The 230,564-nt window shown below is 47.0% G+C and overlaps 5 protein-coding genes and 1 long non-coding RNA gene across 14 annotated transcripts; 3 read left to right on the forward strand and 3 right to left on the reverse strand.

Moving 5' to 3' along the window:
• The first annotated feature begins 8,299 nt into the window (after positions 1–8,299).
• On the forward strand, positions 8,300–24,214 carry TLCD3A (TLC domain containing 3A). 5 transcript variants are annotated; one of them, XM_064583162.1, is made up of 5 exons: positions 8,300–8,545; positions 8,966–9,049; positions 12,923–13,127; positions 14,300–14,395; positions 16,633–17,163. In XM_064583162.1, the coding sequence occupies exons 1-5, from the start codon at positions 8,424–8,426 to the stop codon at positions 16,864–16,866; spliced, it is 741 nt and encodes a 246-aa protein (XP_064439232.1). In that variant the 5' UTR covers positions 8,300–8,423; the 3' UTR covers positions 16,867–17,163. The 5 variants fall into 5 exon arrangements, with proteins under 5 accessions (XP_064439232.1, XP_064439235.1, XP_064439234.1 ...); XM_064583165.1 differs by lacking the exon at positions 16,633–17,163 and adding an exon at positions 14,103–14,155 and having other exon boundaries at positions 8,301–8,545; XM_064583164.1 differs by lacking the exon at positions 16,633–17,163 and adding an exon at positions 23,299–24,214 and having other exon boundaries at positions 8,304–8,545.
• On the reverse strand, positions 17,616–24,336 carry GEMIN4 (gem nuclear organelle associated protein 4). Its single transcript, XM_045889576.3, has 2 exons — positions 24,209–24,336; positions 17,616–20,962 (listed from the first exon to the last, which is right to left on the reverse strand). The coding sequence occupies exons 1-2, from the start codon at positions 24,216–24,218 to the stop codon at positions 17,799–17,801; spliced, it is 3,174 nt and encodes a 1,057-aa protein (XP_045745532.1). The 5' UTR covers positions 24,219–24,336; the 3' UTR covers positions 17,616–17,798.
• Positions 24,337–29,769: 5,433 nt separating this feature from the next.
• GLOD4 (glyoxalase domain containing 4) lies at positions 29,770–49,340 on the reverse strand. Of its 3 annotated transcripts, XM_045889572.3 has the most exons (10): positions 49,201–49,340; positions 47,156–47,205; positions 46,638–46,677; positions 45,814–45,934; positions 41,338–41,482; positions 37,042–37,178; positions 36,175–36,261; positions 35,806–35,919; positions 35,544–35,630; positions 29,770–30,415 (listed from the first exon to the last, which is right to left on the reverse strand). In XM_045889572.3, exons 2-10 carry the CDS (start codon positions 47,193–47,195, stop codon positions 30,350–30,352), a joined length of 837 nt encoding a protein of 278 aa, XP_045745528.1. In that variant the 5' UTR covers positions 47,196–47,205; positions 49,201–49,340; the 3' UTR covers positions 29,770–30,349. The 3 variants fall into 3 exon arrangements, with proteins under 3 accessions (XP_045745528.1, XP_045745526.1, XP_045745529.1); XM_045889570.3 differs by lacking the exon at positions 46,638–46,677 and having other exon boundaries at positions 49,201–49,334; XM_045889573.3 differs by lacking the exons at positions 47,156–47,205; positions 49,201–49,340 and having other exon boundaries at positions 46,572–46,649.
• MRM3 (mitochondrial rRNA methyltransferase 3) lies at positions 49,326–56,049 on the forward strand. Of its 3 annotated transcripts, none has more exons than XM_045889568.3 (4): positions 49,326–49,707; positions 49,960–50,204; positions 52,142–52,309; positions 54,732–56,049. In XM_045889568.3, the coding sequence occupies exons 1-4, from the start codon at positions 49,394–49,396 to the stop codon at positions 55,268–55,270; spliced, it is 1,266 nt and encodes a 421-aa protein (XP_045745524.1). In that variant the 5' UTR covers positions 49,326–49,393; the 3' UTR covers positions 55,271–56,049. The 3 variants fall into 3 exon arrangements, with proteins under 3 accessions (XP_045745524.1, XP_064439236.1, XP_045745525.1); XM_064583166.1 differs by having other exon boundaries at positions 49,373–49,707; positions 49,963–50,204; XM_045889569.3 differs by lacking the exon at positions 49,326–49,707 and having other exon boundaries at positions 50,007–50,146.
• Positions 56,050–59,083: 3,034 nt separating this feature from the next.
• Positions 59,084–214,725, reverse strand: NXN (nucleoredoxin). The gene is made up of 8 exons (XM_045889567.3): positions 214,252–214,725; positions 89,568–89,685; positions 87,798–87,931; positions 87,220–87,320; positions 85,970–86,076; positions 66,676–66,855; positions 64,847–64,971; positions 59,084–61,838 (listed from the first exon to the last, which is right to left on the reverse strand). Exons 1-8 carry the CDS (start codon positions 214,609–214,611, stop codon positions 61,656–61,658), a joined length of 1,308 nt encoding a protein of 435 aa, XP_045745523.1. The 5' UTR covers positions 214,612–214,725; the 3' UTR covers positions 59,084–61,655.
• LOC135363008 (uncharacterized) lies at positions 63,391–84,862 on the forward strand. Its single transcript, XR_010408676.1, has 4 exons — positions 63,391–63,576; positions 78,119–78,171; positions 80,192–80,311; positions 84,737–84,862. It is a non-coding gene; the product is annotated as an uncharacterized LOC135363008 (long non-coding RNA).
• Positions 214,726–230,564: the final 15,839 nt, after the last annotated feature.

Genomic DNA, 230,564 nt, shown 5'->3' on the forward strand with positions numbered 1-230,564 from the left:
TCAGTAAAGGTTTGTAGCTTTCTCTATATAGGTCTTGCATATTTCTTGTTAGGTCTAAAACTAACAGATTTTATTTATTTATTTATTTTAATATTTTATTTATTTATTTGACAGAGAGAGAGAGAAATCACAAGCAGGGGGAGCAGCAGAGGGAGAAGGAGAAGCAGGCTCTCCGCTGAGCAGGAGCCCAATGCAGGGCTCAATCCCAGGATCCTGGGACCATGACCCAAGCCAAAGGCAGACGCTTAACCGACTGAGCCATTCAGGTGCCTCACTAATAGATTTTATAAATTAAAAAAAATATATTATACCTGAAACTAATATAACACTGTATATTAGCTGTACTGGAATTAAAAGTTAAAAAATACTGTGAATGGTCCTCCTTTTCTATTACATTTTCTAATTGATATTTGCTGGCTTATAGAAAAGCCATTCAATTTTGTGTATTGATCTTGTATCCAGCCACTTTACCTCAGTTCTTCTATTCTATATTTCAGTTGATTTTCTTAGTTTTTCTTGATAAATTACTATATTCTCTTTCTTTTCAATGTTAAAATCTTTTTTGAAGGTTTATGTATGCGCTGTTATATTGGCCAGGGCCCCAATAGTAGAGTGTTCAACAGTAGCAGATTGAATGAACATGGTACTTAAAATTGAAATAGAAGAAAACATAACAATGAGGGGCGCCTGGGTGGCTCAGTTGGTTAAGCAGCTGCCATTGGCTCAGGTCATGATCCCAGGGTCCTGGGATCGAGCCCTACATTGGGCTCGCTTCTTGGCGGGAAGCCTGCTTCTCCCTCTCCCACTCCCCCTGCTTGTGTTCCCTCTCTCGCTGTGTCTCTCTCTGTCAAATAAATAAATAAAATCTTAAAAAAAAAAAAAAAAAAGATGAACCAGTCAAGCCGCAGATGCTGCATAAGGAAACAATGGACTTATAACACATAAAAGAAGCAAAGTGGCAGAATCTTGACTAGCAAGTGCTTCCTGTCCTTCACATTGCAGTAGTATTTAAAACTTGCCAAATCCTTCTCAGACCTCTGCTGCGCAGCTCCATCATGTTACCTGACAACATGCAAATTTGCTCTGCCTCCAGGGCAAATGTATTTCAGTCTGGCTCACAACTCAACAGTTTATTCAGCCTTTCGACTCACAGTTCATAGTTTGTGAGGTCGGGGGGCACCTGGGTGGCTCAGTCGTTAAGCATCTGCCTTCGGCTCAGGTCATGATCCCAGGGTCCTGGGATCGAGCCCTGCATCGGGTTCCCTGCTTCGTGGGAAGCTTGCTTCTCCCTCTCCCACTCCCCCTGCTTGTGTTCCCTCTCTCGCTATATCTCGCTGTCAAATAAATAAAATCTTAAAAAAAAAAAATAGGTGGCGCCTGGGTGGCTCAGTCATTAAGCAACTGCCTTCAGCTCAGGTCATGGTCCCAGGGTCCTGGGATCGAGCCCCACATCGGGCTCCTTGCTCGGCGGGAAGCCTGCTTCTCCCTCTCCCACTCCCCCTGCTTGTGTTTCCTCTCTCACTGTATCTCTCACTGTCAAATAATAAAAATCTTAAAAAAAAAAAAAACAGGGCGCCTGGGTGGCTCAGTTGGTTAAGCGACTGCCTTCAGCTCAGGTCATGATCCTGGAGTCCCCGGATCGAGTCCCGCATCGGGCTCCCTGCTCAGCAGGGAGTCTGCTTCTCCCTCTGACCCTCCCCACTCTCATGCTCTCTCTATCTCATTCTCTCTCTCAAAAAAATAAATAAAATCTTTAAAAAAAAATAGTTTGCGAGGTCGGTCACAGACAGGTGGTGACACTCAGTAGCTACATGAGCATGCGCTCGTGTGCTTGAGGCCGAGGTTCTTGTTGCTGTGTATAAGGAAGATCCCTTCCCAAATAAGAACTTTAAGTCCTTGTAACTAATTAGCTTTCTCTGCATTGTTTTTAGTTTTCAGCCACAATCTTGTCGAGAAGTAATTAACTCTCGGGGTGGAAATTGCCTGTGCATGGTAAAAGACACTACCAACTTAGCTTCACAAAGAATGGTTTTCCTTCATTGCTTAAACAGGCACCAAGGGCCTACGTAATTACAGTTTACTAAATAGGTTAATAGAGCTCAGCCTATAAAAAGCAAAAACTAGATACTTAAGTAGCAGCTTGAGTTTCTCTAGATATTATGATGCCCACTTTAAAGACAGAAACTGAATGCTAATAAGGACGGGACTCTTACTGTCTTTAAAGTTACCAGAACGGGCGCCTGGGTGGCTCAGTCCTTATGCGTCTGCCTTCGGCTCAGGTCATGATCCCAGGGTCCTGGGAGTGAGCCCCGCATCGGGCTCCCTGCTCAGCAGGAAGCCTGCTTCTCCCTCTCCCTCTCCCCCTGCTTGTGTTCCCTCTCTTACTGTCTCTCTCTGTCAAATAAATAACTAAAATCTTAAAAAATAAAAAAATAAATAAAAATAAAGTTACCAGAACAGATGAGGACCTTGTGTGTGTTTTTGTGCCAAAGTGTGCATCTATGGACAAACCCACTCTCCCCCAGTTAAGAATTCCTTTCAAGGGATACCTCGGTGGCTCAGTCAGTCAAGCGTCTGCCTTCCGCTCAGGTCATGACCCCAGGGTCCTGGGATCGAGCCCCACATCGGGCTCCTTGCTCAGCAGGGAGCCTGCTTCTCCCTCTGCTGCTCCCTGCTTGTGCTCTCTCTCGCTATGTCAAATAAATAAATACAATCTTTAAAAAAAAAAAAAGAATTCCTTTCAAAACAAGTCATAACCCACTTTGAAAGATAATCTATAATAATCAAAAATCAAATTACTTCTGATGTATTAAAAAATAGGTTTGCAAATATTTTAATAACATTGAAAATACTTATAAGTGAAATATTATTCAAAATTAATTTAAAGCATGACCTCAATCAAAAATATAATAAATGCATTTAAAGAGGACTGGGAAGAATTTTACCAAAATGTTAATACCTGAGAGTAATAGCTCTCAGTGATGGCATTATTTGTGATTATTTTCCATAGTGGGTATGTTTTACTTTCTAACATATTTTTTTCTAACATATTTTTTTTTAAGATTTTATTTATTTATTTGAGAGAGAGAATGAGATAGAGACAGAGAGAGCATGAGAGGGGGGAGCGTCAGAGGGAGAAGCAGACTCCCTGCTGAGCAGGGAGCCCGACGCGGGACTCGATTCCGGGACTCCAGGATCATGACCTGAGCCGAAGGCAGTGGCTTAACCAGCTGAGCCACTCAGGCGCCCTCTAACATATTTTTTAAAAGAATTTATTTAGAGAGTGCACGAGAGCAGGGGGAGGGATACAGGGAGAGGGAGAGAGAGAATCTCAAGCAGACTCTGTGCTGAGTGTGGAGCCTGATGCTGGGGCTCGATCTCATGACCCTGAGATCATGACTTGAGCCGGAATCAAGAGTCGGTTGTTTAACCGACTGAGCCAGCCAGGCGCCCCTAACATATTTTTTCATCAAAAAACTAACAGTACCATCAGAGTTTAGTTGTGTAAGCAAAACAAACCTTTTATGAAATTATTTATGAGACATGAAGACACTAAAAATTATTAATCTGATGATTTAGGAAGGCAGCTGAATTTGTTCACAGCAATTTGCTGGTTCTAACTCATTTCAGTGGTTCAGTGCCCTTGAATATTTTTTTAAACTTGAGTTTAGAACTCCCACTACTTTTAGTTAGGTGTGACTCTCTGCAAACAAGCCCATTTTTGCACTTACAGCAAAAGAAATATGTGAAAGTGTCTTAAAAATATAAAGCAAAACACAAAGGCAAGTACTATATAATCAGTTCTTTGTGTAAATTATGGTCTTTATTGACAGGGATATTATCACTGTGTACAGAGCAAAGACTTCCCCGTGGTGCACAGCTGTGGTCACTGTTTGTAGAAACCATGTGCTTGGGGTGTGACTCTGCCTCTTAGACTGAGAGTTTGCTTTTGCAAATAGTCCAGGATAAAACGGAGGAAGCTGCAGCCTGGAAGCTGGCTAAGGCCAGGCCTAGATCATCGTCAATCCAGTCGCTGTTTACTGAGAAGTTTCACAGCAAGTAACTGTGCTGCAGGATACCAAGATAGAGAAGAGTCCCTTCCCCCTGCCCGGCACATAGTTTACACGTATTTCTGAAAGTCTCTCATCTAATTCTCAGAACCACCCTGTGAGGTAGGTAGAGGAAGCTGTATTTTACAGAGAGGTTAAGTCGTTTTCCCCATGTCACACGGAGCCATCGCTGGAACTCAGGCCCTCTAACGCTAAACCCTGCGCTCTGTGTCATGGCTGCCTTCTGCACTGACAGGCCCTGCCTGCCCATCAGAGGCCTGCAGTCTAAAGGGGAAATAAATACACAAGTATCAGTGCAAGGCCGTATCGACCAGGTATTCTTGTGGAGTGCAAACAGAGTAGAGGAGAAAGAGGAGGAAGGCAATTGATTAACTTCCTTCTGGCCTGAGAACAAGGCGCCTCCTTACTTGTGCCATAGATCTTCAAATGCAATATGGCTTTTGTTGGTGCCAGCCTAAAGGGAATGCTATTCCATAAAAGGCTGTCAACTTTCTTTCTCTTTGTACATCTCCTTTTACATTTCCCTGTGTCCCATAGCTCCTTCCTCTTGTTCACTTGTTGTGAATTCCAGTCTCTGGATCCGTATCTCTGTTTCTTTTCCTGAGTCAAAGGAGATGTATCTTGGCCTTTTTATTCCCCTTAACTGTACCGATCTCAGTCTTCTGATAGATCTTCTTCCTATGCTGTATCTTTCTCTCCATGTCTCCTGTCATTTTATTTCTTCCCTTGTTTTTCTTGCTCTGTCTCTGCTTCCAAAGCCCATAATACAGAAATGAAGTGCAGTTCTAAGCAAAATAACTCATTTCAGAATAGAGTTTCATTTTCTCTGTTATGATTTTTTTAAAGTAGATGGGTGGATAGAGACCTCCAAGGTCTCTCAGTTCTGGAGCTTGAAATGAAGATATTTCATGTGTGAACCTCAGTTGTTTTTCCTTGATGCATTTTTCTGGATAGGAAGAAAATGTCCTTGATCAAGGGTAGCAGCCTGCACATGGCACATCTTCATGACATTCACCTGAGTGTTCTCAGAGTCTCTTACTAGTAAATACGGTATTTTCAGTTTAAGGCTAGCAAAACCAGGGAGCAGAATGGGGAGAGTTCTGCTATCCTATCCCTTAATGGTATCCAGATTGGGGTTTAAAGGAATGGGAGAGATAGGGTAGAAACCAGAGAAATCCCACCATGGCCCTCCCTAACTGGGAGCCTTAATCAATTCCCATTCAAGGGAATTTTGTAAATGAGTTCTCATTTTGTAAACAAGTCTTCTCTTGACATCTGGTAACCCAAACCTCACTCTCAAAAACCATCTAAGAGGCATAACTAAAAACTCCTTAAATCCCAACTCTACAAGATGAAATCACCCTGAACACAAATCAGGAGCCCTGGGTTCTAACTTGAGCCTTGCCACGTCATAGAGTAGCCTGTCAGTTTACCATTCTGCACCTCAGTTTCTTCATCTATAAAAGGAAGTAATATGATCACCTACCTCACCAGGTCATTTTGAGAACCAAGTGAGATTAATATATGTGAAAGTGATTTGAAAAATTGTAAAGGCATATACAAATATGAAATAATATACAGCAGCATCAGAGCCCATAAGCTACACTCCCCACATTTAAATTTGTGAGGAAACAATTAGGAACGTGGTTATTAATCAGAAACTATATTGTGAAAAACAACTACTCTTCTCTTGTTTATCAAGTTTGAAGGCAGCGTAGTCGTTAGGCACACTGACGAAGGCAGAGGGTAATGAGTTCAAATCCCAACTCTGCCACCAGCCGTGTGAACTTGGGCCAGTTTTTTTTTTCTTTGCTCTGGGTCATATTTTGCACACACACACACATACACACACATACACAGGATGATAGGTTCTTTGTGAGGATCCAATGAGATAAGCTTTAAAGTGTTTGATACAGTGCCTGGCAGGTAGTAAACATTCAATAAATATTAACTTTAAAAAGTATCAAATGTTTCTTAAGCACTGGCAATGTGCCAGGCCTACCTTGGGAAACAAAATGAAAAGACACCGTCCTGTTTCAAAGAGCTAACAGTTTGGTGGGGAAACATACATACAAATAAAACCCAACATGCTCACTACTCAAATGCAAAAGTGATCTAGAAGGAGATTTATAAATGTGCCTAGAAGAAACAGATAGATAGAAACCTTCCTGGAGAAGGAAACACAACTCAAAACCTTTGAAGGGTGAGTAGAAGTTTGTGTTAAAAAGGCTTTATCATTTGCCTAAGGGGTTGAAAAGCCAAGGCTCATGTTTATGCTTGTTGGCTTTCTGGTGATTCAAGCTTAACATTCTGGTGACGTTGACAGCCTGGTGTTGGAAACTGACTTTACTTGCTATTTTCTATATGTGAAACATCTGTTGTTTTGTTTTTGTTTCATAGACTCTGTAAGAGCTGTACAGACAACTTCTTGCATAGGGCCTAGATTGGTTCCCACCATTTAAAAGTGTTAGCATCCTTGGTGCATGCTGCTGATCCCTTTAAGGAGAGAAGGCAGGGAAGACTGGTAACCACTTGTCCCTCTCTGGAAAAGAGGTGGAGGTGACTGGGATAAACCGGTAGGGAATAGAAAGTGGAATGCATAAGCATTTGTTCTGGAGACAGTGAAGAGTTTACGCATAGCTGTCCTTTGTCCACATGCAAATGTGAAAATACAGAAAGCTTTGTATATGCCAGATACCTTGCTACCAAATTGAAGTGTCTTTTTCAGTTCACCAAGTATGTTAGCAGTGAATTTGGGAGTTAAGAGATGTTACTCTCATTGGAAGAAATTTCAGACTTTCCTTTGGGTGTTCTGTTTCCTTGATGTTGGTTAAATTCCTCAACTTAATAATATGTAAGACGTTAAAAGCTGTTACATCAGTAACATCATGTAACTGCCATGTTAGAGAAATTTAGTTGGCATCTAACTGAGATCGTCTGTTATCTTATAAAAGTCATAGAATCATAAGAATTTAGAACTGGAAGAACCTTAAAGAGCTTGGAGTTCAGCATCTACATTTCACAAATTTCGAGGAAACAGTGGCCAAGAGAGGCTGAACCGCACTGTTTCAGAGAGTCAGTCCTGTTATGGGGCCTTCCTCAGCATGTTGCATGGTGATGATGGGAAGAGACCCACAGAGCCTTTCGATCGCAATAGGCATAAATGAATTGTCCTCCCCGCCACGTTAGCTGGGGCAGAGAGAGACCAAAGCAAAGGAAAACGTTGGGAAGTCCCAAGAGGGAGAGAAGCCAGTAATGTTGAAGCTACTGTATTGGCCCACGTGACTGGTGCGGAGTGAAAACGAATCGTTTCCAACCCATTCGAATTTAGGGCACCTGGATGGAGAACTTTAAAAAAAGAAAACGTTGTCAACAGTCCCCGAGCCTGCCTAGTATCCTGCCCCGGCGGCGGGAGGCAGTACCGCGGGTGCCGCAGGAAGTCTGCAGACCTGGTGTTCCACCTCGCTAGGCAGACTGAGAGAGGGACTGCGGGATTCTGTAGCAGGATTTAATGCTTTTAGGGGCGACCCCCGCCCCCTCTGGCGGAATTGCAGCAGTTGGCAGGACGTGGAAAAGCCATCTTTGGCCTACAGAGGGATCGTTTCCTTAAGACTCCTATTTGGACGCAAGAGTGCTTGGTAGATCAGCCAGGCGGGCAGATGGCCACAAGCCCACCCGTCGTCTCCTTCCTCCTGCCGAAGAGAGATGCCCGGGCCCGGCCCGGAGGGCTCGCCCAGCCTCGTGGTGGGGGGTCCCGACCGAAGGCCTCTTTCTACGGGGCTTTCTCGGGGCCTCCTCCACCGCGCCCCCTTCGCCTGGGGCTGCGGGGCCGAGGACGGCAGTGGGCAGGTGCGGGGCCTTTCGTCGGTCGGGCCGGCCCCGCAGGGAGGGGGACGCGTCCGCGGTGACGGAACAGAAGCCCCGAGAGCCTCGGCCCTTCCCACCAATGCCTCGGCCCCGCGGCCGCTCCACGCCGCTCGTGCGGGGCGCAGCGCCGGCGCCCTCGGGACCTCCCGGGCCGCAGCTCGCCGCCGCCGCCCACTCGCCGGCCGGCCGGGGGAACCCGGGGAAGCCTCGGGGCCTAGGGGAGGCGGCGGCGGCGGCGAGACCCCGCCCCGCCCGGCCGGCCCGCGCCTATCGCGGCCGCCGGCCTGGTCACGCGGAGAGTGGCGCTGCGGGCTCGGGGCCAGCGCCCGGCGGCTGCCGGAGTCGCGGCGGGGCCGGGGCCGGGGCGGGGGCGGAGGGCGGAGGGTAGAAATAGGGGCGGGCGGGCCGCGCCAGCCGGGAGCCGCGCGGAGCCGACCGGAGCCACGCCGAGGGCGCCGAGCGCGGCGGCCGACCCCGCGAGCACCCATGCTGCTGACGCTGGCCTTGGGCTCGCTCTTCTTCCCGGGGCTCTTCGCTCTCTGCACCTGGGGGCTGCGGCGCGCGCGGCCCGCATGGAGCGACTCCGACTGCGTGATGATCAGCACCAGGTACGCGCGAGGCCGGGCGCCGTCCGCCCCACCCGGCCGCGCGCCGGCTGCCCCGCGACCCGACCCGCCGGCGCCCGGCCCTGCGCCGCGCCGAGGGCGGAAAAGGGGGGCGACAGGAAGCGAGGGGGCTGCCTCCCTGGCGCCTTGCCCTCCGGGGCGCCGGCCGGAGCTCTCCGCGGAGCCGCCGTCCTCCCGGGGAGGGAGAGGGAGGAGGATGGAGGGCGCCCGCGCGGGGCACGACCGGGCGGGAAGCTGCTGGTCCGTCTGCCCGCTGCCTTGGGGTCGGGAGCGCGGCGGCGGCGTACCCTCCCTCCCCGCACTGGCAGCCCAGGCGAGAGGCAGGTTGAAGGCTCTGGGCTTCACGCCGTCCACTGGACTGGATTTTTCTTTCTTTTTTTTTCCTTTTCTGCCGCACGTTAGGCTGGTTTCTTCAGTGCAGGCTGTGTTGGCCACCGGGTCAGGGATCGTCATCATCCGCTCCTGCAGCGACGTGATCACCGACAGGTAACATCCAATGCCAGGTGAAAGCAGCACCTACGACGGCGCTGAGCTTTGTTGAAGTTTCCACGTTTGAGCGGCTCCCAGGCGCTCGTTCTTTTATCAGCACATGCGGCTAGGTAGCTGACTGGTGGGAGAACTCGGGCACCATAATCAGTCCCTCCTCCTCGCCTTATCTCTTTCAGCCTCTCCCACTTAGGAGTAAGTAAACTGAAGAAATACTAGAGAAAGACAGGGTCTAAGTCTAATTTAAGGTGGCCCATCGATTCAAGTTCTTTATGAGATACCTAAGTGTGAGAATTACTTGGAAGTGGGAGTCTGGCTTTTGGGTCTTTTAAATGATTTCACTCAAGTCCTGCCCTGGAGCATTCTTTGGCCAACGTACGTCCAGTGTGGTTAGCAGAGACCCTCTGTGGAAAGGAACAAATCCACCAATCCTTTCTTTACAAGTGCTGCTCCCTTGTTTCCTCTGGATTTGCTAAAGGCAATGAAAAGGTTTCTAGTGCTTTCAGGAAACTGACCTGTACCCAAATTAGAGCTCAGTCCAGAGGCAGGTCAAGAAATGTGCATCTAGTGAAACAAATCATAAAGACCAGGGCGGTCTACTTGGTATAGTGTTTAGACCTGGGCAATTGTGGACCCCCCCCTTTTTTCTAAAAAGCCATTATTTTCACCCGTCTTCCTGGAACCACTCTTACCTTCTTCTCGTTAAAGAGTGATAGTCAAATGTGCAGGGAAAGTCTCACAGCCTTTCCTAGTCACTTTCGCATGTTGACTCTGCAAAGTGTCCTGCTTTTTACGAGTTGAGACTGGAATGGGATGGGAGCAGGAGTGGGGTATCCATTTCCCTGTGGCCTGCAAATTCAGTGTCTGGATCTTACTTGGGATTAGTCCTGCCATTGTGACTTTTGTGCTTTTCTTCCTACGCCTCTTTTTAGACAAAACCAGCTATCAGCAATGAATTATAGATGCTGAGACAAGATAGGTCAACTGACCTTGACTGCACACACCAAAGGCTAACAGCATTTGCTTGGCTGGGTTCAATTTTTTATTTTCATTGAGCATTTTCTGATCATGCAACAAGTTCCCTCACTGCCCCGTTTGCCACATCAAACTTGAAACCAGCCTCCTTTGCAAAGATTAAAGTGACAAATGTGACTTTGCAGCATTTTTTTGAGCTGATATGAGGGCAAGCAGCAGGCAGCCACTATACATTTCAGAAGATATTTGTGTTTTCCCCTCAGAAGCTCTGTGTTTTTAGGGGCTGGATCATGGTAGCACACCTGAGTTTGGTTTTCAGGTTCCTCCTTTTGTGTATCTTTATGCCTTAGATTCTCTGGGCACAGAATGGAGACAGACACCTTTCTGTGCCCTCCGCCTTCGCGTGTATGCATAAGGATGTTCTAAAGGCACCTAGGTCACCTTTTAAAAAAAAAAAAAGGCCTTTTGGGGCTCATATGCTATACATTCAAAGATTTTTCTATCATATGCCTTTTTTTTTAAGATTTTATTTATTTGAGAGAGAAGTGTGACTGCACTCAAGTGGGGGAGGGGCAGAGGGAGAAGCAGGCTCTCCACTGAGCAGGGAGCCTGACATGGGACTCGATCCCAGGATCCTGAGATCATGACCTGAGCTGAAGGCAGATGCTTAACCGACTGAGCCACCCAGGTGCCCCTATTATATGCCTTTTCATCTTATGCCTTCATACAGAATATATATCTATAGGTCCCCCTGAATTATATGCATAATGTGGTGGTGGACCAAAGATTTCAGGAGATTCTTAAAGGAGTCCAGATCCCTAAACGGGCTAAGAGTCATAGCCCTAGGCAATTTTACCAGTTTAAGCACTTATATTTGGATAGTGCTTTTTAATTTAAAAGGACTCTAACACTTCTAGTTTTTTAATCCACACAAGAACTTTGTCAGGAAAGGAAAACAAGAATTATCCTGATACTACAAAGAAAGTTAAGTCCCAGGCTGGTGGTAGTTAAGATTACAATCCAAACCTCTTGGGGCGCCTGGGTGGCTCAGTCGTTAAGCGTGTGCCTTCGGCTCAGGTCATGATTCCAGGGTCCTGGGATCGAGCCCCGCATCGGGCTCCCTGCTCGGCCAGGAGCCTGCTTCTCCCTCTCCCACTCCCCCTGCTTGTGTTCCCCTCTCTCGCTGTGTCTCTGTCAAATAAATAAAATCTTTAAAAAAAAAAAAAGATTATAATCCAAACCTCTTGTTAATAAGTCTTCAGAGAATTCTACACAATTTCAGATCTCATTGAATTGGTACGGTGTGCAAAATATTAAAATCCTAGGCCCCACTCAAGGGGAGGGGCTGGTTATATTTCAGCTAAGCTTTTAGTTGTTCTTCATAGCTTTTTTACTTGGAATTGCTTCAAGAAAGCAATTGGAGACCATAGATGGGCAGTAGAATAAATATCACACCTTTTTACCTAAATGGAACCTGGCTAATGATTTCAAATACACATCTAGTGTATTTGCCATTACTTACTTGTTTGCCTGTTTCATTGCTTCTTAATGATCCAGTCATGCCGTGGTAAGTGTGGATCCGTTCAGAACAGAAATTTGAATGGCACCCTCGCTAGAGTATGTTGCCAGTGTTGCAGTTCAGTGGACTGGCTTCTTAGGAAATCACCTGGGACAAAGTTAAAAATACATATTTGAGCTCCCGAGGCCTAGCATGTCGAGTCTCTGGAGAGTAGAGTCCTTACCAAGCACTGCAGGTGATGCTGGGGTTCAGGTGGTTTGGGAATGCCAAGCCATGAAACTAAACGGTTTCTTCTATCTGACACATGGGTGCTCAGTAAAAATGTGCTGATTGAGTGAAGCCAATCCTTCTCAGCAGAGTAGATGATTTCTATTTTGATTTTTCCCACATTTTCTGTAGGATGATTATTTCTCAGTTGGGAACAAAACTGTAGAAATTAGAGACTTTCCTTCTAATCTGCTCTGGGACTGTGATAAGCAGTCATTTAGACTCAGCAAATACGGATCTAACCCCTTTGGGCAAGTAAATGGGAAAACTGTCTTTTGTCCCAGCTTCTTTTCTGGTATCTGATTGCTGTAAGGTAGTCCTTGAACTCTGGGCTCCTTTCCAGATGTGCTTTTCTTTTTCTTTTTCTTTTTTTTTAAAGATTTTATTTATTTATTTGAGAGAGAGAATGAGATAGAGAGCATGAGAGGGGGGAGGGTCAGAGAGAGAGGCAGACTCCCTGCTGAGCAGGGAGCCTGACGTGGGACTCGATCCCGGGACTCCAGGATCATGACCTGAGCCGAAGGCAGTCGCTTAACCAACTGAGCCACCCAGGCGCCCCCAGATGTATTTTTCTTAATGAGCGGAATTGGGATTAGCCATAGAATTGTAAAGAGCTTCCCAGAGACTCCCTAAGTGGGGTTGCAAGCAGATACACAAGGAAACTCCCAACTATTGAGCAACTAAGTGGAGTTAACCTGGAAATATTGGATTGGGCATTTGGGATACCTTCAAACAAGTTTCTTGGTGGGGCTAATGAATCATTTATAGAGATATCTATATCAAAGTTAGCTTATATCACAAAATGCCAGAAAAATCCATTAGAAAGGAGTAGCTAAATCAGGGAAATGGTGAAGCTAGTTACTGAAACACATGGTGCTGAGTGAGTCCCCTGCTTTCTGCCCCTGACACTTACTAACTGGCCTCGCAGTTGAGAGAAAACTCTTCACTCACCTTATTTATCACTGTCAGCATCTTCCTCGTAAAGAGTTTGGAGTAAAAATAGCTGATTAGGTACAGAGCTGAAGGGGATGTGTTTGAGAAGCGGCTGACGTTGGGCCTTCGCAGGTGACATCCATCATCCTCTCAGGGACTGTTCATACGCTTTCTTTTAGGCACTGGCTTGCCCGAGAGTATGTCTGGTTCTTGATTCCGTACATGATCTACGACTCCTACGCCATGTACCTCTGTGAGTGGTACCGAACCAGAGACCAGAACCACAGACACTCGCTCACCACTTTTCGGAACTTCCTGAGTAAAAACCGCCTCATGATCGCGCACCACGCGGTCATTCTGTTTGCCCTTGTGCCAGTTGCCCAGGTATGGCCTTCCAGAACAGCCATCAGCAGACTTGGTCCCTCGTTTCCTCCTGTTAAACTGGGTATCTTGACCATTACTTACGAGCCTGGACTGTCCCTCTTTCTTTCGCCTTCCTCCGGTGCCAGTTGCCTGCGGAGTAAAACCTCCCCGGCAGATCCCGCAGGACAGAAGTGCCATCTGCAGTGTTGCTGGTCCTCCTTACCAGCGTCACCCTTTCTGCAGGCCCCCAGCCCTCTGTGATTCCCTAGGCTCCGTCAGAGGCTCTGCCTTCCGTTTATACGCTATCAAAACAGTATCCAGTACAATACGAAACAACCTAAAAATTGTTTTTTAAAAAACGAGAGCAGCTCAGTCACCTGGTGATTTGCTCTAGCAATGCCACAGAGTGCCGAATGTGCTCTACCAATAGCACGACAGCTCGCTCTCCAAGCAGACGGCCTTCTCATTTCTCCTCGGGTCCTTTTCCCCAGAAGCCCCCCTCCCCCGCCCCCAACGAGGAAGAGAGCCGGGAATGCAGAAAGGCAGTTAGTAATTCCTGAGTGACAGGTGCTGGCCTGCAAAGCTCATCGCTTTCTACTAATAATTAGGCGTTATTAGAAATGACAATTAGATATTATTCGCCCTGTAGCAGAGATGAAGAAACTGGGGGCTCTAAGAGTTTACTTCTTGTACTCGGTGGAAGTCAGTGACAGAGCTGTTATTCTGTGCTGTCCTGTTTTTTTGACAAGATAAAAGGAGTGGTGGGGAGTACATTACATTCTTAAAGAAGTTTCTCCTGATTGCTTTGGGACCCTGACATCTAGCACGGGGCCTGGCACAAATTTTGTTGAATTAAACTGGCCAAGTGCCCTTGGCATGACTAAGGTAGATACCCAAAAGTAGGCTACACGGTTCCTTCCGGCTGACATTGAAATTCAGAAAAAGCTTGGGGCGTGATGCGATCAGCTGATCTCTGAAGTTGTCTCTGGATCCTAGGGGATTTGACCCTCCAAGTGCTATTGCTATGGAAGCAGCAGAGTATTAACCAGGTCTGTACTCACTCACTTAGCATTTCCCTTTCCCTTCACGGTCTCTCATGACTACCCTTTCCAATAGCCCTCGTTAGAATTTTCCTCCCGGTGGTTCCTTAACCTCTAGTTCTTATTTCCCATTTCTTCCCTTTTCCTCTGCAGAGGCTCAGGGGAGACCTGGGGGACTTCTTTGTTGGCTGCATCTTCATGGCAGAACTGAGCACTCCGTTTGTGTCCCTGGGCCGAGTTCTGATTCAGGTATAGATGCCATGGCTGTAGTGACGGGAGGAGGCGGGCCCCGCTCTCCCCTGGCGGACTGGGGGGCTTGTGGAAACCCCTTAGTGCTAGGAATGGTGGGACAGGAGATCCTTCAACAGATGCAAAGGTCAGTTGGTCTTCTGAGCCTGCGGGGGGGCGGGGGCGGGTGAAATTGTACTTTTGATTCAAATTCGATAGTTTTTTAGGTAGTTTTTCCTGGCTGCAGATTTTTTTTGTTTCGGTGTTTTTTGTTTTGTCGTTGTTAAATCCACTGTTCCTGTGTGCCTGTCGGCTGGGGGCTTAGGCCAAACTCAGTATCACTGTTGGAAAAACTACGGGCCCGCGTGCACATATAAAGGGAGCGGCACTCAGCCAGCTTTGCCCCACGTGTCAGGAGACCCGACGCTTGGCTGTGCTGCTGCGGCCCGGCGGGTGGTTCCCGGAAGGCGCGGCCTCGCTGACGGCCGCCTCCTCCCCTTTCTCCTGCAGCTGAAGCAGCAGCATACCCTCCTGTTCAAAGCTAACGGAATCCTCACGCTGACCACCTTCCTTTCCTGTCGGATCCTTCTTTTCCCTTTCATGTACTGGTCGTACGGCCAGCAGCAGGGACTAAGCCTACTCCAAGTGCCGTCCAGCATCCCTTTCTACTGCAATGTGGCCAATGCCTTCCTCATCGCCCCCCAGATCTACTGGTTCTCTCTGCTGTGCAAGAAGGCAACCCGGCTCTTTGACCCCCCCCCAGGCAAAAAGGACAGCTAGGTGCTCCCGGGAGCCAGGCAGAGAGGGTGCCTCCTCCACTCAGTATTCCCACGGACCAAATTGGGCCCTGGGTGGCTTCAGCCCTTTGGGTATTGATAAGCAGATGGGTTTGAGTTTTTCTAAAGAAGCTTCGTCTGACCTCCCTCTTCTAACCTGCCCCTTTTGCAAAAGCACTTTTTTTCTAAGTGACAGCGACTGGATCCCGTCCGACCTCCACCGGCAGCAAGGTGGTTTTAACGCAAGCCCCAGGATCCTTCCTTGAGTCTTACCTCAAGGATTCTGGGGTAAATCCAGTTATGAACATGTTCCTCCCAGCTTGCTTGCTTGGTGTACCTCAAAGAAGCATGGGGTGTGGAGACAGGTGGACTAGGGTGAAGTGTCTGGGCACCCGCCTGGCCCGAATATGGGCGGCTACCCGCCTTTCCAACCACTCAGGGCAGTATCTCCACTTACTGGGCCAGCAGCAGCAAGTGATGAACTTGGTTCTTGAAATACGTTCTTGTGATGTTGGCCTGGCAAATCATCGTGGGTAGGTAGTTTTTTACTGTTTACTAGATAACCCATCGGTCCTATGCCTCATCCTGTCATCCGCGTGCCAACACTGAATTCCCATGACTCCTGACTTCCGTTCAGAAGTCTCCCTGGCAGGGGGGCGAGAGGCAGGGAGGGGATCCTGAAGCACTTGAGTAGTTAGGGAGGCCCACAGGTCAGCGCATTGCAGGCTGACTTGGGAAGACCAGCGTCCAACTTGTGAGCTTGTCGTAAACTCACAAATACTATTCCTTTCTTAGCGTGGCCCCTCAAACCCAGCTTTCCCCACGTCCACACGCACAGGATGCTGCTGTTAAAACTGCAGGGGTAAAGCGACATGGTGCCTATTGAGCTCTTTCCCGGGGAACCCCACTCTTTGACACTGTCCTTTTCATAGGACGTGGAAACGGGCTTCTGTATTTCAGACCGTGAGAGGTCTCATCCGGGCTGCCTCCCGGTAAGCCAGGGCTTGTTCCAAAGCCCGTTCCCACGGGAGCGGACTGCCGCTTTGCCGCAGGAGGCTGGAGAACAAGAGTGCACGACAGCCCTGGCCAAAATCCGTCCCGTGGACTGACTCAGCTACCGTTTGCAAATAGGATCCTCTGGTGCCAACACTAATTCTTCCCTACCCACTAGGATGGGTTTTAGAAACTGCTACCATGAAGTTTTTTTTCAAATGGTAGTAAAAATCTAGAAGTTTTAAAGTGCCTTTTAATTCTTTGTTGTCCATGAACTTGTAAAGTACTCAATATGTAACAGTGTCTCAAATTCTATTTCAGTCTTTAATGGGTGCCATTTAAAAAATGTCAAATGCTGTAATTTTTTTTTTACCGTTTTTGTTTACTGTCAGTATATCTTTATAAATCACCCCCGTGGTGATTAAAGTGCACTAATACTTCCCGGCTTCTTCTCATTTGTGAAATACATCAATACCAACTTCTTTTCAGACCCATCCTGTGACCTCCCCGCTGTGCGCTGTCGTTTCTGGTCTGTGCTTGCATCCACCACGCAACTGGCAGAAGCAGGGTGTGGAGCGGTGTGGTCACGCTTGCAGCGTTCAGGAGGGCCTGGCTCAGACCTTACTCTCACATGTTTCTGGGGGTTCCGGAGTACATCGTTGGGTCCTAGAGTTCAAGCCCAGTGGTCAGGCATCTTCTGGTGCGTCTTCCCTTCCTACATGAATCCCAAGTAGGACCTGGGAGGGGACCAGAATAACACCTCATTTAGAGTGCGGGTAAGCGTATGAAGGTGATGGGGCATATCCTTTTTCCCTCCTTGCCTCTCAAATTAAACACCTCCCCAACCAGTTCTCCTAGTTCTGTGATACACACTGGACATGGGAAGGTCACATTTTTAAGCTTCTGTGTTCACCACTGCTCCCACTCACCCCTGAAAACCAGGACAGCCCACCCCAGGCAGAAGATAATTGTACCCATCCTTTAAACCCACCTCTGGTGTTCACCAGACTGTCTCACACAGCCCCTCCTGGATCCACTAAATGGAGTTCAGACTGTATGGCTGAAGTCCTCCATTCAGAACACACCCATTTTCTTGGGGTTATTAGTCTACTCCCCGACATTTAATTTTCTTGGTCCAGTGTTCTCCTTTTACAGTGGGGCAGGCCTCTTGGGTTCACAAATACATGGCCAACTGGTGGCAGAAGAGAGTTTTTCCCCCTGGCTGCCCCTTCCAAGACACCACGAAATGACTCTTGAAGAGGGCTGCCGTGCAGAAGAACAGAATACCTGTAATTTTTCCACTTGGGTGGTTTCACCTTTGGACTTCTTTGCCAAATTCTAAGGTGGATAAATCCAGTTATGAACATGTTCCTCACAGCTTGCTTTGTTCTTTAAGACTCTAGTTGAGCCCAATCGCAGAGCATATCTAAGCCTAGACTATTGACAAGAAAGACTCAGAGAGACGATGAAACTCAAATGAGAATTTTATAATTTGTATGTTACAAACACCTAAGAAACTATTTTCTTTACAGTTATTGCCATATATATTTTTTAGCTTGTGAACAATTTCACATAACCGAAAAGCTCATGTTTCTCAGCTCAAGCCCTGTAGACCCCACCAAGTCAGGGCCCTGCCGTTCTCTGAAGTACAAACATCAGAAGTTGCTGATCTTCTGCAGCAGGGTTTGGCGCCGTTCCTCAGGGCTAATGTTCTCAGCGATGGACTTCAGGAAGCGCTGCTCATTTACCTTCTGGAGCAAGGAGCTACCAGAAGGGTTGGCCTTGCTCAGGGTTTCGTAGCAGGTGAGGATTTCCAAGGCCAAAACGTAGAGCGGTTCACACACCTCTTGGTGGAGCATGGCCATGATGTGCAGAACATGACAGAATACCTGGGTATAAAAAAACAGGGTCTCCTGGGTCAGGTCCTGTTCTTGAGCCCAAGGGCCAACTGACCGTATCAACCTAACGGAGTCCAGGAGATCAGTCAGACTGTTACAGAGAAGTCTGACTACATGGCTCCAGCCTTCCATAGGAAGCCAATTACGACAACTCTGGCTGCAGAGAAACTGGAAAGCTCTCAGGAAGAGTACGGAGAGCTGGAGCTCCTGGGCAAAGGGCTTCAGGTTGAGCAGAGGAACAAACTGGATATATTCCAGGCTATAGGGGACGTGCAGGAGTTGTTTCTCCAACAGTCTCCTGGTCAACTGGTAAAGGTACTGCCACTCTTGGGGGCTGCACCAAGGCATGACTTGTACCAGGGCCACCAGAAAGCCCTTGCTGAACAATCTGACCTCCTCAGGGTTGCCCCCATCTACCACCAAGAGGGCCAGCATCTGCTCAGAGATGCTGCTGGACATGTAGCAGCACTCCATCCAGGCAAGAAGCCCTGTGCCCGGACCATACCCAGGGTGGGCTTGGGAGGTCCACTCGTCCTCAGAAAGCTTACAGATCTCAAAAAGCGTGGCTGGCACCTCACACTTGAAGTGGCCCTCAAAGACGTTCTTCATTCTCAGGCGCACCGTCCAGTCGAGCTGCTCCAGCTTCCGGTGGAGCCAAGACAGGGACTTGATCCAGGTGTCTGGGGAGAAGGTCTCCGCATTCGCCAGTATAATGTCACAGAGGATCTGCAGGATATGGATCACCAGATCCTTGCCATCCAAAGGGAGGCACCGTTTCTCCTTGGGGAGCTGCCAGTATTTGCTGAAGCAATCCAGCAGCTGGCACAGGCTGAAGATGAGGGGGAACGGAGAGCAGGCCTGGAGCCAGTAGTCCTCTAAACACGCATTTGCTTCAAGGGTCTGGATGAAGATCTTCAAACTGAGGTCCACCTCTTTGACGTCTAGCATCAAGAAAGGCAGGACGAACTCCTTTAGCACCTCATCTGGCTCAAGAAGAGCAGCAACCGGGATACCCTGGGGCTTCACGGGATTCATCAGGCAGCCCAGGAGCTCCAAAAATTGCTTCTCTTCCTTGGGTGTAGAGAACTTCGTCCAGACGGTTTCTTTGAGGCATGCCACCACAAAAGTAGTGGACGGATCGGGACCCTGCTCTTCCACGAACCTAAGGGCGGGGAAGGCAGTGAGAATCTGAGCCAGGAACTTGTGGGTGCCAAGATTGACCACAGCCATGCTGCACATTTTCTTCACGGTGATCTCTGGGTGCAATATTACCAGGCGGGCCACAGAAGCTACAGCTTTAGCTAAGCCCTGTTCAGAGGCACTCTGTGCGAGCTGGTTAAAAGTTGTATTGAGGTCCTCCTGAAACCCGTCCAAGTAAGCCAACAGCTTCTCAGAGAGACCCTTCCGCCCCCAGGAGAGCAGGGTGCCCGAGAGGACTTTATTTTTATCTGGCAGCGAGAGGTCTGCATAGCATTCTAGAATCAAGCTGATCACTTGTCTGATCTGAGATTCGGGGATGGCTCTGTCTGTCATGGTAACTTCCACCACTGTTTCCAGCAGCTTTAACACCAAGTCTGGCTCTCGGAAGAGGGCCCGGTTATTAACCAGGCAGGCTAGCCACTCGTCTGAGAAGGCCCACTTCTTCTCAGAAGCAAAAATGTAGCACATTTCCATGTGCCGGTCCATCTTCTGCTCAATAATGGCCATGGCAATCGAGGCGGTGATGTCCTTCTCAAAGCCCTTGTTCTTCAGCACCCTGGTGGTCTTCCTCAGGAAGTCCCCAACACACTCTGCCAGCTCTGAGACCACCTGCCTCTCCTCCTTGGACAAGCTGGTAGAATCCAGGTAGAGCTTCAAGTTCTGGCTGAAGGACGTCAGGCTGTCACACAGCCGGTAGCTGTCGTAATTTGTCCCCTGGCTGCTGCTGAGCATGGCCTGCAGCTCCTCCCCCCACTCCCGCAGCAGGCTGCACAGGAACTCAAACCCGATGAAGATCGTCTCGCTTGGAAGCTTGGCCAGGGAGGTCAGGCTGATGTCCCGTTCGGCCTCCTTTACCTTCTCTGCCAGTGCCCGTTGGTGATACGGGTTCTGCGTGTCCGAATTCCACACAGAGATCACCGTGGCCAGTTTGTCCAGATACACGGTTGCAGATACTTCCTGGGGGTCGTCCTCCATCAGGGCAAACACCGTCAGCATGTCTGCCAAATTGGCTAATGCACAGCACTTCATCCCTGGGCACAGGATCCTATTCTGGATTTGCTTCAGCCCCGTGAGCAGCATGGCCAACAGGGGCATAGTGGGACACACATCTGGGTCTGGCTTAAACCTCTTTGGAGGGTGGGAGAACTCATCTGAGGAGGACAAATACTTGTGGGCCATTGTTCTAAACTGGGAGAGCAGGGGGTCCTGCTGATTGCCTTTGTGCTTCATCATTTCCCACCAGACACTGAGGAAAAAGGCCACATCCGTTGAAGACGTGTCGACAGACATGTGCTCCAAAAAGCGCGCTAGTTCTGCCCGGCAGATAGTGGCGGGCAGGGCCATCAGGAGCTGGATGAAGAGTCCAGAAGCTTCCAGCGACTTGAGCAGCTCAAAAAGGACCGTGTGATTGATGGTGGGGATCATGTTGCCTACTGAGAAGAACACATCTTCCTGCCACCGAGTGTCAGCGTCTGAAGGGGTGGCGGGGCAGGGCTGAAGAACCTTGGCCCAGATGATGATCAGAGCTTTCTTCTTCCAGGCAAAGGGCTGGGAGCACGCTGTGGCGGAGGAGATCTCCCTCAGGGCCTCCACAATGGGCTGCCCAACGCGTTCCCAGTCAGACTTCTTCAATTCCGTCAGCGCTTTGGGGTGGAAGAGCTGTTCGGCGAGCAAAAAGCCCCCATGCAGAATAGTCATTTCCTCACAGATATTCACGGGTCCTGCACAGAGAGAAGCCGCACAAGACAGAGTGTGGTGAAAGATCTTTAAAATAATTAGTAGAGGGCGCCTGGGTGGCTCAGTCGTTAAGCGTCTGCCTCCGGCTCAGGTCATGATCCCAGGGTCCTGGGATCGAGCCCCGCATCGGGCTCCCTGCTCGGCGGGAAGCCTGCTTCTCCCTCTCCTACTCCCCCTGCTTGTGTTCCCTCTCTCCTCGTCTCTGTCAAATAAATAAAATCTTTAAAAAAAAAAAAAATTAGTAGAGGTCAGACGGAGAGACATCAGTTGGTAGGCTGGCAGTCGTCACTGGGGTTAGAGATGATAAGGGTTCTAACGGGGAAGGAGGGTTGGTTCTAAGAGCCGCTGCAGAGCTGGAATCAAAAGGACTTAGCTAAGGAATAAAGGAGGACTCCCAGACTCTCTAGCCTGGATTGGGAAGACAACGGGCATCACTGGAAGAACAGAGAATCAGAACAGCTCTGGAGGGAACACTGTTCAGTTTTGGTTATTTGGAGTTTGAGGTAGAACATTAAGGTAGAGACGTCCTCCTGCAATGGAAATGTGGCTCAGGGAGGTGTCTGCTCAGAGGGGATCAATGGAATGAAAAAGTGAATGAGATCCTGTAGGAAAAGCACGTGTAAAGGAAAGGGCTAGGCCCTCCAGCAAAGGATGGGCTGGCAGAGGATGTGGGGAGGAAGGGCTGAGAGAGTGAGCAAGGCAGTACCAAACAACAGGGGCGACCAAGTACGTACTGTGAACATGACAGTTGAGTTTTTTGTTTTTTTTTTTTAAGATTTTATTTATTTATTTGAGACAGAGAGAATGAGAGACAGAGAGTATGAGAGGGAGGAGGGTCAGAGGGAGAAGCAGACTCCCTGCCGAGCAGGGAGCCCGATGCGGGACTCGATCCCGGGACTCTAGGATCATGACCTGAGCCGAAGGCCGTCGCTTAACCAACTGAGCCACCCAGGCGCCCTGACAGTTGAGCTTCTAAGTAATGATACAGCCTAAGAGGGGCAGGGGCCAGGGCTGTGGGCACAGAAGCAGACAAGCCCTACCTTCCCTCTTTTCTCTTATAGCCTTGTCTTGCAAACAAATTTCAAGTGTTCTGCCTTTCAGGGAAACAGTTTACCCCACAGCTCTTTCTGTCGAACAGAAGAAGCTACCAAAGGCTCTGCTTCTCTGGTAAAAACCAAGAGGTAGATACAAAAAAATATTTTAGTAGATTAGGAATGAAAAGTCCTTTCTGCAGGGAGCCATGAATCAACAGACTTATCAAGGAAGGCATTTGGGGATGTTTAATTAGACATTGCTTTAAATCCTAGCTCAACCATCTAGAACAAGCTAAAGCTTCTCTAAGCTTCCCTTCTGTGTATGTGGGAAAAATACAGACTTTGTGTTAGACTGGGAGGATCAAATGATATATACTAGTCAAGCCCTCAACATTGAGCTGGTTGTTCAGCTCCCAGTTCCATCTCCCAGAGCTGCTGAGCGTTATGTAAGATACAGCTACTGTAAGCCTCTGGCTACAAAGAGCCTGATGAGTGCTCAATAAGTGTTGATTCCCCGCAGATCTTTCCAGTTGGCAGGACTGGAACCTTGTCACTATTCTTTGCCTTCCCTAGCTCAGTAACAGGAAAGGACATAGGTCTTCCTCAGGTAAGCTGCTTCTGGCCCAGAAACAAAATCAGAGTACAAACGCTACTCACTGTTCAGTATTCCCAACTTCTCCCCCCTTTCCCAGGGCCTGGAGATGCTACCCCTTCCTCATTCCCTCATGCCCCCAAAGAACCCATCTTTCCCAATTTCACAGGCCAGGAGCCAGCAAGAGAATCTTGATTCAGGAGACAAAAACGATCCTGCCCCTCGACTTTAAGGGAGCAGCAAAAGGCCAAAGGATCAACACTCCTATGCAACCAACTGGTGAAGGCAGTCCACCTTGGCTCCCAGTGGCCGAGGCAGACTCCCAGGAGGGTTAGGGTGCTGAGAGGTCTCACTGGGGATTTGCCCCCCCTTTTTTGGCTCAGGCTGCTCTCCTAGGCTCCCCAAATATGTCCCCTTATGACTCTGTAAATTTCAATTTATTGCACAGTCAGCTGAGATGTTTGTCCCCCAGTACCAATATTCCAGAGACATTATGTTCATTGTGCTACCTGAAGGAGTAAGTCCCAGACTGGTTAATAGCTGGGCAAATCCCAAGTGTTTTTATCACTACTGGTTAACTGGTGTTTGTAAGTGCCCACTCTGTACGTTTATTAAGTGCTTACTCCGTGCCAGGCACCGTGCAAGATCTCTCTTAATCTTCAAATCAACCTTTTGCGAACCATTCTTGTTTTAGAGACGGGAACACTGAGATTCAGAAACAATTTGCTCAGATGTCCCAACTACAGTGTGGTGGGGCTGCGACAGAAATCACCACAGCTGCAGGGCTCCAAGCTTCGAGCTCTACTGTTCCACCACTGAAGACCTGGCTGGCGACAGGACGACACCGTTTCTCCACAGCCTGTTCCTGGCACATCTTGGGGTGCCTCACCCCAGCTCTCTCACAACAGCCTCCTGGTCTCATCTCTTTAAGAGCATGTCCAGCAGGATGGGAGGCTGGACAAGGAGCCACCGATTTATACTAGCGCCCCCCTCCCCTCTCCCAGACCCCGCCTGTGAGGACTCTGAATCGAAGTGCACTGAGGTTCGAAACTGCCACCTCGGCTGCCGCGGCGCTCCCCATCGCTGCTGCTCGGATGAACTAGCTGTGCGCAAGGCACCGCACCAGACACGCTATACACGTGCTCTCTACCACAACGCCCCAAAACTCTGTGTGGTGGATACGTTATCATCCCCGTTTTATCGAGGAGGACCTCATGGGCTTAAGACGCTTGCTCAAGAACGCGGCAGCCGTCCAACAAATGAAACCGTCGGGGTATCCGGGATTCCCCGGGGCCGTCTTCCGAGCCCGGCATTTTCCAAAAAGCACGTGCAGGAACCCTGTCCACTTTCAGGAAATTTAACCTCACATCCGCTTGGCCCTTCACGTGGAAAGGCGCCCCGAGGGTACAAGATGCAGGCTTAGGAGCGGCGGGGCCAGGGCTGGAGCCAGGCCTCCCGACCCCCGGCCCCGCGGACACGCCCGCCCTCCCAAACCTTCCCCGACCCCGACGTCTCCCTTAGCCCGGGCCCACTCAGCACTGCCCTGGTCGCGGGTTTCGGGACGCACACCACGAGGGCCGAGAACGGGTAGTCGGGACACCCACCTAGGTCCATGGCGGCGACGCTGGCGGCCGCGCGGGCCGCCCCTCCCCCGCGACGCCCCGAGTGCGGCGCAGGCGCCACGGCACAATGGGTGGTTGGGGGGGCGGGACAATGGCCGCGCCTCGGCCCCGCCCACCACCTCAGCTCGGACTCCGCGCCGCCGGCCGCGGTCGTCCCGCCGCTCCGCGCGCACGCGCAGTCTTCACCAACAGCTCCGCGTAGCCCCAGCAGCCCGGCCCACAGCGCCCCCAACCAGCCCGAGGCCTCCAACCAGCCAACAGGCAAGTATCCGCACTTCCCTTCCGCCGAGCGTGCTCCGCCCCGCCCCTTCCCTGCGCTCGCGCCGCTCAGCCACGCCTCTGTCCAGCCCCTGCCCAGCCCAGCTTTCTGAGTGCCAGTGGACCCTACCCACTCGCTCCGTCCCAGGCTCCGCGTTCGCTCCCGTCCAGCCACCCCCGGGATCCCCCGCTTACAGTCACCCGCACTGAACGCCTTCCCCAGGCTGCCCACTCACCAACACAGATGTGCCATTCTGAGAGGCTTCTTCCCCTGAAGAGGGTCGGCCCCACAGACGCGCAATCCGCCCCCCCCCCCCCCCAGCGCACTTCCTTCTCCCTGCAGCACGGCATCCTTAATTCTCTGGCATCATAGGCGCCTTTGAAGTGTTACTGGTTGCCCTCCCCAGAAAATGCACTTTGCTAGCCAGAGCATCGGTGGGGGAGATCCAATCCAATGGGCCCCAGTTCTGAGAACACACACACACACGAATATCCTATGTTCTTCTCACACATTACCCTGTCTCCTTTGCTCCCTTTCCCTTCTTCCCTGACCTAATCACTAGCCTCCAGTGTTTCTAACTCTCCATCCTCCAGCTTGCAGCACCAGCTATCACCTAGAGAGGACACAGGGGCCAGGCCTCAGCTCCCCCAATGTGCCAAGTGGAGTTTGAGATGGCCTGCGCTGCTGTCAAGCAGCTGAAGGGACCTGTGAGTGATCAGGAGAAACTGTTGGTGTACAGCTTCTACAAACAGGCCACTCAGGGCGATTGCAACATCCCCGCCCCACCTGCTACAGATGTGAAAGCCAAGGCCAAGTGGGAGGCATGGAACGAGAACAAAGGGATGTCCAAGATGGATGCCATGAGGATCTATGTTGCCAAAGTGGAAGAACTGAAGAAAAACGATACTGGTTAAGGAGGACAGTGTCAAACGGAATGAAGTAGCAGGGCTTCTCCGGTAGGGAAAAGGGCTTCTTAAAAGACTGATGGTTGAAACATCCTGAAACCATAACCACTGTAGCTGAGAGACATCAATAAATCACTTAAACTGCATGAGAGTGACTATTGTTGGAAAGGTGATTAAACTCAAAGTGACTGTCGGAGTACTGGGGAGGTGTCCAAAATACATAAAAAGCAGCTCTCCTCAAGGGAAAGTTCCATTACACCTGGCTTTATGATTTTGAGTAAGAGTTCCCAGCCTTCCTATTCCCAGAGTATATGTAGTTGCTTGGCAGGAGCAGAGGGGTCAGGGGAAGAATCATGCTATGGAAATGCCTCAAGATTTGAGGTGAATAGACCATTCTCCAGAGGCTCGGCCTCTCGGGAAAGGGGAGAGAAGAAGAGGAGGCTAAGGCCCCTTATCTCTTCAGGGGTTGTCCTTTCACTACTAACCCAACATTACTGACAGGAAACGGGCTTTGTCTTTCAAAAAGCTCAAGTCAAGTCCTACTACCAAAAGCCCCTACTAGAACACAGGACTGACGAAGTTAATATTTTGGGGGAAGTCCACTTTTAGTGAAGTCATGGATGCCTGACACCACAGCAGAGAAACACTGGAGAAGATGGTTTCAACCCAGCCTCTGAAAGCCTCACTAAAGGCCACGCAACCAAAGTTTTCTTGGGCTTTAGTTCACAGCTAACCCTGGTTTCTGCTTGGGGATGTCTGTGGGACAATGTGTACGTACATGTAAATGAGTTTGTTTTATAAGCACAACACACCCTTTGACCCATGCAAGGCCCAAAGTGCCTGTGCTCAGCTTCCACTCCTTAGTGCCGATTATCATGGAGGCATCAATGCACAGTAAGTACCCTGGGATATGGAGTGCTAAATGCTATTATTTATTTATTTATTTTTATTTTTTAATTTTTATTTAATTTTATTCTTTAAAAGATTATTTATTTATTTATTTGAGAGAGAGAGCACATGAGAGGGGGGAGGGTCAGAGGGAGAAGCAGACTCCCTGCCGAGCAGGGAGCCCGATGCGGGACTCGATCCCGGGACTCCAGGATCGTGACCTGAGCCGAAGGCAGCCGCCCAACCAACTGAGCCACCCAGGCGCCCTATTTATTTATTTTTAAAGATGTTATTTATTTATTTGACAGAGAGAGACACAGTGAGAGAGGGAACACAAGCAGGGGGAGTGGGAGAGGGAGAAGCAGGCTCCCCGCAGAGCAGGGAGCCCGACGCGGGGCTCCATCCCAGGACCCTGGGATCATGACCTGAGCTGAAGGCAGTCGCTTAACCAACTGAGCCACCCAGGCGCCCGCTAAATGCTCTTATTAAAGACATTTCAGAGAAAAAGCTCTACTATAGCATGGGTCTTCCCAGTGTTTTTCCTCAAAAACTATTTTCATAGATCATGACATCGGGTCAGCTCCAGTTCATGAAGGGCCATTAAACAATAGAAGCAACAACCATAAAGACTTCAGAAGACAAAGGAAACCAAATCTCACCAGGTATCTTCAGGATCTTCTGTTCATGTCTTTGCAGGAAGTTGCTATAGACTAAGTACAGGACTTGAGAATATCCCCAGGATGCCACAGTGACTAAAGAACTATTACAAGTTGGACAAGAGCCACATTGTAGGGGCACCTAGGTGGCTCGGTCAGTTGGGCATCTGCTTTCGGCCCAGGTTGTGGTCCCAGGTGCTGGGATCGAGCCCCACATCAGGCTCCCTGCTCCGAGGAGGGCCTGCTTCTCCCTCTCCCTCTGCCTGCCCCTCCCCCTGCTTGTGCTGTCAGATAAATAAAATCTTAAACAAACAAACAAACAAACAAAAAACAGCCACACTGTACTATAGTTGTGTTGTCCTCTCTTCTTTGGAGGATATTACAAGCACATTTTGATGCTTTTAGAGCCCTGGTTCACATTAAATGTGAATTACTAGTAAAAATAATAATGGAACATCTTGCTCCAAAATACAGGGTGTCAACTTCGGCACTGTAGGTATAGTCATTTCTGTAAATCATTATAAAACCTGATAAAGTAAAAATGCACCATAGTTAGGACTGCAGAAAGCAACTAGAGGATACATTATTAAAAAAAATATATAGTGTACACAGTATGTTGAATTTTGTGGGGAAAAGGGAGAATAATAAGTAGGAGGCAAAGGGAATGGGATTGGTAGACTTTTCAAAGTGTACCTTTTTAATATTGTTTTGATTTTTGTATCACTGACTCTGATACCTTATAGAAATCTGAGGCAAGAGTATTTCTCGGGGGCGCCTGGGTGGCTCAGTAGGTTAAGCAACCGACTCTTGGTTTTGGCTCAGGTCATGATCTCAGGGTCGTGAGATCGAGCCCCACGTTGGGCTCCATGATCAGCGTGGAGTCCGTTTAAGTTTCTCTCTCCCTCTGCCTCTACTCTGCCCTGCTCACATGCACTCTCTTTTTAAAATAAATAAAATCTAAAAAGACAAAAAACAAAAAAACCAAGAGCATTTTTTGGTTGATCATTAAGGCCAGAGTAAATTTCCTATGGACTTCCCAAGGGAAAGGTAAGAAGTCTTAGACCAAACTGAAACTTCCCATTAACTCTCACCATAAATTTCAGTGGACAAATTGGAGCCCTCCTAAAAACTCTGCTAAACACAATGGCAACTGCATGTGACAGGCGAGATGGGCAGAAAGTCACACAAAGGAGCCGTGAATGTCCACAGCTTTGCTAATTCTACCAAGATGTCAAGCAAATATGGATTTCATACTAACTCCCCGGGCTAAGCTAGGGAAGCTCTTGCAACATAGTCATTCTAAATCTCTCTGGATTTAAACCCAAGGGAAGTCTGAATTTAAACTTGATATGCTATAACTCCTCAACCCCTCAAGGCAAAAAACCAAAATGACTGCTCTGAAAACACAACTCTGGAGAAGCCAAAAGACTTTCCAACTTCATCTGTTTTAAAACACCAGCTTGGGCAAAACCATCTTATAACCTTGTTTTCTAATGGATCATACCATCCTCAGAGGTGGGAAAGTAATCGATTATACCTGTGTTTTAAAATCATTAGCTACACCAGGGGCGCCTGAGTGGCTCAGTTGGTTAAGCGTCCGACTCCTGATTTCAGCTCAGGTCATGATCTCAGGGTTCTGAGATCGAGCCCCATGTCGCTGAGCGTGGAGCCTGCTTAAGATTCTCTCTCCCCCTCTGCCCCACCCCTCCCCTTAAAAAAAATAAATAAAATCACTAGCTACACCGTGCAGAGGTAAACTTTTGGATTCCTTGATAAAAGGCCAAAACTGTACACTAAATGGTTGTGGGGTGAATACCCTTTGGTTGAAGATGGAGGGAGATAAACAGCATTAACTTATGTCATGCATAGCTATAATTTAAGAAAGAGAAGTTTTGGTATGTTAATATCTAAGTAGATAAAAAGAAATCTAGTATGTGTTTGGTCATTCAGTACTTACATAAACCATTTATTTTACTATGACAAACTTAGAAGGCCTAAGCCTAATACATTGGGAAAAGCATAATTTCTTTGCACAAGAACAGTGTTACCGGAAATAAACATCAAGAATTACTTAATAATAGGAAATCTGAAAATTAACAAATCATAGTCTAAAGAAACACAGAGAAGTTATTCAAAATCCATACAATAATTTCCCTGTATATAGGAAAAAAGTGAACCAATGGTCTAGAGAAGGAACAACTATAACTTGGTTTGCTTTGAAACTCATGATTGCTTCCCTAAGACAGAGAATTTAAGTTGAATGAAAAGTACTGTGGAGCTGGAAAAGGATTTTTTTCTCTTGGTGAAGGTAAGATTACCCTAATTTCATATATATTAATCTGGAACTGGTAACCTCTGAGTCAATCCTTTTCTTTTCTTTTTTTTTTTTTTAAAGATTTTATTTATTTGACAGAGAGAGACACAGCGAGAGAGGGAACACAAGCAGGGGGAGTGGGAGAGGGAGAAGCAGGCTTCCCGCCGAGCAGGGAGCCCGATGTGGGGCTCGATCCCAGGACCCTGGGACCATGACCTGAGCCGAGGGCAGACGCTTAACAACTGAGCCACCCAGGCGCCCTGAGTCAATCCTTTTCAATCTCCTCAGTTTCTTCTCTAAAATTTGAACCTGGCCACTGCCATTTTAAATAGAATCTTAGAGGCTGGTGTAACAACTTGATTTCAGAAGTATACTTTCAAAAACCATTTATAATAAATATGGCCAAATTTTGTTTCCAATGATTAAAATTTGTTCTGTGGAACCAAACAGAAAACTACAAGAAATCATTAAAAAAAACTTTTTTCAGGCTGAAGAAATAATCTAATCCATAGAAATTGAAATTCTCGTGAAGATTTTAATATAAAGAAAATAGTACGAACACAGCACATTAGATCCTTCCATGTGTTTATTCTGCTCAAAATTTCAAAGCAAGGAATGTGTGGGCTGTTAGTCAAATCTTTTGATTCAAGGAACAAAATTTCCTTAACATTTTTCAATGTCAAGGCCTGCCAGAGGAAGGCATTAGAACAGCATACTATCACGGTGCTGGAAGTAGTCCTGCTATAAGCTTATCAAAATTCCCTGCATCTTCAACCAAAGGTAATGTCCCACATAGTTGCCCAAGCTAAAAACTAATTTATGACTAATCTAATAGAGTTACACATAGAATGTGCCATTCCAGTGACAGTGCAGATTACAGCAAGCGTTCTCCTCTAATTGGACTGATAATAATAGAATTTTATTTCTAAAATCTATCTTAGAGCTTTCAAAGATTAAAACACACAGATCTTTAGCACCCCAGCGTCCTTGCCTGTACAGGAAACAACCAAGTTGTGAGAGCATTTATCATGCATGGACACATCAGTTCCTTGCAGGTGCTAGACAGGAATCACAAATGCTTGTTCCACATCATGTCTTCTGTTACCCCGAAGCCTTGGATTTATTTTGTTTAGCAAACCACTCATCACTTTTATCTGCCATCATTGCCTACAGAAAGAGAATTAGAATATATATTTAAGACTATAAAACAAAACATACAGTCCACTTTGTACCTCATTGCACTGTCCGCAGTCATTAACAATTAAAAAGTGTTCATTCAGGGGGCACCTGGGTGGCTCAGTTGGTTTAGCGTCTGACTCTTGGTTTCGGCTCAGGTCACGATCTGCCGGTTATGGGATTGAGCCCCACATCAGGCTCTGCACTCAGCACAGAGTCTGCTTTAGTTCTTTCTCCCTCTCCCTCCAGCTCACGTTCTCGCACTCTCTCTCTCAGATAAATAAAATCTTTAAAAAAGTATTCATTTGGCATAGAGTATTATGTTTAATTTGACAGGATGCTGATAAGTATTGAGCAACTGTTTGCAGATTTTTTTAAAGATTTTACTTATGTATTTATTTATTTTTTTCAAGAGAGAGCGCACGAGTCGGGGGGAGGGGCAGAAGGAGAAGCAGACTCCCTGTGGCAGACTCCCTGCGGCAGACTCCCTGCTGAGCAGGGAGCTCGATGGGGGACTCCTTCCCAGGACCCTGGGATCATGACCTGAGCCAAAGGCAGACACTTAGCCAACTGAGCCACCCAGGTGTCCCCAAACGACTCTGTTAAGAAAATAAACTGGCAAGCCATAGACTCGGAAAAGTACTTGCATTTGTAGATATTTAAAAAATGACTCACATCCAGAACTCCAACCAATCAACAAGATAAATAACCAATTTTTTAAAAATGGATTTAAATGGGCCTTAAAAAATAAACAAATATTTAAGTAAGGGACATTCCAGGAGAATAAAATCATTTGAGCAAACTCACGGAGTGTGAAAATACATTCATAGAGAATATAGACTAGAATGGCTAAAATGTAAAACACATAGAGGTGTGCTTTCCAACTAGTTTGTCATGAATCTCAATGGATCATATAAATTATTCTGTACTGATACAGTCCAATTATATTAAAGCTACTTAAAAAATACACAGAAAAAACCAACTATATAAAATCATTTTTAATTAATCAGGGAAATTTTAATAAAACTGGATTTTAAGTGACATTAAAGATATACTGGTGATTTTTTTAAGTGTGCTAATATCAATACGATACATAAGAAAATTCCTTGATTTTTACTTCTTTTAAATAATTTAAAAATGGGGGCGCCTGGGTGGCTCAGTCGTTAAGCGTCTGCCTTCAGCTCAGGTCATGGTCCCAGGGTCCTGGGATCGAGCCTCGCATCGGGCTCCCTGCTCGGCGGGAAGCCTGCTTCTCCCTCTCCCACTCCCCCTGCTTGTGTTCCCTCTCTAGCTGTCTCTCCCTGTCAAATAAATAAATAAAATCTTTTAAAAATAATAATAATAATAATTTAAAAATGTATAAAATACTGGAGTGCCTGGGTGGCTCAGTCAGTTAAGCATCTGCCTTCGTCTGCCATCCCTCCTGCCAGCATCAGCATAAATCCAGTCATTTCAAAAACTGTTTAATCTTCTCAGAGTCCTGGGATGGAGCCCCATATCAGGCTCCCTGCTTGGTGGGGAGTCTGCTTCTCCCTCTCCCTCTGCCCCTCCCTGAGCTTGTGTGTGCATGCAAGCATGCACTCTGTCTCTCTCAAATAAGTAAAATCTTTAAAAAAAAAAACTAAAATGTATAAAATACTTAAGTATTTAAGGTTGAAATAACAGTGTCTAAGATTTGCCTTAGAATTCCGTAGCAAAAAAGGGGCCCCTGGGTGGCTCAGTTGGTTAAGCGTCGCTTTCAACTGAGGTCATGATCCCAAAGTCTTGGGTTTGAGCCCCACATGGCTCAGCAGGGAGTCTGCTTCTCCCTCTCCCTCTGCCTCTCCCCCCTGCTCATGCTCTTGCTCTCTCTCTCAAATGAATAAATTAAAAAACTTAAAAAAAAAAAAATTCCCCAGCCCCCCAAAAAAAAAAAAAGGCGGGTGGGAAGGAATGATGAAAAATTATGGAGGCGTTGATTAGTGACAGTCACATAGAGATTTGTTGTACTCACCTGTGTATTTTTGGAATATTTAATCACCAAATATTAAAAATAAAATCTATTATGGAAAGAAATGGACAAAAGACTTGAACATACAATTCACAAAGGAAGGTATGCAAATAGCCAATAAGCATATGCAAAGGTGCTAAACATAAGTAGTTATCAGGGAAATGCAAATTAAAACCACAATGAGGGGCGCCTGGGTGGCTCAGTTGGTTAAGCGACTGCCTTCAGCTCAGGTCATGATCCTGGAGTCCCTGGATTGAGTCCCGCATCGGGCTCCCTGCTCGGCGGGGAGTCTGCTTCTCCCTCTGACCCTCCCCCCTCTCATGTGCTCTCTCTCTCATTCTCCCTCTGTCAAATAAATAAATGGAATCTTAAAAAAAAAAAAAAAAAAAAAAACACAATGAGAAACCATTTCACACGTTCTAGGATAGCTAAAACAAAAACCCGGCAAAACACAAATGCTGACGAAGATATGGAACAGCCAGAACTCTCAGACACATACATGGCCCACAGGAGAGTAAAGTGGTTCAATCACTTTGGACAACTGTTTGGCAGTCTTTCATAAAGTAAAAGCAATTCTACTCCTAGTTACTACCTAAAAGAAATGAAACATGTCTGTAAGATTTACACAACAATGTTCATAGCAGTCTTCCTTACTGTGGATAAAAATCTGGAAACAACTCAAATATCTATCATTGGAAGAATGGATAAGCAAACTGTTGTACTTATAAGATTGAATACCACTCAGCAATAAAAAAGAAAAAAAAGAATAAACTCCGATATGTACAATTACATGGAAGAATCTCAAAAACATTATGTTAGGTGACAGAAGCCAGGCACAAAAGAATACCTACAGAATGATCTCATTTATATGAAGTCCAAGGGCAAACAAAAATAATGTGACAAATCAGTACAATACTTACTTGCCTCTGGGAGGCAGGGGTGGAAATTAGCTGGAAATGGGCATGGGAGAACTTTCTACAATGATGAAAATGCTCTATATTTTGAACAGTGGTTGTATGAGAATATTTAACTGTCAAAACTCATCAAATGGAACACTAAATTTCCGTTCATTTATATATATATATATATATATATTTTTTTTTAAGATTTTATTTATTTATTTCACAGAGAGAGACACAGGCGAGAGAGGGAACACAAACAGGGGGAGTGGGAAAGGGAGAAGCAGGGGGAGTGGGAGAGGGAGAAGCAGGGGGAGTGGGAGAGGGAGAAGCAGGGGGAGTGGGAGAGGGAGAAGCAGGCTTCCCGTAGAGCAGGGAGCCCGATGCGGGGCTCGATCCCAGGACCCCGGGATCATGACCTGAGCCGAAGGCAGCTGCTTAACTGACGGAGCCACCCAGGTGCCCTGTTCATTTATATTTCATGTATACTTTACCTCAGTAACAACAAAAAATACTTGTTTGGAGCTTAGGGAGGAGTAGGAACTAGAAATTAGGAAGTCAGAGAATGGACTATGGTTGCAGCTCTGAGGAGAAGTAACCAGAGTAGTAGGTAACCTCTACTCAGAGAAGAGGGTAAATCGTTTTGGAAGGAGACAGAAAGAGGTTCTTGTGTCTGATGAGAAGCTGTCAGAGAGATATGAAGATGGCAGGATCCCTAAGACCAAAGGAGAAGAGAGCTTGAAAGAGGAGGAAGTTGGTGATATGAAAAAGTAAGGAGGAAAAAATCTAACAAATGTGCCAACTGGGAGGTTGTCTGAGATTCTGTTTTCCTTTATGATAAAATTTATTAATGTTCTATTTTCTGTTTCCTGCTTTAATTAAATTGAATGTCTGTTGTTATGTCAGCAGTTTGCCGCACTCTATAAACCATACAACCATCCTGTGAGGTGGATAATCTTATTTTCTCAATTTTTCTGGTAAGAAAACTAAAGCTTAAGGGCTCCTGGCTGGCTTAGTTGGTAGAGTATGTGACTCTTGATCTTGGGGTCATGAGTTCAAGCCCCATGTTGGGCACAGAGATTACTTAAAACAAAACAAAACAAAACACAAAACTGAAGTTCAGAGAATTTAAGGAAATTACTTACAGTCAGTCACACAGATAGTAAGTGAAGAACCAGGACAGACGGATTCATTCCTTTAATCATCAACAGAGCATTCACTAAGTTCCTACTACACACCAGGTATGTGCTAGAAGCTGGAGTACAATGGCGGCTTTGGATGCTGATGACAGAGTTTGATGAGGACAGAAAAGGAGTTGCTGGACTTGGCAAGAGAAGTCACTGATGATATCAACAGGAGCACTTCCCTGAGCGACAGGAGCCAGTGCAGAACAGACTCAAGTGTGAATGGGAGGTAAGAAGTAGAAAGAGAGTGTAGGCAGATTTTTTAAAAAGAACTATGGAGAAGGAATATGGGGCAAAAGATTTTAAAAAGATGGGAGACATGAAACCTTGTCTGCATGCTGACGAGAACGATTCATTAGAAAGGGAGGGAATGCCACTGTAGACTGGAAATGAAAGGACCAGAAGAGCTAAAGAAGCCAGGGGGTGTATCCAGGCCTTTGCCCTCGCGGCGCAGAATCACGATACACAGAGCAGGAGTGGTTCCCCAGGCCATGTGAGCAAGTGCGAGGGCACGAATGCTACCCCCAGTTAAGAGTCACCTGGGCGCAGGGCCGCCTAGCTGGCTCAGTCGGCAGAGTGTGTAACTCCTGATCTCAGGGTTGTGCGTTCGAGCCCCACGTTGACTGTAGAGATTACTTATAAATAAAATCTTTTTTTTTTTTTAAAGATTTTATTTGACACAGAGAGAGAGCACAAGCAGGGCGAAAGGGAGAAGCAGGCTCCCCACTGAGCAGGGAGCCCCACGCGGGGCTCGATCCCAGGACCCTGGGATTATGACCTGAGCCGAAGGCAGACACTTAACTGACTGAGCCACTCAGGTGCCCCACTTATAAATAAAATCTTTAAAAATAAATAAATAAATAAAATCTTGACTAGGGGGAAAAAAAAGTCATATGGGTGGCAATGAAGACGCATGTTCCTGGCTCAAAAGTCACCATACCAGCAAAGGGACACAGCACTGGATCCTCTTGCTTTAGCCCTTCCCCACACACTTAACATCATCCGCTGTGGGCCTATGGGGATACAAAGTCAGAAACGAGACTCACGTCATCCAACAATCTGTTTCCCTCTGGATCCATCTTAGAAAGTTCTCGAAATGCTTCATCCCCGACAAAGCAAATTTCATGTCCATCCTACACCAATAAAGAGAAAAGAAGTTTGGCAAAAAGACACCTTGAAGAAACCCCTCGTGCAGCCCAAAGCAAATTTCATGTCCATCCTACACCAATAAAGAGAAAAGAAGTTTGGCAAAAAGACACCTGGAAGAAACCCCTCGTGCAGCCCATCCCTTTCCTGAGTAATACTTACAGGGTCAGCCAGAATGACCACTTGTACTGTTGCTTTCCCTGGGGTGTCCAGACTCACCAGGGGAGTCAGAATCTTCTGGTTCTCACTTTTCATCAAGTCTTCTAAGTCCGGTAACTTGAGGAAAACAAAGAGGCAAAGTGAGCAAGGGGTCACATACCACTCCCACACTGTGGCCCACATGAGCCCTAGAGGAGTATCACCTAGGCACCACTTGTTTGATTTTATTATCTCAGCCGTTCTTGAGACAACTGTTGAACTTGATACCAAGCCACAATTGGAACGAACCTAAAGAAGGGAGGGCTGAGGTTCTTAGCTGGTTCAACTAGCTAGTCCCAGAGCTTACACAAAAGACCCAAGAACAAACATTACCTCTTTCTGGGGGCAAGAAAAGGCAATTCTTCCAAAAGCTGCTGCATGATCAACTGTACCCTTGATACCCTGTAGCTCCAGCTTACACTGAAAAGAAATAAGAAAGTGGGTCTATTTTTTGGGAAGAGGTTATGTGGTTAAAAAAAAATCAAACAGTACTAAAGGAATAAAGTAAAAACTATTTCTCCCTTCTATTCTCTCCCAGAGGCTTCCTGTGTGTCCTGCTAGACACATGGCATGCACAGATCTTTTTTTTTTTTAATATAAACAGTAGCATAATCTACACATTATTCTGTCCCTTGTTTTTATCCAATGTTACTCCATTGGCACATAACGATCCACCCCATTCTTTCTGATAGCTGCACAGTAATCCATTCTATGGATAAACCATACATTATTGAACTATTCCTCTAATGCACAGGACATTGGGGTTATTTCTTATCTTTTGCTATCACAATGCTGCAACAGATAACCTTGTACACTTTTCCTTGCGCACACGAACAGTGAGTATATCTGTGAAATAAATTCCTAGGAGTAGACCTGCTGGGTCAGAGTGCAAGGACTAAATCATGTTCAAATGCTAGGTTATTAAAAAAAAAAAAAGATGAAAATAGATTATCATTATAGTACTAGCTCTTATCTCCATCTCTTCTGACTCAGCAATTCCACTTCTGAAAGGATATATCCCCAAATATAAACAAAAGTAATACTGGGTGATGAAGTTATCAGCAATTATTATTTTCTTCTTTCTGTTTATCTGTGTAAATATTGAATCACAGTGAAAAAACTCTGAGAATAACCTTCATGTTAACCTCATTTATAAGCCTAATTCAAAGTAACAGATTACTTCTCTCCAAGATCACTCACCTGGTTATCAGCATAGCCCAGCAAAGCCCTTTGCTTCTCTTCATCTTTTTCATAAATTTTCATTCCCAGTAGATTAGACCAGTAGTTCAAGGACTTCTGAAGATCAGACACTGCTAGAGTTACTTTTAATACAGGATCTGGAGAGTAATAAAACAGTAGGAATGGACAGATCAGTGCAATGGAATAGAACAGAAAGACTAAATCAGGCTTGAATATGTATAAGAACTTTTTTTTTTTTTTTTAAGATTTTATTTATTTGACAGCGAGAGAGAGAGACAGCACAAGCAGGGGGGAGCGGCAGGCAGAGTCAGAGGGAGAAGCAGGCTCCCCACAGAGCAGGGAGCCTGACGTGGGGCTCGATCCCAGGACCCTGGGATCGTGACCTGAGCCGAAGGCGGACGCTTAACTGACTGAGCCACCCAGGTGCCCCAAGAACTTAGTTTATGTTAAGAAAGGGATTTTAGGTCAGTATGAAAGGGCACATTATTCAATAAATGGCACAAAGATAACTGGCTTGTCATTTGGTGGGAAAAAGTTACACCTTTAAACTAAATGGCAAAATACATTCAATTCGATGGGTTAAAGGATTAAGTTTAAAGAATGAAACCATGAAAATACTAGAAACAGGTCATCATTGCTGCAATTTTGGGGTGGAAAAAGATTTTTTTAAAAACCTGACACCAGAGATAGAAAAACCATGAAGGAAAAAATTTACTAGGTTAATTACATGAAATGGAAAATTCCTAGAAACAACACCAAAAAAGAAAGAAAGAAAGAAAAAGAAAAAAAATTACAATCAAAGAGTAAATGACAAAGTAGGAAACATTTTTGCAACATAGATGACAAAAAGTCCTTAATATTTAAATCACCTTTAAACATTAGTAGGAAAAAGATGAACATCCTAGAAAAATTAGGTAAAAAGCACAAAGTGGTATTCCACAAAGAATGAACTGGAATGGTCAACGAACATTCAACAAAAAACACATTCAACCTCACAAATAATCAAAGAAATTAGAATTAAAACAAAACATTTTGTTATTTCATTGGCAAATAATTTTAAAAGTCACTGTGTTAACTGTTGATAGGGCAGGGGAAAAAAAATCACGATCATATAATACTAACAGAGTGCAAATTAGTATATTTCTGGGCAACAATCTGACAGATGTACCCAAAGCCTAAAAAAATGTAAACTGCTTTTCAAAGAGCAATCCTATTATCACCAACTAAAGAAGTAACTGTAGATGTATGAAGGGCTTTCATAGAGGAACAGTGTTGCTCATAACAATGAAACACTAGGGACAACATAAATATCCAACAACAGACAACTGTTTAATCTTCCCACCATGTAATACAATGGAATTGTTACAATGGAACATATGATATATAGATAGTTTTTTTGTGTGTTTTTTTTTTTTTTTTTTTGATAAATGATTGGAAAGATACACTCTAAAATGTTAACAGTGATTATCTGGCTAGATGGGTACTGTTTTCTTCTTTCTTCTTCTATGCTTATCTGTCTAGGAAAAGAAAATCTGTTTTTTTGCAAAAAGGATAAAACATTATACTAAAACATTTAACATTATTGGAAATTTTTATACTGTAAGGTGACCTTCTGAAGAGCTGCTCTACTGTGATAAGTTCAGTACATTTTTCTTTGGTTTTCACAGCCTCAGCCCCATTTGCTAGAACTGCAATACCATGACGAAGGCAGTGTTTCTCACAGGTGCCTCTGCCTGGCAGACTGTTCGTTTTCCCCGTTCATTGAGACATCAACAAATTCCAGCCAACTGGGTCCCTGAAGGATGCAGGACAGGAATGGTAACAAATGAGTGAGACTACCCAGGACCCAGTGATTCAAAGGAAGACTGGACACCAGCTAGACTGATAGATTTGACTCTATTACCAATCGGAAATTAATGCCCCAAAGGTATTATCATTCCAAAGGACAAAAACATCTTAGGATTGTAGGGCTCTCCATTTTTTATGTATATATATATTTTTTAATAAAGATTTTTCTTTATTTATTTGACAGAGATAGACACAGTGAGAGCAGGAACACAAGCAGGGGGAGTAGGAGAGGGATCAGCAGGCTTCCCGCTGAGCAGGGAGCCCAATGCGGGGCTCAATCCCAAGACCCTGGGATCATGACCTGAGCCGAAGGCAGATGCTTAATGACTGAGCCACCCAGGCGCCCCTTTATGTATCTTTTTTAAAAGAGACTCTTTTTATTTTTATTTTATTTTTTTAAATATTTTATTTATTTGACAGAGAGAGACACAGCGAGAGAAGGAACACAAGCAGGGGGAGTGGGAGGGGGAGAAGCCGGCCTCCCGCTAAGCAGGGAGCCCGATGCGGGGCTCGATCCCAGGGCCCTGGGATCGTGACCGGAGCCGAAGGCAGACGCTTAACAACTTAGCCACCCAGGCGCCCCAAAAGAGACTCTTTTTAAAGATTTTATTTTCGAGAGAGAGAGAGAGAGAGAGCCTACACAAGCAGGAGGAGGGGCAGAGGGACAAGCAGACTCCCTGCTGAGCAGGGAGCCCAATGTAAGGCTCAATCCCAGGACCCTGAGATCATGACCTGAGCTGACACTGAGTCAGACACTTAACCAATTCAGCCACCCAGGCGCCCCTCCATTTTCTGTGTATTGAAACATCATTACAACTAGGAAAAAAAAAATGCATAGCAGAATTAGTGGCAGGAGTTAAGCTTTAAAGTTTTAAATTCTTGCTTTATATGCAAGAATCACCCATCAATAAAAATAATCATAAAAATCCCTTAAGTCACCAGTGAAGTACAGAAATACCATCTGGCAGTAAGTCCTACAGCACCAGTCTAACCTCCCACACTGGAACACATCATTCTTTCCTTTGCTGAGCTCCAGATGAAAAGCAAGTAGCATTATACACACAATCAGACTCAGTACAAGGGGCATTTGGGCACTGAGGCAGACCAGGGGAAGAAAGAGAATCCATGTCTCCCATCTCAGGTCCACTTAAGGACGTGTGCTCACAGACTGAAATGGCAGGCAGAACGGCCTTTGCTATTCGCTAGTGTTTTTTTCTGTTATTGTTTTTCTTTCAGCAGAGCAGATAGCACAACATGCAGGGATTACACATATGATGAGGATGCTTCTGCAGTAAACGAAACAGGTCGTGCAAGGTCTCTTTCTGCATGGCAGTCAGTGTGTTGGGCTCCTCACTTCTATTCCACCCTCACTCACCTAGCAACAGCACTATAGTTTGTGAAACTGACCTCAGCTGGAGAGATAAAATCAACTAGTCTAAGGATAATCCTATTTCCCTTAGCAGTGATTCATTCAGGAGTGTGAAATCAAGTCTGACCAGGAAGTCTGCAGGAAGCTTCCAGAAGAGTTTTGCTCTGCTCTTAATAAAAATCAACAGAAGTCAGTCTCTTCTTCCCCTGCCAGATGAGAATGTGGAAGCAGGTAGCCCCAATGCTACTGGCAGCCACCCAACAACCACAAGGGAACTGGTCTAGAAACAGACCCCTATGGACAAGAGGATGGGGACAGAGAGAAAAGCTGGATTCTTGATGCCATTGCTGAGCTGCTGAATCAACTAACCCATAGACTACCTACTCTGTGAGCTAAAACATTTTCTTATTGTTCATGCTAGTTTGAGATTGGTTTTCTGTTATAGCTGAAAGTATCCTAAATAGATATATTACCAGCAGAATAGAACCAGAACCAGTAAGATCCCCTAGAATTATGCACTACAGTTCTAATATGAAAATATGATTTCTCGGGATGCCTGGGTGGCTCAGTCATTTAAGTGTCAGATTTTTTATTTCAGCTTAGGTCATGATCTCAGGGTTGTAAGATCGAGCCTCACATTAGGCTCCACAATGTGTGTGGAGCCTGCTTAAGATTCTCTGTCCAGGGAAACCTGGGTGGCTCAGTCGGTTAAGGACCTCAGGGTCCTGGGGTTGAGTCCCACATTGGGCTCCTTGCTCCAAGGGAAGCCTGCTTCTCCCTCTCCCACTCCCCCTGCTTGTGCTCTCTCTCTCTCTGACAAACAAATAAAATCTTAAAAAAAAAAAAAAAAAAAAGATTCTCTCTCCCTCTGTCCTTCCTCTCACTGCGTGTTTCTCTCTCTCTCTAAAAAAAAAAAAAGAAAAGAAAAGAAAATATGATTTCTCAAAGAATAAGAAACACTGGCTTGGGAAAGATATCATGTCAATATAGACTCTACAGGAGAAAGAAATCCAGTTCCTCTCTCCTTTCATCAAAGATGCTGTTAGACAGAGGGCTTTTGTTAGTCCCGGTATAATTACCTGACTGAGGTGGACTGCGATTCTCCAAATAGAACTTATATCCTCCTGGGGCCTCGGTTTCAAAAACACCTTCTGTAACTTCACTGAGTGGCCACTCCAGCTTCCTGGCATTGCTGACAGCCTGGCTAGAAGCGAGTGTGATACCCTAGGACAAACAACAATATCACCAAGTGTATAACCACAGATCTTTTCTAGAGCAAGATAATGAGGCAAAATCCCATTGCCTTTACATCATGCTACCCAAGATTTAATTGGCATTCAAAATTTTTTAGTGATTTTTTTAAAAGATTTTATTTATTTGAGAGAGATCGAGCAGAGGGAGAGAGAGAGAAAGCAAGGAAGCACAAGCAGGGGAAGCAGCAGAGGGAGAGGAAGAAGCAGGCTCCCTGACCTGGGGCTCAATCCCAGGACCCTAGGATCATGACCTGAGGTGAAGGCTGATGCTTAACCGACTGAGACACCCAAGTGCCCCTCTTCTAGTGATTTTAAAGTAGGTTTTGGACATACCTCTCCTACAAAGATCCCAAATGTGAATTATAGGACAGAAGTTCAAAGGCTAGAGAAGTTTGACCATTTTATTTTTTAAAAGATTTTATTTATTTCACAGAGAGAGAGAGTGAGCAAGAGCGCGGGCACAAGCAGGGGTAGTGGCAGAGGGAGAGGGAGAAGCAGGCTCCCCGCTGAGCAGGGAGCCCGGATGTGGGGCTGGATCCCAGGACCCTGAGATTGTGACCCGAGCCGAAGGCAGAAGCTTAACCAACTGAGCCACCCAGGTACCCTGAGAAGTTTGATCATTTTTATACCAAAGATAATCTCTTTTAATTTTAAAGATCTAATCAGAGACATCTTGATCTTACCTTGGCTTGCCAGCTACCTACTTAAGATGTTTTATTTTTATTTTTGCTTTTTAAACAAAAAAACTTGGGCTTCTTGGTGGCTCAGTCAGTTAAGCCTCTGCCTTCGGCTCAGGTCATGATTTCAGGGTCCTGGGATCAAGTCCCACGTCAGGCTCCCTGCTCCTCAGGGAGTCTGCTTCTCCCTCTGCCCCTGCCCCACTCATTCTCTCAATCTCTTTCTAATAAATAAAATCTTTAAAAATAAATAAAAAAATTTAAACCAACTATCAAGGTATTACTTAAATTTAATCAAAATACCTAAAAATGTAAACTATGTCTTCTGATAAGACGAGCTGTAGTTCTAACTGGGATTATCATAACAGCCTCTCTTTCCCTGAGTCTTGTCAATCCATCACCCACTCTGTAGCCAAAGTAAATTTTTCTGAAACATATTCTACCCTCAAGACAGCAACCCTATGTAGTTTCTCCCCTGCTTAAAACCCTTGATAGCTCATCGTTTCACTCAGGGATGGCTTCTAATGGCCTGAAAGGCCCAACACAACCTAATCCCATGTCGTTTCTGACCCCATCTCCTCCCACTTTCCCCTTGTTCCATCTATTTCAGCCAGACTGGCTGCATTTTCTGGAAAATGCCAGGTGCTGTCTGAGGGCTTTTGCACAGGCTGTTCTAACTGGTTTGCTCTTCCCTGCGATATCCACATGGCTAACTCTCTTCTCTCCTGTGAGACTTTCCACTATTGTCCCCTCCTCCCTGATACCTACCCTCAACACCCTCCTTAAAATTAAAACCAGTCATCTCTCCCATACTCCCCATCCCCCTTCCTCTGCTCTGTTCTTTTCCAATAACAACGATCACCTTTAAAACAACATATTATATGATTTATTTATTCTATTTATTATATGTTGTCTGTCAGGCCCTGATTCCCTCCCCCGGCAGGCAAAGATTTTTGTCCATTTTGTTCACTGGTTATCCAAAATTCCTGGAGCTGTGCCTGCCACATAGCAGGCACTCAATAAATATTTGTTGTATGAATAAAAACCACAATAAATACTTTAATACATAGTTCTTTTCACATATTCGTTAACATACATGTAAACTAAATTCCTAGGTGTGAAACTGCAAGGTCTAAGGCCAAATGCATTATTTTGATACTGCCAAACTGAAATTGTAGTAATTTACACTCTTATAAAAGTAATGTATGAGAGTGGCAGTTGTCTAACACCCTTTGTAACAGTGTGTTATGACACTTCTTGATTTTTGTCAGTCTGATAGGTGACAAATGGCAGCTTGGCAGTTGAACATCTTTTTCAATGTTTGAGAGACATTTCTGATTTATTTTCTATGACTGTCTGTTCACAGTTTTTGCCCCTTAAAAAAAAAAATTAAGTTGTTGATCCTCTTTTTTTTTAAGATTATTTGAGAGAGAGACAGAGAGAAAGAGAGACAGAGAGAGACAGAGAGGGAGGAAGGGCAGAAGGAGAGGGAGAGAATCTCAAGCAGACTCCCAGCTGAGTGTGGAGCTGAATGTAGGGCTCGATCTCACGACCCCGAGATCACGACCTGAGCCTAAATCAGGTGTTGGACAGTAACCGACTGGGCCACCCAAGAGCCCCTCGATCCTCTTCTTTTTAATGTATGGGAACTCTTTATATAAACTGGAGATCTATATAACCGTCTTTCTTTTTGTTCCATGAACTGAGGAGCCCAGAAGGTTCCTTTCATTAGGGATATTTTACTACCAGAGTCTCTCAGGAAGACCCACAGTGGAGCAGCCCCGGGGTTCTCCACCTACATGACCTCTGACCCTGCAGCACCATCAATCAACATCTGACTTGAGCCGGTGAAATGCTGATGGTGCCAAGATGGTTTTGCTCTTTTTTCTCTCCCTGATTTAAATTTGGAGAGTAAGGAAAAGATAAGGAGAAACACAAAGAAATTTTCATTTACACTCAATCACCAAATCCTATTAACTCTACCTCCTAAACATCTCTCAAGTCCACCCATTTCTCTCCATCTCCCACTCCTACCACATGAGTTAAGGAGCTTCCAGTCACTTGCTGTACTACCCTTTGAGCTAGTTTCCTCGCTTCCAGTTTTGCTTCCTTCCAACCCAATCTCCATGCTCCAGCCAGGTGGATTCTTGCATACCACATATATTGTGTTATTCCCCTACTTTAAAAATGGCTTCACTGTGTTTTTAGAATAAAGTGTAAACACCCTTGTATGATGTGGCCCCAGCTTATTTCTCCAGCCTCCTCTCTGCCCACTTCCTCTTCACACACTTAGCTCCAGGCAGACTGTGCCAGTCCCAGCTCCCTGACAGCCATGCTCCCTCTCACCTCCAGGCCTGTGCACATGTTGAGGACACTCATCTCACCGTCCCACCTCCACCTCACTCACCTGGCTCAGGTGTCACTTCTGGGAGGCTTTCTCTGAACTCTCACCTCTCGGGGAATTCCTCCTAGGTGTTCCCACATCCGCCTATTCTTATTCCAATCTTAGCACTAATCACACTGTATTCTTCCGTCTCTTTACTTGTTTCCCCCACCAGACAGGAAGCTCCTTAGGCCAGGGAACATGCTTCACTCTACTGTATCCCCAGGACCTAACCCGTACATGGAAGATAGGAAGTCACAATAAATATCTGTCAAATGAATAAATTAGGGCTACCTGGGTGGCTCAGTCAGTTAAGCATTTGACTCTTGATTTCAGCTCAGGTCATGATTGTGAGACCGAGCCCCTCATCAGGCTCTGAGCTGGACGTGGAGCCTGCTTCAGATTCTCTCTCTCCCTCTCTAATAAAAATAAATAAATGAATGAATGAATGAATGAATAAATTAGTGAGAGACATGAAGAATGAGAAAGAGAAAAACAGACACTAATACGTTAAATCTGAACCATCCTTTTCATTTACAAAATACTTTTATAGATATTTGATTCTTATAAAAATTCCACTTAAATGTCATTATTATTTTAACGTGCATTAAGAGTAATAGCAGGATTAAATGACCAAAATAACATCTAGCACGAGGTAGATCTGCTCAGTAGATCCCGAGAGAAAACTAGTTACTGCTGTCTTGCTGTGTATTTGGGCCCAGTGACATTCTATCTAGCACACAGTGGCTGCTCAATAAGAGGCAGATACCGTAACTATTAGATGCACACTGACTTGAACTCTTGCATGAAGGAAGGAAGGAATGCGGTATATGCAACGCTTCTTTCACTTTCTCCTTAAAAGCTTCTCGAGTTTTTCAATGACTAGCATTGGCCATAATAGCACAGCCTGATCCTAAAGGGCATTAGAGAGAAAATCCTTCTCTGGTTGGTGATCAGGACCTGCCTGACCAGACCAATGACTCTGGCCCTTCTCTCTCTCAAGGTTCAGTCATTTTGTCTCTGTCAAAGCTGTCTCTAAGTCTCGAGGTTGACCTCCAAACACTGGAAGAACACAATTCATCCCGAAGCCAGCTCTGAGACAGGTGCACGAGCGATTATCTTCTTAATAGAAAACATAAAACCATCACAAGCCACCAACTGGGCCATCATCATACCTGAGGTTGTATCAGGGACCTCGATAAAGGGCACAGCCAAAGTCTGCTCAAACAAAATGACATTTACCATGAAGTCATTGCCAAGCCTGTAGTGTCCAATGCCATAATTGTAAGTCAGTTCTGCGACGAAATGATCATCCTCAGGTCCAAATCCCACCATCGTCTTACTCCATTTCCCATCATAAGGCCTAGAAAATGAAAGTAAATGAACCCAGTGAATACAGACAAAATCTGCCTGAGGCCTGCCCTGAGGAACTCTTGGTTCCTCAGAACAGTGGGCAGTCTCCCCTGGTCCCCTGGGTCAGCTGTAAGGATGAGATGACCTCTCAGCGCGTGCTAAAAGCAGCGGTGCACAGTGCTCGCGGGCCTCACCACCAGGGGCTCCAAAGACCACCTGTCTGGCGCTTATTTGAGGGAAAGATTTGTTTACCTTTTCTTTAAAGTAGGGGACATACTCCTCTAAAGATACTTCTCCAGCCTTTATTTTTTTGCACATCTCTCACCAAGCATGCAATTCTCTTTAGGCCTTGGAATTTTCCAGCTTGCTATGGCTATTAGGCTAAGACGCTCAATAAGACATCGCTTCATTTAGGGCCACCTGGGTGGCTCAGTCGATTAAGTGTCTGCCTTTGGCTCAGGTCATGATTCCAGGGTGCTGGGCTTGAGCCCCAAGTCGGGCTCTCTGCTCAGCGGGAGCCTGCTCTTCCCTCTCCCTGCCGCTCCCCCTGCTCGTACTCTCTCTCTCTGTGTCAAATAAATAAATAAAATCCTAAAAAAAAAAAAAAAAAAAAAAAAGACATTGGTTCACTTAGAGTATACACTTACTTGTGTTTTTGAAGCTGCCACCCTAATTTATTGATTCCTGAATTTATTGCACTGCCTTATACTCACTTCGAGAAACTGTCTTCTGTTCTCCAGGGGTATTCAAAGCCTAAAGGAGATTTTAAAAAACAAGGTGTCGGGCGCCTGGGTGGCTCAGTTGGTTAAGCGACTGCCTTCGGCTCAGGTCATGATCCTGGAGTCCCGGGATCGAGTCCCACGTCGGGCTCCCTGCTCGGCGGGGAGTCTCCTTCTCCCTCAGACCCTCCCCCCTCTTGTGCTCTCTCTCCCATTCTCTCTCTCAAATGAATAAATAAAATCTTTAAAAAAAAAAAACAAAAACAAAAACCACTGTTTGGGCGCCTGGGTGGCTCAGTTGGTTAAGTGACTGCCTTCGGCTCAGGTCATGATCCCGGAGTCCCGGGATCGAGTCCCGCATCGGGCTCCCTGCTCGGCAGGGAGTCTGCTTCTCCCTCTGACCCTCCCCCCTCTCATGTGCTCTCTGTCTCATTCTCTCTCTCTCAAATAAATAAATAAAATCTTTAAAAAAAAATAAAATAAAAAATAAAATAAAAAACAAGGTGTCATACCCATTACAGGCAGCTTTGCAGCCTTCTTCAAATTCCTCATGCCGCAGAATCTGGTAAGGGAATTACAATACGCTGTAAAGTGTTACCAGTACTGTACACAGCATATTTAGCACAAGCTAAAATGTTAAAACACAGACATTTATAATTTGTAAGCTTTACTTCTAAAACAAAAGACAATGAGCTTTGTCTCTTTCCCAGACTGGAAGTAGTAGAAGTGAGGAAGAACAGTTTGACACCAAGGGTCAGGCAACCAAGGCTGTGAAATCTACTTGGATTGGGAAGCAGCGCTGTGGAGTTAAAATCACCCCCACCACCCAGAAAACCAAAGTATGGCCTTCAGCATTAGAGAATTCCGATTTGGAATCCTGGCTGTCACTCAATAGCTGTCTGAGATCGAGAACGTTGTCTGAGAATGTTGCTGAGGGCCTGAGTCTCCCAATGTGTTGTGAAAATAGATGATTTATTAAACTATTTGACAAAGAACCCCACACACAGTAGCCTCTCAATGTCTCAAGTTTCTATTCTCCTTTTTGATTCCCACTGCTACTGCTCCAGCTCAAGTTCCCATCAGTTCTCTCCCATACTATTAAAAATCATCCTTATTGATCTCTTTCCTTAATACCCACCATAAAATTATGTCCCTCATGCACAGCTCTGATCACATCATTACCCTGTTCTAAAATGTCAGAGAGCTCCCTACTTACTGAGCCTTAACATCCAAATTCCTCAGTATTCAAGATACTATCAGAAGTAGTCCCAGCCTATTTGTCCTGATACCCCATCTCAACTTCAACTAAGTCATCTAAGCTAAAGACACAGAAAACTAGTGGTGTTTCCCAAACATACCTTATCTTTGCATTGGCTCTTTCAGTTTTTCCAGTATACTCCTCCCTCTAATCTTTGTTGTGGAAATCCTGCCTGTCTTTATAGATCAACTCAAATGCAAGATCTCCATGAATTATGTCCTGATGATCCAGGCTGAAGTTAAATCTTTCCTATAGTATTTTTTAATAATAGTAGTAGCTACCACTTACATAATACATATGATGTATCAAATACTACACACATAACAGTTTAATCTTCAAAACAAAGCTTCAGTCATCGACGAAACACAGTAAGGGAGAGTTTTGTGGGTTTTCATCACTTATCAAGTTTTGACTTCCATTACCGTTAGCTATGTACAAATCAAATTCTCATCTCCACCCACATCCTAGGCCGGCCGGAAGCTTTAGTTGAGGACAGACACCAAGGTCATTTTCATCTTTGTCACCAAAGCTGTCACCAACACAGGACCGTGAAGCACAAACGATATATTTTAAATGACTGATGAATTCAGGTAACTCCCTTGCACGCCACATCTTCTGCCCTCTACATTAAATTGCACTCTTGCACCTCTAAAGCCCTTGCTTATCGGGAGCTCCCCAACAGCTTCCACCTGCATTTGCCACCCAGGTGATCCCTGCAGAATCGCAACTGCTCAGGGCTGGAGAGGCCGCTGCCGGGTGTTGGAGACAATGGGTTCTGACTTCACACTTAGATCTGGACTGTTGAGAGGAGGGCCGGAGCATTCACCCGGAGGTTGAATATACATAAGGGACCATTGAAAGCAGGCCTGAGTGAAGCAGAGGTCTACATAGGCTGATTATCTAAACCGAAAGGCTCCAAACCGGAAGAGACTGGGTTATTGTTCATTGGGAGAGTATTATATTACTTTTTGTTTACGGTCTTTACCACTAGACTGGAAGCTCCACAAGGGCTCAGGCTCAGTATCTGTGAATGAACTTAAGCGAAAGAAACGTGTGTGGGCACACAGTCGACGACTAATAAAGGCCCCTTTCAAAGGTCACCAACCCAACCAGCAACATGCAACGCTTCCTGAAGCTGAAAACCCGACAGGGCTAACGGGGAGTGCAGGGCTAAGGTCGGACACCGGGGCACGGGCGGAGATTCACGACACACCCAGTTGTCCCCTTCTTGGGCCAGTGGGGCTGAGCGGCCCCGGCCACCCACCCTCGCACGCCAGCCCCTCTCGGCCCCGTCTGCACCTTCATCCCCAGGACATCGCGGAAGAAACACGCCGTCTGGAAGCGGTTTCCCACTTTGAATACGAAGTGCAAAGCTCGACGAGCAGCCATAGCCATCGGCTCCACACAGTCAGGGGTGGATGCGCAGACGGGTCGTGACGTCACTGGTCGCCGCCGGCGCGCTCCCGTGACGCAACCCACGGCGCGGGGGAAGATGGCGGCGCGGGGGAAGGGCTTGGGGTGGGCCACGCGGCCGCTCCTGCGGGTGGTCCAAACTTGGGACCTCGACGGGCGGCGCTGGGTCCGGGCGCTGCGGCGGAACCCCGTGAGGGTGGTGTTTCCATCGAGACAGGTGGTGGAACGGAAGCCCGGTCCTGGAAAGCAGCCCCAGAGGGCTGCGGCTGAGGCCAGTCCCTACGAGCCGCGACCAAAGCAGCCGCTTCAGGTGTCACCATCCCAGACGCCCTGCACCTGGGAAGAGTCGGGGCTTCGCTATGATAAGGCTTTCCCCGGGGACAGAAGGCTGAGGTGATGTGTTCCTGAGACTTGTCTTGTATTCCTGTTTCTCTTCCCACCTGTCAGCGGGAGCTTAACCTCTTTCCTCCTGTTGGAGGACTTCTCCCGGTACAACCCTCTGGTTTTTATTATGCATGGAGGGCAGAATAAATGTTTTCTTTGGAATTAGTTTATGTCTGTGAAGCTCTTTATATCTGTTAGAACTAGGTGTGTCTCCGTAACAAGGATGTTAATAATTACCCGTCTTTTTGTTTCCACCCACAGCAGTGTAATGACAATAGTTAAGTCCAGGCCATTTCGGGAAAAGCAAGGAAAGATCCTGCTGGAAGGTCGCAGGCTGATTGCAGATGCTCTCAAGGCTGGTGCTGTGCCCAAAGTTTTCTTCTTTAGCCGTCTGGAATACATAAAGGAGCTACCCATTGATAAGCTGAAAGGTGTCAGCCTCATTAAGGTGAAATTTGAGGATATCAAGGATTGGTCCGACCTAGTAACACCACAAGGAATAATGGGTCAGTGGCTATACTATGTGTCACTAGAAGTAGAGATCTAGGATTACTTATTCATGATTGTCTTAGGGCAACGAATTTTATTTGAACCAAATTCAAAATGTTTTCTTAAGACACCCAGAAAAATACAGTTCTCAAGTCTGTGCATCTTACAGTATTTTCAGTGGAAATTGTATTATGGCTCTTCATAGTCTCTAGGAATAACCACTGTTCTTTGAACATTATATTTTTTAGGTCACTTCTTCAACCCTTAATGTCCAACTAAAGTTTAAGAAAATGTTTACTAAAATATTTAGCCCTCCATTTGCACAAGACTTCTGCCAGTGTGGTGATACCCCTCTGGCGTCGACCCCCTTATTCTAGAAGCATGTCTGAGCAGTAAGTTGCCCATTGAACAGGAAACCGTGTCTTTATTTGGTTGAATCTAACAAGATTCTAATAGACTGTGATGTCTGTTAGCACTTAGGTATTCTTTTCGAAATACGGAAAGACTAAATTCTTTATACCTTTTTGACACTGGAATTAGATCTTAGATCTGAGAATTGAATGGCAGTAAGTGTAGAAGTTTCTCTTGGGTAGTAAGGGACAGTTAGGGCAGGGGGAGTTATCTTCAAGATTCAAATGTTTGAGCCAGGATCTCTCATACCAGTTGTGCATGTGTTTCCTTGTGGTAAAGTTCAGTGATTAGTTGGGAGAGGATATTCTGGGGACCATCTCTTGTTCTGTAACCTAGCAAGTCAGGGATCTGTGACCCTGTGCTTAGAACTCTTCCCCTAGGGTGGGGATTTGGGACTGCTAGAGTCCTTCCCTTACTCTTAAGTATTTGTGCTCTCGTTAGCTACACCTCTTAATTCCCTACTTCATGCTACAGTGCAAGTATCACTCATTTTCACCACTTTGGGCATGTGTGCTAACAATAGCCAGCCCACCCAGGACTTCTGTAGCCCTCCTCGTTGTTGTGACTGCTTTCATCATTTCATGCCTCTGAAAAATACATATTATTTAGCTTATCTTTATGTTTTATTCAATATTGGAGGGGTGGGGTAAAGGGAGAAAGAGGTAAGGCCTCCTGTCAGACTTGCGGCATATCTTTAAAATCCAGTAATGTAAGTAGGGCCTGTAGTAGAGAGCTTTCATCACTACAGCTGATCGGGTAGAAGTTAAAGGAAAGGCCCCTGCCCCGCTGAATGGTCTTACAGCTATCTGTGGCCCCTCAGTGCAGGACCTTTTTACAGCACGCAGATGCCTAATACCATTCTAGTGCCTTCATTGATGGATTAGGTATAGGTATTTATGTGTTCTTGGTGTGAATAAATTGGCCTAGCCTGTGGCGAGGGCAGTTTAGAAGTACCTATTAACATTAGGGGTGCACGCACAGCATATATCGATTTCACTTGCTGGTGTTTTTCACAGGGAATGTTTGGACATGTGCATAGAGATACGGGGATGTTCATTGCAGGGTTTATAATAGGGAAAAATGGAAAATAAGCTAAACGTCAGTCAGTTGGGGAAGAGCTAAATAAACCTGGTATGTTCATGTTACAAAATAACGTGAAGCAGTTAAAATAAGGTAGCTCCGAATGGATTAACGTGGGAAGTTCTCTAGACATCTCGTGTTAGAGAATTGAATAAGGTTACAGAATAACACATAAGGGTGTGACTCTTTTATGGAAAAGAAGATAGTACCTCTATATGGGTAGATGTATATATACGTAGGCGGACGGATGGAACAGGTTCTGAGGGGATACACCCTCAGATCGAAATCAGTTATGGGGGCTGGGTATCACTGGTAGAACTTTATGTATGAATTTTTTCAATCAGAATGCATTCCTCTATTACTTATGTAACTAAGAATATAGAAAGATGGGTAAATAAATGAAAAGCCAAATTATTCCCTGTGGTTACATCAGACAAGTGAACCGCCTGTTTTGTTTCCTCAGGGATTTTTGCCAAACCTGACCACGTTAAGATGACATACCCAGAGACTCAACTTAGCCATTTGCTGCCCTTATTGTTGATTTGTGACAATCTCCGTGACCCCGGGAACCTGGGGACGATTCTGAGATCTGCTGCTGGGGCCGGCTGCAGCAAAGTATTACTCACCAAAGGTCAGAGCACTGCTTCCTGGGTGGATCGGGTGGCCGTTTGTAAGTGAGCTGGCTCTGAGGGTGGACACACATGGATTTGAGTCTTGGATCTGCCCCTTATTAGCTGTATGTCCGTGAGCAATATTCTGAGTGTCGGTTTCCTCATCTGTAATGTGGGCATAACAGAACCTACCAGGTAAGGCTGTTTTGACGATTGTGATGGCGCATGTGAAGTACTCAGGGCTCTGCTTGGCACACATAAGTACTTCAGGAAATGTGGATTATCTTTTAAAATTATTTTGACACCTGCTAGGTTATTAGAGAACTTAAAATCAGTCGGGAAGAAACAGATGCCAGTTTTAACACTTCAAGTCCTTTGTGTAACGATCTTGAGTTCCCAAAATGTTGGGCATATGACACCTTTCTAACTCTTGACATTCTGAATCCTATAAAAGGAATGATGCCAACGGAGTGTGATTATGAAATTGGGATGCATTTGTCTGAGCCTCGGGATGGGTCAAACACCCCCACACAAGCTAGCCTCATGACATTTCTCTCCTGCCATCAGAAGTAGGATGAGTAGGGAGCGCCTGGGTGGCTCAGTCGGTTAGCATCTGCCTTTGGCTCAGGCCATGATCCCAGGGTCCTGGGATCCAGCCCTGTGTCAGGCTCCCTGCTCATCGGGGAGCCTGCGTCTTCCTCTCCCTCTGCCCCATCATGCTCTTTCACTCTCTCTCAAATAAATAAAATCTTAAAAAAAAGAAGAAGTAATGGGATGAGTAGGCTTGGTTCTAAAGAGACTTGCCTAACACCTGGGACATACCTAAAAAACTGCCTCTTACAACTTGTGGGGAGGGTGGGAGGGAGAGGATCATTCACTGTAAACTAGTAATGACACCCACTGCTGAGACTTGCCTCGGTTGCTCCTTTCAACCCTTCGCCCCCGTCCCACCTGTTGGAATAGATGGAGTAGATAGACGCCAGCACAAGAGCTAGGTGCTGGGGTTCCATCATCAGGACCCCACTTAGCCACCCCATTGTTGAGCGCTCTGAGCCGGTGTGGTTTTGGAAGTGTACCTATATATTGCAGGCCGTGCGGTTTCCACGTTGATGGTGGTGGTGGGTGTAGAGGAGGTGGGGAAGGAGTAGGGAACACTTGTTGTCGTGCCCAGGATGGAGGGCATGAGGATGAGGGGGGAAGTCTCCTTTTGTCCCTTACTCCCCACCAGGGAGAGGGGTCAGACTGGAGTCTCGGCCCCTCCTCTGTTCCTCCCTCGCCCCCAGCTCTGGGTCCCTGCCGTGATTGGGAAAGCCCACCGTTGGCACAGTGTGTGGGCAGTGTTCCGTTTTCCATTTCAAATCTGGTTTGCCTCCTTACTCTGTCCCTGAAGTTAGGTTAATTTTTGCAGTAACTTAGAATGCAGAGAGTTGTGCTAACGAGTTAGGGGAGGGTGGCAGGTAGGTGGTGACCTGGCCCTGCTGCCTCCCCCACCCGAGGTCCTGGGAAAGAGTGCGTGCGAGTGGCTGGGCTGAGCAGTTCCAAGAAGAGTTCTTTTAGCCTTCTTACTGTGCTGTGGGGGGGGGGCGTGCATGTGTGCGTGTGTGTGAGAGAGAGAGGGCTGTTGCCTTGGCTCTCCCTGGATTACTGAAATCGCCCCATCTATGTCCCCCTCTCTAGCAGCTTCCCTGCTCCAGTGCAGATTCAACATTGAAGCTGAATGGACCTTTCCAAAGCATAAACCAGATTCTGTCACCACTTGACTTAAAATCCTTCGACCCCATTATGTTGTCTAATAGATAAAATACCAAACTTCCTCAGCTTGGCTACCCACCCTCCTTTAAATTGGTCCTTGCCTGCCTCCTGTCTCATCTCCCACCGCCCCGTCCATTATCGGCCAGATCACTGTCCTTACAGGGTTTGGGCTGTGGTGTTCTTCCCCACTCTGTAACTCCCCTGGCCTTTGACAGCTTCCTCTGTCCTTCCAGATCCAGCTCAGGGTCATGTTCTGTGGGTGTTTCTCCTGGGAGCTCTGCTTTGTACAAGGGTTTTCTGTCACCCTGTTCATGCTGCTTTCACGTCAGTTACTGATATTGTAGTCATGTGTTCAGATGTTGTCCCAGCACCATCGCCTACTCTGCCACGAGCCCCTTGAGACTAGGGACTTTAATGCTCTTTGCATCTCCTGTAGTGTCTGGCCCAGGTGGATGGTTATGTTGAAGGGATGAAAAAAGTCTGTTTCAGCACTAGCAGGAATTCATCCTGCAGTCCCTTGGCTGGCTGGACGCTGCCGTAATTGGGGAGGCAGAGGTCCCAGCTCTCGAGAAGGCTACAGTAGGACATTTTTTGCTTTCTTTCCTGATCCAGAATTAATCTGATTTACTCCACAGCCCCCTTGTCTGGGAACGTTTATAATCCTAATTGGATCCTATCTCTATTTTCTAGGCTGTGTGGATGCCTGGGAGCCCAAAGTGCTACGGGCAGCAATGGGTGCGCATTTTCAGGTGCCCATCATCAATAATCTGGACTGGGAAACCTTGCCCAACTACCTGCCCACCGACACGCGGGTCTACGTGGCTGATAACTGCGGCCTTTATGCCCAGGCCCAGACGTCTAGTAAAGCCAGTGACCACGGTTGGGTATGTGAGCAACGACTCTCGAAGTTGCACAACTATGAGGAAGAAGACGATGATCTAGAACCTGGAGCCAGTAAGGCCTGGCTCCCTGAACTTGAGGTCCAGAGTTATGACTTGGACTGGACAGAGGCACCAGCAGCTGTGGTGATAGGTGGGGAGACCCACGGCGTGAGCCTGGAGTCCCTGCAGTTGGCCGAGAGCACCGGGGGCAAGAGGCTGCTGATCCCTGTCGTGCCTGGTGTAGACAGCCTAAACTCGGCTATGGCTGCCAGCATCCTGCTTTTTGAAGGGAAAAGACAACTACGTGTGAGGGCAGAACACTCGAGCAGGGACAGGAGTTACCACTGAGACGGAACATGGAAGTCAGTGCTTGGTTTGAGGGGGTCCCAGCCCCTCCTGCATTGTTAGGAGATAGGCAGAGTTGGTAACTGTGGCTTCCCAGGCCATATCCAGGAGGCAAGAGGTGGGCAAGATGCTATTACGTGGTTATTGGAAAAATAAGAATTTCCATGAATCTGCTTATCCTCCAAAATAACAAGGGTGAGAATTCTTCCTGAGATCTCCCCCTGCTCCCTAACAAAACTTCCTCTTGAGAGAACGCAAAGATCAAGCATGACTCATGCCCCAAGTGGTGGCAGAGTGGGATTGCTTTGATAGGTTGGAGGGGAGAGGTTTTGGCAGGAACAGTCTCTTGGGTTGGCTGTGCTCTCCCAGGCGGACAGCCTGGAATCGCCGCACTGGTGCCCCGCTGTAGTCCGGGCCTGCCCGGGGCCTCACACAAATGCCTGATGCAAGTGGCCCACACGTTGTTCTCGACGCCCTCCATGCCCTGTCAGCTTTCAGAAGGTAGAGGAGCCCACAAAGGCTGTGGCCTGGCCCTCTAGCTTCGCAGAGCTGTGATGCCTGTCCCACCAGCGGGCTGAGTCTGGGAGGCAGCTCAGGGACCTGTACCACTGAAGTCTGTTGGCATTTGTTCTCAGCACCTTGGAAAAGTACTAAGAAAGCAGAGGTCACTAACAGGAGGTTCATGCCTTTCCAGCATGAAACCAGTCTCCTGCAGCTTTGTCCTGGATTATTGTTCCTGCTGATCCTCGTTACAAAATAAAGATCAATGAAAGAGCAACAAACCCTGTGCCTTGTTCCTGTTAAAACAGTGTAAAAGATGTATATCTGGGCACGTAATTCTGAGCCTATTTTACCACACTGGGTGAAAGAAAAGAAATTTACATCCCATTCACTTTCTCGTCAGTGACTTATATACCGTGTCCCAGAAGTTCTTTCTGTGTATTTGTGATGATAATTTAGCAGAGAGGAGGGCAAGTTTTCCTTTCTTTAAAATGACTACAGGAGAAGCAGGTGGTGGCGAAGTTCTTGTTTGTTGAGTGATAATGGAAAATTGTCTCTTGAATTCTTTTCCATTTTAAGGCCAACATTTCCTTTTTCACCACTTCCCCAGGAAATCAGAATAAAAAAATGAGCAGTACATGACCAGCAATGGGCTCAGGGAAGCTGGGGGATGGTTGGCCCAGGGGCGCCTCGCCTTCGTGTGGCGCGAGTGCTGGGGCTGGTTTCTGCCACGAGGTGGCAGCCGTGCTTCAAAACCACTCCCAGCCCCAAAGGGAGCGGTCGGGTTTTCCTGGACTCACTCAAGTTGGAAAGGAGTCCAGTCTCTCTCCACAGCGGGCGTTCTGCAGGCCACCCGTGTTCGGAGGGGCTGAGGGTGGAGACCCATCCAGCTTCTCATTCTCTCGGAATCTGAAGCCTAGATAGACGTCGGACCAAAAAACTAAGGAGGAATTGGACAGAGGGGAAGTGGCCCACCTTCTTCCTGTGAGTGGAACGTCTGGGAAAGCGCTGGGCAAATGCTGCTGTCCCCGGACGCCTGCTACTCCGCCTGGGGACCCTCACCCCGGTTTGGAGCTTTGGAGCAGGGAGAGCTGCAGAGTCCTTCCCGGCCCCCCGCCCCCAGCCCCAGCGGCCAGCTCGCCGGGAGAATCCTGTCGTTAAGGCCCAGAGGGTGCGCCAGACCTCCAGGGACGGGTCTCCACGTTTCACCTGGGACCTTCTACCCCTCGCCCCGTGGTTGATAGGAACACCTGATGTCCCCTTCCAAGCTGAGCTGCTTTTAGCTCCACTTTTGTCATCTTGCCCCACAAAGACCCCAGCAGCAGCACCTCACCCGGGGTCCTGTGACTAGTGCTGAAAGCCACCAGCTGGGCTGCAGGGCCAGGGTGCCCCCCCCACCCCCTCAGCCCAGCCCCTCAGCCCACCCCTCACCGGGAGCAGATGTGGCTGGCTCACTTAAACGATTTTAGGAAACACGTATACATCTTTAAACTCCCAAGAACTTACGTTCTGTCTTCATCAGTGAACGCACAAAGCTAGAAGCCAAATGAATGGACGAGCTCTTCATGGGCTCTGCTGTGGGCGACTGAAAGTCTGAACTAGGTTGCCACGTTACATCGGTGCGGCTGAGATGGAGCCCACAAGCCGGGCCACGCTGGCTGGACTCGGGAAGCCGCGGCCAAGGCCAACACTCAGAGGCCAAGCGTGACCGAGTCTGAGTGCGTTACAGATGGCATCGGTTCTCTTCCTACGTTTGTATTGTAGGGAAGCTACCGTCTTCAGCCGAAGCCGCCTATTTGGAGGGCCCTCCTCAGAGCTGTTGCTACTTCAGAACGCAAGAAAGGAACGAGGGTTGCGGGGCAGGGTGGACAGGGCCGCAGCAGGCTCTGGCCTCCCAGTTTCCCTCACCTCTGTGATGTGTGTGTTGGGGCGGGGGGTGCATGCTGACTGCAGACCAGCAGAGTGGTTCCTGATTGGTTGGGGACTTCCTTCCACATCCTGTGATGTCCAAAGGAGATTTCGTTTTGAGCCCTGGGTCCCAAGATCAGGCCTCCTACCATATCCTAGTTCTAGCCCCTGTGGCTGACCGGCTTGTGTGAGGCACGAGCACCCAGGAATCCAGACTTGGGGCTGCCTGCCTCCTTTGGGCTGCACACTGGCCGACAGGCTTGGGGACAGGCTTCCATGAGTTGGTGGTACATTACTTAATAGAAATCCAACAGTCCTTCAGAACAAGCCCTACCCAACTGCCAATAACACACTTCCTGGCTTGGGAAGGATTCCAAACCCCCAAGGGGCTGGGACACATGCCTTAAACAAAGCAGATTTTTTTCATGCTTTCATGTTTGAGGCATGCCTAGGACATCCTAATGTCGTATTTCCCCCACTAGGAGAAATCCCAGCCATAAGTAGACACAATATAAAATTTGCCTACAAAGCGCCTCCTGATTCCCAGAAAATATTTCCCGTGCACCATTTACTAACACTGAATAATCAAAAATGACGCTAACAGGCAATAGCCATTTGTCAACAAAGAATTTTCCCTTGGGCGGCCGGCCTGGATGTAAGTCGTGGGGTCAGCAAAGAGGGATGCAGGTGAAGTGCTTACTTCTACACAGCTGCTCCAGGGAACTCGAAAGACCCCGAGCTCTGGGCCTCCGGGTCAGTCCTCTGTTCACATAGCACCACCCAAAGGAGCCACAGAGGGCCAGTGCGGAAGCTCCCCCACGGTCCACATGAGGCCACGTTCCAGTCCTTTGGGGCAAGCATGGGCCTCCCCAGCCCGGCCCGGGGAAATGACTTACGATTAGGATGTGCCTGCACCTGTGTGCCTGGAGGGGGCTGGGCCAGGTGCCCGCTCAGATCTCTCCCAGAGCTACAATCCAAGTGTACATGCGCACGCGCACGCGCACTCACACACTCACACACACACGGTATTCTCCCTAAGCTGATACCTGATTGGGTCCCGCTGATCTGATCTTGGACCATGGTTCTGTCTCTAGATCACTACAGAACTCCCTTTGCTACCCTGGAACAAGGCGGCAGGAGGAGAGAACAGCTTTTTTGTGTCTTTAATTAGGCAAGAGGCAAAAACAAAGTCTGGCTGAGAACTACCACTTGAAGCTTGGCTGATGCCAAAACAGTACTGGCTCCCTGCGCTTGGAGAAGTGAGAGCCACCGAATTTGGGGACACACTTCGAGATGATGGGTGGGTGGGGGGAGGCAGGCAGCCACCTCACTCCTGGAAAGGAAGCTTTGGTTGCACCTTGGCATTCAGCGCTGCCCACTGTACATACCAATTCCAGACACATACCCTTTTTTCTTAACCAGATCTTTATTGTTGGGGACAGGTAAAAAAAAATCTCATCTCTGTTGTGAAAATGGGTAGAATCGGATCTGGAGGTCATTGTGGCGAGCACAAGATCTGGAACCCCAGGGTGGCATTTTTACAGCCCACCTTCCTGCCTCAACCTGCTGGGGCGCGGGTTTCCCTCGTTGCTGACGGAAGCCCTTGAAGAGATCACAGCCAGAGTTTTAACCTGCTTCCAATTAGTGACAAGAATTAAGGTATTTTGGAGCTGCTTAGTGGGAATTAGGAAGCCACCCACTCCGTCTGCATCAAGAACCTTTAGGATCTCTGGCACCACTGAGACAGGGTTTTGCTGGCACTGGTGAAGTGGTCCTCCCCCAGCGTTTCCCCTCAAAGCCGCCATATAAACCTAAAGCTTTTTTGTAGTAAACCTTCCCACTGATCCTAAGCTACACACTCACTCTCAGAGGGGAATTCTGGTGGTAGGGAGCCCGTTGCCCTTAGTGGCAAGTAGTTCAGTCAGCGCCGTAAGGCCAGAGGACAATCACAGATGACCTAATTTTTCTGCCGCAGGGACTTACAGGGACCCCTCACTGGACTCTGTTCCTTCTGCACCAGAAGAGAAGTAGTTGCTGAGAGAGACCACTTTTTCTCCAAGGCTATCATGATACGGGACACAGGCAGAAATCCAAAGAAGCCCATCTTCCAAGTGAGGTGGAGCTCACCTTGTCCCCGCATCCACCGCACACCCAGAGGAGACACAGGCGGGGTTTCCAGAGAAGCCCCTAGCCCAGGCTAGAGCTAGGGCTGAGGGTCTCCAGCTATTGCCTGTTCTTCACAGGGAGACCTGCGTGGGATTCCTCGTTTCTGCAACTGGCCTCCTTGGGCTTCAGAGCACTTGTTCCCCTGTGGGGAGGGAATGAGCGCCAGGGTCCACAAGGAGGCCTGTGACCAGAGAATCCACCCTCCGACAGCACAAGTGGAACCAGGAGAGACGGCAGCCAGAGCTCCGGCAGGGATCTGCCTCTGGTGCTCTACGCCCAAGGAACTCCTCGGCTTCAGGTGACCAGTTCTCGATAATTCTGGAACACAGCTACTAAGGTATCCAAAGAAAGTCAAGAGGATCTTGTATGCTCCCCCCCAACCCCCTCCCCAGAGCCCAGCACTACAAGCAAAAAGATCTCTGTTATTAAGCACAGGAAAGGCCAAGTCGTTGATGATGTCCAGAGTTGCCTGCTTTATTTCTTACTAGGTGGTTGCATTTCAGGCTTGCGCCACCAAGTAACTGTCTAATTACCAACTAACTTTGTGCCTCTGAACTACTCGTCAACAATCCAATTCAGCAAGCAGCAGTGGCGTCAACAGCTGGGGAGGGGGCCGGGTTTTCCAAATCGGTGGTCTTGGCTGACAAGTGGAGCCAAGGGTAAGGCCTGTGACCGTATGAAAGACCCTAACGCCTGGTCGAGAGAGGCTCAAACCCTGTGAACCCCTAGGCAAAGCCCTCCACCCCAAGTGCCAAGGACACAACTGTTATTTTTCTTCTGTGAGAGCCAAGCTACTGTGGATCCTAGCCGAGTGGATCCAAGGCCTACTTTTAGTGGACAAGTCCTCTGCTCCCACTGCCACCCTATGACACAGCTCCTTGTGCAGGTTCTTAGGGAAAAGCTAGGCTTCTGGTAATTTCTTGTCTCTTTTTAGTTCTGCTTTGAAAAGAAAAGAGGGATGACGGGTAACCAAAGGCGGACACAGGCACCCGGGCAGAGCCGCAGTGGCCCCAGGCCCAGAGCTGGGCCGAGTCAGAGGTCTGCGCTCTCCTCTAAGGACACAGGGCTGGGTGCCTCTCGGGAAGCTGTCCAAGGGGGAAGAATTTATGAATAAAATTCCAAGACAGTAGAGGCTGTTCGTACGAGAAGGCAGAAACTTGGAGAAGGTAAGATCCAGGAAGAAAGACGTAAGGAAAACACGAGAAGCTCTTTCTTACCACGTGGTAGGAGCTCGGAGGAAGCAGTTACTACACGAATCGTTACCAGAGCTAGTCCTTTTCTCCCCAAGAAGGAGCACGAGCTTCCTTCGCGATCTTGCGATCCCCTGGCCCGAGAACGGGCTGCCAAGCCGGTGTTTTTCCCTCACACCGAGAGAGACGGACTCACTTAGGACCAAGGCCGTTCCCGTTAGCAGCTCCGAGCGGAGGCTTCGCGAGCCCGAGGCCCTTTCCCTGCTCCACCCGCACGTACGGACGTGCGTCACTGTGTCACTGCGCTGGCCTGGGCCCTGTCCCTTCATGCTCGCTAGGCGCAGGACCAGCAGGTACGTACTTCACCGAGAGCCCGTGACGGGGTGCGCGCTGGTCCCGAGCAGGGTCTCCAGACACGGCGGGTTCTTGTGCTGCGGAGAGGCTGTGCACCTTAGGGTGCTGGCTGAGGAGTTAATGCAGAAAACAAGGCACCACAGAGAGGTTGGACACTTGGGTTGTGTGATTCGGGACACGCTGGAAAAGTCCAAGGGTGGAGGGAAGGAAGGGGAGGAGGAAGAGGAGAAGACCAAGTTTTAAATAACGTCTCCTGAGGCTGGAGCCCCCTAGATGGGCTCTGGTTTGAGCTTTTCTGCTAGGAAGTCATTCACAAAGGCCTCCACAATGGCGGGGGTGATCTCCTCCACGTCCATCACGTACTTGGCCCGGGCTGACATGTCCAGAATGGTGAGCAAAGGGGCAGCCTCCGGCAGGTTGGTGTAATCGCGCAGGGAGTCAGTCATGTCATCCTGGAAGTCACCAGAGGGAGAGAACACGAGTAAGTCTTCCAGAAAGAGGGTAGAGAGATCCCCCCCCGCCCTCCGACGGCATGGAAAGCCGCCACTCCAGTGCCCCGAAGAGTGGGTGGCCCTCCGGGAAAGACGGGCTCTCAGAACAGGGAGCAGTGGACTCGACCCTGCCTTGGAGAATTCTCTCTGCCTCTCCCCAGACCACCAGACAAGTCCTCTTTCTTCATTAGCACAAAAGCAACTTCAGCGTGTCCTCTGCTGGCTAACAATGTGTTGTCCTTTAATGACTTCCTTTTGCCGTTACCTCTCAATTATTTGCAGACCCACTGTGGATGTCTGAGGCCAGTCTGGACTTCCAGCTCTGGAATGATGTGAACAGAAACGGCTCACTGTCCCCCCCCTGCCCCCCCCCCCCGAGGTTCAGGGGGGCAGGAGCTGCACAGTCAGTTCAGAAGACTTCCACAGGGGCCTGTACTGATCATACATTCCCACGGACTGTCCAGGTGAATTTCCCTTATTAAGGATAAAAGCAAACCCAGAAATCCAAAGACTAGTGCAAGAGTTTGTAAGGGAGCAACGATCTGAGATTACCTCTCAGGCTACCGCCCCCCATTTGGTAGAGAGCAGGAAACGGACTCCATACACCCACCCCGAGGCTAGGTCACTATAAAACACACGCAGCCTTCTGAACTGGATGAAGACCCAAGTGCCTCTGCACAGGAAGGGCTTGGGGCATTCCTGGCCTTAAATGCTGGTGAGCAGGAGGCACGAAATCTACCACTCACTGGTTTCTCAGACAAAAAAAAACACATTCCTTTCTCAAAGGGCAGATCTTTAGGCAGATGATTAGAAATGGCATGCACTTCCAGCAATGATGGGTGATTCAGCATCTCTGGCACTGTTGACCCCACCCAGGCCCTCCGTGTGGGTTAATAAACGATCTTCATGATAAAGCAGAGGGGAGGCACCTGGACGACGACGACTGTACATCGAATTCCCATTAGGAGGCCTGAGCCAAGCTGAGCACAGTGCTGGGCGCCCCTCCCCTCTCCCTCGGAGCAAACCACAGGGAGATGAATTTTAATGTCTACTAAGGCTTCAGATGGGATGACTTCTGCCTGTCTGAGCAGGAGGGCTCACGACAAACACCCTTAGCCCTGCGAGGAGTGGGAGAGGGCCAGAGTCCTGGCTCAGAGGTGCCCCGCCAGTGCTCGATGACCCAGCACCCCGTGCCCATCCCCTTCCATGCCACCTGGCTTCTGAGCATGAGGCCAGAGAATTGGACCAAGAGAGCTGCCGAGGTCAGGAGCCCAGGTGAAGTGCACAGGAAGGACAGGACAGCCAGGCGAGGAGCTGGACAGTGGATGACTCTGTCAGACCCTCCTCTGTCCTGGTGTAGGCATCCTGCCCCTGGGGCCTGGCCACCTGCCAGACCATGTGGACAGAGGAGTGAAAACACTACTTGTGGAGTCCCACTGACCTCACGTTCAGTCTTCTGCACCCCCTACTTAACGTGTGGCTTTGATAAGTCACTTCTGTGGGCCCTGGCCTTGTCCCCTGTGAAATGGATTCAAGAACGGCTCGCATGGGGCAGGTGCTAGCCAGCAGGTGAGCCAGCAAGGACTCACAGCCCGGCCGACCGACCAGAGCTGGGACCGGACCTGGGAGCTGTCTGGCTCTCTCCAAGCCTCGCTCTCCTCATCTGTGAAACAGAATGACGCCATTCCCAGTCCGAGAGGTGAGGAGCAAATGGGAGGGTGCCGGGCTCGCTCCGCTTGCTGCCTGGTGCATAGAAGACCTGCAAATGTGCCTTTTCAGCCACGTTCCTAATGCACTTACTGGAACTCCCCAGCCCCACCCCTGCCCCTGGCTGGGCCCCTTCTGTTCCATACCCATCTTTTCTCTCACAGCCATTTGAAAGGGGTTAGAGTTTAATATATTCAGAGCGGCTTCCATTTGTGCTTTGTGTGGAGCGGGCTTGTATAGCCCCAAGGCAGGGCCCTGTGAACCTGCTTTGTTCCCTCCACCCCACAGCAGAGAAGGGTGACTTCAGCTGCCTGCGAGGGGCCCAAGGGGCCTGGCAGGGCTTAGCAGGGGTGGCTATTGAAGAGGTGATGAATGGGTGGTCATTCAGGGTGTCTGGCCGCGCTGCCTCTCGGGGGAACCAAATAGCACAGCATGAAGTGAGTGCAGGGCTCTGACCAACTGGGGATGCTGATGGGTGGAAACAGGGCAGGGGGCTTCCAAAAGTGTGTCTGTCAATAACCAGCTTCTGGCCGGCGCCCGGGGGTGGAGGGGTGGCGGAGCATGCATGGACGGGCTTCCTGGGGGTGGGGACTGAGCCAGAGTGGCGACAGCCATCTTGCAGGGATCCCCGCGTCAGCAGGACAGAGGCTCCTGCACCTGTGGGAGGCGGCCCCAGCTGAGCACCCGGCCTTCTCACCCTGTGGGAATTCCTCTGCACATGTCCATCCCAGCTGGAGGCCTTCAAGGGACAGGCCTGGGGTGAAAAGAGATTGGAACAGCGGCAGTGTCCAACCTCAGCACTCTCTCCGGGGCCGGCTGGGGACATGCAGGTCTGAGCTGTGGATGCCTGCCATGGGAAGAGCCCACTTTGCAGGCCAGGGCCGAGGGACTAGCCAAGCAGACGTTTTGTAAAGCGTCCAGGGCCTGGTCTGCACCCAGCCAGGAGGGAGGGAGTGCTGATGACCATCTCTGTGGCTGCCACTCTTCCTAGCAGCCTGGGGGGGGGCGGGTAGAGGTGCAAGAGGCAGCCCCTTCCCGGGAGGGCACCCTGCGGCTCTGAGTGGCAAACAAGGCAGGAATGTACAGCAGTGACCCGAAATGGTTTTCCGTGCGGAATGACACACCTTTTCATGCCACACGTGTCTGTGGGTTCTCCACCCCAGATCCCGGGGCTCCTTCAAACATCCCCTAGAGCCGCATCACTCCTGTCCCAAAAGTTGGCCCACTGAGCAGCCAGCGGGCCAGGTCCCAGTGGCACTCACCTCCCCCGCCACAAAGAACAGAAGTGGCGCCTCCTCCTCTTTGGCTTTGTACTTGGCAATGATCTTCTCGGCTATTGGCTGGATCAGCTGCTTGGCTGCCTCAGACTCCCCATCATCCTCAGAATCTGTAATGGGGAGAGAGAGACACAAGAGGCACTGGTTTGTGGAGCAGATGGAGTGGCGCCCCCTGAGGGAGCTGGGTCCTGGGCCTGAAACGCCCATCTGGGCAGCCCCTGAATGGAAACCAGATTTCCCCTGGGACACAGGCCCCGCCTCCGGGGTACGGGAGGGTTGTGTCCGCGGCGCGTGCACACCACCACACTGGGCTCCTCCCCGAGTGTCATTAATACCCCAGGTGCCACGATTCTTTCCACCGAATTCTGCACAAACTGGCCTTAGAAGCTGAGCTTCCTCGAAGCCAGGACCTGAGGCCCTTGTAGTTTTTCTCTCAATCACAGAGCCACAGAATGACCTCGCATCTGATTTCCTACTGAAAATGGCAGAAGGGGTGGTGGCGGGGGGTTAGGACTGCAGTCCCGTCAGCAGCTTTGTGGCAGTGGGGTGACACCGGGACCCCTGGAAAGCCAACTTCACAGCTGGCCGGACTTGCCTGGGAGGGGATGGACTGCTTGATGGGTGCTCCAGAGCCCCCTTTAGTCATTTCTTGCCTCCAGTGAAAGAGCAGCATGGGGGCAGTCACACCCCGGGGCCCTGGGCATCACTCCTGCAGGACCCTGTAACCCAGAACAAGAGCAACTGCCCAGGCGTCAAAGCGGGGAAGGGGAGGCAGGCAGCAGGATTTTCACCCAGCAATGCCTCACTGCCCCAGGGGCCCGCAGCGTGCAGACGCGGCAGGACGTATTCCTGATCCACGTCTAACCCGTTCTGCAATGCTGGGAACTCGCTTTGCCTCTCTGGGACCTCTCTACCAACATCTACAGAGGGCCAGTGAGATGCAATTGTCCCCCAGTTCAGGACTGTTTCCCAGAGGCCCCGGGATGTGGGTGTGTGAGCCAGCGGCCAGCAGCAAAGCCCTGAGGACAAGGACTCCCCAAGGCCATCTTTCCCCAGGAGACCTCTGTTCTCTGAGCACAGGGACCAGCATGCAAGTCAGTTTGTGTAAGAATTCCCATGAGTCTGCATATTGGCGCCCCTCGTGGAGGCCCCCACACCCGATTTCCAGAGCACCTCCCTCACCAACCCCATCAGTCTAAGTGGGTATGGTGGCATCTCAGCCATGGTCCTAGAACCCCAAACTATTTTGAGCTGGAGCTGAGTAACACGTCCCAAGGCAGAAGGTGAGGTGGCCCTTGGCCAGTAGTCGCTCCGTTTGCAAAAGGAACAGGGGTCATCCCACAGGGCTGCAGGGAGCCTGGAGTGGACGTTCTGGTGTCTTCCTGCCCCGCAGAGCAGTCACCCACTGAGCAGAGAGCGGGCCGACTGAGAGGGGCACCGGCCACAGAGATGCTGCCCTGAGGCTGGGAGCGGGGGGCCTTTGCTCAAGGGGGCCTGGCCCCTGCAGCTGCTGTGCTCGCTGCCCGCCTCCTTCCAACAATGGGTCTGGTCGTGGGGGCCGGACTCCCGCCTGACCTATTCTTCCCAGCTGGCAGTCCAGGAAGGCAAGCACAGCGGCAGCTCCCAGAACCCCTCCCGCAGGGGCAGAGCCATGAATAAATCATTGGGGTCAAAAGCAAGGCTGCTGGGAGAGACAAAGGCCCAGGCTTGGCATTGTTGGTGACAGAAAGAAGCTGCAGGGACGGACATCCCCCCCTACACACATGAGGTCCGTGACGTCCAGCCCACCCTGGGGCTCCTGCCGGGCTTCCTACCTACAAACAGGACGAGGCAGGGGCCCTCGTTGAGCTGCACGGCGTTGGAGTCGGAGAGCTCCAGCACGGGCTTGGGGTGCCACGGGAACTCCCTGCAGTCCTCATCGTTCAGCACCTCCACACGCCCCTGCCGCGTGATCACCTCCCCGTGGGGGTCCAGCACGATGAGGGTGGGGATGCCTGCAAGGGAGAGAGAGCTCGCTTGAGAGTCGGGAGGTGCTGGGCCGGATTCCAGGCTCAGCCACTGAACAGCCACAGGATTCCCTTGCCACTTCTGCAGGGAAGTCGGCAACTCACTTCCCCTCTCCAGGCCTCAGCGTCCGGCAATGTGAATGCACGACAGTTCCCTCCTTCTCCCACTTTGTAAAGATCAACGAGGTGGTGCATTTAAAGAACTTAGCACAGGGTCTTGGCACATAGACGCACTTAGTAAATCCTCATGAGATCTCAAAGAAGCAGAAGACACCCCTGCCACCTGCAGGGGACCTAAAACCTAACCGATGTGGTGTGAAAACACCCTCCCAAGCCAGCACAGATCAACCCGGGCAGTGGGCGTCCGCACACAGGCAGGCCACCCCGCCAATGGGAGCAAAGGGGCCAGAAGAGGGGAGGAGCCTGGGGCAGGGGCTGCACACAACGGGACAGCTGGCTGCCGGTGAGCCTGCGACCCCACCCCCATCTCCAGCCCTGCAGCCTGGGGAGGTTCTAGTACCCGCTCTGAGGGGGACAGTCCCTGGACGGAGCACGCTGACTTTAGAGTCCGGGGCTGGAGTAAGAAATGCGACACAGAACTCTGGGCAACCCACACACATCCCCAACCATAAAGCTCCAAGTGAAAAACCAGAGAAAACTCCATCCTGGGTTACAGTGGCATTTGGGATTTCTACCTCCTTGCTCTTTGTACCCCATTGCCCGCTGTCTCTCCCCCAGCCAGGGTCCCCCCTACCAACCACAACCCTTAGCCACGGCTCTGCCCTTTTGGAGACACTTGTCTCTCCGCTGGAGCAGCTCCCCTCCCCCAACCCCCTCTGCCCCGCCCCCAACCAGCCACCTCTCCTCTGGAGCTGACCAGAGCTTTAATTTTATATGGGCCAGTGAAAGCCACAGCAATTTAATATTTATAGATTCCAAAGTATTCAGTGATAATTTGCTCCACTGACATTTCACTTCTCTGTGGGGGGGGCGGGGGAGGGGACAGGTGTCGAGGCACCAGGAAAATGGCTCTAGCGTTTTGTAACCTGGCGCGGCTGCTGGCGCAGCAGGCATGCAGTGGTGGGCCTGTCTTCAGAAGGACTTAAACAAGTCCATTATGTTCACACCTATTAGAAGGAAGTGGCTTGGCATGTCAGAGAACAGGTCCAGAGAGAAACGGGCTCCGGAGAACTGTCATTCCCACTGCATCATGTACAGACACGTGCAGCCGGGGCTCCTGGGGGCTTTTAGGACATTCTCAGGGCCGGCCAGGCCTCCTGAATTGTGTGTCACACAGAGCACAAGAGACTTGGGGCGTTTCCAGCCTCATCCTTAGAGCTGCATGCCAGCCTCCAGAGTCTGCGCTCCCCATCCCCGAGTATGCAGCCGGGCGCCGCGACAGGCCAGCCGGCTGTGGGCCAGTGCCTCCCGTCGCCATGCCCCATCTCAAATTTGCTTTGGCGAAGTCCTTTCATCAGAGCTGCTGTTCTTCCGACACTGGGCAAGTCCAAGCGCGGGGTTAAAGCGGGGCCTGCCCACAGCTACGATTAGACAGAGCAGTTGGCCTGTTTGTAGCCCAGACGAGGGATGCTGAGTTGGTCTGTGGAGGAAGAGCAGGCCGAGGACAGAGAAGGGAAGAAAAGCAAAACCTGCAGGCAAAGAAACCCACTTGGTTTCTGATGTGGCGCCTCAGTTTCTCCAAGGGACTCCTTTCTGAGGGGGCTTCTCGCTTACCATGGCTGCAGCCTCTCTGAAGTCCTTGCTGGTGGGGACCGGCAGCACAGGGACATGGAGCACCCAGCTGGCTGCTGAGGGGGCCTCAGCTGATTCCACCAAGGAACAGCACCCCTGGGCCTTGGCTCTCCCCAGCCCTTCCCCGCAGCTGCACAAAAGCAAAGTCCCCACCCGTATCCGTGCTCTGAGTGCCAAAGCCCACATCGAAGAGCCCAAGAGAACAAGGTGTGTGTGCCTGTGGTGCAGGAACAGAAAGCAAGTGGGTACAATAAGCCCAGTCAGGCAACAGCTTGGAGAAGCCCCTCTCGGGCACATGCCCTGGGCCAGGCCCCCTTGCCAGCACCCAGTCTTGGCTTGGCCTGGCCCTAGAGCCCTAAGTGTGTGTGCTTTTGTCCAGGGATGAGCCGCAGGAAGAACAGGAGCGCCGTGTCTCCGCACATCTGCCTGGTGCTGGCATGGCCACGCTACTTCCTTACTCCCCATAACAGACGGCCTCGGATGGCCAAGTCACCCACCTAAGGTCATCGGGCTGCAAGTGGCCACGTGGAGACAGGAGCCCTGGTCTGCCTGTTGTTTTTCAACCCGGCCAGTGCGGATGGGGGCTCTCGCAGTGGGGCAAGTAGGCGAGGGAAGGCCACCCGCATTCACAGCTTTCTGCACTTCCTCCTCTTCCTCCTCAAGGCCACGCGGAGGGAGGCTGGGGCTGCCACCCCTCTTCCCTCTCCTCCCTGCAGCAAGCATTCCCGCTCCCCTCCCTTGAAGCAGGTTCCCCAAAGCAGAGCCTTCTAAGGAGAAAATAGGGCAAAGCCTCTAATGGGAAACTGAAAGGGAATGGAACATTTCTAATCGATGCCTTTGTACAAAATAACTTCCACACCGGCGAGGGGCTTCTCTGAAGGGAATGCAAAGGGAGCATCTCATCTCTGCCTGAGCTTGTCGGCTCCCAGCTGCGATGGCCGGGATGGCTGACGCAAAGTACAGGGAGAATTCTAAGGAAGACCCAGGCCTCCCCAACTTAACTTCTTGGAACCTCATTTCCACAGCTGTCACAGGGGGGTGGAGACAGTCTCCTTCTCTTACTGGGTGTTTGTACAAGTACAAAATGCTGAAAGCAGAGTATCTGGTGTTCAGTGAGTACTCCATCAACACTAGCTCTTCTTTTAAAGAGGTTCATTATTATTAGTTTTGGTCATCCCTGGGTTATTTGGCTCATGGGAAGGCAGAGGTATAGAAGACTGGTGCCTTGGTCTAGTGAGAGAAACAGCAACCTCCGTGCTGGCTGGAGGAAGTTAGCTAAGGAAACAGAATGCAGAGACAATGTCAATGCCGCGGCGAGCATTCCGGGAACTGTGTGACGTCTACCACGCGTGGGGTTGGCGTTCTTTCACTCGCACCATCCCAAGCTTAATGCTCGGGGGAAGAACATAACATGCCCCTGCTCCTCGAGGTAGCTTCTGCCTCAAGCCCCCTGTCCTGGGGAGCTGGGCTGGACCACAAGCAGTGCCTAAGAGTCCCCTTCACAGTCTCCCTTGAAACCTGCAGAAGAAAGGGCAAGGCCGAAAAGCCTGCTCCCAATGGTTTCCTCCTGGGAGGAGCCTATCTGTGAATCTTTAAAACAGTCTCAAAGCCATGTGTCCTAAGCCTGTCCTACAGGTAGTGGGGGCGCTTTTCTGCTGCCGGGGAGGAGGTTTCGAAGGAGGTGGCAGTGGTGGGGCCTGCGGCCGGGAAGCGCCGTCATACAGCACTCTGGGCCACCGGACAGTAGCTGGGCAGGGCTGTCACCCCGAGGGCTTTCTTTCTCTGCTTCTAGATGGCCACAGGATCTGAGGGGGCTGGCAGTCGTTACGCAAAGACTGCTGGGAGCTGGAAGAGAAATGGAGGAAAAGCAGCCCCTCAGCAGGAAGAGCAGGGGAGGGTGCACGGCAGGGCAACATGCGTGATCCCAGTGTGGGGACTGGAGCAAGGTGGAAACGGTTTGTAATATATCGTTAGGTAGGAAGTAGAGAACATCCAGCGCTGTGTGTACAATTACAGCTCTGGGTAAGTATGTATGCATGTGGACAGAGACCAAAAGGGACTCAAAACAGGAAAAACAACTGTGGAGTAAGGCAGGAATGTGGGTGAGAGAGACTTTTCTTAAGCAGTGTTACGATAAATGTGTACTAGCTTAACCAAGTGGAGGGCAGTCGGGCGGGGACGCATACACAGCCACGCCTTGGCCACACCGCTTGCCACTTTCCCTTTGCACTCCCTGCTGGCTCCCCCAAACCAGCCCTTGCCTGGAGAGCTCAGGGAGGGAGAGGGCAGCTGGTCTGGGTGGCAAAACTCGGGAGAATTGCAAGGCAAGGTGCAGGGATGGCTCTGGCCTACTTGAACTTGGCCCACAAGCCCGTAAGCTGCTTGGACATGTGTCTGCGTCGGGAGGTACAAAGACATTTATGGCACCGTTCTTGTGATACAGAGAAACCAGACACAACCGAGTGTCCATCGACAGGGTAATAGCTACGTAAACTGTGGTCCAGTCGTGCAGTGAAACCCTTTTCGGCGCTGAAGAGAAATGAACCAGAGATCAGTATCAACAAGGAGAAATCTTGAACGTACAATGTTTAGTGAGAAAAGCAAGTTATAGAATGATATTACAGCATGTCAGCACTTAAGTATGCTTCTAAAAAACACACCTGGCACGACTATATATTATTCATGGATTCATACATATGCAGCAAAAATAAGAAAACCAATTATGAAGATACACATGAAACGGATGGTAGCATCTCCCCCGGGGCAAGGAGCAAAGCGCTACGGATGGGAAGCTCACCTTTGTCTGTGCTCACGCTCCCATCTGTTTAGATTTTAAAGACCTGAAGCGAAACGGTCACTTCTAGGTGGTGGCCACAAGGGTGCTTGTTCTTATTCTTTGTCCTTTCTTATTTTTTCTTTTTTATGTTCTCTCAATTAAACGAGACACCCCGAATGGGACACTGAGACAGTGCCCAGCCTGCCCTCCCTAGGCCCACGGGGCCAGCCCTTCAAACACTGAGATCAGTCTAGGAAACACACCGTCACTGGCCCCTCACCCTCCACAGATGGAAAAACACGATCTCCAGATGCTTTGTTTCTGTAGAAAATCAATAGGTTCTGCCTCAAATTCATTTTCTGACGGGGGCGGGAAAGAGAGTCAAGTTTGGGAAAGACAGAGGAGGATGGCCGGAATCGGAAGAGGAAGGAGGGAAAGGGAAGAGGAGAAGGAGAAAAATAAGGAGCAGGGAAAGAGGGTGACAGAGAAGCCAGAGAAGGAGATCCTGCAGCCCAGGGCCCTCATGCTGCCGCCCCCCGGGCAGCCAGGCTGGAAGCACCATCCTGCTCCAGGGCTCTTCTCGTGGAGGTGGGGTCTGTGCATCTGTCCCTCTGTCCACTCTGTCCCCTACACAGCCCTTAGGCTGTCTGCCCTCCCCAAAGGTCGGGGTCAGCAGAGGGGAGGGGATGAACAAAACGCTAGGGTCCCCAACCCAGGAGAGAAGGGGTGCTAAGCCTCCCTGCAAAGAATACGGTGTTCTGTGATAGCCAGGATTAGACAATTGCTAATGGGATTTGCCTTTTGCCAAGTGTGTCTAAACCCTTTTCTTAGAAAGGCATTTTTAAACAGCTTATAGGGCTGCAAACTCCCCAGTCTGCATAAAGCTATGGGAGTAGGGAGGCCGGGGGCTCAGAGTAAAAGGGCCGCTCCCGTGGGACAAAGAAAGGCCAGGGCCTCGGTGAGCCCAGGTGGCCCGGTGAAGCTGCTGGATGGGCACCTCAAAACAAGGCATCTTATGCAAGGCGTCCTTCAGGATGCTGGGTGGTGCTCGGAATCCGGCGATGCTCTGGGTCCAGCTTCCAGGATGCTCAGGAGGATCCCGGGTCCTTTCCGCATTACCCATTTTCATCAGAGTTTGTCGGGATAACACAGGGAAGCTCTATCCTCAGGTGCCTCAGTACACAAAGTAACCATGAGGTCAGGTTACTTGCTCGCTGTAAGGCATGGGCCAGGTGGAGGTGGCTCAGCTCGGGTGTGGGCAGGGGAAGGTACCTGGTGTGGCTGTGAAAGCACCTTCATCAGAAGCCTTCAGGAGGAATCGCGGAGCCCGGGGCACACAGAGAGCCAACCAGGGAGCGTGAGCTCTCCCAGACACAGTCCGGCAGGATATGCTGAAGACTGGATCCTCAAAACAGCAAGAACCCTCTACTGACCCTGCATACGTGTGGAGCGTGTATACACGGGGATATTGTAATATAATAAGAAATACACAACTGGTCTTCATCCCTAGTTCCTGGCTTCAAGCTCCCAAAACCCTTGTAATTTCCTGAGAGGAAGGGGTGAGAGGTACCTCCTGTTATAATATTTGATCTTTCAACATTTGATCTCAGATCCTGACACAAGAGCTTCTAAGACCCTTGGAATCTGGGAGTGATAAGTGTCTTTGTATGTTAGTGAGATGACCGGTGGCTGGGGGCCCCTAAATAGCTTCAGAAGGTGGGGGCTGGTGGCCAGAAAGGCCTGATTAGAAGGTTGGAACTTCCAGCTGGCCCCCCTGACCTCTGCCCTCTGGAGAAGGGAGAGAAGGACTGGAGGTTGAACTAATCACTATGGCCAGTGATTTAATCAATTCTATCTTTGTAATGGAATCTCCAGAAAGATCCCTAACTGGTGGGGGCAGAGAGCCTCAGGGTGGTGAACACGTGGAGATGCTGGGAGGGTGGTGTGCCCAGAGGACATGGGGACTCTGTGCCCCTTCCCACACACCTCGGCATCAGCTCCATCTGGCTCTTTCTGGCTTGTAGCCTTTACGATAAACTGATAATAGTAAATAAACTGCTTTTCTGAGTTCTGTGGGCCATTCCAGCAAAGTACTGAACCCAAGGAGGGGGTCATGGGAACCCCTGATTTATGGCCAGTTGGTCAGAAGCATGGGAGGCCTGGACTTATGATTAATGTCTAAAGTGTGGGGGTTCTGGTGGGACTGAGTGCTAGATCTGTGGGATCCAACACTCACTCCATGTAGATGGTGTCAGAATTCAGTTGACTTGTAGGACACCCAGGTGGTGTCAGAGAACCCAGGAGGTGAGTGTCGGGGGGAGAAACCCTCACACACATTTGGTGTCAGAAGTGTTGTGAGTAGGGGCACCTGGCTGGGTCGGCTGGTGGAGGGTGCAACTCTTTTTATTTTAATATAGATTTTTAAAAATTTTATTTATTAGAGGGAGCGAGAGAGTGAACGAGCAGGGGGAGCGACAGAGGGAGAGGGAGAGACTCCCAAGCAGACTCTGCGCCGAGCACAGAGCCCAATGCAGGGCTCAATCTCACTACCTGAGCCAAAATCAAGAGTTAACTAACTGAGCCACCCAGGTGCTCTGTGTGCAACTCTTGATCTCAGGGTTGTAAGTTTGAGTCCCACATTAGGTGGAGATTACTTACAAATAAAATCTTAAAAAAAAAAAAAAAAGTGCTGTGAATAAAAAAGAGCCCAGAATATCCAGACATACATATAAACACATCTGCTGAATGACTTTGGAAGTTGTAACCACAGAGTCACACAAAACTCAGAAATACTCTGAATTCAATCAAAAATAATTTTCAGAGTTCCATGATGCTATGATGAGTGTAGAAGAATAGACAGTTCCATCAAGGTCAAAGGTATCAGAGCTGGACTTTACATATCCTCAGATGCAAACAAAAGCAAAATCCAACCAAGGGACGGTACAGCCCGGCAAGGAGCGACCCGCTTCCAAGACTCGAGAGAAGCATTCAGAAATGCTACCACACCAGGGACGTGAACTACAAAGGGCTCCAAAGGCGAAGACCGTCCTAGGTGGAGGGCGAGGAGCCCGGATGCTGGACCCATGCAACCTCAGTGAGCCAGGAAGAGACTTCCTGCCGCTCGGGTGCCGGGCCCGGGCACCCCACTATGCCCCCTGCTTCCCTGGGCCGCTTCCATCCCAGCTGGGGCACATGGCTCAAAGCCACGGTAGATGCCCAAGATACGGTGCCTGAAGCAAAGCCTGAATGAACAAGAAAGGAAAGAAAGGAACGAGGAAAGGAAGGAAAAGAACTCCTGGCTTGGCACCTACACGTCCCCACTCCTTGTCTTAAAGGAGCAGCCAATCCACGAGAAAAGAGTCAGCCTTTGGAACTACACATGGGAACGGGATACATGGCAAGAGACTGCACAAGCATGGGAGTCTGCAAGAGGACGGTTTGCTCCAGGAGGGAAGGCCCTGGGCACGCAGGCCAGGAGAGATGGCAGGGCTGGGGAGGGGAGGGTGTGGACAGGGGAGCAGTAAGAAATGGGGCTGCAAAGGTGTTTGAGACCAGACTGCAGAGAGCCTTGGAAGCCAGGCCACAGCCATGAGGGCTTCTAGGCAGGGGATGAATCCCACTATCGGAGTCGATCTTCTGGAAGGTTCACTGGGAGCTGCTCTGCCATGTTGGTGCATCCAGCACACCGGGATGAAGGAGGACTACACGGTGCAGAGGAATGGAGGTGTTCTAGCTGTAATGGAATCCTCAGAAAACAGGGAGAAGAGCCTGGGACAAGCCTCCGTGAAGGAGATGTGGAAGGAGAAATCCAAGAAACAGCAGGGCAGGAAATAGCCAGCAGACGGGGTGATGTGGAAGGAGAGGGGGAAGGGAAAAGGATTTTAGGGGTAGCCCCAAGTGTCCAAAAACAAAAGCAAATGAAGCAAGAGGAGACTAGGGAGGTCACTGATTGCCAATATCCCTATTCATTCCCGTGAGACCTCATCCAGTTTTAGACTTGGTCTACGGGGCGACTGGAGAATGCCAGATTTATATCTCAAGGCCCATCTCCCTCCCAGTTCCAGACCACTGAATCCATACCACCACTTGAGTGTCTAATGGGCATCTCAGACGCAACATGGTCACAATTAAGCTACTGTTCAACTGAATTCCGTATGGCTGCTGCCCACATGCCCCCCATCCAGCGCACGCAGCTCTCCCAGCTCCGCTAATGGGGACTGCCTCCTTCCAGCTGCTTGGGCAGGAAGCCGTGGAGCTGTCTCTGACTCTTCCTTTACTCTACATCCCCCATCAGATCTGTCAAACTCTAAGACTCGACCCCAAATTCTGTCAAGAACCAGCCATGTCTTGCCACCCCCACTGCCACTCTCCCTCCCCGAGCACCGCCATCTTGCCCCTGGATGACTACAACCACATCCCAATGCCTCTCCCCGCTTCTCAGCATAGCAACCAGTGGGACCCTGCCATTAGCTTACGGGATTCCTCTGCCCAAACCCCCCAGTGCTGGCCCATTTCACTCGGTGGGCAAGCTGAAATTTTATTAACAAAGACCCTCTCTAGTCTTAACCCCCCCAAATTCCCCATTGCTCATTCTGCTCCAGGTACACCGTTCCATACACATGTCAGGCATACTTCCGCCCCAGAGCCTTCACGCTGGCTGTTCGCTCTGCCTGGAACACTCTTCTCTCCCAGAGAACCACCAGGTGCAATCTTTCATCATCTTCTCCGTGGAGCCGGCCCTGGCCACCCTATTTAAAACTGTGATCCACACCTTGTCCTCCCAATGCCTTTACCTTGCTCTATTTTTTACCCACAACACTCATAACTCAATACACCATGCACTTCATTTTTTAAAATTGTATTTACTGCCTGTCTCTGCAAGAATGTAAGCTCCATGAGGTCAGGAGCCTTTGCTTTTTTAGTTCACGAATGGATAAGCATCTGGCATCTTATATGCACATCACCACATTTTGCTAAGTTAAACATGAACAGGAGGTGCCAGCTGATGTTTGGGAAAAAGAGAGAGGAATGGTAGCTGTTAGGGATGGAATGTGGTACCCCCAAATTCATATTTGAAGTCCTAACCCCCAGTGTATTTGGGGATGGACCTGTGAGGAGGTGATAAAGGTTAAGGAGGTCATAATAGATAGGGCTAGTGTCCTTATAACAAGAGGAAGAGACACCAGACCGCTCTCTCCACCATGTGAGGACACAGCAAGCAGGTGGCCATCTCCGAGCCAGAAAGCGAGCCCTCACTAGGAATTGAATCAGTCAGCACCCTGATTTTGGACGTCCCATCCTCATTTCTCTGTGAGAAATCAGTTTCAACTATTTAAAAGCCACGGTGTCCATTATGGCGGCCCGAGCAGACTGAGACAGTAGCTTTTATGGCGAAGAGAGACCTGAGCATTCCACGGAGGACAAGGAACTCAGACAGAGAGACGAGGAGGCAAAAATGGGAAGAAAAAATGGAAGAGGCAAGAGCAAGACTCTAGAAGAACAAAGGCAGGATCTCAGAAAGGCTGGATGATATTTCTTCTAACAAGAAAGAAGAAAGGGGATGGGGGAGGGGCGCCTGGGTGGCTCAGTCAGTTAAGCGTCTGCCTTCAGCTCGGGTCATGATCCCGGGGTCCTGGGATCGAGCCCCACATCGGGCTCCCTGCTCATCGGAGAGACTGCTTCTCCCTCTCCCTCCCACTCTGCCTACTTGTGCTCTCTATCTCTCTGTCAAATAAATAAATAAAATCTTAAAAAAAAAAAAGAAAGAAAAAAGAAAAGGGATGGGGGAGACACCCAGACATTCGGAGTTATGAACTCGACGGTGTCGCAGAGATGTTCCCTGGCAGAGAGGAGGGAAATGGGGAATTGAGGAGAGACTGTACCATGGGAGACACCAGCAGGGAGGAGGGGGACTGCCATGGAGCTCAGCCTGTGGTCCCTGGGTGAGCCCCGGCCGGCCCCTGCCCCACACCCTCATTGCTCTGCTCCAGCCCCTGCAACAGGCTGTGCATCTTCTCTGCCTGCTGTTTGGGTAGTCGGAGGTCGCGGGATGTTTTATCGCACACCTTTATTGCACTTCGCTTTACTGCGCTTCAGAGATAATGCGTTTTTTACAAAGTGAAGGTTAGTGGCCATCCTGCTCAAGCACGTCTATCGGTGCCATTTTTCTAACAGTGTTTGCCCACTTCACGCCTCTCTGTCAACATTTCAGTAATTCTTGCGGTATTTTAAGCTTTCTCATCAGCATTATATTTGTCACAGTAATCTGTTATCAGTGATCAGTAACTTGCTGAAAGCTCGCATGACAGGTTAGTATTTTCTGGCAATAAACTATTTTTTAATTAAAGCATGTACGTTGTTTTTTAGACATAATGCTGTTGCACACTTACTAGACTACAGGATAGAGCAACGATTTTATCACATGGTGTTGATCACATGGTGAGGATTAATTAAGACATATGAAAATGGAACCACATTTGGCACATAATAAACAATAAAAAAAAGAATCACACTATAGTGTAAACATAACTTTTATATGCACCGAAAAACCCCCAAAGTAATCTGACTGGCTTTATTGAGGTATCACTTTACTACAGGGGTGTAGACGCGAACCTGCGTCTCTGAGGAGTGTCTGTGCTTGTAAGAACTTGTACTTGCAGCTGGCTGGTAAGATCAACATAGACTGCTGCATGGGAGCTTACCAACAACATGTACTTCCAACAGAAACCAGGACCCTAATGCACATGGAACCCGCAGGATGCCATGAGCAGAAGATCGTAAGTGACCCTGTGAGGCTGGAGGGAGGCAGAGGCGGGGAGATGGGCCCCAGGCTGCAGAAGCCATGTGGGCCACGTGTCCCTCTCCCCACAGGTAGGCCCGTCACAAACCCCGGCGTGAGGCCTGGTCACAGTGGGTGCTCACTGTGTCCATCAGAAGTTTCAGTGGACAATCTGCCTCTGGGATTTCTCTTCCAGTCTAGATTAAGTGTCACTATGGCACTGGTCACAACTTTAATCAAAAATTTCAAAAGGCTGCAAAGTGCAAAGGGTCAAGTTCGAGGAGACATGGGGCATGGTGCTAGAGACTCGCTAAGAGGTGGCATCATTTTTTTTTTTTTTTTAAGATTTATTTATTTGACAGAGAGAGACACAGCGAGGGAGGGAACACAAGCAGGGGGAGTGGGAGAGGGAGAAGCAGGCTTCCCGCAGAGCAGGGAGCCTGATGCGGGGCTCGATCTGAGGACCCCGGGATCATGACCTGAGCCGAAGGCAGAAGCTTAACGACTGAGCCACCCAGGCGCCCCTAAGAGGTGGCATCATTGACCTTACTGCCCATTCTGCCCTACACTACACCACAGGCGTCCTATTCTGACCTTTGCCCTAGACCCTCCCTATCTAAATCCCATCCCCTCGGTAAGGCTCTGCTCCAGAGCCACCTCTTCTAGGAAGCCTTCCTGGTTCAATAGCTCCAAGCCAGAGTCTCATCAGAACTCAGATTATTCCACTGCATGGCCCTTCATTGGGTGCTGCCTTGAGAAGGATCCCGTGCTGCTCTCTACACTCTCACTTCACTGTGCTTAGTGCATCTCTGGCTTGATGGGGCCAGAGGCAGGCAGGTCAAGGTCAGCATGCAATGCCTGCAAGGCTGCCTGCAGGAATGAGTCCTAAGGTTTAGCTCAAGAGGTCAGCGATCAAGGAAGCGGTCAGCACAAACACTGTGCCAGGGAGACTATAAACCTGAGAGCCAGGCAGCAGGAGCTGGGGGCTAGGAGAGCAGACAGGCCCGCCCCGATGAGAGACTAGCGCAGATGGCAGGGCCTGTGTGCCACGGAGCCAGCAAACCAGCCGCAGCGGGGCTGGCCTGAGGCAGAGAATGCTCGCTGGCGGGAGCTGGGTTCGCCCAAACCGCACATTCTTTCACTGCGCCTGGCTGGTTGCTGCTTGCCTGCACACAGGGCCCCTCCAGGGCGGCTTGCTGATCCTCAACTGAGGGCCCGTTGCAGTCGCGACCACATGCGTCCTTCTCATCCCCACACCGCCAGGGCCTTAAGGGATGGTGCCAAATCAGCGTGTCTCCGAGCACTCCCCATTCTCCTCCTCCTCAGGGGTGGTCAGCCACTTTCCGGCTACCTGGGCCACACCTAACCACCGCGGTGACTCCGTCCAGAATGTTTTATAGGCTGGCAGCTGGGGAATCTGAGAGTTCCCTTCTCTGCGGGCTGAAGGCAGGCAGAAAATGATCCATTAATTTTTCTGTGCCCTGCCCAACAGTTTACAGGACACCCTCCAGCCCTAGTAGTGTATCCACAACTTGTGCTGAATCTTACAGAGCTTGTGATCCCTCCTTCTGAGACTGCTCTTCTGTGCCATACCTGCATCACGCTGGTATCGTGCCATCCAGGAAAGGGCTCTACCTCGGGGAGGAAAGATTCTGCTCATTGATGGCACGGGCTCAGAAAGAATGTGCCTCTGCCTGGAGTGGCCCTGTGGTGGGGCAGGGTGGCCACGTGAGGCCCAGCACTTGCTCCGCCCTCTGGGACAAGTGGTAGTCTTCTAAGCCCTCATACAAAACGGCACCTACTGGACCAACGCTTTCTAGATCCTCAAGACATCGTCATACTCTGTTCTCGAAATATCTGCCAATGTAAATCTCCTCCTGTCCACTCAAGGGCTGCACTGGGCTACTCTTCTGGTTTCTTATTTCCCACAGAGCTCAGTGCATGGGCTTGGTGGTTAGCGGGAGCTCAAGAAATAGATTCCTATGCATTTAAATCTACTCTACCTTTCTTCCAAAAAGGATTGGAGGCTGCTTAAAAAGTGTGTGATATAATCCAATAAAAACAGATGAAAATATCCTCCTGAAGGGAAAACAGAGAAGAGTAAATGAAGCTAAGTCCAAGGGCATGCAACAGAAAAGGTGAGTCTTGCAAAGTTCCTAAAGGTGGTTACAAATTCAGCTCTGGGTTTTCTAGGGGCTAAAGGGGAAAAAAAAATGTGGTCCATAACGAAAGTCAACATATACAAAAGATGAAAGAAAAAAACTAAAAATAAAACTCTACCACTTGCTTAAGAGAAGTTCAGCTTCTCCTGGGCACTATAGGATAATTTCCTGAGCATAAATTCCTATAAGTGGGTTCTGTAGATTTTTAAAGGCCTTTGATGTATATTGCCAATTGCTCTACTGAAAGGTTGTCCTGATTTACATTTTTACTAGTAGTCTGCTCTCTTCCCTACACTGCGGATTATCTTTTAAGGGGGATGGTGGGGGTGGTGGGCATTCTTTGCAAATAAAATAGATACAAATTCAGTGTTTTTATCTGTAAATCATGGAAGTAAATTATGCTGAATATTTTTCACATCATATCAATGCACTGGATGAATTGCCTACCTCATATCCTATACATACTTTTTACTAAATTATCTCTTTTTTTTTTAAAGATTTTTTTTTTTAAGATTTTTATTTTTTTATTTATTTGAGACAGAGAGAATGAGAGACAGAGAGCATGAGAGGGAGGAGGGTCAGAGGGAGAAGCAGACTCCCTGCCGAGCAGGGAGCCCTATGCGGGACTCGATCCTGGGACTCCAGGATCATGACCTGAGCCGAAGGCATTCGCTTAACCAACTGAGCCACCCAGGCGCCCTAAAGATTTTATTTTTTATTCAACAGAGAGAGACACAGCGAGAGAGGGAACACAAGCAGGGGGAGTGGGAGAGGGAGAAGCAGGTTTTCCGCCGAGCAGGGAGCCCGATGTGGGGCTCTACCCAGGACCCTGGGATCATGACCTGAACTGAAGGCAGACGCTTAACGACTGAGCCACCCAGGCGCCCCTAAATTATCTCTCTCTTTTTTTAAAGATTTTATTTATTCATTTGACCGAGAGAGAGAGCACAAGCAGGGGGAGTGGCAAAGGGAGAGGGAGAAGCAGACTCCCTGCTGAGCAGGGAGCCTGATGCAGGGCTCGATCCCAGGACTCTGGGATCACAACCTGAGCCAAAGGTAGATACTTAACCAACTGAGCCACCCAGGTATCCAATTCTCTCTCTCTTTTTTAAAGATTTTATTTATTTTGTCAGAGAGAGAGACACACAGCGAGAGAGGGAACACAAGCGGGGGGGGGGGGGGGAAGGGAAAAGCAGGCTTCCCGCCGAGCAGAGAGCCCAGATGTGGGGCTTGATCCCAGGACCCTGGGATCATGACCTGAGCTGAAGGCAGATGCTTAACAACTGAGCCACCCAGGCGCCCCTCTTTTTTTTTTCTCCCTAAGGAGATCTCTTTTTCTATGAAAGATATTATTTGCCGTACATATTATTAATATTGTTGGTTGCCTTTGTTTAAGCTTTTTGACATCCAAAAGTTATCTTTTTTATTGTAAAATGAAATTTCCTCCCTTTTCCCCCCAAGTTAATCAGATATTTATTAAGGCCCAACACTGAAGCCTCTCCATTTTACGGAGAAAAGAGAGGATAAGTAACTAGTTCAAGATCACTCAGCGGGAGGTAAGGACAGGACTGAGTTGTTGGTAGCCTAGACTAGAGAGGTGGTATCAATGAGGGTGGAATAAGAAACAGGCAACAATGTCCCAGGCTTGGTAGAGGTAGGACAGTTGACATTCTTCTTGGATCGTACCTCTAAGATGCCTCCCCAGTCATCTGTGAGGGTATGCTCCAAGGCCCAAGCATGTCTCAGAGTCACATTTTGTGCATATTTGTGTGTGAATATGCGCATGCGCACAGACATGTACAGAAGCTGGTAGAGGGGTGCAGAAGCCAGAACATGATTGAAGGGCCTTTGTTAGGAGCGTCAGAGGAAGACACACATCAAAGACAACTACTGGTGTGTATGGTGAATAGGGAATAGAGAAAACTCAGGAATGTCTCTGTATTGCTGCAAGGACCAAGATGAGAAATCTATGGTCCTCAGAAGAAGCAGGGCACAGCTGTGTGTAAACATGGACACTGACGGGCAGCAAAATCTAGGTAATGCTAAGGCAAGATCTGGAACTAGCCAGCCTACCAGTGGGTCTCACCTCGAGCCCCTCCAAGAACTTCTAGTCACAACCCAGGGACTGAGGCTGAGGGACATTCACACTGGCTGGCTACACCCCTTTTCCACTATGCAGTTACAATAGATTGTCACGGGACACCTTGGTGGCTCAGTCAGTTAAGCTTTTACCTTCGGCTCAGGTCATGATCCCAGGGTCCTGGGATCGAATCCCACACTGGGCTCCCTGCTCAGCGGGAGCCTGCTTCTCCCACTGCCTGCCACTCCCCCTGCTTGTGCTCACTCGCTCTCTCTCTGACAGATAAATAAATAAAATCTGAGGAAAAAAACAAGACTGTCACATCTCCTTTAAGTGACACACAGAGTTACTTCTGGGGTGAAGATTAGAATCCTAGGAGGAAGAAGGTGTGTTTTTTAAATGAACAAAGAGGACCAAGGAAAACATTTAAAACCCTCGAGCCCTGTCCTTTCCCTGTCATACTCTTTGATAGCAGAGGACCCTTGCTAGGGCCAAAGCCAGGTCTCTTCTGTCACATCCCAGCCCTCATTCCCAGCAGCCCTACACTGGCAGGGCCTTTGTTTCTTCTGCCGATAACATTCTTTCCTCTCCATTTTACTAAAGCAACTCCTATGGTTTCCAGATCTCAGTTTGAGCCTAACATTCTTATCTTCCCAACCAATCCGGATTCCCTGTTACAGGCCCTCCTAGCACTGGGGACACCTTCCTTCAGAGCACTCACAATTGCAACTTACACTTCTTTGTACAATGGACTGATGGGGTGTGAGCCTCCCTTCTAGGACTGTAAGCTCCCTGAGGGTAGGGATTGAGTCTGTTTTTACTCAAGACTATATCTCCCCTGCCTGGAAGAACAGACATCCTCTAGTCAGCTCTCAGTAAATACTTGTTGAATGAAGGAATAAATGAATTCAGAAACCTTAAGTTTAACTTATCCTCACAAAGGGGCAATTTAACCCTCTGTTCAGTACCACTGGCCAAAGGTCACTCCTGATACTCATCTCAACAGATGCTGCTCCTACGTCAAGGCACGCATGTTTTAAGGCTCTGTAAAAACAGAGTGCTAGAAGGAAATAAGCCTGTGACATCTTCTTTAAGTTATTCAACCCGGTACCCTTCCTTCTGGACCAGTAAACAATTCTTATCTATCACTCAGCTTTTGTTGGGGAAGGGAACTGATTTCATCGGTTTCCTTAATAGGAGGTGTGAGCCTCCAAAATTCTTGAAGGGTTAACAGACCTAGCTTATTAATACCCAAAGAGTGGTCCCTGGGCCACCAGCGTCACTTGGGGGCTTGCTAGAGAGGGAGGATCTCAGCCCCACTCCTAGCCAGACCCCGGGAATCTGAATCTGCATTTTCACAAGATCCCTAGAGGACTCTTACGTGCATTTGAAATGGAGAAGCACTGATTTAAAATTAACTGTTCATTTTTTTGAAACCTTAGTTCCAAACAAAGCCATGTGCTTTAAATGATGAAGAAAAAGCTTAAAGAACCTGATGAGTCCCCCCTAAGCTGTGGAATTTGGGCAAAATTTTGATTTGTCTTTTTTTTTTTTCTTCCTACTCCCTATAATATAAGAAGCACTGAGAACTCAAATATTAGCTGTGTCTGCCTAGGGCTAACCAGGATCTGGTACTACTGCTACAAAGGAAATGAGTTTAATCCTTTTTTAAAAATTGAGACATAATTGACATATAAGAATGCATTTAATTCTTAATAGGTCAGTTAAGTGCTTTACCAAGAGAAAACCTGGCTGGGTGAAAGCTGGGAAGAAGGTATTCACATAATAGAGAATAAAAACACAGTTTTTCGACAGATGTTGGCGAGGATGCGGAGATAGGGGAACCCTCCTACCCTGCTGCAGGGAATGCAAGCTGGCGCAGTCACTCTGGAAAACAGTATGGAGGTTCCTCAAAAAGTTGAAAATAGAGCTACCGTATGACCCAGCGATTGCACTACTGGGTATTTACCCCAAAGATACAAAAGTAGGGATCCAAAAGGGTACGTGCACCCCGATGTTTATAGCAGCAATGTCCACAATAGCCAAACTATGGAAAGAGCCAAGATGTCCATCAACAGATGAACGGATAAAGAAGAGGTGGTATATATATACAATGGAATATTATGCAGCCATGAAAAAAAAAAGAAATCTTGCCATTTGCAATGATGTGAACAGAACTAGAGGGTATCATGCTAGGCGAAATAAGTCAATCAGAGAAAGACAAATATCATATGATCTCACTGATATGAGGAATTCTTTTATTTATTTTTTTTAAATATTTGCTTTTTTTTTTCTTAAGATTTTATTTATTTATTTGACAGAGACACAGCGAGAGAGGAAACACAAGCAGGGGGAGTGGGAGAGGGAGAAGCAGGCCTCCCACGGAGCAGGGAGCCCGATGCGGGGCTCGATCCCAGGACCCTGGGACCATGACCTGAGCCGAAGGCAGACGCTTAACGACTGAGCCACCCAGGTGCCCCTGATATGAGGAATTCTTAATCTCAAGAAACAAACTGAGGGTTGCTGGAGTGGTGGGGGGGTGGGAGGGATGGGGTGCTTGGGTGATGGACATTGGGGAGGTTATGTACTACGGTGAGCGCTGTGAATTGTGTAAGACTCATGAATCACAGACCTGTACCTCTGAAACAAATAATATATGTTTAAAAAAAAAAAGATAGTAGGAAGGGAAAAATGAAGGGGGGCAAATCAGAGGGGGAGACGAACCATGAGAGACTATGGACTCTGAGAAACAAACTGAGGGTTTTGGGGGGGGGGATGGGTTAGCCCGGTGATGGGTATTAAGGAGGGCACGTACTGCATGGAGCACTGGGTATTATTCGCAAACAATTAATCATGGAACACTACATCAAAAACTCATGGTGTAATGAATGGTGACTAACATAACAAAATAAAATTTTTAAAAAAATGGTAAAATAAAAAAACACACAGTTTGTCTCACTTAATAATCATTATTTCCAGAAAACACCATGATTAGTACTTTAAGTCCAAGTTTTCAACACTCTCAGGAAATTAGTCTTCTCACCTACAAGTCCTAGCCACTCAGCCCTCACTATTATGCTTCAAGAACCAGGAAATGCTTTATAGACCTTATCCTATGAATGATCCCAGAGACTCTTTGTGGCAGGGATTTATCATGCCCATTTACGGATGAGTAAACTGAGGCTCACAATCTGACCGATGGAACCAAAGACCATTCCTAGCTCTGTGTGACAGGTGAACCCTCCGGACAGGGTTTTGGCCAAGTCATTTGGGAGCATGTGCTCACTCCACGGCCCAACTGCATCAGAGCACACGAGGTCAGGTGGTGAGAAGTGGCTGTTTCACCTGGATGAGTACTTTTTTTTTTTTTAATGGCTTTAATGAGATATAATTTACATACCACAGAATTCACCACACGTCATTTTTAAGATAGTAAGGAACATGAACATTTATGGAAATAAAGACGTCCTTTTCCCTCTAAAAGAAAAGCCGAAGATGCGGTGAGCCCAGACGGGCAGGTCTCCGGGGAGCCCCATGGAGTCAGGAAGGCCTACCTTGGATTCCGTACAGCCGGTTGAGGCGTGACCGCCGGGCCTCATCGGTATAGGGGACGGCAAGCCAGGGCATCTCACTGAAGTACTGTTTGAATGAGTCCTCGGACCTACAGAGACACACGTGGAAGCAACGCTCTGTTATCCCCGAAAGCACCACCGCTGGGTCCTCCCCGCCTTCTACCAAGCTATGGCCAGCACCCCGAATCATCGTGCTCCGCAGACCCCCAGGCTATGGGAGGGAACTATTCTACCCCCTCTGGTGTCCACCAAGAAGCAACAGCCTCCCCACGACAGGCGGATGTGAACTAGATCGCCAAGGCCATTCCAAGTAGCCTGCTCCTCTGGGTCCTACCAGTTTAACTCAGGCCCAACTTCTCATTTTTCAACAGAGACAGGTGATACTTTTGCAAGTAGCCTAGATGTACTCGGACACTGTTCCCCATGATACTGCTGGTCTGTGCGGGTAACAGTGCTGTGAACAGGGGCACACTCTTAACCAAGCAGAAGCCTATGGCTCCATGTATTAAAACACTCTAGGAATGACAGATCTAACCACAGTGATAAGCAGATCGGGGCTCCCTGGGGCTGGGGTTTGAGGGTGATGACTGAGAAGGCACCTTGTGATGATAGAAATGTTCTATACTTAACGGTGCTGATTACAGGGGTACATACGTTGGTCAACAGTCGTTGAATTGTATGTAATTGTGATGAAGGAGGGTTGCTGATGAGTAAAACCAGCAAGAGGGACCGCAGCAGAGGAAGCTGCAGTAAAAAGGACCTGAGGTACTCCAGGAGGAGACTTTGCCCTTCTTGTTTTTAGGACAGCCCCCAGGCAAAGGACGCGGCCAGAGTGAAGGGAAATTATGGCACAGCCGTCCCAGACAGGTGTCACATTCCATCAGCCTCTGGCTCTTTTCTTTCCATCCTTCCCCTCCAAGCCCTTTCATCGTGATCCACAACGCTGAACAAATCAGAAAATCGCATCCTAATCTCTAATGACCCAGGCTGGAAGGGGACATGCCGCAATTATTTACAGCAAGAACAGGTTTTTCTCGGCTCCCCTTCAGACAGTCGCAGGAGGAAATCTGAAATGTATCTGTCCGTTTGCCAATCATCCCAGATAAGCCTTGCCCAACCCCCATCTCCACGCTCTACCCTTAGGGGGTGAGATGTGTAAGGTAAGAGAAATGCGTGTTAACCTCTGGAAAAGGGAACGGAACGGCGCGGCCACTTTCCCCAGCTCACGTTACCTGTCCGCACTAACAAAGATGATCTCAAATTTCTGGCCTGCCTCCTTGATCTTCCGGTAGGATTCCACCAGGACCCGGGTGAGGCTTCGGCAGGGTGGGCACTGCAAGAGGAGAGGGGGATCCTGCAGCCTGACGCTGGACCTGGCCTTCCCATTTCCCAGCCACTTGCCAAAAGAGACCCGGTAAGCGAGACCCAAGTAGGACTGGGAGAGTGAAACCCGGCTTAATACAGAGGCAGAAACAAACACGCCTCTTTTGAATGTCCAGCACGGGGTGCCCCCCACCCACGTGGCATGCCAGCGGGTGGCAGTGAAAACAAACCCCCTTAGAGACTACTGGAAGCCTCATCAGAATGGGTTAGGAAGACTCTCCTTTCAGACCAGTCAAAAGAAGTAATTTTCTTGCTGCCATCATCATTCATAATAATAAGCACTCATGGCATACCAACAATGCATCAGGTGCAGGAGGAAGTAAGAACACGGAGAGTCATGCCCGAGCAGTTAACACCTCCAAGAGCCAAGCACGACTGGTCGTGGTCGCAACATCACTGCTTCCTTCCACCTGGACTGAACACTCACCCAGTGTGCGGAGAAATAGACTCCCACGTGAGACCCCTCCAAGCTGCTGCTCTCCAGGGACTGTCCATTATTTCTCAGCAAGGGCCCTGCAATGACTTCCCTGAAGGGTTTAGGTCCCCAAGGGAATTCCAAACCTGAAACAGGCAACAGAGGGTGAGAACACTGTTAAGACTCTTCCTTATGGTCTCTGACCCAAGAGGCCTCAGAGAGGCAGGGCCCGGCAGCGTTATCATCAAATAGTATTTGTTAACACACGCAGAGGATCTGGAGCTAAAGCCCAGGAACAAAGGCAGAACCCATTCCTGGCAGAGCCCCACCTACCTCCAAGATGATGGTTCCCGAACCTGGGTGATCACAGGGCCCATCTCCTGCGGGGGCTTTTGGAAAGTTACAGAAGCCCTGGTCACACTCTGAGTCTTGGGATCTGGGGCCAAGGCTGAAGATGTATGTCCAAAACAAAGCAAAACAGACTCCCCCCAGCTAAGTCTGATGCTGCGCCAGGCTGGGAAATCCTCATGGAGGAACCATGAGTTTCTTCAAGTCCAACCCTGGAAGCTCAGTGGCTCCCAACTCGATGGCATTTTAGAATCAGCAGGGGAGTTTTAAAATAGGATGCTCCTGGGGCCCACCCCCAGGGATTCTGATGCAGTTGGTCTGGGTTGGGGCCCAGGAAACCAAGTGAGAATTAAATCCAGTTAAAGGAAAGAGTAAAAACTCACTCAACCCAGATGTTCTACATTCTGATGACACTTAAGCCCCAGGCAGGAAGAGCAACACAACAGTGTTTTCTCACAGGGTGGTCCATGGACCATGGCCTCAAAAATCCCCTGGGGTGGGTGGGGGGTGGGAGAAGCACAGACTGGTTAAAAATGCAAGTGGCGAAGCCCACCCTGAATCAAAGAGACCCAAATATCTCTGGAGGTCGGGCTGGGAAATCTGCATTTTTAACAAGCTCAGAGTAGAGAGACAGAGAGAGAAAGAGAGAGAGAGAGAGAGAGAGTGTGTGTGTGTGTGTGTGTGTGTGTGTGTGTGATTTGAGAAGGTAAAGACTGGGTTCTACCACGCCTTGGTTTTTACTGAGGGCAATTCTTTGAAGCAGGTGAAATTTTTCCTGGGAAAATCTGTGACCAGGGTGAATCCCCTATCAGTAAGTGAGGAAGGGAAGGCCTCACGACACTTTAGGACGGCAGTGCGGCGGGGAGAGAACCAGAGCTCGGGCAGCCAGCGAGCGGGACGGTGATACGAGCAGCCCCATGGACGGCCACCCACCCGGCCAGTCAGCAAGGCCAAGGCCGAGGCACTTGCGCAGCATCAAGAAATGAGGTCAGTCACCCCCCGGGGCCAGGAGAGCAACACAGAGGCTGTGTCTTCACGACGGTAAGATTTTAAAGAGACAAAAACCTCACAGCCGCTGAGCCTGCCTCTAATTGGTGAGGTGGCGGCTGCTATGGACACAGCACCCAAGTCCGGTTCCGGGCTCTCATTGCTTCTCGACGGCCTCCTCAGCCCTCAAAACCGAACTTCCTTTCTCCGATTCCGTCTCCTTTGGCCCGTGAATTAAAGCCCCCAGGCGGGACATTCTGATCTCTTTAAAAATCTTCACCATGACCCGGAGAATACTATAATTTCATCATGACAATATCCTCTCGCCAAGTAAACCCACTCATATCTATTTCATTTGTATGTTCTCTGCCAATGGGGATGAAGTCAGCCGTAGGAGGATGGAGCAGGGAGTACAGGACGGACATGCCAAGGTCCTACAGGTCCTACCTTCTGGGTCATCGCGGATCACCAGCAGCCCATTCCTGCACACAACCTTCCCGGTGGTGGCGTCTAGGAATATTAGTGATGGAATGTTGGAAATGCGATATTTGTTCCAAAGTTTCAGCTGTAAGAAGAAAAGGGAAAAAGGTGTTTAAGTCCCAACCGCATTAACTGCAGCGTCCTTTTGAGCCCCTCGGGCCCGAGGGGTGAATGAACTGGAACACACTGAAGTACAGATCAATGAACAAGTGAAGCTGCGAGCCCACTGGCCTCTGTGGTCTGGGGCAGGGCAGGGGAGTCAGGGTCCCACCCAGGCTCGGGCTGTGACTGAGGCCGACGGAGGATCACGCCTGTTCCAAGAGAGCTCTTCGATCCCCCTTCTCCCACGGGCACTTCCTCGAAAAAGCATAAAGATGGAAGATGGATTATAAAATGAACCACACGTACACCCCCAACGCCAGGTGGTTAAGGCAGGAAGGGAGGCTTATTTATCAGTGCCTGTCAACACTGTCAGCAGGCAGGTGCTCCCCTGCTTCCCGGCTCTGCTGTGCCCCCTGAGCCCCGAGGGAGAGGGGACAAGGGTATCAAAGAGAAGACCAAGTAGCTAGAGTCTGGCCCTCTCCCCACTCCACCGGGTTCTTGCACTTGGAATACTGGCAGTGGCCATGTGTGCGACTCACCCACACACACGAGGGAAGCAACATCCTGAGCCAGCCCCAAGCCTCAGTTCTCAGTGCCACTTAAAACAACCCACAGTCTACTGGCAAGCTCTTGAGGTTGGCTGTGCCACCTGTCAGAGGAGCAGGGTCTAGGAGGGACAGGGCTGAGGAAGCATGAATGCAACAGCATGGGACAGGGAGCTGAGTAGGGGCTGGCTCCCTTTATTTGCTCCCAGCCATTGGGGTGAACATCATTCAGGTGGGCCACTGGGCGCTCTGGAACTTAACAGCCGAGCCCAGAAAGCGACATAATTAAACAGAATGTCCAACTACCAAGGCAGCTCCAGAGAAGAAAGAAACCAGGGGAAATGGAAGAATGGCCCACTGGTGATTCTGCTGCAGCCTCCCTTCCGGGGCCTGGGGCCCACGCAGGGGGGCCGGCTGCCTGGGCATTGGCAGAATGGGGCATGGGTGTGTCAAAGGGAAGCAGGCACCAGAAGTCCAGCTGCACAGAGCAGATTATTATTGTTTTTAATTCAATCCTGAGCAGCGAGGGAGTCGGGTGGGGTATCTACCAAGAAATGTTAGGCTTCCCCTGTCTATGGAGACCTGGGTCTTGGCAGGAAAGGCTATGGGATCCCACCTCCAAATGGGTGGGCCCTGCCTTTGTAGTGGGCTCCCAAACCAGCCTTCGAGCAAGAGCGACTCTGCACATAGTTTGCACTGCCCAGAATTGCATCATTCCAGAGAAACCTGATATAGGCTGCAGATTCAACATTTTTAGAAGAAGAGGTTCAATGACAGGACAAGACCATCCCGCTGCTGGGCTTAGCTCTGAAAGTTTGCTAGTGCAAGGACCCAGCCAGGTGAATAAGTTTCAAAGGGGGCAGGGAGGAAGATGAAGGGACTTCTCTGGTTTAAAAAGTAATTACTGGAGGGAGAAAAGTAATTATTGGAAAAAATGAGAAACGTAGCAAACCACAAAAGTTGAGATAAAAATCACCCATGACTCACCACTTATGAAAGCTTGGACAACTTTATATTTCCACTAGCGGTAAATGAGAGAGCCCATTCCCCAGTATTCTTACCAATACTCATTTTTTTTTTAATTTGATAGGAAAAAAATGAAGCCTTGTTTTTGTTTCTTATCTTCTACTTATTGATGTTTAGGCATTTCGTATCTCACTATTGTAAGTACACTGTTTCTTCCCAGTATGTTTTGTGACTGGTAAGTGCTAAAATTCATTCAACAGTATTAACTGAGCATTTACTATGTGCCAGCCCTATGCTCAGCACAAAAGATACAAGAACAAAGCAAATGAAGTCGCTGCCTTCATAGGGTTTCAATTCTAGTGCGAGAGACAGGCAACAAGTAAGAATAGAATACTTTCAGAAACTTTAATGAAAGAAAAAAGAGCAAGGTAAGAGCAAAGGCATGCTGAGGGGGTAGTGGTACATATTTTAGAGAGGGATCAGGGAAGACATTTTTGAAGAAATGGCATTTGAGCACAGACCCCTGATATGAGATGGAGTGAGTCACGCGCGCATGGAGGGAGGCCACCTGAGGCCCCGGGCACCTGTTAGAGGCTGGGAGGCAGAGGAAGAGGGCTGGGGTGGAGCAGCCAGACAGAGTCGGGGAGGGGGCTGCAGTGAGGTCAGAAGGGCACTCTTGGCAGATCTTCAAGGCCCTGCAGTCCAGTAAAACTGATGGAATTTTATTCCCAGTGTAACAGGAAACTATGGCGGGTTCGCAGGGGAGTGGTCATTTTAAAAGGTCACTCCGGCAGCCCTGAAGGAATAGGCTGCAGGGGAAGGAAGGGTCTGGAGCGGCCAGTGCAAACAGCCCAGGCAGGAGGGGACAGCAGCAGCAGGGACCTGGGTTATAGCAGCAGAGAGCAAGCACATGATATATTCCGAAGACAGTCACTAGAGCGGGTTGACTAATTGAATGTGGGGAAGCGATGAGGGAAAGAAAAAGATCAAGGATGTACTGTGGTTTGGGGGTGTGAGCAAAAGTGTGTCAAGGGTTCCCACTGACCAAGATGAGGAGAAACTCTGGGAGGGAAAAATCAAGATCGGACAGGTCAGTCTGAGGTACCAGTGGAGATTTCAAGGAGGCACCTGGATTGACCAATCCCTGGGGAGCCGGGGCGGGGAGGGGAGGTCATGGGATATAAATCGGGAATCCTCACTGCCTGGATGCTGTTAGGGGTCATGGGCCTGTATGAGGTTACCCAAGGAGAGGGCATGGCTACAGAGGGAAAGGCGCCCCCGGGCAGATCCAGGGGCCACCCACAAAAGACTGAGGAGTGACAAGTGACAGGAGGAAAACGGGGAGACTCTGGTGTCCCAAAAGGCAGGTGACAGAAGTGTTTTGGGGAGGAGAGATTAGACTCCTGTGTCAAATGCCGCTGAGATGTTGAGTATGATGAGGACAGAGAACTGACCAGCGGATATGGCAACTAAGGTCATTCATGACCTTGACAGGTCAAGGAGTTAGTGACACGAGGATGAAAGACAGAGCGAGTAGAAGAGGGAGGGACTAGGGTGCAGCTCTGTCCAGCACACACACCTAGAGTAGGGGGGGACCAGACAAACTCGAGTCCGCTTGCCAACACAAAACACCTAGCAGAGGACAATAAAAAGAAGACAGGCTGTACAGGGAAAAAGAAAATGGCAGATAAGGTGGTGACTATTGAGGACTTCCCTTAAGAGTTTTACTGTAAAGGGAGCAGAGCATAGGACTGTAGCTGGAAAAACAGGATGAGGTCAGAGAGGATATTTTAAAGATGAGGTCAGGGGGTGGATATTTTATAGATGGGAGGTACTTTAACATATGTTGTTGGGGATAATCCAGACAAGGAAAAAATTGATGAGAAGGAAAAATGCAAGAACAAAGTCAGTGAGTAGGCCAGAGGGTGGGATCAGGGTCACAAATAAGAAGGTGGAGCTGGAGAAACAGCTAACTCTGGAATATATACTCTTACTTCAAAGCATGTTGGAGCCTGTATAGAAAGCCATGCTATTTGCAAATAAAAAGAACTTTATCTTCTTTTTTCAACCTTTATACCATTTATTTCCTTTTCTTGTAGAACTAAATTGGCTGGAATTTCCAGAACAAAATAGTAAGTAGCAAGCATCTCTAACTTCTACCTGATCATAATGATGGATCTTTTACTATCATATGTAATATCAGCCATTGGTGTGAGACAGATATTCTTTACACATTAAACAAAATAGTCTTGAATATTATTCAGCCGTAAAAGGAAGGGAATTCTGACACACGCTACAACACGGATGAACCTTCAGGACACCATGCTAAGTGAAAGAAGCCAGTCACAAAAAGACAAACACTGTGTGATTCCACTTCTGTGAGGTACCTAGAGTAGTCCAAGTCGTAAAGACAGAAAATTGTAATGGTGGTTGACAGGGGCTAGTGGACTGTGGAGATGGAGGAAATGTGGCATTAATGGGTGTATAGTTTCAGCATTTCTCTTTTAAAAATAAATTCATTTATCTGAGAGAGAGAGAGAGAGAGAAAGAGAGAGAGAGAGTGCATGTGCACAAGGGAGCGTGGGCAGGGGGAAGAACAGAAGGAGAGAGACAGTCTCAAGCGGATTCCCTGCTGAGTACAGAGCCTGACACGGGGCTCGATCTCAGGACCTTTAGATCATGACCTGAGCCAAAATCAAGAGTCAAGAGTTTAACTGACTGAGCCACCCAGGTGCTCCTACAATTTCAGTTTTACAAAATCAAAAGAGTTACAGGGATGGTGCTGGTTACCCGATGATGTGAAAATGTTTAGTACCATTGAAATGTACACTTAAAAATGGCTAAGATGGGCGTGCCTGGGTGGCTCAGTCAGTTAGGTGTCTGCCTTTGGCTCGGGTCATGATCCCAGGGTCCTGGGATCGAGCCTCACGTCAGGCTCCGATAGGTGGGGAGCCTGCTTCTCTCTCTCCCCCTTGCTCGTGCTCTCTCTCGCTATCTCTTCCTCTTTCTCAAATAAATAAAATCTTCTACAAAATGGCAAAGATGGTAAATTTCATGTTATGTGTATTTTACCACAATTAAAAAAAAAATAGCCTTCCATAACTTTCTGACCAAAAGTTTTATCAGGAATGGATCTGTTGCAATACATTTCATTAGCAGTAGGCTTTTTTTTTTTTTTTAAGATTTTATTGATTTATTTGACAAAGAGAGACATAGCGAGAGAGGGAACACAAGCAGGGGGAGTGGGAGAGGGAGAAGCAGGCCTCCCATCGAGCAGGGAGCCCAATGCGGGGCTCGATCCCAGGACCCTGGAATCATGACCTGAGCCGAAGGCAGACGCTTAATGACTGAGCCACCCAGGTGCCCCAGCAGTAGCCTTTAACTCCAAGGTTAAAGAAGAAATCATCCCTGGTCACATGTACTGTAAAGGGATCACAACTATCATCTTCCCTGGGGCTTGGGGCTCCCACAAACAAATGGCATCTGGAAACAGACTTTCTTTAGGGGCAGCTAGACTGTTCCCTAAAGTAAGTTGCAGTCTGTGAGCCTTAAATATAAAAATGGAAGATTTATTGTGTTTGTAATACAATGCTTTTGTGTAGGCACCCACATTGTACTTGAAATGTAAGCATGTATTGGCTCCCGGCTGGATATTTTTAAAGGAAAGGTGGGTTTTGGTACCTGGGCAACCTAGCACCTAGAAGCTTATTAGCCACCCAGTGTGAGTCAGGGCCATCCCCCAGCTGACATAATAGAAGGGGGACCTGCGGGCTGGCTGGCCCGCTGGGGGTACCCTAGGGGCATTAGTATAATACTTTTTAAGACTTTGAAAACAGAGATGCTGTCTCCCCACCCCGCACAGATAAAAAAGAATAATTTGTTCTGGGTGCCTCATGTAGGCAGAAGGATTATAACACCCTCTGCCCCACCCCTAATCATCAGAAATTTATGTCTTTTCTCTCAGTGTCCTTCTTGGAGAGATAAGAAACTGTAACCCCCATAACCCTTTCCTTCCCTCCCTCCCTAGTGACTTCCCCCCTTTCTTTCCCACCGGGGCTCAAGGAAGACAGGAGGTCTTGGCTTGTGTTTCAACCACAGTTGTTAGATCTTTTGTTTCCAAATAAAGGCCCACTGGTTCAGTGGAAAATAATTATGCTTTTAGACTCACATCTGACACTATAAGTCCATCCTTCTGTAGACTAATACATCACGGTATAATTTTATAGAACGGCGATTTATTGAGGAACTTCCAGCATTCATCAGTGACGTGCAGACCGCACAGGGCTTTTTCAGGTGCAGCCTCACAGCTGTTCTGCTCTGAGTCAGTGCAGAAGGCATGGGAATGATCTTTCTAACCATGTCCATTTGGGTACCTGAATCAGAAAGTGAACCTTATGTTAGAAAAGTCATAGAGGTCCGCTTTGATGATTCTCTTATGCTGACTGGGAAGGTGAAATGCTGCAGCTTGAAGAAATGATCCCAAGATTCACCCCTGTGCCTTTTCAAGTGTGTGTCACATCTCAAGTCCACTAAAGGTTTTCAAAGAGGACTCTTGAAACAGTGGTTTCATAACCATTTTGGGGGTCATGGACCCTTTCGAGGATAAAAGCTACAGATCCTTTCCCTGGCGAAAAATGCACATACACAAAAAAGTCTGTGGGTCATTTCACAGAGTCTGTGAATTCCTTGAAGGCTGTCAGTGAACCTCTCTGATCCCAGGGGGCCTACGGACCCCAGATGATGACCCCCTTGTCCTACGAGTTCATCGCAGGCCTTGGCTTGACCTTGATTCAACCAAGAGAGCTACGATATTGCCCCATCCGTAAAACTCCCTCTAATAAAAATCAGCATTTGCCTAAACTCTGAGATGATGCAACAGTGAAGAGTGGGAGGTTATACCCTGGCCACACGCTGCCCTATGCTCCCGAACTCTGTCGGGACCGACTACTGCCTGCCCATTAATCCTCTGCCTTCAGGATGCTGAAGATCAGAACCACCCAGGACTGAGCGCTGACTGCACTTAGTACTAAGGATCCCCAACGAAGGAGTTCTTCTTCCTCCTTGGTGTGATGTTAGAGCATTTCATCAGAGTCAGGAGCTTGAGTCGGGGCTTCCTCACTCTCTTAGAGCTGCTTTGTGGGAGGAAATCCAGGAGTGCAGAATGAAAACGGGCTCTCGGGGGCCTGGTTCACCTCCCGGCCCTGACCTCTCAGTGGACGTCAGTCGGTGACACGGTTCTGGAGCTCGGGCAGGTCATGCCGGCTTGCCTGGTGCAGCAACGCCCAAGTCTCGGGATGAATTCGGAACTTAAGTGAGGTGATGTGTGTGGAGATGCTGTGAAAACCAAAAAGCACTGTACACATGGGACACTTTGCTAATATCTCGTCAAATTTATGCTTATTTCCCCCTTATCTTGTCAGCATCCTCTTCAAAAAACATCTTCCTGTCAACTCTGTTGTAAAGTTAATCAATCAACTGCATAGTTAGTAGGCTGGATATAGAACTCCTCGGAAAACAGGGATTTCTGTCTGTAGTGAGCGGTATTTTTGCCATAAGCACCTTTTGCAAAACATATGCTTGTTTTGGGGCCAGTTTTAGGAGGTCTGTTTGCTTCCCCCCACCCCCTTTCTTTTCTGCCTTCCACGGCCCATTTCGGACTTCCAGATTTTAAAGGGGCATCTGGAAATTGTTTTGAACACACTCCGTGGACGCTGCTCTTCTCGCTACTGAGAACTCTGACACGTGTGACACGTGTGATTGGGACGGGACTCTCAGCTTGGTCCCTCACCTTCTGGCAGGTGACCGCGGGGAGGAGGAGCCCAGGCCGGCGGCGCCCCGCCCCGCAGCCTTGGAACCAGATGCTGGAGGCCGAGCCGGAGCCTGCATCCCGCGGGGCCATCGGAGAGAAAAGGCTCCCGGTGACCTCAGCACTTGAAAAGGGCCTCCCTGGCTGGCACCACTGCAGCTCGAGACAAGCGAGTGACTTCCACACCCAGTGCCTGCCCCCTCTCGGGCGACCATGTGGCCAAACGTCCACCCAGGGTTCACCTCGACCATAGTCGGACTGGCTGCACCACCACCTTTCAGAGCTGCCCCGAGACCAGCAAACCCTCCAAGCTTTGAGATCTAAGGGCTTATAACTAGTTCGCCAGATTCAGAAGCAAGGCAAAAAAGGAGAAATGGAAAAAAAAAAAGGGAGAGGAGATGATATTAGCTCAACTTGGCAGAAATCAATAAGGATGACAAAACGGGCTATTGAGTTACTTGGAAGTCCCCACTCCTCGGCCTGGCAGCTGGTTCTGGTTAGCAATTCCGAGGCTGTGGTCGGAGCTATCATCCTAGGAATGCCGGCCAGGAACGCTTCTCCAGTGACCCACGAAACAATGAAGCAAATATCAAAAGGGGCAGGGCTGGGAAATGGGAAACTAAAACTGCACACTCGAAAGCCAAGCTCCTCGGACACACTGTAGGGATTCGTCAGCACCCACAGATGCCACAGGGAAATGCAACCTGGTGATTTCCGAGAAGCCCCAACTCCAGGGGGTGACTCAGAATCTGCCTCTCATTCTAAGGACTGGGACTTTGCACTTGACTGGGGGTCCAAGTTTTTATTTCTCAACAGCTGCTGCAAATCTATGGGATCAAGCCAAAGCTAACACAGATGTAAGATTCATCAGCAAGCTCATCGGCAAGGTCAGTGAAGCCTTCTCAGGCTAGGCTCCCCCTGCCCTTCCACCAAATGCTGACCACAGAGCCTTACGAGTGTCCCCACCCTTCCTAACCGAACATTACTATACAGTCTGAGAGAAAAGAACCCCCCGTCCCCTGGTCCCACCCTCCAATGTGGAGGCAGTCTATAAGGCTAGAGGTTAGTTAGCATAGGATCTGGAGCCAGGCTGGCCCAGATCTAATTCTGCTCTGGCCACCTGCTGGTTGGTGACCTCAGACAAGCTACCTAACTTCTCTCTTGGTTTTCTCATCTGCAAAATGGGGATAACGGTACCTACACTTCACTGGATGTTGTGAAGATTTAGATCATGTTCCATAAAGTGCTTAGAATAGAGCCTGGCATGGATCAGGTACTATATGATTATAGTTAGCTGCTGTGATTACTATCAATTACTGTTGTTGTTGTTGTTGTTGCTACTGTCATCTCAGGATCTGAGAACTCTCAATGCTCCAGCAGGACCTTGTCCCAGAGGTAAGATGAAACCTTGCTTCTGAGGCATGATTCCAGTGTGATCTGTCCTGTGACTGAAATTTTAGCCTGGTACAGCTGTTGGTTGGCCAAGTACAGGGCTGGGCACATGTTATGTGTTCAGTGAATGATGGGTGGACGAATGGGGGAATGAAGGACTGGAAGGAAAGGAGGGCGGGAACACTGTCGGGGGGCCAGCCAGACGGGATGCCTCACTAAGCAACCAAGTGCAGCTGCTTGTAGGGCCCCCTGATGACCAAGACTCTTCCCAGCCTTGGGATAGCTGGGGGCCCAGAAGGCTTTTTAAATTGAAGAATAAATTTTTAGCTCAAAACAAGGGCTGGTAGGGGCGCCTGGGTGGCTCAGCTGGTTAAAGCAACTGCCTTCGGCTCAGGTCATGATCCTGGAGTCCCGGGATCGAGTCCCGCATCGGGCTCCCTGCTCAGCGGGGAGCCTGCTTCTCCCTCTGACCCTCCCCCCTCTCATGTACTCTCTCTCATTCTCGCTCTCTCAAATAAATAAATAAATCTTTAAAAAAAAAAAAACAAGGGCTGGTAGAATTAGAGCTTTTCTCCCTTTCTCTGACGAGACATTTGACCCCTGCACCTGCCTCATCTTCCCATCTCTCCTTTGCCTGAAGCCAACACAGAGAACCAACCAGCAGGTAAGACCAAGGGAAAGAGGCGGGTTGACAGGCCAAGCTGATGATGAGAAATCAAAGCCCTCCTCGAGGATTTGCACTTATGAAGCTGGAGTGATGATCAATGCTCCCTTCACTATAGCTCCTTCAGAAAGAGGGCCTGTGCCCCACGGGTCACAGAGTGTGAGGTTCAGAAAAGAACACGTCCACCCTGCTCCCTGCAGGCAAAGGTATCAGGTATTACATGCACCACACGCCCTCCTTCTGGGGTCATCTCCACCACTCCAGGCTGTACTAAACGCAAAAGACTGGGGGACATTTTTAATGTCAGATGAACATTAAAAATTTATTCTTCATTACTCTAAATGTCAGAACAGTAAGTTTTCTAACCAACAGATCGCTGACCTAGCTGGGCTCTGCGGTCTGATATTAGGTGTCATTGCCTACATGAATCCAACACGAATCCAACATGAATCAACATGAATCAAAGTGTTGCAGGAGAAATGACAGGGGTGGAATATTGGGTCTGCCTTCAGGAATGTTACAGTTTACAAGTGGAAAAGGATTAAAAGGACAGTTGTTCCGTTTTATCTATTTTACCACAATTCAAAAAAAAAAAAAGATGGAACCATGGGGCGGCGTCTGGGTGGCTCAGCCCATTAAGCGTCTGCCTTCAGCTCAGGTCATGATCCCAGGGTCCTGGGATTGAGTCCCGCATCAGACTCCTTGCTCAGCAGAGAACCTGCTTCTCCCTCTCCCACTCCCCCTGCTTGTGCTCTCTCTCTCTGACAAATAAATAAATAATCTTAAAAAAAAAAAAAGCCGGAACCATGACTACTTTTGTCCAGGCCCAGGGCAGATCATGGCCACTGCCAGGAGGAAGGAACACACAGTGCAGGAGGAAGGCTGGCTCCATCTCGATTAGGGAATGTGACAAGAGAAAAATGTGGTGACCCCTCTAACTCCTGTTAATCAGTGCCCACGTCAGCTGCCGGTTCCCATTCTGGTAGAGGGGGTGGAAGAAACGACTTCTCGGGCCTTGTATCATTTGGGGCACCCACAGGTAGAAGAACCAGGCCAGGACACAACCCGGCGGAGTGAGGAAATGCCAGGCACTCACTGATGCTGTGCGGACTTAAGTTCTTGTGAGCCTCACTTTGCTTTGCGTGAATTCTTTTACAGCAGAAATCACTCTGCAGTGGTCGCAGAGGTGCTGAATCGGATATGGTGCTTCTTCCTTGCATCTCTTTATCCAAGAGTCGTCTCTCCTCAACAGCGGCCAGCCCTCCAGCACACACCTCACCCGTCAACAGCAAGCCATGCTTCCGACTTAACCTGTAACTCCAGGGTGCTGTCAAATACACGGCCGGTTCCCAGGATAAAGGGCCGCACATGGTCTTCTACTAGGTCGGGCACAAGCCAACCACTACCCCTTAGTCCTTTCTCCCGGGGGATTGCTGCATTCTGGGAGCACCCGAGCCTCACGGCATCAAGGTGGAAAGCAGTGCAACAAGCAAGACCTCAGGCTCTGGATGAAGACAGCAATTTGAACCCTGGCTCTGCCGCCTCGGCCAAATCACTTGGTCTCTCCAAGCCTCATGCTCTTCAATTGCAAAATGGCCCTGTGGAACCCATCTCCTATGAGAATCATGGATGTACATGCTCAGAACGGCCCTCGGCCCCAGCACGCACTCACATGAGAACACATCTCAAGTGTGCCCTTCCAGGCTGTACATCAGAAAGCCCACTGAGGGCAAGGGCTCTGCATGTGGTCAGACTGCAAGAGCACTTAACAGGTGGTCATTGACTGTGGTGACTGGGACACCACAACACCACTGCTCCCTGCCAGGGCTGGGACCCAGGATGATCCACACAAATCCGTATGAGAAAGTACAGAATATTCTATAAGAGAGCTTCTGCCAGAAGGGAAGCAGATCAAGCCCGATGGAAGGGAGAGCAGAGGAGTCTCTACTTCCCCACCAAGGACTCTGGGGGGTGGGCAACAGCTCCCCTTCTTTGTGGACATGAAGACAACATTCCAGGCCAGCACTCAGTCTGTGGGTCCTTCTTTCCGTGGAGTGACAGAAATCGACAAAGAAATGCTCACAAGCACCGAGACACACTGGCTGATGGTGGCCATGCAGGTGGGCATGAGAAATTAAAAAATAAAAAAGTAGTGTCCCCCATGGCTTGGAGACCCGGGGCTAGTGGCAGTGGGCGGCCGTCTTGTGATTCTGGTGACAAAGAGCATGGCAAGGAGGCCACATCCCACATGTGACCAGCAGTCAAAGAAGCCAACAGGGAACTAAAGCACATTCTAAAGCACCAGTGGCTGCCTCCTCCTCCCTCCTTCTCGGAAGTCGCTCACCAACCAACTTCGCCACCAAACTTCCTTTCAGAAAGCTGCACCTTCGGATCGGCCTCAATCAACAACAACAACAACAAATTATTAAGATTAGAAACGATGCCCACAAACATAAAGACAAAAATGTAAGTATTTTCTTCTCGCCCTTTCAAAATCACTGAAATGCAACATATTTCTTTCTTCCTCCCCCCCCCCAAATATTTCTTCATCACTCTAGTTCCCTGTGGCCTTGGGGAACCTCGTTCCTCCACACCTGGAACCCGGTATCACTTGTATCGCTAATTAAAGAGCTTCGTTGACTATGCTGTACAACTCCCTGCCCCTAATGACTCAAGAAGCCAGGAGATGAGCAGTTTGCTGGGAGTACAAAGTGACATACGGCTGCCAAGTTCCTTCCGGCCGACACTACAGACGGAGGGAAAGGCTGTTCTGTTTCCCCGTGTTGCAGCTCTCACAAGCTGACAGAGGGATTTCCTAAAGCCCCATCTGGTGCAAAAACCTCTAACTGGGCAGAGTGGTTTGGAATAGTAAGAGGGTGGCTAGTAATAACAGACCAGGGCCAAATGCTGTACAGGGAGGAGGATTAAAGTGGCTGGGAGTTTGCCCGTGAGACAGGACAAGGAGCCAGAGTCGGGCTGGAATCTGAGAGACCATGTCCCAGCTCCAAAGGCAATGGCTCAGGGGGCCTGGGGGATGGGGGGCAGAGCTAGGGTTTCTGTGGCTTGTGTCATTGAGGACCCTCTGCTGATATAATCAGGAAAGAGTTCAAGTTGGCCCACATTGGCTCTGAGCGGTGTATTTTTACTTGAACACTGGGATCCCTGATCTGCCACCTCCTTTGAGAGACGTGTCACCATACAAGTTCAACCCAGAATGTTGAGTTCATACCACAGAGAAATAAATTCTGAGCGTCTGCACACCAGATTTTTATAGGACCCAGAAGGTTGCAAGAAAACACAAAAGGAAGAAAGGAACTCTAGAAATGAGGACCGTGTGGAAGGAAGAGTGCCATTCCTTGTAAATGTGGCGATTCTGCTGGGGGAAGTCGCTTGTCAGGGCAGGAATCTCTCTAGTCCCTGTCCTTAGTTGGAAGGTGCCATCAATTCACCCCAACTAATCCATCCAAAGGACTTTGCAAAAAATAAGCCAGCAAGGTTTGTTTCATTTTGTTAAAACAAAAAAATCCATGCTAAGAAGCCTTTTCTCATCTGAAAACAGAATACCCTCCCCCCGCCCAACCACCACTGAGATGGTGTTAGTGCAGGGTCCCGGACAGGACAGAAGGGCTCCCCAGCCTCCTCCGTCCTGGGGGCACCAACAAGCCATGATCTTGGAGCTCCAGGCTCTGATTTTCTACTAACTCACACTCAGCACTAGAATGACACATCCAACACGAATACTGCGCACGACAAGAGCCCCTAGACCAGGTACCACAGTGAAAAGTTCCGATGAGGAAAAGGCAGATTTCGTACACTGTGGAAATAAGGGAGTGCCAGGATGTGAAGTGATGTGCCAAGTCAACAGCAAGAGGGGATTCCATCCTTCTAGAATCCTACTGCCGTCATCTTCACAGGGCTCAAAACCAAAAGACTGGTGTGTTCTTCACTAGACGCATCCCTCCAGGGGAATAAAATCTCCTGCTGCTTTTGCATATGGTAGGCACTCAATAAATGATCACGATGACGACGATGACGTGCGGGCCGAGGAAGAGGCCACTTCTCAGCTTCTCGCATGTGACTCCATAGATGCAGCATGAAAAACAAGCGAGCTGGTGTTTCATTTTTACGCGTTTATTGTGGATCCGAAACAGCTACTAAATAGGTTGCTTTCCAAAAAGAAATCAGGCCAGTAGGCTGAAAACTTCCTGCAGCTTCCAGTCGATCAGGACTGCGATTGCGTCACCCCTCCTAACCCCAATGCTATAACGCACAGGCCAACAGGGCGGGCTGAGTGTTTCCACGTCCACTCCTGAAATGAAAACAGGAGCAGGAAGTGTGGTTTGTGCGAATTACGGAGATGTTTAGCCATTTCAGCGCCATCCATACCTGATCCATGGCGGGGCCATTAGCACTCAGCAGAACACTCCTCTCAATTTCCTACCTGATTGTTATTTCACTGGGGTGTTTTTGCTGTGTTTTTTTTCCCCTTCCACTGGCTGCAGGGAAGCTCTGTTTCTTGGCAGAACTTTCCAAGTGCCCAGTTAAACCCCTTGTTACCACTTTCCTGCCTCAGGAAGGCCCATGGAGCCCAGGCCAAACGACAAGGAAAGGGAAGGAAACATTTACAATGATGTGAGAAATTCCTAGTCTGGGAAAAAAAAAAAGATCAAAGAGGACAGTCATTAGGGCCCATTCTGCACAGAGCCTGGCACATGAAGGTGCTCCATAAAGTGGACTGGATCAGGCCGTGACAGGAACGCCCAATCTCTGTGTTACAGCATTCTGTCACCGGGAACCCGGCATTCTCCGCTGCAGCTCTGAGAGCGGCGTGAGCCACACTGCTATGGACCAGTTGTGTCCCGAGTGAAAGGAGTCGTGTCCTATCCTAAGAAGCTGTGATCACCATGCTCCCCAAGGCCTTTATATAGAAATGGATTGTGGTTTGCATTGGTCCCCTCTGCCAGCTCTTGAAATGAAAGGGTCCACAGTGAAATAAATAACAGCAGGGAGAGAGAAAGAGGGAGGTAAATTGTTTGGAAAGTAGAAGACAGAGTGGAAAAGATGAAATTCAAGACAGATGTATGAGAGCCGCAAAACAAATGTCCTTGAATTTATGCATCCAAGTGATTCATGTAGAATAAGGAAAACGAAACAAACAAAAAAAAGAGTTACACACCCAATATAGAAATAAATATGGGAATAAATACAGAACAAAGTATTACATTCCCCAATTCTTACAAAGAAACATCATCAATCCACATCTCTCTGCTAAATAAAGCTGTTATAAAACAGGGTGAGTGAAGGGTCCGAGATGAAACTATTAATTAAACAGAGGGTCTCTGCAGTCTCTGTCACTCTCAACAGGATGTCAACCACCAACAATTTATGTCCCCAATACTGAACGCTGATTTCTTATCTCCAAAAGGTACCGCTGCTGCTTGCTTAATATCAGCAGAATTTTAAAAAAAATAGTAGTATTTGCCAGGTTAATGCCTGGCCATTAAGAAAAAAACCAAGCAGGAAATTTAGATGGGCGTTTCCACAAAAACACAAAAGTCCAAGATACTGGCCGGAAAGACATTTTTACAATGCAGTATTAGTGTGTGTTGTTTGACTTCTAAACAGCTAACTCAAAGGGGCCACCGCACAATTGGTTCCAAATGCTTCATACTGAGAAGAAACACAGGCAGCCTGCCTCGCTGGTTAACTACTTTCCACTTGAGACTTCAGATGGTAACAAGAAAGAAGAAAACAGCAAGAATGTCCCCAGTCACTAGAAGTGCTAGAGGAATGGGGTGAAGCTGTGTCCAAGGACAGGACACGGGGTGCGGGGCAGATGAGGGAGTTTTCTAGAGAGATCAAGCATCACACTTTAAGATACTGCTTAGCGTAACTTCAGATCTACACCATGCATATGCCTAGTTGTTTATTCATCAATAGACATTTACTGAGCATCTAAAACCTACCAACTATTTGTGCCAGATGGTGTGGGGATACAGAGATTAAGGACAAAGGTCCCTGCCTCAAGGGAGAAAAGGAGCCTGCTACGTACCCAAACCTGCTTGTTATCTGGACACTCCACCTGGGATGCTGGTCCTTACCCCACACTCCCCCAAGCCCCATGGTGGGACACGTGTGTTCCATGGGCACCGATCTCGGGCCACAGGTGACTGCAACAGGTGTGGACACCTGATCTGAGGCCAATCATACTCTCTCCTGGTAACTTAGAAATTGGATACAAAGACAGATTCAGGGGGCACCTGGGTGGCTCAGTCAGTTGGGCGTCTGCCTTCGGCTCAGGTCATGGTCCCAGGGTCCTGGGATAGAGCCCCACGTAGGGCTCCCTGCTTGGTGGGGAGCCTGCTTCTCCCTCTCCCTCTGCTGCTCCCCCTGCTTGTGCTCTCTCTCTCTCTCTCTGTGTCAAATAAATAAATAAAATCTTTAAAAAGAAATCAAAGACAGATTCAATAAGGTCAGAGCTTCCCAACCAACGTGCAACACCTAGGTTAGAGGAAGGCGCCATATTGATCCTCTCAGCCCTTGGGGCAGCTGGAGCCCAGAGGCCCTCCTCCCCCTCCATTAGTCCTTGGGCTCTGGTGGCAAGCTGCCTTGTCCCTTTATCCCAGAAGACAAACTGTTTTCTAATGTGGCAGGGACGTGGAAAAGGTGGAGCAGTGCTGATTAGACAGACGGTGGTGGAGGTGAAGTGGAGGCAAGAGTAGACTTGCTGGACCAGCGACAAACAGAGAAAAATTAAGGTGACAGAGAAGGGGCAGTCAGAAACACAGACGGCAAAGAACAGAGACACAAATGAGAAACTGCAGCCCCCAAGGAGGAGGGCGGGAGGGGCCGGTTTCTGAATCCCATTCTGGTCCTCTGTATCCCAGCTGAACTCGATTTCCTGAATCTGGATGCCCGTGTGATTAACAACTGTATTCTGAGAGCCTAACCCAATCTCCTCATGCCAGCTTGAGTGCATTTCTGTTCCTTGTAAACAAGTCCTAACTAAGCCAGATGTGTGCATATGTGTGCATGGGGGCCCGTGTGCACCATGAAATCCTCACTGCTTAAAACACCAGTGAAAGAAAAAGCAAAATTGCATTATACCCTGAACTCTTTCAAATCCCTTTCTCATCTATCCTTCCTCTATTGTCCCCACGGGATTCCGGGACCCTGGGGAGGAAACTCCTCCGTGTGCTATGGATGCAGAGACAGGAGCAAGATGACTCGCCTAACGAGACAGAGCCAATCAGTGCCAGCCAGCAGCCTGGAAAATACAGTACTTCTTAACCGGGAGCCTAAAATACTACACGTGGACGTGAGAAAAACCAGCCTGCTTCTCTGCCTCGCGGGTCAAAGGGAAGGTGACTGTGAACAAACTGTCACAAACTTGCAGAGAGAAGCACCCCTCCTGTGAGCTCCCCAGTAGAGGGCTGGTTCTCCCTCCATAAAGGCTCTGCCTTCCCTTTGGCTCCAGAAGACGCTGCCCTGAGCTGAGTCAGGAGGGAAGAAAGCCTGAGGTTTCCACAGACAAGATGAATGGCCACTTTAAAAAACCCCAGCGTCCTTTGCAGCACATTCCCAAGGTATCACAGCATTCGTAACATCCAGAAGCCGACGCAGCGAGTCGCCACCGATGAGTTTCCAAGACAGCTCGGTGAGGCGCTGCCCTTGGCGGACGCTCCCCGGCTGGGCGCACCAGCACCTCCCTAGGGGCTGATTCTAGAAGGCACTGGTACCACAGAACCAAAAGGGGCCGAGAGTGTAAAGTTTCTGAGGTTGCAACCAGACTGGCTTTCTCCTCCAGAACAGAACTGTCCCAGCGAATCAGACCTCGGATTGGCCACTAATCCCTTGCTTGGGGAAGTCAAGCTGCGGGGCTTTCTGAAGAGAAACCACACACAAAGTGCTTCTCCCGAAGAAGCTTGGACTTTCTGGGACACGCGGACCATTTTCAAGAGCTCAGCAATCTTGTCAACCTTTACCAGAACTGAACTGCTTAATGCCAACAAGCTTCTTCAAACTGGGCTCCAGACACACCCGTGTGTCCAAAAGCAAGAAACTGAATTCCAGGGCCCCTGAGCTCTGTTGTTGGTGACATAACAATTGAAGACCCCAAGTTCTCCAGGCTGAAATGAAAAAGGCCAGGACCCAGCGTGGGGTCAGCCCTGCCCGCTCCTCTGAGAGCAGCTCCAGGCTGCAGACAGAAAGGGAGAATGCCCAGGAAGCACGAAGGCAGAGCAAGCAGGGGAGGGGACGGGTCACAGAGGCATATGTGGTCACTGTGTCCCTTAGTCACGGCGAGGAGCAGGCTGAGAGAGCAGAGTGGGACCGTGGGACCAGGCTGTCCAAGTCACTTCACTTCTCGGAGAAAGTGATCTCTGCTGTAAACTGGGGGAAATGGCCGTTCTTGCCTCGGAGGGTTGCGATGAGGATGGAATGACATAGAAAATCCAGATGGCTCCTTCCAGTGTGCAGATTTCCCACACACAGTTGTTCACGTCTATCACTGACAGTCTGTGCCCCCTAACTCTTATTTACTTGTTTTAAATACTCTTTTTTAAAAATCAGTCTCACTTCTGTCATTGGGGGCATCACAATGATTCCTCCCCACAAGTCCCCTCAGTGAGAACCCACCTCGGCCACAGTAGTGGTGTCTCCATCAAGGAAACTTATAAAACACACCATGACCAGGAAGCTGGCAAGATCCCCTGAGCAATCGGGTTACATTTATGCCAAACCTAACTGTATCCACCTTTACAAAGGAGGCCTGGAGCTGTTTCCAGCAAAAAAATGCAAACTGAAAAGAAAGCTTCTCCAACAATGCATTCCCCCCAGGAAGACCTGCATCAGAATCCCCTGGGGTGCTAGAGATTTCTGGGCCCCACTTTTGACCCACTGAATCTGACTCTCTGAGGGTGTGATGCAAAAAGATAAATTTTAAGAAAGCTGCCAGGCAATTCTTACACCCACTGAAGTTTGGGGCCTATCTGCCCTTTCCTACATATGTCCCTCTGATCCAGCTTTATTTTCCCCTCCCCTAGGTACTTCTTACCCATCCCGCAGATCTCGGATCAAATGTCACTTCCTCAGGGGAGCCATCTCTGCCCACTGCCCCCTCCAAGTCTTAGACCAGGTCCCCCATTATACATCCAAGTCCTGATGCTCTTCCTTCATAGCCCTACTCATGATTTTCATGATATGCATGACTTGTCGGTCCTCCCTGATGGCCTGCAGAGCTTGGAGAGGACAAAGCTGATACTAAGCTCACCACTGTAGACCCAGCATCTGGCACAGTGCCTGGCGCCAAGTCGGCACATAATCAAAGTCTCTCGATTCAGTGAATGAGTCTGGAATCACTGTTTCTAATTCTCATTTCTCACCCTACCTCACTATTCTCCACCGAAATTTTCCCGCACCTTAAAAGTCTTTGTCTTAGCAGGTACTGGGAAGGGGGAACCCTGTTGTTGAGATATTTTTTAGTTAAGTGGATTTTTAAATGATTCCATCTGCTCACCTGAGGGAAGTTTTAAAAGTTTAGAATTATTTATACACAATGAGAGGTTAAAAGCCTTCACAGTCCCCCCTGCTCGTTTCAGCCCTTGAATCTCCTGGGTCCTACTGTGCCCTAAGGAAATCCAGAAGAGTTATGCCCAGGGTTGCAAGCAGAGGGAAGGGAGGGCTTTCTATCCAGTCCAAAACAGCTTCCCTAAGGCTAGCAAGAACTTGACTGCTACCCTAGGATCAATTTATCCCGTAAGTTCTCTTCATGAGTAAGTTTGTTGAAAAGTTTTGCTTGAATTAGTCCAACGCTCTCTGAAAATATGCCCCAGAAGGAAGCAATCCTCCCATCCTTCAACAAGTATAGACACGGCCCCATCTGATCTACCACCAGCTCTGGCAGGCCAAACACCCACAAATGTTTAGTTCTGCCATGGATATGTAGAATAAATTAAGTTGAGGGGGAAAAATCATAAAACAAGCATCTAAGTCTAAAGACTCTGTGTACCTTGGCAGAGGGAATGTATGTGCTATAAGAAATCAAATCCAGTGTGCCAGAGAACTCAATCGAAACCAGCAGAGAATGATTCTTGTCATAGGAGACAGGGAACTCGACAGCAGTACCCGAGGGGAGATGGAGATAAGGAGGTCTAATCTAGCCCTGCATCTGCCAAAATTCTTTTCAATAATGGCTGAAGAAAGAAATGGCCTAAAACCCTAAGTAAGAGGAGATGGACATTCGAAAGTCAAGGCTTTTGCAAGCACAAAACAAACATTAGAACACCTCAGGTTGGCTTTCTCACGATGGCCCTTATTTCTAGGATTCTGACTGGAAGCACTCGGCAGGAGGAGAATCTTAAATCATTGTAAGGCATGCTCTACGCTGGGGACCTACCAGGTCTTACAACAGGGCTCCCTTGGTCTTGCTAAGTACTTGCCTTTCACTAGAAACCCCACAATTTCCATGGCAGAGCCTGCCCTGCACCTGCATGGCTAAATTCACTCTAGCTAATTAGCCTGCAAGACGCAGCCACATCATCCACAATAAACTGGGGCTTACTAGTGAGACTGACCCATCCCTGGCCAAAGAGGCCACGGAGAGTACAGATTTGCTACCCGCTTCATAAGTCAGGGTTTCTCAGGCCACTGTTTTATCGGAAGGGCAGGCCACCTCATACCCCAGTCACTTTTCTCCACTTGGTGGAGAAATCGCCAGAAACATGAGATTACCTGTGGCTCTGACAGGCCTCTGCTTCTTCAGATAGGAGCTGGTCATAGGCCGCGGGCATGAACTCAACCCTGGGCTACTGAGGCTTATTCAGATCCTGTACTGTAACCATTCATGAGCCATGATCAGAAATGTTCTCCTAAGGGACTGGTTTCAAACAGATGAGAACAGATTTCCATTCTAGCCTCTCTTCTTTGTACCTTGTTTCTTTTTTTTTTTAAAGATTTGATTTATTAATTTATTTTTTTTAAAGATTTTATTTATTTATTTATTAGAGAGCGAGCGAGAGAGAAACAGCATGAGAGGGGAGAGGGTCAGAGGGAGAAGCAGGCTCCCCGCTGAGCCGGGAGCCCGATGTGGGACTCGATCCCAGGACCCTGGGATCATGACCTGAGCCGAAGGCAGACGCTTAACGACTGAGCCACCCAGGCGCCCTATTTATTTGAGAGAGAGAGTGAGAGAGAGCACATGAGAGGGGGGAGGGCCAGAGGGAGAAGCAGACTCCCCGCCGAGCGGGGAGCCCGATGCGGGACTCGATCCCGGGACTCCAGGATCATGACCTGAGCCGAAGGCAGTCGCTTAACCAACTGAGCCACCCAGGCGCCCTGTACCTTGTTTCTAATGATGCCACTCTTGGATGAGCTGGGCACATGCCTCTCTAGAACAAAAAATACACACAGGCCTCCTTTACCACCTATGGAGCAAGTTTATCGCCTCAGATGGACAACAACAACCTTGCCGGAAGGGCTCAACACCAGCTATTCTAAAGCCGAAGTTAGGGACACCTGGGCGGCTCAGTCGGTTGAGCGTCTGCCTTCGGCTCAGGTCATGATCCCGGGGTCCTCTCTCGCTCTCTCTCAAATAAATAAAATCTCTAAAAAAAAATAAAGCCGAAGTTACTGGTTTTGGTAGACCTTTTCCAGCTTCTAGTTGATTTGTAAATGAAGCAGCAGTCCCCCCATGACAAGCTGCTTCCTTCAGTTGCCACACACACAGTTCACCAGGAACCAGCATCACAGCTACGTAGTCCATGAGGGATTTGCTAGGGTTTTCTTTCTTGAGCAAGGTGACACGAGCCGTTAGGACATGCAAAACCTTACATCCCCGTGTACAGGTCACCATGATACACGTTTTTAACCTTGCTGCTAATTCTCCTTTGTCCTCTCATTTTTATTTTATTCTTATGTATCTTATCCCTTGTTTATCTTACTTTGTTTCGCCTTTATTTTATCCTGCCACATCTTCTGGTTCCTTTTTTGAACATGGATTGCAATATGTATGCCTGTGATCTGTTTCTAGAGGAAACACTAGTGCCTTGATCTGAAATAAGGGGGTTTTTTAGACCCATGTCTACTACTATGAAACCTCCAGTTTTCAAGGACAGTCTAAAAACTTGCGCATAAAAGCTATCTGTATCAGTGGTCACCACCATCCCAAACACCATCAGGGCAGTCAAAAATCTGACACTGGACAATGTTTCCCTAAGCGGAATTCCTTATCTATACCCAATGGAGGTCATCTTCAGGTGCCACTTCTGCAGCGCCTGGGTGGCTCAGTCAGTTAAGCATCTGACTCATGATTTCAGCTCAGGTCATGTTCTCGGGGTTGTGAGATCGAGCCTGGCGTCAGGCTCTGTGCTCAGCAAGGAGTCTGCTTAAGATTCTCTCTCTCCCTCTGCCTCTGCCCTATCTGCCACTCTCTCGGGATCAAATGTTACTCCGTTTTCAATTTTCTTCTGGTCCTTCCAATTACTTTAGGGGAAAAGTCTTAGTTTGATGCTAATAAATGATGAATATTTCTCCAACACCTGCTCATCTCCCTTTTCAACAGTGATACAAATCAAAACTTTAAAAATGAGTCGATGTAGGGGCGCCTGGGTGGCTCAGTTGGTTAAGCGACTGCCTTCGGCTCAGGTCATGATCCTGGAGTCCCAGGATTGAGTCCCGCATCGGGCTCCCTGCTCGGCAGGGAGTCTGCTTCTCCCTCTGACCCTCCTCCCTCTCATGCTCTCTGTCTCTCATTGTCTCTCTCGCAAATAAATAAAATCTTAAATAAATAAATAAATAAATAAATAAATAAATAAATAAATAAATAAATAAAAATGAGTCTATGTAAAGAAAAATAATAAGTAAATGGTAACACAGCTGGTATTCTACATGACAAAACCACAAAGGTGGTACTGGGATGACTGAGATGTGGAAAATAGCAGGGAAAACCTCACATCTCCCTTTTTAACCCATCTCTAGCCAAGAGCAGTGCTCAATTTTCAGAGTTTATTTACTCCCTTCCGAGTGCCCTGACATGGTCAAATTAGGCTTCATCCTCCAAGGAAGAACTGATGAAATGATTTAAGACTGGAAGGATCCAGTTCAGAAGCCATGCCATCTCCCACTGTCCAGGAGTTTCTTTACCAAGAACATTCACCGCTCAAGAAAAAGACCAAGTCATTCCAGGAAATACTTTCAGATCCAACTTCCTGTTTAGCTAGAGTTTTATGGCTAACTCTGCTCAATCTGACCCCAAAACCATGTTTAATGGAATCTATTAGACGTGTTTATCCACATTTACCAATAGTAGAAAGTTGTCACTTGGAAGTGAGACCAAGAGTCACTCCCTAAACTCACCAAAGGAGTTAAGAACAGAAATACTGGAAGAGATCCCTACTGAGGTCATTTGCAGTTTAGGGGAATTTTTGGTTTGGGTTTTCTCTTCGTTTTAATTGCTTATAAAAGCTCCTTAATGTCAAGGAAAGAACAACAACAAACGTGAGAAGTTAACTTCCCCAAGATGTTTATTCTAAAGAAAAACTGTGTTCCCTGCAGTTCTGATGAAGGAGGGGATTAAAGCTAGATACTATGGTATGAAAAGGAAAGGGAAACCCAAATCACTCCAGTACAAAACAACAGCTGTATTAAAAGGCCCGCCAGAGAAGCAACTTATCTGGTTAATCAAAATCTGTTTCACAGATCCCAGATCTGCTCCAGGGATACCAGCATCAGCTCCACTCCTGTCAAAGGCCATTACATTGACTGGCGAAACCAAACTCGGACATCTTCATTCTCTCTGAAAGGCCTGCACCTCAGGTCCTTGTAGTGACCCGTTAACCATCCTCCCACGGAGTGCTGTGCCTTTCGCACAGATGACTGAAGCAATAGACAGAACTAAGCAAATTAACAGAGTGGGGGGAAGATAAGGAACACCACATTTCACTGTTCCGAATCTGCTTCCTCGGGTCATGGCTGACCCTGAGAACCAGCACCTCAGACCATTCCTGGGTGTGCATGAAGAACAGGTCCTAAGACAGGTGGGTATTAGTTAGTTTCACAATAAGCAGAACAGAAAGGATAGATCAGGAACTAATGAAAATGGTTACTTCTGGGGAGCCTGGGTGGCTCAGTCAGTTAAGTGTCTGACTCATGATTTCGGCTTAGGTCATGTTCTCAGGGTTGTGAGATCGAGCCTGGCATCACGCTCTGCACTCAGTAAGGAGTCTGCCTAAGATTCTCTCTCTCCCTTTGCCTCTGTCCCTCCTGCCTCTCTTTCTCTCTCAAATAAATAAATAAAATCTTAAAAAAAGGGTTACTTCTGGAAGTAGAAGTCAGACTTCTCTTAGTTTATTGTTTTATACAGTTTTGACGTTGGACCATGTAAATATTTTGTGTCAAAAGAATAAAATCAAATAAAAAGCATGAGAGAAAAAGCAAATGCTAAAGTTGAATAGGAACAGAAACATGTGAACCTAACTGTATATGGTAATTACTACATTATCTGTACAAAAGAGCAATATTATTCAAGTGACTTTTGGATACAGTTCTCTGACTATTCACTCTTACCTGGCTGTAGTCAGAAAAGGAAGGAAGGAAGGAAGGAAGGAAGGAAGGAAGGAAGGAAGGAAGGAAGGAAGGAAAGAAGGCAGGCAGGCAGGAAGGCAAGAAGGAAGGGAGGAAGGAAAGAAGGAAGGAATCTTGAGCTTTATTTAGTAGGCTTATTGTTGGCCATATCAGTATTATAAATTTGTAAACAAGGGCCTCACTTTGGGACAAGAAGGATGCAAATATGCAATGAGAAAGTAAGGAAGTGCCCTGTGATGCTGGTTCTGAATCAAACAGATCACCTTGAGCCCGAGATTTTAAAAAACATTTGCGTTTCTACACTATGTCTACTGAAAGTGTCTGGAAGCAGTGACACTCGTAGAAGCGGGCACACTTGACATCCACTCCTTGGTTTCTAAATACCATTTCTCCACCAGAAGGAAGCACAGTTTCTTAGAGAAACAGCTGATTCTAAGATGGGGTCAAGGAAAGCATAAGTTGAGCGTGAACATCTTCCTGTGTGCCAGAACAGCAAGGAAATACTTATAAAGAATGTTGGGGCAGGGACACCTGGGTGGCTCAGTTGATTAAGCATCTGCCTTCAGCTCATGATCCCAGAGTCCTGGGATCGAGCCCTACATCGGGCTCCCTGCTCAGCGGGGAGTCTGCTTCTCCCTCTGCCTGCCGCTTCCCCTGCTTGTGCGCGCTCTCTCTTTCTGACAAATAAATAAAAAATAAATCTTAAAAAAAAAAACAAAAAGAATGTTGGGGACATGTTAAAAGGACCCAAGAGATACCCTGAAAAGGTTCCCATTTATCAGGCTTGGGATAATGAGAGCACTAAAAAGAATAATAAAATTAATAGATTTCATTGAACTCTTAAAAAATCCACGAGTCTGAAGTGATACTAAGGGGTGGGTGACGGCACAAGGGTCTCCTCTTTATAAAAAAGAATGCAAGCTAATAAATGTAAGGATGACAGAATGTAAAGGTCAACATTCTTCACTGACCCATGTAAAAAGAGATTTAGGCCAGGATCATCCGTGTATCAGTGAATGCTACTCCACGGGGCCAGGCAGACGCCCTCTCCTCTGCTGTCCTGCCCGCCGCTCCCTTGCGGTGTATTCAAGAAACTTCTATCTTAAAAAATAAAATAAAGCCACTGCGTGACAAGTTACTGGGGACAGAATGTTCTTATGGTCCTAAGTATCATACCATTTATTGCTCATTAATTAGGAATGAGAAAATGTCTTTACAAGAAACAGATCTGGAGGACCTTACTTTAACCAAGTGTTCAGGCTCAGCCTTGCCAATTGCTACAGACTGAATGTTTGTATCTCTTCAAGTTCGTATGTTGAAATCCTAACCCCCAACATGACAGTATTAGGAAGTGGGGCTTTTGTGGGGTGATTCAGTCACGAGGGTGGAGCCTCCATGAATGGATCAATGCCCTTATAAAAGATGCTCCAGGGCGCCTGGGTGGCTCAGTTGGTTGGGCGACTGCCTTCGGCTCAGGTCATGATCCTGGAGTCCCGGGATCGAGTCCCACATCAGGCTCCCTGCTCAGCGGGGAGTCTGCTTCTCCCTCTGACCCTCCCCCCTCTCATGCTCTCTCTCTCTATCTCATTCTCTCTCAGATAAATAAATAAAATCTTAAAAAATAAAAAAAATAAAGATGCTCCAGAGAGTTCATCTGCTTCTTCTGGCCCACACAAGGACGAAGCAAGAGGAAGGCCATCTATGAGTCAGGACATGAGTCTCACCAGATACCGGACCTGCCGGGGCTTTGATCTAGGACTTCTTAGCCTCCAGAACTGTGAGGAAAAAAGGTCTGTTACTTAAGCCATCCAGTCTACAGTATTTTGTTATAGCAGCCCAACAACAGATAAAAGATACCAACAACAGGACAAAATCATTACGTGCCTCCTGATGAATTACGATAGGAAGTATGCGTCAACTGTGAAGTGTTGACAAAAATGTTTTGACTTGAATCTTATCATGAGGTAACAATTACACAAATTCAGACTGGAAACTTCTAGAAGACAACTGGCCTACATCCTTCATGTATCACCATTAAATTTCTCGGACATGATAATGATACTGTTGTTATGAAGAGAACATCCTTGTTCTTCTGAGATACATACCGAAACGTTTAGGAGTGAACTATCATGATGTACACAATCTACTTCCAAATAGTTCAGGGGGAAAAAGTACCCATCACTCATACATTTGTATAGACTTATATCACAGGTTCTTCAGTAAGCTCTGCGGCCAACGTGGGCCTTGAACTCACGACCCTGAGACCAAGAGTCGTATGCTCCACCGACTGAGCCGGTCAGGCGCCCCACGGGTTTATGCCACAGGTTCTTCAAACTGAGCTTCCCAGACCAGCAGCAGTAACAGCCTAGCGGCACCTGGGAACTCAATGCAGCAAAACGTTTACCATAGGTAAATTTAGGTGTGGGGTGCATGATGGATGTCCTATTCTTTAACTTTTCTGTAGGTTTGAAATTTCCCAAAGTGAAAGGTTGGGAGTATAGAGAGGGAAGTCTTAATCCATTTCTTTCTCAGGGAATCTAAAGACGGGTCTTCCTCAAACTGTTGGTCCTTGAATGTGCAACTAACCCACATACAATGTTTGACGGAGACACCCATCTCAAAGGGGGCCGGTCGGGGGGCAGACTCTCCGAAGGAAATAAAACAGAGGAACTAATGGGTCCGTGTGAACTGCTACCTTTGGTGTTCAGGCTGTTTTTCTCTAATAAACATCAGTGTGACCAGGATGGATAAAGCTTTGGAAGAACTCACCTTGCATTTCTTCCTTCTCTAGACAATTCTCTGGTCCAGCATCTCAGAAATTTTTCTCACCAGACTTCTACCGGGAGAGAATTTCTAAGCTAACTGCACCGGAAACCATAATTGCCCCATCCCTCACCTGAGGTTCTTCTAATTAAAGGGCCTCCTTAAGGAATGTATTTGGCATTAAAGGAGCAAAGAGGATGATGCACAGTTAAGTAAACTGTTATGAAATCTCCTGAAAACACAGATGACCCAGGAGTTGCTCAGCCTGTCTGCTGCCCAGGGAAGGGTCAGATAGCCTGAAGCCTTCTCGCTTTGTTAAATGATGGTGAAAGGTAAAGGAGCTAAAATTGAAAGTCCAATCGCTTTTTATCTCCTGCTTAAGACCTTCCCAGAGGCCAGCCTTCCGAGTCTCAGAACTAGAACTGTACCCGGGTTTATATAAAATCATGGCATGGGACTAAGCAGGCCATCTTGCCCACACTGAGTAGACAAGAAGACCGAGGAGCCCAGAGGTCATCTGTCTTGCCAAATGTCATTCATGCTCCTTGCCAGTGCTGCCTTATAGTTTGTAACACAGGGGCTTATAACCTCTGTATTAGGGAGCAACAACATTTTCTGGGAGGACGAAACTGCCAGCATTTTGCGCTAGCTGTAAACAGCTGGAGTGAGACATTTTCTGTAAAGCAGCTCCCGCTCTGTCCCCGACATGAAGGACTTTGGCAATGTCATCAAAGTTAACAACGTACATATCTTTTGTCCTAGCAATTCCAATGCTAGAAAGTTATTCCACAGATATGCATGCATACGTGTGTAAGAATGTTAATCATAGCATTATTTGAAATAGCAAAAGACTGGGGGAGGGGTATAATGTCCACTTCCAGGGAACTGGGTATGTAAATCATGCTATACCCATTCAAATGGAATATAATGCTGGTATTTCAAAGATTCAGCCAAGTCAGCAAATGCTGATAGGGAAAGACTGTCAAGATACATAATTACAACTTTTTATTTTTATTTTATTTTTTTTAAAGATTTTATTTATTTATTTGAGAGAGAGAGAATGAGAGAGAGAGAGAGAGCATGAGAGGGGGGAGGGTCAGAGGGAGAAGCAGACTCCCTGCCGAGCAGGGAGCCCGATGCGGGACTCGATCCCGGGACTCCAGGATCATGACCTGAGCCAAAGGCAGTCGCTTAACCAACTGAGCCACCCAGGCCCCCCATAATTACAACTTTTTAATCAGGTTTTTTTTTTTTTTTTTTTGTAAACGAGACAGATATCACCCATACATATATGTTTGTTCATAAATACATGGAGAAAGATAGCTGTATTTATTCTTACTCCAGCAGGGCGTGTACGTATTGAGTGATATCTGTGTTTTACCCTCCAGTACAGCTTATGTTTTTTAACCATGTGCACGTAGCTCTGCTTTCATACTTAAAGAAAAAAGGGGAAGACCTCTTCTTTTAGGAAAAGTTCTGGCAGCCTTGGAGGCTGCTCAGTCTCGGCCCAGACCCTATCAAATGAAGACATTTTAACTGAGTTAGCAATTAAACTGCTGGATGTGAGCTAATCTAGTTTGCTATCTCCAAATGTATACTCTTAGTGAAACAAATGATTTGAACACGGGTCAGGGCAAGGCCAGCGTTCAGATACTACTTTGCTGCAAACCCTCAGCCAGTGCCAGCCTCAGGCTGGAGTCAGAACATTTGAGTGGAAACATTTTACAGGAAAGAAAACTGATACCAGCTTGGTCAGCAAGTTCTCCAGCTTCTCTGGGGAATTCTTTCCAGTCCTTCAAGTTAGATTCAGGGTAGGGCTTGCACTGCTACGAAAGTATAGTCTCCCTTTGTTGAAGGCAAAGTCCAGCCAAACTACATAGCTGCAAGACACCGATGACTTTTTTGTTTTTCCTCAAAGGCTGGGAGAAGAACAGTTTGGCCTTCTGGATAATCCCAAACTTGTGATTAATAAGAGAAAGACAGACAGCCTAATTTGGGAGATTCCAAAGTTTAAACAAACATATGAGCAATCAGCTAACTTGCAAAGGATATGCCGAATATGGCAAAATGTAAGTGAAGGTCCTGGATGGGGACTCTGTCTAATGAGAGACGCTCAGAGTTACAGGAACTTGACCTAGTTGGAGGGGCTCAGGGTTCTTAGGTTGTGGGCAGGGCTCGTGGGGCTTCCTGTGTATCGTCTCCTAGTTGGATCCCAGCAAAAGCTCCAGTGGTCTCCCTGTGTCCACTCTTGGGGCCATTTCCCTCCATCTCCTACCCACTGGCCGGCTGTAGGCTTATCGTAAAACACCGGGTTAAAACCATTTCATGTTTCTTGCAAGACCTACTTGAGGAAAGCTTTAAAAAAAACTACAGAAAAACACAAAAATGACCTTGTAAAAAGGAAAGGAATACTGTTACTGCATCAGAACGTGGAACATCACAGAGATATGTGCTCTTTCTAAGTTAATATGTAGATCAATTAAAGTGATCCCAAAAGAATAACATCAGGTGTGCTTTAAAGTTCTCAGGAAAAAAACAGTCAAGAATAGCCAGTAAACCCCTGAAAAATATAATAAAAAGGCAGGATTTGGGGCACCTGGGTGGCTCAGTCAGTTAAACGTCTGCCTTCAGCTCAGGTCACGATCTCAGGGTCGTGGGATTCAGCCCCACATCGGGCCCCCTGCTCAGCGGGGAGCCTGCTTCTCCCTCTCCCTCTGCCATTCCCTCCGCTTGTGCGCTCTGGCTCTCTCTCTCTATCAAATAAATAAAATAAATAAAATCTTTTTAAGAAAGAAGAAAGAAATCACCGCACAAGTGACAGGTGCAGAGCACACAGAAGCCCACTCCAGAAGGGAGGCAATGGCCATGCATAGCGCGCACTACCCCCAGCCACAGGCCTTTTTCAAGTCTGGACATCTCACACATAAACCTCGAGACCTGGCGAACCCCATCCACCAAACAGTTCCTTTTCTCGCATCTTCTTCTATTTCATTATTTGTTAGCTTCCCAACACAAATCTGTTTCTCTTCAAAGGGCAGGCAGTCGTTACGCACACCAGGTTCCATCAAAGGCCAGACTGCCTCGAGGAGGCCATCCAGAACAGACACAGGCAGCCGCTCCTGCAGCTCCTGACGCTGACCCAGGAGCATCCCAGCTTCTGACTCACCGGGCACCAGCTCGTGCTCTCTGATCGGGAAGCTGTGGGCAGGCAACTCTAACGTCCAGGGGGCTGCCTGACACATCTCTGCTCTGATCCAACAGGGGCTTCGAACCTTCACAGTTTACAAAGTGGAGGGAGGTCTCTAAAGTACTCGAAATGGCCCTGAGCTGCAGATGGAACCATCTTCTTGAGGCATTTTGGCAGAAGTTTCTGTCCCTGTTCACTTTCATGTATTTAATACTGAGAGTTATTTCTGCAGCATCTAAACTTAATACTGTAGAAAGATGCTGTAAGAATGGTCAGTGTAGATAGGTTTCAGTGGAAACAATTAGCTCCCTAGCACGACCCACTAAAACAAGACTCCTCATTTCAAATACTCAGTTCTGTAAATTACCTGGAGACATGAGTACAAAGGAAAGGAGAAAGTGTTAAACAGGTAGATCTTGACATTGTTTTTTTATTCCCTCTACTCTTTTGTATTCCATGGACAATTAACTGCTAGGTCCCGCCAACTCTCCCTCCTGTTGTCTCTGGGAACAAGTTCCTCACCTTTTCTTTGCTCTCAGTCAACAGGCCACCCTGCTACTCCATGGCACTGCAAGATGCCCCTGGGGAAGGTCAGCTGCTCAGGAAAAAAGGGATGGTGCTGGGCACTGAGCGCTTGCTCCAAACCAGTGGTTCTCAACCAGGGGTGATTTTGCTTCCCAGGGGACATTTGGCAATGTCTGGAGACATTTTTGGTTGTCACACCTGGGGACAGCAGGTGTTATTGGCATGTCTTGGGTAAAAGGCAGGGATACTATTAAATATTCTACAATGCACAGGACAGCACACCGCCCTCCAACAAAAAATGATCTGGCTCAAAATGTCAATAATGCCAAGGTTGAGAAGCCTTGCTCTAAGCCTCTGCTACCAATTCTTTTGGTTTCCATTCAATCCTGAATCACTTCCTAGTTCTAATTCCCAAACACAGGAACGGAGGTAACAGACTAGAGAAACCAAGGGAAAGTTAACTTAGCGAGGCACTGGTTCTGCCAAGTATTAGTAATAGGGAAATCACCTTGAATTTATTGTGTGACATGAAAGACTCACAGGCAAGCTTTAAGAGTCTCATTTTTATAATCTGGTAAGAGTGAGGAGGCCTAGGGCGCCTGGGTGGCTCAGTTGGTTAAGCGGCTGCCTTCGGCCCAGGTCATGATTCCAGGGTCCTGGGATCAAGCCCCACATTGGGCTCCCTGCCGAGCAGGGAGCCTGCTTCTCCCTCTCCCTCTCCCTCTCCCTGCCGCTCCCCCTGCTTGTACTCTCTCTCTAAAAAAAAAAAGTGAGGAGGCCTAAAGGAACATCATGGGACAGGAAGGCCCAGGTTGGATGAGGAATCAGATCATCTTCCCATCTAAGCAAATACTTTGGAATCACTCACACTTTCAGAACCTTGACATATGCTTTGATTTTAAACATGGTGATCTTCGCTGCTGTAATTTTTTTTTTTTTAAGATTTTATTTATTTATTTGAGAGAGAGAGAATGAGAGAGAGAGAACACCTGAGAGGGGATAGGGTCAGAGGACGAAGCAGACTCCCCGCCGAACAGGAAGCCCGATGCGGGACTCGATCCAGGGACTCCAGGATCATGACCTGAGCCGAAGGCAGTCGCTTAACCAACTGAGCCACCCAGGAGCCCTTTTTTTAAAATTTTTTAAAAATTTTAAAAAAGATTTTATTTATTTATTTGACAGAGAGAGACAGCAAGAGAGGGAACACAGCAGGGGGAGTGGGAGAGGGAGAAGCAGGCTTCCCGCTGAGCAGGGAGCCTGATGGGGGGCTGGATCTCAGGGCCCTGGAGATCATGACCTGAGATGAAGGCAGACGCATAATGACTGAGCCACCCAGGCACCCCTCACTGCTGTGATTCTGAAGGCACATTCACAACTTCCATTAACCAAAATTATTTAATCCTCAGGAATCCAGGAGCTCCAGTATTAAAGACTAGGCCAGTAAAATCACCTCCATGATGAGATAGACAAGTCATCTATTATTAGTATCACCTAAAGGGAAGTTTGTAAATCATTTGTTTTTCACATATAAACCACAGCCCATGCATTTGTTTCTCATAAGTTTCCTTGAGTGGAAAAAGTTGAAGACCACTAGCTAACCAGGAAGTACGTGTTCTGCCCAATCCCAATCTAGCTACATTGCATTACTGATGAATACCCAAGAGTTTCTCTCAAGCTTGTAAAATGCTTTCATTAACAAGTCATAGAGCATCTATGGTGCTATTTGCTTTATTTCCTGGGAAACTGGGGGTTGGGATATGGGGAAGGAATTGTCAAAATCTGGACACAGCCACAGAAGTATGCTATACATAGAATTTTATACACCATGTGTGCTGTGGCAAAAAAAAAAAAAAAAAAAGGGAAAAAGAAGAAAAACATTGAGGATTATGGTTCTAATACAGAACAAAGAAAGCCTGAAGTAATACCAGCTGTATATGGAAGAACCGGGGACAAAATGGTGAGCTCCAGGATCAAGTCCTGGTCTTTCAGCTAAGCTGCTGTACACTCCCAGGCCTGTACACCGAGCCACACCATTAAAAGACAGACAGACAGCCACACCATTAAAAGACAGACAGACAGACAGAGTGTGCAAGCACCTGTGATAATTTTATGTGTCAACCTGAATGGGCCACAGCACATCCAGATATTGGTTAAACATTATTCTGTGTGGGTCTGTGAGGGTGGTTCTGGATAAGATTTGCATGTAAATCACTAGATTGAATAAAGCTGAGTGCCCGTCCCAGTGTAAGCTGTGTCCAAGTCAGCTGAAAGCCTGCAAAGAACAAAAGGCTGAATAAGGGAGAATTCATCCTCTTCCTGTCTTTGAGCTGGGACACTGGTCTTCTGCTTTTGGTCTCCAACTGGAACTTACACCATCAGCTCTCCTGGGTCTCCAGCCTGCCAACTACAGACCTTAGAACTTCTCAGCCTCTAAAACTCCATGAGTCAATTCCTTATAATAAACCTCTTCATTTATAAATATACACACATCTGTTGGTTCTGTTTCTCTGGAGAACCCAGACCAATACAGAGCCCAAATGAATGACTTTTGCAGGTCATTGAGAGAGACTATCACCTTTGAAATTATGCATTGGGGAACATCAGGCTCTTACTGGAAACTTTCAGCTTCTGCTTACCCGAGACCTCCATAGCCCCTGTGGTAGAAGGACTGGAAGTGAAGTTCTAGAAGCTTTGTTCATAATAATAACGATAACATCCAATGAGTCTGTAGGAAATTTCCTCCCTCCACAAAGAAAATAAAAAACCGGGGCGCCTGGGTGGCTCAGTTGGTTGAGCGACTGCCTTCGGCTCAGGTCACGATCCTGGAGTCCCGGGATCGAGTCCCGCCATCGGGCTCCCTGCTCAGCGGGGAGTCTGCTTCTCCCTCTGACCCTCCTCCCTCTCATGCTTTCTGTCTTTCATTCTCTCTCTCTCAAATAAATAAATAAAATCTTTAAAAAAAAAAAGAAAAGAAAAAACCCCAATCTTCTCACAGTTGATCAAGGAAAAATGTTTAAGCCTTCATTTAAACCATTTCCCTGGAAAAACAGGGCAGCTCATTTATTACATAGGACAACAGAAGAGGGAAGGTGGGAAAAAGAAACAGACTGGAGTCTAGTGAGAACGAACACTTCTCAGCTTCTTTTCATTCTCCAACACTCGCTCCTAAAATAGAATCATATTCTTCTCCTGCCTGAGTTCTCCACTCAAGCACAATCCTTTTGCCACACAGGCAACTGTCTTTACTGCAGAGTCCTGCATGAGAGAACCAGAATCTGCTCTAGATGAATAAAGAAATTAGCTGGAACAAAAGACAAAAATGACAAGAGAAAAGAATAATTTTGAAGAAATACATCAACAGTACAATTAACATAATGCAATTTAGGATTAAAAATCAAAATAATATTAGCTATCATTGGTTGACTACTTACTTTGTGTCAAGCATCATATGCTTAGAATAGTGTCTAGAGCTGAGAGTGCCACATAAAGTATTAGCATTTTGATTATGTAATCTTGTTGCAAGTTAGAGCAAGTGATAGAGAAAGAAGAGATGTCTGAGCTGCTTTTTGAAGAATGAAGCGGGTCATGAATAGGATGGGAGAAGGCATCCTAAGACATAGTGAGAGGCAGGGTAAAGCCCAGGACACTTGGGGAATTTCAGTCGTGTGGAATATAGAGCCTTAGAGGCTGTTGAAGGTAGGCGAGCAGTGGGAGATGATGAGCCTGGTGCCACGTGGGCTGACAAGTAGGACTCTCGTTCATGTCATCATGGAAACAAACTGTTGGAAATGAGGCCAGCAGAGAAAACCTGGGCTGCACACTGGGGACACAGTCTGGAGGGGGAAACAGACAAGTAAAGAACTAACTATAAGACAAGTGATGGATGCCATGACATCTGCAGAGCCAAGAGGTAACTGCAGAGTGGAGGACAGGTTTTTTAGAGTACACAACACCTCAAGAGACAATGCATATGGCTAATTTTTGAGCACTCCTTCACCAAATACAGAAGAAGGGAAGGGTAGCCCTGGTGGAGGAATCAGCAGGCACAAAGGCTCAAGGGTGAGACTGGTGGTGGTCTGATGATCTCTGGGGCAGGTCAACATGGTAGAGTGCAGAGCAATGGGTGAGCATGCAGAAGATGACACAGGAAGCTCAGTGGCGCTTGGTGGTGAGAGGCCTTGAAGTCCACGCCAAGGAGTTTTGGATTCAATCCATCTACAATGAAGGTTTGTATATATGAACAACTGGTGTTGTAGAAAGGTCTGCTGGGAGCCGTGTAGTGGAGGTCTACAGACTAGTCAAGGCACTGCTGGAACAATCCTGCAGGACCTAATCAGATCCTGAGAATGGGGGGAAATGAGTTGAGAAATGCCAAGGAGTGTAGCTTGGGTCAGTGAATCAGTAGGAGTTAACCAGAGCCTTCAAAAGCAGGTTGAACCTGTTAAGAGGTCAAATATTTGTTGAATGAACTAATTAATGAAAGACTGGATGGAGAGCAAGGGATGGAGAAGCAGTGTAACACAAAGTGGAAGCAGAACGGGTGGAAGTCAGGAAATGAGTTTGGTTTTGGACCCATGGAAACTGAGGTCTCTCAGGCAACCAGGTAAAGACACCACGGGCTGACTGATGAGTAGGAGACATCCAACATGAATACTGCATGTGAAGCCACTGGCAATTTGCTGGACTCGCCCTTTCCCCCACCTGGGGGCAGGGGGTTACAGTGGGGAGGAGCTTTCAGCAATTGCCTCTTTGTGGCCTCCAGCAGGGGGCACCAATAAGGATGGTTCAGAAAAAACTCAGCTAAGTATGTGCAGTTCAAGCCAAAGGATTCTAGAAGCTTCTCTCACAGGTATGGAATTCAACCACAATGCCCACTGTGGTAAAGCACTGTTTTGATCCAAGCAGAGAGTGACAAACAAAATGACATTGAGACCAATTCATCTTTCATGTAGAATCTCTGAGCTATATTTTGTTTGGTTAAGAATGGAAATTCCACTTGTATTCCAACCTGATTGTCTGATGCACCAAATTCAAGGATAAGGTTTCATTCAAGAAATTTAAAAACAACAACAACAAAAAACCAATAGCGAGATCACAATGATTTTTTTTTTTAAAGCATTGTTTCGGGGACAAAAAGGGGATCTTATCCTCAGTCACGGCATAATTCCTAATCCTGGTCTCTGAAAACAATTCATGGCCTTGAGCAAATCATTCTTTTTTGGGGGGGAGGGGTTATTTCCTCATATGTAAAATGAAATAATTTAATTAAATAACTTTGGATTAACTACCAGGGTTGAGGTTTATGATAAGATTGTGATTAGGGGCACATAAAAGAAGAAAATGTCTTAATAAAAGCACTTCTTTTTTTTGCCTGTTTGAGCCTTTCTTAGTAAACCAATAAGTTACACTTTTCCTGGAGAGAAAAATCTTGGAAATGACCCATTTCCCCAACAGGAGAGCATTTCCTGTAATTCACATGTGGTAGAGTTAAAAAAGATCATTTGAACCTAGCTCAGAGAGTCAGGGAGAAAATTCAAAATAAGTGTTTACTTTTCTGATCAAATCCAAACAATTGGTCTCAAAATAGAGCGCTCCAGAAAAGCCACAGACTCTTCCAAGTGGCCGGGAGCTAGCACACCCAAAGACCTCTACTCACAGGAGTAAGAAGCAGAGAAAAGAGGAAAAGGCACTCCCCTGACCCACAGCGGGTAGAGCTGGGGATCCCTCCATCAAATTCCTTACACATATTTAGGAGCAGAGCATCCTTTAGGCCAAAAGAATAAGTTGATTGTGAAGGGCAGATGCTTCCAACCAGAAACCAAGTAGGACATTTGGTCAGACAACAGGATAAGGCTACCTTAAATGAGGCCCTCCTCCGCAAATCCCACAGTCTGGGCCAGAGCTCCTAGAGGTGATCAGACCAGGGTCGGGTGGCTCAAGTGTCTGAAACCGTCTCCCTCCCTTTTTGCTGGGTAGTGTGAGCCCTGTCCTCTGCTCAGTGAGTGCATACTGTCAACAGTCAGGAAGCGTTGTGTATGGGAGTGAGAAGCTAGAACAAAGAGCAATCGCTCCAGTCGGCATGGTTGTGGAATGACTTCCTGGGAAAAGTGAGATGGAAAATTGGTCGGTAAAGTGAAAAGGAGTCCTAAACACGAAAGGCAGAACAATAAAGCTTACAAAAGATAAGAAGGTAAAAGAAAAACCTTAGGATGAAAGCACCCCAGGGTACTGAAGGATTTCTTCTCATGACACAAGAGCACAACCTTAAATGAAAAGTCTGACAAATGTGACTTCATTTTAAGATTAATAAATAATTCTATTTATATAAAGTTACAAACAGGTATAACTAAACCGTAGCGTTTAGGGAAGCACACTTAAGCTGAAAATTCTTGAGAGAGGCAAGGAAGTGATTGCCATAAAAGTCAGGGTGATGGTTTCTTTGGAAGGTAAGGAGGGGGCTGTACCAGGGAAAGCATGCACACTTTTGGAGTCTGACGAAGGTCTATTTCTTGATTTAGATGTGCTTATATGGAAGTTATAATGCAGTAACTCAGGTATTTATGTCTTACACACTTTTCTGCATGTATGTGTGCTGGACATAAAGTTTTAAGATTTTATTTCTTTATTTGAGAGAGAGACAGCACAAGCAGGGGAGGGGCAGAGGGAGAAGGAGAAGCAGGCTCCCTGCTTGACACAGGGCTTGAATCCCAGAACCCTGGGATTGTGACCTGAGCCCAAGGCAGACGCTTAACCGACTGAGCCACCCAGGCGCCCCTCCTGTTCTCTTTGTTTTGTTAAGATTTATTTATTTATGAGAGACGGCGCATGCAAGAAGGCAAGCAGGGGGGAGGGGGAAGGTTGAGAGAGAATCCCAAGCAGACTCCTTGCTGAGTGTGGAGCCTGATGTGGCCTGATCCCACAACCCCAAGATCATGACCTGAGCTGAAACCAAGAGTCAGATGCTCAACCAACTGAGCCACCCAGGCCCCCTGGACATAAAGATCTTAAGAAGAAAAAGTGAAGGGGAAGCAAACAGCTAGACTGAGAACACATGACCCCAGAGAGCCCACATACAAGAGAGCCAGGACGGATGAATGGGGTGCAAGCTTGTCTTCTGTCAGTGACGAGCAAAATTCAGACAAAGGCCATTCAAATAAACTGTTAAAAAACAAAAGTATTAATAAGGAATTACTCATTTTTAAGGTGTGATAATTTGGTTGTGTGTGTATATTTAAAGATTCTTTATCTCTTAGAAATACATTTTAACACGTTTATGACAGAAATGACATGACATCTGGGATTTGCTCTGAAATGAACGGGGGAGGAGTAGTGTATGGAGATCAGATGAAACACCACTGGTTGTGGGCCGCTGGGGCTAGGTAGTAGGTGGGGTTCATTATAATATTTTCTTTACTGTGAAATGAAGTTTGGAAGTTACCGTTATTTACCATCATTTTTAAAAAATAACACAAAGGGGCGCCTGGGTGGCTCAGATGGTTGGGCGTCTGCCTTCGGCTCAGGTCGTGGTCCCATAGTCCTGGGATCGAGCCCCGCATCGGGCTCCCTGCTTGGTGGGGAGCCTGCTTCTCTCTCTCCTTCTCCCCCTGCTTGTGTGCTCTCACTCTTTCTGTCAGATAAATAAATAAAAATCTTAAAAAAAAAAAAAACAACACAAAGGAACACATTCTTGGAAAGGCTCTAACACTGGTTCTTCAACGGCTGGGAAGGGCTCTCCCTGGCACCACAAATGAACATATTTCTTAACATCCAGAGCCTCTCCTAGGCCTACATGGGCCCTGCTCAGCTCCAATCTCCCACCTAAACCCACGGCCAGCAACAGTGCCCCATACCCTCTTCTCGACAACTGAAATAAATGATTAAAATCACTAAAGCACCTTTCATTTTATAATTTCTTGGCAAGAATCTGAAAATGTCTCAAATGCTTTTAGATGGGTAGAACCAAGTGGTAATAAATCCAAAAACTTGTGCAAATGTACATTTGACAAAGGATTCATACCCCAGCTATATAAAGAACTCTTACAAATCAACAATGAGAAGATGAGTGATCCAATTAAAAAAAAAAAAACAGGCAAAAGAATTGAAGACACTTCAAAAAAGTAGATACATCGACAGCCAATAAGCAAATGGAAAGTGTTCAACGTCATAAATCATCAGGGAAATGCTTATTAAACTACTTCACAGACACTAGAACAGCAGAAATAAAGAGGAGACACCACTGGATGCTGGTGAGGAGTCCGAACACCTGGAATTCTCACACACCGCTGGGGTGGGGTGGGGCGTATAACATGGTACAACCACTTTGAAGAATTGTTATGAAGGTAAACACACATGTACCCTATAACCCTACAATCCTACTCGTAGGTATTTCCCCAAGGGAAGTTTAAAAGTACATTCATGCAACGAACCGTCCGAGTTTATATTAAAGCAGCCTTCTCCCACCCCAAACTGGAAATACCTCCAACAACAGAAGAATGGAGAAATTGTGCCACATTCATTCAATGGAATAGTTCTCAGCAATATCCAAGAACTACTGACACATGCCACAATACAGATGAACTCGACAGATGTTAAAGGCATATGTATGATTCTATTTCTATGAAGTTCTAGAATGTGCAAAAGCAAATGACAGTGACAAAAGACCAAACGTGATGGGGGGGGTGACTAAAAAAGAGCAAGAGGAAACTTTCTAGGGAGATGGAAATGTTCTACATCTTGTTTTGTTTTGTTTTGTCCTACATCTTGTTTTGAATGATATTGATGTAACAGTTGTCCAAACACATTGAACTGAATACTTAAGATCTGTGCCTTTTTTTTTTTTAAAGATTTTATTTATTTATTTGAGAGACAGAATGAGATAGAGAGAGCATGAGAAGGGGGAGGGTCAGAGGGAGAAGTAGACTCCCTGCTGAGCAGGGAGCCCGATGCGGGACTCGATCCAGGGACTCCAGGATCATGACCTGAGCCGAAGGCAGTCGCTTAACCGACTGAGCCACCCAGGCGCCCCTTTTTTTTTTTTTTTTGTATTAAAAAGTTTTTTCTGTCCATCTAGGGGTAGGTAATGGAGAACTCCAGAGTGAACACGTGGTATCTGCCTACTGGGCATGGTCACCTTTCCACGAGTGATCACCTCCCCTTCCCTTCTTTCTCTGCTATTACTCCTTGTCCTAGTGAATGGCAAAAACCATCCTCTACCCAATTTGCCAAGCTAGAACACTGGAAGTCGTCCACAATCTTCCTTCTACTCAGTCACTCCCTGGATCGCTCCTGAACCCACCTCTCCTCTCCATCCCAACTGCCTTAGCTGGAGTTTAGATCCGGGTTACTACACCTGCCTCCTGACCATTTCCAGTCTGGCTCCCCCAATCTATCCTCATCCAACACAAAAGCCTCTGCTTAACTTCCTTCTATCGCTCTCAATCCCCCTGAGCATAAAGATCACACTCCTTAGCAAGAAAAGCACAAGCACTCAGGTCCCTTCATGCATCAAGCAACTCTTTGCTTTAGCTGTTACAGTTGCCTAGAGCACCCTCCTACCACCTTCCCCCTTCATACTTCCCTCCCACCCATATCTTCACACCTGTCCAACCTGGTAAGTCCCCACTCTTCCTTAAGGCTTAGATCAAGCATTACCTATTCTCACAAGCCTAGGTATCCTTCCTTTCTGCTCCGCCTCCAGACATCTTTTTACACTGGTGTGGGGCTAATATGCTTATAAGATGGTTCCGACTCCGTGCAAAGCACTTTACATATGTTAGCTCATTTGATAGTAATTATCACTCTGCATAATGATTGGAAACTAATCTGACTAAGCTGTAAATAGGGGCTATTTTGTTCAAATTTTTCCCTAGTACCTTTTCAAGCACTAGGAGAATATAGGTACTAGCTTACCGGTTTGTTGAATGAATGAATGTCAACACAAGGGATGGCACAGGACGGTTGCTATTTCATTTTACTCCGGCAAGCGAAGTGAGCACGTAGGGCAGGCTAGCTGCTGAGGCTTCTATCTGGCTTGCTGTGGCAAAGCCCAACGGTATCCAGAGCAGTTCACGGGGTAAGTCACGCACCATGCCCAATCCCCAGGCACCTCAACTGTCTTACTCTCTTCTCTAACTACGAGCAGTTCCTTACAGCCACCTCTTACGAAGCACCTACTGTATACCTTGCATTGTCCTGGCCCTTCACACACCTAGATTCATTTCATCCCAGCAACAGTCCTGAAGGTGGGCATCATCATCATCAGCCCCGTGTTTACATATGAGAAGACAGAGGTTTGGAGAGAGTGAAGGAACTTGGTTGAAAGAACTAGAGCCACTGGATGGTAAGGGCAGAACAGACAGCAGCTCTGATGCTAAAAATCTATGTTCTTCCCACTCACCACACTGCGTCCCAAGAAAGACAAACTGAATAACCTTGTTACTGCTTTGAGACAATGGTTTTTGAGTCATGGTCATACAGATGTGTATATACTTTTTATAGAACGGGAAACCAAGACTCACTGCAACTCTGTGCCTTGCTGAGGCCAAGGAGGAAGGACAAGAGGAGGCAGGGGTGGGAGCTGCATGGCCAGCCCCTCCTGAGGTTCACGCTGCGTGCCACACTTCTACCTACCCAAACCCATCTTATGGCTGAGAAGAATCGGGCTTCATGGTCAGAATTTCTAGAGAACGAGAGAAATGATCATAATATTTTTACAGTCTCTAATGGCCCTGGCTTAAGAAAGCAAAAATCTTTAAAGCCAAACCTCTAGTAGGTAGAGACAGCAGAACTGAGAAGAGACTGTTTTACACGAATACTGCCTTGAGGGATAGGTGAAGTGTTGGAGGCAACTCGGGAAGAGAAGCTGCAAGATACCTGTGGGAAACTGGGGGCTTAAGGTGAGGTTGATTCTATCAACTGGGGATTTGAGGAGGTGATCAACTCGCAACCTCCCAAGAAGTGATAAAAAGCAGAGAACCATGCTGATAGAAACTGTAATCTCGTGGAGGAGAGAGCCCGCAGAGCCCCAGAGAACGTGAGGAAAGTGAGATGGACTCTGCCTGGCTATGTGGAACCACAAGGCAGAAGCCACCGGGGTCCCCAAAGCCAGGCCATGGAGCACGAGCAGAAAACTGGTGGGTGGGTGGTCCCATCTTTCCTGAGGAAGGGTAGGATGAGGGAAAGATCTGTGAGCAACAGACCAGCCTCTTCCCCCTCCATGTATCTGAGACATCAGTTCACAGAATCTGAAACTCTTCATTTTTAAGTGGAAGAAAAAAGAGGAGTTTTCTATCTTTTCCTCCCATTTCTTTCTTCACACCGTGTGCAAGAATTGTGCCTGTCTGGCTGAAGGTAGCAGCTGGAGGAAGAAGAAAGCTCATTTGGATGAGGGACCTGGCTCACTCTTGCTAAATCTTGGTTTCTTAGCTGGGCAACCACCCTGTTTGCAGCCGAGCCCTCTCCTCTTCTCTCCCTGGGCTCGGCAGGCAGGAGCTGCTTGCTGGCTATTGTAAAAGTAGTCTTTGTTCTTGGGAGTTCAACCAGCATGGGCCTCAAATTTCCATGACCCCACAGCGGGCAATCCCTCCCACACCACCTTCATGACCTGAGGCTAAAGAAAGAAAAAAGCTGGCCATATGCATCCTGGGCTAAGAAACTAAAATCTCCTCCCAAGAGAGATCACCCATGAGAAGACCCCTCGGGATCTTCCCCAAAAAGCAGGCACAGCACCAGGAGAACAGAAATTCCCATAAGGCTCGCCTGGTGGAGATTTTAGAGATAATTGTCCCAAACAGTGCAAAGTACAGACACGGGGCAGCAAGGCCACAGGACCTTGGCCTAGTCAGTGGGATGAGCACATCTAAAGAAAGACGGGTAGGTGGGTGGGGGTACCATGGGTGTAATGTGGGGCATGGTGAGCAAAGAACAGAGAAAATCAGGATGCACAAAAGCAAGTTCTAGAAGTGTGCCCTGCACTGTTGGGGGTAAGAAATTCAGGGGTCACAGGAGAAGGGTTGAGCTGGGAACAGGAGGAAGGAAATATCTTGCCATCCACCTACGTTTCTAAAAAAAATCTAGTTCCTAATTTGGTTTTCTAGCCACCAGAGAACAGGGAAATGCAGCGTCCTGGATGGAATACAAATGATCAGATACCAGAAGAGATATGGATGCCCCCTGTGAATTAATAAACTAGCCTGAGCCGCTGTCTGATCCCAAGCATCTCACCACCCGTGGATGTCCTGGTAAAACTGATTTCTAGAATGTGAACAAATGGTTCTTTAGCAGCTATATCCCAGTAGCCAGTCTAGCACCCAGGGAACCAAAGATCAAAAACATGGTATCCATACACTCACATCTGATTAATCCACTGCACAAAGTTACTTGGTAAACTGAAGCTCCCAGTGGAGATCTGGCCCACCTCACCTTAGTAACAGTCAAACACTGCTGGCCAGGGTGGCCCACCTACCTATACTCGTAATTTCTAGATCAAATAAAAATGAAGTATTACAATCTGTTATTTATTATTATAATTAACTTGTGGGTTTTTTCCCCCAGATACATAGCTGAGGAAGAATGACTGAGGTATGCATGAAAGAGGAGTGTGGCTGAGCACATCATCTGGCAAGAGCCACCTGAGGGGGAAGAGGGCTATCTAAGACAAAGCAGTCCTAGGCCAGGTCTCCTGGGTGGGATGGACTGGTACAAGGGAGAGAGATCCAGGAAAGAGATGGCAGGATGACAGGTCCCATAACAATCAGGCAAGCCCTGGTTGGTGAATATACTAACAGACGTGTGCGTCTGAGCAGGAGATTGGCTATAAAAAGGGTGAAGGATTCCATAGTGTGTCTCCTACTTCCGGTCTTCCATGTTTCTCCTGTTGAGTTTCTCAGCCAGGAATGGTCTCTGTAATTAAATGGCCTTTCCCTATTCTTTTTACACATGCCCCATTCTGAAGACAGGCTCTGTGCCACCTGGGGACTGAGATGCTTGCTTTTGATGTCTCTTGGGGGAAATTTGAACAAAGGCTCTAAATACGGCTCAAAACCCTTGCACAGAGCCACACGGAAAAGGCAGAAGGAGGCTGGCATGAGGTGGAGCCCATCAGAAGTAAAAGGCTCTGCCTTCAGGACTCATCCCATTTGATCGCGGTGCAGGATTTCTCCAACCAAAGCTCCCGGGTCCCAAGTGAAAGGCTGACTGGATTCCCATCAGGAAACTACGCAAGGGTATGTATGTTCTTGTACAGAATCTCTCCAACGTTATTCTTGGCTCTGCTAACGTTGCTTTGGCTTTAAAAAATCAATAAATAAAGCAAGCAGAAGGTCCCTTCACATCCGGGCTGGACTAAATGGGCTTTGCCCTTACCAAGCCAAAGGAATACTTAGTCCAAGGAGATCTCTTCTGCTGGATACCTGACACTTTCTCATGATTTTTCCTTGGGAGGGCCAGCAGTTCACAGGAGACTTTGCTACATGAGAATAGATGTTGCTAAGCTACCAAGAGTCACTGTGGTGAGAGAAGAGCCAGAGATTTGGGGGCGGGGGGGGGGGTGAGTGCGCAGGAGGGGGGATGGGACGCCAGCAGGAGAAAGGGAAGAAAGGACAGGAAATAAGTCCCAATTACACAATGACTCTTAAGGCTCTGAAGGGAAACTGCTGAATCCTGAAAGTTTCAGTTCGAAAAGTGGATCCAAATCCTTTCCAGCGATCCTGCAACGACATGACCTAAAGAAGGTATCTCCTTACTCCTTACTCCTACTCCTCTGGGTACTTTGATCCTGATCTAAATCAAAAGGAAAAATGCCTTGATCTTGTTCTATTATTTATTCTAACAATTCTGCCTGACAATCTGGGTACAACACACTTTTACCTAGTAGGAGCTCAATAAACACTTGTTGGTGGACTGGCCAGTACTCTCCCAGGGGAAGAGACCACAGTGATGGAGGACCGACGGGGCAGGGGAGAAGAGGGTGTGCACAAAGTTCTGCAGTAACAGGGCTGTGTGTGATTCGAGGGGTGTGATGCAGGAAGTTGTCATTCATATGCTTTTTTTTTAAAATTTTACTTATTTAAGAGAGGGAGAGAGCACAAGCAGGGGTAGGGGCAGACGGAGAAGCAGGCTCCCCGCTGAGCAGGGAGCCCAATGCGGGTATCGATCCCAGGACCCCGGGATCATGACCTGAGCTGAAGGCAGACGCTTAACCAACTGAGCCACCCAGGCGCCCCCGTTCATACGCTCTTGTCATCAACGTCAACAAGCGTACGTGCGTGGAGTTTTTCCAAATCCCAGGTGTTTTTCAGTCCTTTTCTCCTCCCAATAAATCCTACAGCTTATTTCTCCCAAGTGAAAAGGCCAAGAAAAGAATCCGTATTGTCAGAACTAGCCACAAGGTAAACAAATACAAAGAATGTGTGTCCTAGCCAATTAAACAGAAATGCAGGCTCCTGGCAGCGACATGACCCAGTTTTTCCATTCACTTGATGTAAGTAAACCCCCTTTACTGAGATGGCCCCTTTGGCTTCAGTGAGAAAAAAAAAAAGAAAGGTTTTCCATGTGTTTCTACGAGACTTCTCTACCTCCTTTTCCCTAAGAAAAAGTAAAATTCCGTTAAACCCAATTCCCATTCAATGGAAAGGAAGTATGTAGGGTGAAAGCATGTGGGCTACGGAGGCACACAGGCCTGGGTCCAAACCCTTCTTCTGTTCCTGCCGAGTAGCCATGAGGTCCAGAGCAAGTCTGCCGAGCCTCCCCCATGCATCAGAGTTCCCTCACTCACAGAACAGAGATGTCAGTAACTATTACGTAGGTTGCTGAGCCAATTAGAGAAGACAATCCATGTTCAGAAAGCACCTGGCACATAGTGTGTGCTTGGTAAGTATTCCTTTCCCTTCTACTTGGATTCACACCACACCTAAGGGATGTAGCGCAGGGACCTCGGTAAGCGCAGAAAAGGACAGAACACTGGGCTTAAGGAGATTTTAATGGAAAAAGAAAAAGGAGGGGGGATACTCCACATCTCAAAACAGGGGAATGTTCAGCAAGATTTTTTTTTTTTAAAGATTTTATTTATTTATTTGAGAGAGAGAATGAGAGACAGCACAAGAGGGAAGAGGGTCAGAGGGAGAAACAGACCCCCCGCTGAGCAGGGAGCCCGATGCGGGACTCGATCCAGGGACTCCAGGATCATGACCCGAGCCGAAGGCAGTGGCTTAACCAACTGAGCCACCCAGGTGCCCGCAAGATTTTAAAAACTTTAAAAAATAGGGTGCTCTAAGGTCTCCAGACAACCGCTGATTATCAATCAGAGAAAAACGACAGCTGAGACGTCAGAGAACCTTCTAGATCCCTGGGAACTTACACAAATACTGATTGATCCACTCCAAATGCCAGACTCAAAAAACAAGGCCGAGAAAGTTGGGAGTTTTTCTGCTTCTCAGAGCACAAAGAGAAAGCACCACAGCCTTGTGGTTAAGGGCTTGTGCCGGTCAGGAAAGAGGTTCAGATCTCAGCTCCTCAACCCACCAGTGATGCAACCCTTGCTTCCTTGGAGAAGTCAGGGCATTAAGCCCAGCGCTGCACACCCCCCTCCCCGCACAAGCCAAACGCTTACTAAGTGGTGAAGCTGCTGTTGTCGCAACACACTGAAGAGCTCTGAGCCTTGATAGCTGGAGTGATTGTGCCATTCAAGTCAAAAACAAGATGGTGGAAAGGTGGAGATAAATGAGAAAGGCAGCCAGGTTAATCTTGGGGGGCTTCAGGATGCAAAATGAGTGTGGTGCCTGGGGTTTCAAGTTTAAGGCCATAGATACGTCAGAGCCCACGGATACTTCTGGTACTTCAGAGTGAGGAACAAAGCAGCCGAATGCCTGGTCTTTGCTCCCCCTGGATTTGTCACACAAAATGTACCCTCACAAAGAGCATGCAGGAGCACGGCTGGTTCACGATCCCTACACCATTAGTCTAAGGAAAAATGCCCCAAACCTGAGGTCCAAACCTACCAGGACATTAAATTTGTAACAACCGAAGCCGACACCTCATATGCAAAGGATCTTAATTAAACAGTGTCAAAAATGCAAATGTGAACACAGTGTCTGGACCTACTTATTATGAAATAAACTTGATTAAGAACAAATCCCTTTTAAGAAGAGGAAAGAACCCTGCAACTCTCATGAACATCAAATGCTGTTCTCAATTAGCCCTTTTCGTCTGAACTTCACAAAGTACCAGCAGGTGGGAGATAATTAACGTTTTAATAAAACTTGTTTTACATGCCTCGGTTGGAACCTTTTTGTTCTGCAAAGCTTTTCCCTCTCCAGCCCCAAGATGCACCCACAAAGGAAAATTCTTTCCGCAGCATCATTTTTCTGGTTACATTTGAGGTTTTAGGACTGCAGGAAGATAAAGGTGGAGGAGGTAATTTATGAAAAGGAATATTTCTCTTTATCCATATTTACATTCTGTAGGGGGTGAGTTTGGTTTTTGGATTCTCCTCCCATGCCTATCAGGGGAATGAAGTCCTTGCTCCCACTTGACAAGATTTATGGAGCAATGAGCGGTCTGCAGGCTGATGCAAGCTACACCACCCACTTCATGCGTGCCCCCCCCCATTTTCAAAAACTGCTGACATTGACAGCTTGGATTTCTCCCTTACAAAGCTCTTGTCTTTAAAAGCAGTCTTCTTGTAGCTTGCCACCCTCACCCGCAAACCTCAGCATCCACATAAGCCTGTTCTAGTATAAAAATGCTACAGCTTGGCAGTTTTTAATTGATTAGGTCTTCAACAGTATGCCCTGCTGCCCATAACACAGCGTTGGCATCACAAAAGCTAAGAGTGTACGATGCAGAGACCAACTCAATAAGGCACTCTAAGTTGAGACAAGGGGGACAACTGTCTTCCTTTCCAGAAAAGGAAACTGAGGCAGTTGAAAAAAGTAACCATGTTGCTTAAACACAGGGGATCTGAACCCAAGACCCGGGCTTTTAGCCCTGGGTGGATCAGAGACTGCATTCCATTTGAGAGTAACCTAAGCTAACCCCACCGTGCACAACCCAATAATTATAATTTCTGGCATTTTAATTGGACTCAGACCTCAGGGTTTGAATTTAAGAGGGTGAGAGTTAAAGGAATGTGTGTAGGGATTATGGCTGGAATGCTGCCTGCAAGTTACAGTTCATTTTCTCCTCGGGCCTTTCCAAACCCTCCCGGCTGTCTCCTTTCTGCCACTGCACGGCCAGGCCTCCCACCGTCCAAACACCGGGTTCCTTTGCAGCCCCGGAGCCTCTCCCCCGCGTCCCCACCCCCACCCCCCACACAACCACACCTGCACAAGGCTCTGTACAGCAGGGTTTCCCAATCGTGGCACTATCGACATTTTGGGGGGGCACTGCCTTGTGCATTAGAGAGTATCTGGCAGCATCCCTGGCCTCTACTCATTAGATGCCAGTAATATCCACCTCGCCGTGACAATCAAAAATGTCTCCAGAAGGCACAGGAGATTTTTAGGGCAGAGAAGCTATTCTGTGTGATTCTGTAACGGTGGATACACGTCATTATGCATTTGTCAAAACCCACAGGATGTACAACACAAAGAATGAACCCGGATGTAAACTGTGGACTTTAATAATAATGGAACAATATTGGCTCATCATTTGTAACAAATGCACCACACTAATGTAAGAGGTTAATAATAGGGGAAACGGGGGAAGGGGGCTATAGGGGGACTCTGTACTTTCTGCTCAATTTTTCTGTAAACCTAAAACTGCCCTACAAAATAAAGTTCATTAACAAACCCATAAATACAGAGAACAAAATGATGGTTGCCAGAAAGGGGAGGGGGGTGGAGGGATGGGCAAAATGGGTTTAAAAAAAAAAGAATCATAAAAAAATTTTAATTAAAAAATTAAGTTTATGAATTTATAAAAAAAAGTCTCCAGACACTGTCATTTGTCCTTACAGGGCAAAATTGTTCCAGGTGAGAACCACTGCTGGGGGAGGGGTGGGTAGGCTGAGTGCCTAGAGTGAGCTGACCAGTCTAGTTGATTTCAGTTACACTTGAGGATGGAGGACGGAAAAGGTGAGTTTTCTGAGTGCTCATGGGATGCAGAGACGCCTCTAGAGGATCATCTTATTGGGGGAGAAAGTAAGTAAATCTCTTACAAAAGTCCAGGCAGAGCCAAGAAAGAGGGACCCAATCCTCCTGTCCTGGCCTCAAAGCCAGCACCCCAGCCACTACGTGCGGTCTTCCGTAAGAACACCCTCCTTGGTTTTCCTTTCATCAAGTCTGATCTCAACAGCCCAGTAGTTTGAGGTAAGGAATGGAGAGCGTCAGGCTTCCAAAAGGTCAAAGGTGGTATCTAAGTGGCGCCCCCTCCAACCTGGGCTCCTCCTGGTGGCAGCTGCTACAGTTCTGTCTAGGTCTTTCTTTTTTCTTTTTTCTTTTTTTTAAAGATTTTATTTATTTATTTGAGAGAGAGAGAATGAGAGACAGAAAGCACGAGAGAGAAGAGGGCAGAGGGAGAAGCAGACCCCCAGCTGAGCAGGGAGCCCGATGCGGGACTCGATCCCGGGACTCCAGGATCATGACCTGAGCCGAAGGCAGTCGCTTAACCGACTGAGCCACCCAGGCGCCCTCTTTTTTTTTTTTTTAAGATTTATTTATTTATTTGACAGAGAGAGAGCACAAGCAGGGGGAACGGCAGAGACAGAGGGAGAGGGAGAAGCAGACTCCCCACCGAACAGGGAGCCCGATGTGGGGCTCGATCCCAGCACCCCGGGATCACGCCCTGAGCGGAAGGCAGACGCTTAACGACTGAGCCACCCAGGCGCCCCTGCCTAGGGGTTTCTGCGGCCTCTGGCGGGGTTACGAGGGGAGAGGGGCCCATGTGTCCCACCCTCTGCTTTGTACACCCCCCAGAATGCATAATGAGATGGGTCAGTATGCAGTCTACATCCATTTGGCAGATAGCAGCACACACACACCTGGAACGTGAGCAACGCCGGGCCCCCTCTTGCGGCCTCGAGTTCTGACTCCCCCTTTCACCTGTGGCCCCATTTCCTTCCTCTTTCCTCTTCTCCTATCATCCCTTCCCTTGACGGTTCATCTTCTCTCAAAGAAAGAGGAAGAAAAGAGGCTCCTCAGAGAGCCGGAGAAACAGGAGAGGGTAAAACGCGCATCGCACGTCGGGGGAAACAATCAGGGAGCACTCCGTGGGAAAGGGGACGAGCGGCACTCGTCAGCACTCGTCAGCGTTCCTAAGCTGCTGCGGGGACACCGCCTGGCCCAGCTCGGAAAGACCAGAGCTCTCCCCACACCGTCCATTTTCCTCTACCCCGTCCACTTCTTCCAAGGTTGAACCTTTTGGTAAAATGGGCCTGAAGAATGACTCCTCTCCCTCCCAGGGCCGTTGGGAGGATCAAACAGGATTGTGTGCATCCAGCCCTTAACCTGGTGCCTGGCACACACGGTACAAGTGACCGCTGAACACCACGGGTTTGAACGGCGCACGTCCACTTACACGCCAGTTGTTACAGTCCGGTTCTGAAAACGTCGTTTCTCCTCCTTAAACGATTTCCTTAAAAACATTCTCTTCTGGGGCGCCTGGGTGGCTCAGTCGTTAAGCGTCTGCCTTCGGCGCAGGTCATGATCCCGGGGTCCTGGGATAGAGCCCTGCATCGGGCTCCCTGCTCGGCGGGAAGCCTGCTTCTCCCTCTCCCACTCCCCCTGCTTGTGCTCCCTCTCTCGTTGTCTCTGTGTCAAATAAATAAATAAAATTAAAAAAAAAAAAAAAAAGAAAAACTGAGGCACAGGGGCGCCTGGGTGGCTCAGTTGTTAAGTGTCTGCCTTTGGCTCAGGTCATGATCCCAGGGTCCTGGGATCAAGCCCCGCATCGGGCTCCAGCCCCGCATTGGGCTCCCTGCTCGGCGGGAAGCCTGCTTCTCCCTCTCCCACTCCCCCTGCTTGTGTTCCCTCTCTCGCTGTGTCTCTCTCTGTCAAATAAATAAATAAAATCTTTAAAAAAAAAACAACAAAACATTCTCTTCTCTCTTGCTTACTTTATTGTGAGAACACAGTATATAATACGTATAACATACAAACTATGTGTCAGTCAACTACTGGCGTTATTGGTTAGGCTTCCAGTCAACAGTAGTGAAGTGTTTTGGGGAGTCAAAAGTTACACGTGGGTCAACCGGATGTGCTTACCAAATGGTTTCTGCTATTATCCAGATTTGTGCCTCAACTTCACTTTTAACTAAATCTCAACACTTATTAAGCCATCTCATCTCACCAAGCCTAGCCCAGGGAAGTTTCCATGGAGTTGGAACTTGTTTTTATGGAGAGAGCTGTTGCTGGTAACAGGAGCTTCTCACCCAGTTCATGACTCCCCCATACCCTTACCGACAGACACTTGAGCCTCTTCAGACTTCCGAGACAGTAAAAAGGACCAAGCGGCCCTGGGCTACCACAGCCCACCAAGGAGGCTCTCCCACAGCGTGTGCCCCATCAGCAGCTCACCCCATTTCTCCATTGCCCTCATATCACAGACAATGCTCCCCCCTCCCAAAACCAGTGGTGACTTCGCATGCCTCACTGTTCAGGTCACGCCTCTCAGAAAAATCCCCACAGCAGATGAACATAGGATCTGTAATGCGAACTCCAGCCCTCGAAACAATAGTGCCACTGTCACATATGTGTGAGCTTTCATGAAAGCGAGGGATTGGCAACCCGGGGATGCCGTGCCCAGGAAAATTATTTCCTGTGGGAGAAAGAAAACAACCTTCAGCTCCTGGCAGGTCCCGGGCAAGCCCAAGCCAGGCTCGCTGGAGACCCGGAACACTCCGTCTTTGGGAAAGGAGACAGAGGTAGGTAAGGGTGTTCCCACCCTCCAATGCCCAGCTGGGTGAAAATCAAGGCTGCAGCATCAGGGCCTGGCTTTTTCGTAGCATGGCAGGAACAAAACCACCATGGGCCACCCAACACTGCTTAGGGGACAATCAATTAGCACAATGAGTCATGTGGTCAAGAGAAGAAAAACAAACTCCATTTCTTTATGAAAGCACCTTCTAGGGTCTGATGCATTTATATCCCATTAGTCAGATGTAGAAAGGCAATCGCTTAAATTTAATAAGAGAAAGAAAATGCTGGGCAACCTCACTGATATCCTGCATGTTCTGCTATTATGAAAGGAAATAGAGAAATGACAGACAGCATGATCTATTGGCTTCATGATGCCCAGTCCCATGGTGATCAGCAAACACTTCTTCCATACTGTATGCTCGTCAACTCAGTGTGAAATGAATTCTTGGTTCAGGATTATTTAAGGGCAACCTGATATTATGCACCTAGAAGTTTCCATGTATGGAGCCGGCCCAACAACATTTAATTCTCAAATAACTACCTACCCTACCGACCACCCCTTTCTTCCCTCCTACTCACCCTTGTTCCTACCTCAGCCCTCCCCCCAGGCCTCCCCAGGCAGTTCTCTTCCCCTAGCTCAGGGTTTCTCCACCTCGGCTCTTTGTGGTGGGGGGCTGCCCAGTCATCGCAGGACGTTTAGCTGTACTCCCCTCCAGTTGTGACAAACATCCGCACAGGTACAAAATGACCCCTGGTTTGCAAACCCCTTCCCTAGTCCTGTGCACTATGATCCTCTGGGAACAAATTCCCTTTCACTTCCCACTGCCTGGAATAGTTTTTGGTCCCAATTTTATCTCCTAACTCCTGTTTTGCTGTCAGGAATCAGCTTGGACGTCACCTCTTCTGGAAAACTACTATGACGCTCCCACATTGCCAACCCTCCCCCCCAAAAAGGGAAAGGGGCTGGGATTCCTCCCCTGTGTGCCCACCCTGCCTTGTGCATACTTTTCTGATAGCACCTCTGTTACAGTTCCATAACTGTCTCCTTACTTCATTTAATAATTCATCCCTCCACTCACTCATGCAACAAATATTGAGGAGCTGGGTATAGGAAATATGACCATAAATAAGACTTGGGTTCCTGCTCTCATGCACTCATGTTCTAGTGACGGAGCACAAGCAATAAGTAACTACAAATAAGAAAATGGCAGACATTAATATGAGCTATAAAGTAATACAGCAGGCCTAGGAGACTTAGCTCCTTAAGGGCAAAGACTGCTTTATTCATTATTGTATCTGCAGGAATTAGCACTGAGCCTTAAAAAAACAAAAAACTAGCACTTTCTGCTTTCTCTCCAGGCTTATGCCATCTTCTCTCTGTCATGAGATTTAGGTACAGGGGTTCTCTCTTGGGATACAGTAAGCTTCTTGAAGGAAGAATCCTACCCAATTTATAAATTTTATAGAGAGAAGCCAGAGGGTTTTGTTAAGTGATTTTCCTCAAACTACAGTTTTTAACACTAAAATTTCTTACTAAAGATAGAGCTAAATTGCTTGTATGAGGAGAGACAAGCATTTTATAGATGGAGGAACTGGCTCAGAAATGGTGACTTGCCCAAGGTCAGAAAAGCCTGGAAACCAGACTGAACGTCTGGCTCCCAAACCCAAGCTCTTCCCACCACATACCATTGCCTCTCGTAGAAGCCAGACAGACACAAATCAGGTAGAAATGTCAGGAGAAAATTTCTGTCCTCACAGAAGACTGCTAGCAAGCTGTGGCTAGCATGTAGGGTCCTCCCTGGGTGGGAAGGGGGAAGTGGTGAGTTTATTTATAGGCAAAAGGGATCTGCTAGTTCAAAGGAAGAAAAATGAATGACATTAATTTTTCACTCTTACCACTGGGACTGGGACTAAACTTTAGCACTTTATTAGAAGGCCAAAAACCACTCAAAAGCCAACGCCTACAAAGAAGAGGGCCAAGAATATCTGCCTTTTTCTTTTCAAGAAAGAAGGGTTTGCAATATTTAAAGGCTCCTCTGTACAGATATTTAAAAATGACCCCATCTGTTGGGCTAGAAGCATCTTCTAAGAGGCAGAGTGGTTCCAAGAACAAGCATGGCCTTCAGGAATGCAGACAGGCATTCAAATTTGCACTCACTTAGCCTCTCCAAGTTGGGGGATTTGGAAAGAGGGGCTATGATAAATCTAAGTGAAGTGGGACAACAGGACCCGGCATGGAAGCGGACACTTGCTGAACGTTAGCTCCTTCCTTTTCTGCAGTTCATGCCAGGGAAGAACCTAGGCCTGGGAAACCGGAGAGCTGGTCGCCTCGGCCAGCTCTGCTCGACTCCACTGTGGCTCAGGTACTGCAATTGCCCTGACCTCCAGCTTCCTGGCGGGTACCCACCTCAGGCAACAGTTCCAGGATTAAAGGAGGCTTTGTCATTTAAAACCAGCACAAGGCCTGTTAAGTTGCAGGCATTCCATAAACTAGCTCAGTCTGAATCAACTGGATTTCGTGACACCGACAGGAGGTTCCAGCCCTCCACGGTCACGTCCCCAAAATACCCCCGGCTGTTTACTCCAGCTGAGTCAAGACTGAACCTGAAACCGAGGGAAAGTATTACCACTCACCTCCTACCTCTCACCAATCTTACCATTGTTCACACACACGAAGAACAAATATCTGTGATCCAACCCAGGCAGAAATCAACGTTAGCGCTTTCTTTTTTTTTTTTTTTTTTGTTAGCGCTATCATTCTTAAAAACTATAGCGGTAATAGGAAAAAAAATTATCTTCCAAGAGCAACCTCTGATATCCACAACTTTCAAGCAGAGGGTATCAGAATGTCCTGAAGCGCCGCCCCCCCCCCCCAAGTGAAGGTCCCAAGCACACCTATAGAGAGGCAGGCATGGACTAAGGGGGGAGACTGCAGGGATGACAAAGATGCCACCAGAAAGCATGCAGCCTGCCGGGGCTGACTCACCCTCGGCCCCGTGCCCCAGAAGTCAACTCTCAAAGGCTTTCCATGGCTTGTTTTCTTTCCCCCAAACATGTCTACCAGGACGTGAGGGAGGGGAGAGAAGAGAAGCACCGTTATATGCTTGTTTCTCCTGCCATTTCGACACAGCGTGCTGCCGACCGAAACCATTCCCCCAAGGAACGGTTACCATAAGAGCAGTTAACACAAGCAGCTGAGGTCGATCGTTAGGTGCTTGCTTGCCTCTTCCATTCTGCTATAAGCATCATATGCAACAGTGCAACTCTCTGAGGCATTATTATGCCCATTTTCCGGACAGAGAATTAAGGTTCAGAAAGGCCGAGGAACCTGCCCAGAGTCCTACGATCCATAAGTGGCGTAGCAGGATTCAAACCTAAGATGTCGAACTCCACAGCCAGAGGGCCTGACAACTGCCTTAACTGAAAGATCAGAATAACTCCCTTCTGGGGTGACCCCTCAGAGGCAGCCCCCTACCCTGCCCCAACAAACACTGGTTCCTAATAAAATTCACGTGCCTTTGGTAGAGGGGAAAAGTCACTGGTCTGTGGACAAGGAGGAGTTAAGGCCACATTCCCAGGCTTTGTTTTCTCAGTTTTGTGGGCTCAAGTCAGACTTTGTCGCATTCACTTTAATGCAAATTTTTTTTGGAGGTGATTCATGAAGAATTCCTGCCAAGAATTTTAATAATTAGGCTGAATGAGACCAAATTCTGTCGGTACATGCCTGACAACATCTGCTGATGTACCAGTTATCTTGGAAGGTCCGAGAAGCCCGGGGAAGGGCTGGCTGTGGAGAAAGACACCTAGGGGCTGCGCACGACTTCGGCCTTCCATCCGATTAATAACTGGCTCCACTTTTATAATATCCCATAGCCAACGGGGACGAGAGGAAGGGAGACAACAAATCAGAAAAGGCTCACAAAGAAAAATGTTTCCCCACGGTCTCTTTTCTACTGCGAGTCAAGGGCTATAAAGTGTTTCTCTCTTATGTGATTTTCAGCCTTTTGCCCTGCCCTAACTCGGTACATTCCCAACGGGGCTGGAATTCTTTAAGGGGAAGGGGAGGAAGGTGGAGAATCCAAATCTTTACTCCCCACCCTTCAAGAATGGGAGCTGCACAGTTTGGCAAAGGCCCCTGGAGGATCTGTTTCCCATTTTCCTCTCCCCCTCTCTCCTGGTTGTACACAAGCACAAGCATACGTGTGTGTGTGTGTGTGCGCGCGTGCACGCTCACACACAAACTCACTCTCTCACCCTCAGAGCACCATGGACCCCAAACAAGTGCAGGGCCAATGGATCAAACCTTTCCTGTAAGGTGCTTTCATTAAAAACACGGAAATTATAATGAGATTATAAAATAACTGATAAGCTTCTTAAAGTAGTCCTCTAAACAGAGAAATTTAGGTCACCCTGCTCCTTCCCCAAAAAGTGAAGGTCACTGTTACATGCCTGAATGGTAGTGAGATATAAAGGGGTATTACTGGGGCTCCTGGGTGGCTCAGTCGTTAAGCGTCTGCCTTCGTCTCAGGTCATGATCCCAGGGTCCTGGGATGGAGCCCCGCATTGGGCTGCCTGCTCAGCGGGAAGCCTGCTTCTCCCTCTCCCACTCCCCCTGCCCGTGTTCCCTCTCTCGCTGTGTCTCTCTCTGTCAGTTAATTAAATAAAATCTTAAAAAAAAATAGATAAAGGTGTATTATTTGTGTGAGACACATTATACTTTTTGCAAACCATGGAAAATGGTTCTAAGCCATTGCTGTCCAATAGAAATGTAAGGTGAGCCACCTACATAATTTTAAATTTCCTACCAGTCCTATTAATTAATCTTAATATATATATTTTTAAGATTTTATTTATTTGAGAGAGAGAGAGCATGAGATGGGGGAGGGTCAGAGAGAGAAGCCAACTTCCTGCTAAGCAGGGAGCCAGATGCCAGACTTGATCCCGGGACTCCAGGATCAGGACCCGAGCCAAAGGCAGTCGCTTAACCAACTGAGCCACCCAGGTGCCCTAATCTTAATATATTTTAACTCAATATATTTGTAATACTATCATTTCAACATATAATCAATGTAAATAATTATTAATGGGATATTTTACATTCTTTTTTTCCATACTTAGTTACTGAAATTCAGAATGCATTTTAAACACAGCACATTTCAATCTCAGGTGCTCAGCAGCCACGTGAGACTCGTGGCCACCATATGGACTACATGGCTCTAGGAATCAGTATGCCCAGAGTTCCGGCTACTAAATTGTGTATTTCTGAATGACTGGCTTGTAAATAACAAATATACACTATATTTTTAAAAGATTTCTTAAAAAGAAAAAGCCATTTTTAAAATGACTCTGGGCAAGTAATCGTAACCTTCTTGAGCTTCAGCTTCATCAAATGTAAATGGAGGGACCCCGGGTGGCTCAGTTTGTTAACCATCTGCCTTCAGCTTAGGTTATGATCTCAGGGTCCTGGGATCAAGTCCCATATCGGGCTCCTTAATCAGTGGGGAGCCTGCTTCTCCCTGTGCCTGCCACTCCCCCTGCTTGTGCTCTCTCTCGCTCTGACAAACAAATAAATAAAATCTTAAAAAAGTATTTTTTAAAAAAAGTAAATGGAGATGAAAATGCCATGCGACTTCCCTTACATAGCTGTTGTAAGGATCGTATGCTATAATATTTACAAAAGGGCTTTGTACAGTGCTATGCAAATGCTAATTATTGTTATTATAGCTCCTGGAAGAGAACAGATCATCCTTACAGATCAATAGCATTCTTGTCTTCAGTCTATAAACATTTTGCACACAGCTGTCCTTCCTTCCTGGAGGCATATACGAACAGTAAGAAATGCGTATCAATAATCCCCTAGCCCTGGTACCATATCACAAGCCATAAACCTACTTTATGAGAAAAATCCCATCATAATTTCCAAGGCATATTTAAATAGTTATTTAGTTAAAACGAAGACCTTGCTTTAAAAACAGGAATACATCACTGGTCAGCAAACTCTAGAGGGAGTGAGCCTTGCCTCCAAGAGAATTAGACAATTCAGAAAACATGTCCTGAACTAGTGAACAAAGATGGAGAACACGCATCCTCCACACCATCCACCCATTCACTCCACCTTGTTCCCTTTCCTCCAGCCTCCTGACTCTTGTGTTGTCACAAATTATCTGTGAATTGGGGTGGTTAGAAATAATCAGTATTTTAAGATTCAGAAGAGAGCTGTTGTCTAAATATTTCTTGATAGTCGAACAAAAACTTGCTAGGTGCTCCTCCTTGCCCCCACTGTTATGATAATGTAGACAATAATGCAAGCCTTGAGTAGCAATTAAGTGAGTAAGTGAGTAGTAATTATGTTTTGAAGAATGATTTATATGAAGAGAAACCAGAGAAAGCTTCTGTCTTTTGAGAATGAATTGTAGGCAGAGAACAAATCCGTGTTTGCAAAGGCCATCTGCAGTACTTGGCATGAGCACTCCTCCCTGGACACAGAATGCCAAACCCAGCAGGGGTCATGAGTGCCATCAACAACAGTATCCCCACTTTACAGCTAAACCATAAATGCACCAGGTTTCTCAAGTCCAGATTACATCTAGGAGCAGCCTTTCTCCAAGTGCGTTCTGCACGATGTGTCATTTCATTAAGTCATTTCATTAAGGACAGGGGGAACAGGCAGGGGTTGCATGGCCCAAAGTGAGTGTTGGAAAATCCTGGGTCCACACAAAGTTCACCAGGTTCTTTTACTGCTCATAGTAGTGTTCTGGGGGGTTGGGGGAGGGATTTTTTCGGGTATCAGATCTGGAGTATTCTCAAGTTGACATGAGTATGTCTTCAGACACTTTAACTACTAAATATACTGGGAGGCAAAAAAAAAAAAATGAAGGTAGATGCTCCCCTGAAAGTAGGAGAGTATCTGTTTGGTTGTTTTCATACTTGTTGAACTGTGTATCAAAGCTGACCCTCAACGGCACTCAACTCAGTGTTGACTGATGGCACAGGGTCAGTAGTTTGGCCCACCAACCTGTGATTTCTCTGTTCTACCACCCAGGCCACCCCTATAGATAACCAGTGGCCCGTAATCAAAGGCATTTCTGCTTTTGTACCTAAAGGTACCAACAGAAAAGGTGTTAACATTCGGAAACAAAATGAATCATAGTAACTTCTACGGTCTTAACTGAGTGTTCCACAGAGCTTGCTCATGGTGGGAATGCTCTAAAAAGGAAGAACCATTCCAATTCTGACCCTTGATTTTTCTCCTCTACAGCCCAATTTGGCTGTTTCGAAAACCCATGTTCTAACTCTCTGGACTGAAGTCATTGTGGTTAAATCTGAATAGTGCACGGCAGTGGTACCCAAACATGGGCCTCAGGGTCATTATGAAGTTCCTTCCATCCATGTGAGCGCCAAAAATTGTCTACAAACCCAAAACCCAAAAGTACAACTGCTACTGTATGAGGAAATCCATGTAAGCTTTGATGTTAAAAAGAACGCCTCGTGTTTAAAAAAAATAAAATAAAAAACTGGAGACCAAGATTAGGGCTTTTAAAGAATACATGCCCTGCAGGTAATCTGACTTGATATCTTTTTTAAAGTTAATATTAATTAAAGGATTAAAAAGACTTTGGTCTTGTTTCTCAGTTTTAATCTCAAAACATGGCAGAATTTTGAAATTACAAAAGCTCATAAACCCAAACGTTACATATAAGTGTCCTCCCTGACATTCTACGATTTTTCTACTCTTGGGCAAGGGACAGATTAGTAGATTTTGTATTTGTTTTTCAGTGATACCAAACAGAGGTAGATATTGATGTGCCTTTAGAATAAAGTCTCAGTATAGCATTTTGACTGACCTGCACTGATTAGAAAAACAGTAAAGCCACCAAAACCATGACAAGCTTTGACTATTTACATTTCTTTTTTTTTCTTAAAGATTTTATTTATTTATTTATTTGAGAGAGAGAGAATGAGAGCGAGCGAGCATGGGAGCGGGGAGGGTCAGAGGGAGAAGCAGCCTCCGCAGGGAGCCCAACTCGGGACTTGATCCCAGGACTCCAGGATCATGACCTGAGCTGGAGGCAGTCACCCAACCAACTGAGCCACCCAGGCGCCCCGCATTTCTTTATTTCTACTGGAGCTTTGCAAGGGATGAAAAATGGAGGCTTCATAAACTTCTGTTTCAAAGGAAATGAATCTTAACTACTGTAAGTGACACTGATAAGCCAGCTAATGGGAAATGGCATGCAACAGATAACATATCTTAAGAAATGTTATCAAGTGAGGGGCCCCTGGGTGGCTCAGCCAATTGGGTGTCTGACTTCGATGCAGGTCATGATCCCATGGGATCGAGCCCTGCATCGGGCTCCCTGCTCGGCGGGGAGCCTGTTTCTCCCTCTCCGTCTGCCGCTCCCCTTGCTTGTGCTCTCTTGCTTGCTCGCTCTCTCTCTCTCTCAAATAAATAAATAAAATCTTAAAAAAAAAAAAAGAAATGTTATCAAGTGAGATCTCCTTTAATATCTATTTCTATTTCCCATCAATATTACAAAAGAATCACCATGAGGGGCACCCTGGCTGGCTCAGTCAGTGGAGTGTGTGACTCTTGATCCCAGGGTTGTAAGTTTGAGCCCCACGCTGGGCTTAAAAACAAAATCTTTAAAACAAACAAAAACCCCAAAAGAATCATTATGAAATCCTCCAAACATAAAAGCAATTTATTTGTCAGGGGAAAATTCTTAAAAGTCCTTTTACCCATTCACTGTGAAAATTTCATGAAGACTTACAAAAGCAACTGTTTTTTCTATAAAAGTTCTATCCAGTTCTGGGTTGGAGCAACATGTCATACCTTCTAAATCAAACAATCTATGACTTAAATTCTAATTTTTATAACTGACGTGGAGATGATAAAATGTTTTCCAAATGCTGTGGGAATTTTTTTTAAAGCTCCCAATGCATACTACTGTCTGTTGTTTGTTTTCTGTTTTGTTTTTTTTTTAATTTATCATCAGTTCCAAGTTAGAGTTCAATTGCAAAAATACTCAGAACTGATGACTTTTTTTCTTAAACAACACACTTTCTATATACAGCAGTATTGCTTTGATGAATTAATGCCAACAAATGTGGTCAGTATTGTTTCCAGATTCTTCAAGCAATTGTACTCCTTGTACAGTCACCCCAATCCCGTCTGTCCTTGATTACTTAATTTTCAGTCATTTGCAAACTCAAAAGTGAAAATGTAGAGGCATTTGGGCCACTTTATTCAGCGGCACAACAAGGAATATGGGCAGTTCATAGACTTTCTCACATAGGTCTTTGCAATACAAAACACACTGTGGAGGGGCGCCTGGGTGGCTCAGTCGTTAAGCATCTGCCTTCGGCTCAGGTCATGATCCCAGGGTCCTGGGATTGAGTCCCACATTGGGCTCCGCTTTGGGCTCCCTCCTCGGTGGGAAGCCTGCTTCTCCCTCTCCCACTCCCCCTGCTTGTGTTCCCTCTCTTGCTGTCTCTCTCTCTGTCAAATAAATAAAATCTTTAAAAAAAAAAAAAAAGACTGTTTAAAAAAATACACTGTCAAAAGAATTCCCTCCCTAGATGAAGAAGACTGAGAGAGAGGGAGTTTTCCATTTTGGGGGGCGTGGGGATAATATGGACTTTAAGAAAGATTCCTTCTTGTTACAGTTTATCTTTTGTAAGCTTTTTTTTTTTTTTTTTAACTATCCTTTGCTGATTAACTCCATTCTGTCTATTCTCTCGAAGGACTCCAAGTTCCCACAATACATATGTATTCAATTTTATTGCTTTGCACTTGATACACTGCTTTGTAACTGTTCAAGGCATTTTCTGTGAACATTATGTTTCTGTCTCCCAAACTATACTCTAAGCTTTTTTTTTTTTTTTTTTTTTAAGATTTTGTTTATTTGCGAGAGAGAGAATGAGAGACAGAGAGTGTGAGAGGGAGGAGGGTTAGAGGGAGAAGCAGACTCCCCGCTGAGCAGGGAGCCCGATGCGGAACTCGATCCCGGGATTCCAGGATCATGACCCGAGCCGAAGGCAGTTGCTTAACCAACTGAGCCACCCAGGTGCCCCTATACTCTAAGCTTCTTAATGATAAAAACCATGCCTTGCCTCCACCTTGGGAGTTTTTTTCTTTACCATGACTGCATTAATGTCTATAAATTAATTTTGATTAAATGGCATCTTTACAATATTTCACATTTCCAGCTAGGAACAGTTTGTTTCTCCACTGATGCGAGTCTGGTTTTTTTCTCTAACGTCTAACCAAAGTTTTGTAGTTTTCTCTAACTAGAAAAACAAACATGCAGATGGTAGGAAACTCCAATGAGTCTGTCTCCCCAGGTTTCAGTCTTACCCTTAGAGGTAATGCCTCTCAACATCTTTTTTTTTTTTTTAAGATTTATTTATTTATTTATTTATTTGACAGAGAGACAGAAAGATCACAAGCAGACAGACAAGCAGGCAGAAGGAGAGGGAGAAGCAGGCTCCCCACTGAGCAGGGAGCCCAACGCGGCGCTGGATCCCAGGACTATGGGATCATGACCTGAGCCGAAGGCAGACGCTTAACCAACTGAGCCACCCAGGCGCCCCTCTCAACATCTTTTTATGTAGCTTCCAGAAGATGTCCGTGCATGTGCATATTTATATAAGCATAAATATCATCTCTTCCCATCCCCTTGCTTTAAAAAAGCGTGTTATCAATTTCTTACCTCTCAGCTGGCGACAGAGAAATATTCAAAGGGAACGGATACACTTTCTTTTTTTTTTTAATTTTTTTTTTTAAGATTTTATTTATTTATTTGAGAAAGAAAGAATGAGAGACAGATAGCAAGAGAGGGAAGAGGGTCAGAGGGAGAAGCAGACCCCCCGCTGAGCAGGGAGCCCGATGCGGGACTTGATCCCAGGACTCCAGGATCATGACCTGAGCCGAAGGCAGTCGCTTAACCAACTGAGCCACCCAGGTGCCCAAGGGAACGGAAACACTTTCATATATCAGGCAGTGAAGGATGAATTTGGAACTGAGAGACTATAAGCTGATACTGGACACATAGGGGCTAAATATGAGCACACTCGACACAGCACAAATGAGAAATCTTTTCATAATTTACTTAGTCTTCTCCTCATAGGCATTTATACTGTTTCAGATCTTAACTGCAAATATTGCTATAATAAATATCTTTGTATAGACACCTTTGTTTATATTTGTAAATTCTGGTGGATCAATTCCCAGAAATTCAATTGGTAGGTCAAAGATGATATACATTTTATCTATCTATCTATCTATCTATCTATCTATCTATCTATCTATCTATCTATCTATCTATCTGTCAACGTGGCGCTTGAACTCACGACCCTGAGATCAAGACCTGAACTGATATCAAGAGTCAAACGCTTAGCCAACTGAGCCACCCAGGCGCCCCAATGATAGGTGTTTTAATTCTGAGTGACACTGCCAAGGAAACTGCATCAGTTTATACTCCCTCAAACCACATGAGGACCGGCCCCTCTCCACAGCCTTGCCAATGTTGTATATTATCCAGTGTTCTTTCTGCCAATCTAAATTGTGACATATATTTTATCAGTTGTACTTTGTTCATTATAAGTGGAACCAGGTATCTTTTCATATTCACAAACATGTTTATGTTTCTCTCTCTGTTTAAATTCTTTTTTTTTTTTTCTGTTTAAATTCTTTACTCAAATTTAAGAGCTGTTTATGCACTTCAAAAAAATGGACCTTTTCTCTGTTGTATGTGTTGGAAAGATTTTTTTCCCAGTCCATGGCTTGTCATTTGATCTGCTTTCTGGTATTTTGAATAACAGAAGTTTTTTATTAGAGTCCTCTCTGTTCTAGTCACCAACAAAATCTAGTTTAATTTTCTGAACATGAATATATGTTAACTTCCTTTCCAGAGAGGTGAGTCAGACAGCAAAATTAACAACCAGTCACCAAAAACCCTTCCCCTAAATCTGTGAGAACTTAGAAGAACAAATAGCTGTTAGCCAAGCCACTGCCAGCACCCAGTGATGTAACTCATCGAAATGGCACGTGCCCTGGAAAGGCACATTTTCTCCTTTTGTTTGAAAAGTCCATTATGCTTGTCAGTTTCCCAGAGTCCAGCAACCCACTTTGCCTCTAGTAAAAGATGCCTTGGCTTAGCCATTTCAAAACAGAAGTGATTACAGATGAAGATTTTGGCCCTTGCCCTGCCACAGCAGAGACTCTTCAGCACAACACCCAGTTCAATAGGCAAAGAAAGATCTGGTCAATTTCCCAGAGAAACTATGGCTCAACATAAGACCAAAAGGAAAAATGATAATGAGGCAGGTTCTCCAACTACCTCCTAGGTCTCCAGGCAATGAACAGATGACAGAGGTTCTCAGATAACTATTTCTCTTCTGGCACTTTCTTCTTCTTATCCTTTCCAGTAAAAGAACAGAGAAAAATGAAATAGAAAAAAAAAAAAAAAAAAAAAACATTTAAAAAGATTTCTCTTTTCCCCTCCACCAGCATAAAGTCACTTATGTTACAGCAAGGACATTAACTCTAATTGGAATGGTGTGTCCTCCCAAATTTGGAGAAGATTTTAACTGCATTCTAATTTGTTCTTGGTAGTTGAACATGATGGTACTAAATTAATGCCTATGCGAAAGTGGGAGAGCTAAAAAATAATAATCAATGTGCCACCGACACAATAAGCAAAGGTTCTCTGTAGGGGGTTTATTTAACAAATCCCCTACAAATGTTTGTTTACTTAACAAACATTTCTGGAGTACCTGCCACATGTCCGGATCTGTGGATGCGGAGTCTGTGCCTTTCAGAAGTATACTGTCTAATGAGAGACTGAAGCCCATGCAAAAATGACTGCAGTCACCTGAAGTCTTTTCACACAAGAATGCATCAAAGTGCTAAGAAAAACTACAGGGGGCACATACAATCAGACTGGAAGTTGGGCGGGGGGGTCGGACAATGGATACGTGAGTGTGGATTACTGTAAAGAAAAGCCTGGAAATAAAAAGGACAGTAATGGAATAAGAGCTTAATTAAGGGTTATTTAAGGGAGAAGGGAGATTTTTCACGGAGGAGTAAGTAGACAGATCACAGAGGAAAGATGGAAAACAACTACTGAGTTTGCAATTGATAGAGCAAGCAAGATTCCCAGAGGAGCCAGGATATACACACAATTCAACAAGTATTTACTAAATGTCACCTTGTGCCAGGATTGGACTGGATGGAGACAGAGATAATTAACAAAGACTTGCTTCTAAGCTTCCAGAAGCTCACAGTCCACTGAGTGAGGTATCTAACAAAATACACAATTTAATAGAGAGAGAGTATTATGATGTGGGAAGTACCAGGAATTGTGAGGTATGCACGGGGCAGACCCAAGCCCTATTTGGGGCAACAGAGCTTCCTGGAAGAAGTGGTAAGTTCGTGGAATCAACAGCAGAAGTAGAAGAAGGAAAACATAAATAAAAAAAAGGCGGAGGGGGGGGCTGGTAGAAAGGAAGTTGAATTAGAAAAATGGGATTTTATAGTGTGGACCATAAGTGGGATTAGGATTAGGACCTTTGGAGTATTACAAAGTAAAATTCTGGACAACCTCTAGGAACTGTTTCTAAGAAAGGACTAAAAGTGAGAATGAATTAGTACATAGTATAATGCTCACCAGCTTTGGTGCAGAACAAAGAAAGACTATATATAACAAGGATACCCTGGAGCTGAAACTGTGATGGCAGTTGACCCAGCAAAGCAAGGGTGTGGGTTCTCAGAAACCAGAGGGCACAACACTAAAATGGGTGCCCACATACAAGGTGCAGATCTGGAACACCCAGGGTCTCCCCCCACCCCCAACCCCCTGCCAGGTCTTCTCCCCTTTTCCCTCGAGTTTTGCTCTCCAAGCAATCAGGTCTGTGTTTTTATCTCTATTCTCTGTTTTAAACCACATTTTGAAAAGGCACTTCTTGCAAGGCAAAGATTGGGTAAAAAGTACTGAGGCTCGCCCCGTCTAGCTGCCAGAGCACTGTTTTAGTCAAATGTCAAATGAACAGGGAGAAACGGAATGATGATTTTATTTGAATTGCTTCCAAGGAAAAGTAACCTCCAGTGAAACACTGGGCCCACTTCTGGAAATCCTGGCATGTCGACAACAGAAATGGAAGCAGAAAATTGCATCTTCCAGAAAGCACAGTATCAAATAGGAAAAACCGCAAGGAGTGATGTGCTTTCGGGTTCCTGTGGCCCAGGATCTGTTTTATTCTTTTCTACTTCTTCCTGCTGAAAATGGAATTATTTCAAACATAATTTCCTCTTACAGGGGGCTTTTGGAAATGATTCAAGGTCAAATCCCTTGTTTTAAGTAAAATTAATATATTAAATTCCAAATTTACTGAACTAAAAATGGAGGCAAAGAAAATAAATAAAAATATATTCCCAAACTTTAAAATCAAGGAGATTTTAGGATGTAGTTAAGTGATGGTTCCTCCTGGTGAAATGTAAAATTGCACCCCAGCTAGATTAGCTACTTTAAATATTCAAGGAATCAAAGTTCTAAGTGTTCGGGGATACCAGGGATCCCTGTAACCCAGAGGTAAATGTTATGGGCAAATGGGGGAAAGGAAATAAGAAAAGATGGGGCAGTGATCTCGGAGTTGTGAAGATATCCCAAAGTATGGAGAGCCTTACCAGTATGCTCAAAAGTTACAACAGCCAACAGGCCTCCCTCTGACTTAATCACCATCTTAACCTCTTCCTTGGAAACTAACTAACTTTCCCTCCTTTCCTTCCCTTCCCTCTTTTTTTCTTTCCCTTTCCCTTTCTCCCTCCTTTTCCTCCCTTCCTCCCTTCCTTCCTTGTGTTCTGCTATTTATTCTTTCTTTTTCTCCATCTTTCTTAACATATAACAGAAAAAAATCTGTGTATGTTTCAGGTGTACGATGTGATGATTCAATACACACATATATTGTTAAATGATTACCACAATTAGGCCAAGTAACACGTCTATCACCTCACACAGTAACCATGTTTTGTGTGTATGTGGTGAGAACACCTAAAGATCTAACCTCTTAGTGGATTTCAAGTCACCATGCTGTACATTACATCCCTTTCTTAAAAATAAAAAAAAAAAAATTTCTAACCAAGTTGAAGGCAGATCTTTTCAGTGGGTCTTTATCTTCATTCACTAATCACATTTATATTATACTCACTATTTCTCCTGTTCCATTACGCATGTTGGAGTTCCAAGACTTTGCCTCTGAGAGATTGCTTATTCTTATGTGAACAAAGTGATGAAGCCTTCCGTCTGTGATTCTTAGACTCATGAACCAAAAGCCAAACCCCAAGTGCTACCCTGTCACCTCCTTGTGACAGATCCTCCTCGTTTCTTCTCGACCCGAACCCACTCTCTGATCATGCTGCTGCCTCTTTCCTGACCCTTGTTCTTCTCATCCCATCTTTTTTTTTTCATACCTACTCCTTAAACTCAGCCCTGGCACTTATGGGCAGTTTGGCTTGGCAAGTGAGCACTCTATCATGTTTTGGCTCAGACCGACTTAACATCCCACCCAAATCAGACCACCCCCCCCCAGGTGGACGCTCCTACCCACTTCAACCTCCTGAAGGTAAATCCCAGCTTCCAGAGCTACAAGAGGCATATAGTGGGCACCTCGCAGGAGTAACAGGAAGGAGCGCTAACCCTACCTAGCTCTGCAGAGGAGGTGATGGCCAAGCTGAGTCCTAGAGGGTGAGCAGAGAGAGCAAGGGTGAGGAGGGCATTCCAAACAAAGGGGAGGCCACGTCAGGGAAGAAAAAGAATGCGCTTTGTAGTCTGTTTTGTAGACAAGCACCCCTAATTGATTCTAATAAAATGTTTACTGAGCTCCGGGCACATGATCCCGTGCAGGACCTGGCACGTAACAGAAACTCATTAAGTATTTGTGGAATAAATGAAATAGCAGTTTCATTTAAAAAGTAAAGCTGTATGTCTAACTCAGAAAATAACCTAGAACATTATCCTACCAGAAGTACCAAAACAAAAACGAAAGCAAAAACCATCAGAAAAGTCAGAATCACGTGCCCCAAGACAACAAAGCTTTTCCCTTATGTAATCACAGGATGACTGCATGAGGCCTGGCCCTTTGTGCCAAAAACAGAGCCACAGAACCCCGGGCCCAAAAGGGTCTGGTCCTGATTAAGGCTATTTTCCTTTGTGACGTTCAGATTGGAAGGAGAAGGAAGGAGGATCTAAAAGGAAACTGGAGGAGCCCAAGATGCATCAGTGAGCCTCATCACGGCATCCTCCTTTGTGAACTGGACTTCAGTGAAGGGGCCCCTAACTCCCATCTTCACTTGCCCACTGAGTCAACAATTCACTTCACTTCTAACCAACTTCTGTCTTCCTGACCTAAAGAGGGTTTGGTTGAAACCTTGGCAAATTTAAGGACTCAGATAACAAAGTAAGGTTAAATCAAATTTGCACAGCCTCTTTCCTTATTAAAATGGTTCTGGAAGGGTTGTTCCAATTGAACAGCCTTTGTTACAGGCTCTGTCAATGTCGTGGGATAATCCCTGAATACTGAAATGCTATTAAATGTGAGTGACAACAAGGAAAAAGCTCTCAAATCTAAGCACGATTGGAAGTTAAATTAATGCAGCCAATTCTGTGAAGACTGGGTCAAATCCCTCTCTATATACCTACTTTCATCGTGGGTCACAGAGCCTGTGTCCACCCCCCACCCCCCACTGCCGCCCCCCACCACCGCTGTCCATGCTTCTTTGCTCACTGAAATCCCTGCATTCATCTCATTTGGCCTTCAGATCGAAGACAGGATGGCATTGATCAACATTCATTAGGTAATACATAGCTCTGGAGGCAAACAACAACTGGGAAGATAATGTTGGAAAAGAATCCAGAAAATCCAACTAGACACAAAGCAATCCTGGTAGAAAACACCTGGGAACACGCCCTGTTCAATCTTGGTAGACCTACTGTTGTGTGAGCTCATCTGACTGGACCTCCCTCTGCCTACAAACGAACATTCATGAACCTCCAGGTCACAGAACAAAACATTATCTCCTTCTCTCTCCGCCTCAACTCCTGCCAGCACCCTAAAGGTGTTCATCACTTGGCTAGACTGCCCACCCAGTTCCATAATGCCCTCCATGCTGAGGACCTCTATCTCCAGTTCACCTTAGAGTGGCAACATCCTGAATTTTTTTTTAATTCTTTTTTTTATTCTTATGTTAATCCCCTACATTATATCATTAGTTTTAGATGTAGTGTTCCATGATTCATTGTTTGTGCATAACACCCAGTGCTCTGTGCAGAATGTGCCCTCCTCAATACCCACACCAGGCTAACCCATCCTCCCACCCCCCTCCCCTCTAGAACCCTCAGTTTGTTTTTCAGAGTCCATCGTCTCTCATGGTTCGTCTACCCCTCTGATTTCCCCCCCTTCATTCTTCCCCTCCTGCTACCTTCTTCTTCTTTTTTTTTTTTCTTAACATATATTGCATTATTTGTTTCAGAGGTACAGATCTGAGATTCAACAGTCTTGCACAATTCACAGCGCTTACCAGAGCACATACCCTCCCCAGTGTCTATCACCCAGTCACCCCATCCCTCCCACCCCACCCCCCACTCCAGCAACCCTCAGTTTGTTTCCTGCGATTAAGAATTCCTCATATCAGTGAGATCATATGATACATGTCTTTCTCTGTTTGACTTATTTCGCTCAACATAATACCCTCCAGTTCCATCCATGTCATTGCAAATGGCAAGATCTCATTCCTTTTGATGGCTGCATAATATTCCATTGTATATATATACCACATCTTCTTTATCCATTCATCTGTCGATGGACATCTTCGCTCTTTCCACAGTTTGGCTATTGTGGACATTGCTGCTATAAACATCGGGGTGCACGTACCCTTTCGGATCCCTACTTTTGTATCTTTGGGGTAAATACCCAATAGTGCAATTGCTGGATCATATGGTAGCTCTATTTTCAACTTTTTGAGGAACCTCCATACTGTTTTCCAGAGTGGTTGCACCAGCTTGCATTCCCACCAACAGTGCAGGAGTGTTCCCCATTCTCCACATCCCCGCCAACATCTGTCGTTTCCTGACTTGCAACATCCTGAATTTTTAACACCCAACTGCCCCAAATCCCAAACTGCAAACTTAGAAAGCCTGCTTCCTACTTCTCCCAGACAGCTACCTCTTTGGCCCTGGGGAATCTGATAGCATCTTACAACTGTTTAAGTTCAGCCCGACAAGCCAACATGCCCCCATGGCTCTCCTCTCAGCAAGGGGTACCTGGGGCACACCTGGGCCCCACTGGAATCTGACTTCACAACCCAGCAGGGCCTGTGCAAACCCCTTGGCCTTGGTGCTCACATAGTCTCTTAGCTCAGTTCCTCCCACATGCCCCGGCCCAGCGTCCAGCTCCGTTCCCTCCAGATGTGCAGTGCTCGCTCAGGCTCTCCGCCCTGATCCAGAGTCACTTAGTGTCTGGCCTAGACCACAGGGTCTGGCTCATCAGTTAGAACCTCACTGCAGCAATGAGCACATTCTCAGCCAGCTCTTGATTTATGCTGCCCTGCTAACCGGTCTCCAGTCCTCCACCCGCCCACCAAGGCATCTGAGGATTCCGCCACTGGCTTAGGAGTCAGTTTCCTTCCTCATCTCCTCCCTGCACCACGTCTCAGAAGTTGGCACCCCACCTCCCACAACCAACTCTTCCACCTGTGCTCTGGTTACCCCAAACCTGCCACGTAAATGCTGTGACCTTCAGAAGTCGCTTACCGTCCTCGTGACTCGGTCTTCTCATCTGTGTAGTACAGAGCAGAGCATCCATCTCACAGATCCATCCATCTCTACTAACCACTCAGTTCCCTGAAGACCAGGCGGGACCACAGAGATAAAGAACTTAGAACAGGGCCTACAACATACATTGGAGGAGGATTTTCCTTTACTGCCCCCTCTCCTTCTCCACAACCTACAAACAGAGCCAGATCTTTACCGCCCCCCAAAATAGCTGCTTAACCTCAAGCAACTGCTTGCTTTCTCTTCCACAGCATCAAGCTTCTTGACTCCCCACCCCTGCCCCTCCTTACCCCTGCTCACTCCCTGGCTCCCTGCAGGCGGGCTTGGCCTGGCAACTCTACAGAAGCCGTTCTCAGCGAAGTCATCACTGATTTCATTTTCAGGCCCCTCTGCCATGTGACACCACTGCCCTCCATCTCTTCCTCAGAACTCTTCGCTTGCCTCTCCTGGCTCTTTAGCTTCCATGATTCGTCCTTGCTGGTCTCCGACCCCAGCCCTCTGCCTGCCCCCTAAATGCAAGGGCTGCTTCCACCCTTGGCTTTCCTGTCCTCCCTCAAAGATGAGCTCATCTGTTCCCCCAACTTAGACAATGTCTGGTAGCTAATAGTTCCTTGTTCATTCCTTACCCAGCCTCTTTTCTGGGCTCTATCGGCCTGGTGTCTCCACCTGCTTATCCCAAGGGGATGTCAAACATGTCCAAACCTTTGGGAAAGGTTACTGCTTTCCCAAACCTGCTTCTTCCCCTGGATTTCTTATACCGGTTGATGATGTTATTTATCAACCCAGCTCCCTGCTTCAAACCTTTAGCAGCATGCTAGGCAAAGGTCACAGTTCTAGTACACCCATTTTAGTCGGTACCTGGGGCCATTCTGGTAAAGAGAAATGGGTAACCCTTGTATTCACAGGCATGGATTCCAAGTGTAAGGATCATGAGTCAGAAATGGGACAGGGCCACAAATAAAACCTAAGGGGTATATTCTCAAAGCAAGAGCTTAATAAAAGACCAGTTAGCTCAAGTTTGGGGGTCAAGTTTGGTGCTAAGAGCCAGAGAGACAAGAGAAAGTGAGGAAGGGCCCGGATGAAACCCATCCCAATTCTTCTAAGGTGCTGTGTGTGACTCCCAGTGGCTGGAGGTCGCTCAACTCCTTCTACTTCTCACTGCAACTCTACTAACCACTCAGTTCACAAACTCCTCTAGGCTCCTTCTGGTCTGCTTTCCCTGCCACCACCGTCCACCAAACCAGGACTTCTCTGTGTCTCACCTCACCAACCACAACCACCGTAAGCTGTTCCTAGCCTTGAGCCTCTCGCTTCGCCCATCTCTCTAAACCATAATTATGATTATACCATTGCTTGGCTTTAAAACCTTCAGTGGCTCCTGACTGCTATTAGGAACAGGCACAGGCTCTTTTGGTCTTCACAATCCAGCCCCAACCTGCCTTTCCAGCTTCCATGTGGCATCACTACAGCTAGACAGACGACTGGGGCTCTTTGTGGCCCCGGAACATGCCACACTCTGACCCCTTCACCCACCACATGGGTTATTTCTCCTGTCTGGGGCACCCCTCCTTGCCTTACCCCTCCTACAGCCAATGCCAACACTTCTCTTTTATGTCTCATGGGCATGAGGCTTCCTCCTCAGGCAGAGAGCTTGTCCTTTCTCCATCCCTGAGTTTTTTTATGTTTGTTTATGCTCTGTCTTCCCTACGCATACATGATGATGGGCCCCTCAAGGGCAGGGCCCTTATCTTCTCCATCCAGTTTCTATCCCGGGGGTGCTATTGGGGTGTCTAGCACAGAGGACTAATGAAAATAGCCATTTATCAAGTGCTAAACTTTTTTTTTTTAAAGATTTTATTTATTTATTTGAGAGAGAGAGTGAGAGAGAGAAAGAGTACAAGAGGGGGGAGCGGGAGAGGGAGAAGCAGACTCCCTGCTGAGCAGGGAGCCCGATGCGGGACTCGATCCTGGGACTCCAGGATCATGACCTGAGCCGAAGGCAGTCGCTTAACCAACTGAGCCACCCAGGCACCCAAGTGCTAAACTTTTTACATGCACCATCTCATTAATCCTCACAAGAACATAGAACATTTTGAAATACTCGGGCAACTCCAAGAGAGTCTCAGATTCCAAAACACATCTCCACCGTTTGCTGCCCATCTCCCAGAAACCAGGTTTCTTCATCATTGGAAACCTCTGATTTACCCGCTGACTGCAATGCGAGTTATTCCCTCATAGACTGGTTAAGGGTGAGAACTTTCCTCAGAATTCCACCAACTAAAAGTTCATTTGGGGGCGCCTGGGTGGCTCAGTCGGTTAAGCGTCTGCTTCGGCTCAGGTCATGATCCCGGGGTCCTGGGACTGAGCCCCGCGTCGGGCTCCCTGCTCAGCGGGGAGCCTGCTTCTCCCTCTCCCACTCCCCCTGCTTGTGTGTCTTCTCTTGCTGTGTCTCTCTGTCGAATAAATAAATAAAATCTTTAAAAAAAAAAAAAAGCTCATTTGGATGAAACAGATACTCTCAAAGGAAAATATAAAAGACCAAAAGTAATTAAGAAGTAAAAAACTTGAATATAACAATAATCACAGAATATCTAGACATTATTCTCACATCACCACTTGCCCAAAAAGGCATTGGGCTCAGACACATTCACAGGCAATTTCTTTCAAAGCTTTAAGAATAGATATTATCATGCTATTTAAACTATTCCAGACCCCAGAAAAAGGATTGTGAGTGATCTTTCCTTTTTCCTTTTTTGTTTTCTGAAACTCCACACAGAGCATTATTACTTTAATAATTATAAAGACACACTAAACATATTGAATTTAAAGGAATTTTTAACAAGGAAATTATTACAAATTTGTACAGCTTTATCTATAAAAAATGAGCTTTTAGGGGCGCCTGGGTGGCTCAGCCGGTTATGCATGTGCCTCTGGCTCAGGTCATGATCTGGGGGTCCTGGGATGGAGCCCGACTTGGGGCTCCGTGCTCAGCAGGAAGTCTCCTCCCTCTCCCTCTGCCCCTCCCCCCCAGTAGTGCGCTCTCTCTCTCAAATAAATAAATAAAATCTTTTTAAAAATGAGCTTTTGTATATACTTTATGAGCAAGAATCAGAAAAGGAAATGTCCAACAATGTATCAAGCGATTCACTTTTTGTTTACAAACTACAACATACCAGGCAGGTACTGGGGATAAAATGGTAAGCTAAACACACACAATACCTATGCCCATGGAGTTTACACTCTTGTAAGGAAACAGACATCAAATACCCCCAAAACATATATATTATAAACTCTGAGAAATGGTATGAAATAAATATAGAGGTCACAATGAAAGTGCATATGATACTGGGAAGGGGGCCTTATCTAGGGGTCAGGAATGATGGAGTATCAAACAACTGTGAAAACTAATGATGTCTTGATGAACAGTGAATCCACAGGAGAGTATTCACAACACAGTGAGTGGAAACTACAAACCGTACATATAGTTTAGTCCCACTTTTGTCTAAAAATTATATTTATACAGAAAAAAGGCTGGAAGGATATACAAAGACAGTGAAATGCAAAATGTTAGCAGTAGGGAGATTTAGGATCCCCACTTTCTTGTGCTTCTCTGTATTTGCCAAATTTCCTGAAAGATCTTGTGTTCTTTTTTTTTTTTTTTTTAAGATTTTATTTATTTATTTGACAGACGCAGGAGAGAGGGAACACAAGCAGGGGGAGTGGGAGAGGGAGAAGCAGGCTTCCCGCCGAGCAGGGAGCCCGATGCAGGGCTCGATCCCAGGACCCTGGGATCATGACCTGAGCTGAAGGCAGTCGCTTAACCGACTGAGCCACCCAGGCGCCCCAAGATCTTGTATTCTTGTATGGTTTGTGCCATCTTCTCCATGACAGCCTCATTTGACTTAATTCTTTTTTAAATTGTGGTAAAATATACATACCCTAAAATTTTAACCATCTTCATGAATACAGTTCTGTAGCATTACGTACATTCACCTGATTCTGCAACCATCAGCACCATCCACATCCAGAACGTTTTCATCTTCCTGAACTGAAACTCTTTACCTATTAATCACTAACACACCAATCCGTTTCTCCCAGCCTCTGGCAACCAGGAGGCCTCATTTGCTTTTAAAAAGCCAAGATTCAAAGACCAGGCTTCATTCACACGTTAAGTGTCAATTACAGTCATCTGCCAAACTCTGGGCCCTAGTAAGGCAGGCAGGCGCTAGGGTTTTACAGCGATGGGAGACAGGTCTAGGTGGCAATTTTGGACAACCAGACGACGGGAGGTCAGGGTGCAGCAGGGGGAGGAGGTTCTAACACAGAAATGGGAAGGCGAAGTAACCGCTGGCTTTGAAGTCTGGCCCGGGGCCCTGGGGGTAGTCGGTGTTTTCAGGTGGCAAGGACGAGACGACCATAAAGACCATAAACGTCTGCTTCCTTCAGTTCAATGCTCACTGCCTCTGGCTAAGAGACACGCACTCACAAAAGAAGGCAGAAGGAAGGAAGGAAGGAAGGTAAGGATGAGATGGAGAAACTCAACCACCAGCGAATCAGGTCACCCGGAAACCAAGCGCAGGAATTTCTTTCACAATACTCTTGACAGCTGGCTATGCAACACCTGCCCCAATACATCCAGCGACAGGGGTACAATGGAGCCTTGACATTCCGGAGAAGAACATCCAGACAGCTCCATAAATCCCCAAACCCATAAATACAGAAAGGGTGGTAGAGGCTTCTGGCTTTTTCCTGATTTTTTTTCTTTTTTTTTTTTAATGTCTCACCTCTCACTGAAAGTTAACCCTCTTTTTCAACCTCCTCCACAACTCTACCTCACTGGAAAAAAATGCTGTCCTGGCTCAAGCAACCACTAAAACTTTCATGAACTTCCTTGTTTCTCTATGAAGTATCCGGTAGACTAATTCCCAGCACAGCAAAATTCATCATCCTAGTCTTTAATTTAGCCAAAACTCCTTTTTTTTTCTGGCTAAGACCTATCCCTTCTTTGGACATCTTTGCTTTTTCTTCCCTAACATCATTAATAATAGCAGCTGATTTTCTTTCCAAAAGAGCCATTCTGTTTCGTTTTTTTTCCCTCACAAAGAAAGTTTTAATTAGTTAAGATTTACCACCAAGCTGCAATTCAAATCCAGGTCTCAGTAAAATTACAAATTACTACCTGTCAGGAACCCGCGGGACTACTTAAAGCACTCAAAAAATCAGGACAGTGTTAAATCTGCAAATGCTAAGTATATACCGTTTATATGGCTTTCCCCCCCACCTTCCTTCCCTCTCTCTCTCTCTTTTTTTTTTTTTTAAAGATTTTATTTATTTATTTGACAGAGAGAGACACAGCGAGAGAGGGAACACAAGCAGGGGGAGTGGGAGAGGGAGAAGCAGGCTTCCCGCTGAGCAGGGAGCCCGAAGCGGGGCTCGATCCCAGGACTCTGGGATCATGACCAGAGCCGAAGGCAGACGCTCTATGACTGAGCCACCCAGGTGCCTGCCTTCCCTCTCTTTTTTAACAGCAGCCTTCCCCAAGTTCTTGGGAACATGGTTCTAGGTAATGAAAAGTTCTGTTCTTAAATACGACTGCCCATCTTCCCACCCGATGCAGCCGGAAACCTGTTCAGAGTACCCGAGAAGGCGAATGGGTGATCTGATGGAGGGCTAGGAGGAGTATTGGAACAGGAGATAAAACAAGCGAAAGCTGGCGGGGGGTGTTGGACTGATCTGGCTGAAGGGCAGGGGTACTTCCATCAGAAGGCCCTGGGCTCTTGGGGGCAGAGGAGAGAAGTAAAAAGCAGACAGGCTAAATGGGAGACAGGTGAAGCGAATTTCAAAACAGCCCCTGGAGATGGGCCTGGCCACCCCTCACCAGCTGTCTTTTAGTTCCTGAAGTCTGCATGTAATGTTCCTGTGACCCCCTAGAATGTCAGCAGCCGGAGAAGCTTGTACTAACAAAGCCACCTCCTCTGAGGAGCTGGGCTGCTGTTAATTAAAACAGAGAGGCGAGGATAAACATCATAGATAAAGGAAAACCACAGCTTGGAAGCTTGAAGCCGACCTTGGCCAAAACTCTGCAGGAGTGGGGCGCCTGGGTGGCTCAGTTGGTTAAGCGACTGCCTTCGGCTCAGGTCATGATCCTGGAGTCCCGGGATCGAGTCCCGCATCGGGCTCCCTGCTCGGCAGGGGGTCTGCTTCTCCCTCTGATCCTTCCCCTCTCATGCTCTCTGTCTCCCATTCTCTCTCTCAGATAAATAAATAAAAAATCTTGGGCGCGTGGGTGGCTCAGTTGGTTGAGCGACTGCCTTCGGCTCAGGTCATGATCCTGGAGTCCCTGGATTGAGTCCCGCATCGGGCTCCCTGCTCGGCGGGGAGTCTGCTTCTCCCTCTGACCCTCCCCCTTCTCATGTGCTCTCTCTTTCTCATTCTCTCTGTCTCAAATAAATAAATAAAATCTTAAAAAAAAAAAAAAACTCTGCAGGAGTTACTGATGCCGCGGGACTGTGGCAGGGAAGTAAGGAGGGTGCCGATGAAGGTATGCTGCCATCCAAGCATTGGACAAACGTGCTGTTCACTTGCCGATGAGCAGAGGGTGTAGGGGGTGGGGTCATGAAGGCTCGGCAGCACTTTTTTTTTTTTTTAAGATTTTATTTATTTGCGAGACAGAGAATGAGAGACAGAGAGCATGAGAGGGAGGAGGGTCAGAGGGAGAAGCAGACTCCCCGCCGAGCAGGGAGCCCGATGCGGGACTCAATCCCGGGACTCCAGGATCATGACCTGAGCCGAAGGCAGTCGCTTAACCGACTGAGCCACCCAGGCGCCCTCGGCAGCACTTCTTTAAAATGTGATATCTATGGGGCGCCTGGGTGGCTCAGTCGTTAAGCGTCTGCCTTCGGCTCAGGTCATGATCCCAGGGTCCTGGGATCGAGCCCCGCATCGGGATCGAGCCCCGCATCGGGCTCCAGCCCCGCATCAGGCTCCCTGCTCAGCGGGGAGCCTGCTTCTCCCTCTCCCACTCCCCCTGCTTGTGTTCCCTCTCTCGCTGTGTCTCTCTCTGTCAAATAAATAAAAAAAAAATCTAAAAAAAAAAAAAGAAAAAGAAAAAAGTAACTTTAAAAAAAAAAAAAGTGATATCTAACTTCATATTTTACTTCCAAACAATGGCGGTTTGGGGAAAGGTGATATACTTGGCATATCTGAATTCGTGAGGAAAGCATTCAATGAGCTTTTCTCCATGGAATCCTTGTGGGGGGACAAGCTGGAGACCTGAGAGCTGGATAAGGCAGACTGATAAGCGGCCAAACCCACATGCCTTCGAAGTGCGGATTACTGGATGAACATTAACCCAGAGGAAAGTTTCTTGTGTTCAGCTCAACATTATTCTTAATTCCCTTGAAAAAAAGTTATCAGGGAATAAATACCACAAACACATACAGATATCACAAAACTAGAAGACAAATAGTATAATTAGCTGTGTACATGTAATACTAAATAATTTTTATGAACTGCTTCCAATTTACATTTAATCCCCATATGGTAAAGCAGAGGCCTTAAACTGGTGAACTGCATACGTGCTTTGTTTGGCTTGCTCAACGTTAATAAAAAATTTAACCTGGCTAACAGCATGTAAAAATTAGTTGGTTTCACTTTAAAATCCGTATTTTAGGGCGTCTGGGTGGCTCAGTTGGTTAAGCGACTGCCTTCGGCTCAGGTCATGATCCTGGAGTCCCTGGATCGAGTCCCGCGTCAGGCTCCCTGCTCGGCAGGGAGTCTGCTTCTCCCTCTGACCCTCCCCCCTCTCATGTGCTCTCTCTCTCTCATTCTCTCTGTCTCAAATAAATAAATAAAATCTTTAGAAAAAAAAAATTCATTCTAGGGGCGCCTGGGTGGTTCAGTCGTTAAGCGGCTGCCTTCAGCTCAGGTCATGACCCCAGGGTCCTGGGATCAAGCCCCGCATTAGACTCCCTGCTCAGCGGGGAGCCTGCTTCTCCCTCTGACCCTCCCCCCTCTCATGTACTCGCTCTCTCTCTCAAATAAATAAATAAAATCTTTAAAATAAAATAAAATAAAATCCGTATTTTAAACTTGAAGAAGCAGAAGACCTCCTTCCTGCAAGGCAGCATCAGCTGGAGGTGAGTGTGGCCTTCCCCGGTGGATGGACCTCCATTTGGGGCACCCACACGGCTCAATTCACTCTTCTTCATCTGCCTGGCCCCCATCGGCCCCTGAGTTGGTGACTGCCGCAGTAAAATGTTGGTTTATATTATTAAATATGACCACATACATTCTTTCTGATTGTGCATTAAACTCCAATTCAGTCTCCTCTCACTTTGAGCCTTTGCCGATTTTGCTCCTGCAGCAAGAGCCGACATCTGATCACAACTTCATAATGATAACCTGTATATACAGAACATGCCAGTGTTTCAATGTGCCTTCTTTTCCTTTGGTTCATTTAATCTTCCCAATATTCCAGGAAGTCTGGCTTTTACTGTCTGTCTTGTAAGGGAGATCAACTACCCAACAGGGGCCAAAAGGCAAGATTTCAACTCAGGGCCTGGGTTAAATCTTAATCTACCATTTCCCAGCATACCATGCACCACCCCTCAACCCCTGGAGACAGCCCTGATTCGGGCTGACCCAACCAGAGGAGACATAAGGCCAGATTGCAAAGCCCCTGGGCTGCTCTGGAGAGAGAACAGCACTTGGAATCCTTGCTTTACTTCCGTTTTTAATCTTCTAAAAAAAACTTTATAGTAGTGTTTAATCCAAAGACAGCTGACTCTCATTTACACTTAACCTGTGTTGAACTCATATACTAAATTTTAAATCTCTGCTCTCAAAAATGCATTTTGCTCTTTAAGATCTCCTTGGTAATATTAGTAATTGGTATCTGGGCTACAAAAACAAACAAAAAAAAAACCCCAAAAACAAAAAACAAAACTTGGACCCAATCAGTGACTGGAGTTAGAATAAAATCCCATTGGAAATCCAACTCAGGAAAGTTCCAGGATGACAGCTGTGTGGCAGACTCAGAGAACAACCTATCCAGAATGGAGGAAGACTGAAGAAGCCCAGGAAAGGGGGGCTCTCCAAGGCAAAGGGGGCACTCAAGAGAATGCCTGACTGAACTGAGTTTTGGAGGGAAAAATTGAGCACATAAATCAAATAAGACAAGGGGGGACAACTAGAAAATTAGAAACTTAAAAACAAAAACAAAAATCTATACAAAATATATAATAATACACTCTGAACAATAGTTACAGATTCTCAACCACATACCAAGTAGGAATCACAGTTATATAACAGAATGTAAGTAGCAACGACTTTGACAGAGTAAAAGTTAAGGTCCAGAAAACAGGATGGGGAAGGGGGAAAGAACTGAATCTAGAAAGACACCAACAGTCTCAAACCAGAAAGTCTTTATTGAAGGACGAAGATCAAAGGCATAAGCATGTTATGTAAAGCTAAAAGTGTAATCGAGAGAGCTATAAATGGTGACCTAAACATATCAAGAGAACCAGGAAGGCAAGGTTTAGTTTAAGTGAGCTAGGATAGTCATCCTTCCTAATAGAAAAGCAACTAATAACGTTGAAAAAGGATTGACAGAGAAATAGCAGCAGGAACATGTATTATTTAGAGATATTGACGTAATTACCAGAATTAACAACAACAACAGAAAGCCGTAACAGTTAAAAGTGGTAGCTTTTGGGAATAAAAAGAAACAAAGAAAGATCCCTTTTTATTATAAGTCTATGTATACTGTTTATTTTTAGCCATAAGCATATATTATTTAATTTTTTTACAGATAGGAGACTGCAGTGGTAACTTTGCATGTAAAGTACCTAACAGGACGGCGGCGCTGTTTTTACTGCTGAAGGCGTTACCTCCCAGGGGGCCAGAAAGGCCCCATGAGAGGCTGTCTCCTCTGACATGTTTGCATGAGGGACACCTGCTCTGGTCCTGCAGTGACATGTCGCACCTGACAAGGGCAGTTCGCACACCCTCAACCCTCTGTCCTCACCACTGCATTCAGTGACTTCGATCCAGTCCTCTCTGAAAGCCCTTATCTATGTGTCATTCATGACCAGAGCCTTGAATGCAGCATGTTGTCTCCCAGCTACTCCACAGGTTAGCTGAGTGAATTAAATAATAAATCCTCGATCTAGCTGAATGGAGGTAGTAGGGGAGCATCAGAGGTCAGAAGAGCCAATTACCAGGACACATATGGACCCTCCAGCGAGGAGCTGGAAGAGCAGGCTGACCTGCTCTGGCACAGCAGAGGGGAGGAGATGGCCCCCAACACCCAGATCCAGGTGAGTCTGTTACGCTCCAGGTGTTCTCTGGGCCCTTCTTCTGAACAGAGAGATGTGAAGGGTCCACCCTGGCTTCGGGGGCTATGCAGACCTGAATGGAGACCGGCAGACATCACTGCTCACAAAGAAGGAAATGCAGTGGGTGTGCATATGGTTATGTGGCTGCAGGTGGCTTGCTAGGGGCTGCTCATCCCCAGGAAAGAAAGAAATAGACATGGGAATCTGTGACACTGTGGACATTATTAATGACAACCGTGGCTGCACGCTAGGTCATTTTACAAGGCTAACAGGAGAACCCAACAGAAAAACAAGTGTATATAAATACAAAGAGGAAGGGTAAACAGTTAACTGAGATGCTACCAGGAAGGAACATGCCAAGAGGAATCAACCATCATGACCAAGGGAAGAGTGAAAGACACAGGTGGGTCTCATGTCAGGGAGATGCGGAAGTTCCAGCTGACGGCTTATCTCCCTCTGTAGAGAGCTCCGAGGATAAACTAAGAACAGTGCGAACTCAAAGCAATGGAGGCCCCCGTGTTGGAGGACAATGGACAGTCTGTGCTGGAATATATTATTTAATGTTTTTAAACGTTTTCTAGTATTTGAGAGAGAGGGTATGCATGAACAGCGGGGAAAGGCAGAGGAAGAGGCAGACTCCCAGCTGAGCAGGGAGCCTGATGTGGGGCTCGATCCCGGGACCCTGGCATCATGACCTGAGCCAAAGGCAGATGCTTAACCGACTGAGCCATCCAAGCGCCCTAATTTTTAAAATATATATTTTTAATTAATTTATTTATTTGAGAGAGAGAGAGCACAAGTGGTGGGGAGGGGGAGGCAGAGGAGGGGGAGAAGCAGAGGCACAGGGAGAAGCAGACTCCCCACTGAGAAGGGAGCCCGACACGGGACTCGATCCCAGGACCCCGGGATCATGACCTGAGCTGAAGGCAGATGCTTAACCGACTGAGCCACCCAGGCACCCCAATTTTTAAAATATTTTTAATCTATTTGGAAACCTAGGAAAAAAGCATCTGAAAGGTCTGCCTCCCTGCCTGGCTACCAACCAGCATTGCATGGGTTTGTCCTGAGTGCTGGTTCTCAAAGTGTGATCCCTGGGCCAGCAGCCACAGCACCAGCAGCATCCCCTGAGAACCAGTGAGCAGTGTGAATCTGGGGGCTCCACCCCAGACCTGCCTAGTCAGAAACCCTGAGGCGGGGCCCCAAAATCTGTATCTTAGCAAGCCTTCAGGTGATTCTGATGCAGACTCAGGTTCGAGAACCACAGGTCTTGAGCGAAACAAAACTCAGGGACAGTTTTTGGTGCTATTATCATCTCCTGAGCAAGACTGGACACTCTGCACTGAGGCCCCCTCAGGGGAAAGCCAGAGCCCCTTCTAAGACAATAAGCATTTTAAAGCCATCTCTAGAGCTGGTTTCCCCCTGGTCAGGGCCAGAGGGAGGCGACCCTGCCCTGAGTTCTGGTGGGAGCCAGCAGAAAGGACTTATCATAGGAAGAAGCTTCTGAGAGGTACCCATTTGCCACAGCCGTCGGTGGGCAGTAAGTGGGCTGGGTGGCCCCTCGGCCGAGCAGCTGGGGAGAGCGGGAGTGCCATGTGGCCGGCTTTGCAGAAGTCATCTGCTATTAAAGGATGCAAGAGGCACTTCACTTCTGTTCTGGCTCCTGGCATTCTGAACAGAGCTCTCAGATATCCTTTGGCTGTTTCTGACTTAAAATAGACCAAAGTGGGAGTGGGAAAGCAGTATCTTGCATCCTATATACACTGTGAGGATGGGCTCCAGGGTATAGGGCTTTGCCAGCTCCTCACTTCTGCTCCCATTAGGAGGCAGTCAGCGTTCCAGGAAGGCAGAGAACGTTTCCTGACTGCCACCATTTCCCTCCACAGAGCCCCTGACAGACACGGCAATCAGACAAAGCCTCGGGATCCCTAACATTCACCTCACAAAGCTACTCCCCATCAATCAGTGTTTGACAGGCAAGATGAATTTATCAGACCCAGTTCAGGACACCCAAGTATTTTGTCATCGCAAAGCCCCAAAGGATGACATAGCTACCCTAGAGTCTCTTGGTGGCAACAGGTGACCGTCATTAATGACTGAGTTTTCTCTACATTTTCCTGCTTAGGGTAACGAATTTCATACATTTATTACCAGCTACATGAAACAGAACTCATTTTCATTTCTCCTAAACAGTCTTGCTAGAATTTATGTCCAGAGGTTGGCAGGCCGATCTGTGGGCCTAACCATCCTTAATAAGGGAAATTAAAGTTGAAAGTTCCAAAAAGCATTTAGAACTGGTCTAAGTCCCACCTGAACATAAACAGGGTGATCTAAATGTTCAGTCCTGTTCCCTTCCGTCAAAGTGCTTATAACACAGTTTGGAAAGCAAAATGAAAAATACAAATCAACATAAGTGAGTGCCAAACTGCTGAGGAGAATTAAACACCAGACGTTCCCGAAAGGAGCTCAGAGAGTTGGAGGTCCCCAGAAAGTTGGGGAAGGCTTTCTGGAGGTCACAGCTGGATTTGGGCAGGCAGAGTGCAGAAGGGCAGACACTCCAGGCAGGAGAAACGACCAGCGCCGAGAGGAAAATGGGCCAGAGCCTGCGGTGCGGTGCAGGGTCTGGGGAGGAGCCGAGCCAGCCTGCCAGAGATGCCTCAGGGCCAGAGAGCAGGGAAAACGGAAACTGGACTTGACGGGGTGGGACAACTGAGAAGACTTTGGCTCAGGAGTGGCTGAGACTGGTGTTTACCAGTTGGTAACTGGTGGGACCCCATCCCACCGCATGAGGGGTGAACTGAAGCTTGGGGAGGTACAACCAGACCTATGGGGCTATGTTCTTTCCTAGGTCTCTTCTGGGAACAAGGACACTGAGCGGTCTGTTGTCTCTCCCTGGCCTGCCGTCCACAAGACAAGGAATTCAGACCAGCCGCTCCCCCTTCCTCCTACTGTCCCCCTGCCTCATCAATCCTACCAATCCCTGTCTTGCCACTTCATCCAGCACCATAAAATGCCCTGAAGCTCTTCTGGTTACCTGAGGGCTGGGAAATCACTGAGGGGATCTAATGTGACTCGTTCGTAATTAATTATAGAGGCAGTGGGGTGTGATGGTGGAGAGCTTGGGCTTGGGCGAGCCGTCCTGCCTGGATTTGAATCCAGATGCATCACTTAACCAATCTATGATCTTACGAAAGTTACCTTAACCTCCCTGTGCCTCGGTTTCTGCATCTATAGAATGGGGCTAATTATCAGCACTTCCCTCATAGGGTTGTTTTGTAGATTAAACTAATACACGTAAAAAATAAACAATGTCTTACATATAGTGAATGTTCATAAATATAGCTATTATCAGTAGTATTATGATCCCATATATGAACTATACTAGTTCCAAGATTATTTTCATGGATTAGTATTTCAAGTCAGCCAGTTCACAGATTTTTCTTACAAAGTCTAAACATCCCTCAACTGCATCTGAATCCATGTGAACACCTGACGTTCACATAAAATTTTCGAGCTGGAGAGAACTTAGGAATGACCCAGTCCAAGTAACTGGATAAAGATGAGGAAACAGACTCAGAAAGGCTATTTGTCTGTGCTCAGTAAAGATCTCCTTTCAACTGATTTGAATTGTCCAAATCACAAAGGAAATCAGAGATGGGTTGTCAAGCCCCACTCTTTTTTTTTTTTTTTTTTTTTTTTTAAAGATTTTACTCATATATTTGAAAGAGAGCAAGCATGAGCAATGGGGAAGGGCAGAGGGAAAGGGAAAAGCAGACTTCCCACCGAGCAGGGAGCCTGGTGTGAGGCTTTATCCCAGGACCCCAGGATCATGACCTGAGCCAAAGGCAGATGCTTAACCGACTAGGTCACCCCAGGCGCCCCTTCAGCCCCCCTCTTTAACCCTGCTCCTTTTCAATCTTTGTGACCACTCGGAATAGTCCCTTCCCACCAACTCTAATATCTGCGGCCTGAATCCCCTAAGAGGACTAAAAATTCGTCTGTTTCCAAATCCTCAAAAGTTCCAAAATGCAAGATAATTTAGTGTCTCATTCCTGATGCCACTGGGGCCAAGACACAATGTAACCAATCACACAGAAGGTACTTCAGTGTTTCTGGTAAGATTTCCTCCTTCAGGATGCAGGCACCATTGGCAGAAGCCAACATCTGCATCTAAAACACAGAACCATTCTAACTGGCGAGAGTGCTTCGTAAGACCGAGGCAAGGCCTTCGGGAGAAGAGCTTGGCCAAGGGAGAAAATCTGATTAATAAGAAGATAAGCAGCCAAGAAATAAATTAAAAGACTGCTCACAGAGAGAGCACGAGAGGAAGGAGGGGGAGAGGCTTGGTACACACATTGTGAGAGGGACAGGGAGCTTTAAGGATAAAGAAGGGGGGAGGGTAAGAACTGATTTTCTAATATTAGACTCACCACATGCTCAATTCCCAAATCCCAGCCAAAATGAGCGCCCTGTCCTGCCGTGAGTCCCAGGCAGCATTCTGCTCCAGGACACTTTTCGCATCAGGACTACACATAAATGCCAAAGCAAATCCCATCCATCTCAACTCCTCACTCCAACAAAAATTACTCACAGGGCTTATCTTGAAATGGCCTTTCATCTCTGCCTCCCACTAACTTAAAACAATGCATTTTAAAAAATATTCAAGACCCCTACAGTAAATCCACATCCCTATTATTCACAAAGCACTTATCAGAAAGCTGTTTATCCTGAACACTACGTGGTCAGTTTGAGAAATATGCTTTCATTTAAGCTGCTTTGATAAAATAAAATTAAAGCCTTCGTGAATAGCAGAACATTATCAAGTTGGACTAAATTCACAGATTCCAATTCAAGCAGCTAAGGGCCTCAAGTCTTGAGCACAAACATCCCTTGCCCTTTATTAATTGAAAAATAAACAGATGCGAAAAGGCATGGGTACATGCCTCGCTATGCAATTTAACAAATAAGGTGATGTTTTCAGACTTCAATTTATTTTTTTAAGTAGGCAGTTTATTTTTAATGTTATGATAAAAGTAATAAATGCTGGGGCACCGGGGTGGCTCAGTCATTAAGCGTCTGCCTTCGGCTCCGGTCACGTATGCTGACTAAGGGAAACTTAGGAAGTACAAAAAGAAAACCAAGGGGTCACTTCTGAAAAAGTTCTTAAACTAACGACTGAGGGTCAATAAAATCCCAAATCTGGCCAAATTCCAACCCAAGTAAGTACATTCTCCTAACCTGTTTCCAAGCGGACTTTCTAGTTGGACAGAGCATTCATTTGCTGCCATTCACCATTGCATCATTTTGAAGAGCTCTTTAGCCGCAGGACTCCACCCCCATTCCTAGGTTTCTGGGGATTCTCGGGCAAGGAGTCACCACTTCTCTGATATTATGTGGTCTATGTGACATCCAAAAATCCCCCCAGCTTAACAACACCAAGACGTCGGGGGGGCGACCACCGGACACACCAGAGGCTATTCTGTGGGTAGCCAATCAGGCAACGAGGTTTGGGAAGGGCAATTCTTGGAAACTGAGAGCCATGAAATCCGGTCGGGGTGTGGCCAGAGGAAAGCTCGGAAAGCCCTTGAACCTTCCGGCCAAGGCAGAAACAAGAGGAATCTAGAAAATGAGAGGTGATAAAAGTTTAGAGAAGACCTAGCAAGGTCTTGTGAAAATGAGAAGACACCAGCTTTGGAAGTCGTTGAGGGCTACAGTAAAGGAGCGTTCTGATCAATGAGCTGTGTGCTTGTTCATTCAATATGTGTATATATATATATATGTATGTATACATACATATGGAGTACCTACTGTGTCTAAGACTGGGACCTGTGCGGAATGGGGCAGGAGTCACAGAAGGAGCTTACTCTGATAGAACTCTGGAGAAGATGCTATTAATGTGGGTATGGACTGATGGGAGTCCTCTAGAGATCAAAGCCACCTTTCATACCATGCTGCCCAGAAGAGAGTTGCTTAGCATCCTTCAAACATACCCCAAATAAGATCTGCAGTCCTGTGGCCGTGAGGCTACGCTATCCTGTCCCCCTCCTGCTTACATCTGTTGTCCCCCAAAGAATGGCTGGGTCTCTCCATATCACTAGCTTGCCGCTCATTCAACCCATGGAGTAAAGCTGCACAATCAGGCCTCGACCCAGTGTAAACGCTATTCACTGGAACACCTGACGAAAGCTGCCTTCTCTCATTAGATGAAAAATGTTCTCCATGACAAAGCCTTCAGTTTTACCTTTCCCTCCCCCTAGAGCAGAAGAGCTGCCCTTTGTCTGAGCACCGAAGCCGTGCGTGCCCTGGTGAGTGGCCACCTGGCAGGTGCAAGCTCAGAGCCCGCACGCACCCCAGCTAAAGCCCTCCTGTGAATGGACACACGCTGCGGCTCGGCCACGGAGTCTTTCTCTCCACACTTTCCAGTCCCCAAAAGTGACCTAAAGACTGGACGCTGCTGTAACAATCGGACCCGGAAGAGAAATACAAAGCTAGAGGGAAGCAGAGGAGGAACGACAAGGTGTGTGGCCTGCCTCTGTGCTCCAATGCCAAACCCTGGCCACGCAAACAGGGAGGAAAGAAGGTTGTTCCGGCACCAGCCTTAACAGGCATATGGAACATCCGTCAGGAGTCAGAGCAGTCAGCTGAACTCTTAGAGCGCTTCTGCTCTAAGGGGAGGGAAAGGTAAAACTTTCATATTACATGGTCACATAATAGAATTTTTCCCTAACTTGCAAGTACAAGACATTACAGTTCACATTTATACATAGAAACTCACCTTTACCGAAAAAGTAAAAATAAAACTGGGAGTGGCCCAGAAAATGCAGGACATGTGTTCACCATCACAATACCTACTGATATAAAAGAGGCAGAAAATAACCCCTTCCCTCTGGTAAACACAAGCTAATCTTCAGGGTTGTTATGAGAACAAAGAGCTAATACGTACGTATAAGCACTTAGATCAACGTTAGGCACAAAGGGAGTGCTATGCAAGTTTGTTAAACAAGGAAAAAGGAATAACTTTTTTTTATTTAAAAAAAAATTTTTATTTATTTATCTGACAGAGACAGGGAGCAGCAGACAGAAGGAGAGGAAGAAGCAGGCTCCCCACTGAGCAGGGAACCCAACGCGGCGCTGGATCCCAGGACCCTGGGATCATGACCTGAGCGGAAGGCAGACGCTTAACCCACTGAGCCACCCAGGCGCCCCAGGAATAACATTTTAAAATGCTACAGTTTGGAACAACATATTTAACAAAAGTTTGCTGTGACCCCAGAGACTCAAAGTTTATGAGGAAACCGTCCACAGCCTCCCGGGGCTCCAAGCCCATAGAGAAGAAGGAGCCTAGGGCTCTAGCTACGGGGGGCTGTCCGGCTAGAAGGGTCTGCAGCCATGGGGCCAGACACGTTCTGGGTGAGAGCCCGGCCAAGCACCCTAGACCGGTTGCCTTTCACGGAATTCCCCTTACTAGTCTTGGGGGGATGTTTAATTAAAGCTGGCTAGGCCTTGGCTGGGTAAACACTTAAGGAAAAGAAAACTTGCGATTAACTAAGATATGGATGTAATTTTAAAAGCTGACTCTTAAATACAAATATAAGACAAAATATGGAATATCTGAACACAATATTTGATTTATTAAGTAATTATTAATTTGGGGGTGTGATAACAGTTATTTTTCAAATGTTAACCTTTTAAAGATCATATTAAAATATTTAGGGCTGAAATGATATGATGTCTGAGATTTGCTTCAAAATGACAGCGGGGGACAGGGGAAGTAGAGTGGCAAAGGGAACAGAGGAAACAAAAGACACTACAAACTGATAATTGTTGCAGCTGGACGATCGGTGTATGGGGGTTCACGATGTGGTTCCGTCCACTATTGTATATATTTGATATTCTCTGTAATAAGAAAAAATTTTGTTGTTGTGTGTGTGTGTGTGTATTTTTAAGGAAAAAAAGGCGGGGGGGGGGGGGGAAGGGGGGTGTAGCATGACTGAAAGAGGCCATGCATTCCAGAGAGGCAAACGGCCAGAGGAAGAACTCGGGCAAACAACAACTACCTCAAGCAAACCACCAGGCGAAGATCGATCCTACACAATGAATACCGAAGTCACAGTTTAGGGGAAAACTTGCGGGGAGGGAAGGGCGGTAAAAAGGAAATAAGACCTGAAATATTCATCATAATCAAGAATAACATATGTTCGTCCAGGATTATTGCCAGTTAATCCTCATTTCCTTCCGAACATGTCCACAAAGTTACTGGGGTCTCTCCCTACCGACCCCCCTCCCACACACACCAGACAATTTCACTCTTCTCTGCGCAGATTCCAGGGAGGTATCCTGGAGACAGACATCAAAGGAATGAGAGTTGGCAGCCCAGAACAGGTCATGCTGTCAGAGGGAGGCTAGGAACCACATGAAAAGCAGAGAATTCACAGGGCGTTTTATTATTATTATTATTATTTTTTAAAGAGCTCAGAAATGTCTTTCGTTTTAGTTTTAGTTTAAGGACAGCTACCTCTGGGGGGATGGCTTTGAAGTCATATAGCCCAGAGCAGCACTCAGCAGCAGGCCAGCAAGGCAAGAAAAATGCTGCACCCAGCGGAAAAAACCAGAGGGATCCACGTCGGCTTACGGGTTAGCCTCTCTTCACTAAATAATAACCCAGAAGATTTATGCTTGATATAAGGACATGAAGGAAGGAAAAGGAATAGCCGTCAGATATAAATAGTGTAGCTGGGGCCAGGTTTGAAAAGGCTACCAAGGCTAGAATGGCAAGTGCCCTCCTGAGTAGCAACAGTCTACACAGATGAAGTGAACGAGACCCTGGTAGGACCCCACTAATCACTTCGTATTTGGCGGGGCAAGGGCTGGAGGACACGAGTGGCCCGAGACACAGAGTAAGCATATCGCTTGGACTGTTTATTGCTCTAGAAAGTGCTATCTGGAAAGCACAGGATGGGAGGTCCGAGGGCGGAGGCGTGGTGTCTATAGCAGAGATGTGACAAACAGGTGGGCAGGCCACGGTCACGGCTGACAGCCAGCAGGAAGGAAAAAAGAAAAAAGTCCGAGCATAAAGTTGACCCCATCTCAGCAGCTCCAACCAACACAGAAGAAAGAGAACAGAGACGTTCCCTGCTAGAACTGCCTGTGTGTCCTGCATCTTCCCGGCTCCCATGGGGATACTGAAGAGCTGAACCAGCACATAACTTAACAATCCCAAGATCTGAAAGGCGACTGTCGGCAACGAGGCGGACAAGGGGGAACCAAGTTGAAATTACAAGCCCCATCTACGGGCAAATACAGGACCTGACAAAACTTTATTCAAACGCAAATAAACAATACAGAGTATGAAGCTTCCAGAAAGATTCTACAACACAACAGCAAAGTTGCATTTAAGATACAAAGAGGAGACCATTGGAAACAGAAGAAAAATGTGGAAAATGCATGCTTGTTTTTAGGCCAAAATGTTTAAAAAGGGGGGGGGGTGCTGAACAAAATGAGGAAATACTGTAAGAAAACTAAAAATGCTGTTGCATTTTTTACAAGATCCATTTAAAGGCAATAAAAAACAACAGAGCCAATACTATAGAACTGAAAGGAACAATAAAAAGAGAACAGGGAAAGTCAAAAGAAATTAAAAGAAGGAAAAAGGAGATGAAAATGAGGATGGGGGGGCGCCTGGGTGGCTCAGTCGGTTAAGCGTCGACTCTTGATTTCAGCTCAGGTCATGATCTCAGGGTCATGGGATCGAGCCCCGCCATCGGGCTCCACACTGGCATGGAACCTGCTTAAGACTCTCTCTCTCCCTCTGCTCCTTCCCCCTGGCCCCCCTCCAGTGCTCACTCTCTCTCTCTCTCTCTCTGAAAGAGAGAGAGAGGAAGGAAGGAAGGCAGGCAAGCACACTGAGGATAGAACAAATGAAAGAAGAATACCTAAAGATATAATAGAATCTTTGACCCAGCAGTTCTTAGGGATTTATTCTTTGAAAACAACCAAAGACACGCACAAAGATGTACATAAAACCAAGTTTACATCCACACTGATTATTATAGCAAAATTTGGAACTGGCTTAAGTTTCCCATAATAGGGAATGGTTAAATAAAGCATGGCATATTTATATAGTGAGATACCATACAGCTATTAGAGATCATCTGTTCGAAGAATATATTCTTACATGGAACTATGAATACACAGGAAAAGGGGCTGATAGGTGATCGCCCCCCCCCATACACTTGTTTGTATTTTCCAACGTTCTACAATGATCCTGTATTACTTTTGAAAGAGAAAAATATCCCGATAGATGTTTTGGTAAAATGAAAAAAAAAAGAGCCTTGGGCAACCTTAAAATACAACAGTAGAGCTGCCAAAAATCAATTCTGCTATGGTCAAAGGCAGCTCCCCTCATGAAGCTATCGCCCGGACAAGTCTCCTTACTACTCTACTCAGGATTGGCGCCTTACCGTTTGCCTTATTTTACAACAACCCAGCAGGCTTTCTAGAACCCTTAAAAATAGGATTCCACTGCATAGTCATAAATTCATAGTCTGCGTTTGCCTCCTTGGATTTTCTACAGGATAGGCAGGCTCGAGATTCTACCCTCCCTTCCCTATGCCAACATATTTCACTACTTTTAAATAACCTGTCAGTTTCTAAAGGTAAATATTAGGGTTAGCTCCTTCTCAGGCATCATAATTCTTTCTCGACTAAAATGTTTGTGAATTTTAAATCTCTCAACTGAGATACATGTCCTGCATGAAGTGACCCTGTGGACAATGGACTCCCAGCTCCATACGAACGATCCCAGTTCAGGGACCTCAAGAGAAAAGTCACAGGCAGGGACATGAAGGCTCCAAGGAGATCTACTGACCAGAGGGTTCTGAGATCACAATGGAAAAGCAGAAAGGATTCCCTGGCGAGGTCCTGAGCATTCACCCCCGGGTGGGTCTGCTCTCCAGAGCTTACATACTTCTTCCAGCCTTCAGGCATTGAAAAGAAGTAACACCTTGTCATCAAATCATATATCTTTCTTCAAGAGAACATTACTAACACATTTTAAAATAATCCCCCCTCCCAAAAAAATCCATAATTGGCAGTCCTATTTTATGGACAGAAAACAAATGAAGTTGCGAGAGGACAATCAGAGATTCATAAAACCACAGAGTTGGAAGAGAGCTTGAAATCTATCTCCTTGCCTACTACAGACAGATGAATAGATAAGCAAAATGTGGTACACACATACAGTGCGGTGTTAGCCTGAAAAATGAAGGAAAATCTGACACGTGCTACAACACGGATGGACCCCGAAGACATTACATGAAGTGAAAGAAACCAGATACAAAAAGACCAGTACTGAATGGCTCCACTTCAATGAGGTTGCTAGGGGAGTGAAGTTTCTAGAAACAAAAAAGTAGAATGGCTGATGCCAAGGACAGGGAATGAGGAGTTACTGCTTAATAGGTCAGGAGTTTCAGGTGGGGAAGATGAGAAAGTTCTGGAGATGGATGGTGGTGACGGTTGCACAATGTGAAGGTACCTAATACCAACGCACTGTACACTTAAAAATAGCTAAAATGGTAAATTATTATGTATATTCTACCACAGTTAAAAAAAAAACTTTTTTTTTTTAAAGTCATTTTGGGGGGCGCCTGGGTGGCTCAGTCGGTTAAGCGTCTGCCTTCGGCTCAGGTCATGATCCCGGGGTCCTGGGATCGAGCCCCGCATCGGGCTCCCTGCTCAGCGGGGAGCCTGCTTCTCCCTCTCCTCCCTCTGCTTGCTCCCCCCCACCCCCGTGCCCATGCATGTGCTCTCTCTCTAAAATAAATAACATCTTTAAAAAAAAAAGTCATTTCACTCAATAACTCTTCCACTTATAAAAAAATATTTATCACCCGCTATACAACTTGCTCAAACTTCTATAAGGCGAGCTTGGAATCTAGGCGACTTGTGTTCCCATCCTGTCTGTATTAGCCCCAAACTCCAAGCCCCAAACTTCAAATGTACTTCTGACTTTAAAGCTTAAAGTTTGTACAGACCCTTCCCTGTATGAGGACTGCCTCCAAAAGGAGTTATTTTCCCGTCAGGGGCAAAGGCCCTGCTTTGTGTTCATGTCAACACCGTGGCTCCTCTCTGTTCCCTCTGCTTCATCCAGTGGTTCCGCTTTGAGCAACAGGCGGGCTCTTTCGTTGAACAGATGGCAAAGGGCCAAAAGTATGGTAAATTTTTGTTGTTTATTTGTTTCAAGTACCTAAAAGTGACCAGATCTAGGGCACCTGGCTGGCTTATAGAGCATGAGACTCTTGATCTTGGGGTCATGAGTGCAAGCCCCACATTGGGCACAGAGCTTACCATCAATCAGTCAGTAAGATAAAAATGACCAGATCCGTTTTTCTTTCATCTCTGACAAATTATCTGGGGCTGGAAAAGTCCCTTTGCAGGCGAGCCAGTCAGCGGGGTGAAGGTGGGGAGAGAGGTAGGAAGGGAAGGAAGCCCCTTTCCTCATTCTCACTTCAAAAACACCAAGCTTTGTTTGGGGATTCCCACCGAGTTCATATTCCTCAACTTAGAAACGGAATAGAAAAATCCAGAAATGCTTGGGCAGAGGTCAAATTTTTTAAATTGTGGCCAAAAGGGTCAGTGTTTTCTTTCAGGCAAGGGCCGCACTGGGGGAAATTTCAAAACCAACAATAACAAACCACCTACCAACTGTGAAACACATGGAGAAGAGAAAATTGGGTGCAAAATGGAAATGGATTTTTCTAAAATGGAGTCAGATGCCCAAAGGGCTCACTAGAGAACTCTAGGAATGGTTGCCTCAGTAATGAACAACATACCAGTGATTTGTAACAGCGAGCATTTCTCTTTAAAGTACTCGTGGAAAGCGCCAAAAGGGGCTGAAAACCCTTTTCTCAAGCCTTTAGTACTGTAACAAGTCCCTGTGACAAGCCATGCCCTCTGTCACCACCCAGGCCCGTGGCCTCTCATTAGTCTCCCAGGCTGCTCTGCCCCGCTCTAGTTCTCCCAACAAAATCGTACCAGAATAATTTTCCTTAAATACCACAATCATCATCTCAGGCCTCTGCTTAAAACCCTTTAATGGCTGCTTAAATCATCATACATCCAGGGTAAACTTTCTAGCCTGCTTCTCCAGCCCCACCCTCAGTGCAGACTTCTAGTCCTCTACTCCCAGAAAGCATCTCCATCCCGGGCCCTCTCAGGACCTGGGTTCAAGTCCCTGGTCTGACTTTTACAACTGTGTGGACCAGAACACTTTTGTGACAGGAGGAGGCCTGAGCTTGAATGCCATCACGGTCACCTGCTAATCTGCATGGCTTGGGTAAATCCCTTTGCTCCTCTGAGCCTGTTTCCTCCCTTGAAAAAAGTGGATTAACACCACCCACTTCCCAGGGATGTTTTGTGGGTAACATGGAGAAGAGTCTGCACAGCACCAGCCCGGTGCTCAGTCCCCGGCAGGCGCATTCTCCCTCCGTGAGATCACTCATCCTGCAGCCCTGCTGGACGCGCTCTGAGGACAGCCAAGTGCTAGGCGGACGGTATGTGTTATGGCCACTTTTTAAACTTTTTTTTTTTTTTAAGACTTTATTTATTTATTTGACAGCAAGACACAGCCAAAGAGGGAACACAAGCAGGGCGAGTGGGAGAAGGAGAAGCAGGTTTCCCATGGAGCAGGGAGCCAACCTGACGTGGGGCTCGATCCCAGGACCCTGGGATCATGACCTGAGCCGTAGGCAGACGCTTAACGACTGAGCCACCCAGGCGCCCCTTTTTTTTTTTTAAACTTTTTGTGTGTGTGTGTGTGTGTGTTATGACCACTTTTGAGCTCACACTGGGACCTCTGCCTGAAATGTTCCTTCTCCGCTCTCCTCCCAGGCCACAGCACGTCCTAGTTTCTCAGGCCACTCCAGGGGGCTTGCCTTCCGACTCAGTCCACAAGGTTCCACATGGCTCAATGCCATCTCTGTTTTTCATTGCCTCTCTGACCCAGGGAGGGCTTTTCCTCCGGAAGAAGACCACAGACTCCCTGGAAACCATGTGCTTCAGACTCCCGAGTGCTCCTAGGGCCTCCCTGTGCAAACCTCCCACCCACAGACGCCCTATAGGCTGGCAGGTACAAAGAGCACAGCGTTAGGAGTTGCTGCTCCGCTGGCAGCCCTTAAGGCCAAAACCACCAAGAGGCCACCCTTAGATGTGTCACTTGACAAACACAGTTTAAATGTTAATTAGCTGACAACACTTAGAAATCGGAAGATGCCACATATTGTGAACATTTTGGAAGATTCGACCTCCCGGCTCTGCATTCCAGAATGGCTACCCCTTTGAGACGAAGGATGCTCTCACCAGTTCGGCCCAGACTCCCTATCACCTCCGCACGGGATGGAGCTGAAGCAAAGCCAAGTTACTTTTTACTCCTAAATCTCTACGAAAAGCTAGGAAATAGAAGATATATGAGAAAGGATGTACGATTCTAGACAAATGGGCAAGGAGCATGTTTCTTTGCAGAAGCCCCCCATTATAACAAATCGAGGGGTCCAGCGCAAGTGCCTCAAAGTGGACCACAGGGCCACGGCACACACAGCTGGCCCAACACCTCTGCCCACCCTCGGCTATCAGGAGCAGCCCCCTCCCATTGCTCCCACTACTTAGCTCTCGGATGACTTTTTTTTTTTTTTTAACCTTTTTTCTCTAGAATCTTGTCAATTCTGCCCTTTCACAGAAATGCTAACCTTTCAGAGATGATCAGCCAATCAGGAGCTCCTCTGGGTTGGGTCTGCAAACCACAGCCTGGAAATGTCCCTGGGGTCCTGGGACCTTGGCTGTTTTCACCCTGTTGGCTGCTCAAAGGGCTCTTTCTTTGCTGCCATAGACATTCTTTCCTGGGGGTATGGAGAGAGAGAGAGAGAGTGTGTGGGGGGGGGGGGTGTGTGTGTGTGTTGGGGAGCTGGGTTAACTAAAAGGAGACAAGGGGTTGATGGATTGTATGTGCTTGAAAATTCAGAAGGCCGTCTTCGGAGGACTGAAAGTTTGAACTATTCTCCTGAATTCTCTCTTTTCTAAGAGTGTTTGGTGTGCTCAAGACCCTAGCATGCCCTATCTCCAGTAATACCCCAGCTGAGAAATTCCTGCCAAAGACAGGCCATATTTGCTTCCAAATGTGCCTTAAAAATGTGATTAGCCAAAAAAAAAAAAAAAAAGTGATTAACCAGGTGATTCTGCCACTTACTAGCTCTGTGGACACATCTTTCCATCTCTCTGGGCCTCAGTTTCCTCATCTGTGAAATGGGGGTGATAGTGCCTACCTCACAAGTTCTTGTGAAAATTAAACGAGGCAGCACATGGAAGTACTTCCCATGATGGTGCTCCTCGCTTGGAAGAAGCCTCCGTGTGACAGCCTGGGTCAGTTACTAGGCCATTCAGCACAGCCGTGGGGGCAGGTTCTGGAAGCAGAGGGCCAAGCTTAAATACTGGCTCAACCACTGATCAGCATTACTGGCAAAACTACTCAGTCCAACAGTGCCTCCCTCAAAGATTATGTTGAGACGGGGAAACCGAAGCGACCCCATGAAAGGAAAAGCTGTTTTTCTCCTTTGCCTCTTTTCCTGCTTCTCTTCTTGCTAGGACTGGTACCCCCGCCTTCCATCTGCCTTAATGAACGTCTACCTTGTAAAGGCCAGGGAATTAATGATTTCTTTGGAGTCTTCCAGCATAAGAGAGAACATCTAAGGAGAGTCCAGTGAGGGCCCCATGAACGTTTTTCAAGACCAAGGACTCCAAACACCTTGAAGCAAGTCCCCTGGCCCCAGGGCATAAACGACTTATGGAGGACCGCTGAGCTCTCGTCTTTGTTCAACCAGTTCCTAGATGCCTGAGAGGACACGGACACCAGACCACTGTCCTCAGTAACAACCCCAGACCCAAAGCAAAGACAAGACTCACGCTCCTTTTCCTTTCCAAGTCTCTCAGATGCTCTGTATTTGCTCTCCCTAGATCTTTAATAAACTCTGCTCTTACTTCCGCTCAGCTCACATTTGATTTCCATCCTGTAGGAAGCCAAGGGCCGTTTTGGCTGGTCCTGTGGGACCCCACTCAAGGTCCTCAGACCCGGCCTCCTGCATCAGTGTGAGAATTAATTAATTAATTTATTTATTTATTTTTATTTGACAGAGAGACAGCGAGAGAGGGAACACAAGCAGGGGGAGTGGGAGAGGGAGAAGCAGGCTTCCCGCAGAGCAGGGAGTCTGATGCAGGCTCGATCCCAGGACCCTGGGATCATGCCCTGAGCCAAGGGCAGACACTTAACGATTGAGCCACCCAAGCGCCCCTAATATGAGAATTTAAATAAATACATATAAAACACTTAGGGCCTGGCAGAGTGCACACCCAATAAATGGAAGCTATAATTCTTACCCTTATTATGATTCTTTATTCTCAGCATCCCCTTCATTTATGGGTCTCATTCTAGATCACAAAGCACTAGATACCTGAGTACAGTGGTCACCTAAAAGCATATTAACACCAATAACCATCAGGGCCTGTCTGAGACGGACCAGAGAGGCATGACTACTGGGTCTCATATGGGAAGGAAGGATACATCTCACAAATACTCTGGACTCTACATGTATGAATGACGGACCACGAAACTGTACCCACTCACTTTCTTAAACATTATGGGCAGGCAGAATGGGGTTCCCATGCACTCAACTAAATTTTACATATGCATGTCCTATGTCCCAGACACTGTGGTACATGCTGGGAACATAACAGTGACAAGCACGGGGAATACGCATTTTTAAAAAGCTCCCCAGTTGACTCTGAATATCAGCCAAGGTTGAAAACTTACCACTTGATGTTTCCCTTGGAATAAGCTCTTCAGGCAAATCTGACAGAACTAGGTCCTGACACCATTCCCTGCCTCTCCCCACTGCCCTCTGAGGTTGAAAAGTGTATTCCCTACAAGAATATGGGATCCACACTTAAGAACAGGAAGAACAGAGACTAAGTCTCCTCTCCACTGGCCTCCTTTGCTAGCACTACCCCCTTCCTCAGTCTGGAAAATGGCAGCAAAGTGAAGGCCCTTCAGCCCCCTGGGAGGCTGGGGACTCAGCCTGAGATCCAGCCTGGGAGCAGCAGCTGGAGCTGGTGCAGGCAGACATTACCCATCCTGAGGCCCCAGCGTGCAGGCCCGACACCTTGTGATAACAGCCATTTGGCCAGCAGCTTCTGGGAGAGGATCATGCTGAAACCAAACAGCTCAACAGCCAGGAGTAATTTGCCCCAAGTATCGGTCCTGCTTGGAGGCAAAACAATTAGTAGGTTGATGACAGCCTGATGCGTGAGAAATCATTTTTTAAAAAAGAAGGGAAAGAAGGGTTGCTTAAAAGAAGCCCTTTAACTCAGAAGGCAGTTCCATCCACCTTACAAATTCAGTGCCCTCAGAATACACATCCATCTGTCACAGCAGGGAATCTTTTAACTAGCAAAAGAGCAAGAGAAGGAATTCAGATCAACATCGCGGGCTCTAGCAATAAAGCTGGTGCCGATTCACTCCTTTCCCTCAAGGCAGGAAAGAATCAAGGAAGAATTTCAAAATCTTTTTATACAATTAAAGAAAGGGATCTGGTGGGGGAAGGGAGCAAGGACAGAGATCAAGAAGCTTAAGGTTTGCTATTTTCAGCTCAAAATAAATCATGATAAGAAAGGACTAGAAGGTGTGATTTTATTCTTAAGATCTAATCTAAGGCAGGAACAGTATCGAGTGTTTGTGGGGGGAGGGTGGGCTGAATAAACGGTCAGGCCAGTACCAATCTTCTCACCCCTCCTCCAGCCCCCCAAAACAAAACCAGAGCTTGTCACATGCTGCTTCCAGAATTTTATAATCTTAAATTACAGCTTTCAAATAATTCAGATTCCACTCTTAACAAACTTCAGAGATGTGAGGCAGATGACAAAGAAAATCCAGCAAAACATATCCAAAGAACTGTACACAATCAAAATGGTAGCAGAGAAAAGAACAAGACAATATGGTAATTTTGGCACAAGAGGAGCCGCAAATTACACACCAAACCAGTAAAAAGGGCTCCATAAGAAATACACGTTCATGGGGCGCCTGGGTGACTCAGTCAGTTGGGCGTCTGCCTTTAGCTCGGGTCATGATCCCGGGGTCCTGGGATCGAGCCCCGCATCGGGCTCCCTGCTCAGTGGGAAGTCTGTTTGTCCTTCTGCCCCACCCCCCTGCTCACGCACTCTCTTCCAAATAAACAAATAATTAAAAAAAAAGAAATATACGTTCATGGGGCACCTGGGTGGCACAGTCAGTTAAGCGTCTGCCTCTTGGTTTTGGCTCAGGTCAAGATCTCCTCGTGGTGGGATCAAGCCCTGGGGCTCCGAGCTCAGCAGGGAGTCTGCTTGAAGACTCTCTCCCTACCCCACTTGTGTTCACTCTCTCTCGAAAATAAATAAATCTTAAAATATATATATATACACACACACACATTCATGATTTCCCCAAATGACTTTAGCATCTGCAGTTGTAATGATCGCTTTCTAAAAATCTGACTCTTACATGGTCCAATCACTGACTGTTTATGAAGCAAACGCAAAGTAAAATGGGTAGAACCCTAGTCCTGTGCATTATTGAAAAGCATTTCCGGGCGCCTGGGTGGCTCAGTCGGTTAAGCGTCTGCCTTCGGCTCAGGTCATGATCCCAGGGTCCTGGGATCGAGTCCCGCATCGGGCTCCCTGCTCTGCGGGGAGCCTGCTTCTCCCTCTCCCACTCCCCCTGCTTGTGTTCCCTCTCTCTCTCTGTCTCTCTCTGTCAAATAAATAAAATCTTAAAAAAAAAAAAAAAAAGCATTTCCTTGGCAGAGCCAATTAAGTTCTTTGAAAACACACATCCAGGGCGCCTGGGTGGCTCAGTTGGTTAAGCGACTGCCTTCGGCTCAGGTCATGATCCTGGAGTCCCGGGATCGAGTCCCGCACTGGGCTCCCTGCTCAGCGGGGAGTCTGCTTCTCCCTCTGACCCTCCCCCCTCTCATGCTCTATCTCATTCTCTCTCTCAAATAAATAAATAAAATCTTTAAAAAAAAAAAAAAAAAGAAAACACACATCCGTGGGCTGCTGGGCAATTTCAAGGTCTACAGGTATTAGGACCGGCGGCCCAGTGCTGGGATGTGTTTGGTGCTTCCTTTCACCAGAGCACAACTACATTTTCGTTTGTCCTCCTCAGAGAGTCCTTCCTTAAATCAGTGACAAAAATGTACGTATGCTAATCTAGGTTCATACACACATAAATCCACATGCGTGGGCGCGGTTGTAAGATGCATCTCCTCCCCCAAAAAAGCTTTTCTCCTTATTTTAAGATTTACTAGCTCAGCAGTCCCGAGATTAGAACTTCCTAACGATTGCAAAGTTGGAGATTAAGTGGTGTAGCCGCAGTACTCAGGAACCAGACTGCAGTTTCTGCTGCCTCTTCTCTTCGCGGAGATGGCCAAGTTCTCTTTCCGCAGACATGGGTGGTTAAATCCAGAGTCTTTTTCAATAAATACGTTTTAAAAATGTGAGCCAGGGGGTGTCTGTCAGCTGTGGGGAAACAAACCTCCTGCTTACAGGCACTCTCCTGGCAGAGAGTGGCAACCCCGCTTCCATGTATGGAAGTGAACGAAAGCAGTAAAACCTCAGGCATGAGCCTGGGCCGGGCTGGAGGGTGGGGGCAGCATTCCTCACGGTAAAGCCAGCCCTGCCACCCTGCCCTTGGCCGGGGGTCCCGCGGATTCTCTAGTGGAACGGCCATAAGGGCAGGAAGGATGGGGAAGCAGGAAAACAACAGGCCCAGCCCAGTCAATAGCCAGGAGGCACCCGGGAAGTGGAGGCTGGCTCGGATGGAACGAGCCAGGCGGGCCCAGGAGCAAAGGCTGAGCCCGGAAAACCAGCGCGCTACTCGGCTCACTGACCTCAGCGCACTGGAATGCAGAATTCTCCACAATTTGCCATCCATCACCATTGCTCTCACAGGGCCGGCACTAAAGGAAGGGCAGATTTTTGTGTGTGGTCTGACTAAGGCTGAAAGGACAGTGCCCACTTCTTGCCAGGGAAAGTGTGGAAGTTGCAAAAAAGTTCAGCTCACACTGGGCGGGGGAGGGGCCGAAGCCGCCCTGCAGACTATATGACTCTGGGTAAGCACCTTCAGGGCTCTGTGCCTCAGTATCCTCGTCTGTGCAACGCGGATAAGAACAGCAGGTGCCCCATGGGGCTGTTGTATGAAACCTGTTGTGCTGTGCCCGGCACAAAATAAACGGTATGGAATGTGAAGTACTGCTACTCACAACAATAAAGTGTAAAGGTTGCTTACTGAAGATTGAGAGCACCCTGCCTAAACGTATAAATCCAAGTGCTACTTTTCAAACTTGTCTTACGTTTCACGTTCACACAGTTAGTTGCTCACCCCCTCTGTGGTACACCTTCCCTTGGCTCTGGGATGCCCCACTGTGCCCCTTTCTTTGTTCCTTTGCTGTCCTGTCCCCAGATCCCTGCTGGTGCTCCACAGGACCTGCCCTCAGGCCACCTTCTCTTTCCACACACTCTCTGGAAATCTCAGTCCCTCTCCTGGCTCTATTTGCTGGTGACTCACAGGCCTTTCTGAGGCACAGACCCACCTCTCTGCAGACAACTGAACATCTCTACCAGCTTTTGCTCCCCCTAGCCTCCCCTCCAAACCAACACTCTTCCATTTCCCGTCTCAGCTGGTGACATACCTCGATGCCATTAACTCCTTCCTGCCTCACTTTGTCTTAGCTCAGGCTGCCATTAACAAGACACCAGAGACTGGGGGGGACTTTAACAGCAGACATTGATTTCTCCCAGTTCTGGAGGCTGGGAAGTCCAAAATCAAAGCAGTGGTAGATTCGGTGTCTGGTGAGAGCTCTCTTCCTGGTCTACAAGACCCGCTGCCTCACATGAGGGTGTGGGGAGAGCAAGCTCTCATATCCTCATAAGGGAACTGATTCCATGATGAGGGCCCCATCCCATGACCTCATGGAAACCTAATTACCTCCTGAAGGCCCCATCTCCAAACGCCATCACACTGGGGGCTAAGGCTTCCACACATTCATTTGGGAGGACATAAATACAGGCATACCTTGTTTTACTGCGCTTCGCTTGACTGTGCTTTATAGATGGTGCGTTTTTTAATAACGAAGGTTTGTGGCAAGCCTGTGCTGAACAAGTCTACAGCGCCATTTTTCCAAAAGCATCTGCTCCCTTTGCATCTATGTGTCAGATTTTGGCAATCCTTGCAGTATTTCAAACTTTTCCAATATTAGTATATTTGAATTGCTGCAATCTCATGATAAAGCGTTAAGTTTTTATCAACTGGATGAAGAGTTGCTTCTTATGGATGAGCAAAGAAAGTGGTTTCTTGAGACGGAATCTACTGGTGAAGACACTGTGAAGACTGTTGAAATGACACTGAAGGATTTCGAGTATTACAGGAGGTTGGCTGCTAGAGCGGTGGCAGGGTTTGAGAGGATGGACTCCAGTTTTGAAAGAAGCTCTACTGTGGATCAAATGCTATCAAACAGCATCACAGGCTACAGAGAGATCATTCTTTTTTTTTTTTTTATTCTTATGTTAATCCCCATACATTACAACATTAGTTTTAAATGAAGTGTTCCATGATTCATTGTTTGTGCATAACACCCAGTGCTCCATGCAGAACGTGCCCTCCTCAATACCCACCACCAGGCTAACCCGTCCTCCCACCCCCCTCCCCTCTAGAACCCTGCCTGCCCTTCAGAGTCCATCATCTCTCATGGTTCGTCTACCCCTCCGATTTCCCCTGCTTCATTCTTCCCCTCCCGCTACCTTCTTCTTCTTCTTCTTTTTTTTTTTCTTAACATATATTGCATTATTTGTTTCAGAGGTACAGATCTGAGATTCAACAGTCTTGCACAATTCACAGCGCTTAAGAGAGATCATTCTTGAAAGGAAGAGTCAATCGATGCAGCAAACTTCACTGTGGTCTTATTTTAAGAAATGGCCACAGCCGCCCAACCTTCAGCAACCAGCACCCTGATCAGTCCACAGCTATCAACAAGACCTTCCACCAGCAAAAAGATTGTAACTCACCGAAAGCTCAGATTGGGTTCGCATTTTTTAGCAATAAAGTATTTTTAATTAAGGTAGGTACATTTTTTAGACATGCTATCGCACACTTAACAGACAAAAGTACAGTAAAAACATAACTTTTATATGCATTGGGAAATGAAAAAATTCATTTGACTCGCTTTATGGCAGTGGTCTGGAACAGAGCCTGCAGTGTCTCCACGGTCTGTCTTCGGTCCACGGCAGCCTCCAAAGCCGGGACACGGCCAAGGGTTGTATCTCCACATGCTTCTCAGACCCACTCCCTCCCTCCCTCCAGTCCCTTCCCCACTGCCCTGTGAGCTTCCTCACCATCTTTCCCCCTCGGTCCAATGCTGTCCATGAGAAATGTGGACAGTTCCTGACTTAATCGCGGTTTGATTTCTCAACTTTACAATGGTGCGAAAGCAATACACATTGAGCGGAAATCGTACTTCAAATTTTGAATTTGGGTCTTTTCCTGGGCTGGTGATATGGGGTGCATCCTCTCTCACGAGGCAGGGCAGAGGCAACAAGCCTCAACACCCAGCTGGCCACGTGATCACCGGGATGAACAAATACACTTACAACTATTCTGCACTCATACAACCACTGCTTTTTACTTTCAGTAGAGTATTTAATCAATTACAAGAGATAGTCTTGTGTTCCCTCTCTCGATGTCTCTGTCAAATAAATAAATAAAATCTTTAAAAAAATTAAAAAGTAAAATAAAATAAAACAGGCTTGGTGTTCGATGACTGCCCAACTGTAGCCTAATGTAGTGTTCTGAGCATGTTTAAGGTAGGCGAGGCGAGGCTATGACGTTTGGCAGATTAAGTGTACTAAATGCATTTTCAACTTACGATATCTTCAACTTACGATGGGGTTTACCACAGCAATCTACCTGCAATGTAAAGCTTTTTAGTAGCCACTAAAAAGTAGAAAGAACCTGGTGAAAATAGTTTTGATAATATATCTTACTTAACCCAATATAGCCAAAAGATTATCATTCCAACATGTATTGATGAAAAAAAAAAAGTATTAATGAGATAGCTTACATTCTTTTCTTGGTACCACGTTCTGACATCCGGTATATATTTAACACGGCACATCGCAGTCAGGACTAGCCACATTTCAAGGTACTCGATGTCACACATGGCTAGAAGCTATTGGACAGTGTGGCTCTGGTCTCTTTCCCTCAAGTCCGTTGTCTACATGGTTACGATGGTTATCTAATCTGATTGTGGAAGGTCCCTTCTTAGAACGCAACAGTGGCTCCCATCAGGACACAGTCCTGCACCCTAAAGCCCCTTCACCTTCTGCCCCCTACTCGTCCATCCAGCCTCGTCCCTCACCCTTTATTCCCCCTCCCCCCCCCTCATGTTAGGCCCCAGCAATGAGGAACCAACTGCAAAATGCAGATTGTATAACAGTGAGTATGGTATGATACTAATTTTTTTTTAAGATTTTATTTTATTTTTATTTTTAGGGTGCTCAGTTGGTTAGGTGTGTGCCTTTGGCCTGGGTCGTGGTCTCGAGGTCCAGGGATCAAGCCCCGTGTGGGGCTCCCTGCTCAGCAAGGAGTCTGCTTTTCCCTCTCTCTCTGCCCCTCTCCCCCTCTCGTGCTCTCTCTCTCAAATAAATAAATAAATAAGATTTTATTTTTAAGTAATCTCTACACCCAATGTGGGGCTTGAACTCACAACCTCAAGATCAAGAGTTGCACACTTCACCAACTGAGCCAGCCAGGCGCCCCCTAATTTTGTTTTAAACATATTTATGCAAAGATATCTATAAAACGTGTGAGAGTACAGATGACAGGTATACATTTGCATAGAAAAAACTCCAGAAAGATAGGCACCAAAATGTAAGAAATCATGACCTCTGGTTGGCGGAATCTGGATGATCCTGAGCATGTTTCCTTTTGCAAATTTGTATTTTCTCATTTTTTTTTTTTATAACCCCACAACTAAAAAAGGTAGTGGGAATACAGGAACCTGCTGAAGGCATGGGCCCTAAAGCCAAGCATGATTAAATTACAAAGGCCACTTTGCGTGTTTAGCATCATATACTGGAAAAATGGGTTTGGTCAATTATTCATGAATTCCATATTTGTAAATTTGCCTACTTGCTTAAATTTATTTGTAACCCTCAAATCGATCTACTGACGCCTTTGCGGTCATTCATAGACATGCACTGGTGAAAAATCTGAGTCACCTGCCTGCCACACGTGTCCCAGTGGAGGTCAAACTAGGCAGCACGTGGCCTTCTTGCTTCAGCTCATCCTATAAACAAGTGTCCCTTGCATGGTCTGTTTAGTGCCACATGTTTCGCATTTCTGTGCTTTTTGTGGGTGATCTCACTGTTTAAAATGGCCCCCGGGCATCATGCTGTAGTGCTGTCCAGTGTTCCTGAGTGCAAGAAGCCTGCGTCGTGTCCTAAGGAGAAAGATGAGCTTCGCTCAGACATGCGTTATATTGCCATGGCCATAAGTTCAATATTCCTGAATCGACAGTCTGTGTTGAACGTGGTGTCATAAAGCAGAAACACGAATAAAACAAGCTCTGTGCGTGGTCCCCGGGGAGGGAGGTGACTGCGCGCGCGCGCACACACACACACACACACACACACGGTCACCACGGCTCCGTGCCACATCACCTCTTTGGAGAGCAAACTGCAAAGCACCACTTTAAGAAGACTGTGCTGGGTTCCTGGAAGTATTTTAAAGCACACCAAGATGATGCATTAATAAGAACTGGCTTGAGCAATGATTCCCACCCCGAAGGCTCAGGACATCTAAATTCTCCCTCTAGTGCAATAGCCGGTCTGGCCCAGCAGCCCCCTTTCCAAACTCGAGGCTGTAGCCAAGTGCGTGTCCAGGGAGGGCTGCTCTGTGCTGACTGGGCTCTTCTCTACTCCAGCTTCCATCCTCCTGCTCAGGTCGGAATGACCTCCTGGAGACACAGGGCAAGTTCCCGTGACCCCAGGCCCCGTGGCGAGGTACCCGGGGTTCAGATCCCAGCGATCCCTCAACACGGGAAGGGCGCTAACTGCCTGGACAGGCCCCAAGATAACATGCCCCCTCTCTCTTCCCCGCTGGCCCAACAGGAAAAAATACTGTGGCCGCCGAGTCACCCGAATGGAATTTCTCTTTCACACTTAGGAGCCTCATCAGCCTGGACTCACAAATCGAAACACCTGGCTCCTTTTAAATTCCTTTCTTTACATCTCCCATATTTCAGCCTTGCTAATCCCCTTCTTAAGTGCTCAGTGCTGTTGTTCGGTGAAGTAACGTGTTTGTTTTTTCAGCGATGAGTTACAGCCGCTTGAGGCTTTCCACAGGGGAGGTCTGACCGGCACCCCGGGCCTGACCTCAGCCCTTCCACAGGAAAGTGGCTCTGCTGGCAGGAACGGGCTCCTGGGACCGGGGAAATCGCAGTCCGGCTGTCTACAGGCCAAGAGCCACAAAGTCACTCGGGAAAAACAGGACTGCGGCATTGCCCTCTTTTCAGGATGCTTATCTCTCTGGGCTACAAGCAAAATTTGGCAATGTCCTGCGGACGCTGCGGACCATTTTTTAAAGTGCTACCAGGAAGAATATCAAGGCATATCACAGACCCAGCAGTAGGAGACCTGGAACCTAGAGGCTGGTCAGCAATGTGGCTGCGTTCGCGCCAGGCCTTAGCTTCCTCAGCTGTAAAGGAAGGGAGCTGCTACATAATCCCCAACATCCTTTCCAGTTTAACATCCAAAGACCCCGTTGCCCAATGTTATATACTAAGAGCATCTGTTTAATTATGATTCAAGCACAAATATATACAGAAGAATGTACGTCCCTGTTTAACTTTGAGACTTGCCTTCATGCTTGGAAATCCATTCTTCTTTCTACCCGACTCCTGCCAGCTCTTCGATTCTTAGTCCCAACCTCTTCATTCTTTCTTCCAATAAATATTTGTGCCTAATATTCACTAATAAGTTACACCAAATGGATAAAGGATGAATAACATAATGATGAAGGGCAGAGAGGCCCTGTTCTCAGCAACATTCTGGTCTGGTCGGACAGAACACTCAACAGTCACCACCTCCTGACCATGCTGAGGGCTTTTTAAATTCTTCGTCACCTCAAACCTCCACAGTGGCCCTACAGGGTAGGTACTACTATCCTTCCCATGTTACAGATGGGGAAACAGGACTTGGAAAGGTCAGAGTACCTTGCCCAAGATCTCAAAGCTAGAGGATAGGAGAGAGAGGTCTGAGCCAGGTCATCCACGAGAGGGGTCAGCCTCTCTGGCTGCTGAGTGACTAGGTCACAGCTGTCTGACTCAGTTCTTGGAGCTTCTGTTGGCAAGCCCATCCCTATTAGAATCAACTCACCAAACAGCATCCAATAGAGACTCTAAGTTCATATATAAATGTGTATTTATATATATGTATAATATATATACCCATATACACATACACACATACATATATATATACATATACATGTATACACACACACAAATTAAAATTAAAAATGCCTTTGAGAGCAGGGACATCGTCACTAATTTCTCTGCATCCCGACACTGCCTGAGGCAAATGAGACTGACTGAGGCTGGCCAGTGTCAATACAAAGTGATGAAAAGTGCAGGCTTGATTTTGTAATATGAGCGCATACTAAGTGAGAAATCCAGCTTGGGAGCCTCTTAGTCCCTGTCATTGCTCCCCCTCTTCCCAACACTATACAGTAGTGGAAAATTCCCAGAGAAATGTCTTTTCCCTTATTTCACGAACAGAAGCCATTAACCCAGGTTTTCTTCTACATGATCTAATGAAGCACATTAGAAAATGCATTTCTGCAACCTGGCCCACGACGAGGTTCTGGGGTTTGAGTTTGGCCTCTTTGGTACGAAGGCATCTATTTCTTACTACCTGCCACATCTGGAATCCAGGCCTTCTTTTCTCCTTCCAAGCCCAAACCCTGAGAGAGGCCACTATCACTGGGTAAGCAGTCAGCTTCCCCAAGTCTTCACGCATGAAATCGCCCCTCCAAATCCGAATCACCTGAAATGTATTCTCCTGACCACCTGCCAAAGAAACTTTTGTTTTCCTTATAAAAGGTAACAATGTTCTCCCTGAGCCTGGGGAGGCTCCCTCACTCATCAGTTTCCAAACAGACGTCTCTCTACCGTCTTTCTCTCTCTACCCTCCCCACCCGGTACTTGGTCCTTATTGGTCCTTATTCTCTCCGGAGCTGGATCAAATGAACTTGCTCCTTCTCAACTTTCCCCTTCATTCCCACATGGTTATTTATATCCAGAATCTTTCTTTCTTAATCCACTGGACTACCCTCTCCCTCATTTGAAAAGGTCACTTTCAAGTTAGTCTTTCCAGACAGCTTTCTTGAAGTAGGTTGCCACAAGCTCATTCTTTTCCTCCATGTTACTTTGCTCAGTAAGACGCGATGGTGAGCAAGGTTACTTGCTCATCTTCTGAAAATGCCACTAAACTGCCAACAAGATAAAAGGGGGTAAAAAACCCTATGCTGAAACAAAGCATTCACAAACTAGATGCACACTCTTTCAGGCAAGAGCACCATTATTTTCTTCACATATGTTTTCATTACAAAAGTGATTACATTGAGAGCATTTGTAAATCAGAGACCCACCACCACAGACACCACCACCCTAACATAATGATAAGCAATCTGGGGTACTTACTTCAAGCTTTCTTCTTATACATCTGTTTAAACAGTGTTATACTATAATCATGGTGTCTCTGTAATTTGGGATCTTTTTTGAATACAATATCTGAAGCATAGTTCTATGTTCCAGCAAAGGTCATTAACTCCATTTTTAATAGCGGTCCAACATGATTCTGAGACTCTAATTTACTTAACCATTCCATAATGAACATTTAGTGTTCCCAATGTCTTAGTATTATTACACAGCTTGAAAGGATACCTTCGTGAAGATAAGGCGAGGCAAGAATCATTCCGGTTTTGTTCTGACCTATAGGACGTACATTTAATCCTCATTTAAGATGAACCGTTCGGAAAATATTCTCACTTCTAAATTGACACTCATTCCCTTTCCCTTCTTAAATCAAATTCCCTTTTTTAAAGTTCACTAGATCTTTGCAAAGTTTGCCTTTCATAATTTCTATTATCTATTTATCTATATAATAAACCTATATAATTCCCATGGCAACCTTTTGATTTTTTATCAGCAACTTGCATCCACGAACCTACAACTGAATGAGTTATAAGTTTTCTCAGCTGCCTCTTCTAGAAATGAGTAAGGAATGTTCAAGGGACGGGGAAGAGCTGTGTGTGATATTTGATATGATGACTTTTGATGTAATATTTGTACATTTTTCTCAAATAACAGATGTATCCCAAAGATGTTGTAAAGGAGTTTTTTCCCCTAAGTGGAAGAAATCACTTTTTGAACATCTCTTAGGAGGTCACAATCTAAAACAGTTCGGCCTAATAAAATGAAGATCCTTCCATAATAAAAACAACAGACATAATCCCTTACTTTATCTATTTCATAACTTTGGATTCTGGGGGTGATGGATTTTCTAAAAGTGCAGCACACTCAGTAAATAAAAACTGATATTAAATACAGGTTGCCTAGTCACTAGTCACCACAAAAGACACAGCATAATACCAGTGCCCGGCATGGGGAAGTCCTTTGTCCCTGTATAAATCCGAATACTTGGAAGGGAAGAATGACAGCTCAGAGAATGAACCTCTTAATTTATCCAAATGGCAGGGCACACAGTGGAAATTCCACAGACACTGCCTTCTCAGTGCTTTATGTCCGTTCTAGAGGGGGCCCCTCTCCGAGGACAGGGAAAGCGGCTTTCAAAGGTCTCCTAAGCCCACCATACTCCGTGAACATGTCAGGCTAAGGCATTTCCCTTCTAGGGATAGTGGTTCCTTGCTCTGTTCCTTGTCTCTGTATTGGGTTCAGTACCAAGGCAGGCTCGATACAAAGTTATCACAGGGCTGTGCAAGGACATTTCTAGTCTTCACCCACCTGAGAGAAAAAGCCACAGTTGTCAGGGACAGCCAAGAACATGAGCAAGATCTGTTTAAAAGGCTTGGCTTAGGGGTGCCTGGGTGGCTCAGTCGTTAAGCATCTGCCTTTGGCTCAGGTCATGGTCCCAGCGTCCTGGGATCGAGCCCCACATCGGGCTCCCTGCTCTGCGGGAAGCCTGCTTCTCCCTCTCCCACTCCCCCTGCTTGTGTTCCCTCTCTCACTGTGTCTCTCTCCATCAAATAAATAAAATCTTAAAAAAAAAAAAAAAAAAGGCTTGGCTTAGGGGCACCTGGGTGGCTCATGGTCCCCGGGGTCCTGGGATCAAGGGGAATCTGCTTCTCCCTCTCCATCTGCCCCTCCCCCTGTTCATGTGCTCGCTCTTTCTCTCTCTCTCTCTCAAAATGAATGGATACAATCTTTAAAAACAAATAAAAAATTAAAAAGGCCCAGCTTAAAAAAAAGTATGTGTGTATCAGGGACACACACATATGTACATGCGTGTATATGCACAAAATACCTCTGAAAAGAAATACAAGACACTGATCACGGTAGCCACTCGGGGAGGCAAGCTACTGTCAGCAGCGGGATGGAGACTTCCTTACCCCTGCACGTCTTTCGTTTTATTTGAAATTTTATTTAACATGTGAAGACACTGTCCTTTCACAAAACAAAAATTAATTTCAAATGCTAAATCTACCTGTGTAAAAAATATGTAAGCATATACATTCATATATGCAGGATATGTGTATTCTTTTTCTGGAAGAATATGTAAGACATTGTTAGTGATTATCTCTAGAAAGAGGATTATTTTTATAACTAAAAAATGAAATGCTGGCTTTCTCTTGCAAATGGGAAAAAGTTAATAAGTGGAAAAATAGTGTTTAAGTCTATGCCGAGTAAAGGAATATAAATGGCTTTGTAATGTGAACAGCAGTGAAACCATAATTTGTGCGACAGATGCACACCAGCAAAGCCCAGGCTCCCAGTGAAGGCACACCATGTTTTGTTCCAGGAATCCGGACTCGCCCGGTAACTACTTTCTCCGCAGTTTTATCAACCAAAAACTAGGCTCCAATGACCTCAGAAAAAGTCACTAAGCCTTCACAGGAAGGCGCTGCTTCGAAAAGCGCTTCAAAACTAGAGCGTCCCACTACAGTCCTGCAAATTAATACTCCCCACAGCTCCAAATGAAAGAGAATGTGTTCAAGGGGTATTAAGTGGTATTTTACTCTTAAGCACATTTGTAAAAGTAAAAACAATGCATCCGAGGGCTGAAGCCAGCAACCTTCTCTGCACATTTGGGAAAGTGATTTCCCCCAGGAAAAGTGTTTTAAGGCATTTAATTTCAATTCACCCTCATGCCTAACATGTGAAATTTCCGAATTCTTAGGTGCCACACTGCAAAGAGTAGAACAGGTTTATGCGTCATCTTAAGTAGGCAAATACACCTGGGTAAGAAAACGAGTCCATTTTAAAACAGGGTAAAATCTGGGCGCCTGGGTGGCTCAGTTGGTTGGGTGACTGCCTTCGGCTCAGGTCATGATCCCAGGGTCCTGGGATCGAGTCCCGCATCGGGCTCCCTGCTCCGTGGGAAGCCTGCTTCTCCCTCTCCCGCTCCCCCTGCTTGTGTTCCCTCTCTCTCTGTGTCTCTCTCTGTCAAATAAATACATAAAATCTTAAAAAAAATTTTTTTTTTTTAATATATAGTGGTTCCTGGGTGGCTCAGTTGTTAAGCATCTGCCTTCGGCTCAGGTCACGATCCTGGGGTCCTGGGATCGAGCCCCGCATCGGGCTCCCTGCTCAGCGGGAAGCCTGCTTCTCCCTCTCCCACTCCCCCTGCTTGTGTTCCCTCTCTCGCTGTGTCTCTCTCTGTCAAATAAATAAATAAAATCTTTAAAAATAAAATAAAATAAAATAAAATAGGGTAAAATTTTCAAAATAAACGGAGTAATTCATCCTAAAAAGTCAAATATTAAGAAAAATCTATCTGCACAAGGACACTAGGTTGCTTTGTAGCTAGTTTCCTGGCTCTTGCTAATTTTGAAACAAAATGCCACCTTTAATGAGCCAGCCAGATTCTCACCCTGCCCGAGCCCAGTGGCATTAAGGAAAAGACTCCCTCAGGCGCTATTAGTGCCCTAATGAGACAGCGCGGGGAGGGAGGTGTTGGGCTGGGGACGAGGCAGCCACTGCTGCCACAAAGCCTTCAGAAAGGGCAGGATCTGGACATCCTGAACAAACAGGGTGCTCCCAACTACCTACTGATGGGGTGTCTGGCCACAGCTCTTCCTACAGCGTCCTCTGCAGGAAACAAATGTAGGCCCAGCCGACCTGGAAACTCTCCTCCGGTAAGGTATGAATTACATCCTTGAGGGAGAAAATGTGCCCCCAAGATCACCCAACCCCAGCAATGATTTCTTCACCAGCAGCTACCAGATGGAAGGAGCACTGACGTTCAAATGGGCAAAAAGGGGGAGATTCTGCAAACTACAGATCGGTGAAGCTGACATCAACCCTTCAACAGACCCTACAGCTTATTACAGTTATTAAACACACACTTTGGAAAAGAAGTGATCAAGTTAGAAGCAAGCATGAGTTCACTAAACAGAAGTCACTTCAGTCTATCTTTCCTTGAAAGGGAAACGGCAAATTATCTAAGTTATAGCAAGCAATCTGATAGAGCAAAAAGATCTTGACAGACTGCAGAAAATATCACATCTAAGTAAACTTACTCTTTCTTTAAAAATTTATTTATGGGGTGCCTGGGTGGCTCAGTCATTAAGTGTCTGCCTTCGGCTCAGGTCATGATCCCAGGCTCCTGGGATCGAGCCCCGCATCGGGCTCCCTGCCCCGCGGGAAGCCTGCTTCTCCCTCTCCCCCTGCTTGTGTTCTCTCTCTCACTGTGTCTCTCTCTGTCAAATAAATGAATAAAATCTTTAAAAAATATATATATTTATTTATTTATTTGAGAGAGAAAGAGAGAGAACACAAGCAGGAAGGAGGGGCAGAGGGAGAGGGAGAGGAGAAGCAGACCACCTGCTGAGCAGGGAGCCCACCTTGGGGCTCAATCCCAGGACCCTAGGATCATGACCTGAGCCAAAGGCAGATGCTTAACCAACTGAGCCACCCAGGTGCCCCTAAGTAAACTTATTCTTGAGGATAACTGATATAAGATTTAGGACTGTGTTCTCATTTGTTCAGGTATAAAACTGATGAAAAAGACTTTGGAGTTTTGGTTGACAAAAAGGTCAGTGAGTCAACCCAGTGTAATGTGATAGTCAGAAAAGCTAATGCAATCTCTAACTATGATGATGTAAGTTTAGATAATATCTACAACAAAGGAGGTAATAAGCTGACCCTTTGTGCTTAGGGCAGACCACCCTGGCGTCTGTGTTCAGGTTTGGGGACAACTCTTTAAGAGAGGTCCCAGACAATCTTGGAGAGGGCTCAGATACAAATGGCCAGGATGGGAATGAAACTTGAACCCATATCATATGAGAAATGGCCGAAGGACCAAGGGAATCTTTCATTTCAGAGAGAGGAGAGTTGTCTACAGTCCTTTATGGGCTGGCCAATTCCCTAGGAGAGAATGGCTAATGTCAGAATGGACTCCTAAGGAGATGGTACTTCGTGCTCACTAGAAATGCCCCTGCAGAGGCTGAGCACTTGCCAGGCACACTGCCATGGGGTTAGCATAGATGACTCGAGTGGGCAGCTACAGTTCATTCTTGTCCCCTCCCTCTGGTAACACACTCTCATTTTCCTTGGTAAGCCCTTCCCACCCCTTTCCTGATGCTCAGTCCACTTGGTTTATGACCTCACCCTCTGGTTATACAGGTGTGGATATGACTTAGGCTTAGCCAGAGTATTACATACCCTGGCTATGGTGACTGGTCCTGGGATGGGAGGGTGACCAAGCTGGCCTCCTTCTGCTGGGGTTCTGAGAGGACAGGAAGCAAACCCAGAGCTGTGGTGGCCCTCATGTCAGTATGAGAGCAGCTTGCTGGAGGTCAGGGCCCCCACAGAGAGAAGCAGAGTGGACAGATGGAGAAGGGCAGCCCATCTGGAAGACTGCATTTGAGGCACCCGGACCTACAAGGTGGTCAATACCTGGACTTCTCAGCGACAACAGCCTAGGATCCTTTTGAACCCAAGAGTCAATATTCTATAGACCTTTATAGATTAAGGGGGGAAATATGGATAAGAAGGGGTTGGGAATGTGGCAAGGGGGCAGACCCAGAAAAAGTTTAAGTGGAAGGAGAAACTTAAGGTTTAAGGAGACTTTAGAGACATAGCTACCAAATGCAATGTGTAGAACTTATCTGGATTCAAACAAATAACTGTAAAAAAAAATTATGAGATGATCAGAGAAATTTGAATACTGACTTGTATTTGCCGATATTAAGAAATTACTAGATTTTTTAAAGGTATGATATGATATTGTGATTTTTTAAAAAGATTTTATTTATTTATTTGACAGAGAGAGACACAGCGAGAGAGGGAACACAAGCAGGGGGAGTGGGAGAGGGAGAAGCAGATTCCCCGCTGAACAGGGAGCCCGATGCGGGGCTCACTCCCAGGACCCTGGGATCATGACCTGAGCCAAAGGCAGATGCGTAACGACTGAGCCACCCAGGCACCCCCGATATTGTGATTTTTTTGAAAGAGTTACTTAGTAAAATGTTTATGAAGGAAATGTTAGGATGCCTGGGAGCTGCTTCAAAGTAATCCAATGAAGGGGACGGAGAGAGGGTGTACATGAGTTGGTGATACTTCCATCTGGGTGCTGGGTACATAGAGGCTCACTGTGCTATTTTCCCTGCCAGTGTGATGTTTGAAGTTTTCCATAATAGTCAAAAAATAAATAAATGGCAGGAGAAATCGACAGAGACCAGACTCCGCTACCCCCTCCCAGCTCAAAAGTGAAATTGGAATCCGCTCAGGAAAACTGAGCAAGCAATGAAAGAGATGGTCTAGAATTCTACCCATAACCAAAGACACGAATGTGTCATCAAATCAACAACTGACCAGTAATTATCGCTGTCTTAGTAAGAAACAGAGGAGAGGGGCGCCTGGGTGGCTCCGTTGGTTGAGCAACTGCCTTCGGCTCAGGTCATGGTCCTGGAGTCCCGGGATCGAGTCCCGCATCGGGCTCCCTGCTCCCTCTGACCCTCCCCCCTCTCATGTGCTCTCTCTCATTCTCGCTCTCTCAAATAAATAAATAAATCTTTAAAAAAAAAAAAAAAAAAAAGAAACAGAGGAGAAGCAAGATTACATGACCGGCCACTAGATACAAAGAGTCTAGGTGCTGAGCCTAAAGGAATGCTGAGGGTAGGAGTGATACAAAGAAATAAAAGCTGAGAATTTTTCTCTCCTGCAATCTGAATAGCCCTAACATACGGACTGAAATATCCAAGCACCTGGGGTAAACATTTAAAAGGCATTTACTATGCACTTGACACTGTTCTAAATACTTTCCGGATATTAACTCATGTAACCCTTAACGACAACCCTATAAGGTGGATACTACTATCTCCATTTTAATGACCAGGACCTAGAGACACACAAGTCAAGTAGCTTGCACCAAAATCACACTGCTAGAGAGCGACAGAGGTGTGATTCAAACCGGGAAACCCAGACCCAGAGCCCATATTCTTACCCACTCTGCAAGATTCTAAACGTTCACTCCTAATAAGGGAGAATTTGTGAAGATCCGTGGGTATAAATGCTTTTTTAAGCTGCAGCCAAGCCCGGGGCCCAAAGCGGAGAAAATGCTACATTTAAGGTCATTCAGAGCTCAGAGGGTTACACTGTGATTTTTCCCCATCACAGGTTGTTCTGCCCAATCTGTATATTTCACATCAAACCCTGAAAAATGACTAACAGATGAGGCAGCTGTGCTGTGAGCCACCACCATCAAAAGAAAACTGTCTTGACCTGATCACATTTAAAGGGGAAAAAAGGCAACATCTTCTGATTTTAAGCAGACTACATCCATTCAGATTTTTATCCCTGCATACTGACCAAAAAAAGACAAAAAACTATACAACCGATTCATCTGGATAAAATTCTCATAGGAAAACAAAGAGGGAAACCCTATCCCTAGAACAGCGAAACTCACCACACCCTGTTTTACGATTATTCAACAAGGATCTGAGATAAAAGCATTCTTAACTGTAGAAATATTACTTGAATTTACCTGTAACCGGTGTCTGCATTGAAATAATACAACGGGGAGTAGGTGATAGATGTAACAGAAAGGAATGCTGAATTTTAAGCATAAATGGTTTTTTCAAAAAGGAGTTTCTTAAGTGTAGTTCATACAAAAATACACTGTATATCTGGTCCAAGAGTTATGACCAGCAAGCGGCAGAAAATTTATGTTTGCTTTTAATCATGGATGCCACAGAACAAAAGTTTCCATTACAGGGTTTCACTCGAGAATAACGGCACTCAAGCAACTTTCAATTACTATACTTCTTACTTGTCATAAAGCAGAAAGCACATGTTTGAGATTTTACTGGAAGTTAGAACAGCAGTTTCTGAAAACCTCATAAAAGGGAGGACTGATTTAGTCCTAGGATCTCGGCAGGATACCTGAAGTTCAATTCTGTCTCTGAACAAAAGCACTGTAGCAGCCCGCAGGCTTTGCAGAGGATGAAGGGGAGCTGGGGGCACTTCACTGGCCGATCTAAAAAAAGCCAAATCATTAAAAGGTCCTTAGAAACCACCACCGCCGAAAGGCAGCAGCAGAAAAGTTCTGGCTTTCCCGTCTTCTAGGCAAATGCTTTCAGCAGTTAAAACTACTTCTATCTTATTACACGGTCTTCTATGCATATCGAGAGTGAATCCACACCAAAAGCCATTTGTTGAAAAGAGAACTTTCAGCTCCCTCCTCTTCCATGGAGAATGTTTGATATGAACGTTTTGTAAGACACAATTTCACGAACAGAAAGGACCGAGTTGAATTTAAGGGAGTTCAGCCGAGCCCTTTCATCTGACACTGTGACCCTAATCTAATAATCGGTTCTCTTTGCTTCAATTCTCCAACTCGAACATACTTTGAAAAGTTAAAATGTTTAATATCTACTGATTACTAGTTGCTGGAAGATGTAATAGGCATGCATTTTGAGCTCCTTGGAAGAAAGATTCTTGAGAAACACAAACTATGAAATATAAAAGCATGGGATGTAAGTCTGCAGATAGACTATTTTAATGGCCTAAGATTTTTGACATTTCAAAAGCACAGTGTAGAGTCTTTTCCTATTTTTGAGCACAGAATTACAGGGCAATAGAGTTACACGTCTATTTGCTTGTTTAAGTGCTCTTTAAAGCACTCATTAAGAAACAAAAACAAAAACACCCACATACTGTGGATATATACAGTTATACAATTCAATTAAGGCCCAACTCTAATATTAAATGTTAAAATCAAGCTCTGTAATAATGAAAGTGCACATTTCAACTTACATGATGTGGAAACTACCATGTTTTCACGTTCCCAATCTAAAAGTCAAATGCCTGTTTTCTGTGATCACATTACCCACGTCTCAGCACCTAAGAACTGATTATCTTCCCCTCCCTTTGGTTGGTTTCAGTCCTCAAGGAGCTTACGGTCTAAACGAAAAAAAAAAAAAAAAAACAGGGGTGCCTGGGTGGCTCAGTTAGGCTCCGGTCATGGTCATGGTCATGGTCATGATCAGCAGGAAGCCCCTTCTCCCTCTCCCTCTGCCCCTTCCCCCACCCCTGTTCATGCTCTCTCTTGCTCTCTCCCTCTCTCTCAAATAAAATCTTAAAAATAAATAAAAATAAACAAAACAAACAAAAAACAACCTAAGTGCTAGGATATTTGTGCACAAGATCTATGGAAGCCCACAGAATCATCTCACCTAGAGGGAAAAGAGACAAGAAAGCTTGTTACAGAAACAGGGAAACCAGGGAAACCAGGACTGAGTTTAAAAGTTCCAAACTCAGCCAGTTGGGAGGAAAGAGAACACTGAGCAGGTGAGAGAGGAGACAGAACAATCAAGGACCATGCTCTAGAATTTGGACTTGACCCCAAAAGCTATGAAGAACTACTAAAGAATTCTTAAGCAGGAGAATAACATGATCAGAGTTGTGATTTTGGACTTGACCATTCTGGAAACAGTCTAGAGCAGTGCTGCTCAAGGTGGGTCTGCAACCCAGTGCTTGCCCATAAGCTGTTTGTTACTGGTCCACAATAAGGTAAGTATAAAAACTGAGGAGTACTCAGAAACGTTTATAGCAGCTTGACATTGCAGCGACATCCAGGTTTGTGATCAATGGGTTCATCATGTTGAATAGGACAGAGACCAGCTTGTGTGAGGTCAGCTTAGTGGGGCGTTACATGCGCTTCAACCCAGATAGGAGTCATGCCTTATTAATAAGCCCACTTGCATTGGTGTGACTGATTGGAAATTAACAAAACAAAATAAAATCGACCACTGACTACAGACAGCTTGAGAAGCTGGTCTGAGAATCATTTCAGGGGTCAAGATTGGAAGCAAGGAGGGGCGCCTAGGTGGCTCAGTGGGTTAGGTGTCTGACTCTTGGTTTTAGCTTGGAGCATAGTCTCAGGGTTGTGGGACTGAGCCCCATGTCGGGCTCCATGCTCAGCGTGGAGTCTGCTCCCTCTGCCCCTCCCCTCGTGCCACCTCTCTCTCTCTCTCTAATAAATAAATCTTTAAAAAAAAAAAAAAGGTTGGAAGTAAGAAGCCCCAGGAGAAGGTGCTGGTACACAGTAGTCCAGATGAAACCTGAAGTCAAGCAGTGATGGTAGGGATGGCGAGAAGAGGTTAGAGTTGCGAGGTATTAAAGAGATCAAATCATGGGCGCCTGGGTGGCTCAGTTGGTTAAGCGACTGCCTTCGGCTCAGGTCATGATCCTGGAGTCCCGGGATCGAGTCCCACATTGGGCTCCCTGCTCAGCAGGGGGTCTGCTTCTCCCTCTGCCCTCTTCCCTCTCATGCTCTCTGTCTCTCATTCTCTCTCTCTCAAATAAATAAATAAAATCTTTAAAAAAAAAAGAGAGATCAAATCATGGGGCGCCTGGGTGGCTCAGTCGTTAAGCGCCTGACTTCGGCTCAGGTCATGATCCCAGGGTCCTGGGGTCGAGCCCCACATCAGGCTCCCTGCTCAGCGGGAAGTCTGTTTCTCCCTCTCCCACTCCTCCTGCTTGTGTTCCCTCTCTCGCTGTCTTGTCTGTCTCTGTCAAATAAATAAAATCTTTAAAAAGATCAGATCAACACCAAGACTCAGTGCCATTTGGATGTGAGGGGTGCAGGAGAAGCAAGGATGGCTCCTGAGATTCCAGGACTCTTCTTTCCTTTTAAAATAATGGCCAGGTATACAGCAACAGCATGTAAGAGGCTCATGAGAGTCAGGACCAGCAAAAAAGATTCTGAACCCCTAGCCATTTTCTTTGAGTGTCTCTGAATAAGCAGAATGGTAAATTAATGAAATACAGAAAACTAAGCACCCTGGTGGTTAGCACTGAGCACCGCTGGGAATTCAGTTTGTGAAGAAAGGAAACATCCTATGCCAAGCTTATGCTCTTCCCCCCGAAAGGAAATCATGCCTTGAGGAGCCCAGTCTATTTAGAATGGGGCTAGCTGGAGCTCTGGAGTCCCAAGTACTATCAAAAAAAAAAAAAAAGTCACCCCCCCCCCCATACACCGAGGGATTTGTCCATTCCCCACCCCAGCTGTGTATAACACAAAGCCTTCTTTCTCAAATTGGTGCAGGTATTAAAACAAGGCCTCAAACCAAAAGGAACAGTGATAAAAGGGGGAGTGGGGGTAGAGAGCATAAATGAAATCAATGACCCTAACCTCAAAACCCACAGCTTTCCTCTTGTGCTCTGTTTCACATCCCAACCCATATCCATCAGCAAGGGCTGTGGACAGCTAGCCAGTCAGGCCTGAATCGCTACCTTGAGGCCTGAAGAGTAATCCACAATGGCTACACGTCTGAGCAAACCTATCCGACAACATTCCAGAGCTAGGAAGGGAGGTGGCTGCGTTAGGGGGTGAGGTCTTCACTGCTCTGGAGAGCGGGCACCATCCCTTTCCCATGCTGAAAGAGCAGCAATCTGGCAACCTTCACGCTGCCTAGATTTAAGCAGGCAGGATCAGCGGCAGACGTGGCTAATAGCTCTGGCAAACCACAAAACGATCACCAAGTACATAATTAATCTCTCTCAAGAAGGGTGCCTCATCATCTTAAAGCTGTTACCCTTTATCATGTCTGGGCTTCATTGATCTGATGTCTCAAGTTTCACTGGCAAGTGTGAGTATGGTGCTCAGTAAATCTCAGAATTCTCAGTTCTTTAAGAAGCGGTATTTTTTAAATATTCATTTGCTTTCATTGTTTCATTCTTCTAGGTCTTTCTCCTCAATTAGAATCTCTTCTAGGGCAATTCTTTCAACCCCTTCACCATATCCTCCTGTACGCTGATAAAACTCATTTGTTAAAAAATCATAACAGTTTTGCAATTCTGTAATGTGATACATTCCAGAGGCTCAAGCTATGAAAGGAATTCCTGAATTTCATGATAATTTATGAACAACAGCTAGCACTTACTGAGCACATACTACATGCCAAGGCAGATGCTGTTATAACCTCCACTTTACAGATAAGGAATCTGTGGCACAGACAAGTAGGGGAACTTGCTCAAGGTCCCACAGCTAACAAATGACAGAGGCAGGATCCGAGCTCAGGGGGATGGACAAGAGTCCCTATTTTTAACTACTACTACTACACTAGATGTCTTCATTAAGCAGAGAAGAAAAATTGAAGATTAAAAAAATACATTACAAATAATGGAAAATGGAACAAGGAAAAAGCCTCTCAAGGAAAATTGCTCTTAGTACTTTAATTGAACCGTGGTCTTTTATTTGACAGATCCAAGTCCTGGAAACACAACGAATGGAGGGAGCCTGTCCTGGCTGGTCTAGGCTCCTTTCGCAGAAGATGGAAAACCCCAATTGTCAAAGCTGTGCTTTTCTGCTGTCTTTTAGCGCCTTCAAAGTGGTCTGTCAGGGTCATAGAGATCATTCTCTTAGTGGCTGGGGTATCTGGATTTGAGGGAGGATGAGCTGGGAGAGATGGAGCTATAAGACTGTTTGGGTTGGTACCAAATCTTGCCCCGTTCCAAAGAGCCAAAGGGATTCTGGTGAATTCTAGGCCAAGCCGCTGATTGAGTCTGACCCAAAAGAATCACCCAGAGCAAGCAACCCACACAGGGAAGCTGGAAGATTCCACTTTCGCTGACTGAAGCAGGTAGACCAGGGATCCTCAGGGATACCTCCTGACGGCCGCTCTCCCGCCCCAACTTTCTCTTTTCCTTTCTGTCTGGCAGGAAGTTCTGGGGCCAAGCCAGACTCCAGCAAATCTGTGCGGTCCAAGACCAGTGGTCCTGCACCATTTGATGTCAGTGTACCCACACTGACCAAATGCAGTCCATCGGACATCCAGCCCAGGCAAAACGGAGTCTGGTGGCTTTAAAACCAAAATCTGTGCTGAAACAGATCTTGGGGATCGACTCTCCTAGTCTGACACCTAAGTAACTTATCCTCATCTGAAGGAATAGATCAAATCCCTAAACTTTCCAACTATTCATCCCATTCTCTCTCTCCAGAAATCTGAAAAATGTCTACTAACAAAACAAAAAGCAAACCTACTTATTAAAATAAGTCTAACTACCTTAACTTCAAGATTATATGTTTTCTGACAAAACTGCTCTTATAAAGGCTCTCAAAGTTCTATTATCATCTAATTACAATTTCTATACAGCTATTTATATGGGTGTGCTTGGAAGCCAAAAAAATGAAGCTTCAATTATTTTTGCACCCACCACAAAAGCAAGTAGAAACAGGACAACCTTTCATTGGGAATTTTTTTTTTTTAAAGATGCTGGAGTCCTTTTATTCGCTGTTTTCTCACAGCTCCAATCAAGGTGAGCAGGGCCAGGCAAAACCCAAGCATAACATATATGGTCATCCCCAGACTTTCTTACTACATAAAGGGGAAATTAATAAAAAAAGAAAAAAAATACCACACAGCATTTTCTTTCCCCACCATAATTTTTCAATTTTCTTTAGAGTAATGCCAGCCAATAACTAATTAGAACCATATCCTTTGTCATCCCAATGGGAAGAAGTATATGAATGGTTGTAAAGAACAAAAGTTAATGAGAACTTTAAAAAATTAGTAATCTGGAACTCTGGTTGCCCCTCAGCGTAAAACAAATTCTGTTCTTTGAAACTATTTTTATAGTTGGTGAGACAACATGGACAGGGTCCATCAAGCAAGAAGGTAAGTGTTTACCCACTCAGCACCCTGAACTGGGGATGCCCTGGCCTTTTTCACGGTTTTTACCATGAAGTTGCCATCACAAGCTCACAGACTTCCTTCTAAGCATCTCGATTTCAAACAGGACAAAAACTCAAAATTACAAAAAAAAAAAAAAAAAGGAATTGTTTATTCTCTTTGGTTTCAAGGAAGAAAATACTTCCTGTCAAAGTGAGTACCTAGCTTTTGTAATTTCTTTTTTTTTTTTAATTAATTAATTTATTTATTTGAGAGAGAGAGAGAGAATGAGAGACAGAGAGCACGAGAGGGAAGAGGGTCAGAGGGAGAAGCAGACCCCCCTGCTGAGCAGGGAGCCTGATGCGGGACTCGATCCCGGGACTCCAGGATCATGACCTGAGCCGAAGGCAGTCGCTTAACCAACTGAGCCACCCAGGCGCCCGCTTTTGTAATTTCTAAGAGTATATTTTCCATAAGAAACACAGCTGAAGTCTTTTTACCTGGTATATCATGACGAACGTTTCTGGAATCAGATCTTGATTGCCTATTCGTGAGCATCCAGGAGCAGAAACTACATCCTCAAAAACCGGACTTACTTTACAGAACAAAGTGAACCACTGGATGCGAGACAGAAAAACTCTGAGCAAAAAAATACATTTTTAACATGCTAGGCACCATGGTTTGGGCATGTTAAGCATTCTGAACTGTATTTTCAGATGAGGGTCTGCCCCGTGTCATCCAGACTCTCATCCTGGTGGAATGAGCAGGTCCAGACTAGGGCCACAGACCACTTTTGTGTGTGTGTGCAAAGGGACCAGCCAGGGCAGAGAAACCAGGCATGGTGTATATCATATGAAATATTCTCCTTTTCCAAGAAAAAGCTTTAAGCCTTTGCAAAACATCTCAGTTTGCTCAACGTTTTTACCATCCAGCAAATTTCTTTCGTCCACTGTGAAAAACACAATAGGCCTTAGGTCTGTAACATTTTACCATCATTATATGTTTGCAAAAGCTAGAAATCATTTGTATTGCCCAACAAGGACATTATTTTAAACACACTGGTCTACAATAGAAATTTGCCACAACAATGAAGATGTTTTTTGGTAAATCACTTTCTGAACATTATTCCTCCCTAAAAGAATCATAAAACAGCCACCAAGGAAAACAAAGAATTCCCGTATTTTTGAAGCGAAAAAGGACTGGCCATTCACATCCACGCACTATCAAGTATATAAATCAAATATAAGCAAAATCACCTAAAAAGTGGTTAAAATGCCAAGTTTGGCCTCTGTGTGGTTCGTGAGCCCATGTTTTTCCAATGTTAAATTTACAAACTGTATTTGTTAAACTGTATTTCATACTTTAAATCCCAAGTCTGTAGCTTATACTGCTTGGGGATGGATGATTTACTGGAGACATCTGGGGTCACAGTATAAGCCTTTTGCTCTTACTAAATCTAAATCATGCTTCTCAACAAGACTCCCTACACATAAAAGAAGCACACGCCGTTACCATCCTTCCTGGAGGCACCTAAAAGCCCCCAGAACAGCCCTTCTGCTGTCCACTCCATAAACTAAGATTCTCTTCTGAAAGGGAAGGGGCTAGATTCGTACGTTGCATCAGGCATACCAATTAAGCAAGAGCGCCCCAAAACTTGTCCTGTTTCGATTCATGACAAAATTTCCTGAATTCGTTTTGTTAAAACAGACGACATCATCCAACAGACACACTCGAAAACCCAAACTAATTTCAGCAGCAAACTGGTAGGAAGAAGTTGACAGCGAAGTATAGATTTCCCCAAATCCTCGTTTCTCCACTTAATCTGCACCTATGTTCAGCATTTAATTCGAAGTGTGCCAAGACAACCCCGACCCAGCAACTAAGAGCTGCAAGGACGGGTCTGTTCCTGTGCCTGGGAGGCATCTGGGGAGGACTGCTGGACAGGCAGACAATGAAAAGCTCCCCGGTGGCCACTAGTCGAGCCCGCGGGGGCGGAGGGACGGACAAGGGGAGAGGAGTGAGCGCCCTTCTCACCCAAAGCCACGGTCAGAGGCTGCCTCTGCAGGGCGCGGGGCGGCCTGGCCCCGAGTCCCGGGTCACAGGGTGGGGGGAGGGGAGGGGCCCCCTGAAAAGCAGATTTCTCTCGGAGAGAGGAAACTTCCTGGTCTGGGCATTGTCGGCAGGGGGCGAGCGCCTCCCCCACCCACTACAGGTATCCGCCGGGAGTCCGGCGGCTGAGGGAAGGAAGCAGCCCCTCCGCGCGCCTCTGGCCGGGAGCGGGGGTCACGGGGTCGGGGCCCCCAGCGCGTGAGGACCTGGCTCTCGACTCCTCGGGACGCAAGCCGGGGCCGGGGGCCGTCAAACTTCCCCCACGGGCGCGGCCTGGCGCCCGCACCGACAAGTTGCCGGGGAGCCCCAACACGGCCGGGTCCTCTGACGGGGGCGGGCATACACAGAGGAAGGGGACACCGAGGGACACGAGGGGAAGTGCGTGCAAAGATACGGGAGCCGCCGGGCCGAGGAGCTGCGAGGGGTGCGGGCGGGGCCGGCGAGGACCCCGCTCCCCCCAACTCGCGGGCTGCGCACCCAGGCCGGGGGCGCCGACGAGGCCCGCGCCGCTCACCTTCCTGTGCTTCTCCTTGTAGGGCAGCGCCAGCCACGGCATGTCCCGCACGAAGTCCTGCCACTGCCGCTGGTCCTGGTCCGAGGACACGAAGACGATCTCCAGGCGGCGCCGCGGCTCGGGCTCCGCGGCCGCCCCGGCCCCCGGCCCCGGCCCGGCCCCGGCCGCCGTGTCCCCCCGTAGGCGGCCGTAGAAGGCGGCCAGGCTGCCGCTGAGCTGCGCGCAGGGGGCGCTCAGGCTGCAGCCGAAGTAGAGCCCGAGCAGCGAGATGCCGCGGGCGCCCAGCGAATGCACGTCCACCTCCTCGCCGCCGCCCGTCACCAGCTTCTCGCCGAGCAGCTCCTCCAGGAAGCCCGACATCCTGGCCCACCGCAGCCCCCGGCACGCGGGCTGGCAGGCGGCGGCGACCCCGCTCCCTCGGTCCGCGAGGCGGGCGGAGGCGACGGCGGCGGCGGCGGCGGCGGCAGCTGCGGCGGCGGCAGCGGCGGGCGCGGGGCAGGGGAGAGGCCCGCCCACGCCCCGCCCCCTCCGGGCCGTCCTCGCCACGCCCCCTCCGTGGCAGTCCCGGGCCGCGCGCTGGGCCCGGATCTGCGGCTGCTGGCGAGCGGAGCAAGCGCTTCCACGGCGCGGCGGGATTGTTCGGGAAAGAGCCCTGGCGAGAAAGCTGGCCGGAAACGCCCCACTCGGAGGGCTTTCTTCCAGCCAAGTGCAGCCAGGAGAGGGGTCCTCCGAGCCGGCGTCTCTGAAGCTGCAGTCCTCGCGGAGCTGGACTTGGCCTCCACCCTTCCGAACTCCCGATTCTCTCTAGACTTCCCCAAACATTCCCACAGTTCCCCCACCCGAGTGCTCGCTCGCTTGTGGCTCTCTCTCTCTCTCTCCAAAGCTTAGTCGGCCATTTCGTACCCCACTGGCCTCTTGGATGCTTACAGGACTTAGTATCTTCATACACAATTACTACTTCATCAGGCTGGGTCTTGCTTGCACTAATTTCTCTACCGTGTGTTTTGTGTATGTTTCTGTCTACTATAAGAGAACCGGAGGACGCCACCGCTTATATTTCTCGGGTAGCTTCTGATCTGGGGCTAGGCACACGTGAGAGAGTCCACGATCCTTGCGAGTGTATCACAGGTCGCACTGTGGGGGTTCAGTCCACAGGTCGCAGCGGCCATTCCCCTCCAGCGAGTGGCTCTGTTCCATCTCCACAAGTGTAGGCAACAGATGCCGCAGCATCTTTCAATCAATGCTGGTTGCACTCCTGAATCGGTTCCATAGCTTCTATCAAGTCGGATGATAGTTAAGAAAAATTCTAGGAATTTTTTTTTTTTTTTTTTTTTTTTTTGCCAGCTGGCAAGAGGCTACCCCGTGCTTAGCTTGAACAGGTGGCCTCTGGCAAGCCCTTCCCGCCTCACACACACACACACGAAAAAATAAAATGCATACCCTGCCAACCCCCAGTAGAGGACCTTCAGTGTGTGTGCTCAGCTAACAACCTGGTGAAAGGAAAAAACGCCCCTCTCACCGCCCTCCACCTTGCCTTTGGAAGTCATTTCTTGGGCATCTACCGCCATCTAATGGAGACAGTGAAAAAAACCGAGATCTGCCAGAGCCCAATATGTTGAGTTACTGGCAGGCAGAGTATTTCTGTTATTTTATAGCGGCTTTCCACACACACAAAAACACACACACAAATCATGGCACGCTTTACAAGAGTTAATTTAAACTTCAGTATAATCGCAGGGCGCCTAGGTGGCTCAGTCGTTAAGCGTCTGCCTTCCGCTCAGGTCATGATCCCAGGGTCCTGGGATCGAGTCCCGCATCGGGCACCCTGCTCAGCCGGAAGCGTGCTTCTACCTCTCCCACTCCCCCTGCTTGTGTTCCCTCTCTCGTTGTGTCTCTCTCTGTCAAATAAATAAATAAAATCTTTAAAAAAAATAAACTTCAATGTAATCGCAAGATTTGGGCACAAATATAAATTTTCAAGCCTAACGTTCTCATTTTGTCTAGGATAGAACAAGAAAAACAGGTGGAGGTGGAAACCAAGAGCGGATTGGCAATCTCTAAAAATTATAACCACTTTCTTAGTTTCCACCTAATATTCCTGCTCATTTCACAAGGAGGATCTCTGAATTGAGGGCTGCCTTTAAACAAGCAAGAACCCAGGCGCCTGGTGGCTCAGTTGGTTAAGCAACTGCCTTCATTCAGCTCAGGTCCTAATCCTGGGGTCCTGGGATCAAATCCCACATCAGGCTCCCCCTGCTCTGTGGGGAGCCTACTTCTCCCTCTCCCTCTGCCTGCCACTCCCCTTGCTTGTGCGTGCACTCTCTCTCTCTCTCTCTGTCAAACAAATAAATAATCTTAAAAAAAACCAAAAACATGCAAGAACCCTATCACAAAAGGCAAATTCTGAATTAAGTCTTACAGTGTTGTGCCAAAATGCTATGCCACTGCAGGGACAAACTTACTATAAAACACACAGAAAGCATCACTTAAAAAAAAAGATTTAGGGGCGTCTGGGTGGCTCAGTTGTCGGGCATCTGCCTTCAGCTCGGGTCATGATCCTAGGGTCCTGGGATCGAGCCCCGCATCGGGCTCCCTGCCCTGCGGGAAGTCTGCTTCTACCTCTCCCACTCCCCCTGCTTGTGTTCCCTCTCTCGCTGTGTCTCTGTCAAATAAATAAATCTTAAAAAAAAAAAAAAAAAGATTTATTTATTCATTCGAGAGAGAGAGCTTGCACACACAGAGAGGGAGAAGCAGACTCCCCACTGAGCAGGGTGCCGGATGTGAGACTCAATCCCAGGACCCGGGGATCATGACCTGAGCTGAAGGCAGACATTCAACTGACTGAGCCACCCAGGCGCCCCAGAAAGCATCACTTTTTAGTGAAAATATATTAAGCTATGAACATAACAGACATTAACTTATTAGATATCTTTTAAAATCCTGGAAGTAGAGGCACCTGGCAGGCTCAGTTGGTAGAACCTGCAACTTTTGATCCCAGGGTCATGAGTTCAAGACCCACACTGGACATAGAGATTACTTATAAAAAAAAAAAAGGAAAAAATCCTGAAAGTAATTTAAAATCCGTGTTTTCTCATCCATATCATATTTGAAATACCCATTGGTGGGTTACATTAGGCACCATTGAAATCATATGAGAGAGATCCTACATTCTGACATTTTCAAATGAACACTGAAGAGGTATAAAAGGACTAGAAGCATTTACATCCTATGGAAGCCAAAGGACAAAGTATTTGGTGTGGAGCTAGGTGAAGTGGAAATTTGGGGGATTGCAAATTTGGGAAAATAGTGAAGTCACTATTAGAATACTTAACTTTGGTACACTAGGTGCAAGTCTGATATAAAGAGGCAGTTTGTTCAGTATTTTACTTTTATTATTTTACAGGAAAGCACTTTCCACTGGAGTACGTCCAAACCAGCATCTGGCACCTGGGGAAGTGAGAGTTTGAACATACTGCACATGAAATATAAATAAAATTTAGAGAATTGTTGGTGCAGCAGGCCTTGGTTAGAAGCCAAATAGTGCAGCTGCCTTTTAAAGGGGTGTGGAAAGAGGAGATTTGCAATGGAAATGATTCCAAAATCATAATTCTAGTGGGTGTTTTTTTCAAGAAGCCCAAGGAGACTCATTTGGCTTCCTGTAAAGAATAGCCAACATCCTTTGGCTTGTGAAAACCACTCTCTCTGCTTATGCAGTTCAAGAGACCCACTTATAGATAATGTCCCTACTGGTATTTAGCTAGTTATATGAGTTGACTGGCTATTCTTTTTTTTTTTTTTTTTAAGATTTTATTTATTTGTCAGACAGAGAGAATGAGCACAAACAGTGGGAGCAGCAGAGGGAGAGGGAGAAGCAGGCTCCCCGCCGAGCAGGGACCCTCAATCCCAGGACCCTGGGATCATGACCCGAGCCGAAGGCAGACGCTTAACCAACTGAGCCACCCAGGCGTCCCACTATTCTTTTTTTTTTTTTTTTAAGGTTTTATTTATTTATTTGAGAGAGAGAGCATGAGTGGGAAGAGGGGCAGAGGGAGAAGGAGAAGCAGACTCCCCACTGAATGGGGAACACCACTCTGGGCTTGACAATGGGCTCGATCCCAGGACCCTGAGATCATGACCTGAGCCGACAAAGTCAGACGCTTAACGGACTAAGGCACCCAGGCGCCCCTGGCTATACATATACACAGATATATGTCACCTTTAAGACTTTTAAATCACATTCCTTGGTCTTCAGGTATAGTAACATATGTGCACAAAGATGTGTGTATACAGATATTTCCTGATACACTGGTGAAATCAGAAAAAGACTGGAAAATTGGAAAGAGCCAAACTGTGTATCAACAAAGATGATTAAATCATACCACATTCATCATTTGAAATACAATCTATTCATTGAAAAGAACGAAAATTCAATGTACACTGTATTAGTGTATGTTCTTCAAAAAACAGAACCAATATCTTTAGGGATTTATTATAAGGAAATGGCTCATATGATTAGGGAGGCTGAGAAGTCCCAAAATCTGCGGTCAGCGAGCTGGACTTAGGAGAGCTGATAGTAGAGTTCCAGGCTAATTCCAAAGGCCTGAGAACCAGGAGAGCTGAAGGTGTGAGTTCTGTCTGAATCCAAAGGCAGGAGAAGACCTATGTCCCATCTTGAAGACAGGCAGAAGAGAACAAAATCTCCCTTACCTCACTTTTTTGTTCTGTTCAGGCCTTCCTCTAATTAAATGAGGCACACATGGGAGAGGGCAATCTCCTGATTCACATGTTAATCTCATCTAGGAATGCCCTCACAGACACACCCACCATAATGTTTAACCAAATATCTGGGCACCCCGTGTCCCAGTCAAGTTGATACATAAAATTAAACATCACAAGTCAACCCCTTGTCAACTTGGCACCCATATGCATCTCCTTAAACCATGCTTACTCTCCAAATAAAGACAATAACAAGATCATAATTCCACCTAACATGATACAAATATCCTGTGTAGAACCAAAAATGGACTAACCCTTTCCCCATAAAAAGAGATAAAGTCCTTCAGTGATATTTACTCTTCTCCTTCTCCTGTAACTTGAATACAATAATGTTAAATTAACAATCCTTAAATACATCTTATATTACAAGTGAATAAAAGAGGGAAGAAACAAAGACGTTTGCCAAATATATGTATATACACATATTCATAACAATATAAGAAGGAAATACTCATGACAATTATAGCTCTCATGTCTATAACTGGGCATGTGATCACAGCTAGTATTATTACTACCTTTTTCTACTATCCTTCTTGTATTTCCTTTGTCTTCAGCAAGCACCTCAGCTGGTCTTCTTTCTTTACCTGGTGGAATGACTCTAACCTTCATGCCTGAAGGGTCTGGGCCATTAGTAAGTAGTCCCACCTGGATTAGGTTGTTGTAGTTTCCCATTGACCTTAATCACCAGGTATGCCCTCAGGGATCTCCTATATTCCAAACATAATCTTCCTTGCCTCCATTGTGGAGTAGGACTCCAATTTCTCCTTGATAGTCAGGATCAATCACCCAGCCTGCACAGTAGCACCCTTCTTGCCTGCTGGTTCAGAGGCATGAAGAGCCCCAAGTGGCTAGACAGCAGTCTTAACTTTCAGGGCAATGGAATCATTGTTGTGTTTCCTTATGTAAGCATCCCTCCCTTTGGAACGATGACCCCCAGTCCAGGAGAGCAGAAAGTTGTGCAAACAACAAGCAAAATTTTTGCTAGTGGGTAACTAGGAGTAATAATCAGTGGTACCCCATCCGATGTCTTCCCCTTGATTCCTGGACCCATGAATATAGTGGACACTAGTTCAGAGCGTACACAGCCTTCTAGAGAATATTCCCCCACCCTGCAAGGTATTGCCAATTAACGAGCATTATAAACTGAATTTTCAGAGTTGGTGAGGGTGGTAAGAAACACAGTAAGACCAGTGAATTCCGTGAGCATGGGCCCACTGCCATGTTTCTTTTGCTGTGAACTGAGTTCCGTGATCAAAAACAATGCTGTATGGAATACCATGATGATGCATAAGGTATTCTGTAAGTCCACGGATGGTAGTTTTTGCAGAAGCATTGTGTGCAGGGAAAGCAAATCCATGTCCAGAGTAAGTATCTATTCTAGTAAGAACAAAACACTACCCCTTCCTTGATAGAAACAATCCAAAGTAACCAACCTGCCACCAGGTAGCTGATTGATCGCCCCGGTGCCATACTAGACCCTTGGTGTTGGTCTCTGCTGTGGGAAGCTCTGGCACTCAGCAGTGGCTACAGCCAATTTAGCTTTGGTGAGTGGAAGTTCATGTTGCTGAGCACGTGCATAACCTCCAACCATGTCCCCATAGCCACTTTGTCCATGAACCCATTGGACAATGACAGGAGTAATTGTGGAAAGAGGCCAATTAATAGCCACAGAATGGGTCATCGTATCTACTTGATTATTAAAATCTTCCTCAGCTGAGGTCACCCTTTGGTGAGCATTCATAGGAGACACAAATATCTTCATGTATCTTTGCCTGTTCAGAGAGGTCTACCCTCATAACTTTTCCCCAAAGTTTCTTGTCACCAATTTTCTAATTGCACCCCTTCCAAGTCCCTGACCATTCAGTCAAACCATTAGCAACATGCCATGAATCAGTATATAATCTCACATCTGGCCTTACTCCTTCCAAGCAAAATGAATAACCAGGTGCACTACTCAGAGTCCTGCCCACTGCTTAGGAGGCATTATAGCAGGAGGGGGGACCACAGACATTTGGGCCATTTCTTCATGTAGCTTACTTGGGCCTTTAGAGCCTGCTTGGGCCCAATCATTAGATACCACTTCCATTTGATGATGGAGCGTTCCTGTGCATGCCCAACTTTATGGCTTTGTGGGTCAGATCATACCCACTTCATGATGGACGCTCAGGTAGCATGGTAACTTGGTGGCCCATGGTCAAGCGTTCAGTCTCTATCAAGACTCAGGAGCAGGCCAAGTGTTGTTTCTCAAATGGAGAGAGTACTATTTGTCAAATACCATTATTTAGGGCGCAGGGGTGCCTCCGTTGGTTAAGTGTCCGACTCAGTTTCAGCTCAGGTCATGATCTCATGGATTGTGGTGTGAGACCGAGCCCCGCTTCAGGCTCCCTTCTCAGTGGGGAGTCTGCTTGAAGATTCTCTCCCTCTGCCCCTTAACCCACACTCTCTCTCTTTCTACAAAAAGAAAGGAATCTTTTTTTAAAATACCATTATTCACAGAGAATGGCAGGGCTTTGCTAAAAAATCTTAAGGACCTCACCTACAGGTGTTTGCCAGAGGTTCCCCACAGCATCCCTGTCTGCCATTGACCCTTAAGCCCTGTTGGATCTGCTGGCAATATCGCCCAAGTGGCAGAGCAGCTTGCCAGACAGCCTGGACCTACTGCAGAGCCTTCTCTTGTTCTGGGCACCACTCAAAGTTAGCAGCTTTTGGGGTCACTCCGTAAATGAGTCAGAGTAACACACCCAAATGAGGAATACATTGTCTCCAAATAAATGGGCACATCGTGGCCCAGTCAAATGGACCATAAAATTAACCATCACATACACTGATACGGAATACCTCTAAGATGTAGCATGAGAGAAAGTAAGGTGCAGAATAGGTAGGAAATACTAAGCTATCATTTGTAAATTTTTAGGTGGAGAAAAATACATATATGCATGCACAAATATGCTTACATATGGACTAAATATATCTGGAAAGACATTTAAGAAATAGTAACAGGTTGCTTGGGGAAAGAAATTGAAGGACTGGAAATAGAGTTGAGAAAAATAGGGAAGGTATTATTTTAACCCAAGAAAAAAAAATATTTTTTGAATTTTCAAACAAGAACTTATTCAAAAAATAAGATACTATAAGTGGGGTAAAAAATATTAACTACATCGGAGCATCTCCAAATGAAAGAGAAAAAAAGGTCTCATACAAAAAAATTCAAATTCCATTATTTAAAAAAACTGTTAGTGGGGGGCCTGGGTGGCTCAGACGTTAAGCGCCTGCCTTCGGCTCAGGTCGTGATCCCAGGGTCCTGGGATTGAGCCCCGCATCGGGCTCCCTGCTCCGCGGGAAGCCTGCTTCTCCCTCTCCCACTCCCCCTGCTTGTGTCCCCTCTCTTTCTCTCTCTCTCTCTCTGTGTCAAATAAATAAATAAAATATTTTTTAAAAATTTAAAAAACTGTTAGTACAAAATGAACATTTTGATTATAAAAGTCTTCCAAGTCCACTTAGTTCAAAAAATAATTGATTCAACAAATTTTGAATCAAGATGTATTCAAACAAAAAATGTGTTCCATTTAATTGAGTTTCCTGTAAAAGATTTTAACTGTAGATTAATGTTGTATTACAGATTTTACATGTGTTTTATCTGTTCCTTTTTTTTTAAAGATGTATTTATTTATTTTTTAGAGAGAGAGAGAGAGTATGGGCGTTAGCAGGGTGGGAGGGGCAGAGGGAGAGAATCTCAAGCAGACTCCCTGCTCAGCTCAGAGCCCGATGTGGGGCTTCCCACGGAGCTCGATCCCAGGACCCATGAGATCACGACCTGAGCTGGAACAAAGTGCCGGTCACTTAACTGGCTGAGCCACCCAGGCACCCCATTATCTGTTCCTTTTTTAAAAGTTGGTCTTTTTGGCAGATAACTGATAAGGGAAATTCCTGGACAGAGAGTTGAGCAGAGATGTGACGAGGGTCACCATGAGGGACGGGAAAGTAGGGCATCATCCTCATCGGCTTCAGTCAGAAGTGTGGTACTTATCGTGCTGGCGCCAACTTCATAAGTAATTTTGGGAAGTCACCATTACTGTTCTTTTTATTGTTCATGTCATCCCTCAGCAAAGCAGGAGAAGCCTCTAGTTCCTGAAGCCTCCTAACACTTTCCTGAGTTGGAAGTGTGAAGTGCGAGAAAAACATTATGCATATTTCCACCGCCTCCAGTGCTTCTCAGATCAAACCAGGATCCCAGCTGTGACCCTACTGCAGACCCAGCCAAAGTGGATGATTCATTAACTGAGTCTGAAGTGGGTCCTAACAATCCACCAGGCTGCCAGACTGTTTGACAAGTCTCCAATCGCTTTTTGTAAGCAAAGCCAAAACAACAGCCCAAGAGATAGTAAGCAAATCTGGATTGTTGGGTATGGGTGAGGAAGTAAAACCTCCAAACAATTATGCTGGGGGAGAAATCTGTTCCAGAACATTAAGACCACCCACCAGAATCAGGCTACAGTCTCAGGATCTGTCGCTGGAAACAGCACAGGATCCCTTTGCTCTCACCATGGCTATCTTAGGTAAGAGGCAAAAAAGAATTAAGAGATAGGGCACCTGGGTGGCAGGTGAGAAAATTGAGACTTCTGAAAAACTTCCTTTTCTTTTTTTTTTTTTTTTAAATTTATTTATTTATTTATTTGAGACAGAGAGAATGAGAGACAGAGAGCATGAGAGGGAGGAGGGTCAGAGGGAGAAGCAGACTCCCCGCCGAGCAGGGAGCCCGATGCGGGACTCGATCCCGGGACTCCAGGATCATGACCTGAGCCGAAGGCAGTCGCTTAACCAACTGAGCCACCCAGGCGCCCAAAACTTCCTTTTCTGATCCTTATCTCTTGCGGTTCTAAAACTTCAAGATAACAAGCAAAAGGGACGCCTGGATGGCTCAGTCGTTAAGTGTCTGCCTTCAGCTCAGGTCGTGATCCCAGGGTCCTGGGCTCCCTGCTCAGAGGAGAGCCTGCTTCTCCCTCTCCCTCTGCGCCTCCCCTGCTTGTGCTTACGCACTCTCTCCCTGTCAAATAAATAAATAAAATCTTAAAAAGAAAAGATTTTATTTATTTATTTGACAGGGAGAGACACAGCAGGAGAGGGAACACAAGCAGGGGGAGTGGGAGAGGGAGAAACAGGCCTCCCGCCGAGCGGGGCTCAGTCCTGGGACCCTGGGATCATGCCCTGAGCCGAAGGCAGACGCTTAACGACTGAGCCACTGAGGCACCCCAAATAAAATCTTTTTTAAAAAGAATTAAGAAATAGTAATAATAAATATTTTCAGCAATTGTTCTTGACTGAGGACAAGGCACAAGTCACAAAGTCCGAACTCATCTCTCAAACACTATAGATCACCAATTATTAAGAATGATTCTGGGGCGCCTGGGTGGCTCAGTTGGTTAAGCGACTGCCTTCGGCTCAGGTCATGATCCTGGAGTCCCGGGATCGAGTCCCACATCGGGCTCCCTGCTCGGCAGGGAGTCTGCTTCTCCCTCTGATCCTCCCCCATCTCATGCTCTCTCTCTCTGTCTCATTCTCTCTCTCAAATAAATAAATAAAAATCTAAAAAAAAAAAGAATGATTCTGAACCATCACCTCTAGATCCAAAAGAGGTATGGAAAGCAGACAATTGAGAATGGAAATGTTCAAATGAGAACTGAACGTGGCCTGAAGCCTATATCCCTTCTTGGGCACAAGCTCTAAAAAGAACATATGGAGTTGAGATTTTCTCCTGGTACGGAGAAGAATTCTGAGCAGGGAACTAATCACGTTTCTGTGCTGAAAGATGTGCTCTGGATGGTTTGGAGAAGAGCAAGGTAGTAGGTGTGAACAACAATTAAAATTCTATGAAATGAAAACTAACTAGAGCCCAGACCATGGGAGTGGCAATGAATTATAAAATGAAGGGATGGGTTGAAAGCTATCTACATGGTACACAGGGGACGCAGGAAGCAAGGAGTCTAAGACTAATCGAGTTCACAGAAGCACTGTTCACCCAGATGGGAAACTCAGAAAGAACAGGTTTGTGGAGGAAAATAAGTTCTCATTTAGATCCACCTGAACCCAGTAGCCCCCTAGCAGCTTCCACCTGTGGATGCTCTATAAAAGTCACACATCCTTAGGCGAGCTCTCTGGTCTGCCTCTCAGATCTGCTCCCCTGGCCTCAGGGAGCCTCATTTGGGATCCAGCTTTTTTTTTTCCTAATTGCTCCCCTGTAGGTTCAGGCTCTTCTCTGCTTTCTGAGGCCTCCTGCGGGGCTTCTGCTCCCAGTTCACAGGCAAGAGCGTTTCCTGCCAACCCCCATGCTAGTGTTGCCTCCTGAGACCTCAGAGAGCCCACCTTAGTCCAAGTCCCTTCTTCTGGGTAGGGATGGAGGGATGGAAGTTTTTCTCTAAAACCCAGGTTGGCCTCAGCATTCTGAGTCCTGGACCTGCTTCCAATCCGACCAACTCTTGTCTATAGGAGGTTCCCATGTCTGAGCAATCCATTCAATGCCTGGCTCTTTTTTATTTTATTTTATTTATTTATTTTATTTTTATTTTTTTAAAGATTTTATTTATTTATTTGAGAGAGACAGAATGAGAGACAGATAGCAAGAGAGGGAAGAGGGTCAGAGGGAGAAGCAGACCTCCAGCCGAGCAGCGAGCCCGAGGTGGGACTCGATCCCGGGACTCCAGGATCTTGACCTGAGCCGAAGGCAGTTGCTTAACCAACTAAGCCACCCAGGCGCCCCTCAATGCCTGGCTCTTATTCTGCTTTCTGATCAGAAGCCTACCTGCCGGTGTCCCCTGCAGACCATAGTACTCCTGAGTGACAGGTGATGAGCTGTGAAGAAGTTCTAACAAAAAATACAGAACTCCGCTTGCCCTGCCTGGGCTGTGGCCCCAGCAAAGTTGGGCGCATGCTGTACCCCTCTGAGAAAAGCTCATCCTCAACCCAGAGGACCTCCAGGTTTTCTCACTCAGCTGTGGATGTAGCATCAGGACATGGGACTGTGCAGCAGTGTCCCAGCCCCCTCAGCCCTGGAGAAAAATCATCTTGTGCAGCCTTCTCAACTGAATGGCCACTGTTGACTTAGAGGCGCCTTTCATCTTTTTGGCCAGCATCCTCTGAGAGTCCTTGGTACATGTAGCCGCGTGCTTGCTACAGCATGCCTCCAGGCCAACAGCCAGAAGTGCCTTGGAAGCCCCAGGAGAGGGGCGCCTGGGTGGCGCAGTCATGAAGTGTCTGCCTTCGGCTCGGGTAATGATCCCAGGGTCCTGGGATCGAGCCCCGCATCGGGCTCCCCGCTCGGCGGGAAGCCTGCTTCTCCCTCTGCCACTCCCCCTGCTTGTGCTCTCTCTCAAACAGATAAATAAAATCTTAAAAAAAATGTCTTAAAAAAGCCCCAGAAGAGGGGCGCCTGGGTGGCTCAGTCATTAAGCGTCTGCCTTCGGCTCGGGTCATGATCCCAGGGTCCTGGGATCGAGTCCTGTGTCCAGGCTCCCTGCTCAGTGGGGAACCTGCTTCTCCTTCTGCCCACCCCCTGCTCGTGCTCTTACTCATTATCTCTTTCTCTCAAATAAATAAATAAAATCTTAAAAAAAAAAAAAAAAAGCCCCAGGAGAGTTCCTGGGCCACATTTTGTCCACACAAGGAATCCAAAATGATACCAAACATGGTATTACATTCATGGAAGTGAGAACCCCCCCTTTCTCTTTTTTATAATTATTAGTAATCTCTACGCCCAACATGGGGCTCAAACTCTTGGTGCCCCAGAACCCTTCTCTTTCTAATTATCAGTCAGCAACATTCACCATTTCCTGGGACTTTCCTACATACTTCCTGCAGTTCATGTCTTACTTCTCTGCCCTATTATCCCCCAATTACTGGTTTCCTCAGAGAGGGGAAGGTGTTCTCAGTTTCCAAAGCTTGCTTGTAGTGAGCGCTATGCTGGTAGATATTGAACAGCAATAACAACACAAAAGCTCTGACTTACAGCATGTACTGATCTCCAAGAGGTGAATGCTCCATCATGGCCGACTTCAGGCTACCAACATGATGTCCCTGACCGCAGAGCTGAGAAGAAATGCCAGAAGCACACCATTCCATAGCCTTTCTCTCTTTCTTTCTTTCTTCCTTTCTTTTTCTTTCTTTCTTTCTCTTTTCTTCCTTCCTTCCTTCCTTCCTTCCTTCCTTCCTTCCTTCCTTCCTTCCTTCCTTCTGTTCTTTCTTTCTTTTTCTTTCTTTCTCTCTCTCTATCTCTTTCTTTTTTTCTTTCTTAGATTTTATTATTTATTTGACAGGGAGAAAGCACAAGCAGGGGGAGAAGCAGGCAGAGGGAGAGGGACAAGCAGACTCCCCAGTGAGCAGGGAGCCTGACGTGAGACTCGATCCCAGGACCCCGGGATCATGACCTGAACCGAAGGCAGATGCTTAACTGACTGAGCCACCCAGTCATTCCTTATTTTATTTTTTAAAAGCAAATAATTTGTCCTTTAAAAAATTTTTTTTATGTAATCTCTACCCTCAATGTGGGGCTCAAACTCACAATTCCAAGATCAAGAGTCACATGCTCTACTGACTGAGCCAGCCAGGTGCTCCCACCTCATTATACTTCTAATAAATCCCTCTCTTTTTGTGGGAGCTGGCCAGGGTTGGTTTCTGTTGCTTACAATGAAGGTAATATTTACTCTGTGGCTTAGACAATTCTGGTCAGAGATCAAAGGAGGCTCCTCCCTATTTGCTAGTCCAGAAGTTAATTAGTTGGCTCCTTTTTTACTTGTTATCTTTTTTTTTTTTTAAGATTTTATTTATTTATTTGACACAGAGAGAGAGACAGCGAGAGAGGAAACACAAGCAGGGGCAGAAGGAGAGGGAGAAGCAGGCTTCCCTTGGAGCAGGGAGCCCGATGCGGGGTTCGATCCCAGGACCCTGGGATCACGAACTGAGCTGAAGGCAGACGCTTAACGACTGAGCCACCCAGGCATCCCTTTTGCTTGTTATCTTGAAGTTTCCGAACCACAAGAGATAAGGATCAGAAAAGGAAGTTTTTCAGAAGTCTCAATTTTCTGCCCTCAGTAATAAAGCAGTTAATAAATAGCAGACTATTAACAATCAAATTAGCTACACTGCTTCTTCAGCCCTCCTCTAGAAAGGTTTATTTTGTTCTTTTTACTTCAAAAGTCCAAACAGTAGACAACTTATCCTGCCTCTCTTATAGGGGTGGACAGAGGGAAGTTCTTCATGGGACACAACTTAAACACTGCTTCCCAGAAGTGGGGTGACTTAACTTCCTTTTGAAAATCCAAATGATTAGATAGAAACCATTTGCAATATAAATGATTTTCAATCACAACTTTATTTGAGACACCGAAAGGTTAATATGTTAATACCGAAAGGTATTAATATATACATTAAATATCAAGGAACAAGCTAGCAAAATATCTTAGGATTTGGAGAAAAATGTATGAACTTTGCAAAAACAATGCTTTTTTGATCCCTTGCTTTCTTTTAATCTGAGTGGATAATCCCTTTAGAAAGAAAAGGCCAAGCCATGTGGAACAATGCTTGTGGGACACTGGTGACAATTTTCCAAGCCCATCCCTTCAAAGATGAAGGAAGGACTGCATACGGCAAATGACCGAGACTCTTGGCTTTGCAATTACACGTTGGTTCCAATGGGCTGTGGGCATACCCGTGGTGCCTCTCAAATATTGAGCAGTTACCTTGCATCCCAGGGTTTACAATGATCTGAGGGGTGCACTCCCCACCCCCAGACACTTTCAAGTTTACCAGCCAAAGCTTCTGAACAGAAATCTAGAGGACCAACAAGAATGGGCAACTTTAACCTTAGATCCTAAGGTTCTGGTTGGGGAGGAATGGTGGGTCCCCTGTTCTCCCGGACCCACTGAGATGCTCCCCCGTAGCCTTGTGGCCAGCACAGACAACCTGGGGTGGGGAAACAAACTGTAACGTGAGACTGCTGGACTCCAGGGCCAGAGAGAGTCCCTAGACTACCGGCAGAGGTTCAGCCCAGGGAAATGGACATGGGAAACCACTTCTCACTTTCAGAATATGCTTGAAGAGGTTCAAGTTTTCCATCAGGTGAAACCCATTCCATCTATGGAAGGAAATGGGTAGGTGCAGAGAGATACCAGAGCAGTGTCTGTAACTGTTCTCTCTCCATCAGTGATCCAGGCCAAGGATCCAAGGATGTTCCATAAAAGGCTTCTTCCTTCACGTACCTGGGCCACATGGAATTTCTTTACGTGCTGACCTGGATCTCACCTGAACTCTAAAGCAGAACCTTCATTTGGGGATTGATGATTGCTCTCTTAGTAGGGTTAATTACTTAGACCATTCCTTGCTTTCCAAGGCCACCTTACCTGGGACTTGTCTGGGGGAGGGCGTGTCCCAATTTCTCTCAGATACAACTGGGGCTCTTAAGACCTCGGCATAAATCAGAGCCCTGGGTCCCTCATTCGTCTGGAAGGAAAGGGTGGTTTGGAGGGCATGTTGAGTTAGAAGTGCTTTTTTTTTTTTTTTTAAGATTTTATTTATTTATTTGAGAGAGAGAATGAGAGAGAGCAAGCACATGAGAGGGGGGAGGGTCAGAGGGAGAAGCAGACTCCCTGCCGAGCAGGGAGCCCGATGCGGGACTCGATCCCGGGACTCCAGGATCATGACCTGAGCCGAAGGCAGTCACTTAACCAACTGAGCCACCCAGGCGCCCGAGTTAGAAGTGCTTATGGGAGGGGCGCCTGGCTGGCTCAGTCGTTAGGCGTCTGCCTTCGGCTCAGGTCATGATCCCAGGATCCTGGGATCGAGCCCCGCATCGGGCTCCCTGCTCCGCGAGAAGCCTGCTTCTCCCTCTCCCACTCCCCCTGCTTGTGTTCCCTCTCTCGCTGTGTCTCTCTCTGTCAAATAAATAAATAAAATCTTAAAAAAAAAAAAAAAAAGAAGTGCTTATGGGAAATGTCTGGTTCTTGTGTTTATGAGAAAGGTCTAAGCTGGAGATAAAGATTTCAGATCACTACTGCATTAGAAGTGGAGTAGAACACGAGGATGAGCTGCTCAGGAAGAATGAGCTGCGTGAGAAGAGAGTAAAGGATGAAGCCCTGAGAGGACCAACAGGAAAAGGCCAGGCAGAGGTGCCTACAAAGGAAACTGGGCAACTGGAGAGGCTGTAGCAAAAGGAGGAGGGACGCTCCACCAAAACTATGAAGAAACTTCAGACAAGGAGGAAGGAGTCAACAGTGTCAAATGCAGTGGAGAAGTCTAGTAAAATGAGGTCTGAATTAGATTCAGCAACTGGGAAGCCACGGGGGGACCTTCGGACCAGCTCAGTCAGTGGCTTGGTGCGAACAGAAGCAGGGTGAAGCATCTGCCATGCTCGCGGGCACAGAGAACTCTGGGTACCAGTGAAGTATCTCTGCCTACGTTGACTGGCTAGGCTCACCACCTGTTTCTATTTATGTTTCTCTTAGCTAAAACACCCAAATACATGGCTAGTCTGGGGCAAGGCAATAGCTTGG

This window comes from Mirounga angustirostris, unplaced genomic scaffold (genome assembly GCF_029215605.1).
Source record: "Mirounga angustirostris isolate CCGP_5_RB_7025 unplaced genomic scaffold, mMirAng1.0.hap1 SCAF_17, whole genome shotgun sequence".
NCBI classification, from domain to species: Eukaryota; Metazoa; Chordata; class Mammalia; order Carnivora; family Phocidae; genus Mirounga; species Mirounga angustirostris.

Bases quoted from the DNA above. Each gene is read 5' to 3' on its own strand.
- MRM3 (XM_045889568.3), top strand. From the start codon at position 49,394: ATGGCGGCGCGGGGGAAGGGCTTGGGGTGGGCCACGCGGCCGCTCCTG. The intron at 49,708-49,959 runs GTGATGTGTTCC...TTCCACCCACAG, and splicing joins CCCGGGGACAGAAGGCTGAG to CAGTGTAATGACAATAGTTA. The intron at 52,310-54,731 runs GTCAGAGCACTG...TCTATTTTCTAG, and splicing joins CAAAGTATTACTCACCAAAG to GCTGTGTGGATGCCTGGGAG.
- GLOD4 (XM_045889570.3), bottom strand. From the start codon at position 49,296: ATGGCTATGGCTGCTCGTCGAGCTTTGCACTTCGTATTCAAAGTGGGA. The intron at 47,206-49,200 runs GTGCAGACGGGG...TTCCCTTACCAG, and splicing joins GCGATGTCCTGGGGATGAAG to ATTCTGCGGCATGAGGAATT. The intron at 45,935-47,155 runs GTATGACACCTT...TTCATTTTCTAG, and splicing joins TGCAAAGCTGCCTGTAATGG to GCCTTATGATGGGAAATGGA.
- NXN (XM_045889567.3), bottom strand. From the start codon at position 214,611: ATGTCGGGCTTCCTGGAGGAGCTGCTCGGCGAGAAGCTGGTGACGGGC. The intron at 87,932-89,567 runs GTAGGACCTGTA...TGCCTGTTTCAG, and splicing joins GATCCGCGATGACCCAGAAG to GTTTGGAATTCCCTTGGGGA. The intron at 87,321-87,797 runs GTGAGTGTTCAG...CTCCTCTTGCAG, and splicing joins TCTATTTCTCCGCACACTGG to TGCCCACCCTGCCGAAGCCT.
- TLCD3A (XM_045889578.3), top strand. From the start codon at position 8,424: ATGCTGCTGACGCTGGCCTTGGGCTCGCTCTTCTTCCCGGGGCTCTTC. The intron at 8,546-8,965 runs GTACGCGCGAGG...GCCGCACGTTAG, and splicing joins TGCGTGATGATCAGCACCAG to GCTGGTTTCTTCAGTGCAGG. The intron at 9,050-12,922 runs GTAACATCCAAT...GCTTTCTTTTAG, and splicing joins AGCGACGTGATCACCGACAG to GCACTGGCTTGCCCGAGAGT.